This window comes from Muscardinus avellanarius (assembly GCF_963383645.1).
Source record: "Muscardinus avellanarius genome assembly, chromosome: 1".
Taxonomy (NCBI): Eukaryota; Metazoa; Chordata; class Mammalia; order Rodentia; family Gliridae; genus Muscardinus; species Muscardinus avellanarius.
In genome coordinates, this window is record NC_137786.1 from 35677168 (window position 1) to 35965525 (window position 288358).

At 38.5% G+C, this 288358-nt stretch overlaps 1 pseudogene across 1 annotated transcript; it reads left to right on the forward strand.

The window, feature by feature from the left end:
• Nucleotides 1-232238: 232238 nt before the first annotated feature.
• LOC308266977 (cyclin-dependent kinase 11B-like) lies at nt 232239-234847 on the forward strand (annotated as a pseudogene). Its single transcript has 4 exons — nt 232239-232296; nt 232354-232487; nt 232520-232930; nt 233777-234847. The product of its transcript is annotated as a cyclin-dependent kinase 11B-like (transcript).
• Nucleotides 234848-288358: the final 53511 nt, after the last annotated feature.

Genomic DNA, 288358 nt, shown 5'->3' on the forward strand with positions numbered 1-288358 from the left:
TTTCTAATTTATACAGATTTCCAGAAACCCTGTGTGGGGATGGATATTAAGGGTGTGGGTTAGTAGTGAAAGAAATATAAAATTGGATCAGGTCAAATTTAATAATATGAGTCCACTTCACCCTAAAGCATTGAAGTCAGATGCTGTGGCTTTCCTAGACTGGCAGTGAACACAATAAGTCCTATAGTTCTTGGGTCTCAGGGAGGGCTCTGGTCCCATAACTGCCTGGAATCCAAAGCTTTGTGACTCATGCTTTGAAATCTAGGTAGAGGTATCTGTGCACCCACAATTTTTGCACTCTGGGCCTATGATGAGAAGAACAGCCTTATAGCTCCCCAAGAGGTTTTCAGAGTCATACCCCCATTGCCTTAGTAAGTAGCACTTATCTTTCTTCCAGGCACATTAATCTCTTCATTAATGGTTGTGTGACTACACCCTTGATTTTTTTTTCTCTCCTAAACACTTTTTTTTATTGTTTTCAAGCAAGGCTGAGAATTTTCTTCATCTCTATGTTTTGTTTCCTTTTTGTTTATAAAATTCTACCTTTAAATGATTTATCTTTTCTCACAGTTTACTACAAGCAGTGAGGAAAAGCAATGCAGCACCAAGTGCTTACTGCCCAGAGATTTTTTTATCTGCCAAATATTCAAGTAGTGCATGTGTATAATCTCAGTACTTGGGAGGCTCCGACAAAAAGGTCACAGGTTCAAGGCCAGCCTCAGCAATTCAATGTGACCTTGTTTCAGAGAGGTTCCTCATCAATTCAATGACACCTTGTTTCAAAACAAAAAAATAAAAAATAAAAAGGGCTGGGGGTGCAGCTCAGAGGTAGAAAGCCTCTAGATATAATCTCCAGTACCAAACACCAAACAAATATCCTAGTATGCTTCGAAGCTTTGCCTTCCATAAAGTCCTAAGACACAGGAACAATGCAGCCAAGTTCTTTGCCACGTTCCAAAAGCCTGTTCTCCTTTCCGTGTAAGAACATATCAGAATGGCTTTTACTATCCATATTTTTGTCAACATTCTGTTCATGACCACTGAAGAACCTCTAAGAAGATTGAGATTTTTTCTACAGCTCTTTCTCTTTTTCTGAGTCCTTAACCAGGGCTGTCTTTAATGCTCTGCTCATGGTGATAGAGGGTTTTCCCAACATTCACTTCAAAGCTGTTGCAACATCTTTGTCCTGGTTGCAAATATACTTATCCAGTTCCAAAGACACTTCCACATTTGTATGCATTTGTTATACCAAAGCCCCAGTTCTCTGGCAATTTTTATCTTAGTTCATTTGGTTCTGCAACAATAGAATGGCTTAACTAAGTAATAGAAAAGAACAGAAATCCATTTCTTATCATTCTAGAGGCTAGGAAGTGAAAGATCATGGTGTCTCCATCTGGTGTGAGCCTTCTGCTTCAACCTTACATGGTAGAAAGCAGAAGGCCAAAATATAAAGGACCCCACAAACCCCTTTGGAGCACCATTAATCAACTCATGATTAAAAACCTAGATACCTCCCAAAAGGCCACCTCCTAAGACTGCCACACTGGAAATCAAGTTTCCAAAACATGAATTTGGGAAAAAACATTCAGACCACAGCAGATAATATAAACAACTATAGTAAATAAAGTCATAAAGAAAACAAAAGGGGAAAATTATTAGATACACAAGAGACTTCCCATCAGTAAGAAGTCAAAGAGATAACTATAAATTTGTGTTAAAAGAAAATAACTGTCAGTCTAAAACTCTATTCCAAGTGAATCATTCAAAAGATAAGAAGTTAGCCAGATGTGGTGGCATACACTTGTAATCCCAGTACTTGGGAGGCTGAGACAGGAGAATATGGGTTGGTGGCCAGCCTCAGATACTTAGTGAGGCCCTCTGCAACTTAGTGAGATCCTGTTTCAAAAATAAAAAATAAAAAAAAACAGGCTGGGGGTGTAGCTCAGAGGTAGAATGCTCCTGGGTTCAACCTCTAGCAACACAAAGAGAAGAAGACGAAGAAGACGAAGAAGACGGAGGAGGAGGAGGAGGAGGAGGAGGAGGAGGAGGAGGAGGAGGAGGAGGAGGAGGAGGAGGAGGAGAAAAGAAGGAGAAGGAGAAGGAGAAGGAGAAGAAGAAGTTGTTGTTGAGAAGCTAAAGCATGTTTATGCCAGGAAAAATTGAACTTACTTTTTCAAACTCTTTCTAAGAGTCAGTAGAAGATAAACTTTTGTAAAATGGCAACTAAACCTCTAATAGTGAAACAAACAATAATAAACAGCAGTGAAGAAATAAACTGACACCAAATTGGGTATGTCTAAATTAAGCCAATGAGCAAAATCGTTAGTGTAGAAGAAAAAGGTTTAAAAGAAAAGTAAACTGGTAATAAAATACTAGATAAGAGCTGGGTATGGTGGCACAAACTTGTAATCTCAGCATTTGGAAGGCTGAGACAGGAGGATAGCAGTTTGCAGACAGCCTCAGCTACTTAGCAAGGAATTTTGCAACTCAGTGAGACCCTGTTTCAAAACACAAAGAATAAAACACTTAAAAAATTGGGCTGGGACTGTAACTCAGAGGTAGAATGCCCCTTGATTCTATCCCCAGTCCCACACAAAAAAAATATATAAGCATAACATAGAATGTAGAAAGCAGATAATTATTCTAAAAAATTTGTATTATGTTAAAGGAAGATAACAATATTAATGCACTTCAAACTTTGGTAAAATACACATGTAAATATTTAAGAGAATCATTGATATAAATTATAGAACTTCCCAAAATAAGAAGGATAAAAATTTTATCCAAGGAAAAACAAGAGAGGAGAAAGGAATAAAAGCAAAAACATATGACCATGGGGAAAAAAACTAATAGTAGGAATATATCAGAGTTTATTAGTTCTCAATAAACCCAAACATTTAAATTGATAAACCCACTAACCAAATGATGTATTTTAACATTAGATACTCTAACTCTTAAAAATTGAATAGATCAGCCGGGCGTGGTGGCGCACACTTGTAATCCCCGGGCTTAGCAGGCGGAGACAGGAGGATCGCTCAGGTTCGAAGCCGACCGCGCTGGCTTAAGAGACCCTGTTTCCGAATAAAAATATAAAAATAGGTCTGGGAGTATAGCCTGGAGGCAGAAGGGTTTCCAGGAATCCCAGTACCACACACACAAAAAATTGAATAGATCAAGCATTCAAAAAGTTAATAAAGTTACATAAGATTTTACATTATAATTTAGAAGTCTGATGTAATGCATAAACATGAGCTATTATCTGGAAAAATTGTGCCTGATGATTAGATAGTAAGCATCCTTTCCAGGCACACATAAAACACAAAAAAAATTTGGCCATCAACACAAGTAATTTTGGATAAATATGTCAGAAGCTGTCTCTTGCCTTCCCAATACGATATCCATCTCTCTTCCCTATTAGGAAGACAAGGTTTTATGTTCAGTTGGCAGAGTTCTCTCGAACTCTTTGTAATCTTTTTCAAACGAGTTCTCTTGAACTCTTATCCTGTGATAAAGATGTTTCTTCCCAGTTTCAAATATTTAATAACGATCAGTTCCAACCAGCCATGCTAAAACTACAGTGTTACTATAGTATGCAATTGATTTTCTTTTCTTTTACTTATTTTTCTATACTGGAAATTGAATCCAGGGGAATTCTACCCCTGAGCTATATCTTCAGCCTTTTGTATTTTATCTTATTTTTATACTTTTATTGGTGCATTGTAATTATATATCACCGTGAGATTCAAAGCAATACAGAAATACATGTGCATATCCCCTGTATTCCCTCCTCCCCTTCCTCCCTCCATATACATTAGTGAGACTGGCAGTGGTACCACCATGAACAGACATAGCATTATCTGAACTCCTCCCTCCCACAAGCCTCATTTTTCCCCTCCACATGTCCCTCCCCCAACCCTTCCACTATTCATTTGTTTCTCTCATTTAACTGAAGTCTCATTTTAGTCTAGCTTCATGTGGCCATATGATCTTTGAGTTTCTGAAAGTGGCTGATCTCACTTATCATTATATTCTCTAGTTCCATGCATTTTTTCTTTTGTGTGTGTGTGCTTTTCTGGTGCATTATAGTCTCACATCATAAAGTAAATCGTGCTGACAATGACACATATGCATATGCTCTTGGTGTCACACAATTTTCCTCTCTCCCAATACTGAGTACCCAGAATGACGTTGGTATATAGTCACTTGTATACACAGAGTCTCTGGTAGTATGGAGCATAGCAACTACTGAGCTTTGCTGGCCACTGGGCACTACTCTAGATCTGTTGTTATGGTCACATGAGGCACTTTCAGCCACTAGCTTACATGTATGCTTCTGTCTCTATAGGCTATTTACTAATTCAAGTTTCTGCTATGGCCGATAGTAATTCCCCAAGGTCTCAGGCCCCCTGATAATCTATTTCCTTGCCACATAAGCTCCTGTGTCTGGGCACAGCCAGCTTTCCTCACAGAAACAGTTTCCTAATATACATAGATGGGTTTATTCTGATTCTGGTTCTATTGCTTTTCAACTTTCATTTTTGTTGTTCTTGACTTTTTTTTTTTTTTACCACTTTTCTTTCCTTATGGAGAAGCAGTCTTTCCAGTAGTTTAGTTGTAGATATCAGCGCACTAGAATTCTGCTGTCTCACCCAAAGTTTCCATCTTGAATCCACTGTTGTCCGGTGCCACTCTGGATCTCTGGAGGATGAGGTGAGCTGGGCCACCACTGCTACAGATTGACTCTGGGCAGGAGATGACAATTGCTTACAATTTCAAGGAACTGAAGCTGCTTGCTTCATTTCAAGTTTTTGGCTTTTATTTGGGGTGTGTGGGGGGGGTATCTGGCATTCTAGAATGGTGAGGCAAGATGGCACTGCCATGGTGCTCATGCCACAGTCATTTGAAATGGGCAGGGTACTTTTCAGCTCTCTTTTCTGACCTTTACCTTTGTTTCCACTGCCTTTCACTTCTTGGTGCTCTGTTCAAATTAACGCTGGTTTCTTTCTCTTGTCAATATGCTGCTCTCACATCAATAAAGAGTTAGTAGGACTGATACGTGCTGCTTCCCTTGGTTGCCATCTTTCCAAAAGTCACATAGTTTCATGCATTTATATTGATTCAGCAATTATATATTTTTTTATTTTTTATTGGTGCACTGTATTCATACATCATAATGGTATAAAGAAAATACTTTTGTAGACATACATGCACACATCGCCCAGTTAGCCCCTACCCAATCCCCACCCCGTTCCCTCCCCATCCCTCCTTCCCATGCTTGGCTTAGTGGTTGACATCTAGTTTTATAGCAATTTATCCAATATTAATGATGATAATCTTACAAAACAGTTTCATTTGTCTGATACCAAGCTTTTGATGACTAAAAGATAACAGTTCAATATTTCTTTTTGCTTTCTTTCTTACCAGAGAATATTTTTTTCTTTTCTTTTTTTTTTTTTAGGTGAAGCTATCATACATTTATTTATTTATTTTTCAGAAAAAATCTATCCTGATATGGAATATGGACTCTAGATATCCAAAATAATCTCGAAGAATAACAAAGCTAGAAGATGTATATTTTCTGATTTCAAACCATATAAAGCTAGAATAATTGAAATAGTGTAGTACTGTTCTAAAGGCAGATATATAAACCATTGGAGTTAAATAAAAGCTTAGAGATAAATTCTTCCATATATTGTCAAGTTATTTTTGACAAGATTTCCACAAACATTTGGTGGAGGAAATACAAATTTTTTAACTAAATATTGTTGAAAAATAATAATTACATGAAAAAGAATAAAATTGGAACCTTACCTAACACATATACAAATATTAACTCAAAATAGATAAAAGACCTAAATATAAATCTTAAGACTATAAACTTTTAGAAGAAAATCTGGGTCATAAAACCTCACAACATTGAAATTGGCAGTGATTTCTTGGATATGATTTCAATGGCACAGGCAACAGAAGAGTATACAAACTCCCTAAAAAATAAAAAATAAATTGTATATCCATAGACAATGTAAACAGAGTTAACAGTTACTAGTAGAATGGGATAAAATATTTCCAAATGCTTTATCTGAAGGTATATTAATATTCCAACTAGAAATCCTAAAAATTAACAACAATAAAAGCAAACAATATAATGTAGAGATAGGTAAAAGACTAACATAAATAATGAATCTCCACAGATAACCAATCTTAGTTGTCTGTTGGATGAAAAATCTTATTTCTCTAGTTCTGGTGTGTGTTACCTATTTCTTCTTTGTAGTTAATCTCTTTGAGTATTTTCTCTATCGCTGGTTTTGAAGACATAAATTCATTCAGTTTCTGTTTATTGTGGAAGCTTCTTATTTCCCCATCTAATTTGATAGAAAGTTTTGCTGGGTAGGAAATTTTTGGCTGGAAGTTGTTTTCTTTCAGAGTTTGGAATATGTTACTCCAAGCCCTTCTGGCTCTCATGACTTGGTTTGGGAAGTCTGGAGTGATTCTAATTGGTTTGCCTCTGAATGTCACTTGGCCCTTTGTTTTTGTTGCCTTTAAGATTCTCTGCTTGGCTTCCACATTGGTCATTTTGACAATTAGGTGGCGTGGGGATCCTCTTCTCCGATCCTCTCTAATGGGGGTTCTATAAGTTTCCTGGACCTGTGTATTGACCTCTTGCTCTATGTTTGGAAAATTTTCTGCTATTATTTCCTTGAAAAGATTGTTAATCCCTTTGGTTTCACCTTCTTTTCTCTCCTCTATTCCAATTATTTTTAGGTTAGCTCTCTTAAAATGGGCCCATATTTCTTCAATGTCAGATTCCTGCTGTCGGATATTTTTTTCTAAATTAGAAACTATGCGTTCATTTTTTGAATGATCAACTTCTAGGAGCGAGATTCTATTCTCCATGTGGTCTAATCAGTTGTTTGTACTTTGAATTGAGGCCTTTACTTCATTAATTGCATCCTTGATCTCTCTTTGGCTCTCTCTGAGTTCTTTTCGAAACACCTCTATTATTTCTACAGTTATTTTCCTGATTTGATCTTCTATAAATCTCTGAATTTCTGTTTTATCAGGTTCTGATGTTGTGGGGTTGTGGGCATTCATTGCTCCATTGTTATTCCTCTTTCCCATGATTTCGGAAGTTTGTGCCTTCTCTGTGTTCTTTCCTGGGTCACTATGACTTCACTTAAGGTGCTGTGGGTCTCGAGTCTGTGGTATCTCAGTCCCTACTACTCCTTTACTGGGTTGTATTGCAGAGTCTCAGACCCAGGGAGTCAATCGAGGCTGCTTTAGACCATGGGGGGTGTCAGGTTGGGCGTTCTCCTATGGTGTGATATCTCTGCCACCACCACTTCCCCACTGGGTCAAGTCCCTGGGAGTACAGTACTAGGATTTCTCCTCTAGGGGCTGCAATTTGACTCACTGTTGAGTGAGCAGATGGAGCTGTCGTGGACTCGATGAATTCGCTGCTTCTGCCACCGGTAGCAATATGGCGCCGCTGCCACGCCCTCAGCCGTGAGGCTGGCATATTTCTTTTCTGTTTTTGAACTCCACTCTGAGTCCCTGCAGGGTGCGCTGAGCACAGCCCCTGGGAGCTTTTGCTACTCCCTGCGCCAAGAGATCTGCCGAATCCCGCCCGGCTGTTCTGCAGCAGCTCACCTTGGCTCACTGTCCGCTGCTCCTCTCTGGAGCTTGTGGGCTGTTGAGTGAGTTGGTCTGGTGCCGTCCAGTAAACTCGCCGCTGCCGCCAGCAGTAAGGTGCTGCTGCCGCGTTCTCGGGCGTGAGGCCAGCGTATCTCCTCTCTGGTTTCTGAGCTCTGTTATGAGTTACCTTCCTCTCTGGAGCCTGGTGCTGCAAGGCAAAATATCGCCCACCGCTTCACGCTGCAACTCCGGCTGCAGCACTGCGGTCTGGTTTCTGGTGTCTCGTTTTTCCAGCCCTCTTTTTCTCTGTCCTTTAAAATTACATTTTTTGTTTCTCTGCTGATGGTGTTTTCTGGCTATGAAAGGCGCTGATTTTGTGGTAATAGAGATTGGTTGTTAGCGGGGCTCGTAAGCCCCGTTTTGCTCCGTTGCCATCTTCCTGGAAGTCTCTCTCCAGCAATTATATATATATATATATATATATATATATATATATATATATATATATTTTTTTTTTTTTTTTTGTGGTACTGGGGTTCCTGGAAGCCCTTCTTCCTCCGAGCTACACTCCCAGACCTATTTTATATTTTTGAAACAGGGTCTCTTACGCCAGCACGGCTGGCTTCGAACCTGCGCGATCCTCCTGTCTCCGCCTCCCAAGAGCGGGGATTACAAGCGTGCGCCACCATGCCCGGCTTGAGCAATTATATTTTTAAAAGTGCTCTTTTGCTTTCTATGAGGACAACTATATGGTATGCAAATTTTGTTTTGCTTCATACTTTATGAATCTTATTTATTTCCTCTTAATTTACAGTCTATACCTACATATTATAAAAATGTATAAAAAGGTACATCAAAGATAAACTCATATATTGATAGCAAACCTTATTATCTCATTCCTAATTTTCAAAGGAGTGCTTCTAATGTGTCATCAGAAAGAATAATGGTTATAGTAGATTTTTAGTAAATTCTCTTTAATACAAAAAGAAAATGATGAGCCAGGTGTGGTGGTGCACAATTGTAATTCCAGTACTTTGGAGGCTGAGACAGAAGGATTGCACAGGTTCAAAGCCAGCCTCAACTACTTAGTGAGGCTCTCAACAACTTAGTGAGGCTCTCAGCAACTTATTGAGACCCTGTTTCCAAATAAAATATTAAAAAATAGGTCTGGGAATGTAGCCCGGAAGTAGAAAGCCCCTGAGTTTTATCCCCAGTACCACAAAAAATAAATAAATAAAAATAAAATTTTAAAATTTTAAAAATTTAAAAAAAGAAATGATGAATTGTCACTGAATGCTAATTTATTTTTCCTTTTGCATCTACTGAAATGTTCATAATCCTTTTTACTTTATCTCATTATTCCTAACAATATTATTTTTTAGTGGTACTAGGGATGGAACCCTTCTACCTCCAGGCTTCTCTCCCAGACCTATTTTATACTTTTTATTTTGAAACAAGGTCTCTTAAGCCAGCGAGGCTGGCTTCGAACCTGCACGATCCTCCTGTCTCTACCTTCCAAGCGCAGGGATTACAAGCATGAGCCACCACGCCCGGCAATATATGAACATTTTATTGTAACTATTTTTGTATTTCAACTTGAAAATCTACACAGATAATTTTTTTTAAAGTTGGGATGAATACAACCTGTTAAAGATCCATTTGTTTATACATACATGCATTATTTTGTATTTTATATGCAAATACCTGTGTACATAAAATAAATATTTCTGTATTTATTAAAGTTTTGTTTCAAATTTTTATTTTATTTATTTATTTATTGGTGGTACTGGGGTTCTTGGAAACCCTTCTACCTCCGGGCTACACTCCCAGACCTATTTTATATTTTTATTTGGAAACAGGATCTCATAAGCCAGCACGGCTGGCTTCAAACCTGCACGATCCTCCTGTCCCCGCCTCCCAAGCTCAGGGATTACAAGCATGCGCCACCACACCCGGCGAATTTTTTTATTTTAAAAAATTTCTTGGTGCATTTTATTCATTCATAATTATGAGATACAGCATAGTAGAGGCATACATTAACACATCACACTTTTAGCCCTTCCCCAAGTCCCACCCCATTTCCTCTCCCCTCCCTCCTTCTCTAGTTTGGCTTAATGACTGACGTTGATGTTTGTCAATGTACATCACGCATATTAGAGTGCTTCCCTCTTCCCTCACCCACCTCCTTCGGTTATATCATCTTCTCTGCTCATCTAAGCTTTCTCCTCCTTTGTCTAGAATCCCTTCTATGTCCCATTTTCTACCTAGCTTCTGGATATTAGGGAGAACATCAACTTTTCACTTTTTGTAACCGACTGATCTCATTCAGCACGATGCTCTCCAGTGCTGTCCATTTCCCTGAAAATGACATAATTTTGTTATTCTTTATGACAGAATTTAAAAATCTATGTTCATGAGTGAGACTGACCTTTGAATTATCCTTTCATAATTTGTCTCTTTTGTATTCAAGCCTTATTGGACTCATAAAAATTAGATGTTCCAATTTTCATGCTTTCTATTTTTGTACCTGATTTATCTGATCTGAGAGACATTTGTGAAAATGTTTTCAGCTTTTCTTTACAATTTTGTTCATTTTTATGTTGTATGTTTAAACATGCAAAATACTATGTTATTTGATGCTTATAACTTAGAATTGTTATATTTTTGTTGAAATATACATATTTCATCATTGTGAAATAATCACTTTAATCCCTAAGCACACATTTTACTTAAATTTTATTTATCTTAAAATACTATGGCTTTATAACTGACATTAGCTTTATTATTTAATATTTTTCTGGTATATATTGTGTAGTTTTTAATTTTTAATGTTTTTAAATTTTATGGCATATGTATGTTTCTTTTTAACTCAATGAATCTTTTTTAAAAATCCAAAGTGACAATCATTGCTAAATTTTTTCTCCTGTATTTTACTTATTTCAACTATTTCTGTTTTTACCCCCTGCTTTTGTCTGCAAATATTTCATCTCCAATTGCCTTTTATAGTTTTCTGATATGTATGTGTTTATTAGACTTTTTCATTCTTTTCTCCATATTTCTTTACTTCCTTCTTTGGAGGAGGCATAATATTGCTATACTCTATTTTTAGGGGTATATTTTTCATAATTTCTTCAGATTCTATGTTTTCACAAGTTCAGTCATGCCTTTTTAAGAGTGTTTGTTGTATGCAATCCAGCATTTTCAGGTGCTTTAAGTGGGAATGTTTCCAGAATATCTTGTTGTGGTGTGCCTAGAGAGCAAGTCACATTATCAAGAGATCTGCACTCCAACCCTGGCTTTCTCCCTATCTAACTATGGAAGTACACGCAGATCACTTACCCTTTCTTAAGTTTCTCATTTTCAAAGTTAGAGGCCTAAGGAAGGTGACCTGATGCAGTTTAGGTTGAATATATGATCATAAGACTGATACAAAATTTTAACTGATAGACCATCCTACAATATAATATTAAATTCTCTTTTTGTTTTGTTTTCCAATGTTTTATTAAATGCTAAAAAATAATCACTCACCCTCTTTAGGGTCTAGATTTAACTGCACATTTGGGGAGTCCAGAAACAATTTGTTCCTAAGGTTGTGCCAAGTTATGTAAATTGCACCAAGCTTCTTAAATCCTGTTTACCTTTACTTCCTTCCCACTGGCCATAAAATTTGTATAAACAGCATTGTATTATCTTTAGGATACTATCTTGTTGAGAATAAGAAATAAGGAGTTTAAAAGAAAAGAAACTAAGAAAACAGGAGCCGATGCCTTCCTCCTGCGGTCGGTAGTACCTTCTTTCCATGTCTCTTGTTGAATTTTAGATAAAAGTAACAGGAAAGAGAAAATTTCAATATTTTAGCTCAACATTGGCCTTGAGTCGTGTATGAAGAGAAAATAATAAGCTTATAATGCAAGGAGCAACTTCAGAAATTCTGTGGATGGTGTGGGAACATCACTGCCAAGGTGGGCTCCAATGAGATCAACCAAGAAACAGGCTCACTACAGCAGAATTAAGCAGAGTTGAGATAGAAGCAGAATGGGCAGAGAGTATACCTTTCCTTCTTGCTCTAACACTCTCTATTCATGAGAATGTTGCTTTCATTGTTGCAAAAACATCTCACTCCAAATGATGTCCTTAACATCTGTCCCCTGCTATGGTTTGAATAAGTGTCTCCAAAAAGTCTGTGTTTTAGAGGTGGCTTTTTGGAAAGGTAATGAACGTTTAAAGGTGGGGCTTAGTGGGAGGTCATATAAGATGTGAAGGTGATTGTGGAATCCTGGCCCCTTCCCACATCATTTTTGTTTCCTGGCCATGTATAGCAACTTGTTCTACCATGTACTTTCCACCATTGCTATCCAGCATGCCTACCAGAGGCTCAAAGCAATGGATTCATTCAGCCTTGGATGGGCACCTCTAAAACCATGAGACAAAATAAATCTTTTAACTTTTTAAGTTAATTTCCTCAGGCATTTTTTTACAATTACAGAAATTTGAATTGTTACACCTCTGTCCCCACTATCCTTATTTTTTTATCCTCCACATATAAAAGATGATGTGATCTTAGCTAGTTTCTACCTGGTCCCACAAAATTATTCCACCTAGAGTTATGGGGATTGGCTTTAAGAATATCTGCTACTCAATCAGGATCATACTGCCAACAACTCCTTGGGGTGGGGGTATAAATTCTTATAATGTGGCTCTTGTTTGAGGGCACTTCTGTAGAGCAAGGGGTAACTGTAAGCGTCTTTGGCATGTCTCAGACTACCCAGGGTGAGAGTAGGAAGATTCACTTGCAGGTAGTGCATCCTATGAAGCCCACTATCATGTCCAGACTTTATATTCTTGTCAAAAAATCTGTTCACGTTAACCCACCTGCATGGAAAACATGAACCTGTGACTATTATATAGAAAGAGGAGACTAGACATTTAATAATATGTAATGATGAGCATTGGACCCAGGAGTGTTCCACTCCAGAGCTACATCCTCAACTCTTTTGATTATGAAATGGGGATCTCACTAAACTACCCAGGCTGGCCTTGAACCTGTAATCCTTCTGTCTCTGCCTCCCATGAACTGGGATTACAGGCACATGCCAACATATCCAACTAAGAATCTCACAATTAGTTTTTTTCTTCTTTTTTATTTCTTAATTTTCTATGGATTGGGTTTTCTTCTAACCTTTCAATCAGTCAATAATTACTAATATATATGTATATGTGTGTGTGTGTGTGTGTGTGTGTGTGTGTGTGTGTGTGTGTAATCAGGGATTGAACTCAAAAGTGTTTTACCTCTGAGCTATGCCCCAAGTCCAATTTTATGGTTTATTTTGAGACAAAGTCTTACTAAGTTGCAGAGAACCATGTGATGCTTAGGCTGGCCATAACCTGGTATCCTCCAGTTTCAGCCTCCCAAGTACCACGATTACAAGCATGCGCCATCATGCCCAGTTACTTTTTTATATTTTGAAAATGTTATATTTTCTCTGAAGGGAGAGACTAGAGAAAAATAAATATGTTCCTTAAAACTCCTTTCAAAAATATAGTTCAGCCAGTGTTTTGTTGTCTTCTTGAAGGGTTTCACTTTTTGAAACTCAGGAAAAAAGAGAAAAGTTAATTTCAGACTTCCTATTACTTGCAAAGAACAAAATAGTCTTTATAAAAAATATATAATAGCATCAGAATATACACAGACCCAGCCAGTTTAATTAAGCATAGTAAGTTTTTTTTTTATCATTTGAGTTTAAACGTGTTGAGCTACCATACAACAGGGCAATATTTGGCACAAATACTAGTAACTAGAAAAATAGTAATACACTTATGTGTGTCAAGGTGGCATAGTCTCAGGTTCTGGATAAAATAATAACTCTTTATACCAGTATAGACAAAAGATTCTAATTTCAAATATCACAGGTTTGTGGCCAGCCTCAGCTACTTAGTGAGGCCCTTTGCAATTCAAAATAAAGACTAAAACATAGGGCTGGGGGTATAGCTCGAAGGTAGAATATACACCTGGGTCCCATTCCCAGTACTGAAAAAAAAAAGAATAAAAAATAGTGTGGGTATGTAGTTCAGAGGTAGAACAGTTCAATCCCCAGTACTGCAAAAAACAAAAAAAATTCTCAAAAACACTTTAAATATACTTAATAAAAGATATTTTCTTATGCTTTTAGATGTATTAATTTTCTCTAAGCTCTTCAGGAAACTGATAATATTGGTTATCTGTGTGAGACAAATTTTGTGGCTGAAAAAGGTGAGTGAAATAAAGACTGAATTTTAATATATTACTTATTTTTCTTTTAAGTTTTTAAATCATAATATGCTACATATTAAATAAATAATCATTAAAAATATTTTTCCTCCTGAGAGTCTTCCAAATACCTGGACTTAATTTTTTAGGAACTTCTTTTGAATGATTTTATGTTAATATAGATATATTTGGGAATAAATTTTCATTGAAAAAATAGTGTAAGTATCAATTGCTTATTATATGATAACTAATTTGCTAAAGGATTAGAGTGTTTTCTTTACTCCTTACCATAAAATATGAAAAAAAGTGGTGATATTTCCCCATTATATAAGTGATGGAAACAATGTTTATTTTGAATAAGTAGCTTATCTGAGATCTCATAGATACTAAGTAATTGGTATAAGTGTCCATATTACCCAAGATATCTAACTGTAGGTCCTGGCAGCTACAACCAATTAAGTACACAATTCTCAATATGAGCTCTTCTTTTTCTTGGGTATGTGTTGACATACACAAGCTATTTCCATTGTTATCACTCATTTGTCTTCAAGTTAGCATTAGGAAAATTACTGTCTGTTACTGTCATCCCACCATAATGTGTCCAGATCAGGCCTGGAAGACACAGGTCTCCAAGAGATGCTTTTCAGGCTAGACCTTCAGACAGAGGATGCCCTAACCCTGAGAAAAGAAATCTCTTCTTTCTCATGTTTTATGTTTTTCCTACACTTAATATTTTGATCTAGGAGACTAATGAGAAGATATCAACCAAGGGAAGCAGCACATACCAGTCCTGCTAACACCAGATCTCCATGGAATTAAAAAATGTATTCTACAAAAGTCAGTAAACACCATAACTTTAAAAATAACATAAGTAAAAGGGAGAAAGAAAAATAGCAGAAAAGAAATCCACCCACCTCACAGCCACGAACACCACAACAAGGCCACCTTGCTTCACTGTGCCCAGTTCCAGAGATGAATTGGGTCATACATAAGTCCCAATAGAATAATACTGGGAGAACCCAGCACAGTGGTACACGCTCATAATCCCAGAGTTTGGGTGGCTGAGACAGGAGGATCATTGTTTGCGGACAGCCTTAGCTACTTAGTGAGGCCCTCTGCAACTTAGTGAGACTCTGTTCCAGGATAAAGAATAAAAAATAGGGCAAGGAATATAGTTCAGAGGTCAAATTTCCCTGGGTTCCATCTTCAGACCCACCCCAAAATTAAATAAATAAATAAATAAATAAATAAATAAATAAATAAATAATACTGTGAGACTTCAACACCCCTCTTACACCATTAGACCGATCTTCTAGACAAAAGGTCAGTAAAGATGCCTCAGACCCAAAAGAACACCATCAACCAAATGGACCTATTAGACACATATAGAATATTTCACCCAACTACAGCAGAGTTCACATTTTTCACAGCTTCTCACAGAAGATTCTCCATAGATCAAATCTTGGGACGCAAAGTGAGCACTAGGAAATTCAAAAAATGTGACATACTTCCCTGTGTCTTTAAAGCCAATAATGGGCCAAAATTAGAAATCAACTATAAGAAGATCCAAAGAGCCACATAAACATGTGGAGACTGAATGTCACACTGCTGAATAAAAAAATGGGTTAATGAATAAATATGGTATAAAATCAAGAAATTTCTAGAAATGAACAAAAATAGAGATACAACATATCAAAACCTCTAGGACAGTTTGAAGGCTGTATTAAGAGGAAAATTCATAGCATGGAGTGCCCACATAAGAAGAACAGAAAATCACCAAATAAATAACCTAATGAGGCACCTCAAAGCCCTTGAAAAACAGGAATAGTCTAACCACAAAGACAGTAGAAAACAGAAAATTATTAAAATCAGAGCAGAAATCAATGAAGTAGAAAATAAAAAAATACAGAAAGTCAACAAAACCAAAAGCTGGTTTCTTAAAAAATATATTAACAAAATAGATAAACCACTAGCCAACTTAACCAAAAAAAGAGAATAAACCAAAATTATGAAGAGATGAAAAAGAAGATACTACCACTGACAGTGTAGAAATCCAGAGGATTATCAAAAATTACTTTGAAAAAGTATACGCCAACAAAACAAAAAATCTGGAGTAAATTTACAACTTTCTAGATAAATCAACCTTCCTAAACAGTGTCAAGATACAGAAAATATAAACCAAACAATAGTAATCAAATAGATTGAAACAGCAATAAAGAGCATACCATCAAAGAAAAGCCCAAGACCAGATGGTTTCCCAAGTGAATTTTATGAAACATTTATGAAAGAATTAATCCTGATACTCCTCAATCTATTTCATGAAATGGAAATAAACGTGACTCTCCCAAATACATTGTATGAAGCCAACATCTCATTAATACCAAAACCAAAAAAAGACAGCTCAAGGAAGAAACACTACAGGCCTATATCTTTGATAAACTTAAGTACAAAACTGATTTAAAAAAATACTATCAACATGCCAAAAAAAAAAAAAAACATCAAGAAAATTATATAACATGACCAATGACCAAGTAGGGTTCATCTCAGGAATGCAAGTCTGGTTCAATCCATGTAATTCATCATATAAACAGAACCAAAGACAAAACTCACATAATCATTTTAATACATGCTGAAAAAACATTTGATAAAATCCAACATTCATTTATGCTAAAAGCACTGTAGAGAATTGTAATAGAAGGGACATATCTCAACTTCATAAAGGCAATCTACAATAGGGCAACAGCTAACTTCACATTAAATGGGAAAAAATTCCCCCTAAAAACAGGAACAAAACAAGGATGTTCATTATCGCTACTTCTTTTAAATATAGTACTTGAGACTTTAGCCAGAACAATAAGGCAAAAAGGGAGATCAAAGGAGTATAAATAGAAAAAGGAGAACTCAAATTTTCACTATTTGCAGATGACATGAAACTATATTTAAATACCTAACAAACTCAACCAAAAGGCTTATAGAACTGATCAACATATTCAACAAAGTGTATGCATACAAAATTAATCTTAAAAAATTGAAATCTTTTCTGTATACCAACCATAAATCCACTGAAAAAGAAATCCAGAAAATATTTCCACTCAGGATATCCCACAAAAAAATTACTTAGGAATAAACTTAACCAAGGAAGTAAAATACCTCTACAAAGAAAATGATCAAACATTGAAAAAAGAAATTGAAGAAGACCTTAGATGATGGAAAGATCTTTCATATCCATGGATAGGCAGAATAACTATCATCAAAATGGCCATACTTCCAAAAATGATCTACAAATTGAACGTAATGCCCATTAAATTTCCAAAATCATTCCTCAAAGATATAGAATATTCAGTCCTTAAATTCATTTGGAAAACAAAAATCCCAGAATAGCCAAAATAGTTCACAGCAACAAACACCATGCAGGAGGAATCACAATACCTGACTTTAAACTATACTACAAAGCCATAGTAATAAAAACAGCATGGTACTGGCACTAAAACAGATACATAGACCAATGGAGCAGAATAGAAGACTCAAAATCAAAACCACACACTTAAAGCCAATTGACTTTTGACAAAGGGACCGAAAACATACACTGGAATAGAGAAAGCCTGTTCAACAAAGGTTGTTGGCAAAACTGGTTTTGGACCAGCTCTCAGACTAATGGGGTTTATTACCTGCTTTTTCTTATTATATGTTAATTGTCCTATACATTCAGACCTAGTGTGCCATTTGGTTATCTGAATCTATCTACCCATTCCAAACGCAAGATGTGCTCTTGGTACTTGCTACTTCTCAGCATCCCTCTTCCCCATTCAAAACACCAAACATAGAACCTACCACTTATCTTGGTAAGTTTAACAAGATGGGTGGGATATGGGCCATATCTGAATTATATGGCCGAGGTAGGAATCCCAGTGAAGTCTGTCACAGCTATTCACTCTTACTGCTAGAAATCTGCCTAGCTTTTGGATGGAATGAGACAGAAAACATATTCAGAACCACTGGCATATATGTCTTATGCCCAAGTTCATTCTTATTACTATAAAAATACCACAAACTCAGTAATTTTCAAACACTCAAAACTTATTTCTCATAGAATCCCTAAAGTCCAAGATCGCAGTGTCAGCAGAATTAGTGTCTAGTGAGGTTCTGATCCACACACAGCAGTTTTTGCACCCTCCTCACATGAAAGAAGACAAAAGTGACAAATGCTGTGTCTCCACAAGCAGAGTAGATAAAAGGCCCAGCAGCACTCTGAAGCATTCTTCCCACTAGCATTAATCCCATTTATTAATAGTCCCCACCTCTTAACACCACCACCTTAGGATACAAGGTCCAACATACATTTTGAAGGGACACAAAAATAAACTGTATTGATTTCAAATGCTTTGGCATTCGTTTTTCCATCTGATTTCTTCTTTCTTTTTATGTTTGACTAATGCCCACCCACATATTTGAAGGATTCAACTCTAGGAATTCTCTAGTATAAGTTCCATTTCCCTTGCATCCTTAGGTGAGCACTTTTGATCCTGAGGACTCCTGTATTGCTGGTTGACTTGCACCTGTGTCTCAAGTGGCTGGGCTGATTTTCATCTGGCTTGGATGTCATGCCATGCTATAACTGGGTGTGCTCCAATTTTATCTGCTGTTCAAATTTCCCCAGTGAAAGCTAGATTGAAATGCTAGGAGATTCGAATTTAACATTCTCTGTGGTTTTACTCTGGACACCTCTAGTACTAATAGAGTACTGGTGATGACTGGCAGTACTGTACCACCTTCTATGTTCAGTCAGGGCCTGTTAGGGACACATGCAGCGATTACTTTAAAGTCCCAGAGTGTGTCATTGTGAGGAGTAAGTTTCCCTCAAAGTTATCCAGGGTCCTTTCCTGGGTAAAAGATGGGCCTTTTGGTCATGCATTTCAGGCATAAAGCCCTTCTATTTTTTTCTTGGCTATGCTTTTCTGGAGAGAATGGCTTGGAGGTCCTGCGCCATGGCTAAAATAAGAGGAAAATAACTCTAAGGCTCTAGTTTGTAAAGAGCTTGTGTTTATGCACAGAATGAAGTGTTCGCTTCTTGGTAGTTCCATCGACCAACAATCAAGAGAGAAGCAGGGACCTTGCTGGCCAGGTGTAAAATCTGAAAAGTCAAGCTCTGACCTACTCTGAGATTGCAACCAGTGCTCCGTTGAGCCTGCCCTGACCCAAGTGGGCTGTGTTGTCTTCACTATGTGCCGGTATTAAGAGACATCTTTGTTACTAATTTCAACATGTATTGATTTCAAATGTTTTGGCATTAATTTTAAAATATAGAAAGTCACCCTCAGGTGATTTTTGCCTCTTTATCTATGATCATTTAGCTATCTCTCATGCAACTATTGTCTAGCTCCTAGATCAAACACCCATTTCTCTATAATTGATAGCACTGAAAAGCTGGTCACTACACTGCCTGTATTCACTTACCGACTTTGAGTGTTTGAGGATGCATAAACCTGTTGGAAGTCCTAGAAACCTTTATAAATATCTGAACAACTACTTTGGCCATCCAAGGAAAAGTATGCTTATTTAGTCACTGAACATGAATTGATTTGTCCAATGTGTGACAATATGTGGTACTAGGCATGAAGAAATTAGAAACATGTAATGAATGGCTTAAAAGAACAGGCAAAATGTATGTTACTTAATTCAATGGAAAAAATGCTCTTTAAAGACAAGATCACAGTTTTATGGTACATGGAGAGGTATACCTGACAGGCACCTAACTTCTATAATAGTGTTTCTGAATACCAAGAAACTTGATAAAAGTTTCTGGGTCAGTAGACCTTGAATGGGGCTGGAAACCTGCATTTCTAACAAGGTGGCCTGTGACACTGATGGTGCCTGTTCTTGGATTGGACTTTGAGTAACAATGTCCTACTGGAACAGAAAACACTTCCAAGAAGAGGTGGTGCTTGAATTGGTATCTTGAAGAATGAATGGGATTTATCCAATGAAATAAGATAAAAGTGGTCAGGTAGAAAAACAGAAAACTTTGAAACATAAATAGATTTTCTGGTGACTTGATAAATTAGCATGAAGAATGTTAGAATGGTGCTTTCTTACTGGTGAAATAATAATATTCAAGACATATTAGAACACTAAAATATTTTAGAGATATTTTCACATTTGCCTTATCAAGGCATAAAAAAACACTGAGACCTAAACCCTGAGTGTCTTAGGGACAATACCTGACCTTAGTCACTTATCAGTCATTGGTGTAGGAGGGCACAGTATCCAGCCTGACTGTGGCCTTTGTACAAGTAAACCTTTCCTATGAAGTATGATTAAAGGATCTCAAATGATAATATACCAAACTTATATATCTTGTGTGTGATCCTTTAAAAATTGTTTTATAAATATCCATATTAGCCGGGCATGGTGATGCACGCTTGGGAGGTGGAGACAGGAGGATTGCAAAGGTTCAAAGCCAGCCACACTGGCTTAAGAGACCCTATTTCCAAATAAAAGATATAAAATAGGTCTGGGAGTATAGCCTGGAGGTAGAAGGGCTTCCAGGAACCCCAGTACCACCAATAAATAAATAAATAAATAAATAAATAAATAAATATCCGTATTATATGTAATGTGACAGATATCATATATAATGTGATTTTATTACAACCTGGCCATGTGGCAATAAAAATTTTTGATTGCTTTGGTTTTTAACCAAAATCTTAAGAGTCATTGGCTGAGTTAGTCAGTTAACAATTTCCTATCTATAAGATGATGGTAGAATACTTGTCCTGCAGATTTTACAAAAATGAAATATACTTTGAAAAATTCCACTGTGGTGAAGTGATTGTTATAATTAAATGATCCTAAAGGCTCTTGAGATATTCACTAAAATCGAAGTTCTCAAACTTCCATTGTCATAGAATAGCCTAAGGTTTTTCCTTTTTAAGTGGGAATTACTAGGTGCTACCATTGGCAATTCTGCCTCAGTAATCTTGAGGAAGAAGTAAGAAGTGGCCACATAATCTTTATAATGATGTCAGTTTGAAACATTCTGCTCTAAGCAATGGGATATGGGGCACAACAGAGAATACTCAAACTGTACCCCATTACCAATTTTATCAGGTCAAATGGTGAAAGCGCTTTTTCCATTGTTACAAAAAACTCAAGGCAAATATTTCCCAGTCATGAAGATCCCTTCCTCTTGGTAGATTTTACAAAACATGAGACAAGTTAGCGCTATGTGCAAAGCAACTTACAAAAATGTTTGAGGAGCCAAAACTTGAGACTTCAGATCTGATGGGTTGTCTAAATTGTTTTACAATAAAGAAATTGTTCTTACTTAAAATATTTTTATGCACCTGTTCAAAATGTTATGCCCAATATCAAAATAGAATGAGTCACTGGGTGTGGTGGCACAGGTCTGTAATCCCAGGACTTGGGAAACAGAAAGACAGGATGGATTGCAGATTCAAGCCCAGCCTTATCAATTTAGCAAGACCCCGTTTCAAGGGCATGGAGTAACATATTCCAAACTCTGAAAGAAAATAACTTCCAGCCAAAAATTTCCTACCCAGCAAAACTATCCATCAAATTAGATGGGGAAATAAGAAGCTTCCATGACAAACAGCAACTGAAGGAATTTATGTCTTCAAAACCAGCGCTAGAGAAAGTACTCAAGGAGATTAACTGCAAAGAGGAAATGGGTAATACACGCCAGAACCAAAGAAACAAGAATTCCCATCCAGCAGACAACTAAGCAAAGAAGAATAAACAGTATCTCAAACAGAAATAAGATCTAAACATGTAGGGAATTAAAAATTATCTCTCTATAATCACACTGAATGTAAACAGCCTCAACTCCCCAATAAAAAGACATAAAGTGGCAAAATGGATTAAAAGCCAGAATCCATCCATCTGCTGCTTACTAGAAACACACCTTACAAGTAAAGATAGGAACAAACTCAAGGTAAAGGGCTGGAGCAAGGTTATCCATGCTAATGGTACTCGAAAACAAGCAGGAGTAGCAACTATGATATCAGACAAGTTAGACTTCAAACCCAAACTTATTAGAAGAGACAAAGAAGGTCACATTTTACTGGTAAGAGGAATAGTCCAGCAAGAGGAAATAACAATAATCAACATCTATGCCCCAAACATAGGGGCAGCTACTTTCATAAATCAAACTCTTTGTGACATGGAGTCACACATAAATCCCAACACAATAATACTGGGAGACTTCAACACACCTCTCACAATACTAGACCGATCTTCCAGACAAAGGGTCAGTAAAGATGTCTCAGAACTAAAGAACACCATTAATCAAATGGACCTGTTGGACACATAGAGAATATTTCACCCAACTACTGCAGAGTTCACATTTTTCTCAGCTGCTCACGGAACCTTCTCCAAAATAGATCACATCCTGGGACACAAAATGAGCACTAGCAAATTTAAAAAATGTTACATACTTCCCTGTGTCATTTCAGACCATAATGGAATGAAACTAGAAATCAACTATAAGAAGACCCAAAGAAACAACATAAACATGTGGAGGCTGAACACCACACTTCTGAATGAAGAATGGGTTATAGAAGATGTAAGAGGTGAAATCAAGAAATTTCTAGAAACAAATGAAAATAAAGAAACAACATATCAAAACCTCTGGGACACTTTGAAGGCAGTATTAAGAGGAAAATTTATAGCACTGAGTGCTCACATAAGAAAAACAGAAAATCTTCAAATAAATAGCCTTACGACACACCTCAAAGCCCTTGAAAAGCAGGAACAATTGAACCCCAAAGCCAGCAGAAGACGGGAAATTATTAAAATTAGAGCAGAAATTAATGAAATAGAGAATAAAAAAACAATACAGAAAATCAACAAAACCAAAAGCTGGTTTCTTCAAAAGATTAACAAGATTGATAAACCACTGGCCAACCTAACTTAAAAAAAGAGAGAATCAACCCAAATTATGAGGATAAGGGATGAAAAAGGAGACATTACTACTGACAGTGTAGAAATCCCGAGGATTATCAGAAACTACTTTGAAAAACTATACTCCAACAAAATGGAAAATCTGGAGGAAATCGACAACTTCCTAGATAAATACAACCTTCCTAAACTGAGTCAAGAAGATATAGAACACTTAAACCAACCAATAACAATCAAAGAGATTGAAACAGCAATAAAGAGCTTACCATCAAAGAAAATCCCAGGACCAGATGGTTTTTCAAGTGAATTCTATAAAACCTTTACAGAAGAGCTAATCCCAATACTATTCAAACTATTTCGGGAAATAGAAAAAACCGGGACTCTCCCAAATACATTCTATGAAGCCAACATCACACTAATACCCAAACCGAATAAAGACAGTTCAAGGAAGGAAAACTACAGGCCTATATCTCTGATGAACTTGGATGCAAAACTATTAAACAAAATACTAGCAACACGTATTCAAAACCACATCAAGAAAATCATTCACCATGACCAGGTAGGGTTCATCCCAGGGATGCAAGGCTGGTTCAATATATATGAAAATCAATCCATGTAATTCATCATATAAACAGAATCAAAGACAAAAACCACATAATCATCTCAATAGATGCTGAAAAAGCATTTGATAAAATTCAACATCCATTTATGATAAAAACACTGCAGATAATTGGAATAGAAGGAACATGTCTCAACATTATTAAGGCAATCTACAACAAGCCCACTGCCAGCATCATATTAAATGGGGAAAAAACTTCAAGAATTCCCCCTAAAAACTGGAACGAGACAAGGATGTCCACTATCACCACTTCTCTTCAATATAGTATTAGAGACTCTAGCCAGAGCAATAAGGCAAGAAAAGGAAATCAAAGAAGTACAAATAGGAAAAGAAGAACTTAAGCTTTCACTATTTGCAGATGACATGATACTATATTTAGAAAACCCAACAAACTCAACCGAAAGACTTATAGAACTGACCAACAAATTCAGCAAAGTATCTGGATACAAAATCAATCTTAAAAAATCAGAAGCTTTCCTGTACACCAACCATAAATCCACTGAAAAAGAAATTCAGAAAACACTTCCACTCAGGATCTCCCCAAAAAAAAAACATAATATACCTAGGAATAAATTTGACCAAGGAGGTAAAAGATCTCTACAAAGAAAATTATAAAACACTGAAAAAAGAAATCGAAGAAGATCTTAGAAGATGGAAAGACCTTCCATGTTCATGGATTGGAGAATAAATATCATTAAAATGGCCATCCTCCCAAAAGTGATCTACAGATTTAATGCAATGCCCATTAAACTACCAAGATCATTCCTCACAGACATAGAAAAATCAGTCCTTAAATTTATCTGGAATAACAAAAAGCCCAGAATAGCCAAGGTAGTTCTCAGCAACAAAAACCACGCAGGAGGAATCACAATACCTGACTTTAAACTATACTACAAAGCCATTGTAATAAAAACAGCATGGTACTGGCAAAAGAACAGATATATAGACCAATGGAGCAGAATAGAAGACCCAGAAAAAAGCCCACACACTTTCAGCCAATTGATTTTTGACAAAGGGGCCAAAAACATACACTGGAAAAAAGATAGCCTCTTCAACAAATGGTGTTGGCAAAACTGGTTAACCATATGCAGAAAATTGGATGTTAATCCCACTTTTTCACCCTGTACAAAAGTCAACTCACGATGGATCAAAGACTTGGAAATTAAACCAGAGACTTTGAAGCTCCTTGAAGAGGGCATAGGTCCAACACTACAACACATAGGCACAGACAAACATTTCCTCAATAAGACCCCAAAGGCACAACAAATTAAAAGGAGAATCAATACATGGGATTGCATGAAACTGAAGAGCTTCTGTTCAGCAAAGGAAACTATCAAGAACCTCAATCGAGAGCCAACAGAATGGGAGAAGATTTTTGCCACCTACCCCTCCGATAGAGGACTAATATCTAGAATATACAGAGAACTCGAGAAACTCAACACTAAGAAAACAAAGCATCCAATAACAAAATGGGCAAATGAACTAAATAGACACTTCACAAAAGAAGAAATTCAAATGGCCAATAAATGCATGAAAAAATGCTCAACATCACTGGCAATCAGAGAGATGCAAATCAAAACTACCCTGAGATTTCACCTAACTCCAACTAGAATGGCAATCATTCAAAACACAAACAACAACAGATGCTGGCGAGGATGTGGAGAAGTGGGAACTCTAAGACATTGTTGGTGGGATTGCAAATTAGTGCAACCACTTTGGAAAACAGTATGGAGAATCCTCAGAAGAATGGGAACAAACCTACCATTTGATCCAGCAATACCACTGTTGGGTATCTACCCAAAAGAAAAGAAACCAAACTACCAAACTAATGCATGTGTATCTATGTTCATAGCTGCACAATTCACCATAGCCAAACTATGGAACCAGCCAAGATGTCCATCAACAGATGAATGGATTACAAAACTGTGGGATATGTACACAATGGAATTTTACTCAGCCATCAAAAAAAACTCAATTACGTCATTTTCAGGGAAATGGATGGAACTGGAGGACATTATGCTAAGTGAGATTAGTCAGTCACAAAAAATAAGAAATCAGATGCTTTCCCTAATATGTGAGAGTTAGGGAGAAAAGAGGAGCAAACAAGATAACCTAAAGGAAGAGAAAGGAGGGGGAAGAGAAAAATCTCTAAAGCACACTATGTACTTAAACATATCGAAGTCAATCACTAAGCCAAGCAAGGAAGGGAGGGACGGGGAGGGAATGGGGTGGTATTTGGGTAGGGGTTAAATCAGCGATGAGTACATGTTTGTACACACAAGTTTTTTACCCCAATAAGTTGTATGAATATAATGCACCAATAAAATAATAATAATAAAAAAATAAAATAAATAAAAATATAAAATAGGTCTGGGAGTGTAGCCCAAAGGCAGAAGGGTTCCATCCCAGTACCACACACACACACTATATATATATATATATATATATATATATATATATATATATAATTTTTTTAAAAAATTTTTATTTGGAAACAGGGTCTTGCTAAGTTGTGGAGGGCCTCACTAAGTAGCTGAGGCTGGACATGAATCTGCAATTCTCCTGTCTCCCAGGTGAGGAGATAGAAAGGAAATAGGCAGATAGGGAAGAGGCCTCGGTAGAAAAAGTTAATTTTCTGAGTTTCCTGAGGGGCAACGAATATCTGAAATTCCAAAGGCTCAGAGATAAGAAGGACCAGAGCTTCACAAAACCATCTGGTTACTAATCAACAAACCCAGGAGACATCCCTGGAGTAAGTCTCTCACTTCTGCTGAAAGGAGATTCTTCAAGGACTTGCAAATACCCTATGCAAATTCTGAGAGCTGCTTCCCAGAATTCCCAGAATCCCAAAGTCACCATAACCAAAAGAGGACACACAAACATTGGCAAAGGCCCTAGCCGGCCATCAAATTGGGTTTTTTCTTCTTAGGACCCCCTCCCCTTTTGGGGAGCTTTTCTCTCTCTCGCAAGTCGTGTTAGCCCTGAGAGAAGGCAGAGTGCAATTGAGGGCATGTGGCCCAGGCTACTCTCGGGTAGTGACCTGAAGGTCTCTGCTGGACATCAAGGCTGACCAGGGCCCCTAGGGGTGACCTGCACCTCTTTTCTGGCAGATCGTGTGGACCCTGGGAGAAAGTAGTTTGCAACTGACGGCACTTGGCTCAGGCGACACTCGGGTAGTGACCTGAAGACAGCTACTGGACACCAGAGACCCGACAGCCCAAGAGGTGTTCTGCCACTTTCCCTATTCCTTTCTGGCAGATCGCGTGGACTCTGGAAGAAAGCAGCCTGCAACTGAAGGCATTTGGCTTGGGCTACTCCCAAGTATTGTCCTGAAGGCAGCTGCTGGACCCCAGAGTTCCGACCGCCCCCTTGGGGTGTTCAGCCATCTTCCCTTATTCCCTGTTGCTTCCAATAAACCATTTATTCCCCCCCCCCAAAAAAAAGACCCCGTTTCAAATAAAAAATAGGGCTGGGAGCATAGCCTGGTGGTGGAAGCCTCCTGGCTTCCATCCCCAGTAACACACACTTAAAAAATAGAATGAGTCACTTAAAGATGTAATCTGATAACTATTTCACTGTATACCTGTGATATGTTAGATTCCTGGAAGGTGAAGGTGTGGCCATGAGAAAGAATATTACTTTACCAGAATTAAATATCCAGTGTTCCCTAGGCATGATGGCACATGCTTGTAATTCCAACATTTGGGAGGCTCAAACAGGAGGACTGTCATTCTTGGATAGCCTCGGCTACTTAGTGAGGCCCTCTGCAACTTAGCGAGACCCTGTTTCAAAATAAAGAATAAAAAAAATTGGGCTGGGGGTAACTCAAAGGTACAATGTCCCTGGGTTCCATCCTTAGTGGAGCAAATAAATAAACGAATAAATAAATAAATATCCAGTGTTATACTTTTTATGTTTATGTAAAGTATCCAATATGAAAACACTTTTATCAGACCATCTATGTATCTAATCACAACTGTCATATAAGACTTACAACCATACACATGGTGGATTTCATAAACAAATTTCTTACTTGGGAGTCACCTCCAAGTGCATGAATCCTCATGTACTTTCCTCATAGAGTCACACTCATGGAGCTCTGTAACCAGGCAAGATTCAGACTGAATTACTTTGATAAACTAATCTAGTAAACATGACAATGCAACTATAAAATATTGCTTTAGTTGGAGGATAGTAAACTTCAGATCTTATTACTCCTACAGGTTATACAAGGTGGAAACATCAGTTAATTTAAGGTAAACCTGAGCTGATGGAGGATGAGTGGAAAAACTCAGGCCATGCAGGACACAGCCTTTATGTCAGGGTTGACTGAAGGAGGATAAGCAGATGCTGCTGGATGACCATGACAACACTGTCACAGGTAGATTGGAGAGACCAGCTGTTTATGCTAATCAAAAATCTGCTGCTATTTGCTCTTGTCATTTTTCTAGTATAATGGAGCTTAGTATATTCTGTCATGCAAATGACTCCCCCATTACTAACAACTGGAGTAGAAATAATATGTGCATAACAAAATATGCAATATTTTCACCCTTATTTCAATTTGACCTCATATTTCCTCTGTCTTTTATCTCTGTATTCCTACTGTGCCAACCTTCCTACTTTGCTATAAATAGAGTCCCCTTAAGATTTATAAAACCCTCAAAAGCATTAATATTTTCTTAGCAAATGTCATCACATTCTTCAAACATTTATATGCCGTATTATCCATTTTCATCTCAGGCTGATTACATGTTAATTGCAGCTCAAACAGACTTGATCTTCTTTCCAGTGTATCTGTCACAACAAGGAACCATGAGGGATTATTATCAATTGTATAATATTTTGAAAATTACAGAATAAGTAACGGGAGGTTTTTTAGAGTAAAATACAACTTATTAATCAGGGTAAATATGTCCAAATATTGCTAATATACAATGTAATAATTACCATATTCTCATGATGAAAAAAGTACCAGAAGAGCAGAAAAAGGAGAGATTATTTCATTTAAGAATATCGAGGGATCTTACACAACATCATTTATTCTGGGCCTTGAAATCAAGGAACAAGTACTTATAAGAGAAATGCTGGTAAGTGTGGCAAATTAAATATTACTCCCTTTTTTGGTATGGAGGTTGAACTTTATTAATGAAAGAAATATATTTTTAAGAAAGTGACTGTGGATGTTGGACTCCAAAGGTTAAAGAGATATTGACAGATAGAACAAATTCACAAAGCATTGAAATTTCAGGGTATTTGTAGAAACAGTCATCCCTATTATGTTCCATAAATAAAATTAGGAATGATAATTTTAAATGAAAGATAATTAAGACCTAGGTTAGAAAGTTTGTTTATTATTTCTTGGTTTAAATTACAAGGACAGCTGGGTGTGGTGGCACACGCTTGTAATCCCCGCACTTGGGAGGAGGAGACAGGAGGATCCTGCAGGTTTGAAGCCAACGGTGCTGGCTTAAGTGACCCTGTTTCTAAATAAAAATATATAAACTGTCTGGAAGTGTATCCTGGAAGTAGAAGGGTTTCCAGGAACCCCAGTACCACAAATATCAATCAATCAATCAATCAATAAATAAATAAATAACAAGGGCAGATATTCTATGGCACAACTGCATAGACTGAATTATGTGCCTCCTCCCTTAAAAATCATGTTAAAGAATATTTCTCCAATATAATGGTATTTGGAAGTGAAGCTTTTGGGAAATAATTAGGTCATGAGGCTGGAGCCCTCATGGCTTTATAATAAGAGGCAATGAAAGAGATAAGGTCATTCCCTCCATGTGTGGACACAAGAAGAAAAGAGCCATCTACAAACCAGGAAGAGCGCTCTTATCAAACACCACATCTACAAGTACTTTGGTCTTAGACTTCCCCCAGCCTCCAGAACTGTGGGGAACACATCTTTGCTGAAGCCACACAGTCTGTGGCATTCTGTCATAGCCGCCCGAGCTGATTAACATAATTCTCCTCAGAGAGCATTTTCTTGGGAGGGCTTGTGAGATGCTCCTAAATGCTGGAAAAGACACGTAATACTCAAATAACCAAAAGAAGTCCCAGAAAAGCTCACAAAGATAATTCAGAGACAAAGCTTTGGTTTTCCCTGTATCTCCAAACCTAAGTGAGTGGTTAGTGGGAGCACTTTTTGTTCAGTGTAACTTTAGGGTTACCATGGAGATGAAGCATCACAGTTTCAGATATTGTTTCCTTTACCATCATTTTTCCACTAAACGCTAACAGCATCTGAAATTTCCATCCTTGTTTCAATGTAGCCTCAGATTTCTCCTGTCCTCTCTCTTTGTAAGGACTGTGCCAACCTTCCTACTTTGCAACACATAGGGTTCCCTTTATTTTCATTTCCTATTTCACCTACATAACTAGCGAACTTTACTTCAGTACAACACTCCACTCTTGTAGCTACCCCATCGCGACTTTCTAATTAAACAGCAGTGAGGGCAGATGTGGGCTGCTGGGTAAGAAATTTCTACACTTACCTTGAAATCAGAACACAGTTTAGCCACCCATAGTTTCCCCATAGGGTAGCTAAACTGTGGTCGCCAAAGTAAAAGTCACGGAGGATAATGATTTCTAAATTCAAAAGGCCCATTTGACAATTCATTGGAAGCTTCAGAAGCAAAGATACTCCCACAGGGCAGATACTCTAGAGTCAGTCTACTTCCAAAGCTGCCATAGTCACAGAGTAAATCAGAGAAAATCAGCAAATGATGAACCTCCTTCCTCTATTCCTGTGACCTCCCTAATATAGTTTCTAATATAGTTTGCATCAGTTAAATAGTTTTTTTTATCATTATCCTACACAAAAATTACCTGTGAATTGCTCTCCCAATATGTTCCTATGTGGCACCAATCTCTCCCCATCAACATTCTTTTAGATGAAAAGAGAAACATCTTAAAATTGAAAAAAAATAAATAGCAAATTGTACTAGAAATTAAGTATTCAACTAAAAAACTTTGTAGCATATCTCTGGGACAGTGAGGTTAGCAAGGAGGGATGTGAACTTAGCCAGCCCTGTTACTCTGCCCTCCTCCTGCTTCCACTCCTAGACAGCAGTGGCCTTGCCATGATCAAGCCTATTAATTTGGTCAGTACTATTGTTTCTCATTTAAAATCTCCTGTAAAATGGAATAAATAAGCTGGGTGTGGTGGCACATGCTTGTAATCCCAGCATTTGGGAGGCTGAAAGAGGAGGATTGTGGTTTGAGGACAGCCTCAGCTACTTAGTGAGGGCCTCTGCAACTTATTGAGACACTGTTTCAAAAGAAAGAATAAAAAAGTAGGGCAGGGGTATAGCTCAGAGGTCAAATACCCCTGGGTTCCATTGCCAGATTCACACACACACACACACACACACACACACACACACACACACGCACCAAAAAAAAAATGGAATCAACATTTTCTTCTTACATGTTCTCAGTTTTGTTTATTAATCTTTTCTCAAAAGTCTGCCACAAGGGGAAGGGAGCTTAGTATAAAAGAAAAAGAAAAGAAAAGAAAAAAAAAGGATAATGAAATAGATTGCAAAGACTATTATGAAATGTTGCTCATTTCTGCTTTTTAATATTTTTGCTTTTGCCTTCCTCTGAAAGAAATTACTAAATTACTTCTCCTTTCCACTTGTCTATACACAAGTTGTTTGTATATATTAAGATATAGAGTTCACAAATCCATTCGTTAGTTCACAGTTAACACTACACCTCAAAAGAGGAAAAGAGGAAGTTTTGTCTTTTCCCAAAGTATGCAGAGATTCTTTTTAATTATTGAAAGCATAAGAAAAAAAATGGAACTGAGCCAAGAGCCCAGAGGCTGTTTTTATGCAAATAAAAATATTTTTAACATCAGGTTTTGTAACATCAGTAATTCCCTTCAGAAACCAAATTTCCACCTAGTCATAGTGGCTTGTTATTTAGAAATGAGTCACTTTGAACAGGATGACTTTGGAATGCCAACTGGCTTCAGAAGTGTGACGGAGCCTCTGTGGTCACTAACGCGCAATCCCTGGAGCACCTCCTGCATGCTGGTGACATCACCAACAGAGCTTCCATGCCTCCAAAGGAAAAAGAATGGCTCCATCTGTTCATGGAGAGTACTCTGATAAGCAGGCTGAGAACAATCTTCCACAAGGCAGTTCTTTCCAGGTGAGTCACTTGGACTCCCTGTAAACCTGAGAAGGTAAGAGGAAGTGCCATTCCCACTTTCAGCCCAGCAGGAGCCACCCAAAGGGCTCCTGAACCTGGAGACTCAACTACAAACACATTTATTCCAATCTCTAAAGCCAAAGAATTAGACCTAATCATTCTTCCCAGCCTTATCTCCTTTTATAATTTTTATATAGATATTAAATGCCTGTATGTGAAAATATTGTACTAGGCCTATGATATCAAAAGGTCAACAGAAAAAAACAAAAGCACAACCAAACTTATACATTCTTGTGTCTCCTGGCAAAAATAGAGAAAAAGAACTGAAAAATTCTAAGAAGAAAACAAACTATGATGAAACAAAAGGTGGTTTTACTTAGGGAAGTCTCATGTTCTATCTTTAAAGTATATTCAGATCCCTTGGGAATCTGGTTAAAAAAAAAAAAACAGATTCTATTAGTAAATGCAATGTGAATTAGTAGACCTAGGGCAGGGTCTAGGGTCCTGTATGCCTTCCAGGCTCCAAAGTGTTGCTGCTGGTTCATAAAGCAGTGAACATACTTGAATAAGACACTAGTGTTTCTCTACATGAGTCACCTGACCAGTAACTACCACAGCATTACCTGGACACTTGTTAGAAATGCACATTCTCAGGCCCCAAAACAGACCTACAAAATAAGAAGCTGGGAGGAAAGAAGGAAGGGATGGGGTGGGGTAGCCAGAAATCTGTATGTCAACAAACTGTCAAGGTGATGCAGATACCTGTTAATCCCCAAACTAATCAGTGCAAAACTGGAACCTTAAAGATTTTATGGTCTCCTTTCTTCATAATTAATCTGGCCAACTCAGTTATTGCTAGCCACATGTGCTATTGAACATCTAAAATATAGACAGACTAAACTGAAATATACTATATTGTGTTATTTACACAATAGACTTCAAGGACTTGAATAAGGAATCTAAAACATTTAGTAGTAATTGTCTTTATACTGAACACATGTTAAAGTACTCTATGGGATGAAGAAAATTAATGAGTCATATTAAAATTGGTTTCAAGCTGGGCGTGGTGGCACACGCTTGTAATTCCAGCATTCGGGAGGCTGACACCGGAGCATCGCGGTTCGCGGACAGCTTCAGCTACCTAGTGAGGCCCTCTGCAACTCAGTGAGACCCGGTTTAAAAATAAAGAATAAAAAATAGGGCAGGGGGTGTAGCTTGAAGGTCGAATGCCCCTGGGTTCCACCCCCAGACCCACACAAAAAAATTGGTTTTACCTGTTTTATTTTGCTAATTTTAATGTGGCTACTAAAAATTAAAAATTACACACATAATTAGCTAACACGTGTATAACATGTTATTCCTACTAGGCAGTAGTGCATTAAACTTTGAGAAGGATTGGTGTAGAGCAGTGTTTCTCAACTGAGCAGTTTTGTTTTTAGACAAATATTTGTTAGTATCTGGAGACATTTGTGATGTTCACAAAATGGGTGAGAATTCTGTACAGATACAGAAACTGAGGCCAACGGTACAGTTAGACATCTTATAATGTGCAGGACAGACCTTCACAACAAAGAATTGTCAATTCAAAGTGTGAACACTGCTGAAGTTGAGAAGTTTATCTTGTGGCAGTGAGTCCACTCATTAGAATAACCCAGGGACAGTTCAACATACTGACCGTCTTCTCCTATCCCCAGACTAATTAAATTAGAATATTTGGTATAGAAGCCATGGCACTGGTTGCTTCTTTTGTTTTAAATTCTCACAATTTTTTCCTTGGCCTCTATGTTGGGACATGAAAAGATGTTCTACATCATTAGCCATAAGGGAGATGCAAATCAAAACTACGCTGAGATTCCATCTAACCTCAATCAGAGTGGCAAGCATAAAGAAATCAAATAACAACAAATGCTGGCGAGGATGTGGGGAAAGAGGAACTCTTTTTACACTGTTTTTGGGAGTGCAAACTAGTTCAGCTGCTATGGAGATCGGTGTGAAGATTCCTTAGAAAACTGGTAATAGATCCACCATATGATCCAGCTCTACCACTCCTGGTTATTTTTCCAATGGGGTTGAAATCAGAGAACTACAGTAACATATGCATATCTATGTTCATAGCAGCACAATTCATAAGAGCCAAAATATGGAACCAATCTAGGTCTCCATCAACAGATGAATGGATTGCAAAATTATGGGAAATACACACAATGGAATTCTATTCGGCTATAAGGAAGAACAAAATCATGGCATTTTCAAGAAGATGGAAAGATCTGGAGAACATTATGTTAAGTGAGATCAGCCAAGCACAGAAAGAGAAGGGACATATGTTTTCTCTAATATGCCCAAACTAGGGAGCATTGGGGATACCAGAGGGATTCCAAATAATGGAGGGGAAATCTCAGCAAAGCTAGAATGAAAGGAGAGAAAGAAGGCTGAAGCTGATTAATAGAGGAGCTACATCCGAATATGTGTGAAAGTATGAATATAGCATGGTTAACCTAGACACTCATTGTTGGGAGGGAGAGGGGGAAATGAGGGGAGGAGGGCACCAAGCACAGTTTAAATGTATATCATTTTCAATAAAAAAAGAGGAAGACTTAAACCATAAAACAGCAAATTAATATATTTTTTAAAAAAATAAATAAATTCCTCATGAATTGTAGCATGCAACCAGTATGGAGAATCTCTGTTCTAGAGCAAAAGTTGGAAGTGGCACCCATTCAGGACCCTCATGCCACAACCCCACACCTGGTAATTTACATTTCTAATAAGTTTCCAGGTGATGCTGAAGGCACTGGCATGGAGCATTTAAATACCACTCAACAACACTTCCACATCTTTCCTCTTCAGATGGCAAAGGGACAGCCTCCTACCAATGGCCTCCCTTGTCTATAACCAGCTCTATCACAGTGACTTCCCCATCTCTCTGAGGCAAGAATAGTTGTTTTATTTAGGCAAAAGATGGGAAGAGGTGGCTAAAGTAGCCAAATACTCATTTAAATCATTTCTGCCTACGCTGAAAATAGAAAGCGAAACTTTCATGCACTATATCATCTCAGTAAAACTCATTTCATTTAACTATTTAAATTTTAACTACTTAAAATTCCTGATGATACATAATTTACTATTAAAATATCTTATATGGATTTTAAAATGACACAGATTAAAGTAACTCTCCCGGAAACCAATGAAAAACTGGAGCTTTAAACATTTTAATAATTCTCCTTATCCATAATTAATATTTTGATTCTTTTTCCTCCTTCCTTCCTTTTTTCCTTTCTTCCTTTTTTCCTCCCTTCCTTCCTTCCTTCCTTCCTTCCTTCCTTCCTTTTATTTGATTTATGCTTTTTGTGGGTTTTTTGTTTGTTTATGGCACTGGGGATTGAACTCAGGAGCTCATTACCAATGAACTACACCTCCAATCCTTTTTATTTTGAGACAGGGTCTTGCTAAATTACCCAGATTGGTCTCAAACTCCTAGCTCAGCCTCATGAATAGTTGGGATTTCAAGCATGCACCATTATACACAGATCATAAGTAAATTTACACATATATTTGTTACATATACATATGTATATGTATATATGTATATATGTAATATATATGTCAAATGTATATACATATATATTACATTTTATGCATACACACAATTCTGAAATAGGAGGCCCTATATGATCACATACCCAGGGGCATACCATTATCTCGCTGAACACATCATCTACTTACTCCGCTCCAGGCCTGCTGGGCTGACCAATAGCCTTAAGTCTTTTGCACCAAGACCTTTTCCCCACATCTGATATCCCCACCTCCTCTTATTTTTGCCCAAGTGTCACTTTGTCTTTCCCATATTGACTCCTATTCCCTCACCCTTTTCTCTTTGTTTACTGTATTTTTTCTATATCACCTATCACACTTTGACAGTAACACCTAATTTACTTACTCTTTTTATTGTTTATCATCTATCTCCCATGTTGAAATCTAATCTCCATGAAGGTCACAGTCTGTCTTCTGTCTTCTTCACTGACATTTCTCAAATGCTTTAAAATGATGCCTGACACATAGTAGCTATGCAATAAATATTTGTTGATTGAATAGGTGTTTTTTAAATTCAATACTGTTAATTTTCTCACAACTTCATTAAAAATGGCTGTGAAGATTATTTTTTGAGTTTTTTGGAGTAATTTTGCTGCACTCTGAACAAATAATTAGGCCTCTATGACAAGTGTCAGCATTTCAACTAAAAGTCCAAGCATCTTCAGGAACAGAAACAATGTCCCTGCAGATACAGCACAGTGAGTAAAGAAAATGATTCTTCTGATGGTCAAAGAGGTCCATGGAGCACAGAATGTTAGAAGTCTTGTGAACCAAGATAAATAATAAATTAGGTTTGCTGGCAATTAGGAATCAATTGGAGATTTTAGCCACCAGGCTAGAAAAAGGTACTGGAAATCATAACACATGGTAGGCAAGGCCCACTGGACCATTTTGAATACAAAATGGCAGTTACCATTTTTTTATTCAGTGGCCTATCTGTCCCAGCCTTCCAATGATGCTTAACATAGCAAGCATGATTTTGCTAGAGAGAGCAAATTATAGTCTAGAACTATAAAGTCAAACCATCTTTAGAGTGCTCAGTTTTATTCTGAAACCCCTCACAAAATCAGAGTGTTCTGTGGGGCAACAGGAACAAAATCAGATGGGAATTTATAAGATACAAAGAATCCCAGGCCCCACTCCAGACCTACCACACTGGAATTTGCATTATAACAAGATCTCCTGATGACCTAGATGCACATTCAAATCCCAGAAGCACAACCCCAAGGGTGAGGATATTGATTGACACTTACAGCTCTCCAAGGGACATGGGGAGGAGTAGATGAGAAACTCTTTCCTCCCATTGTGAAAGCTGAATGTTGACCTGCTGATTATAATAGTGACTTATATCCTTGGCTCAGAGTACAAAAGTGTCAAAAGATCAGGAAGTTTGAGAACTGATACATTAGAGCAAATTAAAATGAGGACTGAACCACCTCTTGTGGGAAACAAAAAATTCAATAGACTGCTAGGTTAGCAGAACAGAGCATACTGACAAGATAAAAGATAGAAAAAATGTCAGCCTGTTTCTAAAAATAATAATCACAACCACAAGGAGGAATGCTAATGTCTTACTATATTTTTAATGTTCTAGTTATTGTGACTTTTTCTCTGTCATAAATAATTAATTTTCTAAAACCAGAAACACTCCCCACATAGGGCCCTGCTATTCTCTCTGCCCTGAATGTTCTTTCTCTAGATATCCATATAATTAACTCCCTCATCTGCTTAAGTTCTTTCTTTTTTTTTTTTTTTTCAGTACTGGGGATGAAACCCAGAGGCATTCTAACTCCAAGGTACACCCCTAGCCCTATATTTTTTCACTGGTCTAGGGAATAATTCTAGGGGCATTTGAACTCCAAACTACACCCCCTCCCCTATTTTATTCTTTATTTTGAAAGAGGGTCTCACTTAGTTGTGAGGGCCTCACTAAGTAGCTGAGGCTGTCCGTGAACCACAATCCTCTTGTCTCAACCTCCCGAATGCTTTGATTACAAGCATGTGCCACCACACTTGGCTCCTATTTTTATTCTTTATTTTGAGACAAGGTCTCACTAAGTTGCAAAGGGCCTCACTAAGTAGCTGAGGCTGACGCAAACTGCGATCCTCCTGTCTCAACTTCCCACATGCTGGAATTACAAGCATGAGTCACCACGCTCAGCTTGCTTAAATTCTTTATCAAAACTTACCATCCCAATAATGGCTGCAACGACTCAACTGAAAATCACAGCCCACCCCACTCCATTCACGTACCATCCCAACTCCTTTCACCCAACTTTCCTTTTTCTTTTTCCACAGCATTTAGCACCTGCTATACTACCACATAGCCATGTTATAGTTTGGATCTGGAATATCCTCCAAAACCTCATGTGTTGAAGGTTTGGTTCCCAATGCAGTGATATTCAGAAAGAGTTGGAGCCGTGGGAAAAAGACCAGGTCATTCAGGCTTCCATTTCACCAGTGGATTAGACTATAGACTGATTGGTAATTTGATAACATTAGTGAAAGTGGTGGAAACATTAGGGTGTGAGGCCTTGTTGAAGAAAGTACATCACTGGGGGTATATTTAGCAAGGGTATTTCTTGTCACTGGCCCTTTCTCTCTCCCTCTCTCTCTTTTGGGCTGCCAAAAAGTAAGAAACTTTCTCTGCCATATCCTTTTGCCATGATGTTTTGCCCCAACTTAGACCCAAAGCAAAGGCCACCTAACCATGGACTGAAAAACCTCTGAAACTAGGAACCAAAATAAATGTTTTCTTCTTTTAAGTTGTCTATGTCAGCTACTTTGTGATTGCAATGTAAAGCTAACTATTATAAACTTATTTATTTACTATGTCTACTGATGGGATAAGCCCTCTTGCTAGAATGGGATTTCTGAAGAAAAGCCTTCTCTTTGTCCTCTGAAATAGCCCAGGCATCTATTCTGAAGCAATGCCTGAAACACAGTGCACCTACAACAACATGCCTTAACTGAAGGAGAGTTAATTTTGCAAATAGTGGCAGTGGAGCTCCAGAGGTCAAGGCTGGCTGTTAGATTCAAGCAGAACCTAGATTTGAATCCTGGTTTGGACTATTACCAGGTTCATGGTCTTTGACAAGGTATTAAACTCTAGACTTCAATTTTCACTGGTAAGATCTACCCCAAAGGACTGAAATGAGAATAAAGATAATATCTGAACACTGTGTATTGCCTGGCCCTTAGTAATTGGTCATTCACAGCTTTATGGCCATCACACCATTATTAGAAGCTTTACCCTTTATGCCTCCAGCACCCAGTGTCCAGGGTTTCCTGATTGGACTGAAAGCAATCTGTAGCCCCAGGTTCACTTTTGTTACATAAAGAGAACTAATTTTTCCACTGCTTAAGAAGATAATATCTTTCCAAACTTAGAGATATAAATAAAGCACACTTAACTCATAGCACGTCTGTGCTCCAAGCATCATGAGAGGTCTCTTGGTTAAACCTTTATTTTATCTTCACAGGTAAGAAAGTAAAGAACTGAGATTAATCGCTTTTCTCAAAAGTCACATCACAGATTCCCAAGCCAACATTCTTTCCACTTCACCCAGCATGGAAACTTATTTGAGAAACAATCCAAACTTTTTATTGAGGATGAGGTTAGCATGAAGAAGTAGAAGACAATTGAGATAATGTCTGGGATGGGTCTGGGTGCCTTCTATAGATCTCAGTAGCTGCTGATAAGATATTTCTGTCATCTACAAGAATAAACAGACAAATAAATCCTACTTATCATTGAAAGAACACTAAGTCCCATCATATAACCATATGGAGATCCTAATCAAGGAAAGATAAGTTGATGAATTAGAGCTATAACATTTTTTCAATGTTACCATATTAATTTTATCTCTTTAGATTATACCTGTAAATTACATATTTGAATTAAACTTGTTAAACATGTTAGCCAACTATTTTGGCTGAATTTCCTCCTGAATATTGCTGTTCAAAAGCATCAGAAAAAGTTAAATCCATGGGATTGAGTTTGATTATCAGCAGTAACACTTCCTAAATACATAATCAAAATTGGCCAATGTACTTATGTGTAGATAATTATAAAGTTGCTTCTCCCACTTGTACAGGCAAATGACCAAACAGTATTCACTGAGAAAGAAGCTGTATAAAAACTCAAGTATGCAAGATTTAACAGTCTGGTCTCTGATTAAGGCCCAAAAAAAATTACTAAAAATAAACCAAGGAAGCAAATAAAATAGTTGTTATGGAAACATGTTTGAATCATTCAGAGTAAATTAAGATCCCTCCTATTTGCCAAACATTTCCACTCAGACTCCACTGCAGAGTACAAGCCTGTACAAATCAACATTGTAAAACAATATATGGAATGCAGCACCATGGTAGACCTCCAACCAGCGCAAAACACTGAGTAATTGGAACATTATCACTATAGTTGATTAGGAAGTTTTTCACCTGAAGAACTTGACCTTTTAATCCACCTTAAATTCACACATCAAGTCAACAAATATTTATTAAGCATCTGCCAAGTATAGTTGGAAGCACCAAGAATTCCAAAATAAATGTTATTTTTATATATTACAGAGTTTAGAACTTAAGGTAGAAATTTTAGACCAATGTTGTTTTGAAAACAATGGGTAGATAAGGAAATAAAATAAAAACATTCATGTTTAGCCAGAGTACATATCACAAAGCTCTCACTGTTAGGCAAAAGCTAAATGTATAATCATAAAGGGCTGATTTAGGAGGAAAAATTGAACAGGAAATTTAATTTTTTGAAGATTTAAAGAAGTTTATTAGAAGGATAGAAATACATAAAATAGAAATACAGCCCCATGCCAGAGTGGCATGGAGGGGTGACTTGAATGAACACACCTGAACAGGAAATGTAAACATTGTTTTAACAGACTAAATCTGAGCTTCATGGGTTGAAAAAGAAATATAAGCAATAATTTAATCTTGGCCAAGCAGAAAATATATGCCTAAGGAAAGGAAAACACTCATCTCAAATCAATGGAAAGAAGGTAGACTATGAATGAATGAGTTTATTAATTAATGAATTAATGACATCTTAAATCCAAAGTGCACTGAGCCTTCCACTAAGGAAATTAGTCATGGCTTTACTACAGATAAGCACTCTCCTACACAGGACTTAGGGCACCTTAGAAGGTACCCTAGAAAGTAGATTAGGTCTATTTATTCTCAATTAATTTTAACCCCAAAAGAGAGTACCTAGACAGAACCAACACAGAAATATGCAGCAAACTTGATGTAATATGGCAGAATGCCAAATAATATTGAGTAACTAAAGGTTTTGGGTCAGTATTACAGTCTCTGAGAATCAAATAAATAAACATGGCCTTTTTAGCTCTGGACAAATGAATAAATGAAGATATTTTGATAATGCAACTTAACATTTTTGGTTGCAAATAAAAAGCTTTATAAGGTTTTATTTTGGGGGTGGGGGTGGGGGAAGGGTGTTTGCTTTGTTTAGTTTAGACTTTAGGGCCCTGTATTAATTAGCTTTTTCATCACTATTACCAACATACCTGATAAGAACAACATAGAACAAGAAAGGTTTATTTCAGTTCATGGTTTCAGAGTTTCAGTCCATGGTCAGCTGGCTTCAAGGCAGACATGGCAGTAGGGTGTGGAAGAGGAGGGAATCAGGAAGATATATAGTTCCCAAGACCATGTCACCAGTGGTCCACCTCCTCTAGTGATGCTCCATCTTTGAACCTTCCTGCAATGGGGACCATTATTTTAATACATGTACCCTGAAGTCCCATCTCCCAGTTCTTAAATCATGGAAGCCAACTATAATCTCACAACAATCAGACCAGCTTGGTCACATTTATCTCTCTGATGAGGTATAGAGTAATAGGAATAGACATGCATACAACATTTGGTGTATTTCTCTCAGGATCCCGCCCTTCTCCTGCCCTTTGCCGTATATGGTATTGAGATTGGTATTGATAACTTTGCATATGTACATAGCATTATTTAAACTGTTACCTTTGTTATGTCTCTATTTTCCCTCCACTCTCCCCTAAACTCCCTCCATCACTCCAGTGAAGTCTCTACTTCTTTATCTGAGGTAACTCTTACACACATTTATAAAATTGGTGATAGCAGTTGGATTAATGACAAACCTCATCATGATATAATTACAATGTCCCAACAAAAGTATTCTGAAAAGTGTTCTCCACATCTCAAACTGAGCCATAATCCTAATGATAGAAATTTAAAACATGGAAGCAGCATATTTGAGTCCCACAGTTGGGAGTTGGGAGGATTTTCACATTGCCATTCATTCACAGTACCTTATAAGGAGCTACCTAAGAGTAAGCAGAGCTCTTCAAATATCTCCACCTTTAGTTGGTGCTGGATGAAAAGAGGGTAAAGGCAGCCTGGGAAGAGAGCCTGGCTAGTGATAGGTGACTGTGGACTTCCAGTTTCAATTTCCCTTAAAAACTATTGGCATTCCACTTAGTATTATAGATTTTTTTCAATGTCTCCCATTTGCACTATATTCTAAGAAGCCTTTTTTTTCTTGATACTGTATCATAGCATCTAAAAAAGCACATGAAGCATATTTCACCTAATAAATACCTGCTAAATGAGTGGACTCTAGATATTAAGCAGAAATATTTAATAGGAAATATTTACTGCTGCTTGACAATGTCAATTTATTTCTTCCCTTTGAGTTTCTGTAAGTATCTATTAGGCACACTGATCAGGTAAGTGGTTATTAAGTGTAGTTTTTCATAATGATATTATTGAAATCTTTTTCACCTTTTACTCATGTACTATGATTCATCCCAATACAAGTATTAAAAATAGAAGTGGAATAATGACAAAAACCAAATGATTTAGAATACATGTTCTCAGAGCAACTTATAGTTATATGATTATTCCCAGTCTTTGAAGAGTTAAGGCCCAGGGTACTATGTTCATAAATCACACAGCCAAGCAAGATCTAAGTTCTCACAACCAACCCCATATATTTCTCAATGCATTGTTAGACTCCTTGGACCTGGCCAGAAGATAATCTCTCAACATTATCTGAATTTATAGAAATTGTGTGGAAAACACACTCTCAACAATAAAGCACAAATAATAATAGGTTGGCTCTTCCTGGATATTAGTTTTTCACTGCATTTTTTAAAAATCTGTTCCATCTTCCTGACAACAGCATATTTTGCCACTGTCTTTCCTTACATTAATGTCATGTTCCCCCTCAAACACTTGAAACATTACAGGTCTTTGTTATTCAACATCATTTAATTTCCTGAACAAAGAAATGTTTCAAATATAGGAAGTTTAGGTAGACATTTATAGTTGATTTTAATTTCCTGCTTGCTCTTGTAATTATAGCTTTAGTAAAACTGCAATAAGTGTTTGAAATACATTTTCTATCCATGTGGCCTTTCTCCTTCAAAGAGCAAGTGATCATGGTGTCAACAGATAACCTCTCTCAATTACTTTTTTAGATGATTTATGTGCATAAATGTGTTTGCAATGCAGATTTTGGACTGCTATATGTGAAATGTAAGAAGAACATGAAGTTAAGTCCCCTTGGTTCTCTGGATGCCAATACTGATTGTTGAATTTCAGAAAAATTTAATGGTAAAGAAATTAAAATATGTTCATTTCCAAATAAATATTTTTATTTTAAAGGTATTATAATTATATGTATAGTAATGACAAAATAATAGAAACAATTCCCTTCATAACCTCTTCTCAGATTCACCGCTAAGCCATCTCCCTCCCCTATGGTAATAGTTTGTGTATTTGTGTGAGTATATGTGTATGTGTTTCCAGAAAGAAAGACAAAAACAGTAGATATAGAATATGATATTCATGTCTTTTTAGTCTCTATTTATTGCTTACTGTTATATCATAAACTTCTTTCCTTATCAGTAAATATGAAACAACCTCATGCTCTTATAGTAACTTCATAGTGTTTCATAGAGTGTTCCTGCTCTAGTTTACTTAATTGTTCCCCTATTGTCAGATATTTTGACCGGTATCTAGGCAGATATTTCAAACATTTTCTTCATATAGTACTGCACAGAAAACTTTCTCAGTTTATAACTTTGTGCTTCTTTGAGCATTAATACAGGAGAAAATTTTAGAGGAGAAATTTCTGGCTCAAAGTTACATGTGTTTTTAAAATGTTGGTGGCCTCTTTAAAAATTCATCAAAGGACAGGGATGGAAGCATAGCTCAACCATAGAGTGCTTGCCTAGCATGTGCAAGGCCCTGGGTTCTACTTATAGCACTACAAAAAAATAAATTACATTAAATAGTAAAATGAAATTTTAAAATATCTTTCAAAGGGCTGTAAAAATGTATGTTCCTACCACACAATTTCTGAGTTTGCTAATTTCCCTATTCCCTTACAAGTATAGACAATATAAACTTACTTTACTTGGATTCCCCAGAAAGCAGGTATTTAAAAAAATGTGAATGCAAAGTTTATTTTGAAGCTAATCCCAAGAATCACTGAAAGGGATTGGGGAATGAAAAAGGAAAACCATGTGAGTAGCATTTACCTCTACTGGTCAGGTAATCGATTCTCCTAAATTGTGTGGGGTTGAGGGGTGTCCCAAGACACAGAATTTTTGATGATAAAACTGAGATACCTTCAAAATGTGAGTTAAGTTTGTCACTCTTTAAGCAATTAGATTTCAATCATACTAGAGATTTTCTGGAGTCTGATGGAGTACAATTTAGAACTTCCCTAGTAAAAGACAAGGAAGTGGGATATTCTCCAACCCTCAGTTGTGTGAGTCACTACAAGGTATTGCCTTTTAATCACTTGTCATTTGATCTGTGCAGGGACAGGAAATCTCTAGAGTCTACAGAAAACTCTCTGGAAGAAAGACTCAAAAGGTTTTGACATTGAGAAATATCTGTGGCAGACTTTGGGACTGTCTGTCCCACAGGGCTCTTCTCACACCCCTTTCCCCACAAGTATGCTTTCCAATGACTCCTCATTCCCTGGAAGCCCATGAACTGCTGTGAGCAGCACCTCCTCATCTCACTTCTGCAGTGACCACTGCCATTTCTTTGCATTTCTTCAAGTCTTTCTCACTGGTGCCCATTTCTTACTGAATTTTAGCTCATTAGTGGAGAAAGCAGAGATGTTTAATGTCGCTCTCAGGGCCATCAGTACTGAAACTTAACATGCTTGAATCCCTGTGTCAATTAAAACGTATATTGCATGGATTAGAAGCTGTAGTTTGAGGGGTTCGCTGTATCATAAGAGAAACATTTAGAAGGTAACAAAATCATAAATTTCAACTTTAGATTTACAGCTTAAGTTTGCCAGTTTAAAATTAGCCAACAAAAATTAATTAATTTAAGGAATTATAAGCAACTACAAAACATAGGACACCACAAGAAAAAAATTGATGTAAGAGACTAACACTGATACTCATTCCATCTGTTCAAAAGCCAAGAGCTAGAAAGAATGAAAGGGCTGGAATGAGGACCAAGAAACCCTTGTTCTATATAGCTCTGTGAGCCTAGAGAAGAAGCAAAATTTAAAATTCTCTATTTAGAAGTCTGAAACACACACACACACACACACACACACACACACACACACACACAACTGATGAGGCAATGTAAATAGAGGACACTTGGTTTTCCCACCTGAATAGAATTGGTAGGATTTTCATACAAGAAGAAAGTATTCATTATTTATCATGTAAAAGAAATTTTCTGGACAAAATCCATCTTGGTTTTTGTGTGTGTGTGTGTGCAAGAAAGACCTCAGGACAGTGGGGTCAACATGAGATATTTTGATATTATTTTGTATTTGGCTTCAGATTCTTTTTGAAATTTGGTAGAATATGATGAATAAAGCCGGACATGGTGATGCACGCTTGTAATCCCCGTGCTTGGGAGGCGGAGACAGGAGGATCACGCAGGTTTGAAGCCAGCTGCGCTGGCTTAAGGGACCCTGTTTCCAAATAAAAAAGTATAAAAGTAGGTCTGGGAGTGTAGCCCGGAAGTAGAAGGATTTCCAGGAACCCCAATACCACCAAAAAAAAAAAAAAGGAATATGATGAACAATTTTAAATAATATGAATTGTAATGTTTAAGCATTCCACAATGACAAGGAAATGTTTTTAACTCTGTTTTTGTGCTTGAACTTTCTAAATCTTCTCTAGAACAAAGCCAAAAGGCTATGAATGACTTTAAGCCATAAAAAGAAACCAGTAGGCTGAACTTAAGCAGGTTGGACTATGTTTAGATTTTTAGGTCAGGTTCATCAAAAATCATTCCTTGCATTTCATCATGAGCTATCACATGTGTCTACTGGGCAGATCAGAGACAATCATTTCCATAAGCTAAAAGAAAAAGTACTTATTTTCATCTTCTGAAGAGCTTTGAATTAAGACAGTGTGGGTTGTCTGCCTGTGATTCAAGAAATTGCAATCCTAAATGAGACAAGGAAATACACCGGAAGAGGATCAGCCTTTGACCCTGTATGTAAGTCTGTGGGTGTCATTTGATTATCCTGAAAAACACCCTAGTCAGGTCTGTCATCTAAGACCTTATCAGAACGTTCTTGGCTACTAGCAGACAGTTTTGAGAGACTGGGCCAACTATGGGGAATAGACACCAAAGGAAGCAAAAGGAAAAGCAAGGGTAATATTATCTACTTAGACTCTCAAAATAATCAAGGGCATTATTTGTCTCTTAAGGGGGCTGATACCTTAAAACTATCCTGTAAGCCCTGATGAACAAGGATAAAATTCCCCAGTGATGCCCACACACTTTCCCTTAGTTCCCAAACCCATAACCCTTCAGGGTAGAAACAAAAGCTCTCCAGAGCCTTCTTCCCATATCAAAAGATTTTTTTTTAATTTGAGGCAACTTGCAGCCACTGTTTCACTGGCAAGCTTCTTTTCAAACTGTACACTGTGCTACTATGTCAAAATATGAAGTGTAGCATATGCTAAAATAAGTCAGAGAAGGCTGGCCAGTTAAGAAAAAATATTGTAGGCGGGCAACCAGAGACAGATTTGGAGAGAAAGAATGTAAGGGGGATTTCCAAAATCTGCTAAATAAAGGACAGTAATAGCAGTGAGCTAATGAAGATAATCCACCAGCTGCAAGAACTAGGATATTTTTAAGAAAAATAGAACTTAAGAACTATGTAAAACAGATGTCAAGAGGGTACCCTAAAACTATCAACTCTGCCATTGAGAGAAAGAGGGAAATTGCTTCATAGAAAACTGCTTCAACAAACACCAAACTCCTCTCTTGACAGGGTCTTACCACAGATGTATTTCAGGTTTCTGAAGAAAAGTTACTAGTGGCTTAGTTCTTCACTATCTTATAAAGCACTGTTCAAAGGTTGGTGCTATCTCCATTTATGTATCTGATAATGGTGGAGCAGAGTTCACTGTAGCCAATAAAAGGACTCTTCATGAGGTTGCAAGTTGGTCTGAGCCCAAACAGACCACAAAAAGTACAAACTCAACTGCACGTTCAAAGTTCTCAAAACAGACATGCACGCACGCACATCACCAACAAAAACAAAGACAGGAACCACAGACCAGTTTTCCAGTACTGGCCTCAACTTTTAGTAACTGTCTCATTATGTTTCATTATGACAATCTCATTATGACAGTCCTCTCTCTGATGCATCTCTGCATCAAAAAAGGGGGTGGGGCAAAACAAGAAAAATATAGGGCCCTGTTTTGATCACAAGGACAGACCCTTCTCTTTGTCAAAACTCCAAGGCTTTCTAGTTGGCTGTAGAAAATTTACCACCAAGTCACAACCTTAAGTGACTTTTGAAAGAACAAGGAAGTGCTGGGGCCTCTCTCCCACAGTGACAATGGGCTCAGGCTGCTGGATGTTAGCCACAAAAGCTTCAGTTACTAACAGCTCTCACCACTAGAGGAAATCTGCAGAGAGACTACCATCAGCTGAGGAGGGAAAAAGCAAATATGTTGCATGGCAAGGAGAAGAAGCAGCTGCTCTGGCAAGCCGTGGTCTAGAGCCATGAGAAAAGGAAATAGAGTTATCAAGCCAGAGCCACAGCAGAGGAGGGGGTCTAGAAGATTCCTCTATCTGGTCCATCCACATACCGGCATTACCCTCTGACCTCACTGGTTATCAAAACCTAGCAGAAGGATTGCCCTGGTTGATGGAGAAATACATTAACACTAACTGGAATGTCTTCAGTTTCCATAGAATTTTAATGCATTTTATAGTCATATTTTATATGATTATTCTATATGTTCTTATTCTACATTATTATAAGCAATGATATTTTCCTGTAATATAAGAAAAATTTCCAAAAATTATTTCTGTTGAAGAAAATACAGAAATCATCTTACTCATTTATAAAATTATATACAGAAGGCAGATTTTTTTATTAGTCTAGTTTCCAATCTTCAGGACAATTAATTATCCTAATCAAAGGCATCTTTAGGAAACTATTTCTTATTTCTTTACAAGACAAAATAGCAGTACTCTAGCAATATGCCCTGGAAGAGAAAAGTAGAGAAAAGAAAAATTAGGCGCTAAGCTGACATTATACTGGCTTGTGTATTCTTTGGCTTTTTATTTCTGTCCAGTGAGGGATGGTATTGATTTTTCTTTCCAGTGAATGATAAAAAGAAACCAGCATATCTTACAACTTGTATGATTTAAGATGCCATTGGATATATGGGATGTAACCCAGGACTTTCCTCCCGCACAGCTGGGATTCAGAATAGGCCCACAGACATCCTAGTTCTTCTTTCAAGTATTTTAGGAGGTGGGGTAGATTGTTTAAAGGTGAATCACTTTTTGAAATAAGAGTCCAGTGTACTTTGGCCATTCCCTCATGACCTGGCCTGATTTGGTGCCTCTCCTTGACTAGGTACCAGACAATTCCAGAGCCTGTCAGAGATGAGTACATGAAAGGCAGTCAAAGCGGAATAGCGTGCTATGAGGATCAGGGTGAGGATGTTCTACTCAGCTAGAATTAGTGAGTAAAAATAAAGGTAGAGACAGGTGTGGTGGTGTGGCACATGCCTATCACCCCAGGACTTAGGAGGCTGAGACAGGAGGATTGCAGGTTGAAAGCCAGCCTCATCAACTTAATGAGGCCTTCCCCAACTTAGTAAGACTCTAGTTCAAAACTACAAAATAGCCGGGCATGGTGGTGCATGCTTGTAATCCCTGAGCTTGAGAGGCGGAGACAGGAGGATTGCGCAGGTTCGAAGCCAGCCTCTCTGGCTTAAGAGAACCTGTTTCCAAATAAAAATATTTATAAAAATAGGTGTCTGGAAGTGTAGCCCAGAGGTAGAAGGGTTTTCAGGAACCCCAGTACCACCAAAAAAAAAAAAACCCTGCAAAATAAAATAGGACTGGAGGTATAAACTCAGAGGTAGAACGCCTCTGTATTCAAACCCAGTCTCCCCCCACAACATCACCCCCCCAACACACAATCAAACCAGAAGCAGCCAATGGCAGATCAAAGAATATTCTGATACTCTTCCTTTGAAGAGCTGAGATCTATTTCCCTCCCTTTGAATGTGATTTCTCTGGTAATTGTTCTGATAAATAAAATGTGTCAGAAATGATACCAGACAGCTGTGGGGCTGAACACTAAAGAGAACTGGCAGTTTCTACTTTGTCTCTGGGAGCTCTGATTTGCCATGAGAGAAGGCTCATTGCCTGCTGCAGAGACCACATGGAGAATCCCAGAGATGACATGGGAAGAGGGGAGAGCCAGCTGGGTACCCAGTGCATCGGCCTGGGGTTTGCCAGAGCATCCCAAACACCAGCTGAAGAGCACAGAGTGATTCCAGGGGGCACCACATGGCACAGAAGAATCACCCAGCTAAGTCCCGTCTGATCCTAATCAACAAAGTATGTCATATAATACATTGGTTTAGTTTTAATCACCAGGTGTTTGGTAGTTTGCATGCAATAGTAGGTAACAATATACAACCTCTGAAAAGAGCATATAATTTTAAAGGCAAAATCTCCAATTATGCTGGGTATGATGGCACATGCCTTGTAATCCCAGTACTTGGAAGGCTGAGACAAAAGAATTGCAGGTTTAAGATCAGCCTCAACAGCATAGTGAGACTCTCAGCAACCTAGCGAGACTCTGCTTTAAAACAAAATTAATAATAATAAATTAATAATAATAATTAATAATAATAATGCTTTGAGTATATCTCGGAGGTAGAGTGTCTCTGAGTTTCATCTTCAGTACAACAAAAATTTTCTAAAGTCCTCAATTATGAAAAAATTGATACACACCAAATTTTAGCAATTGCTTAAAAAAGTAAATTACAAGTATGTATGCTCTTTCATATGTCTACAAGGAAAAGAAAAGTTAAAGAGAAAAGATACAAATCTCTTGGTTGTTGGAAAGTCTTTCTTAAAAAGGAGTTATATATTAGATATCATTTTAAAAGTTGTGTGTAATCTGAGTGGTTGTAAATCCTGTGATAAATACTGAATAACTATAACACATCAGTTACTTTGTTAACCACTGAGGTTATAATAAGAAGAAAAATATAATTTCTGCCCTGGAAAATCTTACTGTCTATGGGACACTGGAAGTTAATATGTAAATTTAAAAGCTGATTTAAATGAAAGGTTCATATATTTTCCATGGAAGGTCTAATAGTAAATGTTTCAGTTTCACAGGCCACCCCTGCCGTTGCAGTGCACAAGCAGCTCAGACAAGGCAAACGCTAGAGGAATCACGGGCTGCACACAACTCTTACTTCTGAATTTGAATTTACTTTTTTCTCAATTTTGATCCAATGGGCCTAGAGCAGGTAAGACTCAAAAAAGTTAACAAACAAGTAAATGGTTAACACCATTTAATCATATGAATTCAATGCTTTGGTTGTGAGTGCAAATAATGATGGGTCTTCTATTACTGGTTTCTTTCATGCATTGGGCCCTAAATCAGTCTGCAGACTTAGATTTTTACCAAAGATGAGCTCTGGAAGCGTGGAGTCACAGATGAGAAGAAGAGTCAGCCTTCTAGAGAAGAGAAGCCACAGAGAACAGGAAGGCACATCCGCACCTGATGGGTGAGAAACTAGCAAGAAGCACCTAAGTAGCATAAGTAAGACTTTGTGGGGAAAAGACAAAGTGCCCTTTTTGTTAACTTCCTCCTTTGTAAACTTGCGGTGCCTCTGAGTAAAGTTCCCCATGAAACATATTTAAGACACCCAAGAGCCAGGCGTGGTGGTGTACACTTGTAATCCAAGCATTTGGGAGGCTGAGACAGGAGGATCATGATTCATAGACAACCGCAGCTACTTAGTGAGGCCCTCTGCAACTTAGTGAGACCCTGTTTCAAAATAAAAAATAAAAAAAAGCAGGTCTGGGGGTGTACAGGTCAGAGGTTGAATGCCTGTGGGTTCCATCCCCAGTACTGCAAAAAAAAAAAAAAATACACCCAAAGCCTAGCAAATTGCAAGCACTAAAAGGAATAAAGAAGAGAATTTAAGACATCCTTATTAGAAGGCTATTTATTTTCTGCAGGTTGCCACCCACCCTTTTTAAAACGTCATGTACTTTATATTGAAATAAGCTCATTTTGACATGAGGCTTACTAAAGATTTCATGCTTTTCATACGGAAGTTTGTTAATTGCTTTGTTTTCAAATAAAGAGCTGTCAAATGGTAAAAACTGAAACACTATGCAGCTGATCCCTGGAGGAAGCTTCTTTCCACCCCCACACTGTCCCCCACGTATGACTGCATGAGCTGTCTCTGTTGGGAGAAGAGACGTCTGCCCTTTGTCTTCCAAGATGATGCGTCTCCTTCCCGCATCCTCCTCGTACTTGTAGCAGCATGAAGGTAAGCTCTGTCCCCAGGAGAGCCGCAGTGACCTACCCTGTCACATTCTCATGCGCTTTGCGGCTTCCTCTCCCCTTCAGGGGACCCATGACGCCTGTGCTCAAAGTACGCCTATAGCTGGTGATTTCGCGTTAGACCAGGCTGCAGCATGCCTCTTACTCTGTCCATGCAGACACCCAAACAACAGGAAGTAGGAAAGTATGCAAACCGACCGAAGATAGGTCTAGTCTTGCTCTGAGGAAAAAATAGAAAGTCCTTTAACAATACGCAGGCAGTCTTTTCGGGTGATTTATATAATATCCACTAGATGACTAATGACTTGTGGGTTTCTTTTCACTCTGGTCACATGATTATTCTCTTGAGTCTCAGTCAGCCACTTCTACTTTGCTTAACTTAAAAAAAAAAAAAAAAAAAAAAGCTCCCAACACTCAAAAGTATTTTTTTTTTTTTTTAAAGAAACAACATCTCTGCCAATTGCCCAGGCTGGCCTTCAACTCTTGGGCTCAGATGATCCTCCTTCCTCAGCCTCCCAAATAACAGCATCATTTTTAAAAGTAGATTTTGTTAACACCTGTTCCATCCCCAGCCGTGCTTTATTACTGCTCTAGATCTTTTGGAAAAATACAACAAAAGTTTAAAATTTTGAATGTGGATGAAGGTTTGCTCTTATATTAGTGTTGTTTCTATTAGAATAAGCCCACCAATAAAAAAAAATTAAAAAAAGAATAATCCCAGGTTCAACACTATAGAGACAGAACCAGTTTAGGTAAAAATAGAAATTATGTAATCATAGTTTCCCAGAACACATAGACAACACAAATATGAAAGAAGGGAGGAAGGGAAAGAAGAAGGAAAGGAAGGGAAAGGGAGGGTTTAAGGGACGGAGGAAGGAAAAGGAAGGAGGCTCTGTTTCAACCAATGACCTATTTAGATTATATCCCACCCTTTCTGTGATTCCAGCTCTCAAGGTGTGCTTCCCACCCTTCCCTCTATGCTTGACCTGACCCCCTAGCTATCTTTTTTCTCTATAAACATTAGCAATAAGTCAGCTCATGAAGGGCTAGCAGTTCACTACCATTGAGGATCCTTTAATGCTACCATGTGTGATAAGGTTCCATTTCCATCTAACAACCAGCTCACAGTCCTGCCAACACTCCAGCTCTGGCTGCATCTGATGTCCCCAGAGCACCTTGCTGGCCCTGTGGAAGAAAGCTTTTCCAAGTCAACATCCAGGCTTGGGTCACTGATCCCTCTCTTTAGAAAGCTATGTTAGATGAGAGAGAGAGAGAGAGCGAGAGCGAGAGAGGGAGAGGGAGAGAGGGAGGGAGGCAGAGAGGGAGAGAAAGGAGAGGGAGAGAGGGAGAGGGAGAGACAGAGACAGACAGAGAAAGGAGAGATCCTCTAAAATACTCACATCCATTTTCTATTACCAGGAATCTTTGAATATGTTGAGTTACCTGGCCAAAGGAATTAAGATTTCAATAGAAGAAATAAGGTTCCTGGCCTTAAAACATGGAGGTCATCCTTCATCATCTAAATGAGCCCAATGTAATTACAAGGGCTTTGAAAACTAGAAGAGGGAAGTAGGAGAGGAGGTCAGCAATCTGTCATTGCTGGCTTTGGAGATGGAGAAAGGGGCCCATGAGTCAAGGAATATGGGCAGCCTCTAAAAATTGGCAAAAGCAAGAGAAAGGGCTCCATCCTTGAGCCACTAGGAAAGAAGACAGCTCTACTGACACTAACACATTGATTTTAGCCCAGTGAGACTTTTACCAGACTTTGGACCTACAGAACTATAAGGTTATCAATTTTCATTGCTGGTAATTGTTACAGCAAGAATGAAAAACTACCAAGACTAAAGTTGGTGGTAATTGTGATAGCAATAATTTTAAAACTATTACAGAAACCACTGATCCAAGGCAAGTCTATGCTGCTTAAATAGCCATACTCCATTCATCCTAGACTTTCAGATTGAGACCCTGTCATGAAGCTATTCCCACCCCACCTGAGCATGTGGTTCCAGCTGTACTTTCACATGTCATTTGGAAATTGACAAAGGACAACATCAGGGCTGCCTAAAGTTTCTAGACTTAACTGGGACTTCAACACTTCCTCCCATAATGCTAAGATTTTTATGCAAATCATTGCCCTGATTGGCCCTTGGAACACTGCAGGTACCTCATAAGTATGTAGACTCAGCCCAGCTCTTCATTCCTTCATTGAATAAACTCTTAGGGTTGAGGCAAATGCTGCCTAAGTTTCTTGTAGACACTAAGACTCCAAAAGAAGCTAAACATTAATACGAGTGAAAAATATTATATTTATCACTTCTGAGAACTAATATGCAAGAAAATAGCTACTTAAGGAAATGCTTTGGCCATTTACTTTCATTTTTCTCTCATGATGGTCTTTTCTAGAAACCTAAGAAGTTATAGATCACAAAGCGGTTCAAGGCATTTCTTCTACAGGAACTTGTCTTAATATGAAAAGCCCTTTGTTTAGCTAAGACAGAAATGAGTTTTGCAGGAAATCGGCCCTTTGTTGGCGGTAAAGCGCAAAGGTGAAGACACAGACACCATCCGACTGCTCAGGTTCAGAGCAATCCTGGCTTGCTTTCTTACAAGCTATAAAAGGAGATGAATAACTTCTCTTTACTGATTCTATTTCCCCTTGTGTAAAATGGGTACAGCAACCATCTATTTCATAGGATAAGGGTAAAGTTAAATAAGTTAATCTACACAGTAACCTTGAACATGACTGAGGATAGAGCAAGTACCACTGATCACTGTTACATTTTACTCATGCCATTGATTAATGGCACTTCTTTCCTTGGTTCGCCCATCATCATGGTTAGGATAGCATAAAAACATCTGGTCTTGCCAAAGTTCAGAGAGAACTTCTGAACCAAAAGAAGCGAGATGATATACCTGTTCCTGATGACCATCCAAATATAAAATCGATATTTGAAAAACTTTAAAATGTTTTTTTTTTGATACTGTAGATTAAACCCAAAGGCATTATACCTCTGAGCTATACCTACAGCCATTTTAGTTATTTATCTATGGGTGTTTTTTTAAGTTGCCCAGTCTGTCCTTGGACCTGTGATACACCTGTCTCAACCTCTCAAGTATAGGATTATAGGCATGCTACACCAGGACAGGATTGTACTGCTGCCTTTATATTGGTAATTGTCTTTTAATTAAGATTCAGAACAAGGCCCTCCACAACATAGTGAAACCCTGTTTCAAAATAAAATAGGACTCAGGGTGTAACTTAGGGGTAGAATGACCGTGGCTTCAATCCTCAGTGTCTGTGTCTGTCTGTCTCTCTCTCTCTCTCTCTCTCTCTCTCACACACACACACACACACACACACACACACAGCTGAGTTATTGTTAAAATGTAAATTGTTAGGCTTTCCTTAGATTTAATGAAGACTCATGAATCTGAATGTTAATAAACATATTATGTATAAAATATGATTCAAATGCATACAAAGGTTAAGCACTGCCTTAACAAATCTACTCTAGAACCTGCCCTTAGTAGTTTCTCTTTCATTTTCATTGATGCATTATAATCATACATGATGAAGTTTAGGACGATAGAGACCATATGCACACAGCACTTGGCAAGCTTCGCCCTGTCCCCCTTGCTCCCTTTACCCATATATGTAGTGAGATATTACTCTTCACAAAGTGAGAAAAGTAAGTCCTAAAATTCATATTAAAAAAAGACCCAGAATAGCCAAAGAAGTTCTCAGCAATAAGAACCATGCAGGAGGCATCACATACCTGACTTTGAACTATACCAGAGAGCTATAGTAATAAAAATGGCATGGTATTTACACAAAAAAACAGATACATAGACTAATGGAACAGAAGATTCAGAAACAAATCCACACACTTATGGTCAATTGATTTTTGACAAAAGTATCCAAAGCAGGAGAAAGGGCAGCTTTTTCAACAAATTCATTTGCAGAAAAAATGGTATTAAACTCCAACTTACCTTCTAATTTTATATTGAAAAATCCAGCAAGTAAAATCAGGTAGAGGAAAAGGCAGTTTTAGCTGATTTGTACAGCATTCTCTCATAAGATTTTTTATTGACTATTTTATTAGTACATTACAGTTGTACATTATAGTGAAATTTTTATAAGATTTTTTAAATCAAATCACCCAATTAATTTTTAAAGAAAAAATAAGAGCAGATCACACATTATCTCATTATGACATACACACCATTCACATTGGAGTAAGGTAAATAAATTTTATAATGCAGTTTTACCAACACAATCACATATGTTTTTCACAGTGGATGCACAATTATCAGAATCTAGATTCTAATACCAGAGTATTGCTAAAGCAACTATATGTGATGATAATAAAGTGTTATAGCTATAGCTGAATGCATTCCTTATTAATTGTCCTTTAAATGTTAATATAATTGACAATCATCAGCTCATAAAACAAGAGGAATGTTGCCTCACCATGTATGTTGTGAAATAAAGGGATTACGTGTCAAAAATGTGCTAGGAATAGAAGAGATGACATCATCTGCAACGTGGTAATGAATTTTCCTTACATACCTCCAAAAATGGAAAAGTAAAACCATGTTTTAAAAGGCAATGCCAAGCATTTCTTAATACTTTTCCATTTTTATTGGTTGTTCTTTCTTTGGTTGGTTGGTTTTACTGTGATTAATTAATTAATGTTCAAATCCTCAAATTAAAGAAAATGTGTTTTGACACATACTTCTTCTGCTGCTTTTTGTTCTTGTTTTAGTTGTTTAGTTTATTCAAAATATTAACAGTTGCCCATCTGCATCAGAATATCCTTTTCCTTCTCAAGAAGATCTCCAGACCCTAAGCCTTTGAAGTGAAAGCCTAGAAACCTGTAATGTTAACAAGGTTCTCCAGTGATTCTTGTAAATATAATTTCAAGTGCTGCGTCTTTGAGAATATACAATAGAATTTAAATTTGGGATTTGTGTGTTATTATTTTTAAGTATTCAATAGAGAACTCAGTAAGCAAAAATTTTAAAAATTATGAGACATTCCACTTTAAGAAATCAAATCTACAATTGTATTAAGAACTAATAATGTTTTTACAAATAAAGGAGTAAATTAATTAGTTAACACATAAGAAAATCAAACTGAAGCAATGAGCTATAAATTTTTGAGTAAGCACAGAAAATGATGGCTCATATGTTTTCTCTAACATGTGGAAGCTAGGGGGTAATCAGGATACCAGAGAGACTTTAGATAATGGTGGAGAAACTTCAGTGGATCCAGGAAGGTGATCTAGGGGAAGGAGATGAGGGAGAGGAAGAATCAATGAAGGAATTACTTTTATGGACATCATGTACATATGTGAGAATACCAATGTCAACCTCAGTACTTTGTGTGGAGAAGGGGAGGAGAATGGGGAGGGAACCAGGGGAAAGCCCCCAAAGTGTGTGTGCATGTATGTCATTATTACTATGATTTACATTATGATGTGGGACTATAATTCACCAATAAAATATATTTTAAAAAAATAAAAAAATTTTGACTAATGTTATACCATCTCTACTGAAGCTGTACTCATAGGCCAAAGAATATAGAATAATATTTAAACCTATGCTTCCCACTGATAGCCTTCATTCTTATCAGTAGAAAAAACAAAACAAAAGCAAATGAAAACCTAAACAAAAAAATTAAAGTCTCTTATCTATCCACCAGAAACATGAATAAAATATTAAATAAGTCAAAAAGCTAAAACTGGAGTGGTTTAGTTGTAAGCCAAGGAACCCCAAAGGCTGCTGGCAACCACTGAAAGTCGGAGAAGCCAAAAGAACTCTTTCCTTGAGCTTTAGCGGAGTCATGGCCCTGCTGACATCTCTGAGTACCTACAACTGTGAAAGAATACATTTTTGTTGTTTCAAGCCACCAAATTTGAATTAATTTGTTATAGTAGTACAATAAATAAAAGTAATACAACTGGGTATTTTAATTTCATATTATAGATGAAGATGAACCTCTAAGGAACTGAGTGGTAGAACCAAGATTCAGACTAAAGTGGCCAGACTAGAATTGTTACCTTTGTCACATTTTACTGTTTCATAGGAACCTTTGATTTTAAGCCTGACCTTATCACCCATTGGCTCTGTGACCTCAAGAAGTTCATGTAATCTCTGCTGGCCTTAGTTCCCTATGTGTAAAATGAAAATAATAGACTGAGTGATTTATGAGCCTCTTTTTCCTGTACAGAATCCTGCAAGTCAGCTGCCCAGCTAATGGCTTCATTCATGAAAGGACTCTAGTGAGGAAGGCCCAGGAATCTCAGTAATCCCTGCCCCTGGCTTCATTGAATGTCCACGGGCACAATCCATTCCACATCAGGTCCACAGAAAGAGACATAGGAGAGGGAAAGGAGGTTTCAGATCTTTAATATCATGGTGCTTGAGTCATGGACTTGCTGTTGTCAGAGGCCAAGCCACACCTTATTAAAGAAATAGCTGAAGTCATCATACTCAGAGTAGAACATTCTTCAACCAACTTTCCCCCCATTCATGACTTCAGAGACTTTTTTTTTACCTATTTTAGTCCATTTCGGCATTAGGATTCACAATGCGACCCTATTTCTGGCATTACAAACAGTTTGTACTTTAGTTCCTACAGCTCTCCAAAATATAAGTAAAGATCATAATGAATAACTTCAAAAAATCTAAACAAATTATTAGTATATCTCTATTTGTTCATAAGAAATGAAATAATAGCAATAGCTTGCAATCTCAGGGTGTCTTTTGTATCAGATAATGAATGAGAACTACACATATAGTATCTCGTTCAGCCCTCCCTGCACTCTGGGCTTCATAGTCATTATTATTCTCTGTTTTAGGAAGAACATGAGGACAAAAATGTTTAAGACTATTGTTTCACTTAACATGCATATATTAAGTACTTCTTTATACCAGGAATTAGAGACTTTTATGGCTAGCTAATTAGATATCATCACTTAATAAAGACAAATTTGATTAAATATATGCACAGAGAAGGGAAAATTGGAAGATGTGTTCCCAAATCTTAAGACCTACATTTGGATAAGGAATAACTTTTATTTCTACCTTGTTTTGCCATCTTTATACAATAAATACTGATTACCTTTGTAATCAATAATTATTCAATCACTTATTATAATCATTTAAATTAATATTCATAGAAGAAAATAATTTTTCAAAAGAAAAATTTTTTTAATTTTTTATTAATGCATTGTAGTCATATATCTGAATGGGGTACAAGATGGTAGAGGCATACATGAACACCTCATTCATTTAGCCTTTCCCCAATTCATACCCCATTCCCTCCCCCTTCTTCCTTCACATGTTTGGCTTACTGATTGACTTTGATATGTTTATGAATGTACTTCATGCACATTAGGGAGTTTCCCTCTTCTTCCCTCCCATCCCCCTCAGTTAGGTCACCTTATTTGCTCATCTATGGTTTCTTCTTCTTCATCTAGAGTTCCTTCTATGACTCTTTTTCTCCCTAGCTTCTACATATTAGGGAGAGCATTCAATTTTACTTTTTGTAACTGACTAATCTCAGCATGTTCTCCAGTTCCATTCATTTTCCTGTAAATGACATAATTTTGTTCTTCTTTATGGCTGAGTAAAATTCTACTGTGTGCATATCCAATAGTTTTGTAATCCATTCATCTTCGCTGGTTCTATAGTTTGGCAATTGTGAATTGTGCGTCTATGAACACAGATACACATCCATTTGTTTGGCAATTTGGTTTCCATTCTTTTGGGTAGATACCCAGGAGTGAAATTGCTGGATCATATGGTAGGTTCATTTTCATTCTTCTGAGGATCCTCTATACTGTTTTCTAAAGTGGTTGCACTAATTTTCAATCCCACTAACAATGTATTAACATTCCCACTTCTCCATATTTTTGTTGTTTTCTTAGTGATTGCCATTCCAATTGAGGTTAGGTGAAATCTCAGAGTAGTTTTTATTTGCATCTCTCTGATTTTCTTTTCTTTTTTAGTGGTACTGGGGGTGGAACCCAGAGGCTTTCTACCTCCGGGCTATACTCCCAGACCATTTTTTATATTTTTTTATTTGGAAACAGGGTCTCACTAAGTTGCTGAGAGCCTCACTAAGTAGCTGAGGCTGGCTTCAAACCTGTGTGATCCTCCTGTCGCAGCCTCCCAAGAGCGGGGATTACAAGAATGCACCACCACACCCGGCACATCTCTCTGATTTCTAATGATGTTGAACATTTTTATGCATTTATTGGCCATTTGAATTTCTTCTTTTGTGAAATGTCTATTTGTTTCACTTGCCCTTTTTTGATTAGGCTATTTGATTTTTTATCAGTGAGTTTCTTGAGTGCTCCTTAAAAGAAACATATTCATCCTTAAAGGATTTAAAATGAGGGCAACAGATTTAACAACAATTACAGTCATCTTGGTCTCACATAACTTATTAGTGAAGAGGGCAGATTCAACTCTAGGGCTATCAGAATTCCAAATCTCATTTTATCTTCTCTGTCCCATGCTGTCTTTGGTAATACCTTCATTTGCTTGGGGGTTTGTTTATATCCACTTTTCTGTCTTGAAATTAAGTTATAGGCTTCAGAGGGATATACCAGCAATACAATCTGAAAGATTTGCCATTGGCATCCCACCCAAGGCTGTGGGTGGCCCTCCCTCCTTTTCTTTTTCACCCAAAGATCTTTGTACTTAAGGAAATACAGAGGCGGTGTTGGTGAGCATTTTATCTCATATCCTGGCCCCCTAATGATGTGCTTCAGATGCAATTAAACACTTGTAAAATATTTGTCATGAGAGTTATATTTTATGTACCCTATCACTTAAATCCAAAATATAATCTTATTCCAGGATGAAAACTATACCATCCTAAGATTACAGCTAGCAAAATAACATCCAAAAGGAAGTTCAAGACTTTCTTTCATTTACTCATTTGCAAAATATATGCTTACTAAGAGCTTAATATTTTAATATCTATTCTCAAATGCCCACCAAGTCATACAATTTGTGCTTTGGAATTTGTCTGCTTCTAATTATTTTTTCTAGCCCTACAGTAACAGTCTCCTAAGGATTATTGGAATTATATTAATTTTTCTAATTTTATTACTGTTTGGTCTCTTCTAATTAGGCCAGAGATCATAAATAATATATCCATATTTCTGACAGTACCAGTTGATTTACTGAGCAGAGTGAGAAATAAACACCAATTAGGAGATTTGATTATTAATATGATTAAGCATAGGATGTCTTTCTTTAAATCTCAAAAATAGTATAGAATCATTTCCTTATTATAAATTATAAAATGATTGACTCTTTTGTGTGTGCAAGTCCATGGTCCTGGGGATTGAAACTAGGGACAGATATATGCTGAGGTATACTTCCAGCATTATTTGTTTGCCTATTTGTTTATTTGTTTGTTTGTTTGTTTGTTTGTTTTGAGTCTCTCTAGGATAGTATATAGTATCCTCAAACTTTGGTCTTTCTTCCTTGGCCTTTCAAATAATGAAATTACAGATATGTACTATCATGCCTGACTATACAACAATTGATTATTAATTTAACAGTTACTAAAAAACAAATTCTCCCCAACTCCCCACTTTACCTTTCTAATAATTCTTCTTACCACTTTACACTCAATCCAGAATCAAATTCTTTACCATTGGCTTAAAAATGATTTGAAGCATAGATATGATACCAAGTCCATTTTGGAGTATTTTATTTTTCTGCCTTCCTATAACTTTATCTTTCTTTGTTCAGTTTAATATCTGCTGTCAAGAAAAAAACACAAAAACATTTAAAGATTTTAATTGCCTTTATTTGTGATTCTAAAATCATGCCACACTTCATTCTGTAAACCAGGACAAGAGTTCTAATGATCCAAGAAGGGAAGATTGGTTTTACAGGCCCTGAAGGACTGAAAAAAGCAGGAACAAAGAACAAAAAGTAGATTGCTCTTTTCAAAATTACTTTACTTATAAGGTGAAAACAGGAAAATGGAATAATAATATTTTTAAATAATCAGTTTTATAATTTTTTAAGGATTTAAATGGAGGGAACTTCAGCTGTGCCAACTGAAAGCAGCCTGTATTAAATACGTCTGGAAACTTGGCTATCATCTCTCATTCTCCCGAATTCTCAGAAGGTCAGATAAAAATAGCTTATTTTCAGTTTGATTATGTGGAATTACCTAAGTGACTTCATTTTAATTTAGCCAGTTGGGCTGATTTCACCTGTTGGCCTGAATGGGAGCTCAGACCAAATCTGTGAGGCTTTTCATAAATTTTACTTAACACTGTATAAAATATTACTTGCCACTAAAAGTCTGCATCAATGTAAGAATGATATAAAACTATACTCCAACAAAATGGAAAATCTGGAGAAAGTTGGTAACTTTCTAGATAAATACAACCTGCCTAAACCGAGTCAAGAAGATACAGAAAATTTAAACTAACTGCTATCAATCAAAGAGAATGAAACAACAATAAAGAGCCTACCATCAAAGAAAAGTCCAGGACCAGATTTCCCAAGTGAATTTTATGAAACATTTATAGAAGAGTTAATCCCAATAATCCTCAATCTATTTTGTGAAATAGAGATAAAAACCAGGACTCTCTCAAATACATTTTAAGAAGCCAAAATCACATTTCTTCCAAAACCAAATAAAGATAGCTCAAGGAAGGAAAACTATAGGCCTATATATTTGATGAATTTGAATGCAAAACTACTAAACAAAATACTAGCAAAACACATTCAAAACCACATCAAAAATATCATACACCATGACCAGGTAGGGTTGATCCCAGGGAGGCAAGGCTGGTTCAACATAAGAAAATAAATCCATGTAATCTATCATGCAAACCGAACCGAAGACAAAAATCACATGATGATTTCAATACACACTGAAAAAGCATTTGATAAAATCCACATACCATTATGCTAAAAGCACTGCAGAGAATAGGAATAGAAGGAACATTCCTCAACATCATAAGGGAATCTACAATAAGTCCACAGCCAACAACATATTAAATGAGGAAAAACTTCAAGAATTACCTCTAAAAACAGGAAAAAGACAAGGATGTTCATTATCACCACTTCTCTTCAATACAGTATTTGAGAATCTAGCCAGAGAAATAAGGCAAAAAATGATATCAAAGGAGTACAAATAGAAAAAGGAGAACTCAAACTTTCACTATTTGCAGATGACATGATACTATACTTAGAAAACCCAAAAAACTCCACCAAAAGGCTTATAGAACTGATCAACAAATTCAGCAGTGTCTGGTTACAAATTAATCTTAAAAAAATCAAAAGTTTTTCTGTATACCTACCATAAATCCACTGAAAAAGAAATCCAGAAAACACTTCCACTCAGGATTTCCCACCAAAAAAATAATAAAATATTTAGGAATAAATTTAACCAAGGAGTTAAAAGAGTTCTACAAAGAAAATTATAAAACGTTGAAAACTTAAATCAAAGAAGACCTTAGAAGATGGAAAGATTTTCCACATTCATAGATAGGCAGAATAAATATCATCAAAATGGCCATACTTCCAAAAGTGATCTACAGATTCAACACAATGCCCGTTAAATTTCCAAGATCATTCCTCACAGGCATAGAAAAATCAGTCCTTAAATTCATTTGGAACAACAAAAAACCTGAAATACCCAAAGTAGTTCTCAACAACAAACACCATTCAGGAGGAATCACAATTCCTGACTTTATACTACAAAGCCATAGTAATAAAAATAGCATGGTACTGGCACTAAAACAGATACATAGACCAATGGAGCTAAATAGAAGACTCAGAAACAAATCCACACACTTACAGCCAATTGATTTTTGACAAAGGGACCAAAAACATACACTGGAAAAGAGATGGCCTGTTCAACAAATACTGTTGGCAAAACTAGTTAACCATATGCAAAAAATGGAAATAAATCCCACTTTTTCACCTAGCACAAGAGTAAATTCAAGATGGATCAAAGACTTGGAAATTAGACCAGAGACCTTCAGGCTTTTTGAAGAGGGTATCATCCAACACTGCAACATATAGGCATAGATAAAAACTTTCTCAACAAGATCTCAAAGGCACAAGGAATGAGAAAGTGAATCAATACATGGGATTGCGTGAAACTGAAAAACTGCTGTACGGCAAATGATCAAGAATGTCAACAGAAAGCGCAACAGAATGGAAGAAGATTTTTGCCAGCTACTTCTCCAATACAGGACTGATATCTTAGAATATACAGAAAACTCAAGAGACACAGGACTAAGAAAACAAATAACCCAGTCAAAAAATGGGCAAGTGAAGTAAATAGATACTCTATGCAGGTCAAATGGCCAATAAATGCATGAAAAAAAATTTCAATACCATTAGCAATCAAAGATATGCAAATCAAAACTACCCTGAGATTTCACCTACCTTCAACTAGAATGGTAATCATTAAAAACACAAACAACAACAAATGCTGGCAAGGATGTGGAGAAGTGGGAACTCTAAGACATTGTTGGTGGGGTTACAAATTAGTGCAACCACTTTGAGAAACTGTATGGAGGATCCTCAGAAGAATGGGAACAAACCTACCATATGATCCAGCAATACAACTTCTGGATATCTACCCAAAAGAAAGAAAACCAAACTACCAAATCAATGTATGTGTATCTATGTTCATAGCTGCACAATTCTCCATTACCAAACTATGAAACCAGCCAAAATTTCCATCAGCAGATAAATGGATTACAAAACTGGGATATGTACACATTGGAATTTTACTCAGCCATAAAGAAAAACACAATTACATTATTTACAGGGAAATGGATGGAACTGGAGGACATTATGCTAAGTGAGATTACTCAGTCACAAAAAAATAAGAAATTGGATGCTCTCCCTAATATGCAAAAGCTAGAGAGAAATGGGTCATAGGAGGAACTCTAGATGAAAGAGATTCTATAGATGAACAAATAAGAAGATTCTATAGATGAGCAAACTCTCTAATGCACATGATGTACTTTAACAAACATCAAAGTCAATCACTAAGCCAAGCATGAAAAGGAAGGGGAGAAAATGGGGTGGAAATTGGGTAAGGGCTAATTGGGTGATGTGTATGTATGTCTCCACCATTTTGTATCCCATTAACATGTACGACTACAATGCACCAATAAAAAATTTTAGATAAATAAAATAAAAAGTAAGGGAAAAAAAGAAAATCATGTTATTTCAAGTAAGTCTTTCATAGTGATAGGAGCTCACATCAGCACAACATAGCATGACTCACTCCAGACTATAAGTTATTATTTCTCTAGTCATGAAAGTAAAAGAGGAGAGAAGGAAAAGGAATGGAAGGGAAGGGAAGAAAGAGGAAAGAGTGAAAGAAAAAGGAAATATAACAAAGAAGTGTGATTTTGTGCTGAACCTGTTGGTATAAGCCTGTAATCCCAGTACTTGGAAGGCTAAGACTGAGGATCACAGGTTCCAGGCCAGCCTCAGAAAGTTAGCAAGGTTCTCAGCAACTTAGAGCCTATTTCAAAATAAAAATACAATATAGTTGATGGGCGTGGTGGCACACGCTTGTAATCCCAGCATTTGGGAGCCTGAGACCAGAGGATCTCGATTCGCGGATAGCCTCAGCTACTTAGTGAGGCCCTCTGCCACTCAGTGAGACCCTGTTTCAAAATAAAGAATAAAAAATTGGGGCCAGGCATGGTGGCACACACTTGTAATCCCCGCAACTTGGGAGGCAGAGACAGGAGGATCGCAGCCAGGCCCACTGGCTTAAGAGACCCTGTTTCCAAAAAGAAAAAAGTATAAAAAAATAGGTCTGGGAGTGTAGCCCAGAGGTAGAAGGGCTTCCAGGAACCCCAGTACCACCAAAAGATAAAAATAAAAATAGGTCAGGGGATGTGGCTCAGAGGTCAAATGCCTCTGGGTTCCATCCCCAGACCCACACACACACACACACACACACACACACACACACACACACACAATACAGTTGAGGGTATAGATCAGAGATAGAACACCTGCATTCAATCCTCAGTACAAGAGAGAGTTCGGGGTGGGAAAGAGAGGAAGAAAGGAATGGGATTGTGAATTCATACCCAAAATGAGACTTTCCCCTGCCCCACAATAAACAATTAAGAGATTTATAAATAGTAAAGATAATTTTTTTAATCTAACCCTGACTTCAGAGGAATAGCACATCATGAGGAAAATCAATCAAGAACACATAAAGAAAAGGTTCTATGTTTTTTCAGTGAGGATATTTTCAGAATTATTGCTTCTATTCATAAATTGGATTATTTGAAATGTTGTTATATAACCTGGATGAAGAAGATAATAGTAGCTTTTTAGAGAAAATGGCAGTGTTGAGTTATTGGTCAAGACAGAACAAGGGCAACTTTAAGCAAAATTCAATTTAAAGCCTCTACTTAAAACACAAGCAAGCATTACATTGAGTTATACATACAGGAGGGAGTGGGAAGGGAGCCCAGGGAAAAGGTACCAAGTACTGTATGCATGTATGTCCCTAGCACTCTAAATCTCATTATGATGTGAGCAGACAATGAATCAATAAAGATGTATTTTTAAAAGGTATATACAAGGCTATAAAACAAATTTGGCCAATTAGATCATATATCTATTTAGATATATCTTTATCTAATATATCTATATAGGAGATAAACATAGTCATATACATCATATATAATATTATTCTATTTTTCCAAAGACTCTTATTTTAAAATCTTACATTTAAAATTTTATACTTTAAAATGTTCTATGAAAAACAATTGAAAATGATATAAAAGACAGACTGAGGAGACAGCATGTAAAATCCCAGGTCCAAAACAGGAATCACTACAGCCATGGATTGCCCCTAACCCATCCCCAGCCAACTAGTTTTCTATCTATCTTGTTTCTAACTCCACTCATTTTCTTTTTGCCTTATACCTCTAATCCTCAAGTATCACTAGAAATCCTTCCTCTCGAATCAAACTACAGGACACACCCCAGCTTGGACTTTCCTTTCTCAACAGCACCAGGCTCTCGAGTCAGTCTCTTGTCCATGGCTCATATGACATCCCTTCAAACCTGCAAGGATGTGGAGAAGTGGGAACTCTAAAACATTGTTGGTTGGATTGCAAATTAGTGCAACCATTTTGGAAAACAGTATGGAGAATCCTCAGAAGAATGGGAACAGCAATACAACTTCTGGGTATCTACCCAAAAGAAGGAAACAAAACTAACAAACTAATGCATGTATATCTATGTGGTTTTTTTTTACTTTTTTTTATTGGTGCACTGTATTCATACATCATAATGGTATAAAGAAAATACTTTTGTAGACTTACATGCACACATCGCCGAGTTAGCCCCTACCAGATCCCCACCCCGTTCCCTCCCCATCCCTCCTTCCCATGCTTGACTTAGTGGTTGACATCTAGTTTTATAGCAATTTACCCAATATTAATGATGATAATCTCACAAAACAGTTTCATTTGTCTGATACCAAACTTTTTTTTTCTTTTTTTAATTTTTTTTATTGGTGAAATGTATTCATACATCATAATGGTATAAAGAAAATACTTTTGTAGACATATATGCACACATCACCCAGTTAGTCCCTACCCAATCCCCACCCCATTCCCTCCCCATCCCTCCTTCCCATGCTTGGCTTAGTGGTTGACATCTAGTTTTATAGCAATTTATCCAATATTAACGATGATAATCTCACATAACAGTTTCATTTGTCTGATACCAAGCTATTGATGACTAAAAGATAACAGTTGAATATTTCTTTTTGCTTTCTTTCTTACCAGATAATATTTTTTTCTTTTCTTTTTTTTTAGGTGAAGCTATCATATATTTATTTATTTATTTTGAAGAAAAAATCTATCCTGATATGGAATATGGACTCTAGATACCCAAAACAATCTCAAAGAAGAACAAAGCTAGAAAATGTATATTTTCTGATTTCAAACCATATAAAGCTACAATAATTGAAACAGTGTAGTACTGTTCTAAATTCAGATATATAAACCATTGGAGTTAAATAAAAGCCTAGAGCTAAATTCTTCCCTATATTGTCAAGTTATTTTTGACAAGGTTTCCACGAACATTTGGTGGTGGAAATAATAATCTTTTAACTAAATATTGTTGAAAAATAATAATTACATGGAAAAGAATAAAATTGGACCCTTACCTAATCCCATATACAATTATAACTCAAAATAGATAAAAGACCTAAATATAAATCTTTTTTTAAAGAAGAACAAAGCTATAAGATGTATATTTTCTGATTTCAAACCATATAAAGCTACAATAATTGAAACAGTGTAGTACTGTTCTAAAGGCAGATATATAAACCACTGGAGTTAAATAAAAGCTTAGAGATAAATTCTTCCCTATATTGTCAAGTTATTTTTGACAAGGTTTCCATGAACATTTGGTGGAGGAAATACAAATCTTTTAACTAAATATTGTTGAAAAATAATAATTACATGGAAAAAAATAAAATTGGACCCTTACCTAACACATATGCAAATATTAACTCAAAACAGATAAAAGACCTAAATATAAATCTTAAGACTATAAACTTTAGAAGAAAATCTGGGTCATAAAACCTCACAGCATTGAAATTGGCAGTGATTTCTTGGGTATGATTTCAATGGCACAGGCAACAAAAGGGTAAATAAACTCCCATTTTTATATTGTATATCCAAAGACAATGTAAACAGAGTTAAAAGTTACTGATAGAATGGGAGAAAATATTTCCAAATGCTATATCTGAAGGTATATTAATATTCCAACTAGAAATCCTAAAAATTAGCAACAATAAAAGAAAACAATACCATTTAGAGATAGGTAAAAGACTAACATAAATAATGAATCTCCACATATAACCAGTCTTAGTTGTCTGTTGGATGGAAAATCTTGTTTCCCTGGTTCTGGTGTGTGTCACCTATATCTTCTTTGTAGTTAATCTCTTTGAGTATTTTCTCTAGCGCTGGTTTTGAAGACATAAATTCCTTCAGTATCTGTTTGTCATGGAAGCTTCTTATTTCCCCATCTAATTTGATAGAAAGTTTTGCTGGGTAGGAAATTTTTGGCTGGAAGTTGTTTTCTTTCAGAGTTTGGAATATGTTACTCCAAGCCCTTCTGGCTCTCATGACTTGGTTTGGGAAGTCTGGAGTAATTCTAATTGGTTTGCCTCTGAATGTCACTTGGCCCTTTGTTTTTGTTGCCTTTAAGATTCTCTGCTTGGCTTCCACATTGGTCATTTTGACAATTATGTGGCGTGGGGATCCTCTTCTCCGATCCTCTCTAACGGGAGCTCTATAAGTTTCCTGGACCTGTGTATTGACCTCTTGCTCTATGTTTGGAAAATTTTCTGCTATTATTTCCTTGAAAAGATTGTTAATCCCTTTGGTTTCACCTTCTTTTCTCTCCTCTATTACAATTATTCTTAGGTTAGCTCTCTTAAAATGGGCCCATATTTCTTCAATGTCAGATTCCTGCTGTCAATTTTTTTTTCTAAATTAGAAACTATGCGTTCATTTTTGGAATGATCATCTTCTAGGAGCGAGATTCTATTCTCCATGTGGTCTAATCAATTGTTTATACTTTGAATTGAGGCCTTTACTTCATTAATTGCATCCTTTATCTCTCTTTGGCTCTCTCTGAATTCTTTTCAAAACACCTCTATTATTTCTACAGTTATTTTCCTGATCTGATCTTCTATAAATCTCTGCATTTCTGTTTTATCAGGTTCTGATGTTGTGGGGTTGTGGGCATTCATTGCTCCATTGTTATTCCTCTTTCCCATGATTTCGGAAGTTTGTGCCTTCTCTGGGTTCTTCCCTGGGTCACTACAATTTCACTTAAGGTGCTGTGGATCTCGAGACTATGGTATCTCAGTTCCCGCTACTCCTCTACTGGGTTGTATTGCAGAGTCTCAGACCCTGGGAGTCAATCAAGGCTGCTTTAGACCATGGGGGGGTGACAGGTTGGGCGTTCTCCTATGGTGTAATATCTCTTCCACCACCACTCCCCCACTGGGTCAAGTCCCTGGGAGTACAGTACTGAGATTTCTCCTCTAGGGGCCACAATTTGACTCAATGTTGAGTGCGTAGATGGAGCTGTCGTGGACTCGGTGAATTCGCTGCTGCTGCCGCCGGTAGCAATATGGCGTCGCTGTCACGCCCTCGGCCGTGAGGCTGGCATATTTCTTTTCTGTTTTTGAACTCCACTCTGGGTCCCTGCAGGGTGCGCTGAGCCCAGCCCCTGGGAGCTTTAGGTGCTCTCTGCGCCGAAAAATCTGCCGAATCCTGCCCGGCTGTTCCACAGCAGCTCACCTCGGCTCGCTCTCCACCACTCCTCTCTGGAGCTTGGTAGGCTGTTGAGTGTGTTGGTCTGGTGCCGTCCAGTGAACTCGCCGCTGCTGCCAGCAGTAAGGCACTGCTGCCGCGTTCTCGTGCGTGAGACCATTGTATCTCCTCACTGGTTTCTGAGCTCCGTTATGAGTTCCCTTCTTCTCTGGAGGCTGGTGCTGCAAGGCAAAATGGCGCCCGCCGCTTCACGCCGTGGCTACGGCTGCAGCACTACGGTCTGGTTTCTGGTGTCTCGTTTTTCCAGCCCTCTTTTTCTCTGTCCCTTAAAATTACATTTTTTGTTTCTCTGCTGATGGTGTTTTCTGGCTATGAAAGGCGCTGAATTTGTGGTAATAGGGATTGTAAGCCCCGTTTTGCTCCGTCGACATCTTCCCAGAAGTCTGATACCAAACTTTTGATGACTTAAAGATAACATTTCAATATTTCTTTTTGATTTCTTTCTTACCAGAGAATATTTTTTTCTTTTTTTTTTAGGTGAAACTATCATACATTTATTTATTTATTTTTCAGAAAAAATCTATCCTGATATGGAATATGGACTCTAGATACCCAAAACAATCTCGAAGGAGAACAAAGCTAGATGTATATTTTCTGATTTCAAACCATATAAAGCTACAATAATTGAAACAGTATAGGACTGTTATAAAGGCAGATATATAAACCATTGGAGTTAAATAAAAAACTAGAGATAAATTATTCCATATATTGTCAAGTTATTTTTGACAAGGTTTCCATGAACATCTGGTGGAGGAAATACAAATCTTTTAACTAAATATTGTTGAAAAATAATAATTATATGAAAAAGAATAAAATTAGACCCTTATCTAACACCATATACAAATATTAACACAAAATAGATAAAAGACCTAAATATAAATCTTAAGACTATAAACTTTTAGAAGAGAATCTGGGTCATAAAACCTCACAACATTGAAATTGGCAATGATTTCTTGGTTATGATTTCAATAGCACAGGCAACAAAAGGGTAAACAAACTCCCTAAAAAATAAAAAAAGTTGTATATCCAAAGACAGTGTAAACAGAGTTAAAATTTACTGATAGAATGGGAGAAAATATTTCCAAATGCTATATCTGAAGGTATATTAATATTCCAACTAAAAATCCTAAAAATTAGCAACAATAAAGGCAAACAATACCATTTAGATATAGGTAAAAGACTAACATAAATAATGAATCTCCACAGATAACCAATCTTAGTTGTCTGTTGGATGGAAAATCTTGTTTCTCTGGTTCTGGTGTGTGTTACCTATTTCTTCTTTGTGGTTAATCTCTTTGAGTATTTTCTCTAGCGCTGGTTTTGAAGACAAAAATTCCTTCAGTTTTTGTTTGTCATGGAAGCTTCTTATTTCTCCATCTAATTTGATAGAAAGTTTTGCTGGGTAGGAAATTTTTGGCTGGAAGTTGTTTTCTTTCAGAGTTTGGAATATGTTACTCCAAGCCCTTCTGGCTCTCATGACTTGGTTTGGGAAGTCTGGAGTAATTCTAATTGGTTTGCCTCTGAATGTCACTTGGCCCTTTGTTTTTGTTGCCTTTAAGATTCTCTGCTTGGCTTCCACATTGGTCATTTTAACAATTATGTGGCGTGGGGATCCTCTTCTTTGATCCTGTCTAAAGGGAGTTCTATAAGTTTCCTGGACCTGTATATCAACCTCTTGCTCTGTTTGGAAAATTTTCTGCTATTACTTCCTTGAAGAGATTGTTGATCCCTTTGGTTTCACCTTCTTTTCCCTCCTCTATTCCAATTATTCTTAGGTTACCTCTTATCCCGGCCTCGGATGCCCCAGTACCGGCCTTGTCTCAAGGCAGGCTCCAATCCCGGGCTAGGAGGCCCCAGCACCGACCATGCCTCATGGTGGGCTGCTATGCCGGCCTCACTGGCCCCAGCACTGGCCTAACTCCTCGGCAGGCTCTTATCCTGACCGTGGAGGCCCCAGCATCGGCCCTGCCTCACGGCAGGCTCCGATGCCAGCCTCGCTGGCCCCAGCACCGGCCTAACCCCTCAGCAGGCTCTTATCCTGGCCTCGGAGGCCCCAATACCGGCCTTGCCTGAAGGCAGGCTCCGATGCCGGCCTCGCTGGCCCCAACACCGGCCTAACCCCTCGGCAGGCTCCGATCCCGGCCTTGGAGGCCCCAGCACTGGTCATGCCTCATGGCAGGCTCCGATGCCGGCCTCGCTGGCCCCAGCACCAGTCTAACCCCTCGGCAGGCTCTTATCCTGGCCTCAGAGGCCTCAGTACCAGCCTTGCCTCAAGGCAGACTCCAATCCCGGCCTCGGAGGCCCCAGCACTGGCCTAACCCTTCGGCAGGCTCTTATCCTGGCCTCGGAGGCCCCAGTACCGGCCTTGCCTCAAGGCAGGCTCCAATCCCGGCCTAGGAGGCCCCAGTACCGGCCTTGCCTCACGGCAGGCTCCGATGCCGGCCACGCTGGCCCCAGCACCGGCCTAACCCCTCGGCAGGCTCTTATCCTGGCCTCGGAGGCCCCAGCACCGGCCTTGCCTCACGGCAGGCTCCGATGCCGGCCACGCTGGCCCCAGCACCGGCCTAACCCCTTGGCAGGCTCTTATCCCAGCCTCGGAGGCCCCAGCACTGGCCTTGCCTCACAGCAGGCTCCAATGCCGGCCTCACTGTCCCCAGCACCGGTCTAACCCCTCGGCAGGCTCTTATCCCAGCCTCGGAAGCCCCAGTACCGGCCTTGCCTCATGGCAGGCTCCGATGCCGGCCTCTCTGGCTCCAGCACCGGCCTAACCCCTCGGCAGGCTCTGATCCCGGCCTCGGAGGCCCCAGCACCGGCCATGCCTCATTTCAGGCTCCGATGCCGGCCTCGCTGGCCTCAGCACCGGCCTAACCCCTCGGCAGGCTCTTATTCTGGCCTCGGATGCCCCAGTACCAGCCTTGCCTCAAGGTAGGCTCCGATGCCGGCCTCAGAGTCCCCAGCACTGGTCATGCATCACGGAAGGCTCCGATGAAGGCCTCGCTGGCCCCAGCACCGGCCTAACCCCTCGGCAGGCTCTTATCCTAGCCTCGGAGGCCCCAGAACTGGCCTTGCCTTATGGCAGGCTCCGATGCTGGCCTCGCTGGCCCCAGAACCGGCCTAACCCCTCGGCCGGCTCCGATACTGGCCTTGGAGGTCCCAGCACCGGCCATGCCTCACGGCAGGCTCCAATGCCGGCCTCGCTGGCGTCAGCACCGGCCTAACCCCTCGGCAGGCTCTTATTCCGGCCTCGGATGCCCCAGTACCGGCCTTGCCTCAAGGCAGGCTCTTATCCCGGCCTCAGAGGCCCCAGCACTGGCCTTGCCTCACGGCAGGCTCCGATGCCGGCCTCGCTGGCCCCAGCACCGGCCTAACCCCTCGGCAGGCTCTTATCCCGGCCTCAGAAGCCCCAGTACCGGCCTTGCCTCATGGCAGGCTCCGATGCCGGCCTTGCTGGCCCCAGCACCGGCCTAAACCCTCGGCAGGCTCTTATCCTGGCCTCGGAGGCCCAAGTACCGGCCTTGCCTCAAGGCAGGCTCCGATGCCGTCCTCGCTGGCCCCAACACCAACCTAACCCCTCGGCAGGCTCCGATCCCGGCCTTGGAGGCCCCAGCACTGGTCATGCCTCATGGCAGGCTCCGATGCCGGCCTCGCTGGCCCCAGCACCGGCCTAACCCCTCAGCAGGTTCCGGACCCGACCTCGGAGGCCCCAGCACAAGCCTTGCCTCATGGCAGGCTCCAATGCCGGCCTTGCTGCCCCCAGCATCTGTCTAACCCCTCGGCAGGTTCCAATCCCGGCCACGGAGGCCTCAGTAGTGGCCTTGCCTCACAGCAAGCTCCGATGTCGGCCACTGGCCCCGGCGCCCACCTAACCCCTCAGCAGTTTCCAATCACTGTCTCTGTGGTTATTATTTCAAAGGTTCCAGGTGTAATGTATCAGATCTCTGCCTCCCCTGAGTATTGGCCCCTGGCATTGCCACTGCCTCCACTGTTTCAAATCCTTCCCAGGCTCTTTTTCCACTCTGAATGTTGTCCAGTGTTCCTAAGCATGCGTGATGGTAGCATTCGACATTTGGTGTAATTTCTCCAAAAAAATAAAGTTGGTAGGATCTGGTTTCTGCTTCTTCTGAATACAAGTCTCCACCACCATCGCGGAGAACTCTTTCAACACCGTATTTCTCCTTGGTCTCCGCTAAACTCTCTCCTTACAGGTTATGTCTGAGATTCTTAACAATATAGAGAAATAGCAGTCCTCTTTCACGGCGAATTTTTCCATAAGTTCCAGTGCATTTAGATAAGTTTTGTCTGCATCTCCAGTGTCCTGGCATCCATAATGGCTTTCTTACCTCCTCTCCAATATTTTTCTTTATCTTTTTCTGTTCTGGGCCTGGTTTCTCCAGGGGTCTGGCGTACTACTCGCAGTTTGGCCCGGGGCCCAGAGTCCCGCGACCTGGGCCCCGGCTGGCGTGCCCCGCGCGCGACCCCTGCCCAGAACCCAGCGTCTTACTGGGCCCAGTTTCTCCAGGGGTCTGGCGTGCTACGCGCAGTTCGGCCCAGGGCCCAGAGTCCCGCGACTCGGGCCCCATCTGGCGTGCCCCGCGCGCGACCCCCGCCCAGTACACAAGTTTTTTTTAACCCATTATGATGTATAAATACAATGCACTAATAAAAAATTTAAATCTAAAAAAAAAAAAAAACTGGGTGATATATCCCAAAATAGTTTATTCTAGACTTGTGGTTATACCGTTTGATCTTTCAAATTATGTTATATAAACTAAGCATTGGATTTATCATACAAGAGATTTAAAATTTCATGGTTGAAATTACGCACAAGAACTGCTAGCTAGCTTTCACTGAGTATTTAAGTTACATCAGGAATAATATCTAAATATTATCTCATTTTACCCTCATACAACCCTTTAAGGATGTACCTATGTTATGTCCTAATTTTTATTTATTCAGAGAGTCATCAGTGATGACAAAGTTGAGTTTCAAACATAGTCAGCCATCCTCTGAGGCTCCTTATGTGACTCACTATACTACACTACCTGGGATAACTGATAAGTAGACTAATAATGAACAAATTCCTGATAATACCCTAAAGAAGGACTGCAGAAAGCAGGTACATGGCAAGAAAGTAAAAATAATTATTTTGGCAATCAATTTTAATTATAATCTTTTATCAGTTGTTAACTGCTGGGGGTTAGTCTGCTACTTCACAGCTGTCTTGATTGTTTCTTTCAGAGGCCCCAATTAAAAATAAATGTTATAATCTCATAGTTCTGGTATCCTGGGGTTATTAGAGCTTTGTTTAAAGTGTCAAAAGACCAATGAATAATTGTTTTGAGGATACAATGGTTCTCTACACAAATAATACACAGACAGTAAAATATAAGAGATGATTCACCAGGGTGAGCTTTCAAAGCCATGAATTACATGATGCCAGTTCCATGTTGGAATTCTTATCAAGCTTCCCAGCCAACAGAAGGCAAAGTCCCCTATGATCTAGTCCCAGTCCGTGTCTGTCAATCTGTTTCCTCCACACTCTCCTCCTCCTTCAGGTCTTCATCAGGATGCCCCTTGAATGTCATCAAGTTTCCACTTAATCACTTTCTCTCCTGTCACTATACCTAAAATTATATTTCATGTTCACTCACATTTTTATTTTCCTCTGTTGTCAATGCAGTCCACAAGGCCCTGCCCTGGATCTGTTTACTATGGTATCCTCTACATCTAAGATCTATTCACTCAAAATAGATCTCAGTTGAATAAAGGAAACTAAACTGTTCAAGATGCAGAAGTGTACAAGATACTCCTCATCCAATCAGAGAGAGGCAATTTCACTTTACTTTCTTATCTCCTTACCCATGATTCACATCAGTGATGGGCCACATTTTAATTTGACACATAAGGGCTAGAATGTTCTAAATCAAACTCTTCTCCTTTTACTTTTGCTTATGTGGCTCCTTCTCTTTCCTATTGGTGTCAACATTTAAAAGAAAATAGTTTTCTCCCTACAGAACCAGCTAGTTGACAATAATTTCAAATAGTTGCCTGTTTTGTTATTGCAGTAAAAGTACCACTGAGTTGAAATGCTAAAGAGCCATTTTGCAGTTGTCTATGCTTACCAAACACACATGCATGCACACACAAGCACACAAGGAATACCTATTTAAGTACCTACCCAAGGGCCCAGGAGAAGGAGACACCAGAAAAGAGGTTAAAATTACCTAGGTTAAATCAACTGAAAAATAAGGACTATCAGTAATTCTGCAACAGGTAAAATAAAAATGTCACCATCTTTAGAAAAATAATTATTACTAAACCACCCACATCCATCTTTAAATCTAGTATAGCTCCAGAAATAGCCACAGATACAATCAATAGACACCCTCAAGACCCAACTGGCAGGTTAAAAAAATGTGGTAGTTTCCAGAACCTACACAACCCAGCCCTGAACAGGTCCTAACAGTCGCTGATAACCACACATACCTAGCCCTGCTTTTATCTTCAAAGAAACTTGTACCGCCTGCATAAATTGACCCAGATTATAAATAGTGGATAGTTGTAAAGATAAAATATTTAAAGTGTGTTAGTTTCCCAGACACTGTGGGCTTTATCCAGAACACTTGATGTCTCTGTCTCACTGCAGGGCCCCGGTACAGACTGACTAAATGACTAGTACTTCGCCCACCTAGGATGAGGTGTCTGCCTCCTGGGGATGCTGGCCCGACCCTCTTCCTACTGCTGCCCATAATTCTAGCTGAGGCTGCCAGAAAGAGGCCAACAGAGGCTGGCAGGCCAAACTAGGAAAGGTAGGGCTTCAGAGCTCTTAACCACACTGCCTTTCGCTAAGACTGCCCTAAAAACAAGTTTCCAAATTCTATTACTCTGAGCTACTAATCTTTCTTTTAGAGACAAAACTCCAAAGATAATTGAGAAGTGAACCAGCAGGTAACATCGCCAATCCCTGAAGCTAAAGCAGGAAAGGGGAACAAAGGTCCCTGTTTTTAGTCAGATGATATCAATCATATGACAATCTCAAGGTGCCCCTAAGAGAGAAACCTGCCATGGAGAAGTAACAAAAAACACCTAGTCACACAAAGTCTCTGATTTGTCACAGCATACTCTCTTTTCCATGTGTCTCCAACCAGCTGGAAGAACTTATTCTACCATTCCTGGTCTTGCTAATGGCTCTATCCAGGACCACACATGTTGCCTAGCCAAAGAAAAGTAGAAGGCAAATAAGAGAGCCCTCACTCTTGCCCTTGACCCATGCAGCTAATCCCAACAAACATTAAAAACCCCTCCTTTGAAACATTTACAACATGAAGCAGGCTGTTCCTGGGCGTGAGTAAGAGAGAACATTGTCACCTGCCCCCAATCATTCTTCAGGAAAGATCATCACATTGAACAGGCAATGGACAGCCAGGGCCACAGGCCATCATTCCTTCTCTATCCAGTCTCAAACTCTCATCCTTAAATGTTCCAAAGCAGACTGAGTTTTCAGGAAATTTCAAAGTGACTGTGAAAAACTATTCATACTGTCTCCATCTGCTGAAAATGTTTCAAACAAGATGCTACCCTGAATAGGGAGACAAAAACAAAATTTTAGGGAGTGAATGGCACACCAATCATGCAACAGCAAAAGGGACCATGTCAATCATGCACAGCTCAGGTTTTTAGTGGATGACAGTAATTGTTAGAAAGGTCTAGAAGGTATACACATTAGCTCTTCTTCCACAGCCTCTCAACTACTTAAAATGAAAGAGAGCCCCACACCCAGTTCTGCTGAACTGGTCTGATTAACTTTGTTAGTACACTTTTTCTGTTAACTGAATGAAGTCCCAACCTTTCTCTACTTATCACTGTCACGTACTGCCTTCCATGAAAGCTTTTTGGGAGGCAGACGTAATATTCCTGAAGCAGGTACTCTGCCTTTGGTGTTATTCTGCTAGAAATCCTCCTAAACAATGCTGTAATCCCTGCTTTTGCTAAAACTGCCCAGGATGATTTAGCGATTAGTCTTTGAGCAACACGCTTAAAGAATAAGCTATTGGAACTTCAGGGAAGATGGCAACCGAGAAAAGCGGGGCTTAAGAGCCCCACTAACAACTAATCTCGATTACCACAAAATCAGCGCCTTTCATAGCCAGAAAACACCATCACCAGAGAAACAAAAAAATCACCAGGCTCCAGAGAGAAAGCGGACTGAGAACAGAGCTCAGAGCCACAGAGGAGATACACCGGCCTCACGCCCGAGGACGCGGCAGCAGCGCCATACTGCCGGCGGCAGTGGCGAATTCACCAGATGGCTACAGCATACCGAGGTGAGCCGCTGCAGAACAGCCAGGTGGGATTTTTCAGCGCAGGGAGCATCTAAAGCTCCCAGTGGCTGAGCTCAGCACACGCTGCAGGGACTCAGAGTGGAACTCAAAACCAAGAAGAAATATGCCAGCCTCACGGCCGAGGGCGTGGCAGTGGCGCCATATTGCCACCGGTGGCAGCAGCAGCGAATTCACTGAGTCCAGTACAGCTACATATGTATACTCAAGAACAGTGAGTCAAATTGCGGGCCACAGAGGAGAAATCCCAGTACTGTACTCCCTGGGACTTGACCCAGTGGGGGAGTGGCAGTGGCAGAGATATTACACCATAGGAGAACGTGCAACCTGGCACCTCCCATAGTCTAAAGCAGCCTCTATCGACTCTCTGGGTCGGAGACTCTGTGATACAACCCAGTAAAGGAGTAGTGGGGTCTGAGATACCACAGACTCGAGATCCACAGCACCTTAAGTGAAGTCATAGTGACCCAAGGGAAGAACCCAGAGAAGGCACAAACTTCCAAAATAATGGGAAAGAGGAATAACACTGGAGCAATGAATGCCCACAACGCCACAACAGAACCCGATAAAACAGAAAATCAGAGATTTATAGAAGTTCAAATCAGGAAAACAACTGTAGAAATAATAGAGGTGCTTCGAAAAGAATTCAGAGAGAGCCAAAAAGAGATAAAGGATGCAATTAATGAAGTAAAGGCCTCAATTCAAAGCACAAACAACCGATTAGACCACATGGAGAACAGAATCTTGCTCTTAGAAGATGATCATTCAAAAAAGGAATGCATAGTTTCTAATCTAGAAAAAAATATCCGACAGCAGGTATCTGACATTGAAGAAATATGGGCCCATTTTAAGAGAGCTAACCTAAGAATAATTGGAATAGAGGAGGGAAAAGAAAGGGAAACTAAAGGGATCAACAATCTCTTCAAGGAAGTAATAGCAGAAAATTTTCCAAACATAGAGCAAGAGGTTGATACACAGGTCCAGGAAACTTATAGAACTCCCTTTAGACAGGATCAAAGAAGAGGATCCCCACGCCACATAATTGTTAAAATGACCAATGTGGAAGCCAAGCAGAGAATCTTAAAGGCAACAAAAGCAAAGGGCCAAGTGACATTCAGAGGCAAACCAATTAGAATCACTCCAGACTTCCCAAACCAAGTCATGAGAGCCAGAAGGGCTTGGAGTAACATATTCCAAACTCTGAAAGAAAACAACTTCCAGCCAAAAATTTCCTACCCAGCAAAAATTTCTATCAAATTAGATGGAGAAATAAGAAGCTTCCATGACAAACAGAAACTGAAGGAGTTTTTGTCTTCAAAACCAGCGCTAGAGAAAATACTCAAAGAGATTAACTACAAAGAAGAAATAGGTAACACACACCAGAACCAGAGAAACAAGATTTTCCATCCAACAGACAACTAAGATTGGTTATCTGTGGAGATTCATTATTTATGTTAGTCTTTTACCTATCTCTAAATTGTTTTGTTTGCCTTTATTGTTGCTAATTTTTAGGATTTTTAGTTGGAATATTAATATACCTTCAGATATAGAATTTGGAAATATTTTATCCCATTCTATTAGTAACTTTTAACTGTTTACAATGTTTTTGGATATACAATATTTTTTTATTTTTTAGGAAGTTTGTATACTTTTCTGTTGCCTGTGCCATTGAAATCATATCCAAGAAATCACTGCCAATTTCAATGTTGTGAGGTTTTATGACCCAGATTCTCTTCTAAAAGTTTATAGTCTTAAGATTTATATTTAGGTCTTTTATCTATTTTGAGTTAATATTTGTATATGGGATTAGGTAAGGGTCCAATTTTATTCTTTTCCATGTAATTATTATTTTTCAACAATATTTAGTTAAAAGATTATTATTTTCACCACCAAATGTTCGTGGAAACCTTGTCAAAAATAACTTGACAATATAGGGAAGAATTTATCTCTAGGCTTTTATTTAACTCCAGTGGTTTATATCGTTTTGGGTATCTAGAGTCCATATTCCATATTAGGATAGATTTTTTTTCTGATAAGTAAATATATAAATATATGATAGTTTCACCTAAAAAAATAGAAAAAAATATTCTCTGGTAAGAAAGAAAGCAAAAAGAAATATTGAAATGTTATTTTTAAGTCATTAAAAGCTTGGTATCAGACAAATGAAACTGTTATGTGAGATTATCATTTTTAATTTTGGATAAATTGCTATAATACTAGATGTCAACCACTAAGCCAAGCATGGGAAGGAGGGATGGGTAGAGAGTGGGGGGGGGGGGGGTCGGGGGGGGCTGACTGGGCGATGTGTGCATGTATGTCTACAAAAGTTTGTATCCCACTATGATGTATGAATACAGTGCACCAATAAAAAAATTAAATTTAATTTAAAAAAAAAGAATAAGCTATCGAGTCCATCATCTCTTTGGTTTATGCAAAAGTAAAAAGTGTCTTTAAAAATATTCTAGTCCATCTACCTGTCTTGAACACCTTTAAATTTATCCATATGAACCTGTTTCTTGTATCCATCATAATAACAAGCCATCATCCCATCAATTAAAGAAATATACCTGACATTCACCATCATAACTAGTAAAACACTTTAAAAAGTGGTTTTCTAAAGTAATACTTTGTATGTACCTCTAAGGTGTGGATTCTCTACTAGGGTACTTGACTATTCCAAGAGCCAAAGTTCGAGCTAACTAGAAATTACCTAATACATACAAGGCTAAAATATTTGAAATTAAATAAAATGCATCATAACTAGATGGGATGAATATAGTTTTAATAATTACTAAATTAACATGAATTTTTTTCAAAGTAATTCACCACATTCTCATTCAATTGGAAGACAGAAAAGAAGGTAATGTAAAAGAAAGTTCAGAGGGCTTTACCTTTGGCCTAAAGAGAAAATCCTTTAAGACTACACATGAAAGGTCTTTTTGCTCCTGAGAAAGATCAGAGTAATAGATTAATGTGTGCATGTGCATGTATTTGTATGTGTGTGTGTGTGTATGCACCCATGTGTATATGCTCTGTGTGTGTTCACACTCAATGAAGTAAGAATTTTCTTCTAATTTTTATTATAGTTTGTTGCTGTTTCCCATCTGCTCCACTCCCTATTGAGAGGGTCCTTTCTGGAAAAGAAAGACAGAAATAAAGCTAGTCGTACAATTAAAAACTAAGAAACTCCAGTGCTTGGAACTATAGAGGCTTCTATGTAAGACTGCTTTATCCTTTGAATTTCAAACCAGAAAATACAAACTTGTCAGAATTAACAACTCTTCATGAATGCACTATTAAGCTAAATGCCAAAATCCACTTAGATGGCATTTTTTTAAATGTTCGCAGTATGTGATTTGATTAATAAAATTATTTAGTGAGCATGGCATGGTGTAATCCCAGTCCTTGGGAGGCTGAGACAGGAGATTCACAAATTTAAAGCTACCCTCAGCATCTTATGGATGTGCTCATAAACTTAGACCTTGGTTCCAAATAAAAATAAAATAGGGCTGGAGAAGTGGCTCAGAAGTAGAATACCCCTGTATTCAATATCTGTCACCATAAAAAAGGATATGTTTATCACTATCATCAATAATTTCTATTACACATATTTGGATTGCAAATACATTCTTTATCCCTCAAAATTTTGACTAACATAATTTTTGCTTTGTTCTTGACAAGTTGTCCTGCTGAAAAAGGAGTTTATTGGTTTTTAGTGTTTCTGGAAGTAAAACATCTTGATGAGTAGAGATAATCTGAGAGATCTCTAATCTCCAAAGAATCTTCCTCGCCATCCATGCCATCCAAAGGTGAATGTTGTATCTGGAAACAAAGTGAGCTTCTGGTCCTTATAGGTAAGTTAGGTTTGATTCTACCTCATTTTCTTGTATTATTTATTCTCCTGTATCCCTCTTCTTCTGGTTTGATAAATTCCCTAACTCTGTTTCTAAACTCAAGTAAACACAAGCCCATGTGCTTCCATTCATGTATCATTCTGAATAGATGTGTATCTTGATTTTTTGGGGACAAGCTTCAAAAGGAACTTTGGCTAAAAAGTTGTGTAAAATAAAAAAGAATGAAACATGAGGACACTAGAAGAGATCCATTTGTAAGTTATAGTTGGTCTAAAGCTTTAAAAAAAAGAGAGAGAGAAAAAGGCATTTTGCAGATCCAATTGATGGCTTGGAGTCTCTTCAATTCTATTTATTTTATCCCCAAGATGTGCGGTGTTCATTTCCTAAAGACAAGTTATTCTTCTACATGCATGAAAACAAGGTCAGAAAAACAACAATGATGGCATTCTGTTACTTTTTTATTGGTGTATTATAATTATGTATCTTAATGTAGTACAAGATGGTAGAAGCATACATGCACACATTACTCATTTACCCATTAACCAGTTTCCACCTGATTCCCTCCCACCTCTCTCCTGCTTATATTCAGATTAGTGATTAACTTTGATATGTTTTTGAATGTACATCATGTACATTAGGGAATTTCTCTCTTCCCCCTCCCATCACCCTCACTTGGGTCACCTTATTTCATCATCTAAGGTTTCTCCTCCTTTGTCTAGAACTCCTCCTATGACCCATTTTCTCCTTCACTTATATATATTAGGGAAAGCATTCAATTTTTTACTTTTTGTAACTGACTAATATCCCTTAACATAATACTCTCTGGTTTCATCCATTTCCCTGCAAATAGCATAATTTTGTTCTCCTTTATGGCTGAATAAAATTCCATTGTGTACATATCCCATAGTTTTATAATCCATGATTTTATTTCTTAACACCTCCAAAGTAATCATTTCTGGTCCTGATCCTGTGCTTGTGTGAAAATAATTATAGAGCCACTAAGGAATCTAAAAGGCCCTTTGAGAGATTTTGATTTTTTATGTGGATTATATTGGAAATGGCATACATTTAAACTGTGCTTGGTCACCCCCCACTTCCCCTATCCTCCTCCCAACAATGAGTATCCAGGTTAACCATGCTACATTCATACTTTTACACATACTTGAATGTAGCTCCTCCATTAATCAGCCTCATCCTTCTTCCTCTCCTACCCTTCCATTCTAGCTTTGTTGAGGTTTGCTGATGACTCCATTATCTGGAGTCCCACTGATGTTCCTAATGCTCCCTAGTTTGGGAATATTGGAGAAAACATATGTCTGTTCTCTTTCTGTGCCTGTCTGATCTCACTTAAAATAATGTTCTCCGGGTCTTTGCATCTACTGATTTGTATATCTGAGCTCCCATAAGGCACATCAGAAGGTCTTTCTAAAAAAAAGAAAGAGATGCAAAAAGTATAGAGGAAAAACAAAATTAGGTCAATGGGACCTTTTAAAACTAAATTTATTTATAGAAAGGAAAGATAGAACAATTACTGCTGTAGAAAAAGTTCCTGTCCTTTTTTCCACTGAAATATATAAAGAAAGAAAACTCCAGGCTTCCCTACAATAGGAGTTACTATTAGAATTTAAACACTTGGGAAGCACAAAACATAAGGACTGGAAAATGTTGGTTGGCATACACGTCCATCAAATGGAAGCGACCAGCAGTCCCAAGCAGCAAAGAATCTAAATGCCCTAAGTGTCTCTCCTCCTCATTCTGCCCTTCAATTCTCCAGGGTTTTCATTAACTTCTGTTCCATAGTCAATACACTCTTGTAAGTTGGAGTATGTTTACTAATTGATTCATATTTTTGGCATTATATTTCCTACTTCTCAAGTTGACTCCTTTTAACTATAAATTCTCTCCCTTCTCCTTTGTATCATTTTGTTGATGATACTCATGTTGTAAGTAGAATAAGTAATACTCAAAGAGTCATTCTAGTGGATTTTTTGGTATTTAATGAAAGAAATATAAAGATAAATTTGACAGTTCTCATCATTTATATCCTAACATAGATACAATACATTCATGTAAATATACAATAAATGAATACAGATATTTTATATAAAATGCAATCGATATATATAAGACCCTAATATATAATAAATAATACAATATCCAGTGTTCTCTTCTCTACTAGAGATATGTTTCAAGTTCCCAGTGGATGCCAGAAACTATATAGTACCAAATACCACATAGATGTCTATAGTAAAGCTTAACTTAGAAAAGGTATAGTAATAGGTTAATAACAATAATTTTAATAAAATATACAATTACAAAACTACACTACAATAAAAATTTCAGCATCATTATTCATCATTATTCAGAACATGATTAAGTAAAATAAGGGTTACTTGAATGCATATTCTTGCAATATCAAGACAGTCAATCTGATAGCCGAGAGGGCTCCTAAGTGACTCCTGGGAAGTAGCATATAGAATGAGGTTACACTGCAAAAAAAGGGTGACTTATGTTCTAGGCAGAACAGAGTGGAGTAACATGGAATTCATTATATACTCAGAAGGGTACACAATCTAAAATTTATGAATTGTTTATACCTAGAGTTTTCTACTTAATATTTTCATACTGCAGTTGACCATAGGTATCTGAAACCACTAAAAGTGAAATTGTAAGGGCGATCTACTGAATAATAACAATAATAATAAACACAGTAGCATAATAAATAAAAGTATACAAACAATAGGCAATAAATTCAAGAAAGAAATGCAATAAATGCAAAATACAAAAAATTAAAATCAATAAACTCAAGAAATAGGCACAAAAATATATTTAAGTAATTCAAATAATTTATATACTACCATATACAACATAGCACCAAAATATAATTTCCACTATGAGTGATGTAAGAATTAAGTTTTCTGTTATTCTCTTCTCTGACTCTGAATGGAAGTCAATAAATATTTCAGGTGTTCAGTTCCCTTACTTATAAAATAAGAAAGCAATGTCAATCTGCATTATTCTCCAGGTTTTTATATATAAATATTCCACAGTTCTACACATACTTGATGTTTGTGAAAGAAGAGTGAGAAAGTATCAAACACTGCTAATTGCCTACCCAATACAGAGTCCCCTTCTTCTTGAAAATCCCATTTTTTTTTCTATACTGGAGACTGAAGCCAGAGGCATTTTACCTGTGAACTACAATCCCAGACCTATATTTTTTATTCTTTATTTTTTAAACAGGATCTCACTAAGTTGGAGAGAGCCTCACTAAGTAGCCGAGGCTGGCTGGAAAATCCCAATTTTACTGGGGACTACAGTATGTATGTGCCAGAGATCACTGTGTGAGATAGACAGATTGAAAACAGACATTGCTGAGTGGTTCTTTAGGGAAAGTCTCTGAAGGTAGACTTTGTTGGCACTCCCTTGGCCCATCACATTTTATCGACTTCCAGATACCTGGAACATAGATATGAAACTAGAGAGGTAGCAGCCAACTTATAGTCATGAAGTAGCAAAAAAGAAAAAAAAAAGGTTCATAATCTCATATTTTTTTTTTGGAAAGGGTAAAATCAGCCTGGGGCTCTAGCAGCATCCCTGAGTTATATGCCCCCAGATTTCTTTGCATGTATACATCTCTATCTATTGGCTTCTGTGTGTATGTGACACAAATAAGTTTCTTTTTGTGTGTGTTTGTGGTGCTGGGGATTGAACCCAGGGGCATTCTGCCTCCGAGAATATACCCCCAGCCCAACTTTTTATTCTTTATTTTGAAACAGAATCTCACTAAGTTGCGGAGGTCCTCACTAAATACCTGAGACTGGCCATGAACCAGGATCCTCCTGTCTCAGCCTCCCGAGTACTGGGATTACAAGTATGTGCCACCACACCTGGCTTAAATTTCTATTTTTAAACCTCTGCTGGTTGAAGGTTTTGTAACTTCTAAGGTAAGCCCCAATTCTAAATGATGCAGAAAGAGAGCAAAAGAAGACAGATTCATACCTAGATTATTGTTTTCATTATGCAGTGTTTAAAATAAAATATTTCATGTTATTTATATCTAACATGCAATAAATAAATATAAAATAAATTAAAATAAAAACATACAATAAATATAAAAATAGAAATTTTGTGCAAACTGCAATCAATTTAATAAATCCAATGTATAGTATTTAACATAATATACTGTACTTTTTCATCCCCACTAGGGTTATGTTCCAAGTCATTTTGTCAGAAGTGACTTCCTTGTCTTCAGGAAGAGATTAGAAAAAAAAACCTGGGGATGGGAACAACCCACTATGAACCATGAACGAGCACTTAACTACAAAGTGAGACACTTTTCAAGCACCCTGACTTTTTGAAACCTGATGAATAATTTTGTATTTTTTAGCACCACCCTTCATTTCTCTGATAGATGGTGTTTTTTCATTTCAACTATGTCAACAGACACAATCTCCAGAAGTTTGTCTCCTGGAGATAAGAGCTCTCATGGCCACAGGACCTTTGACCACTGAGAGCGCTCAGCAGGATGGTGGCCTCTCATGGATATCAAGCTTAGCAGGTACACAAGATGGAGATGAGTCAACCATGATGATAGACAAGAACCTCCTGTAGGTACCAAAGTCTCACATCATGAATTATATTGTTCTCCCACAAAAATCAGAATATCAGTCAAAATGAGAAGCTGAATTCTTGTTAAAAATTAAATACTGAATAAACCCTTAGGAAATGCCCAAGCTTTATTCAGTGTTATTATTGGCTAAGAAAGCTGTTATCTTTATTTCTATACCCATTGTAACATGGACATAAGGAGCAAACTGGGGATATGCACATGCCCTATTTCTACTGACCCTTCATCCTACCCTCACTCACTGCCCCCACAAGGCACATGTGTAGCTGTGTGCACACAAATACCTTCCCCAGCTGAGAAGTTATCCCTTTGAAGGCAGTGGCTCTTTTTCATTATCTCTGCACTTCTATTTATTTTAGTATTTATCTCAGAAAAAATGTTCATGAAACTTTCAATGCTATTTGTGTAGACTTTTAAACTAAAGTTGATCTAAATCTCAGTTCTACCACTTACGGATTGTGTGGCTTGAATAAGTTAATTAACTCCATGTGCCTGGTTCCTGATCTAAAACATGGAGATACAGAAATGCCTATGAAATGAGTTGGGCAAGTCACTTAATCCTTCTGCTCCAGAGACTGAAGCTGTGAGTGAATTAAGCAATATAACATATCCTAAGCACTTCAGAGTGTTTGGCTCATAGTACATGATCATCAAATGTTACCTACAGTCACCAAGACAATTTAAGAAAACTTAAATTGAAAACTTGTTGAGTTGAATACAATATTTCTTTTCTGGAAGTAGAAGATCTCCTTAGTTTAACAATAGTGTATACAATACCCTATTGTATACTATTTGACAATACAGCATAGAATGTCCCTATGTGTTTACATAACATCTATCTCTATATTCCATGTTGGAGCTTTGTTCTGTGATGGCTGCCTTTGTAATCATTTCATGGCCCCATCCCAGAGTACATTCTCTCCTAAAGTATCACTGATCAAGTTCTATGCTACAAACTTGTATTAAATTTGCGGATAAGGGACAGAGATTACACTAATATTCAGTCTTTTGACAATAATGAACATTGTTTTATTACTTAACTAATTTATTACTTTACCTTTATTATTTTAAGTAAAACTTAATATTAGTATTTTAAGTCATAAAATTGAATATTATACTCACTCTTTGAAAACTCTATTCTCTATTTCCTACCATAAATAACTTGTCTCTAACTTGTTTTTCTTTTGTCTACCCCATATCATCTCCTGAGCCTCTTGAACTCCTAGGGATTACTTCCCCCAATTCCTAGCAGCCAGCTTCTAATACCTCAATCCTGCTAATGTTCTATGCATAAGACTTTTGTTCTCAATTATCTACCTTAAACAAAATTCCAAGTTAGCTTTGTATACCCAAAATTGTGAAGCCCATCTTCATTTTCAACTCAAAGAATAGGCAGGTACTTTGAAATGACAAGCTATAAGGCTGGATTCTCTATCCACTGGTTTCTTTAGAAAAAGTTTTGTGGGGGGGCGGGGTACTGGGGATGGAACCCAGGGGCATTCTACCTCCAAGCTACACTCCCAGTCCTATTTTTTAGTCTTTTTATTTTTTGAAACAAGGTCTCACTGAGTTGCAAAGGGCCTCACTAATAAGCTGAGACTGTTCATGAACCACCATCCTCTGGTCTCTGCCTCCTGAATGCTGGGATTAATGCTACCACACCCAGCAAGGAGGAGTTTCTTTAAATCTTGAAATTATTTTTCCCTTTCTACTGAATATGCCTAAATAACTAAGACATATCCAATTCATCAAACTTTGTTAACCACCATCTACCTTGCATTCATTGCCTAGTACTGGAAAAGCAGAGGTTTCAGGGGAAAAACACAGTTGGGCTAGAGACAGATTTTGACACAACTATAAGACACTGTGGTCACTACCATGAGAAAGTTGTGTGTAAAGTATTCTGGGAACAAAGATCAGTCCTGTAAAATGTGATCTTTGAAGACTTAGATATGGCTACCACACAGGTGTAACCATCTTTGTCAGGTGACATCACACAAACAAGAATGTCTTTTGACACACAAAGGAATATATGCGAATCCTTCCAACTCCTACCCAGCTGGGCCAAGTTTCAGCTTTGTAAAAGTATAGTAGGCTTATTCTTAGTATTTCTCTAAATGTAATGGTTCCATTTTGAAATTGTTTCTAAAAGCAGGAAGTGACATTTTCACTTCTGCAGTGGGATTTCCTCCATGTCTCCCTAAAAAGATAGCATCAGTGGGTTCCCCTTGTACTTTTGGAACCAATGATAATATCCTCTATAGTAGCTCATACACAGACAGCACAGAACTGCAGGTTAGAACCCACTGACTCTGCTGTACCCACTTAGCTTCTCTTACTTAGTCAGCTTAACAGATGCTGATTCAGCAAAACTCTGTATGCTGGTGGAAGGGGGCCATCACCCAAAGTATTTCTCAAGAGAAAAACCATCTAGTGGTTAGAATCAAGAGTGAGTCACTGAAATACTAATCCTAGCCCAGTTCCTGACTCATTCTGTGACCCTTGCCCTATAATCTCCACCCAAGGGTTTCCCAAGATATTGGGGTCCACTCCTCTATTTACTTATCATAGAAAATGAGTTATATTTAGAAATTATTTACAATTTGACTAACATGACAGGACCTAACATATTACAGATGATGTGTAACAGATTGGTAGCATAAACAGATGATCATAATAAATGGCTTTCTGAGGTAAACGCCTATTGGAGAAAAGATTAAAATTCAGAAACCAGAGCTAGGAAATGTTGCCCAGTAGTAGAAGACTTGCTCACCACACACGAGGCCAGTCTCTAGTACTCAACCAAGGGCTGAGGGAGGGGACTCAAATTTGGAAGTTAAGCAAACAAAATCAGAACCAATAAGGGGAAGTTCCAGCCACAGTTCCTTTTCCTTCTGTCTTTCATAGGTATGGGTTCTGACGCCTCATATGTTAAACAGTCTGCCCTAAAAGACACAGCTCTGCAATGCATGTCAGTACTATCCAATAGAAATGTAATTCAGTCCACAAATGTGAACCAGTAAATAATTTTCAATTTCCTAGTAAAAAAAAAGTTTTTTAAAAAGAAAAATAAATATTGATAATACCTTTTATTTAGTCTAAGATATTTTAAATATAATTTCAACATGTCGTCAATTAAAAATTATTGGTGAGATTTTTACAATTTTATATACTAAATTTTCCAAATACAGTTAATGTTTTATACTTACAACACAGCTCAATTTAGACTAGCCACATGTCAAGTGCTCAGAGAGCCCTATGTGACGAATAACTACCTTTTGGGACATATAAGTCTGTATTGACTTTAATATTTCAGTAGCATAAACTAAATCCAAAATGAACAGTGATATAACTATATAACTGCTTTAAGCCTATCAGATCTCTATTATGACCTCTTCTTTTATTCTCTATGATCCTTTTTTTTTTAGTTACATTCTTCTACATAGCACTCTCTGCATCTCTCTCCCATTCTAGAACTTTGCTCTGATTAAATTCTTTGAAAAATTCCTTCCCTGTTTACTTGGCCTTTCTATGTCTAGGGGAATTATCAGTAGGGATTTCCTTATTACTTAAAATTATCTTTAATTCTAAAAATTTCCTCTTTTCTGCCTTGTCTGAAAGAATTCTCAGCAGCAGTTAGTCCCAGAGCCAACTTGGACTCATTCTGGCATCAGCTGACGACCTCATGGGAAGAACCAAACAATTGTCATTAGTTTCAACCCCACTAAAAGACTGTCCAAATTTTATCAACATCAAGTTCACTCTCAATAATACCATGTCTTAAAATAATGTCTCCTTGAAGGCTTAAACACAGTAAAGCATGACCAGGTTGATAATTTCCAGCGATTACTATTCCAGTTGAGTGGGGATCACAATGACCTAGATGTCCATAGGATGTAATTGGTGACATATACTCTCTCAATTGTAGGAACTAAGAACTCAAACTTGTAGAATAAGACAATGGAGTGATAGTCACTAGAGACTAGGGAGGGGAGGGAAAGAGGCGATGGGAGAAGTTCAGTATGGAGGCACCAAGACACAGAATGGAGGGATTGTTCTTGGTTAAAACAATCTATGATATATTTCAAAATTAGTAGAAAAGTAGGAAGTTCCCAACACATAAAATGATTAATGATTAAAAAGATGGAAATGCTTTTTTTGATTTAAATATATATATATATATATATATATATATATATATATATATATATACACACTGAATTACTGCAATGTGCCGTATGTTATGATTTGGATTTAAAAATTCCCCCAAAACCTCATGTGTGGGGAAGGCAGCCAAGTTTGGAGGAAGGACATGGCTGGAGGGGGTGGAGACATGGCCAGGGACTGTATCTGAATTTTGCCTTCTCTTCTTCCTTCTTCCTCCTCTCTCCTCTCTCTCTTTCTCTCTTTCCCATGAGTGTAGCAGAGCTTTCCCTCCTCTGCCTTAAAGCCCTACTAGAGTGGTCTCTACTTGAAACTGGCTTACCATGGACTGAAGCTTCTAGAACTTCTGAAATCATGAGTCCTAAAATAAACCTTTCTTCCTCTCAATTGTGCTTGTCTAGAACTTTGGCCACAGCAATGAGAAAGCTGACTAAAATACCACATGATGATGGACAAATATTATATCACAGTTAAAAAAAAGAAAAGTGATAAAAAGACAAGATCGCAGGTGCAGATCTAGAAATGTCCACGGCTATCTGTGAGAAACTACATTTCTCAGACTGCCAGATTCACTGCAAACAGTTGCTGGGACCACAATGGCCACAGTCAGCTGTTCAGTGCACCACAGGGCTGCACTTCAGTTTTCTCCCGGCACAGATATATTTTTTTTTTCTGACAACAAACAATAGACAGTAACTGTGGGGGCCCCTAAACAAAAATGTAAAGTCAGGGCCAAGAAAATTAGATTCCATGCCACCAGCATTCATCATCCACTTAGAGGGATCTCACTGCTGGATCTATACTACAGTTGAGATGTTGGAATCCCCGGAAAGTCAATGAAGCCACAGCAAAAGAAAAGGGGAATTGGGGGCTGAGGATGTAGGTAAGTGGTAGAGAGCTTATCTAGCATAGATGAGACCCTGGTTTTGATTGATTCTTGGTACTATGTAATGAAGGAGAAGGAGGAGGATTAAGAAGAGGAAGAAGAAAGGAGAGAAGGAGGAAGGGATAGAGGGGAGGAGAAAAAGAAAATGGGAACTTAGGGGAAGACTTTCAAAAACTAAGGAGACAGAACAATGTAAGTCTCACAGAATAAATCATTTCAGCAGCTAGCAAAAGTGTGTATGTGTGGTGTGTGTGCTTAAAAGAGGAAGAGAATGTCTTAGAACATTTTTTTAATCATTCTTGGAACTCCTAGCTTCAGAAACAGGAAGTGCTTGCCAGTACAAAGGGCATGAAGCAGGCTACTATGGGCTAGTGAGAAAACGTGTCAGATGGAGGAGACCTGGGTTCTCCTTAGGGTTCTTCTTTAAGGGACAATATGATTTACATCTTATAGCTGATCTTCATTTTCAGAGTTTTACCAACTTTTAAACTTCTTTAATGCCCAATAATGAAAATGTATTAATAGGGGCACAGAGATATCTTGCAAAAATAAACATTTGTAAGAAAGATATGGGGCAGCAGGCAGGAAAAATAGATGTTAACATTCCTCCTACATATTTCCAACCATACCACCTCCTCTAGAGAGCAATTGGTTTTTTTTTTTTTTTTTGCCTCTGGCAGGCAGCTAGATCTTGACAAAGGTTGGAGAAGAACATTCCACTGCCCCCTCAATTCACATCCAGCCACCCTTGCCATCACCAAGGAGATCCTAGAAACATAAGGGTAACATAACAAAGACAGCCGGGGAGGCAGGGCTACCCAGAGAGGTCGATGCCAGCACAGTAACAATGTACATATCACTGCTGCCTCCTCCTACTCTTTTCTGGGTATTTTATGACCAACCCTTATATTTACAGAGCTATCGTAATTGTGAAGGCAAGACAAATTAGTTATGAAATGTATAAATGAGTTTTATTATTGAGAAAAATTTCAGCTTTTATAATCATTAAATCTATCTTCTGCATCCAATGCAATAACCACTTACTAATCAGGATGACTTGGGTCATCAGCATTAGTTACTAAGGTAAAATCAGCCAGATCTGGCCCTTAGAGAAAGAAACTGCCCCAATTCTCAGAGTCCTCGAGGAATAACATAAAGCAATAGAACACCAAATATTTGTAGTTCAAAAATCCTGAAACATTATAATATTAAAGTATGCTGCTATTTGTTTGCTATCATAACACAAATTCCCACCCCTGTGGTGCTGTAACTTCATCTCTAATATCTGAGCTGCTTTGACCCATTGTATGCGCAGAATAGAAACTGTGAGAAGGCTTCAAGGAAGCTTTGTTGTTCCATAAGATTTGTAGCCACAAAGCTTAAACATTGAATCTGGCAGGAACTCAAAGTCCAAGCGGTTCAAGTTTTTTAGTTGTGTGTTAAAAGTATGTAGATTGGCATTTTGAGCCTAGATACAAATTTCAATAGAAATAGTAGTATGAATGGTGGTCAGGTTGCATGGACAACTCGTGATGCCTAACATGGCTGGCACACTGTGTGTTTAGAATAAAGAACACTGTTTTAAAAATTCAGTATAGTGATTCAGCTCTACGTATGCCCCCACTTGCAAATGTTTCTTGGAATACTGGAATGAAACTTCATCCATTCAGGATCAGTGTGTTATTCAATATAAACTATGAAGTCTTTAATAGGAAGTAAGAATGAGGAATGTATTTTATTTTGGAAATGTCAAAAAATTCCTCAAACTTGTGTCTACAATTTGAATTCGCCTGTATGATTTGTTCCAGATTCAAGAACAAGTTATGATCACCATTAATAGGGGTGATTTCTCTAGAAATTTCCTTCAGAAGCCACTATCACAACGGAAATTCTAGAACTTAGCAACTGAAGTGTATATGACACCATGTTTCAGTCAACATCCTTGCCACTTTGATCCAAACACCTCACACACACACACTTAAAGGAAGTGTTTATTTGTTTACAGATCTGGAAAGCTCAGTCCATATATATACGATCCAAACAGAAACTAGAGCTACAGGTCCTGAGGGCACAGTGGCAGGGAACAGAGAGAAAAGAGAAAGGTCAGAGCCCAAAGTTGCAGCTAGGCAAGGCTCACACACATATACTCTATGTACCCAACCAAACCTCCAGAGACCCACCTCAGGGCTTGGCAGTCTCCAGAGCATGAGGTCGAGGGAATGTTATAAATCCAAATGATAATACACTATGTGTGGAGGTTGCTATTAAGAAAACATTCATTTGAATCCAGGAATTTGGCTATGCTTTTCTGTTTAAAAAAAATTTTTTGTGTGGTACTGGGGTTCCTGGAAGCCCTTCTACCTCCGGGCTATACGCCCAGACCTATTTTTTATATTTTTATTTGGAAACAGGGTCTCCTAAGCCAGCGTGCATGGCTAGCTTCAAACTTGTGCGATCCTCCTGTCTCCACCTCCCAAGCGCGGAGATTACAAGTGTGCGCCACCACGCCCGGCTTATGTTTAATTTTTATATTCACATCTTGTCTATTATCATATCTAAACAACTCTTTTAAGTACATATATTTTAAAGGTCCAATAAGATAATCAGTTACGTTAATTCCATGACCTAGAATATCAACTTGCCTAACCAGCTACTGCATGCCCAGTCAAAAGATGAGAGACTCATTTCATACCCCAGTCCCTAACTTTATACATCACTTTCTTAGGAGACAAAGGATTTAGGAAAATATTTTCAATAATAAGAGATTGATTGGGAATATGAGTAGACCTGACCATGTATAGTTAGGTAAAATCTAATCTTACAAATTAAAATATGTGAATAAAATATTCTGACCTTTCTCCAGTAAAAAAAAAAGTAAATATACCTTCCTATAATTTGTAATTAAAGGAAGGAAGAAAGTATTTTCACACAAAGCACAAAGTATATATGTTGGCTTTTGCATGTGTTGTTTCATTAGGAAGAAGGAGGGGACCAATTGGATAATCAATATTTTCAAATTTTAAAAAATGTCTTTATTAAAGTGATCATTATTCTAGTATCAAATAAAACATTTTTCTATTTTTACTCCCCTCCTTTGGGTCTGATGAAGACTTCACTACCATCCACTTATCTACTTTTTTTGTGGATACAGATGCTTCTTATATTTCTAGTTAACAAAGTTTCTTCTCTGAGAAGAAACTCCTACTTGTGAACATGAATCCTAGGTAAAAAGATACAATAATTCTTGTGTTTCTTACTTTATCATGATGATTACATTTAAAAATATGCCATTATAGTGAAGATAAGAGTAGTAGAAATGAAATATTTCTCTAGCCAAAAATATAGCAATGAAGATAGGGCTGAATAGTTTGATATATCTTTTCAAGCTATTGTTCTTATATGTTTTCTGAGCATTATTGTTAATATTATTAATAGCCAACAAAGTAAAAACAATCTATTGACTAATAAATAAACAAATATGGTATATACATACAATAAAATATTATTCAATCATAAAAATCAAGTAATGATACATGCTACAATTTGAATGAACCTTGAAAACATTCTGCTAAGTAAAGAAAGCTAGTATCAAAAGACCACATTATGAGTCCATTTATTTGTAATGTTTAGAATAAGTGAACGTATAGAGATGAAAAGCAAATTAGTGGTTACTTAGCACTGATGATATAAGAGAATTAGAAGACAGGAAGGTGATAGCAGAAAGATACAGGATTTTTTTGAGCTGATGAAAATGTTTTAAAATCTGTTATTGGATCAATTTTAAGATAAAATATGCTGTTATTATGTATAGTCATTTTCCACAATCGTTCTCTTGAACTTATTCTTACACTCTAACAAAATGTCTGTGTCCTTTGGCCAACATATCCCTAATCCTCCCCCCACCCAGCAACCCTGGTAAAAACCACTTTATTTTCTACTTTTTGAGTTGAACTTTTTTGAGTTCCACATATAAGTGCGATGGGCAGTATTTACTTTTCTCTGACTAACTTTTTTCACTTATCATCATGTCCTCCAGTTTCATTCATGCTGCCACAAATGATGAAAATTCCTTTTTGTCTGAGGCTCAGTCATATTCCATTGTGGCTTTACTGTCATTGATTTCAATGAGCTATGATTAACTGTGGTTTGAAACTATTAAAAGGAAAGTTTCAGAAATAAACCATTCACGCATTTTAAACTGAATACTAGTTTGCGTGGTGTGATAGAATCATTCGTCATCCTATCAGGACAAAAATCATCCTTTTGTTCAGATTATTCACCCTGTATATGCTACCTGCCCATTAGCTACTTAATAGCCATCTTGGTTATCAGATCATTATACCACAGTGTTGTATTCAGCTAACCCTTGCTTTACTTAATAATGTCCCCAAAGCACAAGAGTAATTATGTAAAAGAGGCACCATTAGGCAACACATAGGAAGACAGACTAATTCTGGTACAGTGTAGCAACACTGCAGGGAACCTAAGAAAAAAACATAGCAAATACAAGTTTCAGTGGTGTGTTCCTCAGCTTTTCATCATTGTGACCAAAATACTTGATAGGAGCTTAAAGAAGAAAAGGGTTTTTTAGCTCAAGGTTTCAGAGGACTCCCTCCATGGTCAGCTGGCTCCATTATTCTGGGCCTAAAATGAGGCAAAACATCATAGTAGATGGGCATAGCAGGAAGAAGCTGCTCAGCTCACAGCAACTGGGAACAGGGGAGAAAAAATGAAGAATGAAGAGAAGGGGCCCTGGAAAGAAGATAAAACCTTTCTGGGCACACCCCCAGTGACCTGCTTCCTTCAGCTAGGTTTCACCTCCCAGTAGTCTATTCAGATGTCCATGGATTAATATGAGGCCAGCACCCTCATGATCCCGTCACCTCCTAAAATCTCCTCCTCTGGACCTTGCTGCATTGGGGACCACAGTGCTTTCAACATATGAACTTTTGGGGGACATTCCGGATCTAAACTGCAACAAGTACTGTCAACAGTTTCAGGCATTCTTGGAGGTCTTGTAACACATTCCCCATGTAAAAAGGGGACAGCTATGTGTACCATGCTTGCCTCATCCAATCACCTACTAATGAACACTCAGGTTGATTCCTTATGTCGACTACTGTGAACAATACTGCAATGATTGTGGAAGTGTGGTTATCTTTTTAAATTACTCATTTCATTCCCTTTAAAATGTTTCCCCTGTAGGGTGATCGTTGAGTCATATGATGTATGGCTTAACCTGGGGATGTGATAGAATTGAGGGATGTGAGGAGTCTATGCAGCACATGAAATTATGTGTCAAATTTTTTTTCTGTGAGCCTTGAAAATGAAAAAGAGCTATAACATTGTTTTATATCCTCAGGGTCCTTGACTCCAAATGATTAAGAAATGAAGCCTCAAACATCTTCCTAGGAACACTATTCTTTATCCTTTTCACACTGTACACAAAAGGAGAGTGAAGTGGCAAAGTCTGTTAATGGAAAAGATTAATTAATCTTTCATTAGTTCTCCAAAGACTGCAGAGTGATGAAAACACTAAGAAAGAAAATGAATTGGAAATAAGGTACTGAGTGGGTAGAACATGCACAAAACTGAAGCTTAAAGTCATTTCTAACACATAAGAGAGAAGATTAAAATGAAGGAGATGGATGAGTTCCTGTTGGGGAATGTTTCTACCTTGAGGGACTGAAGCAGTTGGGACCATCATGAAATCTAATTAAGAAAAACATAAATGTCCCAAAGCACTTGGAGAAAATGTAAACACCTGACAAGTCTTCGCTAAAAAACTATAATAAACCATTTTGCCTCATCACTTGCACCTTCCTTACTGCTCACCCTTGAAAACTACATCATGATACTGAGATAAAATAGTCTCTCTTCTCTGACAATACTGAGAAAGCCAGTGGGAAAGTTTTCAGTCTCATAAACAATTAAAGCAGGCAATAACCTCTTCTTCCAAAACCAATCTTTTGGTGATTGTACCCAAAGGCAAGGGTAGAAATGGAAGATGACTGAGTTTTCAACTTTAATTTTCCAAGTGACTGGTGTTAAAAAGAAGTCAACCATATTCTCATCAAGTTCCCATGTGTGTTGTCAAACACCTAAGTACAAGTTGAACATGTGCATTACAACACAGTACTTGCTGTGATGAATGTTAATCCCATCCCAGCATTAAGACTGGAATGAACTATCATTGCTATCAGCTTAACTTTTCTTTGTCATTCTAACAAAGAAAATCTGGTTTTCCAACTAATAAATGTGATTTTATAATGACAAATTTCTAAATATTTTATCAGTCATTTCTTGTTCCAAGGCCTTCTTTTTACCTATTTCTTCGCATTATGCTTCCCTTCATAAATCAGTAATTTCAGTTTATTTTCACTATGAATTTTTGGAGCTATATGTATGCAGAGTCAGTATATCACCAATGATTTCACAAACATGTTTACCACTCTTTTCCAGCAAGATCATTTTATGGCTTTCTACAAATCTTATATAGGAAAATATTATAATTTATTATAAACTTCAGCCTTTCTAAAAGGTGGTTATGCTCATTAAGCACAATGTATGTGCAAAGATGATTTCCCAGGGAGCAGAAATTCTGTCTTTTGAGTAATGTATGTCTAGTCTAATTCCATGCATATTCAGGCACTTAACATTATTCACTGAGACATAATACCATAATGATGCTGGCTTATCGATATTTGAACATTATTAAGCTATGCTTTTCCATGCTACTTGGACAATTTCAATGAGAACATTGTTGTAAAATCAAAATCTGAAAAAACCTCAATTCCACTTAATGAACCATTACTTGGATACCTCTGTGTGCCAAATAGTGTGCTAAGTGCCTTAGAGTTTATAAAAGCAATATAGAATGTTTTATCTGCTCTCTGGGAGCTTGAAAGATCATTGAAAATGCAGAACAAACACAGTGCACACATGCAAAGCAATGCAAACCAGAAAAAGATTAAAGGGTGGAAGAAAACAGTAACTGCTGCAGAATTCAGAGTGAAGAGAGATTTTCATGAATAAAATAAGTTGAGGAAAATTTCATGGAAGAGGTAAGACCAGAGATGACTTTTGAAAAATAAAGAGAATTCAGAAGTCTTATAACCTAAATAAGGAAATAGAATCAGTAAAGCTAGGCATAGACCTAATGCATGTAGGAGGAGGGTTAAATTAACTAGGAACTAAAATGGACTTTCTCCCAGCAAAAAAGAGTACCAAGTCATTAGGTCAATAAGTAACACAGGACTTCTATAGAAATAACTGTTAGAAATAGAAAATAAAAACCAAGTAAGTAAAACTTGAAAAGGACCTCAATTCTGTGGTGTGTGTGTGTGTGTGTGTGTGTGTGTGTGTGTGTGTGTGTGTGGTACTGGGGTTCCTGGAAACCCTTCTACCTCCGGGCTACACTCACAGACCTACTTTATACTTTTCATTTGGAAACAGGGTCTTTTAAGCCAGCGAGGCAGGCTTTGAACCTGTGCAATCCTCCTGTCTCCACCTCCCAAGCGCGGGAATTACAAGCGTGCGCCACCACGCCCAGCAGGACTCCAATTCTTAACTCGTGAAATATTATAAATTTCCCCTTTGTGTCTTACCAAGAAACCTCACTGAGGAAATTCAATTTAATAGCAAGCAATTCATTTTTAATTAAGAATAAGGCAAAAGAAGGAGAAGGAGGAGGAGGCAGCAAGACAAGAAGGGGTACTAGAATAACTCACAGAGCTTTTATACATACATAAGCAGTGCCTGGCTTTTGTATCTAAAGCCAGAATCTTGGAGGGAAATATAACATGTATAACTGGAAAAAGCTTCACATATCCTACTTTAGATGAGAACCATAGCAGAAGGGCTGTGGAAGACCACATAATGGCATCTTTAATCGACCATACATTGCAGTGCCGATATATTTTCTTACCCCAAAGTTCCTGACATTTAAATGCACAGAGTAGCTCTCCTCCGCACTCCCTGCTCTCCTCACCGAACACATGGCTTGGGTTATTAGATTGAAAAAAAAAATGGAACACACACACACACACACCAAACAGCTCAACCAGAAGCAAACAACTTAAGTTAAGCAATGTGGCACATGGGAACATAGTAAAATCAGCAGTCATTAAAAAAATAGACAGTACAGACACTACAGGCTTATAGCACAGGTTAACCTTTTATGACAGATTCTTGCTTCTTCTCTTGACAATGCAATATTTCTTTAAAAATTTAAAGTGAAAGAGAAACTTTTATACCTCAGGGAAAGGCCATCAAATAGAAATACACAAAACAGATGAGCCCTTCTTGTTATTTATATAAATAAATGGATATTTCATTAACCATACGGTTTTGTAAAATATTTAGAGCTTTTCTCTTTATCTGGTAATTATTTTTACAGTGTTTAGAACCATCTGGGTTGAAGAATACTAATGAATTCAAGGAAATGCATGATCACAGCATGGTACGTTCTGAGAATAATCAGAATGCACCAGGTCTTGGTTTGGAAACCGGAATCACAGCTCACCAATAGGCCTGCTGGTTATTATGAAGGGCCCTCCTCATATTCTCCACTTAGATGGCCTGGTGAGGCACATCATTACTAGAAAAGAGGAGATGATAAAAAAATGTTTTCAATAAACACCTGTTTTCCTTCATTCTAAGATACATTCTTATTTTTAACATTTTTAAAATGGGATACATCTTTCCTTGGACATGAGCCTTTCATATAGAAACTTTTCCTCTGATAATGTTATTAAATATAAAATACATCTTAAATTTATAACATCTTACAGCCAAGAATATGGAGCTGGGTGTGGTGGCACACACTTGTCATCCCAGCATTCGGGAGGTGGAGGTTGGAGGATCGAAGTTTGAGGACAGCCTCAACTAATTAGTGAGGCCCCTTGCAACTCAGTGAGACCCTGTTTCAAAAATAAAGGATAAAAAATTAGGGCTGGGGTTTAGCTCAGAAGTAGACTGCCCCTGGATTCCATCCCGAGTACTGCAACAACAACAACAACAACAAAAATACATGTATGGTCTTGTTGTTTTGTTTTGCTTTGCTTTTTATAGTGCTAGGGATTGAACCCTAGGACATTCTGCCTCTGATCCTTTTTATTTTTAATTTTGAAACAGGTTCTTATTAAATTACTACATACTGACCTCAAACTCACAATCCTCCTGTCTCAGTTTCCCAAGTACTGGGATTACCGACATGTGCCACCTCACCTACCAAGAATATTTTATTGTTGTTGTTTGTTTGTTTTGATACTGAGGATGGGAGCTTAGGGCATTCTACTTCTGAGCTATGCCCCCAGCCATATTTTATTTTTTATTTTGAAATAGGGTTTCACTAAATTGTGAAAATCCTCACTAAATTGCTGAGGCTGGCTGTTAACCTCCAAACCTCCTGTTCTCAGCCTCCCGAGTTCTGGGACTTCAAACATGTGCCACCATTCCCAGCTTATAATATGTTTTGGAAATAATAATATAAGCAGGGCATGGTGTTACTGTGAGGCTAAAACAGGAAGGAAGATCACAATTTTGAGGCCAGCCTCAGCAATTTAAGAGACTCAGCAATGTAAAGAGACCTTGTTTCAAAGTAAAAGACAAAACAGAATGGAGGTTTTGCTCAGAGATAAAATGCCCCTGGGTTCAATGCCTAGTATAAACAAAACGAGTCACTTTTCTAAAAAAAAAAAAAAAAAAGTCAAAAGTATTGTGTGAAGTTTTGTGAATTCCATGGTTAAGTTGACAAATGTTCTCTGAGGCTTCTGTGTTATCCCCACCCTCCAACCCCAGGCCCAGATAATGTAAATATAATAAAGCATTCCTGTGAATACCTCCTCAATGCCACATGTTGAGGATGAGATGCATGCTGCCTGGGAAGCATGTTTTATAAATGACAAAAAGGGATATAACCATGCCCAGGGTTGAATCGTCAGATACAATAATAATGTGGGTTTCCAGCTTCACCTCCTAGTGAGTAAATACTTTGGCCTCTCCAACTTCACATTCATGTAATCAATTATCAATCCATCTTGTAACAACCGATGTATGCCTTTTCCTCTTATCAGTCAAGATGGAGATTCATGATGGCAAATATCAGGTCAATGACTGGTATATATTCACGAACACAATGCCATTAGAGAGAGAAAGCATAATCCAGAGAGCTAGAGCAAGTGCCAGGATATAAGGACCAGGGTTTAACTCTGGATTTATCACCTGGGTTTACGTAAGGGCCTTAACCTTTCCCCAACTTCTCTTGATTGTTCCTGGCTAATAACATCCAACAGAGAATAATAAAATACTGACTCACTTCCCAGGAATGTTTTAACCAGAAATGAGTAATGCTTTCATTGCCATTATTAAAATTTGGGATTTCAAAAATCAAAATAGTTTAATGTTAAGCTCTTGCTTCTACAAAAGCATACCGCCTCACATTTAACAGAGAGCTTCATCAGAAACCAAAGTTGAATCTGAGATGATAGAGGAAGAAAAAGGGAATATATGAAAAGGAAATTGCCACAAAAGCCAAGTCTAAAAGCTCAAATGAGTGACATATTTTCATTAATGAGCAACCTCAGACAATGTTTCCATCCAAGTGCAAAGTTTCTTGATGAGTCCCCATGTTCCACCCTGAATCTGAATGATGGTAGAATGTATAGGTCCAAAGTTGAGTAGCCAGGGTTGGGGATGTAGCTCAGCAGTAGAGTACTTGCCTAGTACACAGGAGGCCCTGAGTTTAATCCCCAGCACTAAATAAAATTAGTAGTAATAATAATAATAATAATAATAATAATAATAATAACAAGCTTAGTAACTCCCTGAATCTTGGAAACATAGTTTGCAGAGAATGTATAAGAAGCTGTTTGGGAGAAACTTTAAGCAAAGTAAAAATAGTTACAAACTGCAGGCAATTACCCTATGGCCACTTTATAGCCATTAATATAAATACAGATTCTTTCCCTGGGGAAAAACGTAGGGTGGGGAAGTCATGACTAGTTTTTTCATTGGGAAAACATCTGACTTTGTAAATGAAGTCAATACCAGTAGATCTATATGAGATTCAATCATGGAAACACTCTATCCAAATGGGAGAAACCCTGAAAATGAACCTTACTTGAAGTAAAGAGGAAGTCTGAAAGTCCAAGGCATACACGAAGGATCTTTCTTCTTTATTGCCAGTTTCCAGAGGCACACTTAGTCTTGTTAGCATGACTTAGCTGGCATCAACAAGCTACCCGACTGTATAGATAGATATTCAGCTTACTAGAGGACTGCCTACCTGCTAGGACATGAAATTACAGTTCATTGCTTGAAGTTCACCTCTATGGCCTGCCAGCAACATTTCCCTTAACTCATACAACTCTTCCCAATCCTCCCAGCTGAATTTTTTTCAGAAATTAAAAAGCATAAAATTGATTTCATTTGGAAATGCAAAGGAACCTGGATAGTCAAGACAATCTTAAAAGGAACAACATAAAGAATTCACACTTCTGATGTCAAAACTTACTACAAGGCTACAACATCAAGAGGGCATGATATTGGTAGAAAGACAAATAGATTAAGGGCATAAAGTTATAAAATAAAATGAAAATAATTAATAATAAAATAAATTATTAAATTTAGTAATTTTAATGGTATTGCTCAAATAAATTTTATAATTTAGTATCAACTGATTTTCAACAAGGTACCAAGATAATTCAAAGGGGGAAAACAATCTTTTACTTTTTTTATTATTTGTACTGAGGATGCAACCCAAAGGAATTCTACTTTTGAGCCATACTCCCAACCCTATTTTATTTTATTTTTATCTTAAAACAAGATCTCACTAAGTTGTGGAGAGCTGAGCAAACCTTTGTTGCTTTTTTGTGCAACTGAGCAAGACCCTGTTTTAAATTAAAAAGAGCTGAGAGTGTAGCTCAGAAGTGGAATGCCACTGGGTTCAATCCCACTTGTGGAAGACTTCGCAAAGATTCTGAGGCTGGCTGGGAACCTGCTCATCTTCTGTCCAAACCCCCAGGCACTGGGATTACAAACATGCACCACCACACCCAGCCTAAAAATAGATTTTTCAGTAAATGTATATCTATCAGTAAAAAATTCTTTACTTATAATATATACCAAACATAACTCCAAATGGATATTAGACCTGAATTATGATCCATTACTATAATCTTATGAAAATAAAACTTACTAACTTGGGGTTAAGCAAGCTTTCTTAGATATGAAGTGACTAAAATATAAGTGACTGGAGAAAAACAGGTAAATTGATTTTTACCAATTAGAAAAGAAGCTTGATGAGTAATTTCCAAATTTTCCTATAAAACTTCAAGGAAAAAATTATATAAAGTATTTTCTAGAAACTAACCAAATATGGCACTTACTAGATGTTTTGTTGACTGTCGTATATGTCATCTTTTTAAATTTTATAATCTGGTGTTATTTATCTTCTTATGTTATGCAAATATTTATTTAATAACCTAAAAAATTTAAAAATATTTATGTTTTATATAATGCCATCAAGAAAGTAAAAAGACAATCCACAGAATATGAGGAATAATTTGCAAATCATATATCTAGTAAGACCTTGGATCTAAAATATATAAAGTGCTCTTATAACTTGCTAAGAAAAAGACAAGCACATTTTTAAAAATTTGAGAAGGGATTTGAATAGAAATTCCCCCAAAGAAAATATATAACTGGTAAATAATGTGAGGTGTGGATTATAGGCATATGCTTGTAATCCCAATACTTGGGAGGCTGTGACAGGAGGATCACAGGTTCATGGCCAGCCTCAGCTACTCAGTGAGGCCTTCTGCAAATTAGTGAGACCCTGTTTCAAAATAAAGAATAAAAATGAGGCTGGGAATGTAGCTCAGATGTAGAATGCCCTTGGGTTCCATCCCCAGTACTAAAAAAAAAAAAAATGTAGTAAATAAGTATATGGAAAGATGATTGACATCATTTGTCACTGGGAAAATGTATATCCAAATTATGAAGACACCTTCTCACACCAAGATGATTATAATTTTTAAAAAAGATAACAAAAGAGAATGTGGAGAAACTGGAAATCTCATATATTGCTGAGACTGCAAAATGGTGTAGCCACTTTGAAAAACAGTTCCTCAAAATGCTAATAATAGAATCTGCAATTCTACTCCTAGGTAGATTCCCAAGAGATCTGAAAATGTAGTCTACACAAAATCTGATAGATAAATATACATAGCAGAATTATTTATAATAGCCAAAAGATAGAAATAACCCAAACATTCATGTGGATAACAATGGATGAACAAAAATATGGTTATCCATGCAATGAAATGTTATCTAGCAACAAAAAGCAAAAACAATAATCCGTTACACATTTTAACACTGATAAATCTTTAAAATATTATGCTAAGTAAAAAAACGAGACATGTAAAAACCCACATCTTATTATTTTATCTGACTAACATATGCAGAATTTGGAAGTCCATAGAGACAGAACATTGAATGAAGATTTTCTTGGGCTGGAATGCTTTTGTTGGAAGGATGAGGAGTAACTGTTAACAGGTATGGGATTTGTCTAGTGGTACATTAAAATATCTGAAAAATGAACTGTTGTGATAGTTTCATAACTCTTTGAGCATGCTAAAACCCAATTTATCCCCCACTTTGAACAACTAAATCATATTTTATGTGAATTATGTATCTATAAAGTTATGAAAGAGAGGAAAAGAGAACTTACAAATAAAGTATTAAAAATATTTATTATAAAATATCTAGATTATTTTTTTCAGTCAACCAAGCTTCTCTTTTCTCCAAAATCTGATCTAATACTACTATACTACTTCTTTCTTCAGTTAGAAAATTATTTCCAACTGTATCAGTTATATGTGGCTGTGTAACACACTATCCCCAAATTAAACACACACACACACACACACACACACACACACACACACACACACACAATTATAACAGTTTCTTTTTTTGGTGGCACTGGGGGTAGAATCCAGAGGCTTTCTACCTCCGGGCTATACTCCCAGACCTTTTTTATATTTTATTTGGAAACAGGGTCTCACTAAGTTGCTGAGAGCCTCACTAAGTAGCTGAGGCTGGCTTCGAAACCCGTGCGATCCTCCTGTCTCAGCCTCCCAAGCACGGGGATTATAAGCGTGCGCCACCACGCCCAACTATATAACACAGTTTCTATGAGCCAAGAATCCGAGAATGTCTTAATAAGGTCCTCAGATCCGGGCTCTGTATCTACCAGGGCTCTATCATCTCAAGGTTGTGACTGTGTCAGTACCTCAGCTGGCTGCTTGCTGCTGGCTGCTGGCTGAAGTCGTTGGTTCTTGCCCTGTGACTCCTCTGAAGGGCAGCTCATAACATGCCAATGGGATTCTCACAGAGAAAGTGAAGGTGGGACTGAGTGAGCATGTGGAAGTCACAGTCTTGTAAAAAACTAATCTTGGAAACAGCCTCCTATCACTTTTGCTTATTCTATTCTTTAGTTGCAAGTCACTAGTTTTAGTCCCCACCCACCCACCCATAAGGGCAGGGATTGAACAAGGGACCAACAGGGGCCATCATAGAGGCTGCCTGCCACCACACCTGCCTCCATCTGACCAGACAGTCTGAGTTCCACAACATCCCACAAGCACATTTCCCTTATACAGACCCCTCTTTCTTAGTTCCTACCTCTATGCATTCCTTTCTCCCTTACCCTTTTACCATCCCACAGGCATACAACTGTTCTAGATGGAGCTTAGATTTCACTTACCTAATGGCACCTTATTCCTCTAAACTCCCTCATGTTTCATAATTATACCACGTAATTTATCCCAATTATCTCTTGCTTCTCCTTATTACTCTAACAACATTTGCTTCACCTCAGAGTACATAATAAATGCAGAATCCCAGGCCTACTGAATGGGAATCTGCAATTCTCATTCTCTTTTCCCAACATGATGTACTGCCTTACCACAGGCCCAAAAGCAACAGAGCCAACTGATCAGGGTCTGAAAACCTCAAGTCTCTGAGCCAAAACAAACCCTTTCTTATCTCAGGTTCTGTTATAGTAATGCCACTATGGGGTGACATTTTTTTTTTTGCAGTACCACAGATAAAACCCAGGAATATTCTCTGAGCTACACCCCAGCCCTATTTTTATTCTTTATTTTGAAACAGGGTCTCACTCAGTTGCAGAGGGCCTAAGTAGCTGAGGCTGGCCATGAACCCGGATCCTTTTGACTCAGCTTCCCAAGTACTAGAATTACAAGCATGCACCGCCATGCCCAGCTGAACGACAACTTCATAACCAGAACATACAGAATATATAGATGAATCAAATACCAGCTCTGCTAGTGGGGCATTAGCATGACTTTGGGCAAATCTTTTGATTATTTCACATTTTCTTTTCCTTACCTGAAAGATGAGGAGACTACCCTGAAATCCCTACTTTCTATTCCATTTCTGGATATCTATGACTCCACAATAAAATGAGAATGGATGTAATTGAATACTGTTAATGAACAAGAAACCATTTGGGAATCTTAAATTGCCTAAATACCACTGATGTGAACAATAGTAATGGCCACATTGAAAATGTGGGGACAGGTTCTCAGCACAGTATTGTTTAGCAAATGCCAGGTACTGTTACTGAATGACATTGATTTCCTTAGAGCATGTCAATGCTTACCCAATTGAAGGAATAAATTATTAAAGAAGCCTAAAATGAATCTCTGGCCAGAGAACAATATAAGGCTGGCTAGAACATCTGCTACCTGCCCCTTTTTACCCTCTTGGAATCATCCCCACATTTCATAGTTCTGCCTTGAAAAAGGAACTTTAGGTTATACTAGAATAAGATTAGACACAAGGACTTTGGCCTCAAAATAAAATAGTAAATTTCCACCCAGGTTTCTGCATTGTCCCCTATAAAGAAAGGACCTAGATTTGCCACGTAAAGCAGTAGAACTAGGCTGAGAAAATAAAGGAGTGATCGTGTAAATAAGTAGTGAGCTTTTTTATTTAAGCACTCAGTTTTTTTTCTCCCACCTATATGTAAGGACTAACCCCACCAGCAGAGTTTAAATTGGCACTTCCCCTGAGAACCTATACTCCAATTACATCTTATCTTTTGATCTGAAATCTCTTCAAGTTCAAGGACTCCACCTACTCTCCAGGAATAAAGGGTTGTATTTCCCCTGCCACCACCCTACTTCAGCCTTGAGCCTTCGGTCCTCTCTTCTGCAGCAGAAGAATCCTAAATTCTCCAGTAGGGTTATTCCTAAACATCAGGTTATTTTGCACACGTGTGTGTGTGTGTGTGTGTGTGTGTGTGTGTGTGTGCGCGCGCGCGCCATATACATATATATATACATATATGTACATATGTATATGTATATATACTGCAAATATGTCCTTCATTGTTAGAAAAATCTGCCCCGGGTGTGGAAAGCTGGCCTCCCAGTGATAACAAAGCTGAACACTCGTGGCAAAGGTGATGAAAGCCGTGGTCAGGAGAAGAGCCTGAGTTATGGGGCCATGCATGCCTCCACAATTATTTGTCTAAAATTCATCATAGCTCTTAACTCCCTGCAGGACTGCTAAAAGAAACAGAGTCCAACTCCCTACCTTTAGATTTATGAGAAGAATAATGGTGTTGATGATGATAATCACAATAATAACAGGAGTAATTGATGCTGTTAGCCACCTCTGAGCAGAAGCATATTTTTGGTTTCTGTCCTCGGGCTCCAAAGTGGTTCACATGATGCAAACTGGCCAAGCACACTCAGCGCTTTGGCATTTTCACTTAATCTCTCCACTCACTTGGCAGTGGCCTGCATTTTAAAATGTATTGCTATTCCTATGTGAACTGCACAGAGAGAACAGTCAGCAGACTTTGAGGCCTTTCTGGACATGTAGGTACCCAGAGACTATTATTCTAGAAACACAAAGTCAAGAATAAACATGGGAACTCAAAGTCCACCTGAAGAAGAGAATTCTTGTACCCCATCTTTCAGGGAAGTTCTGCCCCTAGCCAAGCACAACTTCAGCAAAGTTGTCCTGAAAGAGTTCCTTCTGTTCATCCCATCTCAGGCTCCTGGACTGAAGTGGTAGAGTCTTCACAGAGACAAGAGGAACAATGAGAAAAACAACAGGGACCAAGGACAGGAATCTCCTTCACTGAGGGCTAACTTGAGCAAGCCACTGTTCTCAGAGGCTTGGCTTTCTCCTCTGTGACTTACAATAGCTGGATCCCACAGTGTCCAACTTGCACTTTCCCGATCATAAGCATCTTGTGTGATGTCTGTTATGAATGCAGACTTCTAGGCCACTCTTCTGGAGGTGCTAGTTCTTTAAGTCCAAGGAAACTGCATTTTAACAGCCTGACTGGAAAAGTCTCCGTGTAGGCCTGTTTAGAAGACATGGACCACATGACATCAGAAATCTCTTCTGGGACTACAGTTCTGCAGAAGCCACTTAATTAATGGTCACTCTGAGGTTTCCACACCTACAAAGCCCTGCTAGATTCTCAAGATGATATGAATAATTGCTAACATTTATATAGTACTAACCACTTTTTTAAATCCTTTGCACATATGAGCTATTTTAATCTTCAAGACAACCCTTGGGGGCAAGTACTATTATTATCCCTATTATGAAGGTGCAGAAACGGATGCACAGAGATTATATGATTTCCCAAAGGTGGCCTTGCCAGGAATGAGACAGGATGTGGATTCAATCCCAGGCATCCTGTATGTTGAGGCTCAACTCTCAAGCATACTGCCCCATGAAGCTGCAGGTCACGTGCAGATCCAAACAGTCCAGATAAGCAGCAAAAGTACTCAGTGGGCAATACCCAAAGGCCTGGGCAACTTGGTGAAGTGCTAAGAATGGCACCTTAGCCACAATTGACATCATCTGGATCACTTTCTAGAGCCACCATACAGTATCTGTGAAGTTAATATCCATAACTGTCTCCTCTATTACCTCTCACAAACCAAAAAAAAAGGAAAAAGAAAAAAATCACAGAAAGCCCAAAAACAATTTATGTAGCAGTGGAAAGATAACTAGAATTGGAGTTAAAGAACCCAAATGAATTCTAGCTGTGTCACTTACTACCTGGGCAATGACACTAGCAATTAAACAAGCCACTAAAGCGAGGCCTTCATGAAATTATAAATATTCATAAGTCCAGCTCTGGAAAGGTTTTCAATAAAATATACTTACTGATGTGGAGCCCCTGTTCACAGCTTGGTTTCACTGGCTTGATCTACCAACACAGTTATTATTCCAGGATGCTGAGGGGAAAATAACCAATGTGAAGGTGGACAGAACTCCATGCGAAATTTCGCTGGGTTCCTCCTTCCCTAAATTTCCATGGGTATGATGTTCATCAGAAAGAAATAATGAGGAATTTTTGCCACAGAGACCTAAAATATGAGCTGCCAAATAGATGTTGTGACCATTATCAGTGTGGTTCTGTGAATGACTCAGTCTTGCCATCTGGATACCACCCAGAGAGGTCATCATAGGTGTGAGATTAATGGGCACTTTGGCACGGAAGCCAGTGTTGCTGATACCACCCACTTCTCTTGCTCACTTCTGCTACTGATTAGCAGATATCGGCTCCAAGGGCAAACAGAAAGAGAAACACACTGGAACATCAAAATAGCACCATCACCCAAGGAAGGAGGCTTCATCGCAAGTCCCTGACCTGTGTCTTCCTCCTGCACTAGAAGAGGTCCTAGAGAGAACTGATAAACATGAATCTCTCTCCTCATCCATCATGTATTCTTATTATTTATTTCACGTACAAATGGTAAAGTGTTAAATATTTAGGAGAAATTGATGGAAGCGACATATAAAGTTGAAAAATATATATCACTAGCCTAAAGTGTTTTTGCCAAATGAGAAAAGCCCACTTTTACTAGATTTCAGTTTGATTGAGCTCAGCATGAAGAACTCTTATGAGCTAAGATAAACTATGAGCCTGAGATGTGCCCTACTTCTGATCCCAATGAGCACCTCACAAGTTAATTATTATGAGACCCATTATATAGACAAGTCAACACAGACTGGCAAACTTGTTACTTGTCCAAGTGTTCCAGTGCTAGTTAAGTGTCAAATTCAGGATTTGACTCCAGACCCTAGGAGACTGCAGAGCTGTCAACTTTCAGGTCAAGGTCGAGACTCCTTCACTCAACCCAAAGGAACCTTCAAGACCCAGTCTCTTGAAAGCTGGGCTCTCACCACCCCAGGTGTCATTAACTTTGAACAATGTCTTTGAGTGGTTGGAATGAGTCCAGGCATGTCTTACCTCCTTTACTTCCCATGTAAAATTCCTTCTGCCTGAACTTCTACATTTCAACGCTCAGACCACCTTCTCCAATGAAGTCATCTGTGATAATTTTCAAGCTAATAGAAGTTCTGTTTGACCTCCAGAGCAGCTTTGGCAAATCTCTATGTAATCACATATATCTCACTACAATTTCTGATTTATTTTTTTCTCTTCCTCACTAGGCATTAGAGCAAATTAAGAAGATATACTTTATTTTTTTATTCTCAAGCTTTAAAAAGTACCAGATGAGTAGGTGTTCAATAAATATTTGAGTAAGTGAATGATTGAAAAACTGAATTAAGAGGATTCCAAATGGTGACTGCGAGATGCAGCACATCTCAGAAGTTGAAACAAATAAAATTCAACTACCAAGAAGGGAGCATCTTGACAAACAAATTAAGTAAAACTAACAGACCAAAACAGAACCAGGAACTACAATGGAAGGAATAAAGTACTCTAAACAGTGAAATCCACTGCAGAAAGTCCAAGTGCACAATTGATCTGCTACGGGTGCATCTCTGACACCAGCATACTGGGCCACCAATCCAAACTGAAAGTCCTGGCTCTGGCCACCAAGGCAGCCCCAAGAAATCCAGAAAAATAATCCAAGTACTTGAAAGCAGCCACTGAACTCCAATATCTTAAGTGGCAGGCACCACACTTTAGGGATGCAGAAAAAGATCCAAAAGCCTGTGTGCTCACCAGAGGCGGCACCTGCACTGGCAGTGAGCCCTCCAGAGACCCTGCAGCAGGACCAGGTAACCCTTTGCGTTATTTGGTACTCAGCTGAAGACCACCTAGAGCAGCCATGGGACCCAGCCGGCTAGTCCAGTTAAAACCTCCAGAGACACAGGAAAGGTGCTCAAGATATAGTACCTGCACAGGGTCACAGGAGGTTGTTCCAAGACTGCATGAGACACCTCCCGTTAGTGCAGGTGGGGAAGTGAAGGCACAGAACAGAGAGCCTGAGCCCTGGGCAGAGAGCTCAGAGGTTCAAGGGCACATGGAGAGCAGGGCGGAAAAACATAGAACCCTGGATTTACATGGAACACATTAACAATGACACTCGATGCCCTGAAACCTAAACACAAAGCTGTCAGAGACAAGAGAGGGGCACAAACACTCAGTGGGTTCAAAAGCTGACAATAGGTTACAGAGCAAATAAGAGAAATTGCAATATACTCCAGAATCTACCACAGTAAACAGACATACAAATATTATACAGGCCTGGCCCTATATACATAAATTGGTAGGAATGTTGTTTTTATTTTTTCTTTTGTTTTTCTTGGGCGGGGGACAACTGGGGATGGAGCCCATGGGGCATTTGATCTCTGAGCTACAACCCATGCCCTATTTTGTATTTTTATTTTGAAACAGGGTCTTACTAAATTGCAGAGGGCTTCACTAAGTAGCAGAGGCTGTCCCCGAATTGTGATCCTACTGTCTCAGCTTCCCAAATGCTGGGATTATAAATGTATGCCACCATACCCGGCTTATTTGAGTTTTTTGTTTGTTTTGCTTCAATTTTCTTTCATATTGTCACTATTTCTTTTATTTTATTTTTGTCCATTTTCTTTCTTTTTTCTCTGTCTTTTTCTTTTGGTTGTTTTTTGTCTTTAATTTATAATTGTTAGTTTTTATAACTTTTTTTGTTATTTTATTCATATTTGTTTATTACTTCCTCCCATTCCTTTTACAGACTTTCTCACTCTAGCCTATCTACTCTCTCAAAATTTTCTTTTTCCCTTACTGTATCTCCTTTTTTTATATTTGAGGTATTTCATATCTTTATACTTAAATATTCAAATAACTACAAGAGTCCCTCTGTCTAACCTTCTCTCATTCTCAACCAGATACTACCTTATTATACTTAAATTCTTACTCAACCTAATTATATTCTCTACTTTACCCAACTCCTGTACCCATCATTCCAGCTCCTTTCTTATTACCCAGTCTTCACCATTGAAATAAAGCACTGCTTACCTGCTGACACCTCTAAATTCCTACTACTAAGATTGAATCAGACAGAATATCCACAAATAAAAAGAGGCTAGACATCAGAAAAACAAGCCTGAGAAAGATCAAATCAGGAAAGATCAAGCCTGAGAAAGATCAAATAACTGTAGAAATAATAGAGAATTTTCCAAAAGAATTCATAGAGAGTCAAAAAGAGATAAAGGATGCAATCATTGAAGTAAAGGCCTCAATTCAAAGTATAAACAATTGATTAGACCACATGGAGAATAGAATCTTGCTTCTAGAAGAGGATCACTCCAAAAACGAACACATAATTTATAACTTAGAAAAAAAATCTGACAGCAGGAATCTGACATTGAAGAAATATGGGCCCATTTTAAGAGAGCTAACCTAAGAATAATTGGAATAGAGGAGGGAAAAGAAAGTGATACTAAAGGGATCAACAATCTCTTCAAAGAAATAATAGCAGAAAATTTTCCAAACATAGAGCAAGAGGTTGATACACAGGTTCAGGAAACTTATAGAACTCCCTTTAGACAGGATCAGAGAAGAGGATCCCCACGCCACATAATTGTCAAAATGACCAATGTGGAAGCCAAGCAGAGAATCTTAAAGGCAACAAAAACAAAAGGCCAAGTGACATTCAGAGGCAAACCAATTAAAATCACTCCAGACTTCCCAAACCAAGTTATGAGAGCCAGAAGGACATGGAGTAACATATTCCAAACTCTGAAAGAAACAACTTCCAGCCAAAAATTTCCTACCAAGCAAAACTTTCTATCAAATTAGATGGAGAAATAAGAAGCTTCCATGACAAACAGAAACTGAAGGAATTTATGTCTTCAAAACCAGCACTAGAGAAAATACTCAAAGAGATTAACTACAAAGAAGAAATAGGTAACACACATCAGAACTAGAGAAACAAGATTTTCCATCCAACAGACAACTAAGATTGGTTATCTGTGGAGATTCATTATTTATGTTAGTCTGTTACCTATCTCTAAAGGGTATTGTTTGCCTTTATTGTTGTTAATTTTTAGGATTTCTAGTTGGAATATTAATATACCTTCAGATATAGCATTTGGAAATATTTTATCCCATTCTATTAGTAACTCTTAACTCTGTTTACATTGTCTTTGGATATACAATATGTTTTTTATTTTTTAGGGAGTTTGTATACTCTTCTGTTGCCTGTGCCATTGAAATCATAACCAAGAAATCACTGCCAATTTCAATGTTGTGAGGTTTTATGACCCAGATTTTCTCCTAAAAGTTTATAGTCTTAAGATTTATACTTAGGTCTTTTATCTATTTTGAGTTAATACTTGTATATGGGATTAGGTAAGGGTCCAATTTTATTCTTTTCCATGTAATTATTATGTTTCAACAATATTTAGTTAAAAGATTATTATTTCCACCACCAAATGTTCGTGGAAACCTTGTCAAAAATAACTTGACAATATAGGGAAGAATTTAGCTCTAGGCTTTTATTTAACTCCAATGGTTTATATATCTGCCTTTAGAATAGTACTACACTGTTTCAATTATTGTAGCTTTATATGGTTTGAAATCAGAAAATATATATCTTCTAGCTTTGTTCTTTTTTAAGATCGATGTGGGTACCTAGAGTCCATATTCCATATTAGGATAGATTTTTTTTCTGAAAAATAAATATATAAATATATGATAGTTTCACCTAAAAAAAAGAAAAAAATATTCTCTGGTAAGAAAGAAAGCAAAAAGAAATATTGAAATGTTATCTTTAAGTCATCAAAAGCTTGGTATCAGACAAATGAAACTGTAATGAGAGATTATCATTTTTAATTTTGGATAAATTGCTATAATACTAGATGTCAACTACTAAGCCAAGCATAGGAGGGGGGGATAGGGAGAGAACGGGGTGGGGATCGGGTGGGGGCTGACTGGGCAATGTGTGCATGTAGGTCTACAAAAGTATGTATCCCACTATGATGTATGAATACAGTGCACCAATTAAAAATAAATATGAAAAAAAAATTAGATGCGGAAATGAGAAGCTTCCATGACAAACAGAAACTGAAGGAATTTATGTCTTCAAAACCAGTGCTAGAGAAAATACTCAAAGAGATTAACTACAAAGAAGAAATAGGTAATACACACCAGAACCAGAGAAACAAGATTTTCTATCCAGTAGACAACTAAGCAAAGAAAAATATATCCATGTGTTTATAGGTTAAAATCTTTGGAGATTCATTATTTATTTCAGTCTTTTACCTATTTCTAAATTGTATTTCTAAATTATATTGTTTGATTTTATTGTTGCTAATTTTTAGGATTTCTATTTGGAATATTAATATACCTTCAGATATAGCATTTGGAAATATTTTATCCCATTCTATCAGTAACTTTTAACTCTGTTTATATTGTACATTTTTTTATTTTTTAGGAAGTTTGTTTATTCTTTTGTTGCCTGTGCCTTTGAAATCATATCCAAGAAATCACTGCTAATTTCAATGTTGTGAAGTGTTATGACCCAGGTTTTCTTCTAAAAGTTTATAGTCTTAAGATTTACATTTAGGTCTTTTATCTAGTTTGAGTTAATATTTGTATATGGTGTAAGGTAAGGGTCCAATCTTATTATTTTTCATGCAATTATTATCTTTTAACTATTTAGTGAAAAGATTACTATTTCCTTCACCAAATGTTCTTGAAAACTTTGTCAACAATAACTTGACCATATATGGAAGAATTTATTTCCAGGCTTTTTATTTTACTCAACTGGTTTATATATCTGCCTTTATAGAAGTACTACACTATTTCAACTATTGTAGCTCTATTAGGTTTGAAATCAGAAAATGTACATCTACTAGCTTTATTCTTTTTTGAGAGTGTTTTGGGTATTTAGAGTTCATATTTCTTGTTAGGATAGACTTTTTCTGAAAAAAATAAATGTATGATAGTTTTAGCTTAAAAAATATATCCTCTGGTAAGAAAGAAAGCAAAAAGAAATACTGAAATGTTATCTCTAAGTGATCAAAAGTTTGATATCAGACAGATGAATCTGTTATGTGAGATTATCATTGTTAATTTTGGATAAATTGCTATAATATTAGATGTCAACCACTAAGCCAAGCATGGGAAGAAGGGATGGGGAGGGAATAGGGTGGGAGTTGGGTAGGGGCTAACTGGGCAATGTGTACATGTATGTCTACACAAGTTTTTATCCCTTTATGATGTATTAATACAGTACACCAATAAAAAATAAATAAATAAAACAATAAATAATAAATAAATAAGAAGAAAAAAGAAGCAGACTTCAGAACCAGAGAAAAGATGAAGTTGATCAGCGGGGTAGCTAAGTAAAGAATAAATAACATTATACCAAACAGAAAACAGAACATAAAATGACAGAAAACAAAAATCATATTTCAATAATAACTCTGAATGTCAAAGGACTTAACTCACCAATTAAAACACATACACTGGCAATGTGGATTAAAAAATAATCCAAATATATGCTGTTTGAAGGAAACTCACCTTACAACCAAAGACATGCATAGACTGATAGTTAAAGAATGGAAAAATATATATCATGCTAATGGAGACCAAAAATGGGCAGGGTAACAATTCTAATATCAAAAAAAAACAGACATTAAGCTAAAACACATCAGAAAAGACAAAGCAGGGCACTTCCTTTTATTCAAAGGAACAATCCACTAAGAAGATATAATGATAGTAAATGTTTATGCCCCAAATATGGGTGCACCCACATTTGTAAAAACAAACCCTCTAGGACATCAGATCTCAAATAGACCCAAATACAATAATATTAGGAGACTTTAACACATCTTTCATGCCACTAGATCAATCTTCAAGACAAAAAATGAGTAAAGACTCTACAGAACTAAAGAAAACTATAAACCAAATGGACCTAATAGACATATACAGAATATTTCAACCAAGAACAGTGGAATACACATTCTTCTCAGCAGCCCATGGAACCATCCCCAAAATGCATCACATCCTGTGCCACAAAGCAAACATCAGCAAACTCAAAATATGTAATATAATTCCCTGCATCTTTTCAGACCACAATGGAATGAAAGTAGAAATCAACAACAGAAAGACCAAAAGAAACTACTTAAATACATGGGGATTGAATGATACACTATTGCATGATGGGTGAGCAAGATCAGAAATAAGGGAAGAAATTTAAAAATTTCTGGAATTAAATGAAAATAGAAATATAACTTACCAAAGTCTATGGAACACTTTGAAGGCAGTGTTAAGAGGAAAGTTTATAGTATTGAGTTCACACATAAAAACAGAGAGTTGCCAAATAAACAACCTAATGACACATCTCAAGGACCTAGAAAGACTGCAACAGTCTAACCCAAATCTATCAGAAGGTGGGAAATTATTTAAATTGGAGGAGAAATAAATAAAAGAGAATAAAAATTTTCAAAAAATCAACAAAACAAAAAGCTGGTTCTTTGAAAAGATTAATAACATTGACAAACCCCTGGCCAATCTAACCAAAAGACAGAGAGAGTCAACACAAGTTATTAAAATCAGAAATGAAAAAAGGAACATCACCACAGACAGTGGAGAAATTAAAAGAATTATCAGAAACTATTTTGAAAATTTATACTCCAATAGACTGGAAAACATGGAAGAAATCCATAGATTTCTAAGTACATATGACCTACCAAAATTTTACCAAGAGGATGTAGCAAGCCTAAACCAACCAACAGCAAGCAAAGAAATAGAAAGAGCAACAAAAGAAAAGCCCAGGCCCTGATGGGTTTCCAGCTGTATTCTACAAAACCTTTAGTCAAGAACTAATCCCAATACTTCACACCTTGTTCTGGGAAATTGAAAGCGATTAAATTCTCCCAAATTCCTTCTACAAGGCCAGTATCACATTAATCCAAAAACCAAATAAAGATACCTCAAGAAAAGAAAATTACCGACCAATATTCTTGATGAACATAGATGCAAAAATTAAAATAATAGCCGGGCGTGGTGGCACATGCTTGTAATCCCTGTGCTTGGGAAGCTGAGACAGGAGGATCGCACGGGTTCAAAGCCAGCCTCAGCTACTTAGTGAGGCTTTCAGCAACTTAGTGAGACCCTGTTTCCAAATAAAATATAAAAAAGGTCTGGGAGTATAGCCCTGAGGTAGAAAGCCTCTGGGTTCTACCCCAGTACCACCAAAAAAAAAAAAAAAAAATTTAAAATACTAGCAATATGCATTCAAAACCATATCATGAGAATTATATACCACAATCAAGTTGGTTTCATCCTAGAAAGCAAGGCTGGGTCAACATATGCAAATCAATACACGTTATTCAACACATCAATAGAACTGAGAACAAAAACCACATGATCACATCAATAGATGCTAAAAAATCATTTGACAAAATCCAACGGCCATGTTAAAAGCACTGCATAAGGCTGGGCATAGTGGTGCATGCTTATAATCTCGTACTTGGGAGGCGGAGACAGGAGGATTGCGGCAGGTTCAAAGTCAGCCTCACTGACTTGAGAGACCCTGTTTCCAAAGATAGATAGATAGATAGATAGATAGATAGATATCTGGGAGTGTAGCCCAGAGGTAGAAGGGTTTCCAGGAACCCCAGTACCACCACCAAAAAAAAAGCACTGCATAAAATTGGAATAGAAGGAACATATTTCAACATCATTAAGGTAATATACAATAAACCCAAAGCCAACATCATATTGAATGGAGAAAAACTGCAAGAATTTCCCCTAATATTAGGAACAAGACAAGGATGCTCACTATCACCACTCCTTTTCAATATAGTCCTTGAGACTCTTGAAATCAAAGGAATTCAAATAGGAATAGAGAAATTAAAACTATCCTTACTTACAGATGACATGGTCCTTTATCTAGAAGACCCAAAGAACTCAACCAAAAGACTACTGGAGATGATTAATCAATTCAGCAATTTGCAGGATACAAAATCAATCTAAAGAAATCAGTTCCTTTTCTATATTCTAACAATGAATCAACAATGAAATAAAAAAAACAATTCCATTCACTATAACCTCAAAACCAATAAAATACCTTGGAATAAACCTAACCAAAAATATAAAAGACCTCTACAATGAAAACTGTAAAATATTAAAGAAAGAAGTTGAAGAAGATCTTGGTAGATGGAAGGACCTCCCTTGCTCATGGATAGGCAGAATAAATATCATCAAAATGGCCATTCTGCCAAAGTGATCTACAGATTCAAGGCAATTCCTATTAATATACCAAAAAAGTTCTTCATAGACCTAGAAAAATCACTCATTAATTTTATATGGGAAAAGAAAAGACTCAGAATAGCCAAAGCAATCCTCAGCAATAAGAACCAGGCAGGAGGCATCACAATCTCAGGCTTCAAATTATACTATAGAGCAATAGTAGTAAAAACAGAATGATATTGGCACAACAACAGGCATACTGACCAGTGGAACAGAATAGAAGAGCAGAAACAAACCCACACACCTATAGTCAATTGATCTTTGACAAAGGGGCCAAACTAATACACTGAGGAAAAGATAGCCTTTTCAACAAATAGTACCGGGAGAACTGTCTATTCATTTGTAGAAAGATGGAACTAAATTCTTACCTTTACCATGCACAGAAATAAACTTGAGATGGATGGATCATAGACTTAGAAGTTATACTGGAGACTGTGAAGTTATTAAAGGAGAGCACAGGCTCAACACTCCAACATATAGGCACAGACAGTAACTTTCTCAACAAGAACTCCAAAGCACAGAAAATTAAAGCAATAATTAACAAGCAAGCACAGTCTGAATATATGCCATTTTCAATATGATTCACATAAAAATATAAAATAAAAGTTTTTTAAATTACAAGAAAGAAAAACAATAGATGAATTAACACTCAAGACTAGTATATAAGCTCTAAGAACTTAGTCTCATGTATTTGTAAAAGTGTGTCCATTTCTACTAGAAACTCCTTGATACAGAAGCCCTTGTCTGTATTTTATAACCTCCACATCCTCTTTTTCTATGGCATTAGGTAAAATAACAACTAATTGACTTTCAGCAATTTTATTTTCTTTGATTCCCCCCCCAAAAATTCCATAAATATGCTGTTAATGAGGTAAAATATTTTAAATACATATTATCCTTCAAATTTCAGGTTACACAATTTCAACAAACAGCCATTTCCCTCATAATGTGCTTTTTAATCCCTAGTTAAGATATACTTCTATTCATTTTTCATTAGCTACCTTGGAGCTTCATCTTCTTTGTATTCTCTAAAGTGACTGTCATTTTACACAGTCACCAAATAACAACGGAGTGGCACATAATTTCACTCTGATAGACAACTGAGGGAAAAACTTAGAAATTCACACTCCTTATGAGCCACCTGCCCTAGAGTGAGCACAAACTCAGGATAGCATTTTTTTCAAAATGTTTTAATTTTGAAAAGTAAAATTTAACTTTCATTTAATTGTTAAATTAAATTTTATTTTTTTTTAATTTTAGAGATCATTCAAAATTTGTTAAATAATTTTTCTGACCTGTCTATAGGGGTCCCCAGCATCTTCCTGTTTACATGCAAAAGTCAGGTCCCACCCCAGGACTTGAGATTGCTATCATCTGCCGAGAGTTACAAGGCAGGTTCAAAATTCTCCTTGTGGTCTCTCAGCTGATAGAGTGAACGATCAGGTGACTGGAGCTGAGATGTATGACATCATCTTTGCTACAGTCCCAGGTAGGAAAGTTCAGGCCAAAGGTGCCTTCTTTCCTAGCCCCTTCTAGACATAAAAGCCACAGGTAACAGCTAGAATAACCAAGTCCAGCTATACAGAATGATTTACCAAGGCTCAGAGAAGTGAATCTAGCACAGTAATTTTAGATCTCCTACTATATCAAGCCCTTGACACAACATTGGCAAGCCAATGAGACATCACAGCTCTCGTTTCTATCCTGACACTTCTGTAACTTCCTGAGGATTCCCTACAACTCCCCCTGCTTACCTTAGTTTTTCTTGGACTCACCCAGATTTTATTTATATGTGCTTTCCTTTTAGCTTTCTCTTAAGTAGCCCCAAGCCATAATTACATAAAAACTGAAGTCTAGTAAAATAGTTAATATAAAACTACACCATTGCTGTTCATGAAGGACAATAATTATGACCTGACCTCCAGGGAAATGGAGAAGTAGTCAAACACAGTGCTATTTTTACCTGACTATAATTATAAAAAGATTTGTATAAGTCTAATTGAATGTGTGGTCACATGGACAGTGATTCAGAGCTCTTAGAAAATTCAGATCCATTTAGAAGAACTGGGTTTGAAAGATCCTAATCTCTTTCTACTACCATTATGCTATGTATCTTGAGAATATTAATAACCAAGAAGGGGCCTTGAGTTTCTCATCTAGAAAATGAAGGGCTTGAATGGATCATATGGTTTTTAATTGTCCCCTCCAGGATTAATTTCTATTCCATATTTTAGAGGGGTAAGGTAGAGGGAAACTGGAAGACTGAAGAGAGACTTTCAGGATTTACCAAAGTAGCAAAGAGGAAAAAAAGAAACACAAAGTCTTTCCAATTTATTTTCTTAACCTTCATTATAAGCCAAGATGTTTGGACCTTGGCCATATTGGGCCTACTCTCTTACTACTTTCACCATTTTATCTAAAATATATAAATTCAAGTGATACTTTATTTTTTAATACTGGGGATTAAACTCTGGGGCATTCTACCTCTGAGCTGCACCCCTATTTTCTCTTTATTTATTTTTCTCATTTCAAAACATAATCTCACTAAGTTATCATGTACTGGCCTTGAGTCTGTGATCTTCCTGTCTCAGCATCCCAAGCACTGGAATTCCCGGCATGAGGAACTGTGCCTGGCTTCAAGAGATGCTTTAAATGTAAATATTGCTGAGAAGTTAAACTTGTCAATCCTTTAGGCATCTGAGTCAATTTAAGCAAAAACCTAAGATATTACTCCATAACATCTAATGGGCATTTAGATAAGTTATGAAAACAGACAATTTTAGACATCAGAAAATAAGGAATCAGTCTTTGTGGTGGGTTACATGCACCCTGAACAACAAGAGTGCTGTATAAGTAGAAAGACCACTGTGTAACACGGAAAAGAAAGAGGCAGAGTTTGGCACATACCTCACACACACCAAGCCATGGAGCTAGGTGCAGATGACTTGAAAATTTCAGCTAATGTAACTCCATTGGCTTGGGCCTCTGATACCAGTGTGAATACTATGGCAGAACCAGATGTCAGAGCAAGCACTCATGATTCTAAATTAGGATCAGAATAATTGTAGAATCCCACAGTCCTTTCAAGAGCACATCCCCAAAAACCTAGGGGACTTCTATGAATCTATACCTCCTAAAGATCTCATCATCTCCCAGAAGTGACATCTTAGGAACTTGGCCTTTAACACTTAGACTTTGGGGCACTCATCCAAACTAAAGCAAAAGTTAACACTTCTAGTACAATAGGCAAATGTTACATACCATCATTTACTTATAAACTTCTTCATCATTCACATTAGTTATATACATGGATTAAGAAACTCTTCTAAAATGATCTATTGCTACCACGTTGTTGCTACCAATAATGCAAAACTTTTTGAGTGTCAGCACATAGAAATTGTCTTTACATCTGAATCCTCAGCTCGGGCTCATTTACATGGAAGAAAAACATTCTTCTCATACCTTTAAGAGAAAGGAGTGCCAAAAGACAGCTCTGAAATTTCAGTATTTGCTAATAATTCTCCCAAGGGCGAGACAAAGAAAAGTCTGCTACCAAGAAGATGAACTTTGGCTACTGTTAACTCTGGAGACCTAGAGTGACTTACATCTAAGCATGTGTTCATTTCTCCTTACATCTCTCAATGTGAGTAATTTCTCCTTACTTATAAAAATATCAGACATAGGACAATGACAACTATCTTCCCATTTCAACTGAGAAAGCTTCTGAGTGACAGAAAAGTATAACTGCTATTACACTAGTGCAAGGTTACCCACAACCTTACCTTAATCTCATGACAAAAACATCTAGCACTTCTTAATAACTTCTATGCATATTATACATATTATTCCATCTAAGTCTTACAAAAATCCTAAGACATGTAATATTGATATTAGATTATGACTAAGAAGAAACTGAGGCATAAAAGATCTAGTAAACTTGCCAAGGAAACACAGGTAGAAATTCAAAACTTAGACTTTTTAAAATAAACCTTTATTGGTCCACTGTAGTTCTACATCCTAGTGAGATTCAATGTGATATAATAAACAAACATGCACACAGAGCTTGGTGTGATTCCCTCCAGATCCCACCCAACTTCCCTGCTCCCCATACATGTTAGTGTAATACACCTTCATGTATTATCAACATATCATCATTTGAACTGTTTCCTTCAAGTTTTTTTCCTCCTCTCCTCTTTCCCCCCAGAACCCCTCCCACTATTCTACTCGTCTCTCTCCTTGTATCTCAAGTCCCTTTTGTTTTCTATTTTCTCCCTAGCTAATCTCAGAACTTAGACTTAAATCTCAAAATTTAGACTTAAGCCCATGAATGTGGTTTCAAAGTCAGGAATCTGGAGCCAGGCCATGGAGCCAGGTTTCAGCTAATGTCCCTAAGCAGGGTAGATCTTTTCATAATGGAAAAGATTCTCTGTCCTTAATCTCCTGACCCAACCCTCAGGTACAGAGATGACAGTTTTTCAACCTACCCATTTTGGACAAAAGCAGGAGCTAAAGTGGAAATCTTAAAAGGGTTACTAAAGGCTTCACCTCTACTCTAAGAGCTCTGCATGCTACAAAGTTTGTATTAGTGCTTGAGGCTGGGCTAAGACTGAAAAGTGAACTCATGGAAATGCAGGGATAGAAGTGAGCTTCCCTGGTCACTCCTTTGCCAAAAGACTCCATTCACTATATTGTTCTTCCAAAGGAAGCACTTCATAGGCAGCTAGAAGGTCACAAAAGCTTCTCCATCTGTAAGACATTTACATGCTGTAAAATGTTAACATGTCTCTATTTTAAGAATGCTTGTCCCCCGACTTAAGGTTTTTTGTGCTCTTTACAAGATAACTCAGAAATCTACACCTGAAATGTGCAGATTGATGTGAATGGGGCTATCAGATCCTTTAAAATTAACTGGATTTAGTAAGGAGGAAAGTGGTGTCCTTTTGGCTAGAAAATGATAAAGAAGGCAAACTTTTGACTGTTTTATAATGCAGTGTAAAAGCAGCTTCAGTCATGGGCAAAAAACAGGACTAAGGATAAGCTGAAACACAGGGTTTTCAGGGCTCAAACCAACATGGTCCCACTGTACCATCCCAGACAAACCAGAGTGGCTAGTCATCCCACCACTGATCCAAGTCTTTCCATCTGTCTAATTAGTTTCCATCTGTCAATTATCAATTCTTAGAAGTCAATCCAATGATCCATTGATGGGTTAATGGATAAACAAACTATGATATAAGCAAACAATGAAGTACTGGCCAGCAATAAAAAGGAACAAATCATTGATCCATGGAAAATATCAGATGAATCTCAAATGCATTATGCTGAGTTTAAGAAGCTAGTGTCCAGCAATTACATTTTGTATGAATCAATTTAAGGGACATAATAGACAACAACAAAAGAAAACTAAGTGACAGATATCAGCTCAGTGATTGCCAAATGATAGGGACTGGGTAGAAGATATGCATCTAAAACTAAGACACGAGAAAGTCTTTCCAAGTGGCAGACTGTTCTCAGACTTGAGAGTGATTATACAAATGTGTACATGCAATAAAATTCATAGAATTTTACACTAACAGAAAATAAAATCCCTTTTATTGTAGGAAAAATTTTAGGAAAGAAAACTCATTCATGTAGAATGTTCTTTAATAGAAAATGTTTATTGATAGAACTGTCTGCCACAGGACAATGAATATGGTACAGTCAGTTAAGAACTTGAGTTCTTGACCCAAGTTCTTTTAATTTGATACATAAACTTAGGTAAATTGTTCTACATTTTGGTGTTCTAATATATAAGATGAGAATTTTTAACTAATTCTGTAAAAAATATTTGAACCAGCTTTAAATGCTAAAAGGCTATGATCTTGCATCACATGGAATTCCCCAAGTTGTTTGTCTTAAACTTTAGTGAAACTAAAATTAGCCAAGGGTAGTAGTTGGAATGGGCACACATCAAATGAGGGTATTTCCTAGCTTAAGATGCTCTCAAAAGAAGAAGTATGGGTAGAAGATTTTCCCACCAGAAAAAAGTAAATATGAAATCGAATTAACTTTTTAGGTATTAGACTATACAAATGAAACAGTAAAAAGTTTTATTAAATTTATCTTTATTTTAGAGACAGAATTATACATGTTCATGAGATGCTATGTGATATTTCAATACATGTATACATTGTATACTATTCAAATTGGGGTAAGCATATCTGTCTCATAAAATATTTATCATTTCATTATGGTGAAAGTACTCAAAATCCTTTTTTTTAAACTCTTTGAAATCATCAGTGCATTATCATTCTCTGCTATTCTCTCTGTTATGCCACAGAACACCAGACCTTATTTCTCCTATTCTAAATGAAACTTAGTACCCATTGTCCAACCTCTCTACAACCCTCTCTCCCCCTATTTAAGTTTTTGAATCAACATTTTCCTTCTTGCTCAAAATAAGACTTACAAATTAAAGAGAGAGAGAAAATCATGACTTGCTGGAAACTAAGATTTTGCATCTTGTTTTTGCCTCTGAAGGTTAGATACGGGGATAGGACAAAAAGGTTTCTTTTTTAATGCCATACAAAGAGACTTGATGTTACTCACATAGTGTGTACTCAATCTGAAAGCGGTCAAGTTGCTCATAACTTCATACTGAAATTTCAGGACAGAAAACATTGCTGTTTCCATTCTTTTGGAATGTCCCATAAAAATTTTATTGTTGTTTCCAATTGGGAAATTCCCATGAAACAGAAGGAAGAGGAAAAGCTCACTTCATACAGGTCCTAAGGAAACCCTAAAGGATATTTTAGGGGAAACTGACTTAAAAAGTCAGTATCTTGCCAGCCCCAGAGATGGATTTCAAAGATGATTAAAGGGAAGTAGGGAAAATACAATCTCTTTGAAATTTTTCCTAATATTTAAAACCTTTAATTTCATGGGTTTATTGATTATAATCTAATACTGAATCAATACATGCAATATTAAACTAGATATATGGTTGTTCTGATTCTTAATGTTTAAAAATATTTTAGTATTTTAAAAAATACTAAATTCACATACTCAATTTATTTTTGCCTAAGTCACCAAATTGTAGTTCCATGAGGGCCTTTTCATGTAGTCTGTTGGTTTTATTAGGTGTATTGAATTTTTCTATAATAAAAATATCTCATAACAGGCTATTTTAATTATATGTCAGAAAAGGAACTTGGCAGTTACTGGCTAATAAAAGCTGCTTGAGTTTAAAGTTACCATCAAAAAGGCAAAGTGAGTTTTGACCTAAGTAAAATATGATTACTCAGTTCATTATCTCCTGAAATCTTAGAACCCAAAGACCTCAGCTGTCATCAGAAACATTCTCCAAGCTAATGCAGAAATCTCTCTCCACCCTCATTGCTAGACCACATGTTCCAGCAAACAGGTTGCTCAGTAAAAGCGATAGCACAAGATAGCATTGCACCACTGTGAAGCAATTTTAGTTGCTTAACACCCCTTTGGATCACTGAGGCCAGATCTATTTCCCAAGGCTTCTATCCAATGACCAGGCTCTGCCTTCAATACCAAAGATGCTGTGTTCTTTCCATACATCTGCCTGTGGCTATTAAAATTTTAATCATATGCACTCCTGGGTTATCTTGTTTTCACATTAAATAGCATCTTCTCTGTCATCCAGTTCTCATGTGACTTGATCTTTCAGCTGCTTTTCATCCTGCCTGCACTTCCTTCAAGCACTATAGGTTCCCACAGAAAATGAAATCAGATTATAATAATTATACTTGCACATCTATGTTCATAGTAGCACAATTTACAATAACCAAGTTATGGGACAAGCCCAGGTGTCCATAAAAAAGAACCAAATCACATCATTTTCAGGAAAATGGATGAAACTTGAGAATATTATATTAAGTGATTATTTCCAATCTCAAAGAATAAAGAGATGTATATATTCTCTTATAACTGGAAGCTAGAGAGATATTGAGAAATAAGCGTAACATCAGATAGATGAGCAGAGACTCCAAAGAAGTGACTAAAAGATTAGGGAAGGGGAGGGAATAAAGTCATAAAGAATTCAGTAAATAATGCTGTGAATGTATACAATATTGCCAATTCCAATCTCAAAGACTTGCATGGTGGGGGGGGCAGGTGGGGAGGGCAACAAGTGTTGTGTGCATGTATTTTTCTGACATTCTTCACCCCAATATGATATTAAAATTATAATGCACCCAATAAAAAAGAATAAAATACTAAATACACAGTGGCTCTGGTGTACTCCACAGGCCCAATGTTTCTACCTCAAAATGAACACTTTTCTCCCACAGTTGTATTACTAATGGCATTGCTATCATTTTTCATGGCATCTGTTAATATGAAATTCCTCTCAGTAAGAAAATTTTCTCAACTGTAAAATGAAGAGGCTAAATGAGTTCAGAAGAGGAGCTGTTTCATTAGCAGAAATCTCATATAAAGACCAAGATTCTAGAAAGTTAAACAGTATGCCACGTAGCAAGAGTAAGGATACAGCATAGCATTATATATACCCGCATTTACAGAAGGATAATTAACAACAGCCAAGTTATGGAACCAACCTATGTATCTATCAACAAATTAATGGATAAAGAAAATAAGTAAATTAACACAATGGTATTTTACTCAGCCATTAGGAAAAGCAGAACCATGTCATTTGCTGAAAAATGTATGGAACTAGAGAAAATCATGCTGAGATCAGCCAGACTCAGAAAATCAAAGGCTACATGTTTTCTCCCCTATGTGAAAGCTAGGGAGAAAATAGGAAATAAAGGGGACTTAAGAATGAGGAGAGGGCCGGGTGTGGTGGCGCACGCTTGTAATCCCCGTGCTTGGGAGGCAGAGACAGGAGGATTGCGCAGGTTCGAAGCCAGCCGCGTGCACTGGCTTAGGAGACCCTGTTTCCAAATAAAAATGTAAAAATAGGTCTGGGAGTGTAGCCCGGAGGTAGAAGGGCTTCCAGGAACCCCAGTACCACCAAAAAAATAAAAAAATAAAAAGAATGAGGAGAGAGACAAGTAGAATAAAGAAAAAAAGTTGAGAGATGGAAAAGGAGAGAGAAAAAAATGCTTGAGTAAGAAAACAGACCAAATGTTTATATCTAAAAGTATCATTACTAATTGCACTACCATGCACAGGGAATTTCATTATGATGTTTAGCTACAATACACCAATAAAAATAAAATAAGAAAAGATACAGATGTAAGCAGGGCATGGTGACACATGCCTTCGATCCTAGTAACTGAGAGGCTGAGAGGAGGATTACAGGTTCAACGCCAGCTTTAGCTACATAGTGAGATCTTCGGGGACTTGGCAAGACCTTATTTCAAAATAAAAAATAAGTAATGCTAGGGGTATAGCTCTAAGGTAGAATGCCTAGGGGTTAAATCCTCAGCATCACACACACACACACACACACACACACACACACACACACACACACACACACAGATTTAGAAGAAGGCTAGGTAGTTGTCTGTTTGAATGTCCCTCACCACAGTATCCAACTTGGACCTTCTAAAATATTTTTCAAAGCCTCAAATTCTCATTCTGAATGTCCAGTTCAATCCCATGGTGCTCTGGAAAATGAAGAAAAAATTCTAACTAAGAGTACTGCTTGCCTTTAGGTAAAACAATACAATAATTTATATTCCCTTCTCCCTGTTATATTATACCAGTGCCTGACTGTCTTTTTAAGAGATATTAAAAGGTGCATATGTTTTTGTTTGTTTTCTTTACTGATTGCATTTTCATTTTGGTTGCTTTACTTGTTTTTTGTTTTGCAAACTAATTTTATGCAAGAATAATGTAAATCAGCCGGGTGTAGTGACACATGCTTGTAATTCCAGCATTTGGGAGGCTAAGACAGGAGGATCACAATTCATGGACAGCCCCGGCTACTTAGTGAGGCCCTTTTCAACTCAGTGAGATCTTGTTTCAAAATAAAGAATAAAAATATAGGGCTGGGGGTGTAGCTCAGAGGTAGAATGCCCCTGGGTTCCATTCCTGGTACTGAAAATAAAAAGAAAAAATAATGTAAATCAAGGGCCTTAAGCATAAAAATCCATTTAACTCTGTCTACATTTAAGAAAACAAGACCCTATTAATTCAAAATTATTTTTAGAAATCAAGTTCAAATAAGGAAATTTTCAGGAAGATAAAGCTTATCAAATATATTTTCTTAGAGGTAGAATGACCCTGAATTCAACCCCCATGTTATGGTTTTGATATAGACTGTCCACTGGAAGAACTCATGGATTGCTTTTATATAATTGAGACTTTAAGGTTCTAATATCATCAATGGATAAATCCATTGATGAAGTAATGGATTTATTGGGTGGTACCATAGGCAGTATATGTGGCTGAGGAGGGGTTATGGCCTTGGGAATTGTATTTGTCCTTGCTCCCTCCTCTTGCTGGATCTCTCTGCTTCCATCATGCACTAAACATCCCAAATATGAACTGAAACCTCTGTAATCTCCAGAAATGTGAAAAAAAATATTTTCCTTTAAGTTATAGTCATCAGGTATTTTGGGTTACAACAGTGAAAATGCTAAAATACCCCAGTACCAGAAACAAAAATAAATAAAGAAAAAGAAGTTGAAACTTTTTCTTTTAGAAATATTTTATTGATGCATTGTAATTATATATCACTATGAAGTCCTGAGTCATGCAAGCTTACATGTACACACCACATCTTAGTGTATTACCATTTAGATCCTACCTTGTTATCCACCACTCCCTGAACAATAGTGAGATTGGTAGTGATAACTTCATACATGGGTGCAACATAATTTCAACTTTTTCTTTCTTTTTTTTTTATACATTTTTAAATTTATTTTATGTGGAACATATTGAAAATGGCATACATTCAGACTGTACTTGGTACTCTCTCTCCCCCTCACTTCCCCCCTCCCAACAATGAACATTCAGGTTAACCATTCTATATTTACATTTTTACACAAATTTGGATGTAGCTCCTTCATTAATCCACCTCAGACTTCTTCTCTCATCCTTTCATTCTACTTTTGCCAAGGTTTCTCCTCCATTGTCTGAAGTCCCTTTGGTATCCCTAATATTCCCTAGTTTAGGCATATTAGAGAAAACATATGTCCCTTCTCTTTCTGTGCTTGGCTGATCTCACTTAACATAATGTTTTCCAGGTCTTTCCATCTTCTTACAAATGACATAATTTTGTTCTTCTTTATAGCTGAGTAGAATTCCATTGTGTGTGTTTCCCATAATTTTGCAATCCATTCATCTGTTGATGGAGACCTAGGTTGATTTCATATTTTGGCTATTATGAATTGTACTGCTTTGAACATGGGTATGCATGTTACTGTAGTTCTCTGATTTCATCCAGTTTAGACAAAGGTATAGCCAGATCATATGGTGGATCGTGGATCTATTCCCAGTTTTCTGGCTATCCTTGGAACTAAATTCTTACCTCTCACCATGCACAGGAATCAACTCAATATGTATCAAAGACTTAGAAATTAAACCAGAGCCTGTGAAGTTATTAGAGGAGGGCATAGGCTCAACACTCCAACATATAGGCACAGGCAGTAACTTTCTCAACAAGCCCTCAAAAGCACAGGAAATTAAAGCAAGAATTAACAAGTGGGATGGCATCAAACTAAAAAGTTTCTGCTCATGAAAGGAAACCATAAAGAACCTAAAGAGGATGCATATAGAATGGGAGAAGATCTTTACCACTCGAAAAGAGGGCTAATATCCAGAATATACAAAGAGCTCAAAAGACTCTACACTAGCAAAACAAATAACCCAATCAAGAAATGGGCAACTGAGGGGACTTCCGGGAAGATGGCGACCGAGAAAAGTGGGGCTTAAGAGCCCCGCTAACAACCAATCTCCATTACCACAAAATCAGCGCCTTTCATAGCCAGAAAACACCATCACCAGAGAAACAAAAAAATCACCAGGCTCCAGAGAGAAAGGAGACTGAGAACAGAGCTCAGAGCCACAGAGGAGATACACCGGCCTCACGCCCAAGGACATGGCAGCAGCGCCATACTTCCAGCGGCAGCGGCAAATTCACTGGATGGCTATAGCAAGCCGAGGTGAGCCGCTGCGGAACAGCCAGGCGGGATTTCTCGCCGCAGGTAAAATCTAAAGCTCCCAGTGGCTGAGCTCAGCACACGCTGCAGGGATTCAGAGTGGAAATCAAAACCAAGAAAAAATACGCCAGCCTCACGGCCAAGGGCATAGCAGCGGCGCCATATTGTCACCAGCGGCAGCAGCAGAGAATTCACCGAAACCAGTACAGCTACATCTGCGTACTTAAGAATAGTGAGTCAAATTGAGGGCCATAGAGGAGAAATCCCAGTACTGTACTCCCTGGGACTTGACCCAGTGGGGGAAGAGCGGTGGCAGAGATATCACACCATAGGAGAACGTGCAACCTGGCACCCCCCACAGACTAAAGCAGCCTCTATCGACTCTCTGGGTCGGAGACTCTGTGATACAACCCAGTAAAGGAGTAGTGGGGTCTGAGATACTACAAACTCGAGACCCACAGCACCTTAAGTGAAGTCATAGTGACCCAGGAAAGAACACAGAGAAGGCACAAACTTCCGAAATCATGGAAAAGAGGAATAACACTGGAGCAATGAATGCCCACAACCCCACAACATCAGAACCCGATAAAACAGAAAATCAGAGATTTCTAGAAGATCAAATCAGGAAAATAACTGTAGAAATAATAGAGATGCTTCGAAAAGAATTCAGAGAGAGCCAAAGAGAGATAAAGGATGCAATTAATGAAGAAAAGGCCTCAATTCAAAGCACAAACAACCGATTAGACCACATGGAGAACAGAATCTCGCTCTTAGAAGATGATAATTCCAAAAATGAACGCATAGTTTCTAATCTAGGAAAAAATATCCGACAGCAGGTATCTGACATTGAAGAAATATGGGCCCATTTTAAGAGAGCTAACCTAAGAATAATTGGAATAGAGGAGGGAAAAGAAAGTGAAACTAAAGGGATCAACAATCTCTTCAAGGAAGTAATAGCAGAAAATTTTCCAAACATAGAGCAAGAGGTTGATACACAGGTCCAGGAAACTTGTAGAACTCCCGTTAGAGAAGATCGGAGAAGAGGATCCCCACGCCACTTAATTGTCAAAATGACCACTGTGGAAGCCAAGCAGAGAATCTTAAAGGCAACAAAAACAAAGGGCCAAGTGACATTCAGAGGCAAACCAATTAGAAGGGCTTGGAGTAACATATTCCAAACTCTGAAAGAAAACAACTTCCAGCCAAAAATTTCCTACCCAGCAAAACTTTCTATCAAATTAGATGGAGAAATAAGAAGCTTCCATGACAAACAGAAACTGAAGGAATTTATGTCTTCAAAACCAGCGCTAGAGAAAATACTCAAAGAGATTAGCTACAAAGAAGAAATAGGTAACACACACCAGAACCAGAGAAACAAGAGTTTCCATCCAACAGTCAACTAAGATTGGTTATCTGTGGAGATTCATTACTTATGTTAGTCTTTTACCTATCTCTAAATGGTATTGTTTGCCTTTATTGTTGTTAATTTTTAGGATGTCTAGTTGGAATATTAATATACCTTCAGATATAGCATTTGGAAATATTTTATCCCATTCTATTAGTAACTTTTAACTCTGTTTACACTGTCTTTGGATATACAATATTTTTTTTTATTTTTTAGGGAGCTTGTATACTCTTCTGTTGCCTGTGTCATTGAAATCATATCCAAGAAATCACTGCCAATTTCAATGTTGTGAGGTTTTATGACCCAGATTTTCTCCTAAATGTTTATAGTCTTAAGATTTATATTTAGGTCTTTTATCTATTTTGAGTTAATATTTGTATATGGGATTAGGTAAGGGTCCAACTTTATTCTTTTCCATGTAATTATTATGTTTCAACAATATTTAGTTAAAAGATTATCATTTCCACCACCAAATGTTCGTGGAAACCTTGTCAAAAATAACTTGACAATATAGGGAAGAATTTAGCTCTAGGCTTTTATTTAACTCCAATGGTTTATATATCTGCCTTTAGAACATTACTACACTGTTTCAATTATCGTAGCTTTATATGGTTTGAAATCAGAAAATATACATCTTCTAGCTTTGTTCTTTTTCAAGATCGTTTTGGGTATCGTTTGGGTAATATTCCATATTAGGATAGATTTTTTTTCTGAAAAATAAATATATAAATATATGATAGTTTCACCTAAAAAAATAGAAAAAAAATATTCTCTGGTAAGAAAGTAAAAAGAAATATTGAAATGTTATCTTTAAGTCATCAAAAGCTTGGTATCAGACAAATGAAACTGTTATGTGAGATTATCATTTTTAATATTGGATAAATTGCTATAATACTAGATGTCAAGCACTAAGCCAAGCATGGGAGGGAGGAATGGGGAGAGAATGGGGTGGGAATCGGGTGGGGGCTGACTGGGTGATGTGTGCATGTATGTCTACAAAAGTTTGTATCCCACTATGATGTATGAATACAGTGCACCAATAAAAAGAAAAAAATAAATTAAAAAAAAAAAGAAATGGGCAACTGAACTGAATAGACACTTCACAAAATAAGAGATATAAATGTCCAATAGATACATGAAAAGATATTCAACATCATTAGCCATCAGGGAGATGCAAATCAAAACTACTCTGAGATTTCATCTAACCCCAATCAGAGTGGCAACCATAAAGAAATCAAATAACAACAAATGCTGGCGAGGATGTGGGGAAAGAAGAACTCTTTACACTGTTGGCGGGAGTGCAAACTAGTTCAACCACTATGGAGATTAGTGTAGAGAAGTTGAGAGTTCTAAGGGCTATGACATTATCCAAGTAAAAAAAATCTCAGAAATAAAGAAACTTTTACAGTAAAAATTCAAAGGCCAGTATTCCCTGTATTGTGTGTGAGGAATCAAGAGGAGCAAAGTGTGTGGATGTACACTTCTCTACTAGCAGAGACAGAAGACATACTCATCTCAGGAGGTCAGACCCTGGAGTGGAGAACATAATAATTCTGCACTTGATGGGTATGGAGAAAACCAAAATGTATCATATCTGGCCCCCCACACCCATCGCAACCCTTTTTCCCTTCTCCCTCCCATTTCTGCTCTTTCTTCTCACTTCTCCTCTTCTCTCCCCCCTGCTCTGTTTTTGCATGGTCTCAAACCTATGATCCTCCTAGATCAGCCTCTGAAGTACTACAATTACAGGCATGTGTCACCATACTTATCAAAAGTCTCAAATTTCAAACTATAGTAATTATAGGCATGATAAATGAAAATTTTATACAAGATCACTTCTCCAAACTTCCATTTTACAAATGGAGAAACTGAGACTCAGAGCTAAGATAACTTTTCCACAGGCTGGCAAGGGGGTAGTCATAAACTATATCAAGAAAAAGGGAGCATCAGTGTTGTCAAGGTAAGAGCAGAGTCACTGCTCAGAAAGTCATACCTCCACACAGCCTGAGTCTTTGTAACCTCGAGGTTCCCACCGGACATCAGCAGGCTTGCCTCTGTCACATTACCACTTCCTGATGATGTGGGGATTGTTTTTCTTTCAAGAATAAATACAGAGCAAGAGCCAAGAAACTGTAGAATAATAAATGCCCTCTTCTCTCAATATTTTCTTCCCAGGAGATGGAATATAACATACAAGGAAAATTCTTTTCACTAGAATAATAAATATTTATTGTAAGACACAAACATTACACTAAGTCAGGTCTTGTGGTGATTTTACTTTCTGTCCATGCAACATTTTCTCCAAATTCTTGGGGACATCAGCACAGGGTGGGCACACAGAGAGTGGGGCTAACAGATGGATCCTGAGCATGAGTTTGAACACTAGGTCAAATATCCCACAGGATACAGGACCACTAAGATACAGCACTTTGGTATTTGTTCCATGTCAGCAAATTCGAAGCATTAGGTAGCCTGCTCCATACCTATCACCCAGAGATAAATCCAGTCCCTGCATCAACTAGAAATCCCAGGACCCACTCAATCCCAAATCTCAAAGGAGATTGGCCCCAAAGCCTGGAGGACCCTGATGAAGGAAGCTTCCCACCACAGGAGAGGTCATTTCTGTGAGATGCTATCAGTTACTCAGCCTCATTTCAGCCATGGTTAGCCATGGTTCAGTATCCCATTCTACTTCCAAGGCAGTAATTTTCTCCACATTGTCTCTAGACCTTCTCCACCTTTCTGAGACATACTGAAAAGCCCTTGATTCCAGTCACAAAACTGGAAGAATCCAAGTCAAATTACTCTTATCTCATAGATCACTGAATTGAACTTTAGGAGTTCTAAGGCCTTATTAAATACCTTCTACATACATGACATCCTAGTGCACAAACTGGCAGAGAAAGTGAATAGCAATTACATTTTAATATAAAACTTTGAATTTCAAATTTTGCAGTTGTTTATTTAGGTTACAATTAGCTGGGCTCATGGAGAGCTGTGCTCTTTCTTCTTACTAATATCATTCTAAGAAAGAGATATAGAAAATAAGGTTAAGCATATCAATTCAAAGTAACTTTCTGTTCATATGAAAGTTGTGGATTATACCTGTATATCACTAACCTTACTATTGAGTCTCTTCTCACTTCCCCTTGGTTTGACTTGGTGGAAGTTTTAGAACATCTTATTTGCTGTGTAACCCCATTGTTCAGGTAAACATTTTTGGCATAGCTTCTAATGCACAGTTTGAGTCTCCATTTTTCATTCTAAAAAACAGGTGCTAATATATCTTTCTTCTGAAGATCCTTTCATTTTTCATGAGGATCATATCTACCAAGCATATCCAAGTCTTCAGAAATTAGTTAAAAGATTTGGTGCCTCTTCTTGCTAGAAATCAATAACCAATGCATACAAAAATTACCTTTCTAATCAGGGAATCAGAAGCAAGGGAACATGGATGCAGGTGGGGTCTCCCCAGCACACAGGTGCAGGTAGCCCCAGTCCTCTTAAAAGTAAAATTGCACTAGACTGACTCAGATGAGATCCCGCCAAAGGCAAGGAACACATTAGGTGGCATTTGATGAGATTTCTAAGCTTATAAATCTGATTCTTGATTCTGTGCCCCCAAGAGATCTGAAATTAAAGGGAAGAAGTTGGATCAGCAAAATTAAATTTTTTTGGAAAGTACGGCTTTAGGAGTAATGCACTTAATTTCCTTTTACTGAGCATTCTATTACAAAGACAATGGATAATCATGAATCAAGAAGCCAGGGGAAATGAGAGGAAAATAATGTAGTCAATAAATTCTGTAAAAGATCAATGAGAAATAATTTATGCTGGTTCTTTCCTTGATGAGACAATACTTTACATATAAGATGGCCAATTATTTTTCCCACTAAGATACATTAAGCTCCCTTCCATGTACATCACATGGTATCAGGTACAGCAAGAGAAGGACAAAGACAATGGAAAGAAATCGGTTGCTAATTTTAAAAAACTGATAAGCCCATATTAATTGGCTAGTGTTTTTATTATCCAGGCCTTATAATGATGAATAATTACAATGAACCAATAAAAGCATATTTAAAAAGCATCAACACTAATTCTCTGATCACCAGAGAAGCTTTATAGAAATGCAGAGGCCTTGGTCTTACCTAATACCCAGTGCTGTAAAAGTCCAAAGAAAAGTGCCTATGTACAGGATTCACTAGAGATTAAGTACAGTAAAGTCTGAAAGTGTTGTAATGATCTCAAGTCTATCATTCAGAAGATTCAAGTGTAGGTAGAAATGAGGGAGTGATTCAGTTATATGGGGTTAAAACTTACTATGAGTCTCATTTTCCTATTTCATGTCTCACATTCAAGTTAACCATTCAACAGAATTCCTTTGGCCCTTAGAGTTGGATGGAAATTGCTGTATGTTCCTGAATTGTTCTTATTATTAGCTCAGTCACACTTAAAGACCTGAGTACAGTAAAAAAAAAAAAAAAAAAACACTTGACTAATTTGAACCTGTTGAAGGGACCAGACTCTAGACAGTTTTAAAAGAGATTTTTTTTTCTGAGACATAACAATAGATTCTAACTTATAAACCAATGCCAAATTTTAGAGCTGAGGCTGTTTGTTTGTTTTACCTTGAGAGATGTTGAAATGTACTAAAAAAAAATCTTCCCACTTCACACCTATCCTGTGGTCCATCCTTACCAATTACATGGATTTCTCCTTTCTGGTTTAATAGTTATTCTGAGTCCATCTGAATAACTAATGGCACAGGCAAAAGGAAGGAAATAATTAAGATTGAGACACACAGTGTGCCAGGCACACTGATTTATTCTGCTCTCTCTTATCTCATTTTCTCATTATCATATTCCTAGGGGTAGACATTATTAGCAATATTTTACATTTGAAGCTAGGAGGTTATATGACTGTTAAATGGGAAAGTCAGTCATAATGCCAGGGTCTCCTTTTTCCAGGTCAGGAAGCTGTCCTTATACTGTGCAGCACACTGTTTCTGCCCATGAAAATAAATTTGAAAGAGATCATGTGTTTGTTACGCTAGAGAATAAAGAGTATAATGGGGAGAATAATTCTTTTAATTTTGTCAGACTGAGTTTGAATGAAAAATATTACCCTATAACTACATACATTACTTGAAAAATGTCTCTGAGTCTATCTGTGGCTCAGTTTCTGCATTCATATAAGAAGAGACTATCTGTTCCTTTCTTAGAAGGAGTAACTGAATTAACAGAAAACACTGTGAAAGCATCTAACTATATTTAACAGTTGATAAATTTTGGGTTAAGTTACTTTTTTTAAAAAAAGAATCAATTAGTTCAATAAATAAGAATAATTATATCATTTGGAGGAAAATGGATGGACCTGGAGAATATTATGTCAAGTGAAATTAGCCAGTCACAGTAAATGAAGGGTTATGTTTTCTCTCATATGCAGAGACTAGGGAGTAATCAGGATACAAGAGGGATTTTATATAATGGGGGAGAAACTTCGGTGGAACAAGAAGGGTGGGCCAAGGGAATGGAAGGGGAAGGAATAATTAACAAAGGAAGTACTTGCATTGATGTTCTGTACATATATGAGAATACCAATGCCAATTTCAATATCAAGTGAGGGAAAAGGATGGAGTGGGGTGGAAGCCAAAAGGAAGCTCACCAAACACAGACTTGGTTTTTGTTGCTGAGAACTACTTTGGCTATTTTGGGTTTTTTGTTGTTTTTGTTCCAAATGAATTTAAAGACTGATTTTTCTACATCTGTGAGGAATGATCTTGGTAATTTAATGGGTATTGTGTTGAACCTGTAGATCGCCATGATAGTGCATATATGCCACTATCACTCTGAACTACATTATAATCTAAGACTACAATGCACCAATAAAAATCTATTTGCAGATAACATGATACTATACCTAGAAACCCAACCAACTCAACTAAAAGGCTTATAGAACTGATCAATAAACTCAGCAAAGTGTCTGGATACAAAATCAATCTTAAAAAATCAGAAGCTTTTCTGTATACCAATCATAAATCAACTGAAAAGGAAATCCAGAAAACACTTCTACTCAGGATTCCCCATAAAAATATAAAATACTTAGAAATAAACCCAGGAGGTAAAATAACTCTACAAAGAAAATTATAAAACAGAAAAAAGAAATCTAAGAAGACCTTAGAAGATGGAAAGATCTTCCATTTTCATGAATTATCAGAATAAATATCATTAAAATGGCCATCCTGCTGGGCATGGTGGTGCACGCTTATAATTCCCGCACTTGGGAGGTGGAGACAGGAGGATTGTGGAGGTTCAAAGCCAGCCTCACTGGCTTAAGAGACCCTGTTTCCAAATAAAAATATAAAATAAGTCTGGGAGCATAGCCTGGAGGTAGAAGGGTTCCATCCCCAGTACCACAAAAAAAATGGCCATCCTTCCAAAAGTGATCTACAGATTCAATGCAATGTCCATCAAATTACCAAGATCATTCCTCACATACAGAAAAATCAGTACTTAAATTCATTTGTAAAAACAAAAACCAAAATAGCCTACATAGTTCTCAGCAACAATACCATGCAGGAGGAATCACAATACCTGACTTTACACTACAAAGCCATAGTAATAAAAACAGTATGGTACTGGCACTAAAACAGATACATAGATCAATGGAGCAGAATAGAAGACTCGGAAACAAATTCACACACATACAGCAAGTTGATTTTTGACAAAGGTACCAAAAACATACAATGGAAAAACGATAGCCTGTTTAACAAATGGTGTTGGCAAAACTGGTTAACCATATGAAGAAAAATGGAAATAAATCCCACTTTCTCACCCTGCACAAGAGTCAATTCAAGATAGATCAAAGACTTGGAAATTAGACCAGAGACCTTGAGGCTCCTAGAAAAGGGCATAAGTCCAACACTGCAACACATAGGCACAGGTAAAAACTTTCTCAACAAGACCTCAAAGGCACAAGAAAGTAGAAGGCAAATCAATACATGGGATTGCATGAAACTAAAGAGCTTCTACACAGCAAAGGAAACTATCAAAAACCTCAAATAAGAACCAACAGAATGGGAGAAGATTTTTGCCAACTACTCCTCTGATAGAGAACTAATATCTAGAATATACATAGAACTCAAGAAACTCAGCACTAAGAAAACAAATAACCCAATCAAAAAATGGTCAAGTGAACTAAATAGACAGTTCACAAAAGAAGAAATTCAAATGGCCAATTAATGCAGGAAAAAAATGCTCAACATCATTGGCAATCAGAGATACAAATCAAAGCTACCCTGAGATTTTACCTAACTCCAACTAGAATGGCAATCATTCAAAACACAAACAACAACAAATGCTGGAGAGGATGTGGAGAAATAAGAACTCCAAAACATTGTTGGTGGGATTGCAAATTAGTACAACTACTTTGGAAAACAGTAAGAAGGATCCTCAGAAGAATGGGAGCAAATTTACCATTTGATCCAGCAATACCACTTTTGGGTATCTACCCAAAAGAAAGGAAACAAAAATACTAAACTAATGCATGAGTATCTATGTCCATAGCTGCACAATTCACCATTGTCAAACCATGGAACCAGCCAAGAGGTCCATCAACAGATAAATGGATTATAAAACTACGGGATATGTGCACAATGGAATTTTACTTAGCCATAAAGAAAAACACACATCATTTACAAGAAAATGGATGTAACTGGAGGACATTATGCTAAGTAAAATTAGTCAGTCACAAAAAATAAGAAATTGGATTCTCTCCTTAATATGCAAAAGCTAGGGAGAAATGGGTCATAAAAGGAACTCTAGATGAAGAAGGAAATACTATAGATGAGCAAATAAGGTGTCCTAACTGAAGGGGATAGAAGAGAGGAAGAGGGAAATTCTCTAATGCACATGATGTACTTTAACAAATATATCTAAGTCAATCACTAAGCCAAATATGAAAAGGAGGGAATGGGGTGAGAATTGGGTAAGGGGTGTCTGGATGATGTGGGCATGTATGTCTCCAACATCTTGCATCCCATTAAGATGTATGAATACACTGCACCTATAAAAAATAAAATAAATAAAAACAAAAAATGAGTTCAGTACAAAATATTTTTTCTAAATCTCACTGAAGGAGCTCAGAGAGAGAGAGAGAAAGAGAAAGAGAAAGAGAAAGAGAAAGAGAAAGATACAGAGACAGAGACAGAGACAGAGACAGAGACAGAGACAGAGAAAAACAGAGAGAGAATATGAATCAAGAAGTGCAAAGTATGAAGAAAGAATTCCCTGGAGGACAAAAGGAAAACAACTGTCAGCAGTAGGAAGGAAAATACAGAAAGAAAAAATAGGTGGGCATCCAATGAAACTTCTAACAAATTCTGTGAAGGTCATGCTGATAAATGGAAGTTTTATCACACTTGTCATGATGAGCAAACAAAATTTACCAGTATCAGCAGATGGTCATGAACATGTTAAAGAATTACATATATTCATACTTCATAAGGCTCCTTCCTGTTAGAATAAACATCTTCCTCTCAATGTTGTTTTCACTATTGCTAAAATATGCTCCAAACCCGGGTGTGGTGGTGCACTCTTGTAATTCCAGCATTTGGGAGGCTGAGAGAGGAGGATCACGGTTCGCAGCCACCCTCAGCTACTTAGTGAGGCCCTTTACAACTCAGTGAGACCCTGTTTCAAAACAAAGAATAAAAAGTAGGACTGTGAGTGTAGCTCAGAGGTAGAATGTTTCTGGGTTTCATCCCCAATACTGCAAAACAAAGAAAGAAAGAAATACGCTCCACACTATTTCCATAATATTATACCATGTACTGTACTTTGTAGATGACAAAACACTTGTGGCCTCCAGAGACCATCTGATTAAAAAGCACCAGGACACCAGGCTGCCAGATGGTAAGGGCTCTTCCCCACATTGCATGCCTTGCCTCCCACAGCACATCTACAAAGAAGGTGTATTTATGGCCTCATGTCTCAAGTGAGACAAGGCCTCCCCCAATCTTCCATCTTGGAAGTAGAGAAAAGAAGTTGTCAGCTTTCATTTTGCTCCAGAGAGCAGAACACTCAGGCTCCTTCACTTCACCCTTGGCTACCATCCTGCTAGGAGCTACAGGAAAGAATATCTTCTTGGTGGTCCCCTCCCATCCTGGCTAGCCATCAGCTGCAATTCCATCAAATGTGACATTCCTGTCATCTGTTAACCCACACCACTCAAAATGTCCTGTATATCTACAATTGTGAATTACCTTCCTAGCCATCCTCTACATCCAAAGCTTTCTACTGTGTTCTCCTATCATTAGCAAATGCTCTTATGGATTGAATTATGTTTTTCCTCCCAGTCAAATGTACTAGTTAGTACTAGTCCTAACTCCTAGTAGGAGTGTGAGCTTATTTGGAAATAGAGTTGTTCAGCTATGATCAGTAAAGTTAGAAAGTGGTGTTTTGCGAAAGATGGTTCCCTAATTCAATATGACTAGTGCTCTTATTTAAAGGACAATTTGAAATTAGACACATACTCAAGGAGAATTCTGTGGGAAAATTACTGCCATGTTCCACAAGCCAAGGAACTACTAGAAGCTAGGAGAGAGGCCTAGAACAAATCTGTTCCTAGAGCCTTCAAAAAGGGTATGGTACTGTTGTTTTAGAACTTCTGACTTCTCAAACTGCAAGACATTAAATTTCTGTTGTTCTAAGCCACCAAAGTTATGGTGCTTTGCTAACTAACACAACCCTTCCCTGAACCTTGCCTTCAGCCCCTCTGTTGACACAGCCTCTTCCACAGTCTTCCTGAGGAAAAAAAATTTCTTCTTCTCATATCCCTCTGTATCTCAAAACCTGAAAGTAACATTGGCATCCACTTTGAATCTATTGGTCCTTCTAAACCATTTCTTCTCTCTGTGCTCAAAAAACCAGATCGCTAAAGCTTAAGCCATCATCTGCTTCCTCATGCCTACTGTCATCTACAAATCTTGTCCACTCCTCATCATGTGTTGATGACTATCACCTGGTCTATATTTTCCTCTCCACCCCTACTCCTTTGTCAAAATATTTAATGATAACAGCACTATGATGTCTCAGTTCCTCTGCATCTGTGTGTTGAAAGGTTGCTTCCTCCACAGGTTCAGTCTCCTCCCTCTAGTGAACCCTAGGACCTGAACCGCCTTCACAGCCTCGGCCCTGAGTGTGCCACTGTGAACTCCATGTGTTCACCTTTGAGCTCCTTTGTTCTTGTCACATGCTCCTGAAGTTTTCCGATTCCAGTGATTAAGACTTCCAATCCCCAGAAATGTAGTTGACAGCCTGCTTTTCCTCTCAGCCATTCATCTCATGTCTTCCTTCTCTTCGTAGCTAGTTTGAATTCCACTGGTCCTTAGAATGACTTGAGAATGTGCCTCATACTCTTCATTTTCTTCCAAGCACACTGATCTATCTAGCCAAGCTCCCACCCTGATTAGGTCAAACCATTTGCCTGTTCTAGGTCTCTGACTTAGAAACTGAATTTACCAGAGTGAAATACATAGCCATGCTGTTGTTAAGATTATGGCTTCCTTTAAAGCTATGACACCAAAAATATAATTACCAGCTACTCTCACACCTGACGACAGTTTATCTACTCCACCCTTGAGCAGCACTGGACTGCTGCATGTCCTACTTGAGATGCTTTCTTCCTTTGTCTTCTAGGACACCTCACTTTACTGCCATCCTTCTGATTCACAGCTTGCTCCCTATCCATCTACTTTGCAGGAGGCTCTTTCTCTTCTAGACACAAAACGGTAAGATCTGGAGTGGCCAGCTCCAGATCTTCTAATCTAAAACTACACCCACTTTCCAGAGCTCTAATCTAGTCCAGTAGCTTAACATCCTGTCCACATGAGGATGACTTCTGAATCACCAGCCTCGGCCACTCACTTTAAACTTTATATGTTTGCCAGGTATGGTGGCAAAGGCCTGACATCCTGGTATTTGGGAAGCTGAGATAAGAAGACCACAGATTCAACACCAGCCTCAGCAACCTAGTGAGACCTTGTTTCAAAATAAAAAATAAAACAGGGGTTGAGGTATAACTCAGAGGTAGAATGCCCGTCGGTTCAATCACCAGTACCAATAAATGAATAAATATTTTAGATGTTCATGTGCTCATGTCTGATTACCCATGGTACACTTGGTTATATCTCTAAAACCCAATTATTGATTCCCAACCACCCCACAGCCTCTAAAATGTCTCTTTATATCTTTCAGGAATGTGACTACCCCATTGCTACTCTATGTGTCCAGCCAAATACTTAAGAGTAGTCTTAGGGTCTTTTTCCCATTTATCACACTATACACATTCAATCCATCAGAAAGGCTGGTTCACAGTCAGATCTAATCATATATGTATGAAATTAATAAATATATGAATAAACAAACATGTACAGCTGCTTTGTGCAAAGAGCAGAAATGATAAGAAACTACTTGCAGTCCAAGCGTACAAGCACAAGCATTCATTCTAAAGATGACTTTAATAACTTATGAGGAAACAAAACCTGTGATAAAGTCAGATGCTGAGATTTATAGCAAGAGTCCTCACTTCTCAAATTTGGTCACTTCCTCTTATATTCCTGGCACAGTCTGCCCAGTGCTGCTATTTTGGGAGATCTGATTTCTTTTCTGTTAATCAGTTTAAATAAGTCTAAACATGCTGCCTGTTTAAAGTCATTGCTCTACAAATAAATACCTAAACTCTGTCATATATTGATTACCATCCATTCACTTTATAACTGTTCAGCTGAAAACCCAGAGGGGGAAAAACTAATTTAACTTTCTAGCTAAAGGAAGCAATAGTTTTGGTGTGCCAGAGCTGAAAGATAGTAAGCCATATCAGATTATCTCTGGGAACAATCTCTGAGAGTGAAATAAATAAGGTAGTTTTGTTTTTTCAACTAAATATTTAATCCAATTATTTTCTATTTTCTTTTCAAACCCAAATTCAATTTAAAATATAAACAATTAATGTTTTAGTAATGGGAAACATTAATTCACTTTTCTTCTGGTACACAAAGAACATTAGTGCCTATAAAAATGACGTGGATCATGGCTTTTACAATAAAAGGGCAAAAGCTTGAGCCAGGGTTGACTCACATATCCATTAGCATCTTAGGTTTCTTGACTGCCATCCACATTCCTTTGAACCTCTTGAATTCAGAGAAAACTTACCAGATGTTACGTGTACAAATAATACAATCTCTAAAATTATGCCCAAGGCGCAAGTTGTCACACTGATGAGTCAGGCATGAAACAGTTAATCCTGATAAAACTTCTCCTGGAAGTAGCCAGTGGTTACAAGGGCAAATGAAAGTCAAAAAGTACAACCTATCCACCACCCTCATTTTAAAACCTTTCTCATCTGAACAAAAAACTTTCTTAGTGTTTCCATCTGCAACATGACAAAGCCAACACAATTAAAAAGATAAGAAAATCATACTGAAAGAAGATAAAGAAGAAAAAGATCCCAAAGGAAGCTAAAACTGTCAACATAAGATAAAAATCGAAAGAGGACAGAGTCAATGACTTGACTGAGGGTGTTACATGAAATATGCTTCTCAGCATTCAGAAAGAAGAAATCCCTAAAGATCAGTGGACACTGCAGAAAGCTATTAATTATAACTTGCAGTGACTTCTTCAATGTTCAATGAGACATAATAATTATGAACCTCAGTTTTGAAGTCATGGCTGAAAAAATAAAGTAGTTTGTGCAGCTTATTCCTACAAAAAAATCATTAAAAACTTCCATACAAAGTGAAAGCACTATACTAAATACTAATTATTTAATCTTAAACAAATTATTGATCTTGGGCTTTCTCTCTTAAAAAGTGGTTAATAATGTTACCCATCCCATGGAACTAGTTTGAATGTTGATCAAAATAATAACTCAAAAGCATTTACTATATTCCAGGCACTTTTAAAGTACTTTGGTTGCATAACTTGACTTAATCCCTAGAGCAACTACAAGAAATAGATAATAGTTTTATCCTTATTTTTTCAAGGACAAAGCTGAGATAAAGAAATGTAACCCCCTTGGGGTTATATTTTTACCAGAAGCTTCAGGATCACCTGGATTACCAGATCATCTGGATTACCTGGATTACTTGATGATCTGGATTACCAGATCATCAGGGTCTCCTGGATCATCAGATCATCAGGATCATCTGGATTGCCAGAAGCTTCAGGACCACCTGGATTACCAGATCATCTGGATTACCTGGATTACTTGATGATCTGGATTACCAGATCATCAGGATCTCCTGGATCATCAGATCCTCAGGATCATCTGGATTACCAGAAGCTTCAGGACCACCTGGATTACCAGATCATCTGGGTTACCTGGATTACTTGATGATCTGGATTACCAGATCATCAGGGTCTCCTGGATCATCAGATCATCAGGATCATCTGGATTACCAGAAGCTTCAGGACCACCTGGATTACCAGATCATCTGGGTTACCTGGATTACTTGATGATCTGGATTACCAGATCCTCAGGATCACCTGGATCATCAGATCCTCAGGATCATCTGGATTACCAGAAGCTTCAGGATCACCTGGAAGCTTGTAGGAAATGCAGACTCTCAAGCCCCACCTCAGAGTACTGAAATGGAATTTGTTTATGGCTTATACTTAAAATATTCCCAAGAAAAGCTCATGTGTTACAGTGTAGCCAGGTTCAGAGATGGGATGTTACAAGAGAAGCTGGATCAATGGGGTGTGGCTTTGGTGACTACATCTATCTGTGGCCCCCTCCACTAACTTTCTCTTTCTCTCTCTCTCTCTCTCTCTCTCTCTCTCTCTCTCTCTCTCTCTCTCCTTTTCTCTCAGTCTCTGCTTTCTGGGCCACCATGAGGTGAGAGAGATTTTTACTTCTCCACCATACCCAGAAGCACTGCCATCATGGTTCCTCCCTGGCTGATCATAGACTGACCTCTGAAACCATGTGTCCTAAGTAAATCTTTCTTCTTTTAAATTGCACTTATCAGTTACTTTGGTCACAGAGATAAAAAGGCTGACACTCTACTTTTTATTAAAAATTGACAGATTCCTACATATAACAAAAAATTTGGAGCAAATATTACTAAAACATTTAGTTAGATGCAGTTTAAGGAAATGTAGAACCTTGCAAGTCTCACTCACTCTAACTACTTTGCTACATTGTCTTTTTACATTGCAGGGCACATGTAAGTGCCCACTACATAATAAGCAGTGTATATTAGTTTATCATTATAATATCATAGGGATGGTTTATATATAGTCCTACCTAGAGGTCTAACAATACATATATTCTCCTTGGACTTTAAAAAAAGCTGAAATTCTTATCACCCAACAAAGCATTGATGGGAACTTGAGTCACAGAATTACATAACTTCAATATTAAAAGGGAACAAAAGGATCTAAGATAACAAATCTTCTACTTTATTTCTGTAGAAATTTATACTGAAAGAAACATGGAATAATTTTACCTAGGTCAGTCAGTAAATTAGTAGCTTTGTAGCTTTGTAGTAAATTTAAGCTTTGTACATAGTCTGAAATCATGCAATTAGTATTGGCTTCCCTTATTCCTTGCCACTTACTGAATAGGTCAACAAAGACTGTTGGATAAGTAAGCAATTATCCGATGCCAATGGTTTCACTTTACTGTTAAAGTGGTCTGCCAACCACAGAGACTACTTCTCATATCTATGAATATAAAATATCTTTAAAATATGTTTCTTCAGAAACCAATTGTTAGCTGGGTGTGGTGGCACACGCTTGTAATCCCAGCATTCAGGAGGCTGAGACCCGAGGATCACAGTTCGCTGACAGCCTCAGCTACTTAGTGAGGCCCTCTGCAACTCAGTGAGACCCAGTTTCAAAATAAAGAATAAAAAATAGGGCAGGGGGTGTAGGTTGGAGGTCGAATGCCCCTGGGTTCCATCCCCAGACCCGCAAAAAATTAAAAAAAGAAACCAATTGTTTACTGGTTCCATATTAGATGTGTTTCATGAGTGTTTCCCTGACATTTAGCCAAGAAATTGATTCAAAATCAGTGTTGTGTAATATTGTAAATTTTGGGCAATCCTTTAAACTTCCCCAACAATCTTTCTTTCTATCCAACATTAATTTAACCTTTACCATTCTATCCATCTTTTTTTTAATTTCTATTTATTTATTTATTTTTTATTGGTGCAAAGTATTCATACATCATAGTAGGATACATACTTTTGTAGACATACATGCACACTTTTCCCAGTCAGCCCCCACCCAATCCCCACCCCATTCTCTCCCTATCCCTCCCTCCCATGCTTGGCTTAGTAGTTGACATCTAGTATTATGGCAATTTATCTAAAATTTAAAATGATAATCTCACATAACAGTTTCATTTGTCTGACACCAAGCTTTTGATGACTTAAAGATAACATTTCAATATTTCTTTTTGCTTTCTTTCTTACCAGACAATATTTTTTTCCTATATTTTAGGTGAAACTATCATATATTTATATATTTATTTTTCAGAAAAAAATCTATCCTAATATGGAATATGGACTCTAGGTACCCAAAACGATCTTGAAAAAGAACAAAGCTAGAAGATATATATTTTCTGATTTCAAACCATATAAAGCTACAATAATTGAAACAGTGTAGTAGTATTCTAAAGGCAGATATATAAACCATTGGAGTTAAATAAAAGCCTAGAGCTAAATTCTTCCCTATATTGTCAAGTTATTTTTGGCAAGGTTTCCACAAACATTTGTTGGTGGAAATGATAATCTTTTAACTAAATATTGTTAAAAAATAATAATTACATGAAAAAGAATAAAATTGGATCCTTACCTAATCCCATATACAAATATTAACTCAAAATAGATAATAGACCTAAATATAAATCTTAAGACTATAAACTTTTAGGAGAAAATCTGGGTCATTAAACCTCACAACATTGAAATTGGCAGTGATTTCTTGGTTATGATTTCAATGGCACAGGCAACAGAGGAGTATACAAACTCCCTAAAAAATAAAAAAATATTGTATATCCAAAGACAATGTAAACAGAGTTAACAGTTACTAATAGAATGGGATAAAATATTTCCAATTGCTATATCTAAAGGTATATTAATATTCCAACTAGAAATCCTAAAAATTAACAACAATAAAGGCAAACAATACCATTTAGAGATAGGTAAAAGACTAACATAAATAATGAATCTCCACAGATAACCAATCTTAGTTGTCTGTTGGATGGAAAATCTTGTTTCTCTAGTTCTGGAGTGTGTTACCTATTTCTTCTTTGTAGTTAATCTCTTTGAGTATTTTCTCTAGTGCTGGTTTTAAAGACATAAATTCCTTCAGTTTCTGTTTGTCATGGAAGCTTCTTATTTCTCCATCTAATTTGATAGAAAGTTTTGCTGGGTAGGAAATTTTTGGCTGGAAGTTGTTTTCTTTCAGAATTAGGAATATGTTACTCCAAGCCCTTCTGGCTCTCATGACTTGGTTTGGGAAGTCTGGAGTGATTCTAATTGGTTTGCCTCTGAATGTCACTTGGCCCTTTGTTTTTGTTGCCTTTAAGAGTCTCTGCTTGGCTTCCACATTGGTCATTTTGACAATTATGTGGCGTGGGGATCCTCTTCTCCGATCCTGTCTAAAGGGAGTTCTATACGTTTCCTGGACCTGTGTATCAACCTCTTGCTCTATGTCTGGAAAATTTTCTGCTATTACTTCCTTGAAGAGATTGTTGATCCCTTTGGTTTCACTTTCTTTTCCCTCCTCTATTCCGATTATTCTTAGGTTAGCTCTCTTTAAAAGGGCCCATATTTCTTCAGTATCAGATTCCTGCTGTCGGATATTTTTTTCTAGATTAGAAACTATGAGTTCATTTTTGGATTGCTCATCTTCTAAGAGTGAGATTCTGTTCTCCATGTGGTCTAATCGGTTGTTTGTGCTTTGAATGGAGGCCTTTACTTCATTAATTGCATCCTTTATCTCTTTTTGGCTCTCTCTGAGTTCTTTTCGAAGCACCTCTATTATTTCTAGAGTTATTTTCCTGATTTGATCTTCTAGAAATCTCTTATTTTCTGTTTTATCGGGTTCTGATGTGGTGGGGTTGTAGGCATTTATTGCTCCAGTATTATTCCTCTTTCCCATGATTTCGGAAGTTTGTGCCTTCTCTGGGTTCTTCCCTTGGGTCACTATGACTTCACTTAAGGTGTTCTGGATCTCGAGTCAGTAGTATCTCAGACCCCACTACTCCTTTACTGGGTTTTAGCACAGAGTCTCCGACCCAGAGAGTCGATAGAGGCTGCTTTAGACTGTGGGGGGTGCCAGGTTGCACGTTCTCCTATGGTGTGATATCTCTGCCACCGCCTCTCACCCACTGGGTCAAGTCCCAGGGAGTACAGTTCTGGGATTTCTCCTCTGTGGCCCGCAATTTGACTCACTGTTCTTGAGTACGCAGATGTAGCTGTACTGGCCTCGCTGAATTCGGTGCTGCTGCCGCCGGTGGCAATATGGCGCCGCTGCTACGCCCTCGGCTGTGAGGCTGGTGTTTTTCTTCTTGGTTTTGATTTCCACTCTGAATCCCTGCAGCGTGTGCTGAGCTCGGCCACTGGGAGCTTTAGATGATCTCTGCGCAGAGAAATCCCGCCTGGCTGTTTCCGCAGTGGCTCACCTCGGCTTGATGTAGTCGTCCCGTGAATTCGCCGGTGCCACTGGCAGTATGGCGCTGCTGCCGCGTCTGCCGTGTCCTCAGGCGTGAGGCCGGTTGTATCTCCTCTGTGGTTGTGTTTTCAGTCCGCTTTCTCTCTGGAGCCTGGTGATTTTTTGTTTCACTGGTGATGGTGTTTTCTGGCTATGAAAGGCGCTGATTTTGTGGTAATGGAGATTTGTTGTTAGCGGGGCTCTTAAGCCCCGCTTTTCTCGGTCATCATCTTCCCAGAAGTCCCATTCTATCCATCTTCACAGACCATTTTTTTTAAAAAGGTGACTGTGCTTTGATCTTCTTTAAATTGCATTATATTCTCTCCCCCCGACACACACACACACACACACACACACACACACACACACACACACTCAGGAGACCCTATCTCATAAGTGCTTGTCTTCCAAATGGGACAAATTTTGTTTCCTTCCTGCCATCTTTCTGCACACTAATATTTCTTTTTCCTCTACAAAAATAGCACCTACAAAATAGACAACTTCAAAATCTTGACTGTCTATTTCTCCTCTTATCTCTATATAGTTCGAAGATACTCAATCATGCAAAACATATTTAGATTACTCCTTTAGCAGACTACTTTATTCTTCCTTCAAATTGCTCAAATACATTTATTTCTAAAAGTCTTCTTATTTTTCTAACAAGGATCATTGGGGATAAACAGAATTTTTTATACTAGGCTTTTCATTTATCTTTACTCTGCAGTCAGCAATAAGAGATGACATGACATAGGTGTTCTATAACTTTACCTTCACACAATAGTCTCTATACAGATACTGGCCTTCAGTCTTATTACTGAGTTTCATTTACTTTGTTTGCTTGGTTGGTTTTGTTTTGTGGTACTAGAGGTTGAACTCAGAGGCATTCTACCTCTGAGTTACAGTAAGAGAATAACAATAATTTATCTTGGATCTTAGCAACCTCAGCATACATTAATTCTCTTATTAATTTAAAAGCTATCACATTTTCACTTAAAGATAGCACTTTACAGCTTCTGTTTGGCATATTCTCATTGGAGATAAAAAGGGCTAGGGGTGTGTATCAGAAGTAGAATACCCCTGGGTTCAATACTCAGTACCACAAAAAGTAAAATAAGTGATTTGGACAAATACAATTTAAGAAAAGAAATATTACAGAAAAAATAGACATGACATTTAAAAATATCAAATTACGGCAATGGAAAAATATTAAACTGAAAGGAGAAAAAGCTTAATAAATTGAGATATGTGTTATCAAAAAAATGCATTCAAAACATAATGCTTGGCCTGCACAGTTGATGAATAAATATTTCTGATATTCTACAAACACTTGTAGTCTTCCAAATAGCATAGTTAATTTACTACTTAAGTTGCTTAAAAGCATAGAGAAAAAATAAAATGTCTCTTAAATAAATTTACCAATCTAAAATAACTTTTATTCAAAAATCTTTCAAATAAAACTACAAAACCATCTAACTTATAAATATTAATAAAATTCATAAATAAAACATATGGCCAACAAAACCTTGTACAACATTTAAAAATAAATAAAAGTTATGATGGCTAGTTAAGATGTGCTCCAAAAATTTTAGGATGGCTCTTTAATACATTTTAAAATGTAATTTATCTTATCAGTAAACCAAGCAAAATAAAATATCCATTTCAAGAAATGCTAAAATAACATTTAGAAATGATTAATCATTCCTGTCCTGGCAATTTGAGTAAGCATTAATGAAATAAGAAAAAATGTTCCCAACTCAATAGCAAGCAGACAATTTTATACTAACTGCCAAAACATCAGAGATATTTCATTGACAAGTGTGCCTGAAGGCACAATTATTTGTCACTGTTCCAAAAGTCTGAGCAAACTTAATGAGTTTATAAATTATAAATTATAAATATTTAAATTATAAAGTTAAATTATAAATTTAAAGCAAAAATTATAAATTATAAATTTAAAGCAAAAGAGACTATTATCATTTTCATGTAGTGTAGATCTTTGCCTACAAAATATGAGAAAATCAATTTAAACATTAAAATGACCTAATTATTTGAAAATTCAGAATATATATATATATATATATATATATATATATATATATATTGTGTGTGTGTGTGTGTGTGTGTGTGTGTTAGTACTGGGGTTCATGGAAACCCTTCTCCCTCCAGGCTATACTCCCAGACCTATTTTATATTTATTTGGAAACAGGGTCTCTTAAGCCAGCAAGGCTGGCTTTGAACCTGCGCAATCCTATTTTATATTTATTTGGAAACAGGGTCTCTTAAGCCAGCAAGGCTGGCTTTGAACCTGCGCAATCCTGTCTCCGCCTCCCAAGTGCAGGGATTACAAGCATGCACCACCACGCCCAGCCAAAATATATTTTAAGATATTAATCTTCAAGCCACTGATCCAATTTGGCTACCTAGAAACATTCTAAAACTGTATGTTTTACTTATTGAGAGTAATATTTTCTATATGGGTGCAATAAATGAAACAGATGACCTAATTTTTCTACCCATTGTGCAAAGTTATATTGGTAAGACATTAGTTATATAATCCTTTAGGCACTGTTGTTCATCTTCATACTCAATGGAGAAACTCATAATCCATTGTCAAAGTTTTCTTTGAGTCTTCTGAGAAAATCTTTTCTTAAATGGCATCATATATTCAGCAGTTGCATATATCCATTATTTGTTCACTCAACAGAACATGTTCTAATGTCAGAGCATGAAGATACATACTAAAGATACACAAATGGATTTTATCTAATTTGACTTATAAATCTAGTAGCAGAGAAAAACATAGGCACAAAAATACAAGTACTGTGAAACCATAAAGAAAGTGTCTACTTTATGAACCCTCTGAAATATGCCTTCATTTATAACCACATAACACTACTATTTAATATACCAACATCCTAGAGAAACTAGGTGATGTTTTGGTATTCAAATGTATCACCAAATTATAGTATGTGAGCAGTTACTTGCTTAGGAACTTTTTTGTGTTAGACAATTTTAATATATTTGTATTAGTGCATTGTAATTATACATCATAATGAAGTTCAGAGTGAGAAAATATACATGCACAGAGTACTTGGTGTGTTTTCTTCTGGATTCCTCCTTTCCCTTCCCTTCCCTATACATATTATTGAAATTGTTATTTATAACTTTTTGTATGTATATAGCACTATTTGAACTGTTTTCTTCATCAAGTCTCCATTTTCCCCTCCCCAGCTTCCTCTCTATACCCTCTTCCATTATTCTACTGGTATCCCTCCTTATTTATCTAAAGTCCTTTTGGTTTCCCAGTTTCTTTCTAGTTTTAATGTATGAGAAAAAGAAACATATGGCCCTTCACTTTCAGAGACCATCTAATCTCACTTAGCATAATAGTCTCTTGTTCTATTTTCTCAAATGACATAATTTTGTTATTCTTTATGGCTGAAATTCCATTGTATACATATGTCAATTTCATAACTCATTCATCTTTTGACTGATACATAAGCTGGTTCAGTAATTTGGCTACTGGGAATTGTGCTGCTATTAAAATGGATATGCATGTATCACTATAATATTCTGACTTTGATTCCTTTGAAAAATACCCAAGAGTGGGACAGCAGTATCATATGGTGGTTTGAGTCCCAGGGTTCTGAGGAACCTCCACACTGATCTTCAGAGCAACTATACTGATTTACACTCACATCAACAGTGTTAACTTTTTTAAGTGACTTGTTGGTCTTGATTTTACTTGCTGTTTTCTTATGGTTGAAGTACAGTGGCCAACCAGATTGAAGCTATTGCCCAATAATCAAATATCCTATCCTGGCATACTACTAACAGGAAATTCCTTGAGTTTCAAAGGTGTCGCTTACCAGCCCTGTAAATCATAAACTTACCTGTAAATCATGGCCAGGCAACTAAAGCTAGCCTTGACCACCTTGAGTACTGTATTAGATCTGTGGCAGGATGCTGGAGCAGTGGCCATCTAGCAGGTAGAAGTGAGTCAAGGACAATCAAATAACTATTTCTAGACTCTGTGGAGGCCCAATGAACAACACAGCTATGAACTCAGACCCAGTAACCAATAAGCCAGGTTTCAAAAATCAAGAATGCAGCTGTTCTTATTTAAACAGGGGTTGTAGCCAGAATACAAGTCTAAGGGAAGAGTAATATCTCTGGTGAGTTATTATAAACACAGGCTTTGCAGCGAGCTTTGCAAATCAAGGCTTTGGGCACAAATTACAGTTTAAAATTACAGTGCAGGCCTCACATGTGCTTAATGAGGAAAAAAAAAATACTTGGTTTGACATCCATTATTTCAGCCTCAAATACAGAGTCAATAAAATATTCATTGAGCAGTTAATAATCTGTATTCTAATTTATGTCAAGAGATACAGATAAACCCAAAAGAAGTGTAAGATATGGTCCCTGACTTCAAGATGACAGTCTAGTTGACAAGTCATAAATTCCCACAGTATCCTAAAGTTATTCTTTAAAATCCTAAATACAGGGAACAGCTGGGGCCTGGGTCACGGAACTCTGGGCCCCAGGCCAGACCGTGCATAGCACTCCAGACCCCTGGAGAAACCGGGCCCAGTAAGAGCCTGGGTCCCGGGCAGGGGTCGCGCGGGGCACGCAGGAACCCCACAACAGCCAGGGCCCGGGTCGCAGGACTCTGGGCTCCGGGCCAGACTGCATGGAGCACACCAGACCCCTGGAGAAACTGGGCCCAGTCGTAAGACCCTGGGTCCAGGGCAGGGGTCGTGCAGGGCACGCCAGCCAGGGCCCGGGTTGTGGGACTCTGGGCCCCGGGTGGACCGCGCGTAGCACGCCAGAACCCTGGAGAAGCCAGGCACAGTAAGACACTGGGTCCCAGGCAGGGGTCAGGCAAGGCACGCTGGGCCCCGGGACAGCCGGGGCTCGGGTCACAGGACTCTGGGCCCCAGGCAGAGTAGTGTGGAGCACACGGGACCCGTGGGGAAACCAATGGGGTCACAGTGCTAATGAGTGCCTGATCCCACTATCTCCTCAAACAACATATACTGTCTTCTCTTATTAAAAAAAAAAGGAAAAGAAAAAGGAAAAGGAAAATATAGGAGAGGGGTTAAGAAAGCTGTGGCGGATGCCAAGACACTGGAGATGCAGACAAAGCTTATCCAAATGCCCTGGAACTTATGGAAAAATTCCCCGTGAAGGAGGACTGCTGTTTCTCTATATTGTTAAGAATCTTGGATATCACCTGTAAGGAGAGAGTTTAGCGGAGACCAAGGAGAAAGGCAGTGTTGAAAGCGGTCTCCGTGATGGTGGTGGAGACTTGTATTCAGGAGAAGCAGAAATCGGATCCTACCAACCTTATTTTTTTTTTTTTGGAGAAATTACACCAAAGGTCGAATGCTACCATCACACAGGCTTAGGAACACTGGACAACATTCAGAGTGGAAAAAGAGCTTGGGAAGGATTTGAAATGGTGGAGGCAGTGCCAATGGCAGTGGCCAGTACTCAGGGGAGGCAGAGATCTAATGCATTACACATGGAACCTTTGAAATAATAACCCCAGAGGCAGAATGTTACCACCACGCATCCTCGAGAATGTGGGACAATTGGTTGGGCAAAGAGGGTGCTCGGAATGCAGCCTACCGAGGGGTGAGGCCGGCGACGGACACAGCAAAGTTGGGATTGGAGCCTGTTGTGAGGCAAGGCCGGTACTGGAGTCTCCGAGGCCGGGATCGGAGCCTGCCGAGGGGTTAGACCGGTGCTGGGGCCAGTGAGGCTAAGATCGAAGCCTGCCATGAGGCAAGGCTGGTGCTGGGGCCTTTGAGGCCAGGATTGGAGCCTGCCAAGGGGTTAGGCCAGTGCCAGGGCCAGCAAGGCTGGGATCGGAGCCTGCCGTGAGGCAAGGCTGGTGTTGGAGCTTCAAGACAGTGATCGGAGCCTGCTGAGGGGTTAGGCCGGTGCCGGGGCTAATGGCTGACATTGGAACCTGCCGTGAGGCAAGGCAACTACTGGAGCCTCCAAGACTGAGATCGGAGCCTGCCAAGGGGTTAGGCCAATGCTGGGGCCAGTGAGGGTGGAATTGGAGCCTGCCATGAGGCAAGGCCGGTGCTGGGGCCTTCAAGGCCAGTATCGGAGCCTGCCGAAGGGTTAGGCCAGTGCTGGAGCCAGCAAGGCTGGGATCAGTGCTCACCGTGAGGCAAGGCCGGTGCTGGGCCTCCGAGGCCGGGATCAGACCCTGCCGAGGGGTTAGGCTAGTGCCGGGGCCAGCAGGGCTGGCATCAGAGCCTGCCATAAGGCAAGGCCGGTGCTGGGGCCTCCGAGGCCAGGATAAGAGCCTGCTGAGGGGTTAGGCTGGTGCCTGGACCAATGGCCGGCATCAGAGCCTGCTGTGAGACAAGGCTGCTACTGGGGCCTCCAAGGCTGGGATCGGAGCCTGCCAAGGGGTTAGGCCAATGCTGGGGCCAGTGGCCAACATTGGAGCCTGCTGTGAGGCAAGGCCAGTGCTGGGGCCTCTGAGGCCAGGATAAGAGCCTGCCGAGGGGTTAGGCCTATGCCGGGGCCAATGGCCAGCATCAGAGCACACCGTGAGGCAAGGCCAGTGCTGGGGCCTCCGAGGCCGGGATCGGAGCCTGCCGAGGGGTCAGGCCGGTGCCAGGGCCAGCGAGGCCGGGATTGGAGCCTGACGTGAGGCAAGGCCGGTGCTGGGGCCTCCGAGGCTGGGATCGGAGCCTGCTGAGGGGTTAGGCCAGTGCCGAGGCCAACGGCCGGCATTGGAGCCTGCCACAAGGCAAGGCCATTATTGAGGCCTCTGAGGCTGGCATTAGAGCCTGCCGAGGGGTTAGGCAGGTGCTGTGGCCAGTGAGGCCGGGATCAAAGCCTGCCGCGAGGCAAGGCTGGTACTGGGGCCTCCAAAGCCGGGATCAGAGCCTGCTGAAGGGTTAGGCCAGTGCCAGGGCCAGCGACCAGCATCGGTGCCTTCCATGAGACAAGGCCGCTATTGAGGCCTCCGAGGCTGGGATCAGAGCCTGCCTAGGGGTTAGGCCGATGCTTGGGCCAGCGAGGGTGGGATTGGAGCCTACCATGAGGCAAGGCCAGTGCTGGGGCCTCCGAGGCCGGGATCAGAGCCTGCCGAGGGATTAGGCCAATGCTGGGGCCAGCAGCCAGCATCAGAGCCTTCCGTGAGGCAAGGCCGCTATTGAGGCCTCCGAGGCCGGGATGGGAGCCTGCCTAGGGGTTAGGCTGGTGCTGGGGCCAGCGAGGCCGTCATCGGAGCCTGCCATAAGGTAAGGCCGGTGCTGGGGCCTCTGAGGCCGGGATCGAAGCCTGCTGAGGGGTCAGGCTGGTGCCAGGGCCAGCGGCCTGCATTGGAGCCTGCCGCAAGGCAAGGCCGGTGCCGGGGCCTCCGAGGCCAGGATCGGAGTCTGCCAAGGGGTTAGGCCGGTGCCAGGACCAGCGGCCAGTATCGGAGCCTTTCGTGAGGCTAGGCCGTTATTGAGGCCTCCAAGGCCTGAATCGGAGCCTGCCAAGGGGTTAGGACAGTGCCGGAGCCAGCCGCCGGCATTGGAGCCTTCTTTGAGACAAGTCCTCTATTGAGGCCTCCAAAGCTGGGATCAGAGCCTGCCAAGGGTTTAGGCCAGTGCTGGGGCCAGCAGCCAGCATCAGAGCCATCCATGAAGCAAGGCCGCTACTGAGGCCTCCGAGGCCTGGATCAGAGCCTGCCAATGGGTTAGGCCGATGCCAGGGCCATCGGCTAGCATCAGAGCCTGCCATGAGGAAGGCTGGTGCTGGGGCCTCCGAGGCCGGGATCGTAGCCAGCTGAGGGGTTAGGCCAGTATCAGGGCCAGCGAGACCAGAATCGGGGCCTTCCATGAGGCAAGGCCGTTGCTTGAGCCAGTGAGGTCTGGATCAGTCCACCGGATAGCCAGGCCACAACTGGGGCAGTCAAGAGTGGGGTCGGATTTTGCAACACGGCATGCACAGAGAAATATCGCAGAAAATTAAAACCAGATGCTTCCCCTAACCAGCAATAACTAGGAGGAAAGGGGCAACAGGCAGAGGTTGAGCTATAGAAAGGGCCCTATAGTGAAGCAATTAAGGTGACCAATCAGAGGGTATGGAATAGGGGAGGATGGAGCCTCTTTAAAAGGCAAGAGGTACATAAACATATGTATCAAAGTGAATCACCAAACAAGCATGGGATCGAGGGAGGGGAAGGGAATGGGATGGGGACTGGATGAGGGCTAATTGGATGATGTGTGCTTGTATATCCTCAAGTCTTGTATTCCAATGTGATGTATGATTACAACGTACCAATAAAAATAAAAAAATAAAAAATAAAAAATAAAAAAAATCTTGTTCACATATTTTAAATGAATAATTATGTCTATTGAATTGCTATTATATTAAAAAAGTCAATGTGATTTGATTGTTTTAAGTTAATTTATACAATTTATCAGATAGTACATAATTTTATTTATTTATTTATTTATTTATTTATTTATTTATTTATTGGTGGTACTGGGGTTCCTGGAAACTCTTCTCCTTCCAGGCTATACTCCCAGACCTATTTTATATTTTTATTTGGAAACAGGGTCTCTTAAGCCAGAGGCTGACTTCAAAACAGCGTGATCCTCCTGTCTCCGCCTCCCAAGCACGGGGATTACAAGCGTGCACCACCATGCCCGGTGAGCGGTTATTATTTTAAGCTACCGAAGTTTGGAGTGGTAGATAACTGAAACACATCCCTAAAAGTGGCCCTAATCCTTTCTTTGAACAAAGAAGGAATGAGTAAAAAATTATAAGCATTTGTAAATGAAGTTTATAACTTACAATCACAGTCATTTCACCTATCAGCAGAGAAATTAATTTGCATGTAAAATCCTCCTATTGATGCATTTGTTTTATCCTTTTGAGCAGTTATAGTACAAGTCAGGAAACTCTGATGTGCCATATGGGGGTAGATTACAAGCATGCGCCATCACGCCCGGCATCAGCAATTTAAATTTAGAGTAAAAATTTTATCTGTTAACTTACTGTGGAAGAAGTACATATATTTTTAATATTATTATTTTGTTAAAATATGCTTATTTTTCTGCAAGGTTTTGCTTATTTATAGCATTGCTTTTTAAATTTTGATAGGTGCATTGTAATACAATGCAGTGAGCTTCAAAGTGATATTTATATAAGTACACTTCATTTGGTATGGTTCCCAGCAGATCACAGCCCACTTCTTCCTCTTTTTTTCCCTGTACATGTTAGTGAGATTGACAGTGGTACCTTCATATATGAACATAACATTACTAGATCTTTTTCCTTCATCAAGCCTCCTTTTTTCCTTTCCCCTCCTCTCATCCTCTCTCACTTCTAGTCTCTTTCCTCTTTTACCTGAAGTTCCCTTTCTTTCCTACCTTCTCACCACATATGAGGGACTGATAGAGATAGCAATATTATTTTAAGCAGTACACAGAGCAGCAGTTGGATGTCCACCATGGTAGACCAGTGGAGACTTCAATCAGCACACTCAGCCACTCAGACTGAGCAAGCCCCGAAGACATGCCTTTGCTCTAAGGCCCCAGGTCATACCTGAATTCATCAGCTGGGCATTTCTGTAGCTGACGCTAGATTTTCCAGAAATCTAGTTCAGGAATATCCACACTAAACCCTGACTAAATCCTTTATACAATCATTTCCCTAGAACAAGGGGAGAAAATTTCAGACTTGCAGGTTTCTCCTAGCAGGTTTCCAATCTTAATGTCTCATGAGGACAACATATTGATCAAAACAGAATGAAGAAGGAGAAACCTTAAATGAGCAAATAAGACAAGCTAACTGAAGGGAATAGGAGGGGAGAAAATAAAAACTTCCTAATGTACATGATGTATATCCACAAACATATCAATCACTAAGCCAAACATGAGAAGGAGGAAGGGGAGGGAGTAGGGTGGGATTGGAAAAGGGCTAAAGAAGTGTTGTGTGCATGCATGCCTCTGCCATCTTGTGCTCCATTAAGATGTATGACTACACTGCACCAATAAAAAAATTTTTAAGGAAATATCTACTGACAGATTAAATATTTCTATTTCTCTAAATCTAAATAATAGTTTTAATGAAGATACACTCAGCTTGGTTACTGAATAGATAATTTACTATTCCAATTTTCAACTCATGAATTCAGATTTAAGTGACTCATGTTTTTCTAAGAATTTTGAATGGCTATATATAATAGTGTTCAGAGACAGTATCAGATAATGCTTATGTAAACCATTTCAGATCTGAGCTTCACCTGTCACTCATTCCAGTCACCAGTGTGACAGCCAGTTCTGTGCAGGCACTGACCCGCTTCACACAGGTGCAACCTGATGGTGCTTGGCATCGGTCCTGGGCCATGTGTACCTGGCCTCCAATCCTGTCACCTCTGCATTGATGCTACAGAGTAAGACACCACAGGAGTGTATTCCATCCTAAATCTTATGTGACTCACAAGCACAAGGAGTAAGCCTTTGACAAATGGAGAGCAGGATAAGCAGTTCCCCCTTTCTTGTCCAAGAAAGATGATCCTGAGAAGCATTATGTTAGATTTCTCAAATGGTTCCATGAAGTGCTGACCCACTTGATAATACTGTCTCCTGCTGGTTCTTCATCCTTTTCTCCCCTCCTCCAAAAGTAATTTAAATACCTAACTCCACCTGATGCTTCACTATGTGTGGATCAACTATCTCCTTTCCTTAAATAAAATACCACAGTTCTAATTCAGGCCCTTGTCATCTCTCACTGCTGCAGTCTTCTAACAATTTTCCTTCAGTGTTTTATTTGTTTTGTGTGTGTGTGTGTGTGTGTGTGTGTGTGTGTGTGTGTGCGTGTGGTACTGGGGTTTCTGGAAGCCCTACCACCTCTGGGCTACACTCCCAGACCTGTTTTTATATTTTTATTTGGAAACAGGGTCTCTTAAGCCACTGAGGCTGGCTTCGAACCTGTGTGATCCTCCTGTCTCCGCCTCCCAAGCACGGGGATTGCAAGAGTGCACCACCACACCCAGCCTTCCTTCGGTGTTTTAACTTTCTTAAAATCAAGGCTTTATTACCACCAGAGAAAGCTATTAAAATGGCAACTCTGAACATGTCACTCTCCTGCTTAAGATTCTTCAGCTATTCCTCATTTCCTAGAGATGACACTGAATTCCTTATCCTGGAACACAAGGCCATATGAGATCCAGCCCTGCTTACCTTTCAGATCTCATTTTCTGCTATTTCTTAGCCATTATTGCATTACTACTAGCCACCTGTCACCTCCAACTTTGGCCTTGCAATCTTCTAGGCTGGAATGCCCTTTTCCTCACTTTGCCCCACCTCTCATCCTTACCTATCTATCTGGATAAATTTTATGCATTCTTTGCACCTCAGATTATAGCTCTTGCTTTTCAGGAAGTCTCCTTTTCCACATTCATACCCCCATAGTACTCTGTGCCTAGCTCCTTTGCAGAATTAACCACTTGTTATTTTAAGTTCACCTATTTGCTTGTGATGACAAGCCATATCATATGCATTTTTATATCCCCACCAAATACCTTACTACCTGAGTCATAGTATGCAATTCATTAAATCTTGGGTAAATAGGTCAAAATGGAAAACAATATGGAAGATGCTCTACTCAATAGGTATGTACCTAAAAATTTAATTGGAATGACTTTTGACAAAACCAGCTCCTACATATTTGAATTTCTACTTTAGGATAAACAGATCAGCCTATAATCATATGTTTCACTTTCTAGCCTGTGACTCTCAAACCTCTGCTAATAGTGATTAACCTGCTCTAATGCAGGCATCGTCCTGGGCTGAGGCCTAGTGCTCTAAGGTATTCTGACCACCCACAGTTCTCTGAGTGAATGTTGAGCCACCCTTGAGAGTGGCTCATGGTACCACTGTTCTCAAGCAACTGGGTTCTTTTCCTTATTTCTCATGTCCCGTCTCACTTACTATCTACTTCTTTATGCCTCTGCTTAACACTTTAGTTCCCCAAAGTTTAGGTCTTCTGCCCTTTACCCTCATCTTCTGAAGACTAAGTCTCTGATCCCTGCTTACTGCCTTCCAACTGGATCTGGGCTCATTGCCTGACCGCTGAATCTATATGAGTCACCTACTCTGGATCTGAGGCTCAGTTTGGTCCAAAGGTCTGCATACCTTTCCTTCTTGCCTGTTGACCAGGCACCCAGTTTTGGACCTTCCTTCAGATTCATCTCAGGTAGACTTGTTTGGACTTACAATACCTGACCTACCCGTGGCCAGCCTCACTGTCACTCCCCCAACCTAGGTTAGAACTTCTCCAAAGTTATCAAGCTTTTGTGTAAATCCATATTTTGTTATACTGAGTCTTTTTGAAGTAATATTTGTGATACAAAATACAATCAAACTTAAGAGAGAATTCAGAAGCAAATACTCTTTCTGAATGGACCAAAACATTTTTCAAAAAGATTATTTATAGTCTGGAAAAAATACTGCTTAGGGACTCACTGGGTGTGAACAAGTTCTCTGATATAAAGAACCTAGTAATTTAGTTGAAGAAATCCAACAGATAAGCTCTTGTGAAGTCATCAGGAAGTATACATTTACATGGCAGTTATATCTTCATTTATCAACCTCCCTCTATTTGCTTTAAACAATTTCATTAGCAAGATTGACTTAGTTCATCCATATTTTCTAAAATGCAAACTACTTTTGCTTCCACAGAAAGCCTTTAAAATAATATTGATAAGAAAAAATTGAAACTTGGTTCCAAAAATAAAGCTTGGGCATTATTTATACATTAGTATGTTAGGACCAATTTGATGGCATTTCCCTTAACATCCTTTCAAGAATTAAGTGACTATCCAGGATAACAAGACCTGCGTATCATACATGGGATGATATGTGCATGCATTTTATCATGTAGGGCTGCCTTCTGCCTTTATGGAGATCATGAAATTTAACTTTCTGCTTCAACATATCCTATTTTGATTCTGCTACTTTAAATTCTATGTAAGACTCAGCTTGTGTATAATACGTGTATCCAAGCTATTTTCTCATTTTCATTCTCTAAATTATAATAGGAAATAGCCAACCAAGCCAGCTTTCAACCTTTGATTGTCTTTTTAAAGAAACAGTTTTTCCCTCATTTCTTAATTACTTAGTTGTTGTTCAGCCAACCAAGACATTTAATAGTTTGATCTGCAGCATTTCAGGGAGGAGAATTGTGTTTTGCTGAGTAAAATGCAGCGTGCCACATTCTTTATGATGAAGATGAGGTATTGATTTTTAAATGATATTTTGTTTGAGGGTATATATTGCTGTTGGACTATTACGTTTCTTAGGATGGAGCATTTTGCAAATGGATCTAAGATAGCCTTTTTTGGATTGAAATGTTTTTCAACCGTACGCTATTTACAACAAACTAAATCACCAGCATGTGACTAAAATATCTATTATATATCTCTTTCTCTGTATTAATTTGAATTTTATATCTACCATTTCGGTTTGCTTATTTGCACTATATTCACACTGACTATAGTCTATAAACATTATCAATTAAAAGTTTAAGCTAAAAATATCTTTTGTTTAGATAAAATTGGGCCGAATACAAAACAAAATGGCATTTTCAAAATAGTTTATTATTCAATTCCAATGGTTTAGCCATGGCTTTTTTATGAACTCAAAAATCTCACTGGGAAAATAATTCATTTCATGAACTACACAAATAGCTAATAAAATTTATTTTAGACTTGTTTTAAGCAGGAATCTAAAAACGTCATCACTTCAACCTACAAAGAAAGGTGCTTACTTAACTCATGTTCTTCCACTTCCACCATGTGTATGGACCCTTTCTGCATATTGTGACTGCAGCCGAGGGTCCTGGAAACACAGCAGTTACCTTCCCCATGAGCACCATCACCATCCCCATCTCTGTGAACCCATCCATAAGGAAGGCATAGCATGACTGACTCCTGGGACTTTAAGGGGTTAACTCTAAAGAACAAAAGTGCAGTGTCAAATAAAACCAGAAGAAAAGATCTTTCAGAAGACCAAAGCTGGAGTTAGGGACCAAGTGCCTGACACATTAAGAGTTAAGTGAAAGAGGTACAGATGCTGTTTTGATCAAAATGTTTCTCAACAGTACATTATTTACAACAACACAATAAATCATCAGGATGTGACTAAAATGTCTATTATATATTCCTTTCTCTATTATATATTCCTTTACTGATTTGAACTTTAGTTCCTGTTTCTTCACTTTTGAACCCCTGCTGTTATCATCAATGATAGCAACACATAAGTGCTAACATAAGACTATATTTATATACTAGAAGAACAAAAAAATGACACTTGTGGTTAAAGAAAAAGAAAAAAAGAGTCCCAATGGAAGAAAAGTGAAACAGTCATAAAAATAAAAATAAAAAGCTGATGTAGGAGTTAAATTCTTCTTATGTTCTATAAAGTTTTAGACATATTATGTTAAAGTATTTACTCATCAAACCAAACTTTTACAATACAGTACATATGCAGAGGAGAAACTGGGCTCAGACAGATTCAGCAACATGAAAAACAGCATTCAGTTAGGAAGCATGAGGCAGAATTGAATACCAAGTGCAGTTAATGCCAGGTTGTTCTACTACAGATGTCAAGGCCCCTCAAATGGAGCCTCCCGTTACTATCACCAAGGACCTTTGAAAAAGTACCTCTGTATGGGCACCACTCAGGGGTCAATTGAACATGAATCTCTAAGAGAGCCAAACATCAGTACTCTCAGAAAGCTCTCCATGTAATTATAATGTATATCCAAAACACTGTGCTCATATAGAAATCTATGTAAATGCTGTGAATTAAGGGACAGTGTAAAGGCCACCTGTTCAGGACATAAAGTAACCAATATTTCTAAAGACTATTGACAGAGTCCAGTAGCAGCCAAAACAAATATTTCTGGCCCAGAAGCATATCAGCAGATGATTGCTCTCAGCATGTTTACAGCTCATTCATAGCCCAAAAAGGAGGTTGAAAAACAATGACAAGTGGATATGACTTCCTGATAAGACTTAGGGTTGCATAGATATTTCCTGTCGGAAATATCTAAGCTAATTGGGGCACAAGAATTCACTTTAAAAGTCCACTGCAAAAAAATAAACGGCGCTTAAGACTTGCACTTTCATTTTGCAAATAGGTTTTGCTGCTTTAAAAAATAATTCAGTCTCTAAAACTTTGAGAAATGTAAGGAAAAGGATCACAAGAAAGGGCAATCTGGAGGCTTATTACAGGCATACAGAGCTTACCTAAAGATTGAGAATGAAGAACAATCACTTAAGAGAGTAGAGTGAGCTAGAGAAGACGCTGGGATTGAAACTGCGGTGTTCCAGAGACTCTTAGGAAGGAGTGGCAGAGAAGTAGAAGAAAACAAGAGAGTGTAGGGACTTGAAGCTAATGGGAGAAATTTTTCTAGAAATGTGGAGTGCTCTGTTCACTCTTGAGAAATCCAGGAGGAAGAAGACAGAGGAGTGGCCACTGCATTTAGCAGTAAGGATAATGCTGTGTCTAATAACATTTTTGTGTCCACTTTATTTCAAATGTACAATTATACTTCATTTGTGCTCTGCCAAAAAGAGTATTTCCTATTATGTTAGATGAATAAACAAATTGTAAATCCTATCTTAAATCAATTTTACAACGCATAACTTTAAATTCCTTTTAGCAAGAGCTAAACCTCAGTTGTTTGAGAGTGAGTGGTATAATAAAAGTTTTTAAAAACTGATGAATGTGGTGCCACATGCCTCTAATTCCAGCTGCTTAGCAGCACTAAGGCAGCAGGACTGCAAGTCTGAAGACAGCTTGAGCAACCTAGTAACCCTGTTTAAGAATAAAAGCCAAAAAGGAATGGGTGTGTAGCTCGGCCTATAGTATTTTACTAGCATGAGGACATGAGTTCACTCCCCAGTGCTACAGAAAAGAAAGAAAAGAAAAGGGAAGAAAGAAAGAGAAAGGAAGGAAGGAAGGAAGGATGGAAGGAAGGAAGGAAGGAAGAGAAGGAGGAAGATTAGGAAAAAAGAAAAACATATTTAATCTTAAATTTTCTTACAACTTTGCAAAAAATTCAGCACCATTAACATCTATCTTTTGCTTAATTTTATCATAAACCAGAATTGTCTATGTTCTGAATCTCAAAATGTTACTTCAGTACAGTGGAATTTTAATTACTTATTATCTAATTCTTAAAAACTTGTTCTAATCTTACAGGCTCAAAAATTTAGACAACTAGATTTATGGCTTGGTTAGGACATGCATAAAATGGAATATATTTTACAATGTATTTTATTTCTAAGTTACTCTGAAACTAATGTACTATATCACCTTATCTGAGACACAAGACTAAACTTTACAAACCATCTTGCCTACTTCCCTTTACCCTTTAGACTGCAGGTAAACAAATTCCAGACTGAATTGCTATTTGCTGAACTCACACTTTATTGCAGGCATTGCACTACAGGTTGAACACATGTTTATATTACTTGGTCTCCTTGAAAATTTCATGCAGAATTCCATATATACTCCAATTTAAAAATAAGCAAATGAGACAGATGTACATGGTGCATGCCTGTAATGTAGTACTTGGAAGGTTGAAACAGGAGGATTGCAGGTTTGAAATCAGCTTCAACAACTTAGCAAGACTCTCGGCAACCTAGTAAGACTGCTTCAATTTTAAAAATTAAAAAAAAGTCCTGGGCCATAGCTCAGAAATAGAATACCCCAGAGTTCAATCCCTAGTATAACAAAAAATAAGTCAATAAATAAAAATAAGATAAGCAAATTAAATTCTAAGGTTAAGAAACCTAGCTGAAATTTATACTGTAATTAAAATCTTCGTGAAAGCTTCCACTCAAAGCTGTCTGACTCAATAACTGTGTTCTCTTTTCAACACTACACAACTTGAAGTCACAAGATTGCTTAGGCCATAAGCTGTGATAGCCCAGAAGGAATACTGCAAACTTTCCACTAAATTCTCATTTAATATTCCATTTCTTTCTATTATATAGACTAGTAACCACAGTGGTATTTGAGTACCTGCAACTTTTGTGTCCATCAAAAATCTCATATATTTTAGTATCACAGAATAATTGTTATATATACCCTGAATTATTATTTGGGCTCATTACCACCAGGAAATTATGTAGTCATTAAGCCTGTATACTGGTTCTTGTGTTTGATGCTTTAATAAAGTATATGTCACAAATTTTTTTACATTTTGTTAAATATCTCTTAATAGTATTAGGGATTTTTGGTTTGGGGGTTTTGTTTTTGTTTTTGTTTTGTGGGGGGTTACTTGGGATTAACCTAAGGGTATTCTATCTCAAAGCTATAACTCCAGCCCTATTTTATTCTTTATTTGAAAGTAGGGTCTCAAAAGTTGCTAAGGCTGTCCACAAACCTGTAATGCTCCTGTCTCAGCCTCCCAAGTACTGGGATTACAAGCGTGCACCACCACTGAACCCAGTTTTGACTAGAATTCACCCAAAACTTCAAGAATTCAGTTAAATCTGGTAACAGAACTTCCATTTCCTTGGCTTCCCACTTGTACAGGAAGGATGACATCGTGCTTGTCACCCATGTATTGGTTAGGTGGCCAGTCAGCCTCCTGGGCATCAAATACTTTACATTCACCCAAGCAGATAACATAAGCCACAATCAGTAGTGGCAAAAACCATCTCTTCGTATGACAGATCACGCCCTGGCCTCTCCTCTCCCTCTTTATAATGTAGTTCTTCAAGCTCTAAGCTTCCCACAACACAGGAAGAACGCAATTACATGTGTTTTTAGGCTGACTCATTCTCTGATGGTAACGATCAGTATTTAAGCTAATTAGGAAGATTCTTTTGATGTCTTTTATTTTATTCATAATTAGTGTCCTGCTTTATGTGTGTATATATGTATGTGTATTATATATGTATATGCATTATATATGTATATGCATTACATATATATATTTGAAGTAAGCTCCCAGCTGGTGGTGAGAAGAAAAGGAATCATTTTATTATCCTCAATTTCATCTGGTTTCAGATAACTGTTCATCATATGGCTGTTTCTATCTTGAAGAACATATAATAAAGGGATTTGCAAGTGACGACTGAGTTATTCCAAACTGATCTCCCTCTGATAATGGAATTCTCAGTCCAGATGCAATCGGGGACTGATATGAGAAGGACAAGATTCCAAGATGTCCTCTCTCCTTCAGGTCAATTCCCTGCTTCCACCAAGCTGCTATTCAAATTCAGGATAAATTTCTAGATGTCAGTACCTTGGCCCAGATGAATTTAGCAAATTAGTCAGTTCAAAGGTCAAACCCCTAAAGGAATAAGCAAAGACACGGGTGATGCTGGATGGGGTGCAGAAGTTGGAGATTGTACCGAGAAAATGTAAGGTTGTGCCGTTTGTTGTGCTGAGAAAGAGAGAAATTCTTCAGTGTGAGAGAGCAGGGGGCACTGCATGGCCCTGGGAGGGTCTGCAAACATGGCAGCAGCAGGCCTTTATCAAAAATGTCTTCAGCATTCTAAATAACCTCTGGCTTTTTCATCCAAAGACTGATGTCCCACTGCTCAAAACAAGGAGACATGGAGTATCAGTTTCCAGCTGAGTATATTTTCAATAGGGCACAGAGGCAACATTAGGACCTGCCCATGTCAGCTTAGACAAAACGAGTGTGTGTGGTCAGTGGCAAAACCCTAATGAGACTCAGGGTCAGGCTCCCCATGGATTTGGTACTGTGACTCACAACTAGAAACGACTCAGCCAGCATTTAATGCTGTAGAAAATCAAGTGAGAATATGGAGAATTAACAGTGAGAATCCTAAAGCAGGATGATTTTTGCCCCAAAGGTGCTCAAGGTCTTGAGAGGCCATGAAGCTCTCAGGTCACTGAGATCCCAGCACAGCTTGGGTTAGTCTTTGTAGGTGAGATGTCACAGAGCACTGCAGATGGAGTTCACCAAAAGAGCACTTCTGAGGCTCTGCAGGAAGCTCCCTTCATACTTCAGCATGACACCATGGATGGTGATGACTATCTCGCGTATGCGGATGTGGCTAACAAAAGAAAAAAATAAACAATGCCCCCTTCACTGCCTGTGTATGAAGATCGTCCACTTATTGCAGTAGGTACTACTTGCTGCTCTGGACTTTAGGGGGATCCTAGCTGGCCCCCTTAAGTGCTCAGAAAACAAGCACAGTCAACTTTCTGTCCAGGTGTCCTAAGTTGTATTTACTCATGGAGAACCCCTAGAGTCAGTAACCATGGTCCATCGTTGAAATTATGGGTTAAGGTATACTCAAAACAAACGAATTCTCAGCTTAGCTTCTTTGTAAGATCCTCTCTTTTTCAATTGCCAGCACCATGGTTCTACAACTTCACTTCTAACCATTCTATTTTCACACACAATTACACACTATACATATTAAACACAATCACATAATAACCCACACACACACACCACTGCATGATAAAGCTGTGAGCATACCCCACATCCATGGTGTACCCTTCATTTTCTCTGCCAAGCCAGAGAGCACATCACCTTCCCAAACAGAATACCTTTTCTCTATTCTTTGCTTAGTGAAAACTCATGTGTACTCAAAAGTCCCCCTGAGCTATAACTGCTGCTGTGATTCACCTATACCTAAAAGTCATCCTTTTTCTTCTATGTTGGCTATGTTTGACTCTTATCTCTTTCATTGAATTAATATCAAATTCACTTGGGTTGGTTGTTCCTTCATATGACCACCCCTCCTCAAGCATTTAGAATGGTTTCTGAGACTACCCCCCAAAAAAAACACTATTGAATTAATAAGGAAATGGAAAGACTACTCCTCCAAGAAATAATTTTTCAGCAAGCACAATTTACTGCTGACATACCACCTGTACTGCAAGATGTCCAGATACTCTCAATTTGTCATTGAAAGCTATTGCTGTAGCTCAGAAATGATGAAGAAAAGGTTGTGTGCAAACCTATAGCTTAGAGAAACCTCAGAGTTCTTACAAAAATAAGACAGATCTTCTCTGCAGACTTTCAATTTGCTCTATGACTTGATTTAACTGTGGTAACAGGCAGTCTAGAAAATGTAGCAAAGTTGCTGTGAGCTGGATTAGGTTCAGCAAAAGCAAGCTGTAGCAGCTCTTCTCCATCATTTCTAGTCTGCACTAACTACTCCTTAGGAACAAGAGTGAAGAACAAGCTTTAATGGTTCCTAGAAAATCTTGCTGAATACTTCAAATACCCAGTCCTGCACTCAGTCATGAAATAGTGGAATCCTGGGTGCTTTATGTTGGGAAGGTCTCTGTCAATCACCTCTTCTGGCTTACTCCCAAACTAGGAATCTTCTTTACAACATCTGAGGCTGATGGTGACCTATCTTTGCTTGAAAATATTCATACCCAAAAAGCTTCTTACTTTGTGAATTATCTGTAAATTTCTATTAGCAATTTTGGAAAAATCAATGAGAAATACTTGTAAAACACATAATAGACTAGCTGGTACAAGGAATTGTTCAATAAATGTTGGTTATTGATGAATTTATAAGAAATTTGATTACTCATCACCAATTATGACATTATTAATATCATCAGTTCCCAAGCCTGTATGTGTGTGTGTGTGTGTGTGTGTGTGTGTGTGTGTGTGTGTGTGTGTTACTGGGGATTGAATCCAGAGGCATTCTACCTCTGACAGGGATGGTGTCTCTGAAGATGGAAACTAGATAGCAAGGAGGTAAGGCAAAGTCCAGGTGACACAATCCAAACCTCAGTCACATCTATTTCTGTCTTTGAAGCCTCAAGAAGAAAATCTCAGCCGGGCGTGGTGGTGCACACTTGTAATCCCTGCCCTTGGGAGGTGGAGACAGGAGGATCGCGCTGGTTCGAAGCCAGCCTTGCTGGCTTAAGAGACCCTGTTTCCAAATGAAAAGGTTAAAAAATAGGTCTGGGAGTGTAGCCCATGGGAGTGTATCCCAGAGGTAGAAGGGCTTCCAAAAAAAAAAAAAAAAAAAGAAAGAAAATCTCAGCAAGGACCACATATCCTGCTGTACTTTTTCAATCTTAAACTATTTTCATATGTTGGGCATTTAAAAAATTATAAAGAGTTTTTTTTTTTTTTTTTTTTTTTTTTTTTTTTTTTTTTTTTTTTTTCAAAATGGCGACTGAGGGACACAGCACCTCTCAGTAGCTGAAGTAAATAAAGTTTAAATACTGAGAAAGCAGTGTCTAAATCAACAAAACAAATACATACCAGGAACCAAAACACATCCTGTACCTCGGCGGAACCCTGAACTTGAACAAGAAGAACAAAGATCGGACACGGGACCTGCTGCAGATACAATCTGACCGCGGACCAGAACGCTGAGCCGCGGGCTGCTTTGGCAGCTGTCCAAGGAGCTGCCTGCCCGATATTTCCACGGCAAGATAATCCGGGAATAAAAACGGACTTAGGACCGCATCCTAAGCAGCGAGCAGCACCCTCCAGAACTCTGTCTGCCCACCAGCGACCGGATCACATCGGCACAGAGACTCACACGGATTCCTGCACCAAGACAGGTACCTGAGGGCGCCCTAGTAACTGGGGTCCTAGCGTGTGCGGAGTCGCAGTCTCAAACCCCCACCACGGGCTCAAGCCTCAGAGCACTCTCCTCGCGCATCCTGCCTGTCCCCTACTAGTAATCAGCGCCTGTACACTGCCCTCCTAAATTGGAGCCTGCTTCTGTGGCTAACCCCTGCCACCTTGCCAGAGCCTACCCTCCAGGCTGCAAAAGCACTGGGAGACCCGGAAATCTCCTTGGGGCACCCCCAGCCTCTACGTCCCGCGGGACGCAGAGACCATTGCTGGACACCGCACACTGGACCCTTGAGCACCTACCCTGCACCCCTGGCCCACCGCGGGGTATTCCCAACCTCCTGGTAGCCAGATGCTTAGTTCTAAGTGAGAACACAGCTCAATACACCTTGGAAGAACATACCAGCAGCAATAGACAGCTGCACCCACTCTCACTAGGGTCCAGTATTAACAGGGCATCCAGCCTGCACTCTTGGAATAGGCAGAGCTCTGGCAGTAAGTGTGGCCACCCAGGAACCAGCATTCATTTGCCCAGGGCACATCTTGGGACCACACCTGGCTAGCCCAGCTGGAATTTCCAGAGACACAAGAAAATCCATCGGGCCACAAAATCTGCTCAGGACCTCAGGGGGAAGTGCCAATTACACTTTAGTCACTCTCCACCCCTGCTGTAGGGAAGCACAGGCTGGAGGCGAGGGTGGTGAGTGCAGATGTGCTGACCACAGGTTAGAATTTCGCAGAATCTGTGAACTGTACAGAATCAAATAACAGTGAAACCAGACACCCGGACACATAAACCTAAAGCAGCTAAAGGAGAAAAAGGTGTCCAAACACCCAGAGTGACTTAAGAAGATAAAAATAGAGTACAAAGAAAACTAAGAGACATTGGACGGTATCCTGAAAGCTACCAAGCAATCAGATACACACATATTATATGGACCTGACCCCATATGCGTAAATAAGTAGGACTGTTTGTTTTACTTTTAATGTGGATGTTATGTTTTCTTTTGCTTTTAAAGTGCTTTTGTTTTAGTATGGTTATTGCTGTTTTCTTTTTTTTCTTTTTCTTTCTTCTTTTAAGCCAAACTTCTCTTACTTTAACTTGTTGTTTTATATATATATACATTGGATAGTTTGCCTTATTTCTTTATTTCACACGGCTACTAGTTCCTTTTATTTTATTCCTCTTCCTTTTTCCTCTTTCTTCCCTTTTCCTTCCTTTTCTTTCATTCTCCTCCTTTGATTGGTTTACCTTCCTTTTTCTTGGATTACATAATAGTCTTGGTATCTTGAGCGGATTCTTTTTTTTTTTTTTTTTTTTTTTTTTTATGTCTGCCTGCTCCTACCAGCATCCCTATTTACAAACCTTCCCACACTAACCTACATACATTTCTCCCCCAAAACTTTTCCCCATAATATACCTCATGGTTTAAAACTCAAAGTATTTTTTATATCCATAACTACTCTACTAACAACAAGAGTCCTAGTAGTTAACTCTCTCTCATTCATAGCAAGTTATTACTTTATCATACTTAAAGTCCTTCTCAACCTAACATATCCTCCACCTAATCTGACTCCTTTACCCATCACCCCAGCTCCTCCCACATCACCCACTTTCAACACTGGAAAGGCTCTGCTGACTGGCCGATACTCCTAAACTCCTAATATTAAGATTTGACTAAACACATTACTCACGAACGATGGGTAGAAATCAGAAAAACAGGACAGAGAACACTATAAATATGAGAACCAGGAGTTATGAAGAGACAGCAGAAATCACGAATACTGACCTACTAGAAATGCAAGAAGGGGAGTTCAGAATCTTGTTGTTCAATATGATGAAAGGTTTTAAAACAAGTATAGAGGAGGTTAAAGGTGAAATAGAAACACTAAAAAAGAATCAGAAAGAGGTCTGGAATGAAATGAAAGAGGCAATAAGTGAAATGAAGACAGCAATAGAAAGAAACTCTGGAAGATTAGATGAAATGGAAAACAGAATATCAATATTAGAAGACAGTACATCCCAAACCAAAAACACAGTCAGCGATATACAGAAATCTTTACAGCAACAAAACCTAAACATCCAGCAATTATGGGATAATATGAAGCGCCCTAATTTACGGATAATAGGCATTGAGGAAGGGATAGAGGTACAGACCAAGGGCATATGTAATATCTTCAAGGAAATAATCTCAGAGAATTTTCCAAATATGGAAAGAGACTTGAATCTTCAAGTACAGGAGGCATACAGAACTCCACTGAGACAGGACCAAAGAAAAACCACTCCACGCCACATAATAACCAAATTGACCAGCATAGAGGCCAAGGAAGGAATCTTAAAAGCAGTGAGAACAAAAGGACAGGTGACATATAGAGGCAAAACAATAAGAATCACCCCAGACTATACAACCCAGGTCAGGAATGCTAGGAGAGACTGGTATGACGTGATTCAGACCCTGGAAGAACATAACTTCCAGCCCAAATTAATCTACCCAGCAAAACTACTATTCAAGATCAATGGGGAAGTCAAAGTCTTTCAGGATAAACAGAATCTCAAAAAATTCATGAATTCAAAGCCAACACTAGAGAAAATTCTTAAAGAAATAAATCATAAGGAAGAAAAAAGAAGCAGACTCCAGAATCAGAGAAGCGAGGAAGTTAATAAGTGGGCCATTTAAGTAAAGAAGAAAGATCACAACACCCAAGAGTAGACAGAACACAAAATGGCAGAAAACAAAAAGCATATTTCAATAATATCACTTAATGTCAAAGGACTTAACTCACCAATCAAAAGACATAGACTGGCAATGTGGATTAGGAAACATAATCCAAACATATGCTGTCTGCAAGAAACTCACCTCACAGCCAAAGACATTCACAGGTTGAAGGTGAAAGGATGGAAAAAGATATACCATGCCACCAGTGACCGAAAAAGAGCAGGGGTAGCAACCCTGATATCCAACAAAACAGACTTTAAAATAAAACACATCAAAAGAGACAAATCAGGGCACTTCCTTTTATTAAAAGGAACAATACACCAAGAAGATATAATGATAGTAAATATTTATGCCCCAAATGTGGGTGCAACCACATTCGTAAAACAAACCCTTCTGGACATAAGATCCCAAGTAGACCCAAATACAATAATTCTGGGAGACTTTAATACGCCTCTCACACCACTGGATCGATCTTCGAGGCAAAAGATGAGTAAAGATGCTCTAGAACTAAAGGAAACCATAAACCAAATGGACCTAATAGACGTTTTCAGAGTATTTCAACCAGGAACTACAGAATACACTTTCTTCTCAGCAGCCCATGGAACCTTCTCCAAAATAGATCACATCCTGGGACACAAAGAAAATACCAGCAAATTCAAAAAATGTAATATAATCCCATGCATCTTTTCAGACCACAATGGAATAAAAGTAGAAATCAACAACAGGAAACTCGAAAGAAAGTATTCAAATTCATGGAGAATGAATGATACACTACTAAATGACGAATGGGTAAGAGCAGAAATTAGGGAAGAAATAAAGAAATTTATGGAAACAAACGAAAACAGAGACACAACCCACCAAAACCTATGGGACACCATGAAGGCAGTACTAAGAGGAAAGTTTATCGCATTGAGTGCCCACATAAAAAGGATGGAGAACCACCAAGTAAAGAACCTAATGAAACAACTCAAGGATCTAGAAATTCTGCAACAATCCATTCCCAAAGCCAGCAGAAGACGAGAAATCATCAAAATTAGAGCAGAAATAAATGAAATAGAGAACAAAAAAACAATTCAAAGAATCAATAAAACAAAAAGTTGGTTCTTTGAAAAGATTAATAGAATTGATAAACCCCTGGCCAACCTAACCAAAAGAAAAAGAGAATCAACTCAAATTACCAAAATTAGAAATGAAAAAGGAGATATCACCACTGATAGTGAAGAAATTCAAAACATTATCAGAAACTACTTTAAAAATTTATACTCCAATAGATTTGAAAACCTGGATGAAATTGACAGATTTCTAAACACAGTTAACCTTCCTACACTCAACCAAGAGGACATAGCAAGCCTAAACCAACCAATAACAACCAAAGAAATAGAAACGGCAATAAAAATTCTTCCACCAAAGAAAAGCCCAGGCCCAGATGGGTTCCCAGCTGAATTCTACAAAACCTTCAGTGAACAACTAATACCAATACTTCATAACACGTTCCGGGAAATTGAAAGAGATGGAACTCTTCCAAATTCCTTCTATGAGGCCAGTATCACATTAATCCCCAAACCAAATAAAGATACCTCAAGAAAGGAAAACTACAGACCAATATCCTTAATGAACATAGATGCAAAAATTCTAAACAAAATACTAGCTATACGCATTCAAAACTATATCAAGAGAATAATTCATCACGACCAAGTCGGTTTCATCCCAGAAAAACAAGGCTGGTTCAACATACGCAAATCAATACATGTTATTCACCACATAAATAGAACCAAGAACAAAAACCACATCATCATAGCAATAGATGCTGAAAAAGCATTCGACAAAATCCAACACCCATTTATGTTAAAAACACTGCAAAAAATTGGGATAGAAGGAAAGTACTTCAACATCATCAAGGCAATATACTGCAAACCCAAAGCCAACATTATATTGAATGGGGAAAAACTGCAAGAATTTCCGCTACAGTCAGGAACAAGACAAGGATGCCCACTTTCACCTCTCCTTTTCAATATAGTCCTTGAGACTCTTGCTGCAGCAATCAGACAAGAGAAGGAAATCAAAGGAATCCACATAGGAAGAGAGGAAGTGAAATTATCCTTATTCGCAGATGACATGATCCTTTACCTGGAAGACCCAAAGAACTCAACCAAAAGACTTCTGGAGCTGATCGACAAATTCGGCAAAGTCGCAGGTTACAAAATCAACCTAAAGAAATCAGTGGCCTTTCTTTATGCCAACAACGAATCCACAATGAAGGAAACAAAAACAACAATTCCATTCACTATAACCTCAAAACCAATAAAATACCTAGGAATAAACCTAACCCAAGATGTAAAAGACCTCTACAACAAAAACTATAAAACATTAAAAAAAGAAATAGAAGAAGACCTTGGAAGATGGAAAGATCTCCCGTGCTCATGGATAGGCAGAATAAATATCATCAAAATGGCCATTCTGCCAAAACTGATCTATAGGTTCAATGCAATTCCCATTAAAATACCAGTGACATTCTTCAGAGACCTAGAAAAATCAATCATGAACTTCATATGGAGAAAGAAAAGACCTAGAATAGCCAAAGCAATTCTCAATAACAAGAAACACGCAGGAGGCATTACAATCCCAGACTTCAAACTATACTATAGAGCAATAGTAGTAAAAACAGCATGGTACTGGCACAAAAACAGATATACTGACCAGTGGATTAGAATAGAAGATACAGAAACAAACCCACACATCTTTAGTCAATTAATCTTTGACAAAGGGGCCAAACACATACGCTGGAGAAAAGACAGCCTTTTCAACAAGTGGTGCTGGGAGAACTGGCTAGCCATTTGTAAAAAGATGAAGCTAAACCCCTATATCTCACCTAACACAGGAATCAACTCAAGATGGATCAAAGACTTAGAAATTAGACCTGAGACGGTGAAGTTAGTAGAGGAGAACATAGGTTCAACACTACAACATATTGGCACAGGCAGTAACTTTCTCAACAAAACCTCCAAAGCTCAGGAAATTAAAGCAAGAATAAACAAGTGGGATAACATTAAACTAAAAAGTTTCTTCTCATCAAAGGAAACTATCAATAACCTAAAGAGGAAGCCTACAGAATGGGAAAGGATCTTTACCAGCCACCATTCTGATAGGGGGCTAATATCCAGAGTATACAAAGAGCTCAAAAGGCTCTACACCAACAAAACAAACAACCCAATCAAGAAATGGGCAAATGAACTAAATAGACACTTCACAAAAGAAGAGATACAAAGGGCTAATAGATACATGAAAAGATGTTCTTCATCACTGGCCATCAGGGAGATGCAAATCAAAACTACACTGAGATTCCATCTAACCCCAGTGAGAGTAGCAAGCATAAAGAAATCAAACAACAACAAATGCTGGCGAGGATGTGGGGAAAGAGGAACTCTTTTACACTGTTGGTGGGAGTGCAAACTAGTTCAGCCACTATGGAGATCTGTGTGGAGATTCCTAAGAAAGGTGGGAATAGATCCACCATATGATCCAGCTATACCACTCCTGGGTATCTTTCCAAAAGGGTTGAATTCAGAGAAATACAGCAACATATGCATACCTATGTTCATAGCAGCACAATTTGTAATAGCCAAAATATGGATCCAACCCAGATCACCATCAACAGATGAATGGATAGCAAAACTGTGGGAAATACACACAATGGAATTCTATTCAGCCATAAAGAAGAACAAAATTTTATCATTTGCAAGAAGATGGAAAGCCCTGGAAAGCATCATGTTAAGTGAGATCAGCCAAGCACAGAAGGAGAAGATACACATGTTTCCTCTAATATGCCCAAACTAGAAAACACAAAGGATACCAGTAGGACCCCAGATATTAGAGGGGAAATACTAGCTAAGTTTTAATGGAAAGATAGGAGAGGAGAAAGGCCGATCTTGATTAAGGAGCATCTTCACCTGAACATGTGTAAAATTATGAATAAGACATGGTTAACCTGGCCAACCATTGGTGGGGGGGGGGGGGGGAGAAAATGGGGGCGGGGGGAGAGGGCACCAAATATAGTGTAAATGTATACTATTTATGTTCAATAAAAAATTGTTAAAAAAAAAAAAAAAAAAAAAAAAAAAAAAAAATTATAAAGAAACATCGCACAATGTGGAAATAACCTCAATAAATTGGGAAAAAAAATTGAGTTCATTCTTCTTTGACAGAGATTCTCCGGGGCAGGGGCGGGGGGGGGGGGGGGTTCGCGTGTCTTACATCTATCTCAGGCCACCAGAAAAACTCCTAGTTCCTCACTTATAGTAAATAAGAAAGTAATTAAATGTATCAGTCACTTAGTACAACTATAATAAATTTCCAGGAAGTAGGTGACTTAAAACAACACAAACTTATGATCTAACCATCCTTTAAGTCAAAACTCTGGCTCAGACAGCACTGAACTAAAATCAAGATGCCAGCAGGTTTGTATGGCTTCCTATAGGCTCTGGGAAAAGAATCCATTTTCTTGCCTTTTGCAGCTTCTGGGAGCTGCCTACAATCCTAGGTATGGGGTTCAAAGCCTATTGTGGCAGTTCTAGGCCCTCTCTAAAACTGATTCTACTCTCAACTCTGGATTCCACTTTTAAGGATTTTTTTGATCACTTTCATCTCACCCAGATAATATGGGATAATCTCCAAATTTAAAATCAGTTGAATAGAAATCTTAATTCCATCTACAACCTAATTCCCCTTTGTTGTAACATAACACATCCACAGACTTTAGCGATTAGGTTGTGAACATTGAAGGGGAGGGAAGGCAGGGTAATTATTCTGCCTGTCATAGTAAATAGATTACATACATGTATGCATATATGCAAATGCACATAAGTACATGGAAGCTATAGAGATTCAGCCTCCCCCATGGGATTGTACTTTATCTTATAAAATAATATTCAAAATGCTTGCCTGGAATAGAAGCTTTGGGATTACTTTGGCGCTGTTGGAAGCCATCCCAAGTCACATGAGGAAGTCCTGAAGGCAAGCTGCCTTCCTGGTTCCAACTGCCAACTTCACCATTTACACAGTGTATTTGTGCTTTGGATTCCTCAGTTGCAGAATGAGTGTAGCACTAGTGCCTGTATCAGAAGGTTGTTATAAGCTTAAATGAGAGACTAAGCAGTTTGAGCAGCGGCATATCATGGCAACTTCTCAGTATGGGCTTCCTACTCCAACGTAATTCAAATCTGTATGACCATGCACTCACAGAGGAATCTGTCCCAGAAATGAGCAGCTTCTAAGTAATATCCTCTTCTCTATTTCTGTCTTCAAAGCCTTAAGAAGAAAGTATTAAATTATGAGTATGATTATGATAATCTGCTATGGTGATGACAATTAAACCCAGGACCTCACACATGCTAGGCTGACCTACACCCCCACTCTTTTTTTTTTTTTTTTTTTTTTTTTTGGTATTGAACCCAGGGGCATTCTACCTCTGAGCTGCACCCTCAGCCCTTTTTTATATTTTGTTTTGAAACAGGGTCTTGCTATGTTGCTGAAAGTCTAACTACTTCCTGAAGCTTTCCTCAAACCTGTGATGTTCCTGTCTCAGCCTCCCAAGTACTGAGATTACAGGCCTACATCATCACGCCCAGCTGACAATTATTTTTTAATCCATGTTAGCTCATCTGGATTTTTTCTTTTCATTTTACCAGACTGAAGTTAAAATATCAGGTTGTCTGAATCACTATGAGGAGACTGGAAACCGTCCTAGTTTTTTTTACCATGGATCATATGAATCAATCCAGAAAATGTTCATCCTCAATGAAACTGCCACATTATGAGCAGGTAGTACAAACAACAATGGAACATAGAAGAACACATTTAATCAAAAAATAAAAATGAATTCTAGAGCACCAGGTAATTTGGATCATTGAAGCAAAGGCAAAATCTGTCTTTATTTTGGCCTCTTTGCTCCCAGGGTTATGAGTCTAAAAGTTTTGTTGCAGCAGTCATTATTGCTGACATCAAAAAAGCTGCACACAGCAGGGTCTTCACAGGTACCTTCTCTAAAACTGTAATTGCACAATTGCAGCAAACTAAGTTTTATTAATCTTTTAGAACATCTCTACTCTAGCATTCAGAACATTTTTTTCTAAGAAGCTAAAGAAGTAGCTTTATTCTGTAATTCTGTAGCTTTATTATGCTAATGGATTATCCAATACACAAAGCTCAAAGACAATTATAGGAGCACATGGCATCTTAGTTCAACAACTAGTTATCATTTAAGATATAAAATGTAGCCAGGCGTGGTGGCTCACACAGGCTTATATCACATATGCTTGTAATCCCCGTGCTTGGGAGGCGGAGACAGGAGGATCACACAGGTTCGAAGCCAACTGTGCTGGCTTAAGAGACCGTTTCCAAATAAAACGATTAAAAAAAAATAGGTCTGGGAGTGTATCCCGGAGGTAGAAGGGCTTCCAGGAACCCCAGTACCACACACACAAAAAAAGATATAAAATGTACACTGAAAAATTCTTTGGATCTTAGCTATTAGAGCTTGGTGAAGGACCATCCTCCCTTCCATGAAGTTGCTGCCAAATTGAAATCAGAAAATCTACTTCTATTTATTCTTCTTTCAAGTATTTTGGCCATCCCTCTACCACATAATTCAAAGCACTGAGAGAGCTCACAGCACCTGAATGTCAACACATGGGAAATACCTGATGGTCTGTATTTTATTGTGATTATTAAATCAAATTTAATTGTATATTCTCAAATACAATGATTTAGTAAGCTTTATTATTAGTGAATTAAAAAGAAATTAAGTATTTCCCACCAAGTATTCTACTACAACAGGATTAAATCCAATCCTCAACCAATCTATAATTTCCAACACATCTGTGAAAATTTCCTGGACTAACAATATCATATTTTAAGTGTTTGTTTGAATAAAATTTCTTTTAGTGAAAATAATACAGCCAGGTTTTCTCTAAAGCAAAAGTTTTGACATTTGTAAATAGTTCCCCTTTAGAAATATCACAGTTATGAAACATACTAATTGGTTGCTGTCATGTATATTAATATCTGTTATATCAAATTATAAACACCTTTTAGTGAAAAATAGTTTTTCCCTCTTTCCTTAGAAAACCGTACAACACTTCGGACCCAATTAAGAGAGAAACAAAGATTTGCCAAAGAGGCTAAGAGTCTAAACCAAGTAAGACACTATTGAGTCACAACAAAATTTTATTTCAACTGGCTTTTATCTGGGTCAATTTCTTTTATTAAAGTTAACTTTTTATGAGAAACAAAGCTAGTGCCTAAATTTATTCAATAATATAAGAACTATTCATCATAATCCATAAAGCATTGTTCTAGAAAAATCGAGTGATCAGGATTCCAAATATCAGTCAATGGCTAACAGAGTAGCTGAAATGGCTATTGGAAAAAAGAAGACAGGAAGGACCATCCTCCAGAGATAGATTTCAACCAACCTTTTAAAGGACAAAGAAATAGTATGGATATCTTTTATGAAATATTAGTATAAAATACTAAAATTTTGGAGATAAGGAAAAGATATAAAGCATTGTGAGAAAGGCTCAAAAAGAAAATTAAATGAGAGAAATTGGTCAGCAAATATAAAACATAAAATTAAAAAATACAGCTGGGCAGATACAATCTGACCGCGGACCAGAACGCTGAGCCGCGGGCTGCTTTGGCAGCTGTCCAAGGAGCTGCCTGCCCGATATTTCCACGGCAAGATAATCCGGGAATAAAAACGGACTTAGGACCGCATCCTAAGCAGCGAGCAGCACCCTCCAGAACTCTGTCTGCCCACCAGCGACCGGATCACATCGGCACAGAGACTCACACGGATTCCTGCACCAAGACAGCTCCTCCCACATCACCCACTTTCAACACTGGAAAGGCTCTGCTGACTGGCCGATACTCCTAAACTCCTAATATTAAGATTTGACTAAACACATTACTCACGAACGATGGGTAGAAATCAGAAAAACAGGACAGAGAACACTATAAATATGAGAACCAGGAGTTATGAAGAGACAGCAGAAATCACGAATACTGACCTACTAGAAATGCAAGAAGGGGAGTTCAGAATCTTGTTGTTCAATATGATGAAAGGTTTTAAAACAAGTATAGAGGAGGTTAAAGGTGAAATAGAAACACTAAAAAAGAATCAGAAAGAGGTCTGGAATGAAATGAAAGAGGCAATAAGTGAAATGAAGACAGCAATAGAAAGAAACTCTGGAAGATTAGATGAAATGGAAAACAGAATATCAATATTAGAAGACAGTACATCCCAAACCGAAAACACAGTCAGCGATATACAGAAATCTTTACAGCAACAAAACCTAAACATCCAGCAATTATGGGATAATATGAAGCGCCCTAATTTACGGATAATAGGCATTGAGGAAGGGATAGAGGTACAGACCAAGGGCATATGTAATATCTTCAAGGAAATAATCTCAGAGAATTTTCCAAATATGGAAAGAGACTTGAATCTTCAAGTACAGGAGGCATACAGAACTCCACTGAGACAGGACCAAAGAAAAACCACTCCACGCCACATAATAACCAAATTGACCAGCATAGAGGCCAAGGAAGGAATCTTAAAAGCAGTGAGAACAAAAGGACAGGTGACATATAGAGGCAAAACAATAAGAATCACCCCAGACTATACAACCCAGGTCAGGAATGCTAGGAGAGACTGGTATGACGTGATTCAGACCCTGGAAGAACATAACTTCCAGCCCAAATTAATCTACCCAGCAAAACTACTATTCAAGATCAATGGGGAAGTCAAAGTCTTTCAGGATAAACAGAATCTCAAAAAATTCATGAATTCAAAGCCAACACTAGAGAAAATTCTTAAAGAAATAAATCATAAGGAAGAAAAAAGAAGCAGACTCCAGAATCAGAGAAGCGAGGAAGTTAATAAGTGGGCCATTTAAGTAAAGAAGAAAGATCACAACACCCAAGAGTAGACAGAACACAAAATGGCAGAAAACAAAAAGCATATTTCAATAATATCACTTAATGTCAAAGGACTTAACTCACCAATCAAAAGACATAGACTGGCAATGTGGATTAGGAAACATAATCCAAACATATGCTGTCTGCAAGAAACTCACCTCACAGCCAAAGACATTCACAGGTTGAAGGTGAAAGGATGGAAAAAGATATACCATGCCACCAGTGACCGAAAAAGAGCAGGGGTAGCAACCCTGATATCCAACAAAACAGACTTTAAAATAAAACACATCAAAAGAGACAAATCAGGGCACTTCCTTTTATTAAAAGGAACAATACACCAAGAAGATATAATGATAGTAAATATTTATGCCCCAAATGTGGGTGCAACCACATTCGTAAAACAAACCCTTCTGGACATAAGATCCCAAGTAGACCCAAATACAATAATTCTGGGAGACTTTAATACGCCTCTCACACCACTGGATCGATCTTCGAGGCAAAAGATGAGTAAAGATGCTCTAGAACTAAAGGAAACCATAAACCAAATGGACCTAATAGACGTTTTCAGAGTATTTCAACCAGGAACTACAGAATACACTTTCTTCTCAGCAGCCCATGGAACCTTCTCCAAAATAGATCACATCCTGGGACACAAAGAAAATACCAGCAAATTCAAAAAATGTAATATAATCCCATGCATCTTTTCAGACCACAATGGAATAAAAGTAGAAATCAACAACAGGAAACTCGAAAGAAAGTATTCAAATTCATGGAGAATGAATGATACACTACTAAATGACGAATGGGTAAGAGCAGAAATTAGGGAAGAAATAAAGAAATTTATGGAAACAAACGAAAACAGAGACACAACCCACCAAAACCTATGGGACACCATGAAGGCAGTACTAAGAGGAAAGTTTATCGCATTGAGTGCCCACATAAAAAGGATGGAGAACCACCAAGTAAAGAACCTAATGAAACAACTCAAGGATCTAGAAATTCTGCAACAATCCATTCCCAAAGCCAGCAGAAGACGAGAAATCATCAAAATTAGAGCAGAAATAAATGAAATAGAGAACAAAAAAACAATTCAAAGAATCAATAAAACAAAAAGTTGGTTCTTTGAAAAGATTAATAGAATTGATAAACCCCTGGCCAACCTAACCAAAAGAAAAAGAGAATCAACTCAAATTACCAAAATTAGAAATGAAAAAGGAGATATCACCACTGATAGTGAAGAAATTCAAAACATTATCAGAAACTACTTTAAAAATTTATACTCCAATAGATTTGAAAACCTGGATGAAATTGACAGATTTCTAAACACAGTTAACCTTCCTACACTCAACCAAGAGGACATAGCAAGCCTAAACCAACCAATAACAACCAAAGAAATAGAAACGGCAATAAAAATTCTTCCACCAAAGAAAAGCCCAGGCCCAGATGGGTTCCCAGCTGAATTCTACAAAACCTTCAGTGAACAACTAATACCAATACTTCATAACACGTTCCGGGAAATTGAAAGAGATGGAACTCTTCCAAATTCCTTCTATGAGGCCAGTATCACATTAATCCCCAAACCAAATAAAGATACCTCAAGAAAGGAAAACTACAGACCAATATCCTTAATGAACATAGATGCAAAAATTCTAAACAAAATACTAGCTATACGCATTCAAAACTATATCAAGAGAATAATTCATCACGACCAAGTCGGTTTCATCCCAGAAAAACAAGGCTGGTTCAACATACGCAAATCAATACATGTTATTCACCACATAAATAGAACCAAGAACAAAAACCACATCATCATAGCAATAGATGCTGAAAAAGCATTCGACAAAATCCAACACCCATTTATGTTAAAAACACTGCAAAAAATTGGGATAGAAGGAAAGTACTTCAACATCATCAAGGCAATATACTGCAAACCCAAAGCCAACATTATATTGAATGGGGAAAAACTGCAAGAATTTCCGCTACAGTCAGGAACAAGACAAGGATGCCCACTTTCACCTCTCCTTTTCAATATAGTCCTTGAGACTCTTGCTGCAGCAATCAGACAAGAGAAGGAAATCAAAGGAATCCACATAGGAAGAGAGGAAGTGAAATTATCCTTATTCGCAGATGACATGATCCTTTACCTGGAAGACCCAAAGAACTCAACCAAAAGACTTCTGGAGCTGATCGACAAATTCGGCAAAGTCGCAGGTTACAAAATCAACCTAAAGAAATCAGTGGCCTTTCTTTATGCCAACAACGAATCCACAATGAAGGAAACAAAAACAACAATTCCATTCACTATAACCTCAAAACCAATAAAATACCTAGGAATAAACCTAACCCAAGATGTAAAAGACCTCTACAACAAAAACTATAAAACATTAAAAAAAGAAATAGAAGAAGACCTTGGAAGATGGAAAGATCTCCCGTGCTCATGGATAGGCAGAATAAATATCATCAAAATGGCCATTCTGCCAAAACTGATCTATAGGTTCAATGCAATTCCCATTAAAATACCAGTGACATTCTTCAGAGACCTAGAAAAATCAATCATGAACTTCATATGGAGAAAGAAAAGACCTAGAATAGCCAAAGCAATTCTCAATAACAAGAAACACGCAGGAGGCATTACAATCCCAGACTTCAAACTATACTATAGAGCAATAGTAGTAAAAACAGCATGGTACTGGCACAAAAACAGATATACTGACCAGTGGATTAGAATAGAAGATACAGAAACAAACCCACACATCTTTAGTCAATTAATCTTTGACAAAGGGGCCAAACACATACGCTGGAGAAAAGACAGCCTTTTCAACAAGTGGTGCTGGGAGAACTGGCTAGCCATTTGTAAAAAGATGAAGCTAAACCCCTATATCTCACCTAACACAGGAATCAACTCAAGATGGATCAAAGACTTAGAAATTAGACCTGAGACGGTGAAGTTAGTAGAGGAGAACATAGGTTCAACACTACAACATATTGGCACAGGCAGTAACTTTCTCAACAAAACCTCCAAAGCTCAGGAAATTAAAGCAAGAATAAACAAGTGGGATAACATTAAACTAAAAAGTTTCTTCTCATCAAAGGAAACTATCAATAACCTAAAGAGGAAGCCTACAGAATGGGAAAGGATCTTTACCAGCCACCATTCTGATAGGGGGCTAATATCCAGAGTATACAAAGAGCTCAAAAGGCTCTACACCAACAAAACAAACAACCCAATCAAGAAATGGGCAAATGAACTAAATAGACACTTCACAAAAGAAGAGATACAAAGGGCTAATAGATACATGAAAAGATGTTCTTCATCACTGGCCATCAGGGAGATGCAAATCAAAACTACACTGAGATTCCATCTAACCCCAGTGAGAGTAGCAAGCATAAAGAAATCAAACAACAACAAATGCTGGCGAGGATGTGGGGAAAGAGGAACTCTTTTACACTGTTGGTGGGAGTGCAAACTAGTTCAGCCACTATGGAGATCTGTGTGGAGATTCCTAAGAAAGGTGGGAATAGATCCACCATATGATCCAGCTATACCACTCCTGGGTATCTTTCCAAAAGGGTTGAATTCAGAGAAATACAGCAACATATGCATACCTATGTTCATAGCAGCACAATTTGTAATAGCCAAAATATGGATCCAACCCAGATCACCATCAACAGATGAATGGATAGCAAAACTGTGGGAAATACACACAATGGAATTCTATTCAGCCATAAAGAAGAACAAAATTTTATCATTTGCAAGAAGATGGAAAGCCCTGGAAAGCATCATGTTAAGTGAGATCAGCCAAGCACAGAAGGAGAAGATACACATGTTTCCTCTAATATGCCCAAACTAGAAAACACAAAGGATACCAGTAGGACCCCAGATATTAGAGGGGAAATACTAGCTAAGTTTTAATGGAAAGATAGGAGAGGAGAAAGGCCGATCTTGATTAAGGAGCATCTTCACCTGAACATGTGTAAAATTATGAATAAGACATGGTTAACCTGGCCAACCATTGGTGGGGGGGGGGGAGAAAATGGGGGCGGGGGGAGAGGGCACCAAATATAGTGTAAATGTATACTATTTATGTTCAATAAAAAATTGTTAAAAAAATAAAATAAAATAAAAAAAAATAAAAATAAAAATAAAAAAAAAAAAAAAAAAAAAAAAAAAAAAAAAAAAATAAAAGGAAGAAAATAATGGCAGGTCACTAAACTAAAAAAAAAAAAAAAAAAAAAAAAAAAAAAAAAAAAAAAAAAAAAAAAAAACATGTTTATAATTCATGTAGCAACTAATGATTATAAAGCATATGATGATGACAAGCAATTATAATAATTATGGACTTTCTTTTATGTGCAGAACAGAATTCGGAGTATGTAAGAATAAAATAAAGCTGTAATTTAAAGTAAAAAAAAAAAAAAAAAAAAAAAAAAAATACAGCTGGGTATAGTGGCACATACTTGTAATCCCAGTACTTGGGAGGCTGAGACAAGAGGATTGCTTGCAGGTTAGTGGCCAGCCTCAACTACTTAGTGAGGAGGCCCTCGGCAATTTAGTGAGACCCTGTTTCAAAATAAAGAATAAAAAATTAGAGCTAGGTGTGTAACTAGGGTTACAATGCCCCTGGGTTCAATCTCCAATGTTACAAACTAATTAATTAATTAATTAATTAGAAATACAAAAAATAGAAACAAAAGGATTAGGCACAAAGAAACTCAGGCCAAAAACTTCCAGAAGTGAACAAGAAACTTGTGAGAAGTAAATCTGATGACTTTGAGTGTGTCAGTCTCATCTGACTGTGTTTATTTAAAAAAAAAATTCACGAACTTGGGATTGTTTCCACTTCTATTGCAATCAATAGTAACTTCCTTTTCACGATGAGACTTTAAACAATTAGGGAAACATTTTGGTTTCCCGTTAATGGGTTTAATAGTGATTACCATTTCAGGAAAAGCACTTCATCCAGTTGCAGGCATGCCAAAGGTGGAAGAGAGGGGAGCTGAAGGCACTGGACAAAAGTGCTGCACAGCTGGCTTTCGGTCACTGAGGAAATAGATTCTTCCTCTAATAATCCCTCAAAGACTAAGGGCTGCCTCCTTGTCAAATGAGAATGCGCTGGCCCGAGAACAACTGCTGTCTCAACATCGAGGAGCTCGATGCTGCATCCCCTGGGCCAGTGCCAGGCATTCCTGAGTAATAATAAGTGTGTTTTCCTTGGGAAAACATACAAACAGTGGAGGTTCGAATACTTAGACACCATTTCCTAGTTAATAGCATGTTCAAGCCTCCCACATTTTTTCCTTCTGCTCATCGTCCTAGGGCCTCTGTGTTTTTCTTATTTTCTTGCTTTTCACTCAAGAGCAAAGTAGGGCAGAAAAACGACAAAAGCCTGGTCATCAACCCTGTGGTCGCAGATATCTTGAGCCAACATTTTTCTCACATTTGGCCACCACAGATTTTTTTTTTAATTTTTTATTGGTGCACTGTATTCATACATCATAGTGGGATACAAAGAAATTTTTTGTAGACATACATGCACACATTGCCAGTCAACCCCCACCCGATCCCCACCCCATTCCCTCCCCATCCCTCCTTCCCATGCTTGGCTTAGTGGTTGACATCTAGTATTATAGCAATTTATCCAAAATTAAAAATGATAATCTCATATAACAGTTTCATTTGTCTGATACCAAGCTTTTGATAACTTAAAGATAACATTTCATTTTTTTTTTCCCCCCCTCTGGTAGTTCCATTCTCAGTTTTCTGAGAAGCCTCCACACTTAGCTCCATAGTGGTGGTGGGCTGTCTTTTTCTTTTCTTTTTTTTTTTAATTTTATTTTATTGGTGCACTGTATTCATACATCATAGTGGGATACAAACTTTTGTAGACATACATGCACACATCGCCCAGTCAGCCCCCACCCGATCCCCACCCCATTCTCTCCCCATCCCTCCCTCCCATGCTTGGCTTAGTGGTTGACATCTAGTATTATAGCAATTTATCCAAAATTAAAAATGATAATCTCACATAACAGTTTCATTTGTCTGATAACAAGCTTTTGATAACTTAAAGATAACATTTCAATATTTCTTTTTGCTTTCTTTCTTACCAGAGAATATTTTTTCTTTTTTTTTGGGGGGGGGTGAAACTATATTTATATATTTATTTTACAGAAAAAAATCTATCCTAATATGGAATATGGACTCTAGATACCCAAAACAATCTCGAAAAAGAACAAAGTTAGAAGATGTATATTTTCTGATTTCAAACCATATAAAGCTACATAATTGAAACAGTGTAGTACTGTTCTAAAGGCAGATATATAAACTATTGGAGCTAAATAAAAGCCTAGAGCTAAATTCTTCCCTATATTGTCAAGTTATATTTGACAAGGTTTCCACGAACATTTGGTGGAGGAAGTAATCTTTTAACTAAATATTGTTGAAAGATTAAAATTACATGAAAAAGAATAAAATTGGACCCTTACCTAATCCCATATTTTATATTAGTTCAAATATACTGAATATTTTGATTCATCTGAAAATTTCAGCAGCTCAAAGTTTTCTATAGGAACTAATGTTAATATAGAAAGATGATAAATAAGCTTGAATCATATTATAAATTAAAAATAATTGGCATGGGATTAACAAAGCACATTTATGCACTATGTATTTGGTAAATGGATTATTGTTCAGTTTTCTTAGCATAATATTCAAATATACTATGGATTTAGTGTTATGCCTCATGCCATTTTCTATATGATCAAACTGCCCTTTTAATTATAGTAAGCTTCTTTGGTGTAAACTGACAGTCATAAATAGCAAGCTACAATATCTAACCTGTCTGATCCCATTTTTTGCTGCTATTACTGAATAATCTACAAAGAAAAAAATTTTCTTCCTACATTTCTGGAGGTTAGAAGCATGCCAGCATCTAGAGAGAGCCTTCTTGCTTCTTCATGACATCCCAGGGAGTATCACAGAGGTCAGCCTCTATCCTCTTCTGATAATTCCACCAGGCCCATCATGGAGACCTGACCCTGATTGTCTAATCTAATCTTAATTACCTCCTAAAGGCCCCACCTCCAAATATCACTGACATATGACTTTGGGGATTAAGTTTCACCATGAGTTTTGGAGGAAACAAACCCCTAGGCCACAGCAAATTCCTACAAGGATAATGTATAAATTAGAAAGTTTCAGCTGCAAGTAACAGAAAACTTGAGTAATGGGCATAAGCTACAGGGATGTTAATGAAGAGACAGCGAGAAGCCAGACCAGGACTGAGCCATTGACTCAGCCTTGATGCCATCAAGGAAATGAGCTCCTTCAAATTTTCTGCTCAGGATCCCTGGTATGTAGTCAGTGTTTTTCCTCGAGGTCAATGATAGTTATCAAGGCTCCAAACATCCTGTCCACATGCGGAGTAGAACTTTCCCAACATCTTACTTGAAGCTTATTTTCCACAGCAAGACCACGTGGCCATTCAGACAAGTCATTTGCAAGGAACTTCAAGATTGCCATAATTGCTTTATACCAAATGTGATTTATACTAAGGAGCAGGGTGAGTTGACATACAAGGTAGGAAACTAATAGAGCCCATCACAGGTATGTGTGGCTCCTTTTAATGCCAAACACTGAATAGAGATCCTACCTACTATGTAACCAAAAGCTGACAATTAGAGTCTTGCAAACTGCAATTGAAGCTGACAAGAAAAGACAATTATTGTCTTTGACATTTGAGTATCTCCATAGATTCATCCCTTATATATCAGGTCCTCTTGTGGATGGAGAGGTACCACATCCAACATCTGTAATAAGAACAGATGTCACTGCCCATTATCTCCAATTAGGGATTTAGTGAGGATGAGAGGGAAAGCAAAGAAAAAGAGAAAGGAAAGCAATGTTGATGCTAGATTTTGGATCTGGAAAGTCCCACAAAGGCCCATGTAACAACTTGGTGGAACCTTTAAAATGAGGGGCTAGTGAGAGGAAGAGAGGTTTTTAATGGGCATTCTTTTTTTTTTTTTTTTTTTTTTTGGTGGTACTGGGGTTCCTGGAAGCCCTTCTACCTCCGGGCTCCACTCCCAGACACCTATTTTGTATTTTTATTTGGAAACAGGGTCTCTTAAGCCAGCGCACGCACCTGGCTTCGAACCTGCACCATCCTCCTGTCTCTGCCTCCCAAGCACGGGGATTACAAGCGTGCGCCACCACACCCGGCTATGGGCATCTTCTTGAAGGGGACATTGGGACCCCAGCTCCTTCCCAACAAGTTGCTTGCATCTCTGCTTCCTTACCACCACAAGGTGAGCAGGCCTCTACCACGTCCTCCTGCCCTGATGCGCTGCGCCTCCACTGGCCCAAAGCAAGAAAGCTGAGCAACCATGGAATAAAAACGCTGAAATAATGAGCCAAAAGAACCCTTTCCTCTTGTATGTTATTTATCTCAGGAACTTTGTCACAATGACGAAAAGCTAGTAAACACAGTTGGGAACTACAAATATAAGTTTTAAACCTAAATTTTAGATAAAGAACTCCAAATAATGTTTTCCTCTGTTAACATCCCATTGTCCTTATTCAGAAGATTTAATGGCCAAGAAGTTTCTGCCATATATTTCATATTCCACTAAAACTGTGCTTGAAAAATTATAAGAGCTCTCAAATTTACATACGAACACTGTTCCAATTTCAAGATCAAATTGCTCAGAAATACCACCTACATTCTCTCATGACTTTCCAATCATCTTTTGGATGCAACGTCTCTTTTAAAATATGGAGCAAGGTCCGGGCCACTGGCCCCGACGCTGGGCGGATGGGCAGGTGCTGGCAGGGCACCCTTAGGCGACGACCCCCTCCCCACAAACCCGGAATGAAAAAAAATTTTTCACCATTACCGAGTGCCTGATCCCACATCCTCCCCAAACCACACATACTCTCTTCTCTTATTTAAAAAAAAAAAAGGGGGGGGAGAAACGAAAAAAGAAAAATATTCAAGAGGGGTTAAGATGGCCGAGGCGGCAGCTAGAATATTGGAGATGCAGACAAAACATGTACATCTGAACTGGAACTTTTGGAAAAATTTCCTGCGAAGGAGGACTGAGGCTTCTCTACATCCTTAAGAGTCCTGGACTTCACCTGTAAGGAGAGAGTCTAGTGGAGACCTAGGAGGAAGGCGGTGGCAGCGGCAGTGGCTGAGATGGCAGTGGAGACTTGGATTTGGGAGAGGCAGACATCTGATCCAACCCACCCTGATCCTCTGAAGAAATTACCCCAAAGGTCGAATGCTACTATCGCGCATGCTTAGGAACACTGGACATTATGCGGTATAGGAAAAGAGCTTGGGAAAGATTTGAAATGGTGGAGGCAGTCGCATTGGCAGTGGCAAGTACTCAGGGGAGGCAGAGATCTGATGTAATACACTGGAACTCTTGAAGAAATTACCTCAGAGATAGAATACTACCACCACGCACCTCGGGAATGTGGGACAACCTGCTGGGTGAAGAGGGGGCTCAGATCAGAGCCTGCCGTGAGGCAAGGCAGGTGATGGGGCCTACGAGGCCGGGACAGGAACCTGCCGTGGGGTTAGGTCAGTGCCAGGGCCAGTGAGGCCAAGATTGGAACATGCCGTGAGGCAAGGCTGGTGCTGGGGCCTCCGGAGCCTGACAAGGGTTTAGGCCTGTGCCGGGGCTAGCAAGGCCAGGATCAGAGCCTGCCGTGAGACAAGGCTGGTCCTGGGGCCTCTTAGGTCGGGATCAGAGCCAGCTGATTCGTTAGGCCAGTGCCGGAGCCAGCGAGGCCGGGATCGAAGACTGCCATGAGGCAAGGCTGGAGCTGAGGCCTCCAAGGCCAGGATCAAAGCCTGCCGAAGGGTTAGGCCAGTGCCAGGGCCACTGAGGCCGGGATTGGAGGCTGCTGTGAGGCAAGGCTGGTGCCGGGGTCTCCGAGGCCTGGATAGGAGCCTGCTGAAGGGCTATGCCAGTGCCGGGGGCAGCGAGGCCGGATTGGAGCCTGCCTTAAGGTATGGCTGGTTCTGGGGCCTCCAAGGCCGGGATTGGAGCCTGCCAAGGGGTGAGGTCAGTGCCGGGGCCAACGAGGTTGAATTCAGAGCCTGCTGTGAGGCAAGGCCGGTGCTGAGGCCTCCGAGGCAGGGATCAGCGCCACCCGAGGGGTTAGGCCGTTGCCGGGGCCAGCAAGGTCGGTATTGGAGCCTGCAGTGAGGCAAGACCGGTGCTGGGACCTCCAAGGCTGGGATCGGACTCTGCTGAGGGGTAAGGCCAGTGGCAGGGCCAGCAAGGCTGGGAACAGAAACTGCCGTGAGACAAGGATGGAGCTGGGACTTGAGAGACCAGGATAGGAACCTGCTAAGCAGTTAGGCCAGTGCCAGGGTCAGTGAGGCCGGGATCGGAGCCTGTCATGAGGCTAGGCCGGTGCTGGGGCCTCTGAGGCTGGGAGAGGAGCCAGCCGAGGGGTTAGTTTGGTGCAGGGGCCAGCAAGGCCAGGATTGGGGCCTCCCATGAGGCGAGGCTGGTGCTGGAGCCAGCGAGGTCAGGATCAGAGTTCTCCAGGTGGCCAGGCCACTACTGGGGCCGTCAAGAGTGGGATCGGAACTTGCAATGCGGCATGCACAGAGAGATAGCACAGAAAATAAAATCCAGACGTTTCCCCTAATTAGCAAGAATTAGGAGGAAAGGGGTAACAAGAGGAGGTTGAGTAGTAGAAAGGGCCCTATTGAGAAGCAATTAAGGTGACCAATCAGAGGGGAGGGGATGAGGGAGGATGGAATCTCTTTAAAACTCATGAGGTACGTAAACAGTTATCTCAAAGATAATCACCAATTAAGCTTGGGATCGAGGGAATGGGATGGGGATTGGATGAGGGCTTATTGGATGATATGTGCCTGTATATCCTCTCAAGTCTTGTATTCCAAAGTGATGTATGCCTACAAAAAATAATAATAATAAAAATAAAAATAAATAAAGCTGGGAGTGGTGGCAAAAGTTAAATAAATAAATAAATAAATAAACAAATAAATAAAATATGGAGCAAGAGCTGAGGCACAGTGGAACATGCCTGTAATCACAGTACTTGGGAAGCTGAAACAGGAGTATTGCAGTTTTGAGGACAGCCTCAGCAATTTAGGCCCTCAGCAACCTAAGGAGACCCCTGTTTCAAATGAAAAATAAAATAGGGTTAGCTATGTAGCTCACAGTCAGAATGCCCCTGAGTTTAATCCCCGTACCCGCCCCATACACACACAAACAAAAGAAGCAAGGGGTCAGATTTCTGGGTTAAACAATGATCCCTCCTAAGTACACACATATTGCAAACTAAATCAAAACTGCCTTAGAGCATAAATCTGGCAGTCTGGCCCATCAAGAGTTATCTAGGTTTGTCATCAGTGTGTAACAATGAAAAAAAAAACAAAATATAAAACTGAAGCTACAATAAACTGTATAGATTAAATGAAATCAATACTATTTCCACAATTGCCATTCTCATCATCAGTTATATTATCAGAAGTTGCAGACTGCATGACACCAAACTGGCTGCTTCATGTGACTTAGAGCCGATATTAGCAAAGTCATCCAGTAGAAAAACAAGTAATCTGTGGCCTTGGCCAGCAGCAAGAATTAGTAAAACTTCTTAATTTTTATGAGCCTAAATTCCCTTACCTAAAATTGTGAACACAAAATTTGTGCTTTAATATTGGAATAAGACTAAGTCAGATAAAATAAAAGGAATCCATTTATTTTTATACTGAAAAACCAAGTTGAATTCTTGTTAGTAACATCTTAAATATATGGGGGTTGAAAAGGAGAGAGAAGAGCTTTCATAAGACACATTTTTGTGCCCAGTTATTTTCTTTACAAGGCAGTAGTTTTGCAAAGATTGTCAGCTTATCCCATAATAATTGTTAACTACAAATTAGAGATGTTTTGTATGTTTGGAGAAACTGAAGAATGAAAATGACATAAAATCCAAGTGCAAGACTATAAACCAAATGTGATTATACAGTTTACTTTAAGTCTTAATTTGATCATTATATGATGTGAACAAATATCAAATATCACATTGTAAATAATAAATTTATTTAATTACTACATGTCAGCTAAAAGTAAAATAAAGCTGAAAGAAAAGCCTGATATACACAATAAATCTCTGAAGCTTAAAATCAAATGTTCAATTAAAACAGGAATAAATCTCTGAAACTTAATCAAATGTTCAATTAAAATAGGAAGTTAAATAAACTATTTGAAATTTCATTTTCTTCACCTTTTTATTCTACTTCCATAGGCAAAAAAATAATACATCATGAAAAAATTCTGTCTCTCATTCTCTAACTTTCTCTCTCCTCTTCTCTCCTCTCTCTCTCTCTCTCTCTCTCTCTCTCTCTCTCTCTCTCTCTCACACACACACACACACACACACACACACATGCACACAGCTGGAATGATGAGCCTTGAGGCCAAGAAACCATATCATGCTTCAAGGTGTGAGTTTCAAAGCAATCCAGAAAAGGCTGCTGCTCTGTAGTAAAACGCCCAAAACCCTCATGTGAGTAGACTATCTGCTCTCAATTTCACACTTTTTTCTACCTTAAGTGCTACCCTGAGTGTTTATTTTCATTTTTAATAGGTAGATGGGAAGGGAGATCATTTCCAGTGTAATTATGCTAGTTCCATGTAGCCATCCAGGTCACTTCACAGTGCCACCACTGGTGAATATTATATTTAGCTTACTCCTCTGGTTTGTAAATTTACATGCATTTTTTTGTCCCTCATTCTTCTCAAAACAGATTATGCAGCTATTTCATTTATCAGCACCTGAAAAGGTAGATCTGATTCTTAACAGTAATTTTTATACTTAAGCTTTTTTTCCACTTTAATGATAAAGCATAGACTTTATTTTTATAGTTTTTTTAATTCTTTGTTTTTTTTAAATACACTCTTAAAACATTCTTAAATTGGTGCATTTCAATTATACATTACAATGGGGTTCATAGCAATAGAAACATACATGCACACAGCACCTGGTGTCTTCCCCTCCTTAGCCCAGCCAGCTCCGTCCCCTTCCCCACACATAGTACTGGCATGGGCACTGATGACTTCATATATGCACGTAGCAATATTTGAAGTATTTTCTTCATCAGGTCTCTCCCCCTCCACACTTCCCACTCCAAATCCCATTCAACTCTTCTACTGGAATTATTTCTCATGTATCTTTTGTTACCCAATTTCTCTCTAGCTTCCACTTATGAGAGAAAACATAGGGCATAAATTCTCCAATAAAGCTCATTTTTGTCATCCAAATTCCTAAATATTATATGAAATACTTTGTCTCTTATTGACTCTAAATCTGATATTTTGTAGGTGGCTACCCTTTTGGTATATGACCTTCAGAATAGATGGGTATCAAAATCTATAATGCATGAAAGAAAAATAATTTGTGAGAAAGTTATTATATATTTTCTTAAACTCCTAGAACTTTATATTTAGAATGGGCATCACAGTTCAACTCTTTGATAGAACTTTTCCCCTTTCCTTCCTTCCTGTCACACCCACTCCAATCTATGACATACTAGAGCAAATGGGAAAATTAAAAGACATGTTTACAGAGTATTTAAGATAATATAAATCACCCACAAAGACAACTGACCTTTTCCATATTAAATCCTGAATCATGTATGGGAGGGCTCTGTAGTGGTTCTAAATAGTCACACCCTAGAAGTTCATATTTTTCCAATGAGACAAAATGTGCAGAGGAGGAAATGAAATCTTCTGTTATTTTTTTCTTAGAGAAAATAAGTGGAGGGATTTGTCAATAGACAATCCCTTTATACACACCCATGTAAAGATAGTGGGACTGTTTCACATATGCTCTTGAAACATGAGAACCTTTGTCTCACATGAGTTTTCCCAAGCCCCTGCCTCTGGCTCTGAGTTTCTAATTCATTCCACAAACCTGCATCAAGCACCTTTTCTGTGACAAGTCCTAGCCAGGGATTGGGAAGAACAAAACATAGTCAATATCTCTAAAGAATTCCTAATTTGGAAGCAGAAACCAACATACTCCATAGGGTAATAATTAAAATACTGTGTTAAGAATCATACCAGAGACCTGTAAGGCATTTTGATCTCATCAAAGCAACATTCCTCTAGGTGATGTCAGGAAGGCTTCACATCGGTCATGGCACATTACTGAGAATAAAGAACACTGCAAAATCTGGGCCAGAAAGTCTTATGGCTCCTTCCTAGTTTTCCCAGAATAATTCCAGAGACCAGCCCAGCAGCATATTTCTTTAGGATGAATCATGAGAATGTTAGACAACTGCCATCTCTAATAGCATCTCTCAGGAAAGCAATTAACTAGCAATTTTCCCTTATTATCATACTCATACACATAATTAAATATTCTTAACATACTTATTTCATAGCATTTTATGAAGAATGATAACACTGTGTTACCTTATACTAACGATTACATAATTGGTCACATGCTTTGATGTACTTTTTCTAAAAATTATTCTGAAATTCAAGTTTTTGTCAGTTTAAGACTGTACCTAGCTTTTTCCTCTAAGACGCACTTCTTGCCTTCTTTTCCCAATGGAAAAATATTTTTTAAAGTTTGCCTTAGATCCAGGTTTTCAACAAAAGTAAAAAGATTTGTATAACATAATATAAATCTCACTGATCCTTCAAAAAGTTCCTATGGGATTTTGTCAGAGTTCTTAAGCTGGTACCATAAAACTTTGACACTTGTAAAAAAATTGTTAAACATATGATGCAAAATTGTTTTAAAGGTGTGTTGATATGGTATAAACGAAGCATACAGCCGGATGTGGTGGCTCACACTTGTAATCCTCGCGCTTGGGAGGCAGAGACAGGAGGATCATGCAGGTTCAAAGCCAGCCTCGTGGCTTAAGAAACTCTGTTTCCAAATAAAGAAAATATTAAACAGGTCTTGGGAGTGTAGATTGGAGGTAGAAGGTTTCCATCCCTAGTACCACCAAAATAAATAAATAAATAAATAAATAAATAAATAAATAAATAATAAACAATCATGCATGAAGTTTGTGTTTAGACTTGGATTCTAGCTTAAAAAATCAACTGTATATGCAATATTTCAAAATCAGAAAAACTCAAAGTCTGAAACATTCCTAATCCCAAGCATTTCAGATAATGGATATTCAACCAGTACATAATTGTTATTGTGCTATCTCTACCATATTTATACATATTGTATATATATGTACTTGCATGTAAATGCACATACACTTACATATGTATACTATATATACTATATTATTTCATATATATATATCTTCATGTGCATACATGTAGATAATTGTTCATATCTATCTATCTATAGATAGATAGATATGTTTGTAAAGATACAATAAAGAAAATTTGGCTGTTCTTCCACTTGCCAAAGGCAGCCTATCAGGTCCTCCCCCCTTCCCCCCACAATAAGCTTCTCTTCCTCCAGTCTTGGTGTCTGTGATATGTCCTACACCTTTTCCCTGGTGCTATGACTCGGATCCAGGCTCTCCCATTGACCTTGCTCTCCCTTCTGGCCTCTGAGCTGCTTCAGGATCCTGGCTCTCAGGCCCAGGGCTGTCACTAGAAGCTCCTTCCTCTACCATGTGCTCCTTACAACCACACACCAGCCCTCTCATTTACACAGGTAAATGTGCCATTGGGTTCCTCCTCAGCATGCTCTGTCTCTGTCTCTCTCCCTCTCTCGTCATGAATCATGCCTTCCTGGTCTACAAAATCCCTGCTAGCAGGTACCAAGACCCCTGCAGGCCTTTGCCTGGGTGGGGTTCGGAAAGGCCTGGATGGTGACTCTCCTTCCCATCTCCCTAATCCTACTCTGCAGTTTGATCTGGGCCTGGGGACACCCACTCCCAGTCACTCTGACTAATGAGCCCACCATGGGGGTGACCCAGTTGCATGTTCTCTCTGACTCTCCCTTCAGGTGCCTCCTTGCCAACCTAGTCTCCCTCCAGCTGATGCAGGATCTCAAGTGAGGCAACTTATTTTCCTATGTAACGAGGATTGGCCATTATGACGTAGACATAATGCCTCAAAGTAGCCACTTAACTGCACCTCCAATCCTGCCATTATTAGGGATCTTTATAATTTTTGCCAGCATTTGGGAAAATGGAAGATTCCTTCTCCTGTCTTCATTCTAGGCTCTTCCTCTGTACTTCTTGTTCCCATACACAACTTATGCTCATCGCCAAAGACCCCAATCCTCTGCCAACTCTTCCACAGCCAGTAGTCATGCTAAACCCTTGCTTTCTCTCCTGATCCAGACAACGATCCTCCCTCTTGCCACTCCCAAGACCCACCCCCTACATCTCCTGCCCCCCAAGATTCCCTTCCTTCTTCTCCAATGGCCCCCTCCCTTTCCCAGTCCTCTGGTAACCAGGTGTCATGCTTACACCAAAAAGCCTGCCCCGCTCCTTCCTTTGCAAGTGGCCAGGGCGAAAGAAATCATCTGAATACACATTCCCTTTGCCTTCAGTGATCTTTCTCAAATTGAAAAATGTCTTGAATCTTTCACCTCCAATCCCACCACCTATATCAAAGAATTCCAGTATATCAGTCATGTGACCTAACATTTTATGATACCTATATCATCCTGGCTAATACCCTTCTACCTGAGGAGCTGTGATGAGTCTGGGATCAGGACCACTTATATGTAGATGAAGTACACCAAACCAATCCAGCTCACCTTTTAGGCCCCGAGGCTATATCTGATTGAGAGCCCCACTGGGACTATAACAGCCCCAATGGAATTACGAGCAGGAACTGATTCATAACCTGCCTATTGGGTGGCCTGTACAAATTCATTCCTAAAGCAGTTAATGATGATAAATTTCATGAAATTATCCAAGACAAAAATGAAAACCCATCTGATTTTCTACAAAGGCTCACCCAATAACTACCACAATATACTAATTTAGACCCTGAATCCCCTGATGGCCATAGTCTTCTCATGAATCATATCTTTTCTCAAAGTTTCCCTGATATAAAGACCAAACTTAAGAGGTTGGAGAGAGGCCCCCTAACTCCACAGGCTTAAATACTTGAGGTGGCTTTTAAGGCATACAGTGGCTGAGAGGAACAAGTTAACAGGGCCAAGTGCTACCCAAAGTGCTGCAATCTATATCATCAACCTCCTCAGCTCCAAATCGTAACAGATCTCCAGGCCCCTGTTTCAAATATGGTGTAACGGGTCACTGGGTGAGGGTGTGTCTAAACCCTCTTATACTTCTGGGTCCTTGTCCCAAATATCATCAAGGGGGTCACTGGGCATTGATTGTCCCCTTGCTCCTTAAGGTAAGAGGCCAGACAGCTCTACCCTGTCTCAGGGAGACCTTCTGGGACTAGCCACACATGATTGATGGGGCCCAGGACCCAACACCTGATGACCACCATCACAATGCAGGAGCCCAGGGTAATCATCTAGGCAGCAGGTCCTATAACCCTACAACTTTGCCGAACTGGCCTGACAGGCCTTGCCTCCATACCTGAAGAGGACATTGCTCAGTCCTAGCTGATGGATAATTTTATTACCCCCCTCCTGATATTATCACTTCCTCAGTGTTTTGTATGAGGAACTTTCACCTGCCTTTTATCAGCTTCGCCCCCTCACCCTACTGCAGTTGGTCCAGGACCTCCATTTCCAGGGCCCATCACCTGACTTCATACTCTCCTATAAAATAGAAGGGACCTGGATCTCCTCACAGCTTAAAAAAGTGGTACCTGCCTCCATTTAAGGGAGCAATGCTGCTATTGCATTAAAATGCACCAGTCTATAACCAATGGCCCCCTACAGGATCCAGAGAGCAGAATATGAGACTACTAAACCCCCAATTAGCAGGAAGCAGCTATAAGAAGAATGAACTTCACCCTTACCCCACTCCAACAGGCTAATTATTAAACAAAAAGGAGCAACAATAAGCACAGCCATTTTAAGACTCTTCTGCTCTGTCAACTTCTCAGAAATCAGGTGGCCATGACTAAGGAGATAATAGCTCTCCAAACATCAACCCAACCCCTAATGGATTTTCCCGCCATTTGTTTCCTGCCCTGAGACCCTAAAAGACCTGTATCACCAAAGGACTGGGCTGCTGTTCTCTCACTTGCCAGAGGCAGCCTGTCAGGTCCCCTCACCCCCGACAGTAAACTTCTTTTCCTCCAAAAGAAAAAGAAAAAAAAAAAGAAGAAGAAAGGAAAATTAACTTGCCTTAAATCTCATCTATGTTTTATAAATATCCAGAATTATTTTTCTCAAGGCTTTTTTTTATGAAATCTTTATGTTCCAAGCTAGAGGTAGAGCTCAGGGTGAGAGTCCTTGCCAAACACGCATGTGTCCCTGGGTTTTATCCCCAGCACCACAAAGAGAAAAGTTCCATCATATATATATATATATATATATATATATATATATATATATATATATATATATATATATATATATATTGTCCCCAGTAATATATTATAGGCAGTATTTTGATTATCTACAACAGGATTTTCTATGTCCACTTTTAAATTCATTTTTTTAAAGTGAACAATTCGGCTTTTGGTCTCCTAACATCTCACAGAAGAGTGAGTTTCCTTTGAAAGCTACAGGCCACTGTGTTTTGAGGTTCATAAAACCTAGTTGCACATTCAATGGTTCAAGAGATGACTTAACATTTCAAATTATACTATCTTCTTTATATACAACATTCTTTTCAATGCATTTTGATAATTAGCATCCAATTTATGCTCAAAAGGTTTATATGATAAGTGGTAGAGAACGTTGAGACAGAAACTCTTAGAAGCCTCAAGTCAAGGGATAAGCCTGAACTGTTTAACTGTCTGTCCTGTAATGCCTTTTGAAAAATGACCTGGTTACATTTGAAGAGGAGCAAAGCCAAGGATTTTTCCTAGATGATAAAGTCAGTCGTTCCTGGGACTAAGAAATCTGATCCCTGGCTCACCAAACCATCCTTCCTTATGAACATTAGTGGGATGGAAGTTATTAAAATGTATTTAAAAATCATATAGAAGGAATATATTATAATATTAAATGTAAAGTTGTCTCTTGAAGCATTGAGAATACCAACAACTAGTTTTATAGGCACCTTCTTCAAGTTCAAAAATACTACACAATAGTTTACTTCACATTCCTCTTAAACTGTTATTTGGCACAAGCTAGCTGGCCACGATTGTGGTAAGAACTTTCTGTTGAGAGTTTTTTTTAACTTTTTATGTTTTGTGCATAATTTCCATTAAGGTCAGTGCAGAATGACTTATCCAAGCGAGTCGTTTATGTGTTCAGGGGCTTAACAAAAATTAGGTTGTATCACTCTTTACATACCCCATTGCTCAGTGTTGCTAATTCTCCTATGTCATTAACCATAAACCACCTGATATTTTCCAGATCTGCTGTATATCGCTGGTTGCCACACTCCACTAGAGGTGCATGGGCATAATTAAGCACCTGTTTATGAATGTCATGCAGGAGTATAAAGTATACATTTTCCAGAACATTTTGTCTTGAGACAGAAGGTTGTTCCAAAAGTCTAAGTCTCAGGTTTCCACAATTCTGAACAGTAATAAGCCAATGTGAACACTGAGAGATAAGGGGATTTCTAAAAAGTGCTTCCTCTACCTGTTCCTAGCTCTGAGCATGTGATTGCATTTATTTGTTTGTTTGTTTATTATACTGGGAGTTGAATCCAAGGCTATTCTACCTTCATGCTATATTCCCAGCCCTATTATATTTTTTATTTTGAAACAGGATCTTTCTATGTTGTTGAGAATCTTGCTAAGTTGTTGAGGCAGGCCTCAAATCTGAGATGCTTCTTTATCAGCCTTCCAAGTACTGAGATTACAGGTGTGTGCCACCACACCCAACTTTTGTGTGTGTGTGTGTGTGTGTGACAATGGGGATTAAACCCAATGGTGTTCTGTCTCCCAACTACACCTCCAGCCCTTTTGATTTTTCATTTTGAAACAATATCTCACTAGGTTGCTGAGAGTTCTGTTGAGTTGCTCATGCTGGTCACAGACCTGTTATCCTCCTATCTCAGCCTCCCATGTACTGGGATTACAGGCATGAGCTACCATGTCGTCTTGAAATCACTTTTTAAGGAAAGAAGTTACCAAAGGAAGACTTCCAAACATGAAATATCTACCAGCACTGGAAAATCAGACAACATATGGAAGCTTTAGCTGCATGAGAAAGGATTTTTACATAAAAAGTATGACTAAGACTTTAACCTCCACCCTCTACAACCAATCACCTGTCAACTGCTTTGTAATATCCCTTATATCCCTGCGCTTGTTTGCTCCTTTCTGTTCAAGTCCTAGTTGCCAAGAAAAACAGGAGCATAAAGAGTTCTCATGACTTACTCCTGTAAAACACCGGAGTTCTAAGAGACAGCCAAAGATTTCTTTTTAAATCAAATAATAGTGGTTTCCTTTTAAGATTTTCAAGAAGTGATGCAATTCATGGATTGGGTTTTCTAAATTAGATAGATTTTCTTCATATATTTTTCTTAAAAGTTTGGTATGAGATGTTGTTTATCATAAGATTCTTAGTTCTTAGTTCTTTTAAGTTATTTTAAGTTTACTGTAGCAACAGTTCATGATGTTCTACCAAGATAATTATGACTTTCAAGAGTTCTGTCGCATGAGCAAGTTTGGGTTTTTCGATCTTTCTTAAGATACTTTCATTCAACCCTTTGCCACAATCTGGCTACATTTTAGTAGCCCTTTTTTTTAGAAGCCCTTTGCTCAACCACTGTTTCTTCTTTGACCCAAGAATGAGGCAATAAAGTGAATACAACGACTTAGAGAAATTATTTGGCAGAATCTAGAAGAACTGAGTTAACAGGTACCTTATAACTCTACTCTTAATTCTACACTTAACTCAGATGCATTCAGCTCCTCACCAAATACACAGTCTAGCATATTCATAGAAGTACTACTTAAAACAGCCAGAAAAACAGAAATACCCAGATCTACCCAAAACAATGCTGTACACTTTTTAAAAAGTATAAAATTTTTTAAAAAGTATAAAAAAGTAAAACAATGCTGTATACTTTTAAAAGAATTAATCATTTACATTTATATATAATACAGAAATAAGAATGATCAGCAACAAAATTCAATATGGCAAATCCCATTAACATGACAGTGAATAAAAGGAGCCAGATACAAAAGAATATGTTCCGTACAATATACTTTATCGGACCAAAATCTGACCGGAAGTGCAAAAACAGGTAAAAGTAGCCTGAACTCTTAGAAGTCAGGCATGGTAGCACATGCCTGTCTTCCCATTACTTGGAAGGCTGAGACAGGAGGATTGCAGGTTCAAGGACACCTCAGCATTTTAGTGAGGCCCTCAGCAACTTAGTGAGACTCTGTTTCAAAATAAAATAAAGTAGGGATGAGGGTGTAGCTTAGAGGTAGAACGTCCCTAGGTTCTATCCCAAAACCACATACAATAAAAAAAGTATCATGGTTACCCTTAGTGGAGAGAGGGGTTAAGGGGTAAAAAGAGCATGAAGGGCTGGGGGGGGCACAGATAATATTCTGTTTATTGAAATAATTGCTGATTACACAGTGTATTCAGTAACTGATAATTTATTAATATTTATACTAATTATGTATGCACTTTACTGACCATGTGTTTTACTTTAATACAGTTATTTTTTAAATGATTCAGAAAGTCAAAAGCATCTCTTTACTGCCAGAAAGGAAACATAATCTTTTAAAGATTCTAAGGTCTCCTGAGAGCCAATTATGGTAGTGTACACCTATAATCTCAGTACTTGGAACCACAGGTTCAAAGCCAGCCTTAGAAACTTAGCAAGACTCTCATCAACTTAGCAAGACTCTGTTTAAAAATATTTTTTTAATATAAGTAGGAGGTGTGGGTGTAGCTCAGAGGTAGAATACCCCTGGGTTCAACTCCCAGTACCCTCAAAGAAAAGTTTTCTGGGTAGCCCACTAAATTCCAAATTGAAATATTATTCAAAAAAGGCAAAACCAGTCAACAGTAAATATAGCAGAGATTTTTTTCTTTTTCTGTTGTTGTTTTGATTTTGTTTTTGCTATATCTTTAGATAAAGACTATCAGAAAACTGGAAATAAAAGTAAGTTGATTTCTCAGACAATACTTTGTACCAAGTTGTATGCTCCAGGATCACTTTTAACCCAGTTCCCATGAAAGAAAGCACTAAAAAAAAAACCCTTTCCATCTTCTCAATCAGATCTAAATCCTATAAATTAGCAAACTGATGAAGAATTAAACTTCATGGAGATTTTCAAAAGGTCACAAAAGCAACAGCTTGTCTTCCTCTGGAAATTTGCTTTGGCTTCATCATCCCGAAAATATGCCCCCCCACCCTCCTCATCACTTCCCCAAAAATGTTTTTCTTTAACAAGTCAAATATGCATGGAAAGCATTTTACCAACTTTTCTGCCACTGTCACATTGCAATAAACTCTAGTTCCCAAGACTGAAATAAGAACGCGTTGCAATGATAACAGCTGGACCCTTGGAAGATATTAACAAGTGACCATGCTGATACTTTAAATCTGGACTCTCTTTGGTTTCCAAATACCATATTTCTGAAATCACATTATCTTCTTAAGAAGTCAAACATACAATCACTTCCTTCAGAAAGTTCCACAAAGATGAGATAAAGAACAAACAATAAACATTCAAAGAAGAAAATGTGTGGATGAGTATGCTTGGTCTGACTGGGAAAAAAAAAATTGGTTCCTTTTAGATACTTAGACCAGGACAAGAACTCTGGCATCCTTCTTCATGGAGATAAATACAAAAGGTCACTTCTGACTGGCTCCTTCTTTTTACACACCCTTTTTCATTCACTTCTAGAGCATACAAAGACATATAACAAGCTTCTGCTTACACACCACTATTTGTAGTCTTTTGTCTTTTTTTTGGTAAATTATGCTTATCACCTAAAAGAACATAAAAGCTGAACATGGATGTTAAGATAAATGTATGGCTCAAACATGTCATACTCCTGAGAACATACTCTTCTTACTTGAACAGATGCAGAGTATTAATATTTTAGAAGTGTTCAAATAGTTTAAAGTCTTCACTGTACAATCAAATTAAGAGTCTTGGCAAAGTGCACACAACTAATTAAAGCTTAAGCTAAGTCTGGAATCCAAGATTGTTGATTTCTTGTGTGAAGCTATTTTGTGCTGTATCAAGATGCCTTGAATCATGAGAAATTACATGGATAAATGAAAGTCGAGCATCGTGGAGTATGCATTGTTGTTTAGCCAAAGCCAAGAGCTATAAGCCACAGGGGGAAATAAAGCATTTTATGAACTGAACAGTCTTCAGGGAGACACATCATCTGTCAGAGTTATCTGATGTCCCCACCCTCTCTCAGTGGTAACACATGATGGACACCAAGAAGAGGCAGAAAAGAAAAACAGAGAGCATGCATTCTCTTGCACATGCACACACATCCTCAGTTTTAACCTGCTTTATTCCATCTGAATGAGCCATTTGTATTCTAACAATAAAGATCAAGAAAGAATTATGCAAGAGCCCCTGCCCCTGATCTCAGCAGAGAGAAAGGGGAAATCAGGTCCACCAGAGATGTACTTCTTTAAGGAGCTAGAGTCAATTAGGAAAGAAAGCAATTTTCCTTCATCCTTTCTTTCAGTCAGGACACGTGAACCTCTTGCCTGCTATGTCTAGGTGTGGTGCTGTTCAGTGAGGATACACAGATGAACTACACTTGGCCCTGCTCTCAAGATGACAGTAGTAATTGGTCAGACAACTGCTAAGCAGTGCGGTGAGCACCAGGGTGGAACATGGCGGCAGAGAGACAGAGTGGAGGAGAGGTGGAGGTTGGGAGACGCAGGAAAGCAGACAGGAAGAGAGGCTATGGGAAAGAGTGCTGAAAAGATCTAAGAGTGACAATAAGAATAAAATAAATTGTGTCATTTTCTCCTTTGAGAAAATGAAATGACTCCTTGCACCTTTACCTTCAGTGATTCTCATGGTGTGGTCCCAAGCCTAGAAGCAGGAGCACCACCAGAGAACTTGTTAGAAGTAGAAATTCTTGGGCCATAGCCTACAGCAACCCAATCAGAAGCTCGTCAGATGTGACCCAGCAACCTGAGTTGTAACAAGTCCCCAGGTAAGGTATGCTAAAGTTTGAGAATCCTTGTACTAAATGAATGGAGGCAAAATGTGGGAATGAAAAACCATGTGTTCAGTTAAGGGCATATGACCTATTAAGATCATATGATTCATATTTCTCATATTTCTCTGAGTAAATACTCATTTTCCAGATCTAGAGATCAATATACATCAAATTTCAGGAAGCACAGAAGGATTCATGGAACAAACTACAGAATCTATAGGCAGGGCTGACAGGGACTGTACCCTTGTCTATTTTCCTGAGGCTGTATCATCTATGATATTCAGTGTCTGCATCTTTCTCTTCATCCTCTCTAGTAAAAAAAAAAAGTTTTATGGTTTTATGCCTCGGCTTATCTGCTGTTTGCTACCTGTTCACCCCTGATCCTTTAACACAGACCTGCTATGTCTACCTATATTCTCTAAATGTCTTATACTTTGCCTTTTTGTTCAAATTCTTAAGAGAAAGTTTGATTGTCCCAATATGACTCAATAGTTCACTTAACGATGGCCTCAAATATCAATGAAGTAGACAGGCCAGGAGAATGGAAGGCTGGGTATTGACCTTGCACTGGGCTATGTCCTTGAGGCAGTGTCAACCACCGTAGAAATTGTCCACTGGGCTCCAGATTTCACGAGTCACTGAAGCGCTGGTGCATTCTGTCTGCTGTGATTCCTGAACAAATATTAAGAAATTTGTAGAATGCAACACTGTATGTGTATGGTGTGTATGTTCCTGGGGATTAAACCTAAGACATTGTACCACTACACTATACTTCCAGCCTCCTTTGTAAAAACTGTATTGGTTCATTGTAATTATACATCATAGTGAGACTCCGAGCGATGCATTCGTATACGCACACAGCACTTGGTGTGATTCCCTCTAGGTCCCAAACTCTCCGTATCTCCTCCCTCCACATACGTGCTAGAGAGGTTGGTAGTCATACAGTCCTATGTGAACATAAAATCATCTGAACTCTTTCTTTCCTCGAGCTTCCTTTTCTCCTTCTCTTCTCCACTCCCCTATCCTCTTCCACTGTTCAACTGGTCTTTCTCTTCTTACTTGAAGTCTCTTTTCTTTTCTATGTTCTCTCTAGCTCCCACACATGAAAGATCACATAGGACCCTTGACTCTGAGACTGTCTGATCTCACTCGTAATGTCCTCAAGTTCTATTCATTTTCTTACAAATGACACAATTTTGTTCTTTATTATTAAATTTTTTATGAGTGCAATATAGTTATATATCACAGAGAGATTCAAAGTGACACATTCATATATGTACGCAACACTTGGTATAGTTCCCTCCTACTGCTACCCAACTCCTCCTTCCCTGCACCTGCTAGTAAAGTTGTCAGTGATACCTTTATGTCTGGACATATATTATTTGGCCTGTTCTTTTTCTCAAATTCCTTTTGCCCCAGACCCCTTACACTATTCTACTAGTCTCACTCCTTATTACCATGGAGTTTTTTTTTTTTTTTCCTATTTTCTCTCTGGCTTCAACATTTTATATTGAAACGGGGTCTTGCTAAGTGGCTGTCTGGCTAAGTTACTTCATGCCAGCCTGAAACCTGTGATACTCTTGTCTTAGGCTCCCAAGTATTGGAACTATTGATGTGGAAACAGCTTTTAGAAAAGATAATTTGATAACATATTTCAAAACCTTAAATATATATGCATGCCTTGCCCCAGAAATTTCAATTCTAAATTTTTGTCCTAAGAAAAAAGTTAGGATGTGCCCAATAAGAAATAAGTGCTATTTTATAGAAAAATTTTTTTTAAGAAAGAAACTATCAAAATCTCCAGAAATAGCCAGGTGTGGTGGCGCATGCTTGTAATCCCAGTGCTTGGGAGGCAGAGACAGGAGGATGGCATAGGTTCGAAGCCAGCCTCCCTGGCTTAAGAGACCCTGCCTCCAAATAAAAATATAAAAATGTGTCTGGGAGTGTAGCCCAGAGATATAAGGGTTTCCAGGAACCCCAGTACCACAAAAAAAAATCCAGAAATAAAAAATTTTAATAATGAAATCAATTTCACTATTTTCATTTTTACCAAAAAAAAAATTCCTTGAGACATCTCTTTGGTGCATTTTTTTCCTTCATGAAAAAGTTAGTAAGCCCTAGCATATTTTAATAGTGGCATAAGGAAATTGCAAGCAGATTGTCTCCCACGTTGTTTTTCTTGTCTGAGTTACAGTCACCATGATGATCTGGCTGCAGCTGTTAGATGATGTCTTCCAGCTGCAGATTTGATCTGCTCTTACTTGTCCCTAATTGAATTTAAATGCTTCCCTTTCTTTTCTCCTTCGCAGAAGCCTACCAATCTTAAAGTCCCAGTGAACCTCCTTGCCTCTACCCCAGAGTCCAAGGGCAGAAAAGTGCATACCTCAGGCTCTAAAGCACAACTAGAACAAATATCAGTCATTCTAATTAATAATTTAATTTTACTAATACTGGCTAAATTGTGCTAGTCTCCCACCTGGGATGAAGTATTTGAGCCACCATGTCTTCCTGTTATCTTAACAAACAAGAGTAGAATGAGCTGAAACCCTAAAAAGAATTATATGTGTCCTTTGTTTAAACATAATAAAGATCCTGTGTCCAAGAAATATCACTAAACTATAATGGTAGAGTACCATCACTAAAATTAAAAAGAATAAAGTTTTCTACTGCAGAATTTTTTTCTTTTATTAGAATGTTTGGTTAAAAAAAAAAAACAATTTAAGAGCCAAGCAGGGTGGTGCACGATTGTAATCCCCACACTTGGGAGGCAAAGACAGGAGGATCACACAGGTTCAAAGCCAGCCTTCCTGGGTTAAGAGACCCAGTTTCCAAATAAAAAATATAAAACAGGTCTGGGAGTATAGGCCAGCGGTAGAAGGGTTCCATCCCCAGTACCACCAAAAAAAAATTTTTTTAAACATGGACTTGTGGTGGCATGATAATTCGAGTTTAACACCTGGCAACATGAGTGAGGCACAGTGACACATACCTGTAGTGCACACAACTTGGGAGGCTGAGGAAAGAGGACCACTTCAGGCCAACCTGAATGAGACCACCATCTCATAACAAGCCAATGGACAGAAAGATCCGGCCACAAAGTCAGTAAAAACCTCAACAATTCACATTATGCTCCAAGATTTTAGGCTTTTAATAGCCCCAATTTCACCACACTTGCCATTAGTCAGTATCTATAACCTGAACATCTAAGCATAATGCAACTAGCATGACTGAGGACCTTAGAAAGACAAAGAAAGCTGAACTCTGTCCTGAACAAAGCATGGAGAGCATGAAGAGCCTGTACAGCTCTTTACATGGCAAATGGAAGGAACCTGCTTCATATTGACATTACTCATCCTGTCAGTGACCCCAGACATTCACTGCCCCTAAGTATTGAGTTTTGTTGACATTGTTGTTTGTCTTATTTTTTCTATAAAAGGAGGAAACTTCTCAGGCATAGCAGTGTATGCCTATAATCCCAGTACTCAGGAGGCTGAGACAGGAGGATACAGATTCAAAGCCAGCTTTGGCAATTTAGCAGGACATTCAGCAAGTTAACTAAACCCTGTATCTAAATAAAAAATAAAATGGGGCTGTGGGTATAATTCTAGATAGAATGCCCCTAGGTTCAATCCCCAGTACAGGAAGGAAGGGAGGAGGAGGAGGAGGAGGAGGAGGAGGAGGAGGAGGAGGAAGAGGAAGAAGGAGAAGGAGAAGAAGAAGGAGGAGGAGGAGGAGAGGAGGAGGAGGAAGAGGAAGAAGGAGAAGGAGAAGAAGAAGGAGGAGGAGGAGGAGAGGAGGAGGAGGAGGAGGAGGAGGAGGAGGAGGAGGAGGAGGAGGAGGAAGAGAAAGAAAGAAAGAAAGAAAGAAAGAAAGAAGAGAAAGAAGAAAGAAAGAAAGAAAGAAAGAAAGAAAGAAAGAAAGAAAGAAAGAAAGAAAGAAAGAAAGAGCAAGCTAGGTAGGTTTGTTCAACATTGTGGATAAATGACTGGTTGGACATTTGAAGGAGGCAGAACAGAAACAGGGTTCTGCTACTGTCTCCCCCTTTTTTTCCATTAATCTATTTCTTGTACCTAAACATGGCCAGAGACAAGCTCTGATGGAACAGTGGTTCCACAGGTGGGCCTCTGTTGAACAGTGTGATGACCAATAGGCTCTGCAGTGTTAAATGTCCTTCCCTACCATGGCATTTTATCTTCTATATGTCTGTGCTTACTTTTTAAAAGTGGACACTGATTGCCCACCTGAATCAACCTGCATCTGGCACACTGCAGATGCTTGATAAAAGCTGAGCAGATTAAACTGAAAAAGCATCTGTTTCCCAGTGATACAAATCTTCCAAAGAGCAAACATTTCTAGGATAGGACAAAGATATTAATCAATTTTTAAACTAGTTCAACTCTTAATGTAATTTCATGATGTAAAGTTAAGATTTTTTAAATTAGCTCACATAACTCACAGAACATGTCTCACTTTTCACAAGACAATGTAAAATGGCATTTCTTTTTTGAAGTCACTCTGAGATGAATTCTAATCTCAGCTCTAACATTTGCTATCCTTAAGACTAGAAACAAAACTTTGTAATTTTTATAGTTTCCTCCATCTAAAAAATTGAAATAAGGAAACTGATAACAAGGAAATATTCAGTTGTAAGGATTACATGAGATAATGCCCTATGTTTAGCAACTGGAAATTAATCACTACTCCATAAATGACAACCATAATGATTATCTTTAATTTATTAAAATGTAAGAAATTGATTGAATACCATATCCAAAGATTACTCCTCTGTTTAAAAATATTTTTTTTGCAGTACTGGGTATGAAACCCAGGAGCATTATACCTCTAAGCTACACTCCAACCCTATTTCTTAGACTCTTATTATCTTTGAAACAGGGTCTCACTGAGTTGCAAAGGGCCTCTCTAAGTAGCTGAAACTGTCCACAAAACACAATCCTCTGGTCTCAGCCTCCTGAATGCTGGGATTACAAGCATGCATCACAATGCCTGACTTATTATTTCATTTTTATTAACAGGTATTAATTTTATGTTAATGGGTTTGGTGTGATAATTCCATACAAGCACACAATCTAGCCTCTGTTTATCCTCCGTCCTCAACCTCTAGTCATCACTATTCTACATACAGGCTGGATGTTTTTTTTAATTTCCTCATATGAGAGAGAGTGTAGAATATTTGTCTTTCTGTGACATTTGGGTGCATTTACTTTGCTGAATAGCAGGATTTTATTCATATTTATGGCTAAATATGATTCCAGAATGTAGATATACGTTTTCTCCCTAAAAAGAAATATGTTAAAGTCATGAGGAAGAGACATGAGGAAAGAGGGCAAGAAGAGAGAGCTGTTTCAGCACCACAAAAGAAAGCCAAGAGATAGGGGTGTCCTGGTTACTATGACTGGTTAATGACATGGTAGAGATAATGCATACTGCATTATATCATGTCATCCTCCCAACTGAACATTTCCTTGTTATCAGTTTTCTTATTTCAATTTTTTAGATGGAGGAAACTATAAGAAGCTGAGAGATAGAGATGTCCTGGTTACTATGACTGGCTAAAGACATGGGTAGAGGTGGACTTGTGGCTTCCCCTCTTACTTCCTGGAGAGTCACATACTCCCATGCCAGATCAAGACTTTCTTGTGATTATTTTGTCTCAAGCATTATTCTACCTTTGTAGAGAAAATAAAGTATTCATCTTAGAACTTATAGTCAGAAAATGTCTCAAAATATCTAGTCCACCCAAGAAAAATTCTTCAATAAATTTTAGAACATATCTTCATTTAGCTTTGACATATCTCTAACAAGTTATGTAGTAAACACCTATTGTTTTGTCTTCTTCCCAGTATTCCGCTCCTGCAAACAACACAGAATGTCTAAAACTTCTTTTTTAATTTATATTAGGCCTTTCATTATTTATACATTTATTGGTGCATTGTAGTCTCACATCATAATGTAGTTCGGAATGACAGAAACATACAGTACTTTGTGAGCTATCCCCTGGCTCCCTCTCCACTCCACCTCTTTCCCCATACATGATATTGAGATTGGCATCTGCAATTTCACATATGTATAAAATATCAAGTGGCAGTGTTTACTTCATTAATTTCCCTTCCCACCACCACCACCCTCTCCTAGACCTTCTCCATATCTCCACATGGCTTTCTCTTCCATTATCTAAAGTCCCTTTTGTATCCTGATTCCTCCCTAGCTTCCACATATGAGGAAAAAAATATGATTCTTCACTGTTTATAATTGGCTAATCTCACTTAGCAAAATGTTCTCCGGGTCCATTCATTTTTCTGCAAATAACATAATTTTGTTCTTCTCTATTGCTAAGTAGAGTTTCATTGTGTATATATCCCATAATTTTGTAATCCATTCTTCTCCTGATGGACACCTAGGTTGGTTCCATAATTTGGGTATTGTGAATTATGCTGCTATATACATGGATTTGCATATAATATTATAATATGCTGATTTTAGTCCCTTTGGAAAGATACTCAAGAGTGGTACAGCTGGATAATATGGTGGATCCATTCCCAATTTTCTGAGAAATCTCCATACTGATTTCCATAGGAGCTGTACTCATTTGCAATCCCCCTTAACAGTGGTAGAAGAATTCCTATTTCTCTATATCCTCATCAGAACTTTTTTTTAGTAAATTTGTATTGGTGCATTATAGTCATACATCTTAATGGGATAAAAAATCTTGTGAAGATATACATGCACACATCACCAATATGTCCTTACCCAATCCCTAACCCCTTCCCTCTTACCCATGCTTGGCTTCCTGATTGACTTCGATATGTTTAAGTACATTATGTGCTTTAAATAGTTTCCTTCTTACCCCCTCCCATCCCCTCAGATAGGTCACCTTAATTGCTCCTCTATAAGATCCCTTCTTCATCTAGAGTTCTTCCTGTTACCCATTTTTCCCTAGTTTTTGCATATTAGGAAAAGCATCTGATTTCTTATTTTTTGTGACATTTCACTGTAAATGCCATAATTTTGTTCTCCCTTATGGCTGGACAAAATTCCATTGTGTACACATCCCATAGTTTTGAAATCCACTCATCTGGTGAAGGACATCTTGGCTGGTTCTACAGTTTGGCAATGGTGAACTGTGTAGCTATGAACATGGTTGTTCATGCATTAGTTTGGTATTTTTGTTTTTATTCTTTTTGGTAGATACCCAGAGGTGGTACTGCTGAATCATATGGTAAGTTCATTTTCCTTCTTCTGAGGATCTTCTATACTGTTTTCCAAAGTGGTTGGACCAACTTGCAATCCCACCAACAATGTCTTAGAGTTTCTATTTCTCCATGCCTGATCAATTATAATTTTTTTCTTCCTTGGAAATCCTTCTTTTAATTTCCACATTTATTCCCAATTACTGAAATCCTGAAAGCCAAAAGGTGAGTAACTTTGACAAGATGATCCACTCACAACCAATATTTTTTTTTAATTTTATTTTATTGGTGCACTGTATTCATACATCATAGTGGGATACAAACTTTTGTAGACATACATGCACACATCGCCCAGTCAGCCCCCACCCGATCCCCACCCCATTCTCTCCCCATCCCTCCTTCCCATGCTTGGCTTAGTGGTTGACATCTAGTATTATAGCAATTTATCCAAAATTAAAAATGATAATCTCACATAACAGTTTCATTTGTCTGATACCAAGCGTTTGATGATTTAAAGATAGCATTTCAATATTTCTTTTTGCTTTCTTTCTTACTAGAGCATATTTTTTTCTGTTTTTTTAGGTGAAACTATCATATATTTATATATTTATTTTTCAGAAAAAAATCTATCCTAATATGGAGTATGAATTCTAGATACCCAAAACGATCTTGAAAAAGAACAAAGCTAGCAGATATATATTTTCTGATTTCAAACCATATAAAGCTACAATAATTGAAACAGTGTAGTACTGTTCTAAAGGCAGATATATAGACCATTGGAGTTAAATACAAGCCTAGAGCTAAATTCTTCCCTATATTGTCAAGTTATTTTTGACAAGGTTTCCACGAACATTTGGTGGTGGAAATAATAATCTTTTAACTAAATATTGTTGAAAAATAATAATTACATGGAAAAGAATAAAATTGGACCTTTACCTAATCCCACATACAAGTATTAACTCAAAATAGATAAAAGACCTAAATATAAATCTTAAGACTATAAACTTTTAGGAGAAAATCTGGGTCATAAAACCTCACAACATTGAAATTGGCAGTGATTTCTTGGATATGATTTCAATGGCACAGGCAACAGAAGAATATACAAACTCCCTAAAAAATAAAAGAAAATATTGTATATCCAAAGACAATGTAAACAGAGTTAAAAGTTACTAATAGAATTGGATAAAATATTTCCAAATGCTATATCTGAAGGTATATTAATATTCCAACTAGAAGTTCTAAAAATTAACAACAATAAAGGCAAACAATACAACTTAGAGATAGGTAAAAGACTAACATAAATAATGAATCTCCACAGATAACCAATCTTAGTTGTCTGTTGGATGGAAACTCTTGTTTCTCTGGTTCTGGTGAGTGTTACCTATTTCTTCTTTGTAGTTAATCTCTTTGAGTATTTTCTCTAGCGCTGGTTTTGAAGACATAAATTCCTTCAGTTTCTGTTTGTCATGGAAGCTTCTTATTTCTCCATCTAATTTGATAGAAAGTTTTGCTGGATAGGAAATTTTTGGCTGGAAGTTGTTTTCTTTCAGAGTTTGGAATATGTTACTCCAAGCCCTTCTGGCTCTCATGACTTGGTTGGGAAGTCTGGAGTGATTCTAATTGGTTTGCCTCTGAATGTCACTTGGCCCTTTGTTTTTGTTGCCTTTAAGATTCTCTACTTGGCTTCCACATTGGTCATTTTGACAATTATATGGCGTGGGGATCCTCTTCTCCGATCCTGTCTAAAGGGAGTTCTATAAGTTTCCTGGATCTGTGTATCAACCTCTTGCTCTATATTTGGAAAATTTTCTGCTATTACTTCCTTGAAGAGATTGTTGATCCCTTTGGTATCACTTTCTTTTCCCTCCTCTATTCCAATTATTCTTAGGTTAGCTCTCTTAAGATGGGCCCATATTTCTTCAATGTCAGATTCCTGCTGTTGGATATTTTTTTCTAGATTAGAAACTATGCATTCATTTTTGGATTGCTCATCTTCTAAGAGCGAGATTCTGTTCTCCATGTGGTCTAATTGGTTGTTTGTGCTTTGAATTGAAGCCTTTACTTCATTAATTGCATCCTTTATCTCTTTTTGGCTCTGAGTTCTTTTCGAAGCACCTCTATTATTTCTACAGTTATTTTCCTGATTTGATCTTCTAGAAATCTCTGATTTTCTGTTTTATCAGGTTCTGATGTTGTGGGGTTGTGCACATTCATTACTCCAGTGTTATTCCTCTTTCCCATGATTTCGGAGGTTTGTGCCTTCTCTGGGTTCTTCCCTTGGGTCACTATGGCTTCACTTAAGGTGCTCTGGATCTCGAGTCTGTATTATCTCAGACCCCACTACTCCTTTACTGTGTTGTATCACAGAGTCTCCGACCCAGGGAGTCGATAGAGGCTGCTTTAAACTATGGGGAGTGCCAGGTTGCACGTTCTCCTATGGTGTGATATCTCTGCCACCACCACTCCCTCACTGGGTCAAGTCCCAGGAGGCACAATACTGCGATTTCTCCTCTGTGGCCCGCAATTTGACTCACTGTTCTTGAGTACGCAGATGTAGCTGTACTGGACTCAGTGAATTCACTGCTGCTGCCGCCGCCGGTGGCAATATGGTGCCTCTGCCACGCCCTCGGCCATGAGGCTGGCGTATTTTTTCTTCTCTGGTTTTGTTTTCCACTCTGAATCCCTGCAGCGTGTGCTGAGCTCAGCCACTGGGAGCTTTAAATGCTGACTGCGCCGAAAGATCCCGCCTGGCTGTTCCGCAGCGGCTCACCTGGCTTGCTGTAGCCGTCCGTTGAGTTCGCCGCTGCCGCCGGCAGTATGGCGCTGCTGCCGCGTCCTCGGGAGCGTGTGTCTCCTCTGTGGCCCTGAGCTCTGTTCTCAGTCCGCTTTCTCTCTGGAGCCTAGTGGGTTTTTTTGTTTTTCTGGTGATGGTGTTTTCTGGCTATGAAAGGCGCTCTTTTTGTGGTAATGGAGATTGGTTGTTAGCGGGACTCTTAAGCCCCGCTTTTCTCGGTCGCCATCTTCCACAACCAATATTTTTTAATAGAGATCACTTGGATCTGGGGATCTGCTGAGAGATGAGGTGAGGCAGCAGCAGCTTCTAGTGCTTCCTGGCCACATGGTTGCAGGGACCCGCTGGCTCTTTGCTGTGTGGCAGGCCCCAGTTCCAGGCCTGCCACGCCACAGGCTCCAGACCTGGCCTCGCCACATGGAAGGCTCTGGTCCCTGGCACTGTGGGCAGGATGTCTACAGAGGTTCCCATTTTTCTTTGCATATCTTTTTTCAAGTAGGAGAAAACAGCACATGTCATTTGCAGAAGCTGGGAGCCTGATATCCTAACAGCAATGAATTTTATCTCCCCACCAAAAGCGGAGGCCCTCAGTCTCACCATGGAGAGTGGGATCCTCTGTTCCAAGCACACCCTGGACCCCAGCATAGCGCAGAGGAGCACAGTGGCCATGAGCACTGAGATTTCCCAGGACGCCCGGAGCCAGCCTGGCCATACGGGCAGGGCTCCCTCTGACTCGCCCCAGACATTTTTCTTACATAGTATGTTGTCCAGAGTTCCTGAGCATGTGGGGCAGGAGCAGTCTACTTTTGGGGAAATTTTTTGAAAATTCAAGTTGGATTTGATTGGATCAGTCTGCCTTTCTTGAACACTGGCAGCCAAGTTTTTTAATTGGATCTGTCTGCCTCTCCTGAATACCAGCTGCTGCCGCCACCTTGATCTCTCCTAAAGTATGTTGTTGTTAAGAATTCCTGTGCATGTGTGACAGGAGCAGTCTACTTTCTGATCTCTTCTTGGATGTCCCTCCAAAAATCACTTTTCTTGCAGTGGCGGGCGCCACACTGCTGTCTTGCCTCTAATTCTGCCATTTTCCACTCTCAATCGTTTATGTTTCAGATAGGAAGTCACATGGAATGCCCCTTGCATAGATTTGGAACACTATAAGCTCTTGATAATTAATGGGAATTATTATTATTTTATGGCATAATACAATGATCTCAAACTTTCTATGGCTATAGATAAGTCTCTTAAAAGGCATAAAATAAAATTAAAATGTATCACCTGAACATTTAATAATAAAGAAAAATATTCCTTTCTGCCAGCAATCTGGGGGCAATTACTGTGAGTCCTGGCTGGGAAGTGATTTATCTGATATGTGTTAGAAGTTTCCGTCTTTCTGATTCTGGTGCTTTATTAAATGAAGAGTATGGATGTTATGGTAGATAGCATGAGAAACAAATACTTTTACCTTGAATATTGCCAGGTAACTTCTGTTCTACTGTTGATAAAATTCTGATAAACAGAAGTACATAAATTTAAATTTGCAGACTTTCTTTTAACATAGTCTAAAGAAGATTATATACTTGACACATTAACCATGATATGTAAAAATATATAAATCAGAAAAACAAATGGTTTCTCATTAAACAAAAAAAACATTGTCTGAAGAAAGAGTATTTTAGTGTTATTTTATTCAAAAAAATTACCAGCGAGGAAGAGATGGAAGCACAGAAGACACAGGAGTATCGTTACATCATGATGGATGATACCACACAAAATGCTGTGGGATTCCAGAGTGATACAAAGTAGCTACTCTACGTGCCATATTGCATTATATTTCATCAGATCCCATCCCCTTCTCTCAAGTAGTCCCTTGTTCCACATACAAAGATCCTGAGTCATTTCAAACCATGGCAGAGGAGGGGGAAGACATAAATAATAAATAAAACACTCAGGATTTCTACTCCAGTTTTTCTCCCAAGAACACCAAATCTCTAATATCTCTAATATTTAACAATATCCCTTGAAGAAGGACAAAAACTAGCATTATTACTCTTAGCATTTAAGCTAAAGAAGCAATACCAAAATAGCCGAATAAATTATCTTGTATAATGACAGCTGAACTAAAATTATAACTCTAAACTCTTTTGTTATCTCATAGAAAAGAAATAAGGAGGGATGATGAGTGGAATGTCACTGGAATTCTAATTGCATTAGAATTAAAATTATTAATTTACACAATATAAAATGAGAAGTCTAACAGATATGAAATGAGAAGTCTTACAGATAATAAAACTTGACACATTTCAATTTCCATTTTGCAAATGTAATTTATGCATACAGGTATAATTCATATGCATACTATTTATGCCCAATATAAAATCATGCTTTACAGACCGTTTTATAGCCTTTTGGGGTAACAACATAAACAATTTTCATCCACTTACATCAACATTTGCAATAAAACCCACTTATAGATGTATCCTAATTTATGTATTTTGGGGAAAACATTTCCAAAAGACAGACACAAATATGTTTCTTTAAAAAATACAGAAAGAAGTCCTTCACAAAAAATATAGACTGATTCTTCAACAACAACAAAAATTACTGAGCACCTGCAGTATGCCAGACACTTTGATAGGAATCTTCAGGAAGACAGCAACATTACACTCAAACACCAAAACTTTAGGGAGGAGGCTGAGAAGACGCCAGCAGTTACTGGAACATGTGATCAGCCATTCTCATAAACTCAGGTAAAAACTTTTCTAAAGGTTAATTGAGATAAATATATCAAAAGTTCTAAAGCTGTAAATACCTCTTGGCTGAATATGACTACTTAGGATGTAACAGGAAAAGTTACAAAGAAGTTCGTACAGTATTTTTATGGTGGGATTTAAATAAAAGAAGAGAGGGAGTAAAACAAATGTCTTTAATACCAAAAGAGAAGAGTCTAGATAAATAAGCTAAAAGCCAGGCGTGGTGGCACACATCTGTAATCCCAGCATGTGGGAGGCTGAGACAAGAGGATCTCAGTTCACAGACAGCCTCAGCTACTTAGTGTGGCATTTGGCAACTCAGTGAGACCCTGTTTCAAAATAAAGAATAAAAAATAGGGCCGGAGGTGTAGCTTGGAGGTAGAATGTCTCTGGATTCCATCCCCAGTAACACAAAAAAAATAATTAATTAACTAAAATACTCCTAAGCTTAATGCACTGGAGCCTTAAAAATAATAACAGATTATGGAATTATATCAAGATATATAATTATGCTTTTTTAAAAGCCATACTATATCAACATGTGTGAACATGCATGTACTGAAAGGATAAAACCCTGAATCCTAGTAGTGGTTCTCCCCATGTTATGAAGTGACTAGAGACTTTCCTCTTTTTGCTCATGGGATTTTCTGACTTACATGTAATAAAACAGAACACTTACCCAAAGTATAAATTTAACACTGAACATTTCTTACAGAATGTGGCACACAGTAAGAAGAAGATGAATACAGGGTGCTCTAGGAAATCTTAACTCAGCCTCAAACCAAGAGGGAGACTGAGATGATCCCAAACTAGACACTCACACTGAATCTTTAATATTGCATAGCAATTAAAGAGTTTTTTAAAAAGTCACGGCCAGGAGTGAAGTGGGGAGTCGGGTGCAGTGGCACATGCCTATAATACCAGTACTTGGGAGGCTGAGACAGGAGAATCACAAGTTTGAGACCAGCACCAGCAACCTAGTGAGACGCTCAGCAACTTTGTCCCTGTTTCAAAATAAAAAGGGCTGGAGATATATAGTTCAGAGGCAGAACACCCTGGTTCAATTTTCAGTATGAGAAAGAGAGAGAGAGAGAGGAGAGAGAGAGAGAGAGAGAGAGAGAGAGAGGAGAGAGGAGAGAGGAGAGAGGAGAGAGGAGAGAGGAGAGAGGAGAGAGGAGAGAGGAGAGAGAGAGAGAGAGAGAGAGAGAGAGAGAGAGAGAGAGAGCAGTGTGAGTAGAGAAGGAAAGGGAGAGAGAGAGGGAACAGCCCAGGCAAAACCTTGGAGGCACATACATGGCAGCATGGCCTAGTTGAGGCAGTGTGAGCAGTTCAAGTGCTGCAGAGAGGCAAACTGAAAGCCAAAACCAGAGGATTCCAAGCAAAGGAAGGCATGGACAGTGAGAAACTGTTGGTGCAGACAAGTCTGACCCCTAGGGCTGGTAAACACTGAGAAGAGAAAGGGATAATGCAGAGTGTGGACACATTCTATCTTCTAAGGCAGGAAAGCTGAGAGATGTTAACAGCCAAAAGAGCCAATATAGAGGGAGAGGTTGATTTAAAAATAAAAGGGTGGGGGTACAAATGACAGCTTGATTCTGCTAGTTACATGAGGTAAATAAATTTCAGACAGGCATGAAAAGCTGAAACCACCACAAACAGGCCAGGAAACATTGCAGGAAACAGTCCTACAGCTCAAATACCAAGTCATTCATAGAAAGAACTAAAACTTCAGTGCCTTAGATGTTAGATCCAGTGAGCAGCCAAGAACCCAGAAAGTACTTAGTACAATCAGAAGAAATGTGGAGGAACCAGAAGAGCACATAATTACCTTTGTATGGCATAAAAAAAAATGTGCTGTGAAATCTCTATAATCACACCTAAAGGAAGATATTGTGGGGAAAGTACCAGAGGAGATGGGAGGCATTTTGCACAAGCTCAAACAAATACAATGTGAATTTCTCATCAAAAAAGGTCTGGCCATGTAGATTGTACAGCCATTATGGAAAAATATGGAGATTCCTCAAAAAATTAAAAATAGAACTACCATATGATCCAGCTACCCCCTATTTCATACATATCCAAAAAATGATTCAGTATGTGAAGGATGATAGCCAAGATATGGAGCCAACCTAAGGGTCTATCAATGGATGAATGATAAAGTGGCACTTATGCATGGTAAAATACTATTCAGGCTTTAAAAAGAACATATGCTGACATTTATAATATTAATGAACCCAGAAAACATCATTCTAAGTGAAATAAGCTAGGCATAGAAAGACAAGTACTACATGATCTCACTTATAGCAGAAATCTTAAAAAACTGAACTCAATAGAAATGTGGAGTAGAAGAACTGCAGCAGGGGCTGGGGCTGAGTAGGTCACTGGGGAGCTATTGGCAAAAGGACATAAAATTTCAGGTAGATAGTTCAAAAGGTTTATTATATAACATGTTGACTATAGTTAATAACAATCTATTGGATTCTTGAAAATTTCTATGATAAATTTTACATGTTCTCATCACATACACACACAAAAATAAGAGTCTCAGGGAACCCAAATGTCAATTAGGTCAGTCTAGTCATTTCACAATATATACATATTTCAAAGCAGTATGCCATACATGATAAGTTCAATTTTCTTTGTCAGTTAAAGGAAAAAATAAAATGATAGTCAAGCTAAATAAATCTACATTCAAGTTCAAAAACCAAATAAAAATTTACAATGACAGAAAACTAAAATGGTTTCACAGCTAGAAGTAAGTCCTCAGTTTATTTTAGCACCAGACACATGGAGTCCTGTGTGCTGCAGGTGTCCGCAGGCTGAAACAGTGAGCTCAGCTCACCCATGGCCATTCTTGGCAAACTGTGGTTGTCATGGTTAGAAATAGAGTGCCCCTAAAGATCTCACATATTAAGCTCAGCATTGATATGTAATGGATTTCTCTCAGTAGTGGCCTGGGCTGGTAAGATGTGACTGGAGAAGGTGGATCCCTGGAGTTGCAGCAGCCTTGGGAATTATATATGGTTTCTCCACCCCTTGCAGTCTCTCTTTCTTCTTCTTTCTTTCTTTCTTCTTCTTCTTCTTCTTCTTCTTCTTCTTCTTCTTCTTCTTCTTCTTCTTCTTCTCTCTCTCTCTCTCTCTCTCTCTCTCTCTCTCTCTCTCTCTCGTGAAGTGCAATGTCTCATGCTCTTCCTCTCTCCACTTTTGGCCACCACATCCTGAGATTCACTGACCTTATCCTTGCATGGACTGAACCTAAAATCTCTAAGGAAAACTGAGAAAATAACTTCCTTCCTTTAAGTGGCATGGTTGATCTTTGAGATTATAGCAGTGAGAATCTGAGCAAGACATTGCTCTGTGCTGACACCTGTTCCCAGAGCTGGTTGAGTGGGCTGATGTTAAACAAGCGAACACCAGTGCAGCCAAATGAGCAGCCAGAGGGTCAACACTGGGCTCAGCAAGGGTCTGCATTGCCATGGTTGTACTTGTGCCAGAGTGGTTGTTAGTATCTTCAAAATTGAAATACGAAGAAAAACAACTGCCCCATCCACAGCCCCAGTTGTATCAGGACAGTGGGGTAAGTTATACACAGGCCAAAGAAAGTGCTCAGAGCCAGCGTGGGAGACATATGGCTTACTGGGGAAAGTTTGCAAGAGATCAGTGACTGCTCCAAGAAATAGGTGGTGGCAACAGGTGGACCCAGTGGCACTTCATCCCTCAAGGTGCTTCGCCAAGCAGTGGCTACTCTCCCTCACAGGCTCTAAGTGTCAGTGTTCCTCACACATGTGACTCTCCATGGCAGCCAGTTGGATGACTCACACCATGCCCTCAGTTCCACACAGTCCTCATTCAGAGAGGGGTTTCCTTGATCAAGCAGCAGAAGCCACGATGTTATCAGCATCAGATCCCTTCACACATGTGTGTGACCGGCATTTCCAAGGAGCAAATGTCCTGGTGCACAGACAAGAAAGCAGCTTTCTGCAGCTAATGCTACCATGCCTTAGTTCCCAGGGTGCACAAAAGAAAGCTTGTGTCCTTTTAGATAATTTGTGCTTAGGTCAGAGGGTGCATGAGGCCCAGTGGGTTTCACAGCTATGGCTACGTGGGTCTCGCAAGCATGGCTGCACCATAATAGCGCAGTGCAGTCTGACCCAGTATAAGGAGCAGTTACCAAAAACAAGAAAACAGTCACATTTCAACCCTGACCACCAAAGCCAGTCCCCACCACCTGTGAGCAACTGAGTCCGGCTGTTCCCAAAACAAGGCACCTCCCTTACTCTCTCTGATATAAAAATGTTCTCCCTTTCCCCTAGTGTGGCTTCTCTCCTGCATGATACAGCCAACCTCACCTGCAATAAATTTTTCCTAATTAGACTGGCCTCAAGAGTCTCTAATCTCTTGGATCACACTTATCACCTTACATCTAGTGCCAAAACCCAGAAGGGTCCCATGTCCCTGGACCACCTGGTCCTTAGACCAGCCCTCTGCGAGGCGCATAACCTTAAGACCCCTACACCTCCCCAGTAGCTGCCAATTCTTCTGGCCTCCAGTCCTTGGCCCTTGTTGGTACTCGGCCTCACACTCATCATCTGGTTTGGACTGTAGGGTCTCCTCATCTTCCTAACTTCTCCTTTCAATTCCCCAATAGTGGGTAAGTCCTCTCACTTTGGAGACTGTCTGCCCGCTATCCCTAAGTCATACCGGTATGCCAGTAGCCTTCTCTCACCCTGTGTTGGGCATCGCTCACCCAGCCAGAGCCTAGGGACACCCTCAAGAGACAGGGGCCTCCACCCATCTAGATTCTTGCCTGCCCTACTGGTCCTCTTCTGGCTCTTGATTTCGTTTTCTTTCCCATTCTCCTCTTTCTCTCCCTTAACATAACCACTTACCTCAATAAACCTCCATTAGATTCTCCTCTCTCCTGCCTTCTCAAATCCTCTTCTACTCTGGGACTTCAGAATTATATTAAAACTCGCCACCTCATTTTTTACTGCAACATTGCTTGGCCCCAATACAAACTCAATAACCAGTCCCAACGATCTAAAAACAGCACCTTAAATTTTCAAATTCTAACAGATCTTGATAGTTTTTGCCAAGTGGCACAAAATTCTTTATGTCCAAGTATCCTTTGTTTTGTGATCCCCTCTCTGCACCTCCTGCTCTCCCCAGAAGCTTCCCCTAAGGGCCACCACCACACTAAAGACTCCCCTCTGACACACCTTTCATTTACTTTAACCCTAATATTGAGGATAGAGTCCCCTTCTGTTCCTCCCTCAAATCCCCCTGTATCCTCTCAACCCTTCATACACCCTCCTCCTTATCCCCCTTTGTCCACCAATCACCCAAGGTTGAGCTCCAAGACTCTCTCTTTCCCATCTTCCTTCCAACCCATTCTTGCACTGACAGTCTTTACCCATTGAGAGAGGTGGCAAGAACCTGAGGAGTGATCCAAGTACACATGCCTTTTGCTATGACTGGCCTCTTTCAAATCAAAGAGACTGGGCTCTTTTTCCCACAACCCCTCCACCTTTACTAAAAAAAATTAATCTGTCACCCAGGCATATGATTGTACCTGGCATGACCTATATGTCAGACTTCTACCTTGAATCCTAACAAAACGGAGCAGGTCCAGGCAGCTGCAGTGGCTCATGCAGATGAAACACATGAATATGATATTAATTTCAACTTGCTGAGTCTATAATTCCGTTCAACAAAAATTGTAACTTTTATTAAAAAAAAGAAGTAGTTGACTTTTAAAAACTGACCAGGGATTCTATAGCATATCAAGCATGATACCAGACTGTCTTTATTTGGGGTGTTTTCCTCTGGGGAGGTTATTTGTTTATTGTTCTAAGGATTGAACTCAGAGATGCTCAGCCACTGAGCTATATCCCCAGCACATTTTTATTTTTTATTTTGAAAAGAGGGTTTCAATAAATTGCCAGGACTAGCCTAGAACCTATGATCCTCCTGTCTAAGCCTCTAAAGTACTAAGATTATAGGTGTACTAAACTATCATATAGGCATACTAGACTAGTGTGTAGCTAGATGCTTTAATTTTCTCAAAAATACAAGAAAATTGTTAATATATATTCCCATTTAATAGAAACCCAACTGAGGCCCTGATCAGTTAAGTAACTCACTAGAAATCACAGAGCTGGAATTCTACCTGCAGTCTGTTTGATCCACACACTTTCTTTCATCCCATTTGCCCTTGAGATTCAGTCTATGATTAGGTGTAAGAGGTTGAGTTTATTTGTTTTCTTATACCCTATATATATTAAGTGTAAGGGTTTGAGTTTGTTTGCTTGCTGAGGTTTTTCAGTGGCATATCCAGCACTTAGGAGGGATATTTGTTACAAGGAAAAAAAAAGATGATATCCCAAGAAACCTTAAAATGTAATGCACTAATCTAAGTGCCTTTTAGCAAACCAGAGACTAATGTGCCAATCCACCTGAACCACAAATATGATGTTAGTCTAATAATTCTGTGGTACCTAAACAGAACATGTGATAAATTATCCAAGATGAGAGAAAAGGACTCCACTACCTCCCCACTCTTAATAACAGACTCCAAACAAGAGAAGACATTTTCACATTGGAGCTCTTGCCTATTCCCTGAGCCACAGAAAAATACCACTCGTTTCCTAGAGCCATTCCTATGGAATATGAAAATATAGTTCCATGCTTATTAAGAACAACCTCTCCGAGTAAAACGTGGAGTCAAATATGGGTCTGCCACTACATAGGTAACTTGGGAGAAATTCGCTAACCTCTATGGGTTAATTCCCTAGCCACAAAATATGACTGATGAAATATATATATTTGTGGAGATCAAACCCAAGGCCTTGCATATGCTAGGCAAGGGCTCAACCACTGAGCTTAATTCCCAGTCACCTGATGATATTATAATATATGCCTCTCAGTGTTACCATGAGACTTAGAAAAGATGCTGTATGTGAAGCAATGAACACCTACCTGATACTTAGTAAGCACTAAATTGGCATTCATATTATTCTTATTGATGAGAAGGTCAAGTTCAAGATTATCTCTGTATTCTAACAGCTGTCTAGCTACAGTAAAAACCAATTACTGGTGTCCATGGTCAACAAAGAGAAAAACTGTTTGACCGTGAAAGACTGAAGAGCTTGCTGGGTGGGCAAGTGCTTTCTGAGAGAGCAATGTATTGAGAGTTGAGAAGAACTATGTAAAAGCACATAAAAATTAACATAAATATGGATTTTCTTTCTTGGTTGATATCCTTTATAGGGGTCCATTTTTTAACCTGAGAAATGAAACAATTTCTGATAGGGAATTGGATGGCCTAAGTTAACTTGCAGTGGTACTTGATGGAATAGAAAATTTCACCTATTTAAATCTCTATTGCAGACCACTTTAAAAAATGCGTCGTGTGTGTGTGTGTGTGTGTGTGTGTGTGTGTGTGTGCATGCATTTGAGTGTGTCTGTGTGTGTATATGTGTATGTGTATATGTGACACTTGATATTAAACCCAGTGAGAGTCTACCACTGAGATACACCCTAAACCCTTTTCATTTCTTATTTTGAAATAGGCTTGCTAAATTGCCACATACTGGCCTTTGATCCTCCTGTTTTGGTCTCCCAAGCACTAGAATTCCAGATGTGTGCCACCAAACCCAGTTAAAGATGTTTGTTTTTTAAAAAATAAAATTTAAGGCAAACTAAAATAAGGATACATAAATAGGCTTAAAAACTACAGTAAACAACAAGAACATAAACACTTTACTATTCTTGGAAGAACACTTACTATAGGAGGAAGGAAGAGAGAAAGAGTAGGTGCAATTATTCAGAAAGGTGGCAGCAATGTCTGGTTTGGGGTCGTTAATATTGATTTGTTAACTATAATACCCATAATGTTTATTTTTATACACTGGTGTTTGCTTTTTATACAGGTGTTTGTTTTATCTATAAATCATTAAACTAAATTTCTCTCATGCCGGAAATAAAGATATTTATGGAAGTATATATCAAACTAACAATAGCTATTTCAACTGGAAAGAGGTAGAACTGGGAGAATCTGCTACAACTACTGTTTTTCTGAAAATACATTAGACTCATTATGATGATATTAAATAAGTCTTGATTAGCCCAATATGTGACTCTAGAGATTCCAATAAAAAAGGTCAAGTGGCATTATAAGGAAACGAGTCTCATTCCAATGGTGAGGCTCTAAACCCTTCTGCTGTCTGTGTCTTCTTTTTCAACTCAGTTACTTTGGAAGATAATTTTTGGTTGAATAGTCACATATTAATACCTTTTACTACTAGATATATACCAAATAAGAATCCAGAAAAGAATACTTGAGATCTACTCTCATCATTTTCAAGAATATAATATGTTGGTAACTATACTCACCATGTTGTACAATAGGTTTCTTTTTTATTTTTTATGTGGAACATATTAAAAATGGCAAACAATCAGGCTGTGCTTGGTGCCCTCTCCCCCATTCCCCTTCCCCTTACCAACAATGAGTGTCCAGTTTAACCATGCTACATTCATATTTTTATACATATTTGGATATAGCTCCTCCATTAATCAACCTCAGCCTTCTTCCTCTCCTACCCTTCCATTCTAGCTCTACTGAGGTTTCCCCTCCATTATCTGGAGTTCCTCTTGGTATTCCTAATAGTCCCTAGTTTGGGCATATTAGAGAAAACATATGTCCCTTCTCCTTCTGTGCTTGGCTGATCTCACTTTACATAATGTTCTCCAGATCTTCATGTCTTCTTGTGAATGACATGATTTTGCTTCTTTATAGCTGAGTAGAATTCCATTGTGTGTGTTTCCCATAATTTTGCAATCCATTCATCTGTTGATGGAGACCTAGGTTGGTTCCATATTTTGGCTCTTATGAATTGTGCTGCTATGAACATGTGTGTACATATGTTACTGCAGCTCTCCGATTTCAATCCTCTTTGGAAAAATACCCAGGAGTGGTACAGCTGGATCATATGGTGGGATGGATCCATTCCCAGTTTTCTAGGCAAAATCCACACTCATCTCCTTAGTAGCTGAACTAGTTTGCACTCCCACCAACAGTGTAAAAGACTTCCTCTTTCCCCACATCCTTGCAAGCATTTATTTGATTTCTTTATGCTTGCCACTCTAAATGGGGTTAGATGGAATATCAATGTAGTTTTAATTTTAATTTCCCTGATCGCAAATGATATTGAACATCTTTTCGTGTATCTATTGGCCACTTGTATTCTTTTATTGTGAAGTGTCTATTCAGTTCGGTATCCTATTTCTTGATTGGATTATTTGTTTTGCAGTGTAGAGTCTTTTGAGATCTTTGGATATTCTAGATATTAGCCCTCTATCAGAGTGGTGGTTGGTAAAGATCTTCTCCCATTCTGTAGGCTTTCCTTTAGGTTTTCAATGGTTTCATTTGATGAGAAGAAACTCTTTAGTTTGATGCCATTCCACTTGTTAATTCTTGCTTTAATTTTCTGCACTTTGGGGATCTTCTTGAGAAAGTTACTGCCTGTGCCTATATGTCAGAGTATTGAGCCTATGCTCTCCTCTAATAACTTCAAAGTCTCTGGTCTAATTTCTAAGTCTTTGATCCATCTTGAGTCGATTCCTGTGCATGGTGAGAGGTAAGGATTTAGTTCCATCTTTCTACAAATGGATAGCTAGTTCTCCTATCACCATTTGTTGAAAAGGCTGTCTTTTCTCCATTGTATGAGTTTGGCCCCTTTGTCAAAGATCAATAAATTATAGGTGTGTGGGTTTGTTTCTGTATCTTCTGTTCCACTGGTCAGTATGCCTGTTGTTGTGCCAATACCGTGCTATTTTTACTATTGTTGCTCTATAGTATAATTTGCAGTCAGGGATTGTGATGCCTCCCGCATGGTTCTTATTTCTGAGTGATGCTTTGACTATTCTAGGTCTTTTCTTTCTCCATATAAAATTTATGACTAATTTTTCTAGGTCTATGAAGAATGTCATTGGCATTTTGATAGGAATTGCATTGAATCTGTAGATCATTTTTGACAGAATGGCCATTTGGATGATATTTATTCTGCCTATACATGAGCAAGGGAAATCTTCCTATCTTCCAAAGTCTTCTTCAATTTATTTCTTTAATGTTTTATAGTTTTCATTGTAGAGGTCTTTTACATTTTTTGGTTAGGTTTATTTCTAGGTATCTTATTGCTTTTAAGGTTATAGTGACTGGAATTCTTTCAATGTGGATTAATTGTTGGCATATCAAAAAACCAACTGATTTCTTTAGATTGATTTTGTATCCTACAACTTTGCTGAATTGGTTCATCAGCTCCAGTAGTCTTTTGGTTGAGTTCTTTGGGTCGTCTAGATAAAGGATCATGTCATCTGCAAATAAGGATATTTTTAGTTTCTCTCTTCCTGCTTGAATTCCTTTGATTTCCTTCTCTTGTCTTATTGCTGTAGCAAGAGTCTTGAGGACTATATTGAAAAGGAGTGGTGATAGTGGGCATCTTTGTCTTGTTTCTAATTTTAGAGGAAATTCTTGCAGTTTTTCCCCATTCAATATGTTGGTGGCTTTGGGTTTATTATATATTGCCTTAGTGATGTTGAAATGTGTTCCTTCTATCCCAATTTTCTGTGGTGTTTTTAACATAAATGGGTGTTGAATTTTGTCAAATGCTTTTTCAGCATCTCTTGATATGATCATGTGGTTTTTGTTCTCAGTTCTATTTATGTGGTGAGTAACGTATTTATTTGTGATATTGAACCAGTCTTGCTTTTCTGGGATGAAACCAACTTAGTCGTGGTGTACAATTCTCTGGATATGATTTTGAATGCATATAGCTAGTATTTTGTTTAGAATTTTGCACCTATGTTCATCGAGGATACTGTTCTGTAATTTTTATTGAGATATCTTTATTTGGTTACAATAGGTCTCTTGAACTTGTTCTATCTAGCTGAAATTTTGTATCCTTGCACAAATCCTTTCCCTATCCTCACCCCTAAAATCACCCCAACCCCTGCTAACCACCATTATACTGGCTATTGGTATGAGATCAACTATTTTAGATTCCTCCGAAAAGTGAGATCATGGAGTATTTTTCTTTTTGTGCTTGACTTACTTCACTTAATGTTCACCAAATTTATCCATGTTATCACAATGACAGGATTTAATTCTTTATCACTGAATAGTATACAATTGTGTAAATATCCCACATTTTATCAATTCATCCAAAAATAGGTTATTTGTGAAACTAATGAGTCCATTCATACAATTACAGGTATTCAAAAAATGTGGATCATCTAGAGTTGTTAAAGATCTGCCCAGCCTTGTATGCACAAAGGAAGTAGATGATCTATTCCCTCAGAAGGTGAAAACTGATCCCTAGTACATCCTATATCGAGGAACTGATGTGGTAAAATGAGAATAGAAGACATAGAGACTCTACAGAGATAGATTTCTGGGACTTGGAAGAACCTGAAAATCAAGTTTGTGAATAGTTTATTTTCTGCTTGAGAGTGTTTTTTGAACATATATTTTAATACACTGCAGAATTTAGCCACAGAAAAGTATTCACTATAACCTGATACTGAAGCTGTAGAAAAGAAACTAACCATTTTTGCTTCAAATATCTTTAGTGGCTATTGTGAATCTACCCAAAAGAAGAAACACGTAAGTTCTGCCTGACTAATATAACTTGAGTTGGCTCACATCAGGGTCTTCTGTTTTGTACCAATCTTTTTCTGAATAATATTGATATCTTATAAATCAAGTGTTATTTTACAAACAGAAAAGCTATTTTAAAATACCCATTAGCATGTAGGTCATCAACAAATGCTGAGGCAGGAAGGAATGACACCTAGGCAGGAAGTGACTACAAAGGCCCTCCCAGAGGTAGGAAGTGATGGGCAGGCAGGAAGTGACGTGATGACACCCCAGGTGCCTGCCAAGCAAGAAGTGACAACAGCATGCCCCAAGGCAGGAAGTAAGACCACTCTGGCGTGGGTCAGGCGCTGATTCTCAAATTCAGGGTGACTGGCAGCTCAGAGTGTTTTAACTCAAATAGCTGATGAAAAGGACTCTTGGAAAGTGAAAACAATGGATGACATTCTCCAGGAAAAGGAACAAGAGGAGAAAGCAGAGACAAAACACTTAAAAAGTAACAATGCTTCTTCAGTGAAGTTCCTTTGTATTTGCAAATGCCACAGTCTGATTCCCAGGATTCCAAATGGGATTCCCTCGAGGAGGGGAAGCTGAGAGATTACCACATGGAGAGCACAATCAGGAACTCACCCTACAGAAGAGAGGACACTATGGAAGACAGTGAAGAGGAAGGTGATTCTCTAGCGATCAAACCACCCCAGGAGATGTCTTGGAAAGAAAAAGCTCATCATAAGAAAGATGAAAAAAGAGAAGAGACACACCAGCATCACAGCCATTCAGCAGAAGGGGGAAGCATGCCAGAGTGGAAAAAAAAAAAAGAAATGAACAGGAATGTTGGAAACCCCACAGCTAAGAACAAGATAAGGCTCTCGTGGGGTATGGGAAAGACAGAACAGGGAGATGGTAAGGGAGCATTCTTGGAAAGAAAGGGACTGCCTGGAGCAGTTAGAAAAGAAGTAGAGCAGAAGCACAAGATAAGGGAGCAGCAGCAGAAGGAGCAGGAGCAGCAGGCAAAAGAGTGGGGCAAGGAGCAGAAGGCCCTCAGGGAAATAAAAGAAAAGAAAATAGAAGAAAGAGACCTACTGTCCAATCCCCAGGACATCAGCAACAGCAAGAGAAAAACCAGCTTGGCTGAGTCCTTGTCAGTGAAGTCAGGCTCAGGCTCCGAGGAGGAAAGGGAAGAAAAGAGACTAGTAAAGAGTTGGAGGAAGAGAGGAAAAGGAGGAAGAGACAGGGTACAACTCTGAGGAGAAGTCTGCCGAAGTGAGTGACAAAAATTTAGTAAGGATGAAGAACTAGAAAATGAAAACCACATCTTGGTTGTTTCAGAGTCATGACTGGACCAAGATTCTGAGGACAGTGAAGAAGAAGTGGCTAAGGAGACCCCACAGAGCAGTGTCCCAAACAAAAGGGATTAATGCCTGACTCCCCAGCCCTGTCACCCATTTGATAAGTTGGGTCCCTCTCCTCCCTCACGTGATCTCACAGCGAAGGCAGGAGGTGGAACCCTGGAGGCAGAGAGTCCACTCGGCAGACTACAGCTATCACGAGAGGAGTGGCGTTCCCATGCTTAGTCCTATTTCCCCAAAATATCAGCCTTAAAAAGAAGTACTTCCACCCTGGAACCCAGATGACTCCAACAGCTGGTTGGGACTGGTCCCTTTCCCCACAACCAGTGGACCCATCCTGAAGGGTGCTGAATAAAGCAGATCACTGGCTGATTGCCTCCTTTGTAATTTTTTGCCTCTATCGAAAAACTTTCACCACTGAGCTCAAGCAGGAGCTACCTAAATACCTGCCAGTCCTGTAGGGCTGCTAGAACATGGAGGAGTCCAGTGCCTCAGCAAGATTGAAGAAGGCAGGAAAATAGATTCAATTGTGGCTCTGAAGCAATTGAAGATGAATAAGGAGAAAGAGGGCTTCCTGATCACCTCTCTGAGAGAGTTCAACACCATCCTCAAGGCCCAGCACCCCAACATCGTCCCTGTCAGGGAAATTGTGGTGGGAAGCAACATGGACAAGATCTACATCAGCATGAACTATGTGGAGCATGACTTCAAGAGCCTGATGGAGACAATGAAGCATCCCTTCATACCAGGGAGGTAAAGACCCTGATGATCCAGGTGCTCCAGGGGGTAAAACACTTGCATGACAACTGGATCCTGCACTAGAACCTCAAGACATCCAGCCTACTGTTGAGCCACACCAGCATCCTCAAGCTAAGAGACTGGGCTGGCTCACAAGGGCAGTTCTCCACAGAAGACCTAACACCTCAGTTGTGGTGACCCTGTGGTACCACACCCCAGTATCGCTGCTTCGTGTCAAGGAGTATTCCACAATTGTTGACATGTGGACAGTGGGCTGTATCTTCAGAGAGCTGCTGACACAGGAGCCCCTGTTCCCCAGGAAGTTGGAAATTGACCAGATCAATAAAGTGTTTAAGAACCTGGGGACCCGCCACTGAGAAGATCTGGCCTGGCTACAGTGACTTCCCCATGGTCAAAAACATGACCTTCCGGGACTACCCCTACAACAATCTGAAAAAGTGCTTCCCCGCTTTGCTCTTAGACAAGGGCTTCAACCTCATGAACAAGTTCTTGACCTACTTCCCTGGGAGGAGATCAAGGCAAAAAATGGCCTCGAGCATGACTATTCTGAAAGAACCTTCCCTTCCCATTGACCCCTCAGTTGTCCCAACATGGAATGCCAGGAGCTAGCAGCAGCAAGTGAAGCAAGCATTAGCCTGCAGCCTCCCAAGGGAGGCCTGGCCCACAGCTAATTGAGAGACAACAACTGAAAGAGACGGGCTTTCACTTCACCACCACAAACCGGGGTCCTTGGCCACAGGTCCTGGCTTCAGCCTCAAGTTCTGAAGCCCAACCCATGAGGACTATGTAACATCCTCATCCAGACGCAGTCCTGTCCTCCTTAGACATGGCTCCACAGCTGGAGCTATCTTAAGTCAAGGCACCCAAGTCTTGACTTAACTCCACATATAACTTGGTTTTCCACATTATGATTTTTATATTATTTTAGTTTGTAAATTTATAGAATTAAATTGCTTCTTCCTTGTGGAAGGAAAAAGCAAAAATATATAGACTCGGTAGAAAAATAAGTGAAAAGAATAAGCAGGGATTTCATCAAAAATATCAAATACAATTAACAAACATATAAAGTGATGTGATTATCAACATAATTATTGATCCAGGAATGACTACATGAAATGCCATCTTAAGTCCATTCAATTAGAAAAAGAATTTTAAGTCTAACAGTGTTTGGCATTGTTGAAGATGAGACACAAACTCTGTTACACATTACTGAAAGGAAGGCAAATTAACTCAATCACTGTGTTAGAAAGATTTGTGTCACTGTAATCAAAATGTCTAACAAGAACAACTTGGGGGGGGTATTTTAGCTCACAGTTTCAGAAAATTTAGTTTATAGTCTTCTGGCTCCAAGGCATAAACATCATGACAGAAGGGCAGAGTAAAAGAAAAAGATGCTCAGCTCCTAGCAGCAGAAGAGCAGGGAGAAAAACAGGAAGGGGCCAGGGACAGATATAGCCTAAAGGCCACACCCCCAGTGATCACACTTCCTCCACTCATGCCCAGCCTCTGATCCTTGCTGCACTGGGGCCCATGTTCTTAATGCATTAGCTTTTGAAGAGATATTCCAGGTACAAACCACAATAATTACTTTGAGAAATAAATTGTCACTATCTCTGTCTTATGAAAGATATCCTAATACCTTCTTTCATTCCTAGGTGAACACCCAGTAGCAAACCCATGATGGAACTCCATCAGACATGCTCAGTAATGTCTAAGCATCAGGATGCATGAAAGCCAAAGCCAATAGATAACCCAAATGCCCATTAACTGAAAGGGGAGGGGGAAACTGTGGTATGTTCATACAATGAAATACTATCCTATCCTAAAATCCACATATAATAATTGTAGCCATGTACAAGATCTTAGCATTATGGTAACAAGTTAAATAAAAATCCCAAAAGATTACATACACAGCATGACATCTTGTTTAGGGATAGTTATAGATACAGTAAAACTATATTAAAATAAAAGAGAAAAGGCAAGGGAGAAAAAACATGGGATTAATCGTGAGACTTCCTGAGAAAGAAAACAAGGCAGCGATCTGGTGGTATAGAAGAGAAACCATTTAGTGTAATGACAGTTACTATAAGAAATTAGCATTTTTAATAATGGGTTTGTGAATCATTATATTACATTAACAATGATAGATGGATAAATACAGGCCATATATAGAACAATGATTAGATTGCATCATGAAATACTCATTAAGTATTCTTCAATTCTCTGTACTCCAAATGAAACAAGAAAGGGGAAAATATCAAAAACATTTTAAATATTTATATATAGTATGCAAGAGTGTTAAAGCCTATATGAAAGCTCTTGCTATTACCATGCTTCCCACATCAAAACACCATAGAAGACAGGTGGGGTAGCACATGCCTATAATCCTAGTACTTGGGAGGCAGAGACAGGAGGATCACAGGTTCACAGCCAGTCTCAGCAACTTAGGCTCTCTGCAGCTTAGTAAGACCCTATTGCAAAATAAAAAATAAAATAGAGCCAGGCATGGTGGCGCAAGCTTGTAATCCCCGTGCTTGGGAGGTGGAGACAGGAGGATCACGCAGGTTCGAAGCCAGTCACGCTGGCTTAAGAGACCCTGTTTCCAAATAAAAACATAAAAATAGGTCTGGGAGTGTAGCCCAGAAGTAGAAAGGTTTCCAGGAACCCCAGTACCACCAATAAATAAATAAATATAAATAATTAATTAATTAATTAATTAAATAGAGCTAGGGATGTAGTTCAGAAGTGAAACACCCCTGGGTTCAATTCCCAGTACCACAAAAAGGTATGAAATTATTTTTCAATACTATCTTAAGATATGTTTGCATTTTGTGTTGTAACTATTATGTACCAAGTGGAAATCTGATAATTCTCTGGCATTCTGCATTTTTTAAGTGAATATAATATTATTTACCCTTTCCAGCTAGAAAAAGATGACGATGGTCCTTAGAATGCCTTCCTCAAAAGTATCTCACTTTTATTTTACCCCTGAGAGATTCACTTTAGTTAGCAAACTCCCCTTTTAAAATGCAGGTGCCCTCTGGAATAGTTATTCCTTTAGTCAAACTAAAGTCTAAGTGACAACACCTGGATAATCAGATTTATTTCTTGAGATACTGGTGTGAGGTTGGTACTTTACCTTCTCATTTTACAGATGAGCAAACTGTGACTCACAGAGGTAACTTGCCCAGTGTTACACAGCTAGAGCGTGATATAGCCAGTATTTTAACAGTTAGGTCTGATCCCAATATCTCTGCTCTTCCTGTTATACTATACTTCCCTATGAGAGCGAAACAATCGGGGAAGGCATCTATGAAGGACAACAGTGCAGGAGAAGAGTGGAAACCTTTCAAAATTCCAGAAGCATCCTGCATCACTTCCCCAACCTCAATCACAAAATTAGAATGACATGGTTCTCTTAGTGCCCTGGAAGAAGCAACAGCCAAGTTTTTAAGTCTTAGCATCTAGAGTAAAAGACAAAAATGTCTCATTTGTGTTATCATTACCAATTTTCTGAGCTGGGACACTATCATTTGTTAGATAATGTGCTCTCTCAAGACTTGAGATCTACTGGGAACACAGAACAAGCTGTTTAATTCAAACATAATGGTTCTAGTGAAAAACACCATGCTGAGTAAGTAAGAGCATAAAGGCACCTCAGCCTCTTCATCACCCTAAGAGCTACCTGGTCACCACGGGATGATGTGAGGGAGCTGGCTGATCCTCATTTGTCACTCATGAGTCGCATCAATCATGTACCAGCCTCTGTTCTAGACTCTGATGATAAAGCAGTTAACAGCAAGGTGGAACTTACATTCTAATTTTGTAAACGTTGTGATGTCATAAGAATTGACATGAAGAAAATCAACGTAAAATACAACCACAGGGGGGATAAAAGAGCACCTGGGAAGCCTCTCTGAGAAGGATCTCACTAAGTTTCAAAGGTCTCACTACAAGGCTGGCCTTGAACCTGTGATCCTCCTGTCTCCACTTCCCAAGTACTGAGATCACAGGTGTGTACCACCATGCCTAGCTAAAATGAGAATTCTTCAAAGGCACAAGCTCACAGTTCACAGCCATCAGGAGACAAGTCCCTGAGGGCTCTCTCTTTAGCCTACTTACCTTTTCTCCTCTTGTACTTCCTCAGACAGTTAGCATAACCCCAAATTCTTTTTCTCTCTTCTCTTCTCTCCTCCCCTCTCCTTTTTATTTTCTCATTCCACCAATTATAAGACTGAAGACAATTCCAGTTCCACTCTATTCTTTCTCTGGAAACCAGCCAGAAACTAACAAACTTTTCTAGGTCAGGAGCTGCTTATCACTCTTACCCACTCAACTTCTAACAAGTTTCAGAGATGTCCCCAGGCAAAACTGCGCTTTCCCTGAAGTCACTGAAATCAGCCTGAGTTGGAGCAAATGGGTTGCCAACTTCCCTCTTGTCCTAGCCTGTTCCTCCTGTCTCCACCCACTGACAGAAGATTGCTGCTGCCTGAGAGGCTGTCCCTGAAATTTCATCTCTGCTAACAAGGTTGCCAGGGACAAAGACTCCAGGTTAGGAGGTCAGCTTGAGGATAGGACAAGTTACCCTTTTTTCTCCCTTTTGCTCAGGAGAAAATCACATGGCATTCTGTTATTTTACTGCCTCCTCCTCATCCCCTTCCCACCTATGTACATGTAAGTGAAGCAGGCATCAAAAAAAAAAAAATACTCTTTGAAGCCGGGTGTGGTGGTGCACGCTTGCATTCCCAGCATTCGGAAAGCTGAGATGGGAAGATCACAGTTGGTGGACAGCCTCAGCTAATTAGTGAGGTCCTTTGCAACTCAGTGAGACTCTGTTTCAAAATAAAGAATAAAAAATAGGGCTGGGGTTGTAGCTCAGAGGTAGAATGCCCCTGGGTTCCATCCATCCCCAGTACCACACACACAAAAAAAAATACTCTTTTCAGTCTCATGCTAGGTTTCCATGAACCTCAGAGGCAGAGCTGGCAGAGGTATTTTGTCCCTTTGGCTAAATGTTTTTAGTCACTGACATTTGTGTCAGGCTTAAATCATCAGACATTGATTTATCTGATGACTGCCTATGCTTCCTGATACTGACCAGATTAGAACAAGTCAGAGAAAATGTGTTCTCTGGAAATCAGATGGGAAAGAGGAGGAGAAATGAAGGGATGAGGCATATTTAGAGATATCACAAACAGCCAGGAACAGTTCTGGCCAGAGGTGGCCTTTCTGATAGTGGTAAATAGGTTAAAAAGCTATCTCATCAAATCAGTGGAGCAAATGAGAAACCACAACTGTGAGTCAATAGGTATTTACCCCTGGTGTGCTTTAATGATGTTTCAGAAGAAAGATTCTACCTGAGCAGAGACAAACATCAACAGGAGCCAGCTTTTTCTGGGAAGGTCAATCCTGAATATGCTGCCTAAAAATGACAGCAGGAATTTTTTTTTTTTTTGCTTTACTGAGATAGCAATCTAAAGTTTTTTTTAAATATGACTAGCAAAACCAAGTTGATACCTGTGCTAATTCGATGAAAAATACACAGACTGAAGCAGAACCTCTCACTGTAAACTTTCCTAAAGACTCATAAACTTTTAACATTAAGAGAAATGTTGAGTAGGGTATGGTGGTGCACAGCTGTTGGACTAGTCTCAGGGATGCTGAGACAGGAGAATTGCAGATGCCAGGCTAGCCTCAGATACATGGCAAGACCCTGTTTCAAAATAAGAAATAAAAAGGGCTGGTGTGTGGCTTGGAGAAGATAAAATGCCTCCAAGTTCAATCCAGAGAGAGAGAGAGAGAGGAGAGAGAGAGGAGAGAGAGAGAGGAGAGAGAGAGAGAGAGAGAGAGAGAGAGAGAGAGAGAGAGAGAGAGAAGAAATTAAGGGTTTTACTCCCAAACATGCTAAAACATTTTAAATAATCCAAGCTTGTTTAAAACTATTCTGTATGTAAGGCAAAAAAAAATTGTGGTTGAATTGCATCAGATGTTTTTAAACAAACACATTCTCATTAAATAAATCAATGAAGGAAATACAGTGCTCATATACTGATGAGAGAAAAAATACTCAGGTACAAAAAGAACTTTATATTTTATGAAAAAGGAGCTGTATCTCTATCCCATGTAGAAGCTCCAGAGAGAAGAATCACCTGCTACGGACCCCGGAATGATCAACCAGGGGGCCAGAAACTGCCTGGAGAAGAAAGAGCAGTACACGTAGCCAGTTCAGAGGCAACAGAGGAGCCCCCTACCTACCATTCCCCTTTTACTGAGTTTTTCTTCTTCATCTGAAATTCACTGGCTTCACAATGACCCCTGCTCCTCTTGAAGCTTCCATAAACACAGTGGAGGCATGCTGGACCTCAGAGCAGTCCATCATTTTCAGAAAAGGAGAAGAATGAGGCTGTTAAAGCCTAGCTTGCAAAGACAACTTCAAAATCAATAGGAAATATATTTCAACAGGCCCTAAGGCTAAAGGCCAGCAGGCTGGGCTTCCAAGAGTTTTATACACACACACACACACACACACACACACACACACACACCCCAGAATGCTAACCCCAATCAGAAACATGCATTCCAAAAACATCAGGGGCAGATGGTAAGCCATACAGTCTCATATCAGTGGGTAAACACATTCTTCTCAAGGAAGATAGAGAAGGGGAATGACAGGAAGATAATAATCGTGTGTGTGTGTGTGTGTGTGTGTGTGTGTGTGTACATGCACACAAGCCTTTCCGTTAACTTAAGCTTATATATAAATATGAAAATGAAAATCTCTAGGGGAAAAGCTAAGCATTTCTATATACTAACTGAGCAGTTCATAGAAAAGCTGCTTCTCATTTCCAATGATGTTGAAATACTTCTTCCAAGAAATCTTCTCTGACTAATGGGAAGATAGTTGTAGCAAATCAATTCTAAAGTTCCTTCCTCAGGCAGAATTGTAGATGCTGTAAAATACATCTTACATACTTTCTCCTCCTTCCTCAAATCTAGGTCCTCTGGATTTTCTGAGACTCCTATGCACAACTCCATCCCTAGGACTCTACTGTGGAAGGACTATTCTGAATATTTTCATATTCTGCATAGCTTCCTACCTTTCCCTTTCCATAAAAACTGTATTTGTCCAATGTTTGATTTCCCTGGATCCTTTCCTCAACCAGAGTCACAATGAATTAATCATGTAAACAAATTACACAGCCATTGTGGTACACCTTTCATTTAGAAAAACATTTGTAACCTTGTTTAAATGTTTATTTTTATCAAAAGACATTTGCTTAGACTAATTGACCTTCAAATTCTCTATTGTGACAATTTTATGACTGAATCGGATCAGAAAAATGTTAAGCCTTGAGCTAATCTGACTGGCAAGTTGACTTTTTGTGACCCTTAAAAGTAGACCATTGGTATTGCTAATGGGAATAAACCTGTCCTATATGCTAATGAACCAGTTAAAACATTCAATGATAGTTTTTGGAGAGTGTTATTTTGTATCTTGCTTCACAAGCGTGTCCTGTGGTGAAATGAAAATGATACAATCCTTTGCCCCTCCCGTAGCATCAGGAAATGGATCTATTTTCCCTTCAACATGGGACCAGGCTGGCCCTGCAGGATTCTTTAATCAATAAAAGGTGTCAAAAGCGGCACTTGGCCACTTTGGACCCCTGCCTGAGGACTTCTAGGTCACTATGTAAAATAAAGACATCCCATTATTCTACTGAAAACACCTTTGTTCAGAGAGAAAAGATTCCTGTCAGCTCCCAGTCATTTCAGGCATCTCAGCCAAGGTGCCCACCTGTGAGCAAAGCCATTTGGGCACAGCTGGGCGTGTACATGCCTTTACTCCCAGTAGTTGGGAGGCTGAGATAGGAGGATCATGGGTTCATAGCCAGCCTCGGCAACTTACTAATGCCCTCCACAATTTAGAGAGATTCTGTTTCAAAACAAATTAAGGCTGGGAGATTAGCTCAGAGGTGGAATGCCCCTGGGTTCAAACCTCAGTACCACAAAATTTAAAAAAAAACTTTCTTTTGAAGGAAGATGTACATATGTACATCAAGAAAACCCGACAGAATGTGTTACTTATAAAATTCCACAAAAGGTACAAGCCAGCCAAGAGTTTTTTTTTTAAGATTTAAAGAAGTTTATTAGAAAGAAATACAGAAAATAAAAATACAGCCCCATGCCAAAATGGCATGGGGGGGGTGACTCGAAATGAATACACCCCAAGAGTTGTTAACATTTAAATATTTATGAAGAGCCCAGTGTGGTGGTGCATGCCTGTAATCCTTGTACCTGAGAGACCGAGAAAGGAGAAGGATCATAGGTTTGAAGTCAGCTTCTGCAATTTAGCAAAGCTCTCAGTAACCTAGTGAGACCCTGTTTCAAAATAAAAAATAAAATTGGGCTGGGGTTCAGCTCAGAAGTAGAATACCCGTTAGTTCAATCCCCAAAACCAAAAGAAAAATTTGTACCCTTCATGTTCATTGATGGGCTTTGTGCCAGTAGTCAAAACAACAACAAAACACCCAAACTTTTCACCTACTATAGATAAAATAGTGAAGAATACGTGTGTGTGTGTGTGTGTGTGTGTGTGTGTGTGTGTGTGTGTTTTACTGGGGATTGAACCCAGGGACCTTTTACCTCTGAGCTACACCCCCAGACCTATTTTATTTTTATTTAGAAAAAATGTCCCACTATGTTGATGAGAATCTCACTACTTCCTGAGGTTGTCCTTGAACCTGCTATTCTTCTGCAAGGACTCTCAAGTCCTGGATTACAAGCCATGCAGACTACCATGCCAGGTTTAAGAATACAGTATTATATCATATCCCAGCCCAAAACTACTATATTCATATCAATGCATTACTAGTAAAAGAGTTGTTGTTCAAATGAAGTCCTGTGTAGGCATTAGATTATAATTATAATTAGATATAATCTAATTATAATCTATAATTAGATTAGATTATAATGGCAAGTCCAAATATACTTGCCAAATAATAATCTCTGATCACTGGGCTCACTTCCCCCATCTTTATCTAATTTTTCTATTAATAAGAATGATTATAATTATCTCTACAATATTTGATCACCCAGTAGTTAGCAATTGCCATATATTATCTCTAAGACCAACACATCACTACAAAGCATCACTTTTCCCATTTCATGAATTTTGAAACATTATATATGGACTGCACATATTTTCAACTACCACAATACACAAAAGAATCTGTTTTAAAAAATTTTTAAGATTTAAGGTCCTAGCAAATCTCTGAGCTCAGCCCATAAAGAGCTATTATTTTTTATTATTATTATTATGATGATGATGATGATGATGATTATTATTATTATTATTATTATTATTATTATTATTGGTGGTGGTACTGGGGTTCCTGGAAGCCCTTCTATCTCTGGGCTACACTCCCAGACCTATTTTTATATTTTTATTTGGAAACAGGGTCTCTTAAGCCAGTGTGACTGGCTTCGAACCTGTGCAATCCTCCTGTCTACGCCTCCCAAGCACGGGGATTACAAGCGTGCACCACCACGCCCGGTGAGCTGTTATTATTTTAAGCTGCCAAAGTTTGGAGTGGTAGATAACTGAAACACATCCCTAAAAGTGGTCCTAATCCTTTCTTTCAACAAAGAAGGAATGAGTAAAAAATTATAAGCATTTGTCAATGAAGTTTATAACTTACAATCACAGTCATTTCACCTATTAGCAGAGAAATTAATTTGCATGTAAATTCCTCCTATTGATGCATTTGTTTTATCCTTTTGAGCAGTCATAGTACAAGTCAGGAAACTCTGATGTGCCATATGGGGGTAGAAAGGCCATCACATACGTCAGCAAAGGATCAGTATTGTCATCCCTTATCTTAATGCAAAAGTGATTGATTTATAAATGTACTATAATTGTATCATGCCCTTTCCCGTGGCACTTCATTAATCCTCATGTCAAACAACTTAACTCTGAAACTTTTAATAATGTAAATAATGTAAAACACCAGTGTGTGTATGTAATATATAATATCCCTATGTGATCTAAAAGTCAAAAGTTAATCTTGCTACCTAAATCTCTTTTCTACCAGTATAACTCTGTGCTTGGAGTTACTGCCAAAGCTTTTCTCTGGGTCAAATTTTTGTAGTATCTATAGTAGATCTCCTTAAAATACAAACCATGGCTTTATACAGAGGTAACCAATTAACCTGTTAGAATCAATGGTTTCACCCGATTAAACCATTACACTGTGAGGCTCAAGTCCAAATATACTTGCCAAATAATGATCCCTGATCACTGGGCTCACTTCCCCCATCTTTATCTCATTTTTCTATTAATAAGAATGATAATTATCTCTACAATATTTGATCACCCAGTAGTTAGCAATTGCCATATATTATCTCTAAGACCAACACATCACTACAAAGCATCACTTTTCCCATTTCATGAATTTTGAAACAGATCCAGTGAGATGAACAATTGGCCGGAGCTTACATAGTTCCTAAGAAACAAAACAAGAATCTACCCAACATTGTCGGAAACCAAAGTCCACACTCCCTCTAACCTGTGATTACAATGAGTGCTGTATCTAGAATTAACAGATTTTGAGGAAAATCCCCTTCTCTCTGCCATCTTTTTGCAATCTTCATCTGGATTTCAGCCAGTGGCAGAAATCCTACCTACCCCCCTCCCTGCACCTCTTCTCAAGTCCTGACCCTGAGCCAAACTTGAGTCTATCCCATCCCCCTCCGGTTATTCTGGTCTAATTATAGCTCTCAGAAGCCTCACTAACTTATATGATAATAACAACATCCTGCAGAGTTCAAACAAAATATTTTTAAAAACAAGGATAATTGCACTTCAAGGTGTTTTATAAATAACCAAAAGAAAATAGCCCTTTAAATTCATAGAGTGGGTACCCTTCGTTCTCAAAGAACTTTACAACAATAAACTACTTGGTTTGGTGTTTCAGGGTAACAGTAAACATCTTTTCACCTGTGGAAGCAAGAGTATTAAAGTGAAGCACTCTGACCCTTGCCTGATGACACGGGATTCTGACTCTCCTAAACACAGTGTGGATGGAGTGGAGTGAGGACAGGCTGGAACACGTGGACCACTTCCCATAGACTGACTGGGCTTCTCATGACACTTGTTTTGATAAGATGTTCCCCTGGCTCTATAATGTGCTATTTTAAAATGTGGCTTCCATCAATTCTGATACTGTGTAATATATTGTAAGGGGAAACTGGAGTCCTGATAAACTATTCTACCAGAGTTGACCTCACACTGGAGAGAGGCAAAGCTGAGAAGAACCCACAAGTTTGCTGTCTGCCAGCCTTCTACCATCTAAGAAAGTGCTTCAGTGACCAAATGATAGTTCCCTTATTTTATGCCAGAGTTTATAGGAAATAATTGCTCTTTTATTTATTGCTGCATTTTGAATATTTCTAGCAGTTAAATAACATAGCATTTCTCTAGTAATTTCTCTATTACTTGAAAACTCTTAAGCATCTCTAAGTGAAAACATGGTCTCTCAGGAGCACAACTTTGAAACTGATGCTAGAGAAATAGATGAGGTCCTTCTGGGGTTTCTAGAACTGAAAGATGTACAAATATAACCCAAATTAAATGTATTCCATAGAGAAATGTTAACATATGCAACATTTGAGAAACTAGCTCTCAAAGTAAATGAAAAAGAAAGACAAGATTCAGCCCTCAAATCTCTTGACAGAAGGATGGGCCTTTAAAACAAATGTAAACCAAGCTCCTTACGGCTTTTTCCAATGCCCCAAACAACAACAAATCTAGACTGACCTTTACTACTGATCTTTGATCTCCTCCTAAAAGGAATACTTTGAAACCAAGTTAAAAGGAAAAATTTTGCTGATTTTATGAGATCCACACAACAAAGAGAAACACGTTTCTACTCACAATTCAACCTGCTTTTGACATTTTTCAGTTGGTCTTTTATGGAAGAGTTCAGTTAAAATTCTAGAGGACCATGACATGGAAACAGGAAAAAACTTGATTATTTTTTAAATTCAAGAGAATCTCCCACAGAACGAGCCGTCCGACTCATCTATTTCTTTATGCTATTTGGCATTCGCAGTATAGCACCTAGAAATGTAGTATAATCCCCAGGACTTCACAAAAATCCTAGTATCAAAGTCAGAGTTCATCAAACACCCACAAGTTTCCCTATATTTCACCCCCTGTGGCAGGTAAGCTAGGAGCACATGACTAATTCTGGCCAAAGAGCTCTGGGTGAAATTGGCAGGTGTCAGCTTAAGAATAAAGCCAGTGGGAGGCAGTGAGTCTCTGCTCTCTTCTATTTACCTTGTCACACCAACCTTAGAGGCCACATATTATAAATTCCATAGCTCCAATAATGGGAAATAAACCTCAGAGTATGTTATATCCTGAGATTTCAAGGTTTCTATTTGTGTGACAGTTATGGCTAATTTTTCTACCTAATGCACCTTAGAATTCTTTCTTCTGCAGAACACTTACTTTACCACTTCAGTGCCATTTTAAGCTTGAACATGGTCTTGAACTCACCTGTGAACTTGTCAGAGACCATACAGTAGTGGCTGGATAGCCCATAAGCAACAGAATATGGAGACAACAGAGCAGTTTAAGCATCAGTGTCTTCATAGAAACCACTTATTACACACCGCTATGGTCCTTGGTGTGGGCTATATGATGTGGAACGACAAGAAGGTTAAAGATATAACTCAGGCTCTTACAATGTTTAAGATATTGTTCAATAAGGTTCTATATTCCTGCCTCTCCTAACCAAGATGTGACTAGGGTTAGTTTGCTTAAGGAATCATATAATTATTTCACCTTAAGATTAAAAAAATATATATATATATATATATATAAATTTTTTGGTGGTGGTGGTGGTGGTGGTGGTGGTGGTGGTGGTGGTGGTACTGGGGATGGAACCCTTCTATCTCCGGGCCACACTACCAGACCTATTTTTATATTTTATTTGGAAACAGGGTCTCTTAAGCCAACAAGACTGGCTTTGAACCTGTGTGAACCTCCTGTCTCCCCGCCTCCCAAGCGTGGGGATTACAAGCCTGTGCCACCATGCCCAACTCACCTTAAGATTTTATACATGGCCTAAAATGATAGCCACATGAACTAAGAGATTAAGAAATAAGAATTAACATCATAGATTTTGGCTACAAAAAAATTCATAATTTGATTTATAGTAAATTCACTACCATACCCCTTTCAAAGTGCATGAAGGACTGTCAGGGTAATTAAAAATAATTGAAAAAATCTGGGCATGGTTCTGCATGCTTATAATCTCAGTACTTGGGAGGCTGAGACAGGTTTGAGGCCAGCCCCAGAAACTTAGCAAAATACTCAGCAACTTAGCAAAATCCTGTTTCAAAATTATAAAAAAAGGGCCGTGAGTATAGCTCAGAGGTAGAATCCCCTGGGTTCAATCCCCAATGCCAATATAAATAAATAAATTGAAGAAAGAATGCTATTTAAAACCATAAGCTGGAACTAAGGCAATGGTTAGACTAATGGGCATTGTAGTCAATGGTACATTTGTATATCTTATTCCAAAAGACCAGGGAATTCTTTTGTTATTCATCTTCTTTTCTCTTACTTTTATTGATGCAGTGTAATTATACATCATAGTGAAATTCAAAGTGATACAAAAATACATGTATACAGCACTTGGTGAATTTTCCTCCATATCCTACCCTGCTCCCTGTCACTTTCTTTTTAATAATGAGAAAACTGGGGTGTGTGGAAGTTACCCAGGTGGGAAATATGAAAGATACACTAGACTGAAGCCTGTGGAGCCCTGGATGTTTGTGTGGGGCTGTCCCCTCTTGATCCTCATGCTCTTCACTTTGATCCTACCCGTGGCATTCATGAATGCCACTGTCCAGTGCTCAGAAGACAAATAGGCTGCTTTTGTCTTAGAGTTTTGTGTTTGCCTCCTTTGCTTTCATGAGTTGCTGAGAAACTAAGAGAACATCCTGTTTCTCTTGAAACTTTTCTATTGACTTCTCCCAAGGTCTATTTTAAAAAGGGAAAGAAAGAGAGCAAAGAGAACAATTTACTTAATGGATCTGCACTCTGTAAGATGCGGTGGAATCCTAATTATCAGTCCATATTTAGGAAAGCATCAAAGGCATGAATGGATTGTTTTACATGAGGACAATCCTTCCTTCACTCAGAGTAACTTCTATTAAATTGCCAATTAATTCAACTAGATACCATACCAACTGTGTTCAGTTGCTTCCTCTGAATGTCTCAGAGCAGAGAAAAAACTTGTTTAAAAATGTTATATTAAAAAAGGAGAAAAGCAGAAGCAAGAACATCAAGAGCTTGCTGCACTATTTATCAAGCACAGTTTTATTTGCATTACATGAGGTTTCTCATTTAATGAACTTACTAAAAAAAAACCCTTATATATAAATATAGCTGTGACATTTGTCAAAACATAACCAGGTAATAAAAGTCATTACTATGTGACATTATCACTAAACCATTATCTTTTTTATAATGTCTTTCTCTGAGAAAAAACAGTTCTTTAATTTTCTTCAAGAAGTTCCATAACACCATCAATCTTCCAATGACACTTAAAGGCATTTCTTCATTGAGTTCTTCTAAAAACATGCACCAAAACATAAAGAAAGCTTATTTTGCTGGGTGTTTACTCTATGTAAACCGAAAATAATTTATTTTCAGCCTATGTTCTTAAACAAATTACATTTAGGTCAATTAGAAAAAGATGGGCCTGAGAACTGAAATACCTGCATGCTGAACCTGGCTTTGTTTCTGGGCCAGCTGTGTCACTTGAGGAAGCTACTTAGTCTCCCTATGACCCACATCCTCATCTATAAAATAAAATGCAAGTATGCCTCTGTACTGTCTGGTTTGCCTAAAGAAGCTAATTTTAGAATATATACTATTAACTATCTACTTAAGTATAGTTTCAATTTCAACTATACTTCCATATTTCTATCATCAAATAATCAAGAATAAGTCATCTACTATATTTGTCAGACCCTGCTAAGTAATAAAGATACTATAAGTAAAATGTTACTTCTGTCTTCTGCAAGACAGAAGACATAATTAGGGGGAACAGTCATGGATACAAGTATCTAAGATGATACTAGCATTGCTATAAAAGACATGAGGGCCCAAATGCTGCAGGAGATCAAACAGAGCAGTTAGAATGGCAAGAAAAGGCTACAGAGAAAATTTGCAAGTGACTAATGCCTTGAAAGATGAATATTTGATACTTTTGCATGATATCTCTTTTTTCTTCTATTTGCTACTAAGCTAGTGGATATTTGGCCTCCTTTCATGACACATTAAGAACCATTGCCCGAGCCAACATAATCATGGCACTAAATAACATTTCCCTCTGACTATGAAACAGAAATTCAGTTGCAAAGATTAAAATGCTTCATCTCTCTCCTAGAATGAGAATGGATCCCCAAAATTCTAGTAGAAACCAGGCACGGTGGTATTCACCTATAATCCCAATATATCTGTGGAGGCCCAGAGGAAATACAGGCCTGAGGTGATGACATGACCCTATGTGGCTGCAGATGCAATCTGAATGTGTACATCAGGCTAATGAGGACATGAGCAGAACCCTATATAAAGACTGGATCTGCAGAAAAAATTGATGTTTGTTCTCCTCCAGATGGCAACTCCATGTGTTTTTTACCTTCTGTGGAACTCACCACCTACAACCACAGCTGGCCCCTGACAACATCCCAAGTACAAAAAAACAAACAAAATAAACTAATAACAACAACAACAATAAATTCCATATAATGTGGAAATGTCCTAAAAATACATAGACTTAACTGATACCATTCAAAGACACTACAGCCCTACAGTTCTCATCTCCTGCAAAGAAAATAAATTTTAGAAGTCTCTATATACCCTGTAACTTTACAGCTTCCTCTATCCTGAATAAGCTTGAGTTATTCAAGAAGCGGGGGTTAATATTGTCCACTTATAAGAATATATGTCACCAGGGTGACATGGTGGTTCAAGTGTCTATATCAGCATTACCATAGCTGCGCTCTGGCACCTACTGACATCACCAGCACTACATGATCTGACAGGCCACTCTCAGCACTCAAACCAAGTCAAGTTACCTGCTTTCTCCACATCAATACCAGCCTCAGGTGGTCTTAGTGTGGAGTGATTCTAAGTACACACAAACTATGCTAAAGTGAACGGAGTTAAATGTGTATAGCAAAATCCTTCAAGAATATCTGAGAAAAATAAAAGCTATGATTCTTATATTAAATACCAATTCCTCGCTGGGCATGGTAGCAAATACCTACTAATCCCAGTGCTTAAGAGGCTGAGACAGGAAGATTGCAAGTTCAAGGCCAGCATGCAGTAACTTAGTGAGATCCTCTTTCAAAGTAAAAAGATACAAAATAGACCTGAAGGTGTACCTCAGATGTAGGATCCCACCCACCTGTGTTAAATCTCCAGAACTACCACCAACAAAAAAAGTTCTTGAGGGTAACAAGGGTTATGAAAAGAGGGAGTACTCATGTATTGTCAGGACTGTGAAAGATTACAATCCTTTGGGAAGTAATTAATTTTACATGTCTAAAAAATTTGAAAAATTCCATACTTTTGGACACATACTCTGGGACATAACCCTATTTATAGAAAACTCTGTGTGCATAAATATGATTATCCTAGGATTATTTAATGAAAATATACTCCAATCGTTCAATGATAAGAGGATGGTTTATTAAAGTTGTTGCATATCTAGATATAAATATACAATAGATCCACTAAGTAGAATGTAACAAAGGCATTGGAAACTACTTAGTTTACATTATCAAAGGAATAAACCAGAATACAAAAATGAAATAAACAGCTGGATTTTAGACAAAACCATAAATGTTTCTAATGCATAGAAAAAAAGATTAGAAGTAAATATACCCCCATAATTCTCAGTGCTTGCCTTTGAGTAAAATAAATTGACGAACATTTATGTTGCTTCTTATGTTTAATATGTTTCACATTTTCTCTAATGCAATGCAGGAAAAGAATTATGCAGGTCATATACAATAACTTGGACTGGCCCTGTTTAGGTATGGTGTCATCAACCTACAAACAACCAGAACAATCAATGAACGACATGAGCCAACATAAAATTCAAAAGGATTTCAGAAGAGTGATGCACTGAGAGAGATGCAGTAATATAAAGCAGGAGAGTTAGATTCCCAGAATTTATAAGAAAAATGCATCTTATTTTAAAAATAATAAGTGTGATAGATGAATTCAGTTTTTCTATTAATGGACCTTAACCAAAGAAAGAATTCAGTTAACTCAACAAATTTTTATTAAGTATCTACTGAGTGCCAGTTATTTATCGCTGTGCCTGGGATATAATAATAAGAATAACATTGTACCTGTATGTATGGTTCAGTTTCATCTCTTTATAACATAGCCCTCTCAAAATACCTGAAGATAAGAAATTTGAAGGTATTATATTCAAACTGGTGGAAAGGAAAGAAGATTAAATTCCAAGGAACTGACTGATGAAAGAAATAAAATTTGGAGTTAGAAAAGTCAAGTTAGATATAAGTCCAATATTTCACATTGATATCTCACCACTGCTAATACCAAAATAGGTTGGAGGAAGAGGCCAGCTTACCACAAGAGAGTTCGTTTTTTAAAACCATTATTGAATGCCTACTGCAATCAGAAGTGTAAAAGTGTAAAACTGAAACAGCTCACAAAAACAACATCTATTCCCTTCCACCAAGAGCTTATCCACTAACTTGGGCACAAAAGTAATGATTGAGAAAGCTTTTACAAATTGCACTTGTCAAAAAAATCCAAATGAAAAAAGTATACATAGATGTGAAAGAGGGCACCACACAGAACAGTGGGCAAAGAAATGACCTAGTTGATCCATGCAGGACCCAGGCATTTCTTAAACTCTCCCAGGTGGTTATTGGGTTCATCCAGTGTTGAGAATCTCCAGGTAAAAAGAACATATGACTGAGTGACTGATATGATGTGCTTGAAATGGGAAACAGATTATTTGTGACTTGGTTAAGAGATGGACTTAAATGCAGAAGTAATTTAACTTATTAGACTGGAGTCCTTGGAAGAAAGTACCATGTTTTATTTTGTTTTTCTCTATGAACATAATGCTAAGTTTGTGTTTCTTGAATAAAGAATATGATATTATGATGTGTAAATTTAAAGTGTCACTGAGGCACTTCAGCCAACAGATAAAATGATAATGTTTTAAAAAATCAATTTTGGTGCTATAACAGAAAGTTGGAAAAACAGGCAACAGCTAACATCTGAGCACCCCTTCCATGCCCAGCGCTTCACACGCTGCACGTGTCCTCTTAAAACCAGACTACCAAATAGATTGAGCCAAAGGAGGGAGTCGAGGATGGAGCTCACTCCATACTTCTGAGTGGCAGAGACAGGAATTTTGACCTGCAAAACTGATGTTGTAGTTAGCCTTGGTAGCTGCCTTAATATGTATGAGCAAACACGATACGAATCAACACAGGCTCAGATTTCTGAACAAGGTTCCAGCTTTGGATGTACTATAATGGTGTGGAAATGGCATGTGATTTCAATTAAGGTATTTACCTACCCACAAGATTAGAGCTCTTAACAGTAATCAGACAGGTGGGTCTACATCTGGTGTTTCTGGAAAATCAGTTCTATTGCTTTGACTCTTCTCACATAGTATTCCTCTATAAATGTAATAAAAAAGAAAACACACCCCATTGTATTTTGTTTTGAAATAGGAAAGATGGTTGCTTTAAAACTTAGGGAAAATTTTTTTACTATTCATCATTTCTTTGTTTACACTTAAAGAAACACTTTTTTCTTTCATCCTTTTGGAAATTATCTGAAAAGAATTATCTCCAGTCTACATGACGCATGTACTATCCAGAAGAGCAAATTATATGTCACTTGAAATAAACTAATAAACTGAAAAGGTATTCTCATAACTGTATATTAAAGATTATATTGACCTTAAAAGGCTGTTCAGAATAATGTTATATCAGAAACCAAAAGCAAACCTGACACTCTGAAGAGTAAATTTGTTTAAAGAGTAAAACTAAGGAAATTTTAGGTAATATAACCCTCTATTTCAGAATTAATAAAAGTACTCAATTTAAAAAGAAAAATTTAGCCACCCTAAGAAGGAAAATATGAAATCATCCTACTAGCATTCAGCAAAACTGACATTAAAAAAAGTTAAGCACTTGGCCGGGCGTGGTGGTGCATGCTTGTAATTCCCGCGCTTGGGAGGCAGAGACAGGAGGATTGCACTGGTTCGAAGCCAGCCACGCTGGCTTAAGAGACCCTGTTTTCAAAAAATAAAAAAGTATAAAATAGATCTGGGAGTGTAGCCCGGGGGTACAAGGGCTTCCAGGAATCCCAGTACCACCAAAAAAAAAAAAAAGTTAAGCACTTTAATTGCTTTGTTATTCTTTCAGAAACCAGAAAGTGGATCTGTTGAGAAGCTGTGGGTTTGAATACAACCAAAACCAATTTACTTCAACAATAATTTGTAATATATTTTCAACAGGAAACACAGCTGAATTCTATCATTAAGACACTTTGTAACTTAACCCACAAAAATTATACAACCTGTACACATTATCTTTATTATTATTATATATAAAGATAATATATATTATACATAAATATATTATCATTATTATTATTATTATTATCTTTTCATATTATCTTATCCTTTGAAAACCTTAAATTTGGTGTTAAAATTTTCCACTCAGACTCTACATCTACTTTCTGAAACATTCATTTGTTTATTAATTTAAGTTTGTGCATATTTTTAAAATATAAAATAATATAAAATATACACATTGTATGTTTTAAAGGAGTTCTACCTCTGAACTACACCCTTAGTTTTATTTTATTTTTTATTTGAAGCAGGGTCTCCACACCACATGCTGGATTTAAACCTTCTCATTTGCTCTTGGCATCCAAGCTGCAATGTTCTGATTGGGATCTTTCCTTTTTCCTGGTATGCTGTGCAAGGCTCTAGTGACAGTTTGGGTTGGTCTGGAAGTAAAAAAATAGCATTATCTAAAAAATTTCTTGAGATGTCTTTAGGACTAATTTCGACCTCCTAAATTACCTGAAAGTACAGTACTTTGGGATTTGTAAGGGTCTTTTTAACTTATTAGATGTAATTTGGAGACTTCTCCATAGGCTACCCTGGGGAAGGGGAAGCTGCTCAGAAAAAAATAAAAACCTTGGGCAGGTCTGCCTGGAGAAAACACGTCTTCCCCTTTGGGGTAATGGGCTGTCACTTCAGCCAGTTGCGACATTCCATTGTCACTGGGCCATGAGTTTTCCTCAGTTCTTGTCTCCCAAAAAGAAAGATTTCATTTTGTGGACAATGGTAGGGTCGGCATGAAAGGCTTTATTGGGTAAGTTCCACGGTAAGGTCACAGAGCTCGCTGGTCCAGGAGCAGAAAGAAGGAAGGAGGAAGGGCCACGTCTACCACATGGTGAGGTGCTTATACAGAAATCCCAACCCTCCTCATGCATAGTAGTTTGAGATAGTTACTGCTTAGTACAACTGTGCTAAATTCAACATACCATATTTTCTGCTATTATCTAAAGCTGAAATGTATGGCTCCAAGTATGTGGTCACAAACGAGTGGGGCAATCTCCATCTCTTCTCAGGAAGGCTCCTTCTGATGCATTTCTTTTCCTGTTCTGCTTATAAGGACCTAATACCATTACTCCCCATTTTTCTCCCTAAGTCCTCACCATACTCTATCTTATTCTTATTTCAAAATGAAAGATAAGAGGGAAGTGAAGGATGATAAAATAGCTCAAAGATTACATAATCAGAGGCAGACCTCAAACCATAAAACAAGTTGCTACAGTAAACTGTCAAGCCCCAACTGAACAAAAACACTGCCAAGAAGACAAACTACGCTGTAAACTTTGGTTCATTATAAGGAAAATATTTTGGGAAGTCAGGCTAGAAGGTGATTCTTCCCTGAAGGTCCAAGTACCATACCCCTGAATACCTAAAAGAAGGTGATGCAGAGTCAACTGCATCAGCAAACCCATTAAAGGCAAAGTTTTCTGCCCAGGATACAGCCAGGTTTCTTCTTTTGTGCACAAAGGATGCTCTTCCTTTCTCTTTTTCCTCCCTTGTAAGCTGATGCTTTGCAAAAAATGCTTATTAAATTTAAAATCCTATTTGAAGGCTGTGTTTTTCAATACAGGTCTTATAATTGCAACTACACCAAACTATTCATATGAACATAGGTTAGTTTGAATGACTGCCTTATAGGAGTTGCATGCATCAAATTGATTGTTAGAATGCCATGTTTTAAAGGAAATGTTTTGTTTATAGTATTGAAATAGCAGGTATCGACCATGTGAACATTAATCTTTAAAACAGTTATTGTGGTAGCCAGGCGTGGTGGCACACGCTTGTAATCCCCGCGCTTGGGAGGCAGAGACAGGAGGATCACGCAGGTTCGAAGCCAGCCACGCTGGCTTAAGAGACCCTGTTTCCAAATTTAAAAATATAAAATAGGTCTGGGAGTGTAGCCCGGAGGTAGAAGGGCTTTCAGGAACCCCAGTACCACCAAAAATAAAATAAAATAAAACAGTTATTGTTGTAGATTATAATTAGCTCATAGCCTTTCTTATTCAAACACACACAAAAAATGAGTGAGCAGGAGTTTAACAATTATTCCTCTTCTACTCAACACACATACACACACAAATTACTTTGAGATACACATAAATATTAACTTTTTATAATTCAAAATTCTTGTTACAATTTCTATCTCAAGACTGAATGAAAGCAAAAGAATTTCCTTTTATAGTCTAACCAAACCACATTAAGAAAAACTAAAAATATTTGTAGCAACTACAGCCGGTAATTTTTATGCTACTGAATTTTCTCTAAAACTAGTTAGATTTTCTTTTTTTTCAGGTCAAAAATACTATACTTTGAGTTCTCTGGTCATTCTGATTCAGAAAAAATAAGGGGAAATATTAAACTTCTGTACCCACTTTTTTTTTTCCTCTTTTTTTAAGCAAGTAAACTAAAATTCAACTAAAAGATTCCAAAAGCAGGTATGGTGGCACACACTTGTAATCTCACGGTTTGGGAGGCTGAGACGGGAAGATTACAGTTTATGAACAACCTCAGCTACTTAGTGAGACCCTGTTTCAAAATAAATAATAAAAAATAGGGCTGGAGGTATAGCATGGAGGTAGAATGCCCCTGGATTCAATCCCCAGTACTATAAAATTTTTTTAAAAAAAGACTCCAGAAAGCCACTCCCAACAAGGTTCATTCATTAGCAAAGTATAATGAATACATGTTCCATTTTTAATGATTCCTGTCTTTAATTATTACCCAGTCATCTTGGTTCTAAAATCTCCTCTAGGATTAAAGATGCTGGAATAGAGGGAGAGTATTTTTCAGGAGCTCTGAGACATGGAACTAAACCAATGGGGCAACTGCCTCTTGAAAAAGACAGAAAAGCAACATGCACACGTTTTAAACAATGACAATTGAAACATGGCAGAATCAGATTTAGAAGAGAGAGCAAAGGCCCGTAAAGAGCTTCCCAAGTCTCACTTGCTGAGCAGAGAGTAGCAGTGACACCACCATCTTGGCCAGGCCACATTGATACCACAGCTCCCAAAGGCCTCCAGCAACAAACCAGCAGATTCTTGTGAAGCCAATGACTACAGACATTTATCAAAATCAATTGACTTTTCTGTCCATGCTCAGCAAAGACCCAACTACCCAGATAGCCCAGCTAGAGCCTATAACTTTAGCTGAACCCTTCTTTTTCTGCAGGGGCTGAGCAGCCCCTAAGGACATTTAGGAAAAAGGGACCTAGAGTCACAGTTTGTCATACCCTTGCAGGGTCTCCAGGGATCACCACAGGACAGTCAGCTGTGGTGTCTGTTTGTGTAAAATAACTTAGCCTACTGAGTTGCAGGCTTGGAAATCTATAAAATAATGCCTAGCCATGATGAACAATTGAATAGAGTCTTCACTAAAGAAGATATACAAATGGTCAATAAATACATGAAAAAAGTTCAACATCATTAGTAATCAGGGAGATGCAAATCAAAATTATACTGAAATTCTATGTAATCTCAGTCATATCCTCAAGAAGTCAAAAAACAATAAATGTTGGAGAAGATGTGGGAAAATTGATGGAATTTCAAATTAGTTCAGCCACTTTGGAGATCAGCGTGGGTATTCCTTAAAAAACTAGGAATGGACCTATGATATGATCTGGCTATACCACTCCTGGGTATCATTCCAAAGGGGTTGAGACCAGATAACTACAGTAATATACACATATCCATGTTTATAGCAGCACAAATCACAGTAGCCAAATTATGAAATCAATCTAGCTGTCCATCAACAGAATGGATTACAAAATTACTGGATTTCTACGCAATAGAATTCTACTCAGCAGTGAAGAACTAAATTATGTAATTTGCAAAAAAAGAAAATGGAAGGACCTGTAGAACATTATGTTAAGTGAGATTAGCCAGTCACAGAAAGTGAAGCGTCATATGTGTTCTCTAATATACAGAAGCCAGGGAGTAATGGGAATGCCAGAGGGACTACAGATAACGGAGGAGAAACCTCAGGGGAGCCAGGGAAGTTGTCTAAAGAAAGGGGAGGAGGAAAAGAGTTCATTGAAGGAATTACTACCAACAGCTTTCAACAGCTTTGTGTATACAGTTGAAAATACCAATTTCTTTTTTTTCTTTTTTTCTTTTTTTTTTTTTTTTTTTGGTGGTAGTGGGGTTCCTGGAAGCCCTTTTACCTCCAGACGACACTCCCAGACCTACTTTTTTTAATACTTTTTTTTTAATTTTGGAAACAGGGTCTCAAGCCAGCGCGGCTGGCTTTGAACCTGCGCGATCCTCCTGTCTCCACCTCCCAAGTGCAGGGATTACAAGCGTGTGCCACCACGCCCAGCGAAAATACCAATTGCAATCTCAGTGCTCTGCAGGGGGAAGAAAAAGATGGGGAGGCAGCTGGAGGGCGGGAGCAGGCACTAAGTGCTGTGTGCATGTATGTCACTGTCAAAATAATTTACATCATGATGTGAGAATATAATTTACCAATAAAAGCATATTCTTAAAAATATGAAAAATGATAAAACAGGGCTGGAGCAGGCACTAAGTGCTGTGTGCATGTATGTCACTGTCAAAATAATTTACATCATGATGTGAGAATATAATTTACCAATAAAAGCATATTCTTAAAAATATGAAAAATGATAAAACAGGGCTGGAGGTATAGATTAGAGGTAAAATTCCCCTGGGTTCAATTTCCAGTACCACAGAAAAAGAAACAAACCTACAAACATTTTGATGGATTCTTGCCCATTAAAAATTGAAAGGAAAGAAGGGTATTTCCTTTAAGAAAACACATTTTGCCAGACACAGAAATAAGAAATTGTGCATTTAAACTTTAAAAATACAAGTACTTTCTGTCCACACACAAGAAATATGTGCTTGTATATATGTGTGTGTGTGTGTGTGTGTGTGTATATATATATATATATATATATAATATATATATTTCATTTTTAGTTAAAGGCAAATATTGTATCACAAAGCATTCTATAAAAGTACTCACTATATCTCAATGGTTAATTTTAATATATCAGAAATCAACTAATAAAATATATTTAAAAACTTAAGTCTATGAAATCTTTCAATTCTAAGATTCTATAATTATATGAAATTGCAATATTGTAATAAACAGAAAAAAGTCCTTTATATGAGATTAGAAAGAACTCTAGCTTTTCACTCATTTACATGGCCATCCTCAAGAATCAGCAAGAACAGAATAGGAAGTATATTTTGATACTGATAACAACTTTTGACAATTCGATGTACAACTTAAATGCCTTTATTAACACTTATTTCCACCTAGAGAGAAATTGAATCATTGTACCATAAGATGACCAAAACTACCTTGATAATTAGAAGCAGTAAGTAATTAAGAACCAAAAATTTAAAAGCCCTTTTTAGCAGTTAATTTGATAGCAGCTGGGAATGTTCTCTACTAGTATCAGGGATATATAGTGATGTTGGAATTCGGTTTCTTCTCTGTCTTCTCATGTACCTAACAAAGGATTAGTGAATTTTTGTTTTGTTTTTTATTGTTTGACTAGTTAACTACCATGAAAAATGAAAAAGCAAACATAATATAAGGACACTGACAAATATTTAAGTATCACAATATTAGTAATTTAATAAAAACACACTTTAATAACCAAAAAAAAATGGAAAAGGTCCTGGGAGTCCAAAGGTAAGATGGCCACAGTGGGCCACAACCAGCTGTGACCCACCATCTGACCTCACAAGGAGCCATTGTGATGGAGTTCCAGCTCCGGCTATATAAGGACCTTGCTGTGGTTGGGTTTTGTCCATTAGTACAGAGATCTCTTGGTGGTGACCTTTCTGACTCCAAAATAGCTTGCAATTTGGTGGGTTTGTTTGGCTCTGGATCTGATTTGTTAGTTTGGGCTTTTTTACCTTTGTTGTTTTTGTCTGTATTTGTTTGTTTGGGTTTGTTTTATTTTACTGTACTTTTGTTGTTTGTTGTTTTATTGTTTTTAGATATCATCTAGAGTTGCTATTGTAGCTTTCATTAGACAGTATTAGAAGAGAGAGTAGAGAGGACAGACTAGGCCTCATGGCCAGCTCTCCCTGTGAGGATAGACTCATGAACAATTATATGGTCCTTAGGGACATTGGCAAATTATATGCTCCTGAGGGATATTGGCAAGGGCAACTTTCCCCAGATCAAACTGGCCTGCCATATCCTAATCAGGACGGAGATGGCTGTGAAGTCCTTGCCTTTGTATAGGGATAACCCCTTTGTTTTGACCCAAAATTGCTATCATGGGGGCAGTGGAACACCCAAACATTGACCAGCTGTTTAAGGTCATAGACATGGCTGACTTGTCTACCTGGTGATGAAGCACGTGAGCAGAGAGTGGCTGCACTACTTCAGGGATCCCAGTAGCTTGGAGGAGGAAGAGGCCCAGAGGGTGTTCCAGCCACATAACATCCCCCTGGACTCAGAAGAGAACTTCAAAGGCATTGACTTTGGTCTGAGCTTCCCCTTCTGTGACACTCCTGCCTGTCCCACTCCAGAGCTCTACTGGGGCTGAGGATATGGCCCGGAGGTAAACCTTGGAGCCTGGGATCATCCTCTACTTTATGCTTGTGGGCTGCATCCTATTTCCCAGAACCAACCGGGAGCAGCTGCAGGAGGGAAGGTCCTAAGTGCCCCCTCATAGCACCACCCGGCCACAATTCATCATCAGCCGTCCACTGACTGTTGACCCTGAAGTGAGGGCCGTCATCAACAGAATCCTGGAACACTCATGGCTTAGACTGGGTAAGAAGCATTCACCTCCTCCTAGGGAGTTGCTCCCCAAACGACCAAACCCTTCAATCCTCAGAGTCACGCACTTACTGGGTTACGACCACACCAGATCTGGCTTTCAGTGTCAAAAAAAAAAAAAAAAGAAAATTAAAAATGCAAAGACTACATACCTGCTGATCCAACACCATGTGAGCCATGGGGCAGGTGCACCTTCCAGGGTGGGCCCAAGGTCTGGTATGTGCTACCATCTCCATCCCCAGCAGATCCTTCCGCCTTCTAGCTGGCCCCTAGAGGACAGCCAGCCAGCTTGATCTTCATGCCTTCCAGTTCCTGTCCTCTAAGGAGGACACAGTGTAGAAAGAAGGCCAGAAGAGACAGCCTGCTGAAGAGGACTCCACTCCACTCCAAGCACAGCCCCCCCAGCATGGCCCTGAGACCACTCCCTAGGCCAGCACCCAGCAACTCCATTATGAGCCCTCCTCCAGAACCTGAGACAACAGGAAGAGCAAGAGGTGGGGCACGAGGAGGATTGTTACCTGCATTATCCACACGTGTTGCTGCTGTGTGCTGGCCCCCAGAGCCAACTGAGTGGCTCCAGAGAGAGGGGGGCAGAGGTGCCCTAGACTATTCAACAACAGAGGTGCTCTAGAGGAACCAGATAGATGAGGTAGACAAAACCAACTCCCTCGATCCTGACTTTGGCCAGAGTGGACTCAGCTGCCAGTCCACCTGCCAACTAGCAACTCCCGCAAGTTTCTCCACACAGGTGTCATTCGAGAGGCCCCCACCTGGGATCCCCAGGAAACTCTCTTTTTCCCTGAGATAATTCTTGTTTTTGGTTTTGTTTCGTTTTGGTGGTACTGAGGATAAAACCCTGGACTATACCCTCAGACTCATTTTATATTTTTTTATTTGGAAACAGAGGCTTACAAAGTTACTGAAAGCTTCAATAAGCTGTTGAAGCTGACTTTGAACCTACAATCCTCCTGTTTTAGCAGCCCAAGTACTGGGATTACAAGTGTGTGCCGCCACACCAGGCTCTGAAATGATTTTTTTTTAAGTACTGTGGATAGAACTTATGGGTATTGTACCTCCAAGCTACGCCCCCAGCCCTATTTTTTTTTTTTTTAGTCTTTTTTTGTATTTTTGAAACAAGGCCTCACTGAGTTGCAAAGGGCCTTGCTAAGTAGCTGAGGCTGTCCGTGAACTGCGATCCTCCGATCTCCACCTCCCAAGTGCTGGGATTGTCAAGGCATTTTAATTAGCTATATTTGCTTGAATTATTTTGTGTGTGTGCGGGTCTGGGGGTGGAACCCAGGGGCATTCAACCTCCAAGCTACACCTCCTGCCCTATTTTTTATTCTTTATTTTGAAACTGGGTCTCACTGAGTTACAGAGGGCCTCACTAAGTAGCTGAGGCTGTCCGCAATCCTCCGGTCTCAGCCTCTCGAATGCTGGGATTACAAGCGTGCACCACCACGCCCAGCTTTTTTAAATTTCTATATATTTTGCTTAATTTGATTTCTTCTGCCTGTGTGTACATTATAATAAACTGATTCATCTTGCCTCATTAGGCTTGCTACTTGATTCAAATATAAAAGACCTGCATCTTTTGGGGGAAACAATCTCTGGGGTTAAATTATCACCAGGCATTGGGAAACCAGACTAACTTTGGTGGCTCAATGTGTCATCTTAGTTTCAAAAGAATATGTTAAAAGGTGCAAATTTTATCCTGTAAAGTAAGTTAATTCTTAAGAAATAGGTAAGGGAAAAAAGAAATAGGAAGAAATGGAAACAACCTAAGTGTCCATTGACTGATGAGTACATAAAGAAAATGTAGTGTGTATATATACAATGGAGTACTGTTGAGCCATAAAAATAAAATACTGTTATTTACATGGATAGATAACTGGAGCTGGTTGTGTTAAATAAAATAAGCCAGGCACAGAAAAACAAGTACCTCATTATCTCACCCACAGGTGAAATCTTAAAAAGTTCTTCATAAAACTTGAAAGTAAGCCAGGAGTGGTGGTGCACGGTTGTAATCCCAGCATTTGGGAAGCTGAGACCCAACCCGGAGGATCACGGTTCACGGACAGCCTCAGATACTTAGTGAGGCCCTCTGCAATTCAGTGAGACCTGGTTTCAAAATAAAGAATAAAAAAGTAGGGCAGGAGGTGTAGCTCGGAGTTAAAATGCCCCTGGGTTCCAGCCCTAGACCTGCAAAAAAAAAAAAAAAAGAAAAGTTGAAAGTAAAATGGTGGTTACTAGAAGCTGAGGAAAATAGGGGAAGGGAGAGATGATAAAAGGTCGATTGATACATACTAAGTTATAGTTAAATAGAAACAAAAAATCCCAGTGAGCTATTGCATAGTAGATGATGATAGTTAATGATAATATACTGTATGTTACCAAAAGCTAGGAGAAAAGATTTTTTAATGTTTTCACAATAAGGAAATAACAAATGTTCAAGAAGATAGATATGTTTAACCTGATTTAAACATATTATATAATATATATACATATCAAAAGATAACATGCATTGGGGATAAATAAATATGCAGAATTTTTGTTTCATATATCAGTTAAAATCATTTAATTTTTTAAATAATTTCATCCATTAAGACAGCTTTTGTAAAGATTTTTATCTTAGATTTGTATGTTTCAGTACAGAAAACACACTGAATAAAAGCTAAAGTTCCATTATTCTTACACTGTATCACACAACTTGACAACTAATCAATTGCAGGCTTATACCATGCTCTAATGATTTACAATTTAGTTTTCTCCCCTATTCACTAAAAGTTCTTTCCACTCAGGAACTTCTCTGACTCCTCTCCTATTTTTACAGCATTGATTTTCAAATTTTGTGTAATGACTCATTAGAGAGTTGTGAAACTATTTTAGTGGGACATGACCAGCACTTTTTAAACAGCATAGAATAAAAATACATATGATGGGTGAGAACAACTACATATTTTACAGGCATATTTTTATTATTGTGTACTGGTTATGATATCAAACTTATGTCTTACAGTATGTCATAAACAAAAATTTTTGAAAAACATTACTATATTAGCACTGGAAACAGTGAATAGCATTGATATACTAACTTGCAGACTAAGTTAATTTTAAACTTTTAAAATAATCTAAACTTTTAATTTTATAAAATTATTTACAATTATCAAGATGGTTAACTTTTACCTACACTCACTGAGAAGGTAAATCTAAAAAGCTGGAATCTCAAGGGCTTAGAAGTCTTCAAAATATCTATATGATTCTAATATCACAATCTACCATAGGCTTTTTCTAAGGGAAAGAGTCTAAATTACAGAAATAAAATCAGTCAAAACTAACAAAATTGGTGTGTTCTATGATATGAACTGGATCCAGAGTTTTGAGTCCTGAAAAGGCTAATAAATTGGCGCCCTTTCAAACTTAGATTCTTTAAGTAATTATTTGTTTGAAAGAAAACTCTCCTTTCCATTCTTCAGTCAATGAGTCTGTGCCCCAATCTGTAAATCAAACCATAACAGAAAGACCCTGGGCAGGCTCAATCTCCCTTGAAAGCAGTTCTGGGACTATCTTATTCATAGACTCTCAAACACGCTAATTGATGGGATCTCATCACTCATGTACCTGATTTATAAACATATTTCTCCCAACCAAATTTAGTAGTCTTTCAAGAAAGACTTTTGGTACATTCCCAGCAATGTTTAGCTTCCTGGCAAACTGGCTTCCTCCTGAGCTGCCTAGTTCACCTATCCCTTAATCACGTGAATCTCACTCTGACTATATCAGGAACAGTCCATCCGAAAGCCAGTAGATCTGTCCTTGGCCTTGTCACACAGCAAATGATCTTGAGTATTTTACTGAGACTCAGTGGTCTTCATTTTCTTCCTCTACAGACAAAATGAGCTCCCTACCTTTATGGGCTCTAGTGATATTCTACTTTTATGACTCTATATACTTGATAAATAGTTCAAACAGTTCCTGCAAAGGATAGGGGAATAAAAAAATGAGATATAGTCCGCAAGATGATACACTTCTTTAAGCCATAAAAGTTCTACAATCATCAGTTGTGTTTGCTAAATCCACCTAAGATTTATTTTGAATACGGGTTCCATGTCATAGGCAATTGTCTCATCTCAAACATTTGTTGAATAACCTATACATGCCAGACACAGTTCTTGGTGCTGGGGTTTAGCTATGAGCAGGAGAAAGATGGCCTCTGCTCTGCTGAATATTCCACTGACTATGTGAAAGTGCCTCGTAAACGTGAAATCGCTACCTAAGGTAACATGTCACAGGGTAACATGGATATAGTTCTGTAAAAGGTAATTTATTATTTTATCATGAAAACATTGCTATCAGATCTAGTCAAGGTATGATCCACAAGACGACGGCTGGAAATACCTATCATCAACTGGAAGGAAAATATTGTGGAATGAGAACTGATTTTTCTATAAAGTATATCTCACTAAATGAGGTTATCTGAACTATTACAGCATTTCCTTTTGAAGCAGAAAGTCCTGATCACCTGGGACATTAAAATCATGGAAACAGAGACTGAATATAACTAAGGACGTGCCCAGGAGAGTCCCAATTTAAGTCCCAGTCATGGGAAAATGAACAGTGCTTCCTTTTACTCTCAGAAGGTGTTGGTCACATTCATCCTATTTTTCAACTGTTTTAAGGCAAGAAATTTTAGAACATTCTGCCTTGAATTTGGAATTATATTTTACTCTATCAGTAAGTAGAATAAGTGCAGACCCTGAGAATTATATTCCTGTTCCCCACTCATCACAGGATCCATGAGAACTACAATCCCATAGGTGGAGAGTATGCCTTAAGAGACTGAGCTAAACTCCAAGCACATCTTGCCCTAAGAAGACAAAGCCACCAAAAACTTCACTGAAAGCCAAGAAATCTTCAGCTCCCAGCACAAGTACAGATGTGACCTGGAGGGAAACTTTCACCTCAGTCCTGGTAATCCTAAACATCTATTAGGAGGGTAAATGCTGTTGCCAGTTACATCCAGGGATTTGGGAGGATAATTGGATCACATCTGTTAATTACTTTGAGTTGCCGAGAAACGGATGCCAGAGAAATTCCTGACATTGTCAGTGGAATGTTGCAAAGGCCAGAAGGTAGAAAAATTTCTCAATAGTTCTATCTTCAGGAAAATTATCCTACTCTTGGCTTCCATCAAACCCACGCAACAGTACAAAACACCCCGGTGACTCTTAACCACCTGCTCTCTTTTAAAACGGAGAAGGAGGCGGTGGCCGTGGGCAGCACAGCAGCATTAGGGATAAAAGCGAGGGAAATCCCTGGGGCGAGATACCACGTTTTAACAGGGATAACCTTGAAGAGAAACAAAGTGAAAGCTGACGACCTCGTTTGTATTTATATAAATAAAGTTCAGATCAGAGCACTGAGCCATGGACTTCTGATTTCTAATCCTCCTCTGTCTGACAGGGGGGTTGACAACTATTCGGCAACTCCAAAGTGGACTGGACCTGCCTCTGGTGCCAGAGTCTGTACATTTTAGTTTCTAGACCAATCTACCTCTGCAGATGACTTATATACCTAGGAGCTTGGGAGCATGCACAAAACTGTGAGTAGACAGAGGGAAGGGGGTAAAGAAGGAGTGAGGAGTCTTACAACGGCATGCCTGTGGTATTGCCCTAAAGAAAAGTTCCCGAAGCACCACCCCTCTTCTTCCCAAAGTGCAGACTATTCCTGCCCAGCCCTACAAGTCCCAAGTTCCATAAAAAGAGATCTAGGGATGTCAGTCTGACCCTCCGGACAGTATGAAACTAGTGCTCACTCAAGGACAGATTTATGACTTCCTGGACTTTATAACATGGGACATACATCCCCAGCTGAATTGCAGTGACAGGTTGACATTTCACTCTCCCTTTCTTCCTCTTTCCTTCAAATTTCTGTTACTTGACTTTCTTAACCCCCAAAAATGGCAAGTCACTTAATCTCTCCAGATTTCAGTTTCTTACTGGAAAAATTGGTGGGTGAGTTGAGAGGAGTGGGGCCACACTGAGGTCACATCTACACCCAGTATTAGAGAAGCCTGCTATTTCACAAAGCAAGGCATAGCCACTCTCTCACATCCCCTGCATCCAGTTCTCCTGGGAGAGTGGCAAGACCAACGCAAAAGCAGATAAGGCACAGACATCAAAGGCAAGCTACTTCTGTTGCTATAACAAAGGACAGTTATGGTATAATCAAAACCATAGAAGCTTCTATAAAACACTCCATTTACCCATAATACTCATTTCAGTTCCTTCCCAGTTTCTTTTTCTTCTGTCTTCAGCTTAAGACTGTGGTAATTAAAGAGATTTACCCACTTACTGGCTCCAAAACTATTTGCTCCCAGCTGCCCTGTCTAGAGAAAGAGCACAGAACCCAGAGTTGGGAGTCCAGGGCCTCACACACTCTAAAACAATAACCCATTATGTAACCTTGGCAGAGTCTTCTCATCTCCTGGACCCCATGCAACAGAGCATTTGGTCTTTATGAGGCTTAAGATCCCTTCTTATTCAAACATCTCCAATTTCCTAAAACTCATTTACATCCCTTTCCTTCTATGTACTCACAGCTTTGCTTATTCTCCTAAGGTCCTGTATTTATATTTATAAAGTCATCTGCAGAGGGAAAACAGCCTAAAGGTTAAAGAACCTTTAGGTTCTATCCTCTCTCCTGCCTTCCCCTACCTTCCCCAGCCTGTGGCACTAGAGAAACAAAAATTCAAGATCCAGTCCTGTTACGTACCAACTGTACAACTTCAAGTGCCTTCCCCTATCTGTAAAATGAAAATCAATAATAGTATCTACCTTATAGAATTGTTGTGAGAATTACATGAGATACTGATGCAGAATGCATAATACATTTTCATCAACTTATTGAAGCAGCCATTCTGTGATGGTCTGGCAGTGTTACCATGAGCAAAACAGATAAGGTTTCAGCCTCTAAAGAGATTACCATCTATAGAGTGGGAAGCAATGTGTCTTGAAAGGTGCTATAAAGGAATAATCCAGGGGCAGCATGTTGAACACTGTGGTGGGGAAATTTGGATGGTAACTCAGTAAGAAAACTTTCTTTGAGGAAACTGTAAGTAGGATGAGGCCAAGAGAAGACTGAGAAGAATCTCAGCCAAGCAGAGGAAGGGCTTATGGAAACCACCAGAGCTGGAAGGGTTGGCTGTGACCAGAGACAGTGAGTGCAGGAGGGGATAGAGAACCGGCAGAGCTCATCCTGCTGCAAAGCAGTCATGCAATGTCAGCTGTTGTCAATATTACTGTCCCCAAAAAATTAACATACCCAAAATAGAATCTACATTCTCACCTAAAGCAACTCCTCTCTTCTGCCTTCCCCTACCTGTTGTCGTAATGATGCTATCTTTGATTATCTTTATATTTGAAGTATTTTTTGGCACCTTTCTCACCTTTATCCTTTTATTCATTTATTCACCAAGTTTTAAGTACCTACTATGCTCAAACATTTCACCTTTTGAGAATGTCTTTCACTTTATGTTGTTTCTCCTCCCAGGCTCCTACCCTGGCCTCATGACTTCATGCCTGAGTTACTGCCGTAGCGCCTCCATTCTTTATCAATTCCAAGACACTATGCCCACAGACTAAGCACCATAGCATACTACTTTAATCATGCTTATTACTATTATTATTGATTTTTTCTGACTTTAAACCTTTTTTTATTACTGATTTTAAAAGAAAGAATCCTTCCATCCATCAGACTTCGGATGACAACAGTTTCAGAATTCGTTGAGACCGCTCTTCCTATCCATGAGCCACACACACACACACACACACACACACACACACACACACACACACACACACTGGAAACCTGAAATGAAAATGAATCAGCAACAATGCAGCACTTAAGGAAATTTATGGTCTGGTTTATAATTTATGTATTAAGTCCTGGAGGAGCTTAAGTACTTAACTCCCCATTGACAGTGAAAGTATGAGTAACAGCAGCTCTCATTTATATCTCATCCAACTCACTCATCGTATCCAAGTCTAGTATCTTGATGAAGTTCTCACTCAACATTCAAGTCACTAACATTCTAATCCCTAAATGTGGAGCTTCAATAAAACATTTGTGGTTACTCAAAATGCCTTATTTCTAGTTCCAAGACAAATCACAGAATGGTATCTTTGATGTTCTCAGGAAGCATTACTGTTCTACCTGATGTTAAACATCACTAGCCAAAGGAATTCTTTCTCAGGAATTATGGGGGTGGGAAAGGAAAGGGAGAGAGAGCATCACACCTTCGGCACAGTTTTGATCTAATGGACTAATAATCAACTATTTTCAAAATTTCCTAAGGATCATTTTGTTCATATTGTCCAAGTCCTAAATTCTCTATTTGACTTTTCAGATTTGGCACTCCTTTACACATCTAACCATATCTTCCACTCCCCCCCAAATGAAGCATCTATCCCATTGGGTCCCACATAAGCTCTGCTCACTCCCACCTCTATAACCCTGTGATTTGACTGACAGAGAGATAGGAACCAACAGGAATGAACTCTAGGTTAGGAGGTGGAAAGTCTGAATGTCATTCCTTTCTTGCTGACATTCTTTATGTTACTTACTCTCTCAGAGCCTCCGCTTCTCAGTTACTAAATAAAAGAGTTAATTTGAAGCTGATTATACCACTTCTTTAGAGCTGTCTCTGTGCCTGAATTATTCATTATTTACTTTTTATTTCCAGTACTGGGAATTGAACCCAGACATCACAAATTGAGGCAAGTGTTCAATCATCAGCTACATCTACAGCCTGTTTTATTTTGAGACAGGGTCTCACTAAGTTTCCCAGGCTGGCCTTGAATTCTTCATTCTCCTGAGTAGCTTGGATTACAGGGGTGATTCACCACACCCAGCTCTATATATTATTTACTTACCATCATTTGATATAATATTCTACTTAATGATTTTTTTCTTACTTTCCTCAGCTAGAATGTTAGGTCTCCACGGGCAAAAATTTCTTTCCATTTTATTCACTGCTGCATTCCAGAAACTTAGAAAAGTTCAATATATACTAGCCACCAAAGAAATATTTGTTCAATGAATGGATGCATTAAAGAATCACATATATTATTCTTCCTTCTAGATGCCCTGCAGGTCGAATTTCCTCCATAAAACACGGCTGAGCCTTCCAAATCTATATCTATCTCTCCCTTCCATGTACTTCTAACACAATGACAATTTCATACAGTTGGCACTTAAGAATTCTCAATATTTCAGATAGGTCAGCACTAACTTCTTTTGTTAAGAGCATATATTTCCAGGCCAAAGGCTATGCCTCATACCCAGCCTGTCATACATTTGCTAGGTATTTGGCCAATGAATTTATGGAAATTTTCTGACACATGTTAGGCAATTAACTCAGGTTTCAGTCATCTGCACATCTTATCTGCTAATCTCTGTGTCTGTTCTCTGGCCAAGACTTATGGGAATGATGAAATCAAAAGGTATAGGTCCTTTGAAAGCAGGTGGAGGGAAGTCAACATTTACTTGGCCAGTCACTGTAGATAAGAGTGTATAATAGTATCCCTGGGTAACATAAAGACTAGTGGGACCCAGGGAGTTTTTATGGGAAAATCATAATAAAAATGACCAGAAGGGTCTTTAAAATAGAAAATAAGAGGAAGCAAAGAGCTTACTTCGAATGAATATGAGAGGTTAAAGAGTATTTTAGACATTGCCTCTCCTCTTATCCCGAGTTCATATGAGGAAATTGATGATTAGAGAAGTGAAATGACTTGCCTAAATGCACACAAGTTATTAGTGAAAGAACAATAAAATTTTGCTCATCGAACTCTGGTCTGGTAAATTGAATTTTCTCATTAAAATTTTACAGGAAACCCATTTGATTTGTAGCTATGATCCAAAAGCTTTCAAAAATATATCAGCAATAATATAAAAATACTAGGATACTTTCATTCTAAGTATAGTCTAGTTAAAATCACATAACCTGCCTTTGATATTTTAGGGACATATTATTGATCATCAATTATAACAAGATGTAAAAATTATGGGAGCTAGACTGAATTGCTAGGCCTTGACAGTAGATTTTAGAGTGTTTGGATTTTGCAATTTGTTGTCTTTAAATTTATTACTTTCTTTTTTTTCTAAAAGCCAAATATGAAAAAGCACTAAATTACAAATACAAATGAGTTCATTTCCAGTTTTTTATAATCATGGAACATGTTTTTAAACATAATTAAATTAACTATATCATTGGTGAGACTCTGGTTTTACTTTTATGAAAAGATGGTAGTTAGACAAATACTTCTTTACCGCCTCTACTTCCATTCCCATTACAGAATCATAGCACATTGGATTTGGAAGAGACTTCATGAACTCTTTGGCTTCCTGCCTCACTTGCCAATAAGGGGACCAAGGTCAAAAGAGTTAAGTGATAAGCCACACAGCTGGTATTGGACCTTTAACAAAATCCCACTGGTCAACTTCAGGACAACAACCAAGGTTTATTCATCCCTAGAAGCTAGAGGAGGTGACATCTCCAAACTGCAGCTGCTATCAACCAAGGCCTTTAAGTATCTTTCTTGTGATTCCATAGATCATTGCATGAGAATATAGTGTGTGCATGTGTGTGTGAGAGAGAGAGAGAGAGAGAGAGAGAGAGAGAGAGAGAGAGAGAGAGAGAGAGAGAAAGGATAGACTGGGTGTTAAACCCAGGAACCTACATTCCCAGCCCTCTTTTATTTTTTGTTTTGAAACAGGATCTCACTACGTTGCTGAGGCTAGTCTCAAACCTGGGCTCCTCCTGTTTCAGCCTCACAAGTTGGGATTGCAGGGGTGCGCTACCACATCTAGCAGAGATATTGATCCTGGAATGGCTACCATGTGAGTGATCCCATAGCTGACTAAGTTCACATTCAACCCTTTCTGTTTGAATCAAGTTTCTGAAGTGATGTTTTCTGGGGAGCAATAGCTCATTTCTCTGAGCATTCTTTATACCTGGCCCCACTGTAAAAGGTCTGTGGGAGCCACAGTTTCTGAAAGATGCCTTAGTTACTCAGCTGATAAATTCCAATTTATGGCTCAGAGATCATAAGTCTTGGTTTTCAGGGTTGAAAATATATTTTTTTTGTTTCATGACATTTATCCATGAAACAGTTTTGTTTTGCTGGTTTGAGTAACAACAAAAGTGCAGAAGATTTAGGAGATTGGGACGTGTCTTTCAGCAAACTGATCAATGCCTCTGAAAAGGCAGGCACTTGAAGCATTGATGGTGCTCCGGGCACTTTTCTAAGAGCTTCACGCCAAAGAACCCATTTTATCTTAAAATAACTCCAAAGAGATAGGTATTTGTACCATACCAGCACATAGAAAAAAAACTGAGGCACGGACCCCCTAGGCAACATGTCCAGTGCCATTATAACTACTAAGTGGCAAGCCAGGGATTATAAACAGAGCAGTTTGCTTTACCACTGTTAACTCCAGCTAACATGAGTAATTTGGAAAAAAAAAGAAGTTAAAATAATCCTTTAGCACTCTTTCCTGAACATTTCATAATAATGTATTTAGGGGCCTAAAGAAATTATTTGGACAACTGATCCAGCAACTAAAGATGCAGCCATGTGAATATCTGCCCATTTTCATAACTCAATTCACAGCTTCACAAAGTTTTTTCAAAATAGAGTCAATGTATTTAAAAAATTACAGTTTGTAATAACCAAAATATGGAACCAACCTAGATCTCCATCAACAGATGAATGGATTGCAAAATTATGGGAAATACAATGGAATTCTATTCAGCTATAAAGAAAAATAAAATAATAGCATCTGCAAGAAGATGGAAGGAACTGGAGAACATTATGTTAAGTGAGATTAGTCAAGCACAGAAAGAGAAGGGGCATATGTTTTCTCTAACATGCCAAGCTAGGGAGCAGTGGTAATACCAGAGGGACTCCAGATGATGGAGGGGAAATCTCAGCAAAGCTAGAATGGAAGGAGAGAAGAGGAAGAAAGCTGAGGTTGTTCGATGGAGGAGCTACATACGAATATGTGTAATAGTATAAATATAGCATGGTTAACCTGGACACTCTTTATTAGGAGGGGGAAGGGAAATGGGGGGAAAGGGCATGAGCACAATCTAAATGTACACCATTTTCAATATGTTCCACTTATAAATAAAAAAATAATTAAATAAAAGATAAAAAAAGAAAAAAACAAATAGCAAAAGAGAAAAATTATACCCCATACCCTTGAAAAGACAAAATAATTCACTAGCTACCCATTATACGCCAGGCTCTGGAATAATACATGGATTAGACATGGCTGCTCTCAAAATTCTCTGTGGCTGGGCATGGTGGAGCACGCTTATAATCCCAGTAACTGGAAGGCTGAGACAGGAGGATCGCAGGTTCAAAGCAGCCTCAGCAATGTATCTAGGCTTTATGAAACATAGTGAGACCCTCTTTCCAAATAAAGAAATAAAATTGGGCTGGGGGTATAGCTTGGATAGCTTGGAGGTAGAATGACTCTGAGTTCAATCCCCAGTACCACAAAAAAAATTCTTCCAGAATAATTTGAACATTTGACACTCCAAATACCTAAGATTTTAAAACCTTTTTGGATGAAATAAAATTACAGAAGTTTATGGTTTGTGTATTTTTATTATAATTGTGGCAATATAACTTTCTAAACCTGGGTATAATCAAATAAACATTTTATTAGATTTTTACCCAGGTTAAAAATACTTTAATTATGCTTTTTAAATGATATGAATTAGATACCAGGTAAATATTTCCTTTGCTGCTGAATAACAACTTCTATTAAATCTTCAATTTGTTTAATGTTTATACTTCCTTTTCATGTTTGTTTTTCTTTCAAAAATCGTAACAAAGGAAATTTCATATGTTCTTTTGACTATAAATTGTAGAGATATTTCAAAGCAAATTACACAAACATCAGGAAAGCAAGCCATCTTAACAAGTTGATTTCCCTCCACTATAAATGTATAACTTCTCTATTTTTATGCAGTAAATGTGTAGCATAAATTTGCTTACATTTCACATTGTTGTTTTAATTTTCTTTATTCTGCAGAATGTGTTAGCAATTATCTTTTATTCTTCAATGAACTATCTTCCTTTATTATGTCTAAATGTTTACAAGTATTTTTCACTCTAACTCACTGTCACCATACACGGAATGATGAGATTGAAGAAGGAAGCTCTGTAAGAATGCACTCATTATGAACTGAAATGAGCTCCCACCCCTAAAATTCATATGCTGAAGCCCTAACCTCAAAATGTGATAGCCCATGAGGATAAGACATTCACAGAAGTGATTAAGTCAACCCGTGGGTATTAGGGTAGGCCCTAACCCAAGCTGACTGGCATCTCATAAAGAGACTGGTCTGACAGAGACGCGAGGGGCACAGGAGCAAAGAGGACAGACCAGAAAGGCAGCCAAGGAGAGTCCTCGGCAGAAACCAAATCTGCCAACACCTGGCCTTGGGTCTCTGACCTCCATGACTTTGAGAAAATATTTGTATTTTCACATAAAATATATGATGGTGGCCCAAGCAGACCGCAGAGAGATTTGCTTTTCTTTGCCACGAGGGCTCCGAGGTGCAGTTTCAGGAACACTGGTGTGCCAACGTCATCTCCCTTTCTGCCTTCTTTCTCTTCTCTCCTCTCGTAGTCAATCACCATTCCCAAGGCAAAAGTACAAGCTATTGAAGGTGAGTTCCGAAACACTGGCCCAAACCCCGACAACCATTTCATTTTCAGCCAGAACACTATCTCAGCATCAGAGCATCTCTCCAACATTAAAAGCACTTGAAAGTCACTATTTTTGTTTTGATCATTTTTATTACAAATATAATTTATGTATTTAGGTTTAAATCAGACAATATAGCCATAAATAAAGTTTCATTGGTAGCTGTACCTGTTTACCAAACTACCCACCAACTCTTCTCCAAAAGGTGTACAAATTGGTTTGCAAAACTTCTTTTTTTTTTTTTTTTTTTGTTGGTACTGGGGTTCCTGGAAATCCTTCTATCTCTGGGCTACACTCCCAGATAGATAGATAGATAGATAGATAGATAGATAGATAGATAGATTTATATATTTATATATCTTTATATATATAAATATATATATATATATTTTTTTTTAAATTTGGAAACAGGGTCTCTTAAGCCAGAGAGGCTGGTTTAAGCAGGGCGTGGAATCCCAGCAATAGGGAGGCTGAGACCAGAGGATCACGGTTCACAGACAGCCTCAGCTACTTAGTGAGGCCCTTCGCAACTTAGTGAGACCCTGTTTCAAAATAAAGAATAAAGCCAGGTGTGGTGGCCCATGCTTGCAATCCCACCATTGGGGAGGCTGAGACCGGAGGATCGTGGTTCACGGACAGCCTCAACTACTTAGTGAGGCCCTTTGCAACTCAGTGAGACCCAGTTTCAAAATAAAGAATTAAAAATAGGGCTGGAGGTACAGCTCAGAAGTAGAATGCCTCTGGGTTTCATCTCCAGTATGATGATGATGATGATGATAATAATAATAATAATAATAATAATAATAATAAACTAAAAATAGGGCAGTGGGTGTAGCTCGGAGTTCAAATGCCCCTGAGTTCCATCCCCAGACCTGCAAAAACAAACAAACAAACAAAAAACAAAAAAAACTTCTGCTTTATTGGGGGAAGGACAGTACTAGGGATTGAACTCAGGGATATTCTACCACTTAGCCATGCCCCCAATTGTTTTTTATTTTGAAAGGGTCTTCCTAAGTTTAGGAGACTGACTTCAAGCCTGCGATCCTCCTGTCTTAGCCTCCCAAAGACTGGAATTACAGGTATGTGCTGCCATGCCCAAATTCTGTGTTAAACAGAAGAATCTGGAAGGGAGAAGGAAATAGAGTCACTAATCAAAGGGTACAAATTTTTAGTTAGGAAAGATGAATAAATCCTAAAGATTTAGTATAGCATAGTACCTGTACTTATCAATGCTGTATACTTAAAACTTTGGCCAAGGTGTTGGACCTGACATTATATATTCTTATCACAGTTACTAATGGTGGACCATTAAAGAGGATAGAGGACACCTTTGCAGATGATGCATATTTTTACGACATTGGTGGTGGTGAGGGTTGCACAGGTGTATACTCACCTCCAAACTCATCAAGTTGAATACATTAAATATTTAGTTTGTATGTCATTCATATCCCTTTCCAGTACTCATTTAGATGACTCCTCACTCTGTGAGCACCACTCCTGCAAAAGTCTCATACCCAGGAACAAGATCCCTCCTTCGTTTCTGTAGCCAGTGACCTAGTCATGGCTCCATAACCTTGGTATCTACCCACCAGAGCCCTTGCAGACAGCCTTCCACCAAGTCCTAATAAAAGAACCCCAGAATTGCTTAAACATTAGATAAGTAACAGTTTAGATTTATTTGTTCCTGACACAATATGCCAACTCTTGCAGTTGAAAATTAAACGATAATATACTTCCCCTTCTGCTCCACAAAGCAATAGTCTGTTTCCCTGGTGGATAATCTGAGGCCAAAGGGTGGATGATTTATCACAAAAGAGAAATGGGAGTATTGCCAAGAGTAACAAAGGAGCAATGATATCATTGCTTCTGTTGTATGGTACTGGTTTAATTAAGGTAAAGCTAATAAACTTTATCCTTTATTCACAATACTGTGAGATCAAGTTTAGTCTCCTCTAAGCCAAGGTGGCCAACTGGATCACAGAAAATATGTAGGAAGTAACAGATACCACATTCATCACCTTTTAATGGTAATTCTTAGGAATCAAAAGACTATTGTATTATAAACTTGGTTTCTTTAAGGATCTGTGATATTTTATATAGTCATGCAATTGAAGTAGATACTACCAGAAACTAAAAGAAATCAGGACTGGCCTCAGGAAGAATTCACTAAGGAAATTAAGCTTCGTCTCTTTCTAAAAGAAAATAATTTATAATTGTATTTCACAAGAATTGCATTTGTGTTGTGTGGAATGGAGACTCTACTCATCTTCATAGTCTTGAAATATCGGAGTCTATTTAGTGACTTACTGGAAATGGCATGGAAGAAATACAAAGTAGTATTAACAAATAGATGAAGAGCTAATACAAATTTTGCAGCTGCTAAATTTTTTTGCAGGTTTAAGTATGCATACAGGGAGAAGATGTCTGTGGCTATCCACATAAAATGAAACAAGCGAATTCAAAAGTTACTACAACAATGTGCAAGATTACCTATGCAAAAAAGATATTAAATGCCTCATAAGAATTAGAGAAGATGCATCCTTAAATAATATAAAAGCAAGCTAGGTGCAGTGGCATACACCTGTAATTCCAGTACTCGAGAGGCTGAGACAGGAGTATCTTGGATTTGAGGACAGCCCCAGCAACTTAGCCAGGTCCTCTGCCACTTTAAAAGACCTTGATTCAAAATAAAAAGTAAAATGAGTCCGGTATGTAGCTTAGAAGTAGAATTCCCCTGGGTTCAATACCCCGTACCACAAAACAATAATGATAATGTAACAACAGCTAGTACCAGGCATTGCTGAGTGCTTCTCTCAAATGCACTCATTTAATCCACACCACAGTCCTGTGAGGTAGATTCTTTTATTGCCCTGATTTTACTGTTGAGCAACCCAAGGGTATTCCTTTGAAAACCTAGATGCAGTACACCAAGTCAGTTTCAAGGAGGTTGAAATCAAAGGTGTGTTCTGAGCTCTGTATTTCCTGTTCTGATAACAAAAACCTATTCTACCCCTTTGTTATCTACCCTGTGCCAAGATTTACAGTAAGAAAGCTTAGAAAGGAAGCAAAATACCCAAAGATAAACTTTTTAATGCATTTTTTAAAATTTGAGATCTTGCAAAATAGGAGGATTTTATCAGGTCACTGCCTCAGTTATCAATGCCTTCAGAATGTCCTTCTTCAAGAAGAAACCTTTATCCTCTAGAGCACTGTCCCTCAGAGTGTGGCTTGAGCACATTAGCATGCAGTAGCAGCATCCAAGATGCTTGTAAAGATGCAAATGCTGAGTCATTGAGTCTTAACTAGGACCCTCGAGTATTTTAAATAAGCATCAAGGGAGCCCCTGTTTATATATTACATGGGAATTTAAGTACCTAGAGAGGTATTACCAGAAAGTTATCTGGCTTAATAAGCAAATACTATCAAACTATTTCAAAAAGGGAAAAGGGGCTTTGGGCTAGAATTATAAATTCACCTTTTTACTTTGTGAGGAGAATTATAAAGATCCTCATCTTTATAACCAAAAAACTTACTGCTGGCTATTAAAACTAAATTGGCCACAGCAATGGCAACTTTCATTCTTTGGAGCTTTTAGCATGTAATAAAAATGGTCCCTAAGTACAAGGACAGCATGTGGAGTGCAGATAATGTTCTGTGTCTTCATCCAGGCGTTGCTTATGATGCTGTGTTCTTTGTGAGAATTCATCAAGCAAACACTTGTGATGACTGAACATTTCTGTATGCACATTCTCTAAAAAATGTAATGGGTTTTCTGAAACACAGCCTGGTGAAGTTTATACTAAAATATCTCACCACAATACTTCTTGACTTTCATGCCTTTAACTCTCGATGCTGATTGGTGACTCTTGAACTGAACTTGGCATCCTCATGCGCTTTGCTTTTTGAAAATGTAAACTGACGTAAGCCTTTTGGAAAGCAATATTACAATCAATACTTATCCAAAGCTCCTAAAACAGTCCTACCTGTTGACCTAGTCATTTCTTTTCTCAGAATCTGCCCCAAAGAAATAATCTTCAGTATGTGAAAGCTCTTTTCCCATCATCAAAAAACTGTAAATTCACACAAATAGGTGAATTGTTAAATTGTTGTAGCTCTATAAGCAATTTATGTACATTGGTGATCAAATAAAAAGAAAATTATTTTGAGAGGGTAGTTCTGAGAATTGAACCCAAGGGCAGTCAATATTCCAAGCTATATACTCCAACACTTTGGTTTTTATTTTAAAATACGGTCTCACTGCGTTGCTGGGAGTCTACATTACCAAGGATGGCCTTACACCTGCAATCCTCGAATGTCCTCCTCTGAAATTCTGGGATTATAGTTATGTACCACCTGCCTATAATCTCTACTATAATTCACTTTGTTTTCTTCAAATCCACTCACCTTTTTACATATATTAACCTAGCTCCATCATAAGGAACAATATTCACAAAGTCATAAATGAGATGTGCACTTCCTCAACACGTTAAAACAAACATTTATCTACTAAAAGTACAATACTTGTCTCTGAGCCACTCTTTAGAAATGTGAACCATTCTTTACCATACTTGCAAAGATCCTTTACATGTGTTCCAAAGAATTCTAATCTGCATCATGTCAACAGATGCTACTGAAGGAGTATATGACCAAATAAACTGGGGGAATGCAAACTAAAAGAGTTGAAATTATTGATTTTTTAAGTCATTAGATATTTCAGGGCCTTTTATAGTAATGTACAATTGAATTTTTATTAAAAGCATCTCACTTTTATTATTTAAAAAACATTTTGTTAAGAATCATCTCATGGAAAAGGGGAGTTTCCTGGGGGAAAGCCTCGTTTCTCCAGGCGGGAGGCCTCTCACTAGAATCCATGTGGAGAAGCCCAGGCAGTTGGCAGTTGGAGCGCCTTGGCCTCCTCCTGCAGCTGAGTCCACTCCGGCCCAAGTCAGGATCCAGGGAGTTGGTTTCATCAACCTCACGGTGTGGTTTCTTGGGAGCGATTTTGCTGTTGAACATGGGGTGCCTCTGCCCCCCACCCCACCCTCTGGAGCAACTCTGTTGGTCCTGGGGCCAGCTCAAGGCAGCAGCAGGTGCAGAGGAAGCCGGTGCAAATCCTCCTGGCGACCCACCGCCAGCCCTTCCTGTGGTCCCAGGCACTGGGAGCAGCTCCCGATGGGATGGCGGGGTGCAGGGGAAGGCTTCCTCTGCGGGTCCCTGGGAGCCCAGCTTCCCTCTGTCTCCCTGTTGCTGCAGCTGCTCTTGCAGGGGCTGGCCTGGGGGCTTCAGGGCCGTGCTGGGGGGCTGCGCCGGAGGAGGGGTCCTCTGCACCCCACAGCTCAGGGGAATGGCAGGCAGGCTGGCCCTTCTGCCGCCCTCCTGCCTAGGCCGCGTATTCTCCTGGATTGGCGGATATCAAGGGCACCAGCCGGCTGGCGCGAAGGTCGGGCTGTCTGGCTCTACTCCTTGACGGTAGCAGGAGGGCCAAAGGGCACCCGGGTGATGCGTCACGCTCAGGATTGCGGGGTTCGGCTCTGGGGAGCAGCTGAGTAAGAAGCGGTGAATGTTCCTCAGCCTGTCCCAGCCACGGGTGCACCAGGATCTCTGCGGCCCTTGGCCTCAGGGCGGGGTCAGCAATCAGCGCCTGGGAGGAAAGTTAAGGGGTGCAAAGTAGCTTCCCTGCAGCATCTGCACCCTCATCTGCTCCAAGGAGGTGAAGTTGAACCAGAGGCGGCCTGTGAGCTCAGAGTAGAGGATTCCCAGGCCCTACAGGTCTGCCTTGGCCATATCTCGGCCCTGGTAGACGCAGTAGCTGGCAGTGCCACAGAGGTCAGCTCCTGCCTGGCGGTGAAGCTGCAGCTCAGGCAGTCAGTGACTTCGACATTCCCTTCCGCATAGAGGATGATGTTCTCTGGCTTCAGGTTCCGGTGCATTATGCCCTTCTCATGGCAGTAATGCATCGTGCTCCCAACCTGCCTGAACACCCTCAGGCTGCCTCCTCCTCCGTGCCAGCTGACTGCCAAATGCCCCGCAGCCACCCCCCACACACACACACCCACTGCTCCATCACCAGGTAGCCAAAGTCGGCCTGTCTATGATCTCAAAATCTCACCTGTGATCTCACCTGAACTGTACCACGTTGGGGTGCTCCATTGTCTTCATGGTTTCCATCTGAGATTGCAGGAATGGGTTGTCACTAAAAGTTGGTGAAACCTTCACAGCCACCTCCATTCTGGTGAGGATATGGCGGGCCAGTTTGACCCAGGCAATACTGCCTCTGCCAATGTCCCTCGGGACCACATAATTGTCCATGAGGCCATCCTCACAGGGAGACCTGGCCCCTCTACTCTCTCTACATCAAAAGCCACAATAGCAACTATGCTAACAAAAAACAACAACAACAAACAAAAGTAAAGCAAAATAATAAACCCAAACACAGACTCAAAACAACCTAGCCAAAAGCTGAAACCAAGAAGTCAAATCCAAAGCCACCACACTGTCAAATTGCTCTCAATCCTGGAGTCACCACCAAGAGCTCCCTGTACTGAAGGACAAAACCCAGCCTCGAGAGAGCCATATATAGCTGGTGCTGGGGACTCCATCACAATGGCTCCTTGTGAGGTCACAAGGCCAAGTCACAGCTGGGTGTGGTCCCCTGGGGCTGTCTCACTCCTGGCTCCCCAGGACTTTTCCACTTTAGTAAGATGAATAAGAAGGACTCCAGAAACTTTTTAGCTTCAGTGGTGTGAAGGCTGATGTTTCCTTCTTTAGAAATTAATGTTTGGCCGGGAAGATGGCAACCGAGAAATGCGGGGCTTAAGAGCCCCGCTAACAACAAATATCCATTACCACAAAATCAGCGCCTTTCAAAGCCAGAAAACAACATCACCAGAGAAACAAAAAAAATCACCAGGCTCCAGAGAGAAAGCGGACTGAGAACAGAGCCACAGAGGATATCCTCACGCCCGAGGACGCGGCAGACGCAGCAGCAGCGCCATACTGCCGGCGAATTCACGGGACGGCCACAGTAAGCCGAGGGGAGCCGCTGTGGAACAGCCAGGCGGGATTTCTCGGCGCAGAGGACATCTAAAGCTCCCAGTGTCTGAGCTCAGCACACGCTGCAGGGATTCAGAGTGGAAATCAAAACCAAGAAAAAAAAAAAAAACGCCAGCCCAACAGCCGAGGGCGTAGCAGCGGCGCCATATTGCCACCGGCGGCAGCAGCATGGAACTCACTACAGCTACATCTGCGTACTCAAGAACAGTGAGTCAAATTGCGGGCCACAGCGGAGAAATCCCAGTACTGTACTCACTGGGACTTGACCCAGTGGGAGAGGGGCGGTGGCAGTGATATCACACCATAGGAGAACGTGCAACCTGGCACCCCCCACGGTATAAAGCAGCCTCTATCGACTCTCTGGGTCGGAGACTCTGTGATACAACCCAGTAAAGGAGTAGTGGGGTCTGAGATACTACTGACTCGAGATCCAGAGCACCTTAAGTGAAGTCATAGTGACCCAAGGGAAGAACCCAGAGAAGGCACAAACTTCCGAAATCATGGGAAAGAGGAATAATACTGGAGCAATGAATGCCCACAACCCCACAACATCAGAACCCGATAAAACAGAAAATCAGAGATTTCTAGAAGATCAAATCAGGAAAATAACTGTAGAAATAATAGAGGTGCTTTGAAAAGAACTCAGAGAGAGCCAAAAAGAGATAAAGGATGCAATTAATGAAGTAAAGGCCTCAATTCAAAGCACAAACAACCGATTAGAACACATGGAGAACAGAATCTCGCTCTTAGAAGATGATCATTCCAAAAATGAACGCATAGTTTCTAATCTAGGAAAAAATATCCGACAGCAGGAATCTGATATTGAAGAAATATGGGCCCATTTTAAGAGAGCTAACCTAAGAATAATTGGAATAGAGGAGGGAAAAGAAAGTGAAACCAAAGGGATCAACAATCTCTTCAAGGAAGTAATAGCAGAAAATTTTCCAGACATAGAGCAAGAGGTCGATACGCAGGTCCAGGAAACGTATAGAACTCCCTTTAGACAGGATCAGAGAAGAGGATCCCCACGCCACATAATTGTCAAAATGACCAATGTGGAAGCCAAGCAGAGAATCTTAAAGGCAACAAAAGCAAAGGGCCAAGTGACATTCAGAGGCAAACCAATTAAAATCACTCCAGACTTCCCAAACCAAGTTATGAGAGCCAGAAGGGCTTGGAGTAACATATTCCCAATTTTGAAAGAAAACGACTTCCAGCCAAAAATTTCCTACCCAGCAAAACTTTCTATCAAATTAGATGGAGAAATAAGAAGCTTCCATGACAAACAGAAACTGAAGGAATTTATGTCTTCAAAACCAGCACTAGAGAAAATACTCAAAGAGATTAACTACAAAGAAGAAATAGGTAACACACATCAGAACTAGAGAAACAAGATTTTCCATCCAACAGACAACTAAGATTGGTTATCTGTGGAGATTCATTATTTATGTTAGTCTGTTACCTATCTCTAAAGGGTATTGTTTGCCTTTATTGTTGTTAATTTTTAGGATTTCTAGTTGGAATATTAATATACCTTCAGATATAGCATTTGGAAATATTTTATCCCATTCTATTAGTAACTCTTAACTCTGTTTACATTGTCTTTGGATATACAATATGTTTTTTATTTTTTAGGGAGTTTGTATACTCTTCTGTTGCCTGTGCCATTGAAATCATATCCAAGAAATCACTGCCAATTTCAATGTTGTGAGGTTTTATGACCCAGATTTTCTCCTAAAAGTTTATAGTCTTAAGATTTATATTTAGGTCTTTTATCTATTTTGAGTTAATACTTGTATATGGGATTAGGTAAGGGTCCAATTTTATTCTTTTCCATGTAATTATTATGTTTCAACAATATTTAGTTAAAAGATTATTATTTCCACCACCAAATGTTCGTGGAAACCTTGTCAAAAATAACTTGACAATATAGGGAAGAATTTAGCTCTAGGCTTTTATTTAACTCCAATGGTTTATATATCTGCCTTTAGAATAGTACTACACTGTTTCAATTATTGTAGCTTTATATGGTTTGAAATCAGAAAATATATATCTTCTAGCTTTGTTCTTTTTCAAGATCGATGTGGGTACCTAGAGTCCATATTCCATATTAGGATAGATTTTTTTTTCTGAAAAATAAATATATAAATATATGATAGTTTCACCTAAAAAATAGAAAAAAATAGATTCTCTGGTAAGAAAGAAAGCAAAAAGAAATATTTAAATGTTATCTTTAAGTCATCAAAAGCTTGGTATCAGACAAATGAAACTGTTATGAGAGATTATCATTTTTAATTTTGGATAAATTGCTATATTACTAGATGTCAACTACTAAGCCAAGAATAGGAGGGGGGGATAGGGAGAGAACGGGGTGGGGATCGGGTGGGGGCTGACTGGGCAATGTGTGCATGTATGTCTACAAAAGTATGTATCCCACTATGATGTATGAACACAGTGCACCAATTTAAAATAAATATGAAAAAAAAGAATAAAAAAAATAAAAAATAAATAAATAAATAAATATTTATAATACTAAAAAAAAGAAATTAATGTTTGTAGGATGCTTTAATTTTTTTTCAATTCTAGCAAAAAAAAATCTAATAGTTGTTTTTTACACTTAAAGATATCTACACTCAAGGTATCTAATTTTTTTTCTTTCAGCTTGAAATGACTGGTCTTAAAAATATTGGTAGCATGTAACTCACATTATGATAGCAAAACGCTCTGTTCCTTAAGACTCTGTAGGACAGGTTATTAGCACCTACTGGACTGAGAGAAATGGAGGGCACATCCTGATCTCCTCGTAAAGTCCTCGTCATATTTATTTTATTTTATTTTTTTTAAACTTTTATTGGTGTGTTGTAATTATACATCACAGGGAAGCTCAAAGTGATACACACAGCATAAGTACTGGGATTACAAGTGTGTACCACCACATCTGGCCTTCAGGACATTTTTATTGATGGAAACAGGAATGGTGGGAAAGCAAAGTACTTTTTATATCATTTCCAAAAGGTCAGTCTCTTAGAGAAAGGTGACTCACCTAATTCAGATAAAACATGTGTAATGAACTTGGGCATTCTAAATGGATATAACTAGTTGCTAACGTTTCACAAAGCTCCTATATTATTAGCAGTACTTAGTGGCACACTTACTTTCCATTCATGTTTGATTTTATTGCCCTGGGGACGTCTACATTTCTAGGTGGAACCTCAAGTGTAGCCCACATCACACATGTGGGTGTGACTGTGAGAAAATGTCACTGAATTACCAACCCAGTTTCCTCTTTCTCCCTCCCCACCCCATCTCCTTCCTTTTTTACTTCTCTTCCTCTTTTCCTCTCACCGCTCTCTCGCCGTCCTTCTTATATTCTGCAAATGTTCTGATATAAACAAAAAACTAAAAAGGATATAGCACTTTTATCTTTAAGTATTTGTGCTATTATAAAAGTTATAGTTACTAAAGCCAAAGTATATGAGTATTTCTTTCTATTGTATTTTCAAATAAAATTTAAAAACAAAAATTGAAAGCTAAGACGGTAATGTTATATCCTCTAGTCAGTATTCTTGTTAAGGGGACTGAGTGCGACATGTATAAGGAAGGAAGAATGCTGGTGTGCTAAGGGTAAGGCACTTTGTCACCCAGCCATGTGCTATTTCACGGACCATTCTGAGTATGTTAGCTTAAATATTTTTTTCAAGCAACCAACTTTTTGTTATATTCTTCCTCCAGGCCTTGCAAAAGTTGTTGACTTACAAAATGGATTTTTATTCTAAATAATATTTTTATTCCCTAGTTCAAAAATATTTATTAACTAGGCAGTCCTCACCAATCCCTGGGGATCAGAAAGACATTTATGGAAATGATCCAACTTCTGGAAGTGTCCCTAAAGCACTACAGCACAATATTCTGAGTAAGCTCAAGGCTCTGAAATAGCCAAGGCAGATAAAGACTGACACTGAGCCAGGTGTGGTGGTGCACACTTTTAATCCCAGTACTTGGGAGTCTTAAGACAGGAGGATCACAAGTTCTTGGCCAGCCTCAGCTAGTAGTGAGGCCCTCCATAACTTAGTGAGACCTTGTTTCAAAATAAAGAATAAAAATAGGGCTGGGGGTGTGGCTTAGAAGTAGTATGCCCCTGGATTCAGTCTCCAGTACCTCATAAAGAGGAAGTAAGAGAGAGAGAGAGAGAGAAAAGAGAAAGAGAGAGACTGGAATCTGAGTTTTTTGCTTTCTGATTCTAGAGTTCATTTTTGCCTGCTCTGTGTTCCTAATAAGGAAGTATCACTTGCCCTTTTGGTATGGGAGGTAAATAACCAAAAAAAATTCAACTTGTATAAATTTTATTTAAAATACATATCATACTTTATACAAATTATAATTAAGAAATGCATCAAATATAGAACATAAAAGATATTATCAACAAATTATTGATCCTGAAAATATTCTCCAAAGGGCTACAATATGTAGCAAATTTCTATGCTGTAGGTTTTCAATGATTCGGCTTCCCAAGTATTTATTTTTGTGTATGTTAAAACATTATCAAGCTGGGTGTGCTGGCATATGCCTGTAATCCCAGTATTTAGGAGGCTGAGACAGGAGGATACCAGGTTCGAGACCAGCCTCAGCAACTTGGCCAGACCTTGTTTCAGAATTAAAAAATAAAATTGGGCTGGGAGTGTAACTTAGTGGTAGAATGCCCCTGAGTTCAATCTCCAGTACCACACACAAAAAATCATAAAATATTTACTATAAATATAAAGTTACATTTTAATGAACTGCAATTCATCTTTTTTTTAATCATTTGCATTCTACTTCACTTTAAAAATTCTAATTGAATTTAATTTATGTAGTTCATGATAGCTAAAATCCCTTACACTTAGTGAACATCACACAGTGTGACCCAAGTGCTCTTGGATTCTGGCCGCTTCAGTTTGGGTCATGCTGTGTACTGAATGGGGAATGTGACTACTTTGCCTGAAAGCACTTATCATACAATTGGATATATTCCAAACACTCTTGAAGTATCTTTTAATAGATGTTTTGAAATATGCAGTACCCTTTATCCTAGGTGATATTTTTCTGGTTACACATTTAATGATGGATGGTATATCTCTCCTCTATGCCCCTTTCATATTCTTTTTACACAACAACTATTTTCCAAATCAAAACATTTGAAGTCGTGCATGGTGGCGCACACTTGTAATCCCAGTATCTGGGAGGATGAGGTAGGAGGACCATGGGTTTCCAGACAGCCTTAGCTACTTAGTGAGACCCTACACAACTTAGTGAGAACTTGTTTCAAAATAAAGAATAAAAAATAGGGCTGAAGGTGTAGCTCACAGGTAGAATGCCCTTAGGTTCAATCCTCAGATCCACTTTTAAAAAAAACTCAATTAAAGGTCTTTATAGCCCTTCTATAATCACTTAGACAAAGTGAATCTCATACACAGTTTCACAAGTCTGCAAAGCTGCCATCTATTTAGGCTCTTAAAATCAATTCTGTAAACATGCTGGATCAAACTTGGCAGAGAGGTTTCGCTTCTGGTGTCATTACTAGGAGATTCATGGAGAGCCTCTGAAGGAGGCAGAAAGGTTGATTAGCAAGGTCGATTAACACGCATTGAAAGGGGGGATGCAATTTCCCTTCTATCCAATTGCCCCTTCCTGCCCTTTCTCATGCCACACCGCATCAAGTGAATGGGAATTTTCTTTATACCTAATGGAGCTACAAGGGATAAAGCCTATAGTCTTCTGGAGCCTAAAAAGAAGCTTTGTAGTGTGTGTGTGTTTATTCCTGTTAGGGTTAAACCCCTGGATAAGCAAATGCAATCTATTGGTTAGTGATGACAGAGGGAAGAAATTAACGCTATTGGAGGTGATTCTAGCACTGATATCTGTCGACAGAGCATGACACTAGACAGGCCTGGTAAGAACTAACAGCACAAGAACTACTCAGCCATCTTTTTTTTTTTTTTTCGGGTCTGGGGATGGAACCCAGGGGCATTCAACCTTTGAGCTACACCCCCTGCCCTATTTTTTATTCTTTATTTTGAAACTGGGTCTCACTGAGTTGCAAAGGGAGCCTCGCTAAGTAGCTGAGGCTGTCTGTGAACCGCAATCCTCTGGTCTCAGCCTCCCAAATGCTGGGATTACAAGCGTGCGCCACCACGCCCAGCTCCGCCATCATTATTACATCCTTTGGAGGAAAATGGATGGGATTTGAGAAATTATGCTGAGATCAACTGGTCTCAGAAAGTCAAGGGTTGTATATGTTCTCCCATATGTGGAAGCTAGAGAGAAAATAGAAAAGTAAAAGACCTCAGATAAAGGAGGAAATAGACATGCAAAATAGTGCAAGGGGATGGGGAAGAAGAGAGGGAAAAAGAGGCTCAAGGAAGGAAACAGCAAGTAATGTTATATTCACATATGAAAGTATGCTTGCCAATCTCATTAACACATCTTATAAGTTTACTGATGGCTTAACTAAGATAAATATTAAGAGCCTAATACAGTTCCAGGCACCAAGTTTGCGTGATTTGACGCTGTTTCTCATTATTGATACAATACTCCTTTTTATCAACCTAAGGAGGAAAGTTGACTTTGGCTGGGTATTTGTGAACAGAATAAACCGGAGCTTCACGAGGAAGTATTTAATCATTTATTTGTCATTGGAAGTATCAATCCCAGCCAGGAGTGGTGGCGCACGCTTGTAATCCCAGCATTCGGGAGGCAGAGACCAGAGAATTGCAGTTCATGGACAGCTGCAGCTACTTAGTGAGGCCCTTCACTACACAGTAAGACCCTGTTTCAAAAATAAAAAGACTAAAAAATAGGGCTGGGTGTAGCTCGGAGGTTGAATACCTCCGGTTTCCATCCCTGGTACGAAAGAAAGAAAGAGCAAAAGAACGAAAGAACGAAAGAAAGAAAGAAAAAAAGGGAGGGAGGGAGGGAGGGAGGGAGG